The sequence below is a fragment of the Rhamphochromis longiceps genome, linkage group LG3 (assembly GCF_057381845.1).
Source record: "Rhamphochromis longiceps isolate RC_006_pf linkage group LG3, R_longiceps_female_GT1.1, whole genome shotgun sequence".
NCBI lineage: Eukaryota > Metazoa > Chordata > Actinopteri > Cichliformes > Cichlidae > Rhamphochromis > Rhamphochromis longiceps.
Window position 1 is genome coordinate 29,190,520 of NC_140559.1, and position 288,358 is coordinate 29,478,877.

At 41.5% G+C, this 288,358-nt stretch overlaps 16 protein-coding genes, 2 long non-coding RNA genes and 2 other non-coding genes across 29 annotated transcripts in view; 9 read left to right on the forward strand and 11 right to left on the reverse strand.

Moving 5' to 3' along the window:
- Positions 1-7,508: 7,508 nt before the first annotated feature.
- LOC146673873 (tripartite motif-containing protein 16-like) lies at positions 7,509-10,047 on the reverse strand. The gene has a single exon (XM_085402346.1). The coding sequence runs from the start codon at positions 9,978-9,980 to the stop codon at positions 8,319-8,321; it is 1,662 nt and encodes a 553-aa protein (XP_085258472.1). The 5' UTR covers positions 9,981-10,047; the 3' UTR covers positions 7,509-8,318.
- A 24,983-nt stretch (positions 10,048-35,030) lies between these two features.
- LOC146673874 (type II inositol 3,4-bisphosphate 4-phosphatase-like) lies at positions 35,031-68,980 on the reverse strand. Of its 6 annotated transcripts, none has more exons than XM_085392610.1 (26): positions 68,896-68,980; positions 68,243-68,448; positions 67,579-67,637; positions 67,410-67,491; positions 67,124-67,321; positions 66,788-66,835; positions 66,550-66,656; positions 66,221-66,331; positions 61,315-61,394; positions 58,806-58,899; positions 58,491-58,560; positions 58,230-58,377; positions 57,145-57,275; positions 56,945-57,052; positions 54,973-55,081; positions 52,991-53,156; positions 52,713-52,901; positions 52,491-52,629; positions 51,517-51,728; positions 51,275-51,398; positions 49,743-49,869; positions 49,521-49,661; positions 48,764-48,861; positions 48,520-48,617; positions 48,030-48,184; positions 35,031-35,318 (listed from the first exon to the last, which is right to left on the reverse strand). In XM_085392610.1, the coding sequence occupies exons 2-26, from the start codon at positions 68,364-68,366 to the stop codon at positions 35,198-35,200; spliced, it is 3,039 nt and encodes a 1,012-aa protein (XP_085248736.1). In that variant the 5' UTR covers positions 68,367-68,448; positions 68,896-68,980; the 3' UTR covers positions 35,031-35,197. The 6 variants fall into 6 exon arrangements, with proteins under 6 accessions (XP_085248736.1, XP_085248723.1, XP_085248744.1 ...); XM_085392597.1 differs by lacking the exon at positions 35,031-35,318 and adding an exon at positions 45,750-47,757; XM_085392603.1 differs by lacking the exon at positions 35,031-35,318 and adding an exon at positions 45,751-47,757 and having other exon boundaries at positions 52,497-52,629.
- LOC146673875 (tripartite motif-containing protein 16-like) lies at positions 42,306-43,990 on the forward strand. The gene has a single exon (XM_085393185.1). It carries the CDS (start codon positions 42,317-42,319, stop codon positions 43,988-43,990), a length of 1,674 nt encoding a protein of 557 aa, XP_085249311.1. The 5' UTR covers positions 42,306-42,316.
- A 289-nt stretch (positions 68,981-69,269) lies between the features above and the next one.
- On the forward strand, positions 69,270-81,870 carry LOC146673876 (arfaptin-1-like). The gene is made up of 8 exons (XM_085392426.1): positions 69,270-69,466; positions 71,379-71,479; positions 75,167-75,263; positions 76,095-76,207; positions 76,291-76,512; positions 77,483-77,640; positions 77,859-78,033; positions 78,560-81,870. Exons 2-8 carry the CDS (start codon positions 71,408-71,410, stop codon positions 78,713-78,715), a joined length of 993 nt encoding a protein of 330 aa, XP_085248552.1. The 5' UTR covers positions 69,270-69,466; positions 71,379-71,407; the 3' UTR covers positions 78,716-81,870.
- Positions 81,871-85,080: 3,210 nt separating this feature from the next.
- On the forward strand, positions 85,081-117,132 carry LOC146673877 (uncharacterized). The gene is made up of 14 exons (XM_085392544.1): positions 85,081-85,256; positions 97,927-98,393; positions 98,583-98,753; positions 98,880-98,941; positions 103,784-103,886; positions 103,955-104,040; positions 104,827-104,927; positions 106,227-106,297; positions 110,985-111,092; positions 112,126-112,196; positions 112,468-112,585; positions 112,677-112,841; positions 113,337-113,432; positions 113,514-117,132. Exons 2-14 carry the CDS (start codon positions 98,103-98,105, stop codon positions 115,905-115,907), a joined length of 3,837 nt encoding a protein of 1,278 aa, XP_085248670.1. The 5' UTR covers positions 85,081-85,256; positions 97,927-98,102; the 3' UTR covers positions 115,908-117,132.
- LOC146673878 (tripartite motif-containing protein 16-like) lies at positions 108,079-110,370 on the reverse strand. The gene has a single exon (XM_085393565.1). It carries the CDS (start codon positions 110,332-110,334, stop codon positions 108,664-108,666), a length of 1,671 nt encoding a protein of 556 aa, XP_085249691.1. The 5' UTR covers positions 110,335-110,370; the 3' UTR covers positions 108,079-108,663.
- Positions 117,133-119,809: 2,677 nt separating the features above from the next.
- Positions 119,810-119,885, reverse strand: trnak-uuu (transfer RNA lysine (anticodon UUU)). Its single transcript has one exon. It is a non-coding gene; the product is annotated as a tRNA-Lys (tRNA).
- Positions 119,886-121,021: 1,136 nt separating this feature from the next.
- LOC146673880 (tripartite motif-containing protein 16-like) lies at positions 121,022-126,368 on the reverse strand. Its single transcript, XM_085393052.1, has 2 exons — positions 122,104-126,368; positions 121,022-121,155 (listed from the first exon to the last, which is right to left on the reverse strand). Exon 1 carries the CDS (start codon positions 126,130-126,132, stop codon positions 124,456-124,458), a length of 1,677 nt encoding a protein of 558 aa, XP_085249178.1. The 5' UTR covers positions 126,133-126,368; the 3' UTR covers positions 121,022-121,155; positions 122,104-124,455.
- Positions 126,369-132,692: 6,324 nt separating this feature from the next.
- Positions 132,693-147,587, reverse strand: LOC146673881 (NLR family CARD domain-containing protein 3-like). The gene is made up of 11 exons (XM_085392558.1): positions 147,456-147,587; positions 147,275-147,376; positions 147,107-147,148; positions 144,333-144,411; positions 142,316-142,541; positions 140,351-142,154; positions 139,407-139,559; positions 138,083-138,256; positions 137,197-137,370; positions 135,913-135,959; positions 132,693-135,742 (listed from the first exon to the last, which is right to left on the reverse strand). The coding sequence occupies exons 1-11, from the start codon at positions 147,542-147,544 to the stop codon at positions 135,198-135,200; spliced, it is 3,435 nt and encodes a 1,144-aa protein (XP_085248684.1). The 5' UTR covers positions 147,545-147,587; the 3' UTR covers positions 132,693-135,197.
- A 10,191-nt stretch (positions 147,588-157,778) lies between these two features.
- LOC146673882 (tripartite motif-containing protein 16-like) lies at positions 157,779-159,643 on the reverse strand. Its single transcript, XM_085393078.1, has one exon. It carries the CDS (start codon positions 159,468-159,470, stop codon positions 157,794-157,796), a length of 1,677 nt encoding a protein of 558 aa, XP_085249204.1. The 5' UTR covers positions 159,471-159,643; the 3' UTR covers positions 157,779-157,793.
- Positions 159,644-160,539: 896 nt separating this feature from the next.
- On the forward strand, positions 160,540-163,018 carry LOC146673883 (uncharacterized). The gene is made up of 3 exons (XR_014909059.1): positions 160,540-160,632; positions 161,718-161,810; positions 161,949-163,018. It is a non-coding gene; the product is annotated as an uncharacterized LOC146673883 (long non-coding RNA).
- A 4,454-nt stretch (positions 163,019-167,472) lies between these two features.
- Positions 167,473-167,544, reverse strand: trnap-ugg (transfer RNA proline (anticodon UGG)). Its single transcript has one exon. It is a non-coding gene; the product is annotated as a tRNA-Pro (tRNA).
- Positions 167,545-168,791: 1,247 nt separating this feature from the next.
- LOC146673885 (F-box/WD repeat-containing protein 7-like) lies at positions 168,792-217,317 on the forward strand. Of its 2 annotated transcripts, XM_085392799.1 has the most exons (14): positions 168,792-169,030; positions 175,292-175,879; positions 205,260-205,342; positions 206,558-206,693; positions 207,268-207,402; positions 207,500-207,623; positions 209,033-209,160; positions 209,241-209,354; positions 213,968-214,149; positions 214,354-214,579; positions 214,687-214,753; positions 215,173-215,316; positions 216,112-216,261; positions 217,084-217,317. In XM_085392799.1, exons 2-14 carry the CDS (start codon positions 175,340-175,342, stop codon positions 217,215-217,217), a joined length of 2,163 nt encoding a protein of 720 aa, XP_085248925.1. In that variant the 5' UTR covers positions 168,792-169,030; positions 175,292-175,339; the 3' UTR covers positions 217,218-217,317. The 2 variants fall into 2 exon arrangements, with proteins under 2 accessions (XP_085248925.1, XP_085248934.1); XM_085392808.1 differs by lacking the exons at positions 168,792-169,030; positions 175,292-175,879 and adding an exon at positions 200,192-200,489.
- Positions 191,123-192,629, forward strand: LOC146673886 (uncharacterized). The gene is made up of 3 exons (XR_014909062.1): positions 191,123-191,723; positions 191,812-191,845; positions 191,957-192,629. It is a non-coding gene; the product is annotated as an uncharacterized LOC146673886 (long non-coding RNA).
- A 7,784-nt stretch (positions 217,318-225,101) lies between the features above and the next one.
- Positions 225,102-228,103, forward strand: LOC146673887 (tripartite motif-containing protein 16-like). The gene has a single exon (XM_085393015.1). It carries the CDS (start codon positions 225,249-225,251, stop codon positions 226,947-226,949), a length of 1,701 nt encoding a protein of 566 aa, XP_085249141.1. The 5' UTR covers positions 225,102-225,248; the 3' UTR covers positions 226,950-228,103.
- A 17,420-nt stretch (positions 228,104-245,523) lies between these two features.
- LOC146673888 (uncharacterized) lies at positions 245,524-251,695 on the forward strand. The gene is made up of 6 exons (XM_085393622.1): positions 245,524-245,732; positions 245,911-246,136; positions 246,244-246,310; positions 246,718-246,861; positions 247,655-247,804; positions 248,624-251,695. The coding sequence occupies exons 1-6, from the start codon at positions 245,524-245,526 to the stop codon at positions 248,755-248,757; spliced, it is 930 nt and encodes a 309-aa protein (XP_085249748.1). The 3' UTR covers positions 248,758-251,695.
- Positions 251,696-256,844: 5,149 nt separating this feature from the next.
- LOC146673889 (tripartite motif-containing protein 16-like) lies at positions 256,845-259,339 on the forward strand. The gene has a single exon (XM_085392968.1). The coding sequence runs from the start codon at positions 256,875-256,877 to the stop codon at positions 258,546-258,548; it is 1,674 nt and encodes a 557-aa protein (XP_085249094.1). The 5' UTR covers positions 256,845-256,874; the 3' UTR covers positions 258,549-259,339.
- Positions 259,340-270,054: 10,715 nt separating this feature from the next.
- On the reverse strand, positions 270,055-272,036 carry LOC146673890 (tripartite motif-containing protein 16-like). Of its 2 annotated transcripts, XM_085393150.1 has the most exons (2): positions 270,712-272,035; positions 270,056-270,666 (listed from the first exon to the last, which is right to left on the reverse strand). In XM_085393150.1, exons 1-2 carry the CDS (start codon positions 272,018-272,020, stop codon positions 270,347-270,349), a joined length of 1,629 nt encoding a protein of 542 aa, XP_085249276.1. In that variant the 5' UTR covers positions 272,021-272,035; the 3' UTR covers positions 270,056-270,346. The 2 variants fall into 2 exon arrangements, with proteins under 2 accessions (XP_085249269.1, XP_085249276.1); XM_085393143.1 differs by having other exon boundaries at positions 270,055-272,036.
- Positions 272,037-274,879: 2,843 nt separating this feature from the next.
- On the reverse strand, positions 274,880-280,862 carry LOC146673891 (tripartite motif-containing protein 16-like). The gene has a single exon (XM_085393026.1). The coding sequence runs from the start codon at positions 280,596-280,598 to the stop codon at positions 278,907-278,909; it is 1,692 nt and encodes a 563-aa protein (XP_085249152.1). The 5' UTR covers positions 280,599-280,862; the 3' UTR covers positions 274,880-278,906.
- A 7,440-nt stretch (positions 280,863-288,302) lies between these two features.
- The window catches only part of LOC146673892 (tripartite motif-containing protein 16-like), a 1,686-nt gene continuing 1,630 nt past the window's right edge, over positions 288,303-288,358 (reverse strand). For all 3 annotated transcript variants that reach the window (XM_085393271.1, XM_085393262.1, XM_085393252.1), the window contains exon 2: positions 288,303-288,358. This exon is cut by the window's right edge. In XM_085393271.1, the coding sequence (XP_085249397.1) occupies positions 288,303-288,358 (56 nt within the window).

A 288,358-nucleotide genomic window follows, 5' to 3' on the forward strand; every position in this document is an offset into this window, starting at 1 on the left:
CCACATAGATTTACTTATTTTTATCAGGTGCTGAGTAGAGAGAGCCTGAGTGGACGTTGTTACTGGGAGGTGGAGTGGAGCGGAGAAGGAATTTGTGTTGCAGTTTCATACAAGAATATCAGCAGAGATGGGAAATTAAATGAATTCAATGCCAAATCTTGGGCATTACGTTGCTACAAAACCTGTTATAAATTTTTCTACAACAGCTTCCAAACTGTCCTCTCAGGTCCTCGGTCCTCCAGAGCAGGAGTGTACCTGGATCACAGAGCAGGTATTCTGTCTTTCTACAGAGTCTCTGAAACCATGACTCTCCTCCACAGAGTCCAGACCACATTCACTCAGCCGCTCTATGCTGGACTTTTTCTTTTATATCATGGAGTCACTGCAGAGTTCACTACACTAAAATAGACAGAAGTCATGGATGGATGTTAGTTGAAATATATTTTAGATTCCAGTTTCTTTGGTCTCCATCTTTGTTGCTGAGAGCTCATTGTTGTGCCGTTTCTTCTCTTGGCACCCTCCTCTAACCCGCTGCACATTCTTTCCAACCCGATCCCTCTGCCTAACCAATTGGTCCAAGTCCTGTTCACTCCTTCCTTCTCTATTGACGAACTTTCATTTATCATTTATCATGACTTTGGTCTCATGAACAACATTAGCTAATTGTTATTTACTAACTAATCTTATAAAGACTGTTCAGTACAGTGATCTCATAAAAAAAACAAAAACAAATGAACACAAAAACCTTTTTTCTCCTTCATTTCTGTCACACCATGCTGTATGAATCGTTTCTCGCGGTTAGTATCATGGTTGCTAGGCAACCTGAACAGCACGACAAAGGCCAGATGAGACAGACAGACAGGTGACAGTCTCAGGTGTATACACTGCTACAAACAGGAGGATTTAGTGTTTGTGTTATTACGAGTGCTAAACAAGAAGAGTTCCCAGATGGTACAGTGGACACATGTGTGACTCCTGTGATTAAAGCATCTTTCTTTCAGCTTAACGAGTGAACCGTCAGCTCGTTCAAACACACGTTAAAGTCCGTTTGGCTCGACACCACCGAACAGAGGCAGCAATATAACATAGATAACATTAACAGTGCAGTGAATCCTGCTGGTGCCGTGATATTCAGGACTGCAAACCGAGCAGCATCACTGACTTTCAGCTTGTTGTGTTTGTGGATATATGACTGACTTTAATTATCCATAAAATCATCACATTCTCTGCAAGATTAAGGAGAACTATTGAACGGTGTATATTTTTAAAGTAAAGGCTTTAAAACCAAGTTAACGCTGAAAGTACAAACATCACTAATGTCACATAACTTTGTCGACATGTGGCCAACAGTAATGTTTTAATGTTCTTCATTATTCAACATTCTGGGTAAAGCTGTTTGTGCAGGCTTGATAAAGCTCAGCTTCGACTGTGCCACAGCAATTACTTTGGCTGTCTTCATAGAGGGAGCACCAGGTGCCTTTCGAGATGGAGCACCTTGTGAGACAGCATAAAAGACAGCTATTACTGGAAAACAACAGCCTGTGAGAGTTCTCATGCAGTCTATCACATTCCTACTCACACTGAAATGTTTTATGAGCCTCTGGCTTCTCAGTTGTGTGAGTTTTTTGTGATACATCAAACTACTGTGACATAATATTCAGCACTTACTTTTGAAAGTTTACTCTTCAGCAGCCACGCTTCAGCCATCCGCTGTTTTTTTCCGAAAAAAATATCCACACCCACTGCCACGCTATGAATTGTGGCTATATGGGACCACAAAGTCTACACTGGATCCACCCTTCCAATTGGGGAAATGAACTGCACATTTGTCAACCGCATTTGGAGTACACTTCGAATTGGGACACCCTTCGTTGCATCCCTGTGATGTAATCGGTCTCCAAATGCGCACTACGAAGCGTGTGGTCGCTGGATTGGGACACAGCCCTAGTCAGGGGAGGCCGACACACCTGAGCTCCATCAGCTGATCATGTCTCCCGTGATCAGCTGTGCCGGGACCTGAAGTGTTGGGTTTGTGTAGCAGCTGGAAATGTGGAACAGAGTGTTGGTGGCGTTTAAAGCAATAAAACGTGTAGCAACATGCAAGCTGTGTAAGTCCTCATTCGTGTCGCAGTTTCATGAGGATGAACCAATGTGTGGACCTGCTAATTGGGCTGACAGAGTTGGACCAGGTGTGGGCACCAACATAAGTACATTGTCACCAGGTTTAAAAGAACTCTGCACTGTCTTTCTGTCATATTGCCACCATTGACAAAGATTGGTACAGACTTTCCTGACACTGTGTAAAAAACTCAAGCCCATTTGATTGTAGCTGACAAAAGCTGTTGTTTTAGAGCTTTCAGTGGTGCTCATACACTATGTCCAAAAACCAATTCAGCAGTGCTAAAACCCAAGGACTCTTGTTTTGCTTCACGAGCTGCAAAAGTAGGAAAGGTAGCCCTTCATCCCAGTTCCTTTCAGTCTCAAGACAGTATTTTTGCATCATCGCCTTTATAATCTGATGCCATCTTTCTAGTGCTCCTTGTGACTGAGGGTGGTAAGGGCTCAAGAGGATATATAAAATGCCAAATGTTTGTAAAGTCTGCTTAAACAGTTTTGACTGAAAATTGCTGCCTTGGTCAGTTTGAATAACTCTGGGCAGACCAAATGTTGAGAAGAGTCTTAGTACGGCCTTATGGTGGGAGCAGTGATTTTTTGAAGAGGAATGCCTTCAGGAAAACAGGTTGCAGCACACATGATCGTCAAGAGAAACTGATTACCAGCTTTTGTTCTTAGTAGGGAACCCACACAATCCAGCAAGACACGCTCAAAAGGCCCACCAAGTCCTGGGATGGGTTAAGGGTAGGGATGGGTATCGTTTGGGTTTTATCTGATACCGGTGCCAAACCGGTACTTTTGAAACGGTGCCGGTGCTTAAAGAATGGAGAACACCAAATTGGTCCAAAAACCTCTCATGTTCAACTGTTTTTTTGTAAAAAGATAACAATGTTAGCCTTTTCTGCAGCTATGGGGCATATATGGTATCACTCTTGGCTGGAAGCCGGTGCTTAAACAATGGAAAAAACACAAACTTTGTCCAAAAACCTCTCATGTTCAACTGTTTTTTTGTAAAAAGATAACAATGTTAGCCTTTTCTGCAGCTAGAGGGCATATATGATATCACTCTTGGCTGGAAGCACTGCTTAAACAATGGAAAAAACACAAACTTTGTCCAAAAACCTCTCATGTTTAACTGTTTTCCACTTTTTCTTTGGTCATTTTAGCTTTTTTGGCCAGGGTGAAGGGAGTATCTGCCATCAAACAAGAAGACAGCCGCATGTAACTACGACGGTGTTTGCTAGTTCACCTTACATGCATTAATGTAATAACGTGGTTAGCCTACTCAACGTAAATTACACACGGACAACATTAAGCTACTCACGCAGAGAAGAACGGCTGCTGCTGCCATCATCATCCGTCATCATTTCTGCTACACTGGCAGGGCTAGGGGCCAGGACTGTACTCTTCGGGTTTTTGGGGGATGTTGCAAACTCCGGGTCCGATAACAGGCGCCACACCCACAGTAGATGTGCACGGTGTGAGGTCTCGCAGCAAGCTATCAAATACGGCGCATTTCTCGGCTTTAAAAAAACTGCTATGTGTCGCCAGGTGTTTGATCGGATTTGAGGTGTTACCTCCTTTGACAGTATCAGCTTAAAGCACTTGTTGCAGGCTGCTGAGTTTGCATATTTTGCTGTGAAGTACAGCCAGACTTTTGACCGCTTCGCTTTGGGCATTTTTAATCTGTAGCTCTGCTCTAAAAGAACGTACGTATCTGGGCCCGCCTACTATCCTCGGAAATGTAAAATGATTGGCTAGAATCTAAAGTGTATCACAGCTCAGGAAAAAAAAGCACCAAAATAAAGCACCGAAATGTGCGCTGCTTTTCGGTCTGGTTACTACCGTTTATGACAGAACCGGTGCCATCATGGCACCGGATACTGGTACCCATCCCTAGTTAAGGGGAACAGGTTGTACTATCTGATTAGGTTTACCCACAATTTGGCAAACCCTGCTTCTTCTACAGAATCTGGCAACGTCTTTCTTCAGACCTGGAATAAATGCTGAAGAATGCGTTCATAGGTTTTAGTGATTGTTAAATGACCTGACCGTGGCTGTTCATGCGCAAGCTGCAATATGCCATCACGGAATCCCTTAGGAATGACTACTTGATGCACCACCCCCCAATCTTCATCGATCCCCTTCTGCTGTGCAGCAGGTCTTGAGACCCATTTCCTCAGCAGTAACCCATCCTCGAGATAAAACTTGTGTGCCTTTTTATTATTTGTTACCTTGCTTACCCCTTTAAAACATTTAGTGAGTGTCTGATCCTTTTTGCTCATGGAGCACTGATTTGAAAGGGCTGGCAGCTGGCAAACTGCCCTCTGTTAGAACAGGTCCAAGAACAGGCTTACTCGAGTTCACTTCCTCCAGCTTACAAGCTTGCAAAATTCAATCAAAATAGATCAATAAAAGCTTAGCTTGTGTTTTACTTTTACTTTGATAAATGTGGCTAATTCATTATATTTTAACATATGGAGACTCTAAGCATGTACATTTACAGTAACAGAAATAATTATTTGATCTCCTGTTTAATTTGAATGTTTACTCACTTACATAGAAGTAAACAATCTCTATTTTATGCTTTATTATTTTATTATTATGGTCATTTTAATGGGGAAACACATCAACCAAAAAATCCAGAAAAAACATTACATCAAAGTGAGAAAACAATTTGCATGTCACAGAGTGTCAAGAAGTAGAGACTCCTTCTCCCAACTCATGAGGATGAGAAAGGTGGTGGATAGCCCAAAACTAAAGAGCAGGAACTTGTTAATAATGTGTGTTGGACCATAGTCACCTAGTCACTGTAGGTGGTCAAGGTTCCCCTACTCCAGATGGCACACGTACAGACCAACTTATGTTTGCCAGTGACATCTAAATGATTCAGTGAAAGCTTGATGGAAAGTGATGTGGTCAGATGACAGCAAAATCAAGTATAGGGATCTTGCAACATGAAATCTTCAGTGTTCGTGAACTCAGCCAGAACACGGAAGATGAGTGATGGATGAGTCCAAAAACATACCATCAAGCCAACAAAAGATTGGGTAAAGATGAAGCACATTGACATCATGGAGTGGCCCACGCAGTCCCCACACCTCAGTCCTATATGAAAACTGAGGAAGGAGCAAAAGCTCCACCAAGTGGCAGCCAAGGAAACTACAGGATTTAGAAAACTTTTGTAAAGAGGAGTGGGCTAATATCCCTCCTGAGATGTGCACAAATTGGGGGCATAGTGGAAGTGTCAAACATGCAGCCTACTGGCCTTTGGAGAAAAGTGAAGTGATGGCAGCATTATTTCTGAGAAGTAGAAATGTTTGGAAACATTTCTAGATTAAATGTTTGGATCCATGTCAAGGGGCTGTTTGGCTGTATTTGATATTTCATTTTATAATTAATTTTTTGCTCTTCCTGATTTCAGACTTCCCCAAAGGATTTGTACCTTCTCCCAGGATCAGGCTAGGGATATTTTGATTGTTAGGCACTACTATGACTTATAGCCACTATTTCTCTTTCTTTGTTTAATCTTTTCTAGCCATCGTTTTTTTCAAGCAGAGTCATGGTCTAAACACTTTGTTGTCCCAAACACATTTCATTTGCCAAGAAGAGCACTGAAGATTCTCTATAGGCTCTTAGTGTTAGTCTTTTCTTCCCTCTTGTTTCTTTTCTTTTATCTTTGTGGTTATACAAGCAGCAATGACCAGTGTGGAGTGGTAGGCAGTGGATTATTTTTCTAAATATACATAATTGTGGGTTTATTTCTTTAGCCTACTTGCAGTTAAATTGGGTTACATGTGGTTCACAAACTAAAATGAGTTTGACACATCTGCAATAAAACATGCAGTTTATATCACGTGAAACTTTATTTATCATTCTACTCTTTGATATTTTTTGATGAAAGAAAGATTATGGTGCATCCTTAACAGTGTGAAGTCTGTTCATAGGTAAATAGGTGAGACATCTTTGAACAAAGGATTTAGGCGTGGAGTCCAAAACTATATGAACAAACTTAACCACACTTCAGGACAGCTCAGCCACCGCACCCTCTCATTACATTATATTTCTCATCTTACATGGGCACTTTAAATGCAGAAACTATGACCATATGTTTCAGAGGGATTGTGTTTATTATGAAATAAATATCAAAACTTTATCTTTGTCCAAACATTGTTCGGGAAAATTTTAAATATGGGTGCGATTCAGATGGAAAACATGAAAAGCCAGGCTCTACTAAACGTGTTGTCTGATTATGCGAGGTTCAAAATTCCCAAATTTATTGTTCTATAGTTGGTCTACAGAGCTTTATGTTTTCGATTACGGTACATGATATCCCTCACTGGTCATACATGTACTCTTATGGTCTCAAACTATCTCTTCCTGTGTGTTTATACTCAGTAGAAAAACTGAACAGGCAGACTGCAATTGTTAAATACATGATTAGATTTTGATCTGATGTAAGAAAATAATTAAACTAAACTCCAACAGTTTTTGTTTTGAGGATTTTTTTTTTTTAATTATCAGCTGACAACTTCTGTGCTTGCAAAATCACATCAAAATAATTTGTTTGCTACAGCCAAAAAAACCCACTCAGACCAAATGTTATGCACTGGATTAGAAAAACAATGTCAAACTTGATTTTTTAATATGGATTCCAGCGTTGTCTTTACTACATTTGCATTTACATTTACTACATTTCTTAAATCGTCTTGAATATTGCAAACAGGGAAGTGGTATATGCTTTTTTTAAGTCCCTATTAATGGTTGATTTAAACGTTTTAACAAAAATATTGTTAAAAACTATGAAAACAAATGCAAAGGTCTTCAGACACAAACTTTTACAAACTGTGTTCCACACGTGTCCATTGTTGATACACATGAGTTTTTTCTACATTTCATCTCGGGGAACATTAACATCTCAGGGTTGAGATTTTAATGTTTATAATTTGCGAAGACTCTAAATTTTAATTTTTCAGATCAGGCTGTTATAACAATAATCTAAAGTTCAAAGGTTCATAGGTTTACATCTGCTATGGACTACTGTAGTTGTTCACATGGAGCAAAGTGTCCCAAAGTCTCCCAGGAGCAATGACGGAGTTTTTCTTATATATGAATGAAACTATTTTTAGAAAATATGTGGACAGACTGGAGCTCCTGTATTTCTGGTAGATTAGAGAGGACTTAACAGGTATTTTGAAGTAGACACTGAGTTTAACCCTTTTTATACAGCAGAGCACATTTATAAAAGATCAGTCAGCAGATCAGTAGGTGGAAAAATTGCTTTAGGGACCAATTTTGAGTTTAGTGTCATGAACTTGAGCAGGCAGGATTGGACCCAACTGCAGACCCAGGTAGGCAAAAAGTAACTCAAAAAGAGCTTTATTGCTGAACACAAGGAAAACCAACATTAACAAAACTGAGAATGCAAAATATACTACGCCACACGGGAAGCAAAACCAGACACACCAAACATGGAAACACGACAAACAGGAAACAGAGGGACATAACACAGGAGTAGAGGAAAGGCAGACGAGAGAGTACGAGGGAGTGAAAGAGGAGACAAGAGAGACATGACAGACTGGGGAAACATGGATACACATGGCAAGCATTGGAGAACAAAGAATGAAACACGAGGAGGGAAACAAGACACAAGAACTCCATATATATAAATACAGCACAAATAGAGAGACACAGAGGGCAAAGACACAAGCGGGAGTCTAATAATCAAAAGCTAAACAGGGAATAAGAGAAACTCACAATAGAATAACTAAGACTATAAATGAACCTGAATATAAACCATAATACAAAATATTACTAGAATACTCCCTGACAATATTGGAAACAAGAATGATAATGACACACTTAAGCATATATGACAAAAAAAACTGCTTCAGCCCTGATTTAAAACTTCATTTTGTTCAAACGCGAAATCAGTAAAATCCGGAAAATATTTCCAAAACAAACTATACAATGTTACCTTTGCTGAATAAAAATCATGAGCAGTGAGAGCCTCTTTGGCAAAACAAACACAGTAAGTAGCGCCAAATCAAACAAAAACAACAATTAACTAGAAGACAATTAATAAGATCTGAAAGTAGAACTTATAAAGAGTGACTGACAGGTGATCTATGTGAAGATTAAACACCATAACAATGAAACTGGAAACTGAAAGACACATTTAAACTAACTGCATCTTCTATCTTTTACAGTTTAATGAATTCTGCAGTGTCTCCTTCAGAAAATAAAAATCCAGCATAGAGCGGCTGAGTGAATGTGGTCTGGACTCTGTGGAGGAAAGTCATGTTTTTAGAGACGCTGTAGAAAGACAGAATACCTGCTCTGTGATCCAGGTACACTCCTACTCTGGAGGACCGAGGACCTGAGAGGACAGTTTGAACTTTGTTGTGCCAGAATTCATAACCGTTTCTGTTACAGCGCACTGCCCAAGATATATCATTATATCCAAATGTTGTCCTTAATCTGTTAATATCCTTGTATGAGACTGCTATATCAGTTTCACGCCCTCTCCACTCCACCTCCCAGTAACAACGTCCAGTCAGACTCTCTCTACTCAGGACTTGATACCATTCAGTGAATCTGTCTGGATGATCAGAATAAGACTGTTGTTTTTTGATTGCTTTTGCTTTTCTATTCCCTTCAAATAATACCACATTTAAATGTGCTGTGTTTGGATCCAGTGTGAGTTCCCGTGAATATTTTAAGAATCCAGCTCTGGTCTTTGGCTCTGGTTGTGGTGGTGACAGTAAAACATCCACTTCAGTGACTGTCAGTGAGATGTTTGTCCATTTGTCTCTCAGAATGTCCTGTAGTTTATCTCTGGTCACTGACACAGCTGCTGTCACGTCCTCAAAGTAGCTCAGAGGACGAATATTGATGCTGGATGAGTGTGTAGACTCACTGAGTGCTGACAGTGAGGGGTAGTTGTGTAGAAACTGGTTGTGATCCTCTGTGTGTGAGAGCTGCTCCAGCTCGCCGTCTTTCCTCTTCAGCTCAGCGATCTCCTGCTCCAGCTTCTCCTGAAGCTCTTTGACTCGACTCACTTCAGTTTCCTGCTGGGATCTGACCTGCTGCTTCACATCAGAGCTTCTTTTCTGGATGAGACGGATCAGCTCAGTGAACATCTTCTCACTGTCCTCCACTGCTTTATCAGCAGAGCCATTGATGGCCTCCACCTCCTGTTGAAGCAGCTTCACATCTTTCTCTCGCTCCTGGATTCTCTGCTGGATGTTTAGTCGTCTCACCTCGAGCTCCTTCTGCTTCTCAGTCCTTTCTGCTGCAGCTGGGACTGTTTCATGGCCTTTATGTTCATCCATCAAGCAGAGATAACAGATACTCTGCTGATCAGTACGACAGAAAATCTTCATCACCTCATCATGACGAGAGCAGATGTTCTCCTGGAGCTTCTTGGAGGGGGCCACCAGCTTGTGTTTTTCAAAGGCAGGAGACTCCAGATGAAGCTGAATGTGTTTCTCACAGTAGGAGATCAGACACACCAGACAGGACTTGATGGCTTTCAGCTTCCTCCCAGTGCAGACATCACAGGCCACATCTTCAGGTCCAGCATAGCAGTGATCAGCTGGAGCAGCTTGGAGTCCAGTCTTCTTCAGCTGCTCCACTAAAGCTGCTAACATGATGTTTTTCTCCAGGACAGGCCTCGGTGTGAAAGTCTTCCTGCACTGAGGGCAGCTGTGGATTCCCTTCCTGTCCTCTTCATCCCAGAAACTTTTAATACAGTTCCTGCAGTAGCTGTGTCCACAGGCTGTAGTCACCGGATCTTTCAGGAAATCCAAGCAGATGGAACAAGAAATTGTTTCACTCTCCAGCTGAACTCCTTTCTGCGCCATTTCTCCTCTCAGTGTCAGTGACTGTGTGAGTTTCACTTCCTTATAACTGAAACTGATCTGAGCTCTGATCTCAACAACATGTTTCTGCAGTGAACGGAGCCTGTCAGCTCTTACACGTCACCACATGTTGGTTACACCCATCTTCAAAGTGCAGATCTAAAGGGGAGGGAACCAGGAAATACATTTAGTCTGGAGCTGCTGTGGTTTAGGAATAAGAGGGAGGAGTTATCAGCCTTTCACATACAAAGAATGATTGGAAGTGGACCGTGTGTGTTTAACCTGAAAAACAAATGACAGCTCAGTTTGAAGATGGTAAAAATGTTAGAGTTGGTGCCACAGTTACGAAAATGGTCTCCTGTAACATAAAAGACAGTTTGCCCAAATATTTTTGAACATCATTATTATCTTTAATATGCACAAAATGGAAACAAATTTTCTTCCTCCAGCCAACAGAACAAAAACAAGTCTCTAAGCCGTCAGTCTATGATCCTCGATTCTCAGGTAAATTTAAAGTTTAAATTTTTTTGAGAGATGAGTACTGTTTTAGCTCAGACAATATATATATGCAGGCAGATAAAGAGGGCAAAGGTAAAAGGGAGGACAGCTAACTAATCCCAGAAGACAAGAAAAGAACTACATACAAAGCACAGGTAACACAAGACATTCAAAGTAGGACAGGAAATAAGAAAACAGCAACAAATGCTAAGATTAAAACGTGGCATTGAAAGACAAAAATGTAGACTAACACAATGGATTCTTAAAATATTCACATGAAATCATACTGGATCCAAACACAGCACACAGATATCTGTTATTATCTGAGGGGAACAGTTTCCAGTTTCTTTGGTCTCGTGACTGTTGCCGTGAGCTCACTGTTGTGCTGTTTTTTCTCATCTGTGTTGTCTAGTTATTTGATTGACTTTGTCGGGTGGTGCTCCACTCTTGATTTCTTTAGCCATGGAGGCTCAGACTGTACATGATAAATTTTTATTTAGGTTTGTACACATGAAGATTTAAACTTATGTGTGATCAGAATTTTTTTTTTTCTTTTTTTTTTTGCCCTGTCCCATTTGGTTCTTTAGCCGTCAGAATTGTTGTCTGAAGACCAACAAGGATACCCAATGGATTTACTTTGCCAAATGGATCATCGTGGCATTGCCGTATTGGTCCATTTGATCGACCTTTGTTTTTATTATTTATTATATTTTATTTTCAGATGTTACAGACGGGACAGACATGAGTGAGGGATAGGAAAGTGAGAGAGAAAGAGGAAGGAAAAGAAAAACAGAAGGGGAGAGGGACAGTGAGAAAGGGGGAAAAAAATCTCCTGGATCACCTGTTGAGAGAGAAAGAATAGAAAACAAGCAAAAAAAAACAAAGCAACATACTAAACACAACACCATCGCATTAATCTAGCTAAGTGTAAACAGCAGTAAATACTAAAAATTCAATGTTGTTGTGCAGCACGCAGGACCGACAGCGCACAATGTGCTTTGAAGTAGCAGCCAAGAAAGGTGTAATTTAAGTCTACGAGCAGTGAACATCCGTGTGCATACCTGTGTGGATCAGCGCGCTTGTATTCAAATGGTTTCCACATGTAATGGTCTGCAAGAGGATGTAGCGAGCCATAGCCCCGTCCCCCAGGGCATGAAGCAGGCATGGAGGAGATCCAGGCCCCAGACATCCAGAGGCCCCAGAGTGCGAGAGCCCAAGGAGGACTACCGGAGGGGCATCCGTGCCACCCTCATGGGAAGGGCTGAGGATCCCCAGACGAGGCGTCACCCAGTAGCCACCGAGCAGAAGCTAGAGGGGGCTGCACCGGCATGCCCGCCGGCTCTGCTGGCAGCCAGCTGTGCCAGAGTGAACCGAGCTGGAGGCCCAGAGGCCGGAGGCCCGAGGGCCCCCCGCACCCCGGAGGAGGCCTGACCGAGCAACAGGCGCCAGGCCCCACCAGGTAGCCACCGGGAGTGAGCTGGTACATACAGTGGGGCAAAAAAGTATTTAGTCAGCCACCGATTGTGCAAGTTCCCCCACTTAAAATGATGACAGAGGTCAGTAATTTGCACCAGAGGTACACTTCAACTGTGAGAGACAGAATGTGAAAAAAAAATCCATGAATCCACATGGTAGGATTTGTAAAGAATTTATTCGTAAATTAGGGTGGAAAATAAGTATTTGGTCAATAACAAAAATACAACTCAATACTTTGTAACATAACCTTTGTTGGCAATAACAGAGGTCAAACGTTTACTATAGGTCTTTACCAGGTTTGCACACACAGTAGCTGGTATTTTGGCCCATTCCTCCATGCAGATCTTCTCGAGAGCAGTGATGTTTTGGGGCTGTCGCCGAGCAACACGGACTTTCAACTCCCGCCACAGATTTTCTATGGGGTTGAGGTCTGGAGACTGGCTAGGCCACTCCAGGACTTTCAAATGCTTCTTACGGAGCCACCCCTTTGTTGCCCGGGCGGTGTGTTTTGGATCATTGTCATGTTGGAAGACCCAGCCTCGTTTCATCTTCAAAGTTCTCACTGATGGAAGGAGGTTTTGGCTCAAAATCTCACGATACATGGCCCCATTCATTCTGTCCTTAACACGGATCAGTCGTCCTGTCCCCTTGGCAGAAAAACAGCCCCATAGCATGATGTTTCCACCCCCATGCTTCACAGTAGGTATGGTGTTCTTGGGATGCAACTCAGTATTCTTCTTCCTCCAAACACGACGAGTTGAGTTTATACCAAAAGGTTCTACTTTGGTTTCATCTGACCACATGACATTCTCCCAATCCTCTGCTGTATCATCCATGTGCTCTCTGGCAAACTTCAGATGGGCCTGGACATGCACTGGCTTCAGCAGCGGAACACGTCTGGCACTGCGGGATTTGATTCCCTGCCGTTGTAGTGTGTTACTGATGGTGACCTTTGTTACTTTGGTCCCAGCTCTCTGCAGGTCATTCACCAGCCCCCCCGTGTGGTTCTGGGATCTTTGCTCACCGTTCTCATGATCATTTTGACCCCACGGGATGAGATCTTGCGTGGAGCCCCAGATCGAGGGAGATTATCAGTGGTCTTGTATGTCTTCCATTTTCTGATGATTGCTCCCACAGTTGATTTTTTCACACCAAGCTGCTTGCCTATTGTAGATTCACTCTTCCCAGTCTGGTGCAGGTCTACAATACTTTTCCTGGTGTCCTTCGAAAGCTCTTTGGTCTTGGCCATGGCGGAGTTTGGAGTCTGACTGTTTGAGGCTGTGGACAGGTGTCTTTTATACAGATGATGAGTTCAAACAGGTGCCATTCATACAGGTAACGAGTGGGGGACAGAAAAGCTTCTTACAGAAGACGTTACAGGTCTGTGAGAGCCAGAGATTTTCCTTGTTTGAGGTGACCAAATACTTATTTTCCACCCTAATTTACGAATAAATTCTTTACAAATCCTACCATGTGAATTCATGGATTTTTTTTTCACATTCTGTCTCTCACAGTTGAAGTGTACCTCTGGTGCAAATTAATGACCTCTGTCATCATTTTAAGTGGGGGAACTTGCACAATCGGTGGCTGACTAAATACTTTTTTGCCCCACTGTACCTGAGTGCCCAGCCCCGGACACCAAGAACCACCAATGCACCGACCCCTGAGGGCATCAGTCACCGGCAGGGAGTGTGGTGAGGGGAGATAGGCCTTGGAGGGCCTGGGAGTTCCCAGAGAGGTGGAGTCTAAGACCCGACCTGACATATACACACAGACAAACAGGCACACACAGACACAAACATGCGTTCCCACCCTCATGCACACATATACAAACACTCAGCACTCACCCAACGTAAGGATTGACATAAATGGACATGTACACACAATCACACTCCCCAAATATACTCTATACCCTGGGTCCAGGTACCCTCGCCCCCAGAGGGGGAAACAGAACCCAGACCCAAGAGATGCTACCCTTCCCCCCGGGGTGGAGGCAAGCAGACCGCCCCAGCCCCCGCGGCAGCAGGGAGGCCAATCGGACAGCCAACATCTCCCCCCAGCCCCCCCCGCCCCGATGGCTAGCAGAGAACGGGGGTGTGTGAAGACCCCATACCTCCCTCCTCCCGCTCATGTGTAGTGTTGCTGCGTGTTGTTCTAAAGTGCATTTAAAACAAGGGAGAGCATGGTGCTGCTGCCAGAGAGCAGCAGGTGTTAGCACGGCCCCTCCAGAGAACCCTCAATGTCTACATGGATTTAAAATTGAGAGGTGGGCACCAGCGCCAGAGGTAGGTTTGAGTACACAGACCGTCCACTGGACGCCGTTAACGTGCCCACCCTCAAGGCCCTATATATATGTGTGTGTTATGAGAGTGTAAGTAATGTGGATGTCTAAGTTGTGAGATAAAATTGAGGCACAGGTGGCCAGAAGGGGACAGAGGGGGGGGAATGTCTCCCCTGCACCCTCGTGACACACCCGCACCCCAAGGCCCTACCTGTGTGGGTGAGTGTGGTGGAGCGGGAAGAGAGGTAGCCGGGGATGGGGAGGAGAAGGAGGGAGGGGAGGATGCCCCTCCCTAGGGCCAGTTCCCCCGCTGACCCCAGTAGGCACCCCCGTCCTCTGGTACCCACCAAGGCAAGGGAGCAGGGCAGCCCACCCTACCCCACCGCAGAGGAAACTGTACCCACCCCAACATTCAATCGTCTCCCAGACTACACAAGACAACAGACACCCAGGTTAAGTTTATTCTCCACCTCTCCTATGTCTCTCCCCCACCTGCAGAGTGGACTCCTGCAAGGATGGAACAGCCTCCCCGCCAGTTGAAGAGCCCCCCAGTTAGGCCGATGCACAAGAGGCCCCCTGCGCCAGGGCTGAGCCCCCGTGCACCCACCCGCTCACAACCTCGGTGACACACCGACGAGGACCAAAGCCCCCAAGGCCCAGCCAGAGCCCCAACACGGAGGCGAAGCACCCCCGAACCCCAAACCCCCACGCCTGCCCCGGATCCACCCAGGGGCAGCCAGGCCACCAGGCCAGTAACCTACGTCCACCAGTACAGACCATCCTCCAGCCCCGCTGCACGCAGCCACGAGGAGAACAACCTCTAAGAGCGACCAGAGCCACTAACCAGGTTATGAACACAACCCCCGGGTTAAGCCCTCCAGGGGTAACATCTCTAGGGGTCCTCCAGGCGCCCTAAGCCCGTCCCAACTCCATATCAACCACAGTAGCTAAGGCGGGACCAAACCATGACCCCCTACCCCTGCTAGGTGATGGAGCCGATCAAAGGAGCCCAGAGGTGCTGTGGCGGCAGAGGCTATATCGAGACTAATGTGATCCATTAGAAGGTTTCTATATTGGCTAGAATTAAGATTATTTTTATTTTTCCAGGTCATGAGGACCGTTTTCTTGGCGATGCATAGGGCAGTAAAAACCATGTGGACTGTATTAGTTTCTGTAGTGACCTCATCCAGTTTTCCCAACATGCATACTAAAGGGGAGGTTGGAATTTTACATTTTAGACACTTTGATAAATCTTCACATATCTCGCGCCAAAACTTCTGCACTGGTGGACAGAACCAAAGAGTGGTTAGAAGTGGGATGTGGTTTAATTTAGTTAAGTCTGAAAGCTTAGGAGAAACATTAATACCTAAATATTTAATATTTCCGGATTGCAGTGGGGAAGAGGAAGAATTATGGAAGGAGCAGTTAATGGGGAGAACTGTAGATTTTGGCCAGTTAATTGAATAATCTGAAACTCTTGAAAACCAGTTTATTAGAGTAATTGCCTCAGAGAGGTTGGTTTGTGTGTTTTGCAGAAAAAGCAACACATCATCCGCATAGAGACTGATTTTATGTTCTATGTTCTTACATTTTATGCCCTTAATTGTTGTAGCCTGTCTAAATGCTGCTGCTAGAGGTTCGATAAAAATTGCAAAAAGTGAAGGGGAGAGTGGGCATCCCTGTCTGGTGCCCCTCAGGAGACAGAAGCTGGAGGATGTCTGGTCATTTGTTCTGATACGAGCTGTTGGGGAATTGTATAATATTCTTATCCAGTTTATGAAAGAGTTTCCAAAACCAAATTTGTGTAAAGTTGCGAATAAAAATTTCCAGTTAACTCTGTCAAATGCTTTTTCTGCATCTAGAGATAATATTATGGTTTCGATGTTTTTATTGTATGAGTAGTCTATTAAATTAAGTAATCTACGAGTGTTTGTTGAGGAGTGCCGACCTTTTATGAAACCAGTTTGGTCAGGATGAATTAAGAGGGGGGTTATTTTCTCTAATCTCTTTGAGAGAGCTTTGCAGATTATTTTAAGGTCTACATTTAAAAGAGAAATTGGACGATAGCTTGAGGGAAATAAAGGATCTTTGCCTGGTTTTAGCAGGAGACTAATGTTGGCAGAATTCATATTTGGTGGTAGTGTCAAGGCTCTGTGTGCGGGCAGGCAGAGATGAGGATCCAAATGCAGGACTCGGAAAATGGAATGTAACTCAAAAACCTCAGCTTTATTGCTGGCAGGAAAACAAACATGAAGTGAGGACGGAACACTGAGACCAAGAACACACAGGCATAAACTGATGGTACGACGCGACACTGAGCATGGGAAAACACAGGGCTTATATACACAGGGTAGTAACGGGGGAATCGGCAACAGGAGGGAGACACAGCTGGGAGAGATCAGGGCTAACGAGACAGGGGGAACAAAGCTGCACATACTAACATCAGACAGGAACAAGAACCTTCAAAGTAAAACAAGAAACAAAACACACTTTACTAAGACACAGACTAGACAGAGACAGACTTGACACTGACCAAAGGCTACTAAATCATAATCATAATCACAACAGTATCAGATCATAAATCATAATATAGAAAAACACCAAGATAACTGAAACACCAAGTACCAGAGAAACATAAAGGAAAATCCATGATGCAAAAGTACCAAAACATAATGAACTCAAAATACTGGGTCCAACGGACCCAGAACCGTGACAGTACCCCCCTCTAAGGGCTGACTCCCGACAGCCCCAAACAAAAAAAAGGCACAAAGCACCAGGCCAGGGCGGTGCTTTGTGAAACCAGAGCTCACCAAGAGTCTACAAAAAGTCCAGGGGGCCGACCGTGGACACGGCAACGGTGGCGACGTGCGAACAGTTCTGGAGGCCAACCGTGCGGACGGCAACGGCGGCGAGGAAGCAGTTCTGGGGGCCAACCGTGCGGACAGCAACGGCGGCGAGGAAGCAGTTCTGGGGTCCGACCGTGCGGACGGCAACGGCGGCGGGAATGCAAGCCTGGAGGCCGGCCACGCGGAAGGCAGTGGCGGCAACAGAAGTCCGGAGGGCGGCCACGGTGGTGATGATGCCCAACAAGCGGCCTGGCAGATGACCGACAATGTGGAGGTGGTAGGAGGGGACCCGAAGGCTGCGTGGCCCCTGCAGCCCCAGGCGAAGCGGAGGTTGGATCAGATGAGGCAGAGGCTGAAGCCGAAGCTGGGCCAGGCGACGCTGAAGCAAATGCGGAGGCTGAACCAGGTGAGGCTGATGCCGAGGCGGGGCCAAACGAAGCTGGTGATGCGGGAGCTGGACCAGACGAGGATGAGGACGCGGAGGCTGGACCAGACGAGGATGAGGACGCGGAGGCTGGACCAGACGACGCTGAAGCGGATGCGGAGGCTGGACCCGGCGAAGCGAATGAAGCTGAAGCCGGAGCCGGACCAGGCGACGGCGAAGATGAAGCCGGAGCCGGACCAGGCGACGGCGAGGATGCAGCAGAGGCCGGACCAGGCGACGGCGAGGATGCAGCAGAGGCCGGGCCAGGCGACGGCGAGGATGCAGCAGAGGCTCTCTCTTTGAGAGAGCTTTGCAGATTATTTTAAGGTCTACATTTAAAAGAGAAATTGGACGATAGCTTGAGGGAAATAAAGGATCTTTGCCTGGTTTTAGCAGGAGACTAATGTTGGCAGAATTCATATTTGGTGGTAGTGTCAAGGCTCTGTGTGCGGGCAGGCAGAGATGAGGATCCAAATGCAGGACTCGGAAAATGGAATGTAACTCAAAAACCTCAGCTTTATTGCTGGCAGGAAAACAAACATGAAGTGAGGACGGAACACTGAGACCAAGAACAGAGCCCAAACAAAAAACAAGGAGCACCAGAGTCCAAAAAACGCAGGAAAGCATATCAAAAACAAAACGAAACCAGAGCTCACCAAGAGTCTACAAAAAGTCCAGGGGGCCGACCGTGCAATTCAATTCAATTCAATTTTATTTATATAGCGCCAAATCACAACAAAAGTCGCCTCAAGGCGCTTCATAGATACAGAGAAAAACCCAACAATCATATGACCCCCTATGAGCAAGCACTTTGGCGACAGTGGGAAGGAAAAACTCCCTTTTAACAGGAAGAAACCTCCGGCAGAACCAGGCTCAGGGAGGGGCGGGGCCATCTGCTGCGACCGGTTGGGGTGAGAGAAGGAAGACAGGATAAAGACATGCTGTGGAAGAGAGACAGAGGTTAATAACAGATATGATTCAATGCAGAGAGGTCTGTTAATACATAGTGAGTGAGAAAGGTGACTGGAAAGGAAAAACTCAATGCATCATGGGAATCCCCCGGCAGCCTACATCTATTGCAGCATAACTAAGGGAGGATTCAGGGTCACCTGGTCACCTGGTCCAGCCCTAACTATATGCTTTAGCAAAAAGGAAAGTTTTAAGCCTAATCTTAAAAGTAGAGATAGTGTCTGTCTCCCGAATCCAAACTGGAAGCTGGTTCCACAGAAGAGGGGCCTGAAAACTGAAGGCTCTCCCTCCCATTCTACTTTTAAATACTCTAGGAACAACAAGTAGGCCTGCAGAGCGAGAGCGAAGTGCTCTAATAGGGTGATATGGTACTACAAGGTCATTAAGATAAGATGGGGCCTGATTATTTAAGACCTTGTATGTGAGGAGCAGGATTTTGAATTCAATTCTGGATTTAACAGGAAGCCAATGAAGGGAAGCCAAAACAGGAGAAATATGCTCTCTCTTTCTAGTCCCTGTCAGGACTCTTGCTGCAGCATTTTGGATTAGTTGAAGGCTTTTCAGCGAGTTTTTTGGACATCCTGATAATAATGAATTACAGTAGTCCAGCCTGGAAGTAATAAATGCATGAACTAGTTTTTCAGCGTCACTCTGAGACAGGATATTTCTAATTTTAGAGATGTTGCGCAAATGGAAGAAAGCAGTCTTACATATTTGTTTAATATGTGCGTTGAAGGACATGTCCTGGTCAAAAATGACTCCAAGGTTCCTCACCGCGTTACTGGAGGCCAAGGTAATGCCATCCAGAGTAAGAATCTGGTTAGATACCATATTTCTAAGATTTTCAGGGCCGAGTACAATAACCTCAGTTTTATCTGAATTAAGAAGCAGAAAGTTAGCGGCCATCCAGGTCTTTATGTCTTTAAGACATTCCTGCAGTTTAACTAATTGGTGTGTGTCATCTGGCTTCATGGACAGATAGAGCTGGGTGTCATCAGCATAGCAGTGAAAATGTATGCTATGTCTTCTAATGATACTGCCTAAGGGAAGCATGTATAATGTAAACAGAATTGGTCCTAGCACTGAACCCTGTGGAACTCCATAATTAACCTCAGTGTGTGAAGAGGACTCTCCATTTACATGCACAAACTGGAGTCTATTAGATAGATATGATACAAACCACAGCGCAGTACCTGTAATACCTACAGCATGTTCTAATCGCTCTAATAGGATATTATGGTCGACAGTATCGAATGCTGCACTAAGGTCTAGCAGGACAAGCACAGAGATGAGTCCACTGTCAGAGGCCAGAAGAAGATCATTTGTAACCTTCACTAAAGCTGTTTCTGTGCTGTGCTGAGCTCTGAAACCTGACTGAAACTCTTCAAATAAACCATTCCTCTGCAGATGATCTGTTAGCTGTTTGACAACTACTCTTTCAAGGATTTTTGATATGAAAGGAAGGTTGGAGATTGGCCTATAATTAGCTAAGACTGCTGGGTCTAGAGATGGCTTTTTGAGTAAAGGTTTAACTACAGCCAGCTTGAAGGCCTGTGGTACATAGCCGATCATTAGAGATAGGTTGATCATATTTAAGATCGAAGAATTAATTAATGGCAGGACTTCTTTGAGCAGTTTTGTAGGAATGGGGTCTAAAAGACAGGTTGATGGTTTGAAGGTGCACACGGCAACGGTGGCGACGTGCGAACAGTTCTGGAGGCCGACCGTGCGGACGGCAACGGCGGCGAGGAAGCAGTTCTGGGGGCCGACCGTGCGGACAGCAACGGCGGCGAGGAAGCAGTTCTGGGGGCCGACCGTGCAGACGGCAACGGCGGCGGGAATGCAAGCCTGGAGGCCGGCCACGCGGAAGGCAGTGGCGGCAACAGAAGTCCGGAGGGCGGCCACGGTGGTGATGATGCCCAACAAGCGGCCTGGCAGATGACCGACAATGTGGAGGTGGTAGGAGGGGACCCGAAGGCTGCGTGGCCCCTGCAGCCCCAGGCGAAGCGGAGGTTGGATCAGATGAGGCAGAGGCTGAAGCCGAAGCTGGGCCAGGCGACGCTGAAGCAAATGCAGAGGCTGAACCAGGTGAGGCTGATGCCGAGGCGGGGCCAAACGAAGCTGGTGATGCGGGAGCTGGACCAGACGAGGATGAATTCAAATTCAAATTCAAATTTTTATTTGTCACGTACACAGTCATACACAGTACGATATGTAGTGAAATGCTTGGACAACTGCTCGTGACCTAAAGAAAACAAAAAAGGAAAAGGCTATGAATAAGATAGGAAATAAATATGAAAAATTAAAAAGGGTAAATTTAACTAGGAAGGAATAAAATATAAATTAAGGTTAAAAATGAAATAACTGTACAACACAAATTAGAATGAAGGGTAAATTTAACTGGGAAGAATAAGATAAAATATATAAATTAAAGTTGAAAATAAAATAACTGTACAACAAAATACACAATATAGAACTATATAAGAATGTATGAAGAAATCTAAATATAAATAAATATATACACAATAACAGCAGCTGTACAAGTATTAACCGGAAATGAAGAATATAGTGACCAGTGTTGTGCAAAACCAAAGTCCAGAAAGTCCAGTGTGTGTGTAAGAACCATATGTGTGGGTCAGTACTGTGTGGTGGTGTGATTGAGAGACCGTATCGCCTGCGGGAAGAAGCTCCTCCTCAGTCTCTCTGTGTTGGTCTTCAGGGAGCGGAATCGCTTTCCTGACCTCAGCAGAGAGAACAGTCTGTTGTTGGGATGGCTGAGGTCCTTCACGATCTTCCTGGCCTTGGTCCAGCACCGCCTGCTGTAGATTGAGTGCAGGTCAGGGAGCTCGGAGCGGATGGTGCGCTCAGCTGACCGCACAACCCTCTCTAGAGCTCGTCTGTCCTGCATGGTGCTGTTCCCGAACCAGGTTAAGATGTTTCCCGCCAGGATGCTCTCTATGGTGCACGAGTAAAAGTTCCTGAGCACCTTGGAGGGCAGTTGGAAGTCTCTCAAGCGTCTGAGGTGGTAGAGACGCTGTCGGGCCTTTTTCACCACAGTGTTGATGTGACAGGACCATGACAGGTCCTGCGTGATGTGAACTCCGAGGTATTTGAAGCTGTCCACTCTCTCCACTGGGCACTCGTTGATGACGGGGGTCTGGTAGTTCCTCTCCTGCTTAGTGCTGAAGTCCACTATCAGCTCCTTTGTCTTACTGACGTTTAGAAGGAGGTTGTTCCTCTGGCACCAGTTCTCCAGATTCCTAATCTCCTTCAGGTAGGCCGTCTCGTTGTTATCAGAGATCAGGCCCACCACGACGGTGTCGTCAGCAAACTTGATGATGGTGGTGGAGCTGGTAGTGGCCACACAGTCATATGTGTACAAAGAGTACAGCAGGGGGCTCAGAACACACCCCTGGGGGGCTCCAGTGCTGAGAGTGGTGGAGGCTGAGACATGTCCGCCCATCCTTACTGCCTGTGGTCTGCCAGTTAGGAAGTTGGAGATCCACTGACACATAGATGAGCTGAGTCCCAGATGCTCCAGCTTGGTGGTGAGTGTGGAGGGAATTATGGTGTTAAATGCAGAGCTGTAGTCTATGAAGAGCATTTTAACATAATTCCCCCTTCTAGTGTCCAAGTGAGTGAGTGATGTGTGGAGGAGATGAGAGATGGCATCGTCTGTGGAACGATTTGGACGGTAAGCGAACTGTAGTGGGTCCAGTGTGTCTGGTAGTGAAGAAATGATGAAGTCTCTGACCAGGCGTTCAAAGCACTTCATCACTACTGAGGTGAGGGCTACAGGGCGATAGTCATTGAGAGAAGCAGGGTGGGGTTTCTTCGGGACAGGAACAATGATGGACTCTTTGAAGCATGTGGGGATCACCGACTGAGATAAAGAGATGTTGAATATCTCAGTGAACACAGGAGCTAGCTGGTATGCGCAGTCTCTGAGGATACGACCTGGGATGCCGTCTGGTCCTGCTGCTTTCCTGGTGTTCACTCTCTTGAAGGCTCTCCTTACTTCATGCTCGGAGATGACGAGCACGTTTCCGGTGCTGGCAGTATCTTCCTGTCTGCAGCCGTTAGCGCCGCTAACACTAGCATTGTTGGAGACCTTAGCTGCAGCCTCGAAGCGAGCATAGAAAGTGTTCAGCTCGTCTGCCAGAGTCACGGCCGCGTTCGTCATACCGGTTGTTGGTGCTTTATAGTCCGTTATTGTCCTTAGTCCCCGCCACAGGCTCCTAGAGTCACTCTGTTGGAGTTGTGACTCTAGTTTCCTCCCGTAGCGCTGCTTCGCCTCTTTCACCGCCCTCCGCACGTTATATGACGCGGCTTTGTACGGGTCCATGTCCCCCGTCATGAGTCCCGTGTTGTAGGCAGCGGTGCGGGATCTCAGAGCGTCGCGGATGGTTTTATCCACCCACGGCTTCTGGTTGGGAAACGTTGTGATAGTCTTTGTCTCCACGGTATCATCCGCTAGTTTCCCGATGAATCCCACAACCGCTTCCGTAAACACATTGACGTCATCGTCGGAGCTGTTTCTGAACATGCCCCAGTCTGCGTCATCGAGTGCGTCCTGTAACGCGGCCACCGATTGATCCGATTGAGGACGCGGAGGCTGGACCAGACGAGGATGAGGTCGCGGAGGCTGGACCAGACGACGCTGAAGCGGATACGGAGGCTGGACCCGGCGAAGCAAATGAAGCTGAAGCCGGAGCCGGACCAGGCGAAGATTAAGCCGGAGCCGGACCAGGCGACGGCGAGGATGCAGCAGAGGCCGGACCAGGCGACGGCGAGGATGCAGCAGAGGCCGGGCCAGGCGACGGCGAGGATGCAGCAGAGGCCGGGCCAGGCAACGGCGAGGATGCAGCAGAGGCCGGGCCAGGCGACGGCGAGGATGCAGCAGAGGCCGGGCCAGGCGACGGCATGGGTGGAGACACGGAGGCTGCAGCTGACGTAGATGAAGACACGGAGGCTGCAGCTGACGTGGATGAAGACACGGAGGCTGCAGCTGGCGTGGATGAAGACACGGAGGCTGCAGCTGGCGTGGAAGCTGGGGACGGAGGCACTGCAGCAGGCGGCGGCATGGATGAAACTGCTGCTGCAAGCGTGGATGAGGCTGCTGGTGGAGCAGCTGGTGGCTGGACGGGCTCCTCGGGCCCCCCAGCTGACGAGGAAGGAGGCTGGACGGGCTCCTCGGGCCCTCCAGCGAGAACAGTCTCAGGACCAGTGGGCACAGGGGCCCCTGGAACACACAGGACAAAACCAGCAGGTGCGAGGACCTCTGGCAGGAACAGATCAGAACCAGCAGGCCCACGAGCCTCTGGCAGGGACAGAACAGGACCAGCAGGCGCACGAGCCTCTGGCAGGGACAGAACAGGACCAGCAGCCGCATGGGCCTCTGGCAGGGACAGATCAGAACCAGCAGGCGCACGGGCCTCTGGCAGGGACAGATCAGAACCAGCAGGCGCACGGGCCTCTGGCAGGGACAGAACAGGCTTCAGCCGCCCAGAGCATTGACTGTGCTCAGGCAGTGACAGCCGGGTGCAGTCCTCAGCTGGGTTCCTAGCCTCCAGGGGTCCAGAGTAGGCTGAGGGCTGAAACTCAGCCTCTGGGGAGGCCCTGGATCGCGTCACAGTCTCTGAACTGGCCAGCTTTTTAGGAATGATTACATTATCATGAGGTTTGTTGCTCTGCTTAGAACAAACTGATGAAACACAGTTCCTTTTAGATTGATTTGACTGAGCTTGTTGTACCGGGGTAGCAAGTGACACAGGGTGCAGGGCTAGTGGCTGCTGAACAGGAGGCTGAACTGAGGGTGACCGAAACAATGGTTGGGATGACGACGGTGGTGGAATTGGAGACTGAGCTTGAGGCCGGGCGGCTAACTGAGCTTGAGGCCGGGCGGCTAACTGAGCTTGAGGTGAAAGTGGCGGTGGTGGAACTGGTGACTGGGCTACAGGTGGCTGATGAGGAGGAAACACCGGACACTGAGCTACAGGTGGCTGCTGAGCAGGGGACACTGGAGACTGAGCTACAGGTGGCTGCTGAGCAGGGGACACTGGAGACTGAGCTACAGACGGCTGCTGGGCAGGGGACTGAGCTGAAAGCGGACGGGCAGCTGACTGAATAAACATAGCTCCAGAATAAACAGATCCAGACGGAACAGTCTTAACTCCTGGATCTGAAAAAACATCAGGTGCACAGTCTTCTGAACCAATGGGAAAATAGTCATTCTTAAAACGAAAACTTTTATTTTCCCGAACCGGAAAAACACGAGCTGTAGTGTTCATGTAGCTGGCGTTCGCAGCTTTGGGGGAAACAGTCTGTCTATCCCTTGACAATAAAGGCGAATGAAGGGAGACTCTGTCACTCACCCTAGGCGGTTGTTTGAGCTGAATCCCAGGCTCCTGCTGGAGCTGTGAGTGCTGGCTGCGTGTTCGCTGCCTCCCTGTTGAAGAGGGAGTGGCGCTGGCGGAATGTGACGAGGGAGGACTCTGCTGTGGCTGCTCCTGCTGTGATGTGGAAATGCTGGGTGAGTCAGGTGGCACGATAATAATCCCTAACATCTTGTAAAAGGCTTGTGCAGGCGTGAGCTGATTGCTTGCAGGCTCGTAGTAATCCTCCCGGGACCGGCTGGAGCGTTTTTTTTTCGAGACCTGGGCGTCTGCGGGGAGGAAGCAGACGAGTGGGCCGAAGGGTAGGCTGCCAGCGAGGAACGGCAGCACGGAGGCCCTCCAAGCGCTAGCCGGGTCCCGTCAAAACGGGAGCTGCGCTTCCACGGTGAGTCCGCTGGATCCATTACTGGTCGCGTCGTTCTGTCAAGGCTCTGTGTGCGGGCAGGCAGAGATGAGGATCCAAATGCAGGACTCGGAAAATGGAATGTAACTCAAAAAACCTCAGCTTTATTGCTGGCAGGAAAACAAACATGAAGTGAGGACGGAACACTGAGACCAAGAACACACAGGCATAAACTGATGGTACGACGCGACACTGAGCATGGGAAAACACAGGGCTTATATACACAGGGTAGTAACGGGGGAATCGGCAACAGGAGGGAGACACAGCTGGGAGAGATCAGGGCTAACGAGACAGGGGGAACAAAGCTGCACATACTAACATCAGACAGGAACAAGAACCTTCAAAGTAAAACAGGAAACAAAACACACTTTACTAAGACACAGACTAGACAGAGACAGACTTGACACTGACCAAAGGCTACTAAATCATAATCATAATCACAACAGTATCAGATCATAAATCATAATATAGAAAAACACCAAGATAACTGAAACACCAAGTACCAGAGAAACATAAAGGAAAATCCATGATGCAAAAGTACCAAAACATAATGAACTCAAAATACTGGGTCCAACGGACCCAGAACCGTGACAGGTAGTCTGCCATTTTCCTCGATTTCCTGCAACGTTCTGTGGAAAACTGGTGCCAGAATTGTCCAGAATTCTTCGTAGAATTCTGCAGGGAAGCCGTCTGGACCTGGAGCCTTATTATTGGGCATACTTATCAGGGCTTCCTGGAGTTCACTTGGCGTCAGTGGAGAATCCAGTGCCATTGCTTGACTGTCTAGTAATTTTGGAAGAGTTACGTTGTCAAGAAACAAATCAATTTCATTTTTAGATGGGTTTATTTGTGGTGAATATAAAGTTTCATAGAAATCCCTAAAAATGTTGTTTATTCTTCCAGATTTTTTATTTTTTAAACTGAAGCTTCACATAATAAATAAAACTACTGATTGTGTAATTTATGCCTAACTGTGTCAATATTACAGTGCCTTTTATTACTAAAGTAGATGCAGGGTTGTTAACATTGTGGATCTACTCTTAACCAACATCTGCATCAGCATTTTTTTTATTAATTAATTTTAGGTGGTTATTGCAATTTTATAAAATTTGTATGTTATACGGTTTTACAAAATACAAATGACTTTTTTTTTTTAAATTAAATTTGTAGTTACTGTAGAAAACAAAATTGCATAACTTGTGTGACCCACTTTATGGGCTTACACTTTAGGAATCACTGATGTAGAGTTTGAAATTAGATGGTCATGACAGTGAAAATTGCAACTACATGTTTACTTTGTCCTGTGTGGTCACTAGATGGTGATGTTTGATTGTGTTTGTCCATGTAAATGCTGTAATATCACTTCCTGAACTCACTCATCATCATTGTGGATTTAATTCCTTTTGTTATTGAAATATTAAATTTAAAACTTTGTAGTGTTAAAATTTTACCTTATTATTGATTCTTGGTTGAAGGTGTGCTATTATGACCACCCACTGGTTCCAGATAAATGACTCCATCTATTCAGAATTTAGTTATTATGGTTTTTCTCCACTAAATTATTACAAACAATTCAAATATCCATATTACTAATGCTTGTTTATTTTAGTCAACATCATAAACATTAAATTGGCACAGTTTTGCAATTGAAACTAAAATATAGTACTGATAGTCAAGTTTGCTTATATAAAGAAACTGCAGGGCCGTGCAGAGATGCTTAAAGGGGCGGGTACTAAAAGTTAAAAAGGGGCACATTGAACAGCAACCCCCATTCATCAAGAATCTGAGACTGTATATAGATTTTTTTTTGTTATATTGTTACCCTACCAAGACCACCCATTTCTTTTGCCCTCAGTGTGTGAATGTGTGTGTGAATGGGTGAATGACTGAATGTAGTGTAAAGCGCTTTGGGGTCCTTAGGGACTGAGTAAAGCGCTATACAAATGCAGGCCATTTACCATTTACCATAATATTCCAGTTTCAGTTCATTTCCCACAGTTTTTTTAATCTGTTGCTGTATGGTTCCAAGCGCCATCACCAATCTTTGCATTTTATTATTATCTCATAACACTTGTGTAATTAGCTACAATCTCTCCTGTGGACTACATTCTACAGTCTCAGATCAACACAGCCCTGCCCTCCAGCACTATCAGCAGCAGCAGGAGAAGCAGAAACCCCTCAACAGCAACATTGTACCCATCAGGTAAAACACAGACTGTGTTTGGGTTGCATTTTCCCCATCTGTTGACAGTGAAATAGTATGATGTGATTCCATATTAGATTTTTGATGAATGTGTGTTGTTGTTATTCAGCCTGGTTCGATGAGCCCTTTTAACTTTGAGAACCTGCCCCTTCAAACATCTATGCACGGCCCTGGTGTCATTTGTGCAACCCACCTTCTCCCCATCTCTACCTCAACTGAGTTACTCAGACCTCCATCATCAGGACCACCAGGGTCTAGACACTGGAGGTTCATGTCGTAAGTTACCAGTCTCAGTTTATGCTATTTATAAATTGATTCAAAACCACCCATAATTCTGATAGAACAGTGGCAGAATAATGTCCTCCTAAGTGGATATCAGGCTCTTGTAGAGCAAAATTTAGTATCGTGGTCTAGACAACCCAAAATGTGATGTCCACATATGTGGACGCCAGGGGCCCGTTCTTCGTACGTCGCTCACTACATCCAAGATCAAATGACACATCCAAGACCAAATCATCGCGCTAACCGTGAGCTCGCTAATCCGGTTCTCCGAACACACCTGCTGTTGACGATTAGTACAGCTGGATGAAGTAATGTGAGATCACTGGGTGTCGTAAAAGGGGCTACGCATCGATAGTAGAAACATTGATCGGCAACCCTTTGATTGGTCGGCGAAAATGTCGAAGGAGCGCGCTCGGTATTTTTCGGCAGCAGAGCAAGAACTCTTGAGTGAGGGATTTCAGGAGTTTCAGAGTTTAATCAGAACGCAAGGGAACACTGCAAAGGCTGCAAAAGCAAGGAGAGGGCTGGCAGAAAGTTGCTGACAAATTAAACTCGTAAGTAATTTCATACCACACTATATTATCCAATATTATATTACATTATATTATATTATAATATGTTATATTATATCCCCTTTCACATTAGAGCCACAACAGGACCCACTAGAACATGGGAACAAGTAAAAGTGAAATATAAGAATATTCTACAGAATGGTAATACAGTGGGGCAAAAAAGTATTTAGTCAGCCACCGATTGTGCAAGTTCCCCCACTTAAAATGATGACAGAGGTCAGTAATTTGCACCAGAGGTACACTTCAACTGTGAGAGACAGAATGTGAAAAAAAAATCCATGAATCCACGTGGTAGGATTTGTAAAGAATTTATTCGTAAATCAGGGTGAAAAATAAGTATTTGGTCACCTCCAAAAAAGGAAAATCTCTGGCTCTCACAGACCTGTAAAGTCTCCTGTAAGAAGCTTTTCTGTCCCCCACTCGTTACCTGTATGAATGGCACCTGTTTGAACTCATCATCTGTATAAAAGACACCTGTCCACAGCCTCAAACAGTCAGACTCCAAACTCCGCCATGGCCAAGACCAAAGAGCTTTCGAAGGACACCAGGAAAAGTATTGTAGACCTGCACCAGACTGGGAAGAGTGAATCTACAATAGGCAAGCAGCTTGGTGTGAAAAAACCAACTGTGGGAGCAATCATCAGAAAATGGAAGACATACAAGACCACTGAAAATCTCCCTCGATCTGGGGCTCCACGCAAGATCTCATCCTGTGGGGTCAAAATGATCATGAGAACGGTGAGCAAAGATCCCAGAACCACACGGGGGGGCCTGGTGAATGACCTGCAGAGAGCTGGGACCAAAGTAACAAAGGTCACCATCAGTAACACACTACAACGGCAGGGAATCAAATCCCGCAGTGCCAGACGTGTTCCGCTGCTGAAGCCAGTGCATGTCCAGGCCCGTCTGAAGTTTGCCAGAGAGCACATGGATGATACAGCAGAGGATTGGGAGAATGTCATGTGGTCAGATGAAACCAAAGTAGAACTTTTTGGTATAAACTCAACTCGTCGTGTTTGGAGGAAGAAGAATACTGAGTTGCATCCCAAGAACACCATACCTACTGTGAAGCATGGGGGTGGAAACATCATGCTATGGGGCTGTTTTTCTGCCAAGGGGACAGGACGACTGATCCATGTTAAGGACAGAATGAATGGGGCCATGTATCGTGAGATTTTGAGCCAAAACCTCCTTCCATCAGTGAGAACTTTGAAGATGAAACGAGGCTGGGTCTTCCAACATGACAATGATCCAAAACACACCGCCCGGGCAACAAAGGGGTGGCTCCGTAAGAAGCATTTGAAAGTCCTGGAGTGGCCTAGCCAGTCTCCAGACCTCAACCCCATAGAAAATCTGTGGCGGGAGTTGAAAGTCCGTGTTGCTCGGCGACAGCCCCAAAACATCACTGCTCTCGAGAAGATCTGCATGGAGGAATGGGCCAAAATACCAGCTACTGTGTGTGCAAACCTGGTAAAGACCTATAGTAAACGTTTGACCTCTGTTATTGCCAACAAAGGTCATGTTACAAAGTATTGAGTTGTATTTTTGTTATTGACCAAATACTTATTTTCCACCCTGATTTACGAATAAATTCTTTACAAATCCTACCATGTGAATTCGGTGGCTGACTAAATACTTTTTTGCCCCACTGTATTTACCACTTATATTGCTTTTCGTCTCTTGGAAAGAGACCCTGGAATACTCTGTTTGTTTGTTCATAACAGCAACCAAGAAAAGGGCAGAGCAGAAGAAGACAGGTGGTGGTCCTGCACCCCCTCGTCAACAAGTTGGTTAAGTGAATAATACCCTCACGGGAAGATCGATATCTCTCTATGAGCACACTGTCGCGCTGAGCTAAAGGATCCTGTCTATCCCGCAATGTACGCTGGATTCTGAGGACTCTCCTTATCAATCTTGCACCTTCTGCAATGGGTTGCTCGCGTAAACGGACAGGACATGGCTGCGACAGGCTTCCCAAATCCACCTTCGCTTTTATAGCCGTGGTCTGCTCCCGAGCAGGTTTACGCTTACGGCTCTGTTGCTACGACAGCAAGTCCCGGATGAGCTTCGGGGAACGATCCAGGATCACGCGAAATCGTCAACAATCAAATCCAGCTAACTTACTTAGCGAGGTACGAAGAACGGGCCCCTGGGCCCTATTTCAGGAAGCTGGTTTAGAAAACTCAGAGTGAAAAACGATACTCAGGGTTGAGTAACCCCGAACTGTCCAACTCTGAATATTCGGTTTCAGAAAGGCTGATAACAATTAGTTCAGTCAACGTGGAGTTGCTTTAACCCCAAGTTAAGCGCGCGGACGAGGATACATAAAGCCCTGATTAGTGGAGCACAGATTAAGCGAGTCACCATGGAGCCGGAGGGAAAGAAGGCGCGGTCAATGTATTTTACAGCGCTTGAGGCCGAAATTCTGATGGCAGCATATGCCGATAACATGCAAATTTTGCAGAAAAAATGTAACACAGCCTCAGCTGCAAAAGAAAGGGAGCATGCATGGCAAAACATAGCCGACAGAGTCAATGCGTGAGTGTTAATTTAAACATTGATCTAGGGATTTCCACCCATTTAACACATTATTTTATTATATTTTATTTTTTATTTTATACATTTGATTTTGTGATGTGATGTGAGCGCAGGTGCAACCCAACAGGCCCCAAACGTTCCTGGCAGCAAGTAAAAATGAAATATAAAAATATAGTCCAAACAGGTAAGGTGTAATTGTATTATGAGCCATAGTGCTTGGTCTGTTTGTCCGATGTAAATCAATTGCAGTTAGAGGCTACATTAATTTTCTGTCTGTAAGCACTTATTGAAATTATCTGAGCACATTACAAGTACATATTTGCTTACTCTGTATGCTCAAATGTGGCCCGTTATAGCCAACAGAAAAAAAGCGGAGGCCCGAAAAACAGGTGGGGGTCCTCCACCACCACTCACAGAGGCTGAGCAGTTGGCCCTCAGCCAAAACAGTGGGCGCCCTGTGGCTGAAGGCATCTCTGCGGGGACATCCTCTGAGTCAATAACCCCGCAAGACACAAGTGCCTACATAAGGGGTAAATTCAAAATAATACATGATGTGCATACATCCTTTCTTCACAGTCACCTTTGCAGTGCTACTCATTCATTTGATAAACTCTTTACCATAATGGATTATTTTGTAGTGAAGTTATTTTCCTACTGATTTTGCCTTCCCTCAGTCTTGGTTGTCTTTGAGAGCATAATGACAATGAAGTGTAAGGTGCTTGGTATGTTTGTTAATTGCCATTTGGTCCCTTGTAAGTTATAAGTGACCTGTATAAACCTCATATTCTATCAGTTGATGGTGATGGTGTACTGCATCTGGTGCAGCCTCCTGTTGAGCCAGACCAACATGCAGTTGTGAGTAATACTCCACAGATTATATGAGTTTACAGTAGAACAGCAATGTTGTTTATTTCTTTACTACAGGAAAATAATGAAGAAACATTGACAGCTGTTACAGAGGAGGAAGCAACAGAGACACTTTATGAGGTTTACATCTTTTAATACTTTGTGTACAGGAAACACAGGTGACCAATAAAGCCAGTTGAACAAAAAATCTGTTTATTCTTCTTTCAACATGTTGAGGTGATGGGTCAAAAGAAATGATTGTGACATATGGTGTCTCTGACTGCTCTTCCATCTTGTATGTCCGTGGGAGGGTCAGGATGTTCATGGTTTGGATCACTGCTGTTTGGTTCAGAAGGACAGTGTTCTCCTCTAATTGTGGCAATGTTGTGAAGAATCACACATGCCACAATAATGTCACATGCCCTTTCTGGGGTGACCCTGAGTCTTTGCAGGCACTGGAACCGGGCCTTAAGCATTCCGATAGTCATTTCAACTCTGGCTCTTGTCCTGCAATTAGCCAGATTATATCGCTGCTGTGGGCCCGGTTCAGGGTCAGAGTAAGGGGTAAGCAAATAGGGTAAACATGGATACCCCCTATCACCAAGCAAGTAGCCAGTGAACTCTCCTAAGACAGAAGGATACACTTCAGTTCAAATGTCCCTGAAGCAATTGGTCTTTATATATTTTAAAGTATTTTCAACTCACCATGTCCAAATTTTGTGCTCAGTGTACATTCACGGAATATTTGTGAGTCATGGACAGAGCCTGGCCACTTGGCTTCCACATTTGTGATAATGTTGGCAGCATCACATATGATCTTCACAGTGCAGAGAACACAAATTAGCATCCATTACTATAATGAAATAATTTGTTAGTTTGAAATGCTACAGGGAACTATGTACCTGTACATTAATGCTGTGGAAAGACTTCCTGTTCACATAGTCTCCTTCATTTACTGAAGGAGCAATGATTGGAATGTGAGTGCCATCTGTACAGCCAATCACGCCTGGGAACCCTGAAAATAAATGTGCAATTTAAGTAGTAGTTCAAGTATCACCACATCATAAATTAAGTTTTGGTCATCCTGATACCTGCAATTTTGTGGCATCCCTCTTTGATGAATCTTGTGGGTCTATGACCGGGGAACACCACAAACGTGTACAGGAGACGTTTCAGTGCAACTGTAACATTCCTGACTGCCCGACAGACGGTAGCCTTGGAAACGTGCTCAGCTTCACCAATATTATACAGAAAGCTCCCGTTTGCAAAAAACCGAAGTGCAATACAAATAATATGTAATGAACTGAGAGCATGTCCGCGATGTGTCACATGCGTAATATATGGCCTGAGGATGTTATCCAAATAAATTATAGATTGTGCTGAGAAACGGTAACGTTCGCACAGACAATCATCAGGAAATGATAAAATGTCCAAACGCGCTCTGATCACTCTCTCCCGGCGGAGAGCTCTGCGGAGAATTTGGGCTTCACGATCTACTGGCTCTTCAAGGAAGGGACACGCCATGTCTGACACTTCCTACTGTCAGGTTTCCGACAAAGGGGCGGAGACAGTCAGGGTTAGTTGTAGTAAACCTGCTAGGGGGCAGGTTAGCTTCACGGCGTGTGTCGTCATAGTGACTCACTCAGGCTTCAGCTGAACTCGCTTTGTGAAACCGAAAACCCAGAGTTTTCGTTAACTCAGGGTATACTTACTCAGTTTTTCCACTAAACCGGCTTCCTGAAACAGGGCCCTGGTCCTAGGAGGTTAAACAAATGTGGGAAAACAAAAACAGCATGTGTGACTAGGGATGGGTACCGGTATCCGGTGCCATGATGGCATGGTTCTGTCATAAATGGTAGTAACCAGACCGACTAGCTTTATTTTGGTGCTTTTTTTCTTCTTCCCTGAGCTGTGATACACTTTAGATTCTAGCCAATCATTTTACGTTTCCGAGGATAGTAGGCGGGCCCAGGTACATACGTTCTTTTAGAGCAGAGCTACAGATTAAAAATGCCCAAGGCGAAGCGGTCAAAAGTCTGGCTGTACTTCACAGCAAAAGATGCAAACTCAGCAGCCTGCAACAAGTGCTTTAAGGTGATACTGTGACACTGTCAAAGGAGGTAACACCTCAAATCCGATGAAACACCTGGCGACGCATAGCGGTTTTTTTAAAAGCCGAGAAATGCGCCGTATTTGATAGCTGATGGCAGCAGCAGCCGTTCTTCTCTGCGTGAGTAGCTTAATGTTGTTCGTGTGTAATTTACGTTGAGTAGGCTAACCACGTTATTACATTAATGCATGTAAGGTGAACTAGCAAACATCATCATAGCTACATGCGGCTGTTCTCTTGTTTGATGGCAGATGCTCCCTTCACCCTGGCCAAAAAGGCTAAAATGACCAAAGAAAAAGTGGAAAACAGTTAAACATGAGAGGTTTTTGGACAAAGTTTGTGTTTTTTCCTTTGTTTAAGCACTGCTTCCAGCCAAGAGTGATACCATATATGCCCCATAGCTGCAGAAAAGGCTAACATTGTTATCTTTTTGCAAAAAAACAGCTGAACATAAAGAGGTTTTTGGACCAATTTTGTGTTCTCCATTCTTTAAGCACCGGTTTGAGCACCGTGTAAGCACTGGCACCGTTTCAAAAGTACCGGTTTGGCACCGGTATCGGATAAAACCTAAACGATACCCATCCCTAGGTGTGACTTACTTCCCATTTCCAAAATGTTTCACTCCATTTTGTTTACTCGAGAAAAAATGTTTCTTCCTCACAACAAAAGCTCAAAAAAAGCTTAACCAATCCTTAAACAGTCCATGGATGGATTCAACATTATGAAAAGGAATTAACTGCATATTAGCGGAAGTGAAAGCAGTGATTACACAGAAGTCTTTGTGTGCATAGAAATAAAACTACAAAAATATCGGCCCGAGCACGTCTCCATGGCTAAACTTGTATACAACAAACACTCCTGACCTACATGGCCAAATTGGAATTTATAAGATGCATATAATTCAGGGATTTCCTTTAACACCAGTGTTGTATTCTGGTCAATGCAGGAAGAGTTTATGATCAATGATATCAAGTTATTGAAAGCAGGGATGATTTTAGTAATTTTTTCACATTTGATCAGATACTGAACTTTGATACTTATCAATATTTAATGTTTTCAGTTTACAGATTTGTTTCTGGGGTAAATGAAAAAGTGGAGACAATTTAGCAGATTCATGTGTTTTTGGAGTCCCAGACCACAATGACTTGTGCTGCTGCATATATCATTACCCATTTGGTTTAATTTAATATTAGACAGAAATAAGTCGAGTGTTTAAGTGTTTATTGCAGAAAAATGTTGGTCATTCAAATTTCCACACCCACAATCAACATTTTTATGAACACAGAAATAAAAATAACACTGTCATCACATTATAAAACAAATTAATGATAAAAGAAATTATATACACATATGTACACAGATAAACTTTATGCATTCTTATCCATAGCTGCCATCTGGAGGTCTGTAGAGTTTGGGGAAGGTGAGAAGCTGGACGCTGCTGAAGGCAAACTTCCTGCTGCCAATGTTTTTCTCCACGTTCTCCATCCTGCAGCCATCCCTGCATACATACAGAGCAGGGCAGAAAGAGACACAAATACACAAATTAACATTGAGTCATGGACATACAATGGTTTAAGATTAGCATTTTTCATAAATATCTAAAACCAGTGGCAGTTTTGTTTAGCGCTGCTTGTTTAAAAGATCCAAAATCAAGAGGAAAAATAAAATAAAATGTAAATTGCTGAAGGATAGGAAGAATAAATGAAATTAGAAAAGTAAATAATCACTCAACCATGAATACATTTTCAGGAGAGAATAGTTAAGGACACTGGACCACATGAAGAACCACTTCTATTTATGTTTTGTAGGACATACAAGAGATTTAGGAGACTTTCACCACTTTTCTCATCCATCTTGGAGCAACTGTAACCTCATTATTTACTCAGGGATTAGTAAACTATTTTTCATCAACAATTTTATTTCATTTTAAACTTTGATAACAGAACTGAAAAATAAATAATCAAAAACACACACACACACACACACACACACACACACACACACACACACACACACACACACACACACACACACACACACAAAGACAAAGGGAGGTTATCCTATTCTTTCTTTGCACACCAATCCCCACACCACCACTCTCTCATTACTCTGTTCTTCAAGTTACAGAAAGCCAGCTTGTAAAGGGGGACCAAATACAATCAGATTGATGCAATTTATCTAATAAACCATAGGTCACTTTTTCATAAAACACCAACTTAGCCATCGTCATTGGCCACTCTTCATAGGGAGGGGGTCTTCTTTTACCGCCAATGTCTTAGCAGGACCTGTTTGGTCGTAGTAAGAGCAAGAATAATCCATCTTTTTGTATAACTGGAAAAGTCTCCATCAGAAATTTCTGTGGTTATATCAAGTATGGACAGTTTTGGTGAGATACCAAATCTCCTTTTGAAAACACTGAAAATTACCTCCATTATGTTTTCCCACCAATCCCGAAGTGCCGAACAGCTCCATAAGATATGTAAAATCGAAGCGTTTTGACCATCACCTTTCCAACAATCGTCCGTGGGGGCCAAGTTCCATTTATACAGTTGTTGCGGTGTTCGATGCCACCTATTGATTATCTTAAGTTGAATAAATCTACTGCCTGTTTCTTTATACACAGTGTTAACATTATGAATACATGAATCCCATTCAACTGAAGATATGTCCAATGCCATGTCCTGGGCCCAATAGCCCTTAACTTTAAGGAGAGGGTCAGCTGACCGTTCTTGCAATAAATGATAAATTTTAGAAGTGATACCTTTACCCAAGGGTGATCTTGAGAGCAGGACTTCCATAGGGCTGCCCACAGGACAACTCAAAAGGCCACTTTGATAATGAACTATGCATTTGGACATATCTCCAGAATTGATTATGCTGCAACTTGTATAACTCCACAACTTTATCAAAGCTTAAAAAAACATTTGGTCCCCCAGTCAAACAAATCTGATACATAAAGGATGCCTGCCTTACGCCACTGTAACCAGTCAACCGATATCCCTCCAATTAAAATTCTTTTATTCCCCCATAGGGTTGCCGAAGGAGATTTAATAAAGTCCCAGCGACCCGCCCTATGTAATTTACACAACAATGTCTTCGCATTTGCAATTATAGGATGGGTAAGAAATAAGAAATAAATAAATAGAACAGCTTGTAAAATGTACAAGGATAGAATTGTAAGAAGCCAACTTGTGTGAGAGACAATCTAGGGGTACAATCTTACAATGTAGGGGTAGGGGCTGATGGGGAATGGTAATGAACAGAGTTCAGCCTTCTGACAACCTGGTGAATGAAGCTGTTCAACAGTCCAGTGGAGCGAGCCCGAACACTCCTGTACATCCTCTCCGAAGGCTGAAGAGGGAGTGTGAAGGGTGTATACTGATCATGTCTGAGTTAAGAAAAATAAATACATAAAATAATAAAATCGCTTAAAAATAAAATTGTTTAACCCCCCCCCCCCCCCCCCCTAAAGATAAAGATAACATACATTGAGAAAAGAGGAGAAAACAAAATACATTAAAAAAAATTAGAACACCACTGGTTTAAAATACAAAGAAATGTTTTTCAAACTGTTTTAAAGATATCTAATGTTGACGACCTCCTGATGTGAAGAGGCATTTTGTGCCCTAATTCAGAAGCAACCGCTTCTACAAACCCATCTCCTCTTTTAATCTGGATCTTGGGAGACAGCCAGGAGCATTTTCTCAGCAGACCTTAGTGATCTAGTGAGAGTGTGTAAGTACAACAATGAGTGTCCACAGCAAAATTGCTGGAAATACAAATACCATCAGATTTCGATTCACTGCACCCTGCGATACCATCAGCAAAGCATCTGATTGGCAATTCCTTCATTTTTCAGAATGACATTGATCCCAAACACACTACCAGCGCAGTAAAAGCATATCTGGCTCCAACACCATTGTGAAGTTTGCTGACGACACAGTGGTGTTGGGCGCCATCTCCAACAACGATGAGACGGCCTACATGGATGAAGTGAAGAATCTGGCATCGTGGTGCCAGGACAACCACCTCCAGCTGAACGTCGGCATGACCAAGGAGCTGGTGGTGGACTTCAGAAGGGGTCAGCACAGAGACTACAAGCCTATTATCATCAATGGAGCTCCAGTGGAGAGGGTGCAGTCCTTCAAGTATCTTGGTGTCCACATCTTCTCAGACCTGACATGGGCTGCCCACATTCAGGTCCAGACCAAAAAGGCTAGGCAGCGCCTGTATCACCTACGACAACTGAGGAAGTTCAGGGTCTCTCCAAAGATCCTCAGGATTTTCTATACATCCGCTGTGGAGAGCATCCTCACACAGAACATGACATCGTGGTTCTATCCCCAAGCCATCCGTGCCCTAAACACACACACCCACCCCCTCTCACATCATCTATAATTGACTGAGACAGGACTCTGTTCCAGACACTAAACCAAGGAACAATGTACATTTCAAATTCTTTTAATTTTAAATATGTTTATATTGTCTATTCTGTAAAATAGTCAGATGTCTATTCATATTAATGTACAGAATTCACCTGCTTGCTGCTACTACTGCACATTCACCCAATGTGTGTGTGTGTATATATATAATGTTCTTCCTCTACCCCCCCATTTTTGCACATGTCGAGGAGCGTGTCAGGCTACATTTCACTGTGTGTTATACTTGTATAACTATGCATGTGACAAATAAAGAACCTTGAACCTCTGGATAAATTAACACACTTATCACACATGGAACTCAAATCCAATTTGGGATCACCCAGACAGAGAATAGAACAAAAGCAAACATCCAAAGAAGAGCTTTGAATGTCCTTAGTAGCCTGGAGAACTATTCCTGAAGACTTTACAGAAATTACAAGAAAGTTGCCTAAGAGAGCTCAGATTGCACACTTGTATAATGTCACGATCCTGGGTCTTAGGACCCAGTGTTTTGAGTTTTAGTTCATTTTGATGTTTATAGTATGTTTAGCTCATTAGGCCTCCTATGTTGATTTGCTTATTAGTTCCCCCTTGTGTTTCAACCCATGTTAAGTCTCCCCTGCCCTTCATGTCTCTCTGTGCCCCCTCTGTTCTGTTTATGGTGTGTCTTTGCATGTTTGAGTTTCTTGTTTTCTGTCACCCTGCATTGTGCATTATGTTCTCATGGTTGGTCTTTTGTTACTCCCTCTAGTCTAGTCTCTTGTGTTCAAAGCTGAGTATTTCCCTCTGTGTATTTTGGTTCTTAGACCTCTGCCTTATGGTTTGTCTCGGTTTCTTAGTTGCTGTCTCCACTGTGTCTAGTTCGCGTCTCTGTGTGATACTTCCTGTTTTACTTTGAAGGTCCATGCCTCATGTGAGTGTTTCTAGTTTTGCGTCTCTGTCTCGTCCAGTCCTGATTTCTCCCAGCTGTGCCCTCCTTCTGTGTCTCATTCCCTCGTTATCCCTCTGTGTATTTAAGCCCTGTGTTTCTCTTTGTCAGTGTCGTAGTCTCCATCATAGCTGTGTGATTTTTCCCTGTGGCTCCTTGTGCTTTAGTTTTCCCAGTTTAGTTTATTTTGTATTGTTTTTCGTGTCCCACTCCACGCCAGCAATAAAGCTGTGTTTTTTGAGTTTACCTTTTGTCTCTGTGAGTTTGCGTTTGGGTCCTACTTTTGCCTGCACACAGCCGTACTGTGACATATAAACTCTGTTTTCCCCATCTCTACTGTAAATAGCTGCATTTGTTTCCCATTTTCCGTGGTGTTAACAATGGTGCCGAACCCCAGCCTCCATGTTGGACTCCGAGCCTGCACAACCAGTACAGCTGCTCCAGCTGTTAGTCCGAATATTGGTGAATATCGTGGTCATGCACCATGAAGAGGTGGCGGTGTACAAAGTACAGCTGGACAGGCTGCAGAAGCGACAGACCGAGGTGCTGGAAAGGCACTGGCGGTGTTGATGCATTGGGGAGGGCGACGACCCTCAGTCATTTCTGGAAACCTTCCGGGCCACAGCAGAGGCATGCCAGTGGCCTGCCGCGGAATGGACACCGTGGTTGCTGCCAATGCTGTCGGGAGAGGCTCAGACGGCGCCTTTGAGCCTGTCATCTGCTTTACAGGGCAGTTTTGAGTACATCAGCCATGCGGGGCTCGATTACTTGGACCTCTCCCCGGAGGATCACTTCTGGCGCTTCTGGGTTTGTCAGCTGGTGGGGGAGGATCGGTTATTTGTGTGGGCCTATTAGCTCCACGATGCAGGGGCTATATGGCTGCAGCCCGGACCATTGGAGGGGAAGGCATGCATACTGGCAAAGGTGGTCTTGGAGCAGTTTGTGGATGGTCTGCCAGGGAAACAGCGGTCTGATGTCTACCATGCACTGGGGCACCAGTCCAGGCAAAAGATGGCCTTCTGTTCAGCTTGTTTGGAGCCCCTGACACTTTCTAGCATCAAATGGACCAGGTAGGGGGGCACACAGTGCACAGGCTGCCACCTTCCTGGATGATGTTATCATTCACAGTAACACCTGTGTGGAGCATGTGCAGAAGGTGGGCGTGGTTCTGGAGTCTCTGATCAAGGCAGAGCTCACAGCCAACAGTATCTGGGGTACCATACCACTTGGGGGGTGGGCAGGTGCATCCACAGGCAGAGAAGACAGCCGCCATTGCATCTGGCCTGTGCCCCAAGACCAAAAAGGAGGTGAGGAGGTTCCTGGGGCTGGTTGGGTATTGTCGCCGGTTTGTGCCTGGGTTTGCGGACCTGACCAGCCCCTCATCTCACGGGGGCTGGTCAGATCTTGTCTAGTGGACGAAGCGGTGCCAGGTGGTGTCTTGCAGATGGACGCCTCAAACGGAGAGCTAGAGCCAATTTGTCCCAGCAGGTAAGGGGGGTTGACTGCCGTAGGTGCAGCCGGATATGGCCCTGACCTCAGTCTGGCAGTGGGTGTGCGTGATGTAGGGCTGTGAATAAATGACTGAACAGTGACTGAATGCTGTGGGTCCGTGGTGTTCACACCAATCCAAAAAAAAAAAAAAAAGGAAAAAAAATGTATAGTTCAAGAATTTTTCAGTAGTACAGGATATGTGACAGCATGGGATGAGCTGGCCAAACACATGGACTCAGCTGGAATTAACTGAGCTCCAGAGGGGCACTCATTCTCTCATGAATGTTTCCAGAAGCAGTTTGCTTGGCTAAGTGCTCAATTTTAAACGCCTGGAAGTGATTGGAGGTGTCCCAAATTCATTGATTTGGAAGGATAAAAAGAATACTTTTAGCAATACAGAATATCTTATAATAGTCAGGGCTATGAACTGCAATGTGACTGGTTGGCAATCACAAATAGGTCCATAGGAGCAGATCATATGACCAAGCATCAGTCTTTTACAATTTGAAGGAGTGGTAAAACATTCCAGCAAAGTTCAAACTGATGATAATAAAAATGTAAACTCATAAATGCTGCTAAAGTTCAAACTGCACCCTGTTCTGTAGTCTAAATGAAACAACCTGTCTGACAGCTTCTTTCTTATTAAAATATCGAGTGTTGCTGAGAGGAGAAATGGAGCAGAAAGGAGTTCAGCTGGATTCAGCGAAATTCTCTTGTTCCATCTGTTTGGATCTACTGAAGGATCCAGTGACTATTCTGTGGACACAGCTACTGCATGAACTGTATTAAAACACACTTTGATGAACAGGACATGAAGGGAATCCACAGCTGCCCTCAGTGCATGGGGCAATTCACAACGAGGCCTGTACTGGTCAAGAGTACCATGTTAGCAGACTTACTGGAGGAGCTGAAGAAAACTGGACTTTTTTTACAACCTGCAAATGTTGGAAGGTGCCCCAATCATTAATTTTAAATATATCTATAAAGGATGGAGCACCACAGGGCAACTGAACAAAATTTTCTTATCAGATCACATAAATCTGTCTCAGGAACAAGTAAAATGACTAAATCCAGCTATAAAATGTTGAATTAAAATACTAACTTTGATTTCAATAATTTTTTATTTCAAGTAATTTCATGTTGGTTCAAAGACATTTTTGATGCACAGCCCGACAGTCCTCTCTGCATTCTGTGCTGTAGCACCTGGATGCATCATTACTTATACAGGTTAGACACCTGTGAATAAACCTCAAACATTTAAACTTTTCTGTCCTGATGAAGTCAGAAGGTGCCAAAGTCTCCCTGAATATCCTTTAAAGATTCGGGTTTGCCCTTTTGGATATTGACATAGTGAGAGATTTTGATAGGTTTCAGTGACCATGTTTGATCAATTTTTTAAAGTTTTAACTTTGACAAAAACTTCAGGAAGGTCATTCATCTGATTTTTAAATTACCTAAAGCAGACATCTTGATGATCGGTAATGTTTGAAATGAGGTTACTGCCAGGTTTATCCTCTGTCACCACTTGTGATCACATTACTGACTGAACTGCCTCTTCTGTTACTGGAATAGTTCAAAGTCCCTCCCTCTTCTGCGTAAAGGAAGAAAGAGAAAGAGAAAGAGAAACTCACACAGTCACTGACACTGAGAGGAGAAATGGCACAGAAAGGAGTTCAGCTGGACCGAGAAACCTTCTCTTGTTCCATCTGTTTGGATCTACTGAAGGATCCGGTGACTATTCCCTGTGGACACAGCTACTGCAGGAACTGTATTAAAGGTTTCTGGTATGAAGAGGACAGGAAGGGAATCCACAGCTGCCCTCAGTGTAGGAAGATTTTCACACCGAGGCCTGTCCTGGAGAAAAACACCATGTTAGCAGCTTTAGTGGAGCAGCTGAAGAAGACTGGACTCCAAGCTGCTCCAGCTGATCACTGCTATGCTGGACCTGAAGATGTGGCCTGTGATGTCTGCACTGGGAGGAAGCTGAAAGCCATCAAGTCCTGTTTAGTCTGTCTGGCCTCTTACTGTGAGAAACACCTGCAACCTCACTATGATGCAGCTCCATCAAAGAAACACAAACTTGTTGACCCTTACAGAAAGACCCAGGACAACATCTGCTCTCATCATGATGAGGTGATGAAGATTTTCTGTCGTACTGATCAGCAGAATATCTGTTATCTCTGCTTGATGGATGAACATAAAGGCCATGAAACAGTCCCAGCTGCAGCAGAAAGGACTGAGAAGCAGAAGGAGCTCGAGGTGAGACGACTAAACATCCAGCAGAGAATCCAGGAGCGAGAGAAAGATGTGAAGCTGCTTCAACAGGAGGTGGAGGCCATCAATGGCTCTGCTGATAAAGCAGTGGAGGACAGTGAGAAGATGTTCACTGAGCTGATCCGTCTCCTCCAGAAAAGAAGCTCTGATGTGAAGCAGCAGGTCAGATCCCAGCAGGAAACTGAAGTGAGTCGAGTCAAAGAGCTTCAGGAGAAGCTGGAGCAGGAGATCGCTGAGCTGAAGAGGAAAGACGGTGAGCTGGAGCAGCTCTCACACACAGAGGATCACAACCAGTTTCTACACAACTACCCCTCACTGTCAGCACTCAGTGAGTCTACACACTCATCCAGCATCAATATTCGTCCTCTGAGCTACTTTGAGGATGTGACAGCAGCTGTGTCAGAGACCAGAGATAAACTACAGGACATTCTGAGAGAGGAATGGACAAACATCTCACTGACAGTCACTGAAGTGGATGTTTTACTGTCACCAGCAGAGCCAAAGACCAGAGCTGGATTCTTAAAATATTCACGTGAAATCACACTGGATCCAAACACAGCAAATATGCATCTGGTATTATCTGAGGGGAACAGAAAAGCAACAGTAAAAAGACAAAAGCAGTCCTATTCTAATCACCCAGACAGATTCACTTTCTATTATCAGGTAATGAGTAAAGAGAGTTTGACTGGGCGTTGTTACTGGGAGGTGGAGTGGACAGGGAGAGGAGTTTGTGTAGCAGTGGCATACAAGGATATTGGGAGAGCATGGTACTCAGATGAATGTGTTTATGGAGGAAATGACAAATCTTGGGCATTACGTTGTGACACACATAGCTATGGTTTTCACTTCAAGAATCTCTCAACTCCTGTCTCAGGTCCTCGGTCCTTCAGAGTAGGAGTGTACCTGGATCACAGAGCAGGTATTCTGTCTTTCTACAGCGTCTCTGAAACCATGACTCTCCTCCACAGAGTCCAGACCACATTCACTCAGCCGCTCTATGCTGGACTTTGCCTTTTAGACTACAAAGTCACTGCAGATTTTATTAAACTGCAATAAACAAAAGTCATTGAGGGACAATTGGTTAAAATGTGTGATTTAGTTTCCAGTTTCTTCGGTCTCCATTGTTGTTCCTGTGAACTCTGTGTCGTGCTACTTCTCTGCACAGAGATCATCTGTCAGTCACACTTCATGTGCGCTACTTTGATGTCTTATCATGTTTCATTTAGATAATGATTGACTTTGTCTGGATGGCTCTACTTCCGGTGTCTCTAACCATTAAGACTCTCAAAGCTCATGGTGCAGGGCTCTAGACTAACTTTTTGCCATGGGCGTACCAGTACCGGCACAAAAGTTAGGCGCACACAAATTTTATAATAATTTATATAATATAATGTGTTTTTCTGGATACACTGTGCTTTTTCAGCATTCAAAGATTGATGACACCGTGTCAGAGCACAGACTATGAATTTCAGAAGGATCAGGCCTTAACTTAACAGAAAAGTTAGCAATAGTTCTTTTCCTATTACAGCTACATCCACTTCTGTCGTGCCTGGGCTGCTCACTAGGGCTGGGTATCATCACTGATACTGAAACAACGGTAGACTGGTGGGTAATAAGCGAATGAATAATACAGAAAACAGAGATTGGAGACGGGAAACTGTTCTTGAAGTACAGAGAGAGCTAGCTGTGCATGAAGTCTGATTTTTAATAGTCGTGGAAGCAAAACAGCAAATTTCATGACGACATTGATCAATAGTGAAGCGCAGTTTGCTGCTTCTTTTGCTGCTGGCTCGGTGAATTTTGGTTGGAGAGAGACAAAACCTGCAGCTCAGAATCAGCGCAAAAAGACGTAATCACAGCGCGGACCCGACGCATCAGAACCGCTAAGCTCCGACAGCGTGTCCGTCTACGGGCCGTCGGGTGAGAAAGCCGAGAAAGACAAAGTTGATTCTGATGCGTCGGTCCTCTGTGTTTACGTCTTTGTGTGGAATTCGTGTACCTGCTCTCATTTGCTGTTTGGTTGTTGTTGAAATGGTTTTGTGAGCTTTAATCTGAGAATCTGGCGTTTCTGGCAAAACACAGTTATATTTAAAAGTCGATTCAGGATTTAATGAATTGATATCGCTTTATTCAAGCTACTCACCTCCCACTTCCACCTGCACTTTCAACTGGACCACGGCCAATCAGAGAGGTCCCGCCCCTGACTATCTCTGATTGGTTTAGTCCACGATAGGGGCAAAATGTGTGTCTGTTGTTGACCACAGGGAAGGTTGCAGATTTTTTTTATTTTTTTTTTGCCACTTGAACAGTTGGTCGCACAGGTGCAACCAAATATTTTTTTTTAGTCGCACCACTGAAAAATTTGGTCGCATTTACTCTAGAGCCCTGTGGTGAGTTTTTTTCAGCAATACTGAATGAAACCACATACATATGTGAACTTCTCTCTTCTCCAGATGTTTCAGGAATATTTTGGCTAATGTATATTTTTTAAATTCAATTCAATTTATTCATGGACCGTAATAGAAAAACCAGCAGATTCATTAATTCATTGCACAGAATTTGTTCTCATTTTGTAAAACAAACAAAAAAAACATTTAGAATTACATTCACATTTATTTTTAGATTTTGTTGTTCACTGTGATCGTCTCTCGTCATTACTTGATTATTCACAGCTCATATCCTGAGTCATACACACTGATTGTGTGAATGTTGAAGTCTTGAAGTGACTGTTCTGATTTGGTGTTATATAAATAAAAACTGTTTTGACTTTAAACCAAATTGAATGACGTGAATCTAAAAGTTTACTCCATGTAAACATCACATGATGTCAGAGTGAACTATAGGATACAGACGACTTCATGTTAAAGGATGATTCTGCTTTATTTTAGCCTGCTGTATTTCCCATCATGTGTCTGTTGTGATTTAATGAGTCATGAACTTCATCCTCCACCTGTGCTGTGCAGTTACATAAAAACAATGAAAGGCCAAGAAATAATAATCATTTTTAATATGAATCATTTTAATGAATTTATTATGACTGAAAACACACACAAATAAAAGGGTTTAAAATGAGGTGTATGAGCCTAAAATATGGAGATGATATGTGTCAGGCACTTTATTCATTGCATTCTGTGTATTTTTATGCATTCGTTTTTTACTAACACTTACCACCCGCAGGGGGTTTACAGGACTTTTTAAATAGAGTGAGGAGGACCCGCAGGGCATCACAATATTTGATTAGTAAAGACAGACGTATTACAATGTGTTACATTGTTGCACAACAGAAATTTCTATTAAATTATTGTTTTGCAAAATAAGTTCACACATAGATCTTAACTATGATTAGTTGTGCTGAATAAATCTTACTCAAGTATGTATACTAAGGTTTTAGGATCAAAATATAAAGTACTCATTAGATTACAGTAACTGATCTTCAGCAAGTATGATCACCTCTATAAAAGCAGAAGCTTCGGCAGTGTGCTGCTCACGAACATTCATGTTTGTGCTGAATGAAAGCACAATGCCACAATCTTCCCAGCAGTGAATGTTTCAGTAAATTCACAGCAATGTCAGACCATCCAAAAAACAGAGAGCTACATCTCTGACTCTACAGGCCTCAGTTAGCATGTTAAATCTCTGAGTTGCCAAGTGGCAGCCAAGAAACCTGAAGTATTTAGAGCATTTCTGTAAAGAGGAGTACAAACATCTTACTGCTGAACTTGCCAACAAGGGTTTCGCCACCAAGTAGGAAGTCCTGTTTTGCATGTTCTCAAATACTTGTTTCACTCAGTGACATGAAAATTAATTTATAACTTTTATGTTGTGGTTGTTATGCTGCCTCTCTCCATTAAAATTACAGACTGTTCATGTCTTTGCACTTCAGTAAAGTACTAGAGTAAACGTTTGTGCTACAAATTAATTGTATCCTAATCCTCGCTATAAATTGAAGGGTTAAAAAAAAAAGCATTATCAACCTTGTGTCAGTCACAAACTGTGGTCTGGTAATAATAAAGTCAAATTTCAGATTGCAAAGCCATAACAAATAACCGTCTGCTTTTCATTCAAACTTGTTCCTCTGTTGGTCTCTAAACAGAATGAGCAGCATAGCAGAGAAATGATGTGCGACAGGGAAGAAGAGTGGGGTGGACTTTGAGGAGGGGTGCACATTATTGAGTGAACACTTGAGCACCATCTAAAAATTTTACTTTATCAAGATTTGTAACTTTATATTTTATTAAAGTGAATCTAATTTACTCTTTTTTTGTAGACATATGGTTCCTATGACTGTATATATACACATATACAGCTATAAATAAGCAAGAACATTTCCCTAAAAATGTAAATACCCCCCCAAACTCTAAAACACGTCCAGATTTACATTAGAGGATACTTACTGACTGACATATTGTTTTAGTCTTTGGTATCATTCTTGTGAATAAAACTTTCCAACAAATGAAAGAGAAAAATAAAGAAAGCCGCCTCTCGTCTCCTTAAGCTGAATTAAATCTCATGAACACGCTTCGTCTGAACAAACCTGACAGAAAATAGTAAGAGTGATAGTGATGCAGTCCACTTCCCAGTGTTCCCAGTCTGTGCTGCTCTACTGGTATTTTGCCAGCAGTATAACGAGGCTGAGGATGAGCCAAAGAACCAGGAGGTGAGAGGTCACCAGGAGAAAGGCCACTGGGTAAAGGTGCCGTCTGGGGGCTTTGGGGGCCAAACACTGTGGGAGTTCTGAGGGAGTCTCCCCTGGATCTAACCCAGAGACAGGGAACCCTGACTGGGTGTAACAGCCAAGCATCTGCCCCCAGGACAGACGAGATCTGGAGGATGAGCAGGGGTGTTTGTGTGCAAGTGTGAATGAAAGCCAGGGGGGGCAGAGAAGGAAGAGATGTGAAGAGAAAGAGAGGGAATTGATGGCATGAAGTAAAAGAACAAAGAGAGAAAAAGATTAAACTGAAAAAGTTTTGCAACATTTACAATAAGTGGAGAACAAAACGGGGAAACAGGAAAAACAAACGAGGCGAACAAACAGAAATAAAGGAAGGCAAGAGGAAGAGGATTGTTGTGTTTTTCAGGAGAAACAAAAACACACCTTCTCATCCAGTCCAGTGCGATGCTGAAGTGCTGCTGGCTGAGTGTGTGTCGCTCCCGCAGTAAGGCGCACTGCTCCAGCGTCACCGACATCGCAGTGCGGTCCTTCGCACTCTTACAGCTCGTCAGCCGCACACCGTTCACCTTACGACACACCTGCACGTGACAAAAACACTTTGTTCAAAGGCCCAAAGCAGAGAAAACACATTAATATTATGGGAAGTGTTGTAGCAGAGGTCCTAGTGTAAATGCCCCTTGAGTAAGTTCAACATTGACAGTCAGCTGAGCCCTTTCTGTGGGGCTTGGACGTTCTTCGCCTGTACAAGCATATTATTGCTTGTGAGGTTAATTAGTGGTTCTAAACTGGTTACATGGAGTAAAGGAGTCCCCATCGGGAGCACTGGGATATTTCCCGGTGGTTCCCACCAGGTGATCCCCACAGAGTCAGGTCTTAAAAATCTTACATGAGTAAGTGTGTTTCAGGTGCTTACCTTAGCAGCGATCCACAGAACCTCCACGTTCTTCCTCTTCTTGGCCTCAATGCTGCGTTCCAGAGAAGACAACAAGTCTGCCAGCGACTGGATACCAGCTGACAGAAGAAGAAGGAAGTTCAGTTCAGTCATTGTTTCACTGTTAGCGATCAGACAACCCTCTGTGAGCAAGCAATTAGCAAGAGTGGGAAGGAAAGCACCCTTTTAACAGGAAGAAACCGCAGTAGTGATAAAAAAGCCTTACCCATGTCCGGCAGTCTGTCCCTCAGTGTGTTACAATAAGCTTTGAGACGCTCACAGCTCTGCTGGTTTATTCTCTCCTGCAACGAACAGTCACCAAACCTGAAAACAAACATCAGCTTCTGAGTAATTTTACCAAAAATGGAGAGAAATTTCGCAGCTTACAGGAAGCAACCTTCTATTTTTTGTTGTTGTGATATTATAATGTTTAATGTTCATAATAATAGTTGGCTAAAGTTTCAAATAATGAGGGAAATGTCAAAAGCCAGGTATGAACAGTAAATGTTGTTTTCAAAGCCTTTTCTCTACCTAAACCTGATCTCTACTTGCAGATTTTCTCACAAAATTCAACCACTACATCTTGAAACTCCTCTGGGTTCTTATTTGGGCTTTTAATTTGAAGCATTCCAGACGCCGGCCAATCAGAAAAGAGTGGACTTTTAAAAAGGTGTGCCTTAAAAGGGCTGCTTGTTTCAAATGGAGGATGAGCTAAGCGCCTACAGAGAAGGACAAAGTAACTAAAGCTAGTCGAATCCTAAAAGACGAATGTGCAGCTTGAGATGCAGCTTAAAGTCATCTGATTAATAATCTCTAATGAAGATTAAGCTGTCGATGAAGATGTGCACCAACAGCAGACACATTAATATTTTTTTCCTATAAGACCTCTACTTCCAGCAATTTTATTCAGAGGTAGAAAAATATATTGATGTTCACAAGAGTTTGAATTTTGCTCATTAAAGAGTGAAAAGCGGTTTGTTTACCTCTCAGCGTAACTCTGATGCTGGTTGATTCCAATGTTAAACAGAACAGGATCGACTCGAATCAACAGTCCATCTTTCAGTTCCTGTGGAAGTGAGCTGAAGGTCTCCGGGGGCAACGGCACTTCAACAATAAAACTGCCCCTAGTTGGAGATGAACGCACAAAGTGAGGAAGCTGCACACTCACTGCGTGTATAGATGTGTGTGTGTGTGTGTATTCCCACCATGTTCCACTGAGTGTCGGCAGCAGGTCGTCTGGTTGTTCCGTTTTGGCCTCGGTGATGGTGAACGCTACTCCCTTTAGGTCAGCCACGCCCACTTCCATGTCTTCCAGCATCCCAATCTCATCACCTGACACACAAACACACCTTAAATGTGTAAGCACTGCATGTAGAAGAAGTGTACATGAATGGCTCAGTCACACTAAAATAAAGGACAGCAGCTTCCTTGAGAGTGGCTGCCCCGTGATTGCACTAAAACTTTCACTTTCAGTGAAGGCCTGACACACACCTTACTACAATCACTCTCAGACAGAGTGGCGAAGATTTCCAAATCACAGACAGACGGCCAACACACTGCCATCAGTCTCAGTCAGTCTGCACCAATAACTTATTTGCAACACATCTTGCAATAAGAAACTCGAATGAACTGGTTGACAACTCTTTGTTTTTTGGGTACTTTCCCAAATAAATCTGTGGAATTTTCCCAGATTAATCACAGTTAATCACTGTATCATCACAAACAGATTGTACGTACCATATTTTTCAGACTATAAGGCACACTTAAAATCCTTTAATTTTCTCAAAGATCGACAGTGCGCCTTATGTATGAATTTTGGTTGTGCTTACTGAGCTCGAACCGATTTTATGTGGTACGTGGCTTTATCGGAGCATTATGGCTACTATAGTCAGGAGCCTCGCGGAGAAATCTGGGTCCAAAACTCCGTCTTCTTCAGGTCCCAAAGTCAAACGAACACTGCAGCATCACTGAGAGTTAAAAATTATCTAAATTCTTTCATCTTTAATAAAATGATCAGCGTTGCTGCTTTAACAGGTGTAACAATTAAGTTTAACATTCAGAAGACATGAAGACAGAAAACTAAACAGCAGTGAGGTTTGTCGGGTTACTGAAGTTTGGCTAGCTGGAATATAATGATGTGCTACATGATCGCTAGCGACACAGCTATGTTAGCATAACATTAGCACAGTGAAGCTGGAGGATGAACGCCAACTTTTTCCAGTTAGTTAACGTGAGGGTTCCTGATGGTCAGGGACAAATGCAATTGCATGGCAGGATGCTGTAAATGGATCAAACTTCAGTCAGGAGAACAACTGAGATAATCCATCCACAATACCAGGTTAGTCATTAATATACTGCAACAACATGGGAATAGAGCAGCTGTGAGAGTCCCCCGAGAGCAGCAGTGCCCAGCCTTCTACCTTTCTACCTTTAAAACCCGCCTGGTAGGGAAGTGGAGGAAGCAAGAAGAATGAGTTGAGTAAAGTTTGACTTATCTGACTGTTTTGTTTTGCTTAATTCACCTTATGGACCGAAAAATACATTAATTGCAGACTGATAGCTGAATAACTGCCATTTTAACACATCAATCACTCAATCATGAGACCTGGTCCCCGTCTTTAAAGCAACCATGTCAAAGGCAATAAGATCACAGGTTCTTCAAACATGGTAACAACAATTTGGTCTCACCAATGACTGTTTTCCATAGTGTGACTGTGTGTGACTAGTGTGTATTTACCGTGGGTGCTCAACAGGCTTTCAAATTGAGCCAATACTCCTACAGTGTGAAGTTGCCGTAGAAAGTCAGGATCCTCCAGGCCTCTGTAAAGCTTCAGCATGACACCACAAACTACTGCTGAGAGCTGGAAGACAAACACAGTTTCTTTAATACAGAAAACTACAAACTCCCACTAAAATTCCCCCCCCCCCAATAAAAAAAAAAACAGAACATGTTCCCTTTTAAATCTCTGTCATCCTCACCGCCTGGCTGAAGACGGCGTGACGTCTCTGGGCTATGTGTGCAGGGCCCTGAGCGACCGTCACATCCACTGCCTCCTGCAGGACCACAAAGGTCATTGCTACCTGGGCCTTCCCCACTGCCTCACGCACGCAGTCCCTAAGAGTGACCACCAGAGGGAGAAGGTGCTCTTGCCAGGTGCACCCAGAGAAGGAGGAGCAGGAGGAACGAGAGGCTGGAGGGAGAGCGTGAGAAAGTTTGGTGTTTTAATCAGAAATTTACTTTAAGAAAACAAAAAACAGATATCTGAAAATGAGATATCTAAGAAGAAGAAGAACTAGCAAAACTAAGTTAACAGGAAATGCAGCACTGATGAGTGAGATGAAGTGATCTTTCAAACAGAAAGAAAACAGTGAAGCATTAAAAATTGTTATTCAAACGTGCTCTGTGCATGTATTAAACCCTGTTCACTGTCAAAGTCTGATCGGAATTTAAAAACGGAGGTATTCTCCGACTGTCTCAGCACACGGACTGATTTTGATTTAAAGGACTCGAGATGAAATAATCCCGAGGTTAAATTAACCATCACAAGATTCATGCACAGCCAAGATGCACATCGCTGAAAAACTGTATCGAGCTTATTAACGTTATTGCAAGCATAATCTCAGTGAGAACGCTGCCTGCCAGATTATCAGCTAGCATAATCCATGATATTAACACGTGCACAATGTCAGGTAATACTTCAAGACTTCCTCCTCCAGAGTAAATACACGTGGACACACAGCATACTGACAGCCAAGGTAACTATGGACTGAACAGCTGAATCTACTAAAACCTTTTGCAGAATAATCAATTGACAAATTTGTTTTTTTATCGCTAATTTAGTGCTAAATGTAAAAATTTTTCAAATATATTAAAACATATAAAAATGATTTTATACACAAACAGTAGCAGAAACATGCACTTGTCTGAATAAGAACTCTGAGACGTGATTTACCGTCACCTGTGTTCTGAGAGTTTGTGTCCCCTTCCTGCGGCTCTGGTGACATCACTGTCTGCTCCTCTTGCTGCTGCAGTCGGTCGACCATGGCAACAATGCAGTTGATGCTCTTTCCGACATTCACCCACACCCTGTCCTACACAAAAACAAGCACATATAAAAACTGGAATCATACAACGCTGTCGGAAACACGCAGACATCACACACACTCCAACTTGCCCACTCCTCGTCGTCGTACTCCGTGTCGTGTCGGCCACCATCCTGCTCCTGATCGGCGGGACAGTTCTCACACAGCAGCCCGTTGCTGTGCACGTGGCTGCTGTTGGCGTTTGCGATGCACTGGTTATGGATCTCCAGCAGGGCGCATTTTACCAACTCCTCTTTGAGCGCGTGCACAAACTGCTCGGTCTGGTGGACGACAAAGTATGAGGAAACGTCAGATTTCTTGGTGTCCAAACGACTGCCGGTTAGCTGTATTCTTCTTATTCCTTCCTCACCTGTTCCGTCAGGCTGCCCAGGACCTGCCGCAGCCGGGCGGCGTTCAGCTCCTGCGCGACGGAGAGCAGCTCCTCTGCGAGCCCGAAGACCAACGGCTGCAGCTGGGCCATCCTTGTCAGCAGCTCCTTGGCTCTAGAGCTCTCCTCCTGGGAGTAAGAGACACATCTGGAGAGGAAAGAAAGGAGGACGAGGAAAACTTTACCAACAAGCTAAACTGAAACAGACTGAAGAGTCCAACAAGTCCACCTGTGTAGATTACACACTGTTGTATCTGTTATACAACAGATAACAACATGAATTTGTATTGAATCCTTGACTGCAACATTTTGGCTTTTTAAAACCAGATGTGAAGGACATGGGTTACATCCAAGACTACTGCGCGCTCGTAATCTAGCAGCTTTAGCCTGGGCGGTCAATTTAACTCTAGGTGGGGCCATTATTTCCAAACGAAACATGTTGTAATCAGAAAGATGATTGATGCTATAAACTCATCACAGAGTTTACTGGGGTCAAAGTGAGAAGTAGGATTATTTCTGCCTGAAAACGTGCTCAGCCGACGAGCACCGTGATGTCCCCCTACGGTCAGGACATTTCTGTTCTTAAACCTCAAGCTGAGCATTTAGAGTTAAAGTTCACCTTTAAGTATTTATCCTTCATGACAAGCTTGTTGGACACAACAGTGACTGATATTAAACCTCAATGCAGAAAAAACAGCAAATTTGATTTGATTGGTTTGCACAGTCTCCAGTTTTCACATGTGGACACACAAATCTGTTTTTATCTCTGAGATGCCTCTTTATGCAATACAGTGATGCCTCACAGTAACGCGGATCACTTTTCGGTGATTTTTTTTGTGTTTGTGTGCAATTTTGCTTTTTTGGGGGTTTTTTTGTTAGCACATTATGTTCTGCGTCCTGATTGGCTCTAGACCACTGTCAATCAATCTCATGTCGTGTCTCCTGCACAGTACAGAGCGTGAATGTGTTCACTTTGTCAAATTTATTGAAATCTTTGCTCGCTAGCAGTGTGACTCTGAAGTGCTGTACTGTATGTTTGTAAGTTTTCTCCCCAACAAACACAACAATGTCCACAAACCTTTGCAGCGTCAAAGACACCTGCAGGTTCCTTAAGTTCATAATACTGGACGTATTTTTCTACAAAGGTTTGAACTTTGAGGGTGTTTAAACAAGAGAGAAGAGTGTGAAAATGTTCGAGCCTGTCTGAGAAAAGTGTATAACGGGTGTAGTGAGGGGTTTTACAGCCTTAAAACATCTATAATAACTGTAAAAAATAAAGGTGGCTACTGCGCAGACTTCACCTACCGCTGGTTATTTTTGGAACGCAACTCGTGATAAACGAGGGGCCGCTGAATAACACTGACTAACACGTTCTTATATTTGATCTCTCTACAGCAATGGACAAAAGTTTTGTTAGTGGCACAAATTAGGTGTTTGACACACTAAATCACATTAAGATCTGGGGATGAATCCAAAATGTTAATCCGATGATCTCTGTGTCACTTGGTTGGACCTTCTGCCTCGTTACAATCTTACATTGTGCTGGAAAATCGCTCGTAGAAGTTTTTAGTGTCACACAGTGTGATTTACTTAATGCAGGAACGATCGTCACCAATTATTTGCGATAAATTGTCACCAATTTGTGGCAATGAGAAAACTTTTTATTCATGAGTTCATGTTTATAGATATTAACTTGTGTTCAGCTCAATTTAATTTACAGCGAGCGCTTACAATCTCTTTAACTCTAAACGTACATCACTGCCATTCATCCCTCTGCTGTGTGCAGACTGAGATAATTCCATAAAAATTAAAGCATCAGTGCGCCGACTCCACGATGCAGCAACGCTAATCCCGACAGAGTCGAGATTATAGAGATTAACCGACAGCAGCCAACAATATTATGTTTGAGTGTGACGCTGTTGGAGGAAGGAGGAGAAAGAGAAAATAAAGGGTGGAGACGTTACCTTTCCCTGAGGTTTGTATGTTTCCTGAGGAGTTTCTTCAGCCCTCCGTGTTTAAAGGCCTGGTGATGATCGGCCGGAGCACCAAAGGTTATAACGTCATACCAAACACCTGAGGACAGAGATGAGTGAGTGAGAGAGCTTTGTAGCGTCTAAAGCACAGAGAGAGAGAGAAAGGTGAAGATGGGAAACAAAACACTTTATAATAACATCATCAGTGAATCATAATGTGGTGTTTACAGCTGCTACATGATACATGATAATGCCTACAAACTGGTAAACAATTCCAATTAAACCAGTTTAACCAGCCACATAAGGTTAATAGATGATGTTTAGGAATGTTTAAGTAAGCCGGTGGAGTGGCAGTAGTACCAGTCTGTGAACCTTTGTACCCAGTTTCATTTTTACTTTTGCTTTCACCTTTACTTTAGGAAAACCTGTGGTGTGAGTTACTATAAAACAGCCTCGACTGAGCGCTGTCTCGCTGTTCATACCACACATGCACCACAGGCCTGAAGAAGAAGGAAGCCGCAGACTGAGACAACAGCCGCGTTGACATAAAATGTTATTTTCTGCTTTTATTCACACAACCAACATAAAGGGGAATTACACCACTACTAATGATGGCAAACATTTTTTATTATTAACAGTAAAATAACTACTTGATAAAGTTTAAATCACAATTGTTTGCTTACATGTATGTCTGATGGTTATTGTAAAGTGTCGTCAAAAGTCGATAAAAAATACACAACAGAAATAAGAAGCAGTTAAAGAAAGTTCGGTTATGATTTAGAAACACTTAAATAATATTTAAATATTTGAGCATTTTTAATTTATGTCAACATAGCAAATACATCTTTTTATTCTTATTTATCAGCATCGACTGGGATGCAACTAAAACCTGCAGTAATTTACCTGCAAGCTGTTCACAAAACACCACTGAAATTAGAGGGAGACACTTGTAACTGCTGCAAACGGGAGCAGGAAAGCGTGCTGCGCTGTGAGACGCTTCATACCGTGCAAACAGGACACAGCATCAAAGATGGCTACCGCTGTCAGAAAGTCCTGTACGGTACTCTGCAGGGCAAATCTGCTACGTAACGCTAGAATGATACAGTTCTGCCACAGTTAACCACAGTCAGTGTGGAGCGGTTACCACCGAATACTGTTACGACTTGACTCGTAAGCCACAACTACAATTAGAGACTGATGCTACAGCTTTTAAACCAACAACAGTCTTATTGAAACCTCTAGATGTTCAGTTTTACAGGTAACGTGTATAGCTTAAGCTATGATTAGATACATTCATGGGGTGCACTTTGGTCCGAGTCTGTGCAGATGTCCACATGTTTTTGTAACCTGTGACCTCATCTGCAGAGAATTTAAATCACAATCCAAATATGTAGCTCCAACCTTTACACCAGGGGTGTCAAACACGAGGCTCGGGAGCCAGAATAGGCCTTGAAAAGACTTAAAGCTGGCCCACTGGATGACTTTGAAAATAAGCTAGCTTTTTTACTTTTAACTGCATTTTCATTGGTTTTACAGCTTTTTCTATTGATAAGGGACCGCACCCCTGGGGTAGTATGAATTCATACCACACACTACAGCAGAGTAATTAAGTAATCGATAAACAAGGAAATGACAGTAAAGTTCCTGTTTTTTTATTATTTACCACAGAAATGTCTTTTTTTATTCTTAATATTGAGTCAACAGGGGGAAAACAACCTTTTCTGTGAATTAATTTAAATTCTTTAATTAAAGGACAATCTGGATGAGCCGCTATCAGAACATTTTCTGTAACTTTAAATATTTCTCATGTAGTTTCAGCGAGCTGTATGAGCCCATGATTTAAAATGAGTTCGACTTCCCTGCATTAAACAGGCTCTGTGAGGCCAGCGGTGGTTTCAGACACCAAATCACACGTTAGCTTTGAAATGCTCATCTCTAAGAAGCAGGAGGCTCCCGGGTGTACCTGTGCTGTCGGGACTGGTGACCTCCATCCTCTGTGTGTGTAGGTTGGTCGGAACAAACTGAAGGTGTCTGTCTGACTTACTGGTGCTCGACTTAAAACAGGATGAAGCTGCGGATATATCAGGATATATCAGTTCTGTGTACTTCCAGATAGTATCTGTGGAAAAAGCTAAAATCCGCGTGAAGATCACGTGACCTCACCTGAGACTTTTTCGAGCTCAGCGAGCAGTTCCTGATAGCAGCCAGTCACGTGGTTACAGTGGCTGACGACATCATGGCGAAGGCCATCCCAGTGGGGTGAAAGGTCACCGAGTTCCTTCACTTCCTGAATTCTAACAGGAAAAAAAAAACTTCAGGCTGAAAGAAACAAAGTTTTTTCTACTCTTGGATCTTTATGATGTCATAGGCAGGTGATATCCTTGACGATCTCACAGAAGCCCCGCCCAGCTGCTGTTGTCAGGGGCAGCTGAAAACAGTGGTTGTCTAACTTTTGTTGCGTGTAATAACATTACACCCACACGTTTTCCCTGCTTGTTCATCTCGTATGTGCAGTTGCTCTGCGCCCTCTGGATAAAATGAGGGAGGTCCACAGAGGGAGGAGCTAAAACATCTTGTTCCTTACAGAGGATGACCTGGGGTGCTGCACCAACGCCCAGAATAAGATAAACAAGGAAGAGTTTGAACTACTAAAGAATAAACTGCAGTTTCAAGGTGATTTTGATCTGGTACCTGAGTTCAGGTTATTGAGATAATAGATTAGTTCTGAAGGGTCGTTTTCTTACAGACTTTTATTTTTGCATAGGTTGTGTTTTTTTTTTATTTCTATTTACATATATATGTAAACCCAGCCAAAAATAACATCATGAACAACTTCCAGGAAGCACAGTGTGAAAACATGCACGACCACATTATCTCATCTCTGCAGGGATGCACTAATCTAACGTTAGAATCGCATATCCATCCAGTCCTGACTCAACGTGCTGGATCTGTGTCAGCATGCCGACTTATGGACACGTCTGTTTCAGTTCTGTTGTCTTGTGTTTACTTCAGCATGTAGCTAGCAGAGAGCTAACATAGCTTGGAGGAAGTTAACAACATCGTTTAGGTGATCCTGAACTAAAAACTTTTTCAAGTTGTTTAAATGTACATTTTATTTACACAAGTATAGTAAACATGTCTGCTTATGTAATCATCAGAAATGCATATACTGTCAAATAAAACAAGACTCAAATGTTAGTAATCACCCCCTGAAGGCCCAGTCTGAGCAAAGAACAAGCCCTGCATACCTGTTTGTATGTTCCTGTGTGAGCAAGCTCAGCAACTGTTTGGGTAAAGAGAAAGAAAGCGGCGTCTCTGACATCTGTTCCCTGACCAGCAGCCACCTCTGATCTTCTGTCTTAAACCTGTTCACCTTAGAGACCTGAGCACACAGCACTGCACGCGCACACACACACACACACGCACGCACGCACACACACACACACAGGTTAAGGAAGGAAAACTGATATAAAAGCAGAAAACCATATCCTGTAAACTGTGTGCCTCACATGCTCTCATCATTGGACTGTTGTCTTTGTCGTGGACAGAGCCGTGAATACTGTCGCACAGCGTGGAACACTGGGGGCAGGAAAACGGAAAGAGAGAAAGTAGGTCAAACATAATTTGTTATTATTTATCTCTTTTCTTGCACTTTAAAATGAAAGCTAGACTGGACAGTGCTAAAGCAGCTTCACTGTGACTCATCTACCAACCTAGACCTCAAATGTGCCAGAAAGAAAACCACAGAGCCAATTGTCGACTTGAGACGAGTCCACGGTGCATCAAACAAGCACCACTGAAAGAGAAAGACAACTTTGTGCTACCTTGTGTTCAGAAGGAGTTTGACTCTCGCTGTCTCCCTCCATCTGCACGCGGGACACCCGCACCTCCCCCACCTCGTTCACGCCATCCATCGTCCTGATGAAGAAAGAGTGGACACTTCATATTCAAAGAAAAAAATCACAAAAATGTAAAGACTGAGCGGTAAGGGTACCATGAGTAGGGCATTTGATGCTAATTAATTCAACAGAATTCATGAACATATCAGAAATATGGGAAGTACAGCGCTGTGGGAACACAGACTCTGCTCGTATGTGGATTTGCTCACATGGACAGTCACTCCTGAGAGGCCCACTGTGAGCCAAGAAAACCTGATTCACTTTTCAGTTCCTCTTCATAGTTTAAATTCATAATTTGGAACGGACCAGTGAACACAGGGGGACATATTAAAATATTTCAAACCAAGCTTTCTGAGAAACAAGACAGCAGAGCGACTAGTGGGAAAAGTTAGAGAGACTGAATGAAAAGCTAACTAAAAATACAACGACTAGCAAGACAAAGCTTCAATCACCTGCTACCTGATTCACCAACGAAACAAACGGGAAGAAAGAAATAGAAAGTTAGGTATACAAGGCTAACCTGAGCCACAATCAGCTAACGAGAAAGACGAAGCAACTACAGAGAAGACAAAAGTTACTCAAAACAAGATTACTAGACAACTTAAGGTGGTCAGAAACCAGAGAACCAACAATCCAACACTAACCATAAACAAACTAACTAACAAAAAGAAGCTAGTGAAAAAAACAAACATACTAGAAACATAAGAAAAGTTCAGGAGGGAACATGTTTAAGACGATAGTAACAATTAGCTGGAAATGAAAAGTTAGTTAAACAAAATAACTGACTAGATGGTAAAGACAGAAACAATAAATGAAAATACAGATGGAGGTAAAGACTAATTATTAACTAGAGAACTGAAGCTCACTAGAAACAATTACAAGCAATACACGGCTAAACAGAACAACGAGGCAATGCTAAAGAGCAAGAGAACTGGAGTAGAAATAGATGCTGCACACTTTTATGGCCTCCAGGCGTTAATTTTCCTGTTGTTTTTCCCCACTGATGCTTCAGAAAATTCTTATTTAAAGAGTTTTAAACATTGAATCAACCCAGAGACTGACTGGATAACATCTGGCAACAAGCAACATGAGGGGGGAAAATGTGTATTCCCTTACTGGTTGAGGTCATTCACATGACACTTGTCGCAGTAAGGCGCACGGTGCTGCACCAGGATTAGCTTTTTGCAGGGTTGCATCACAGTTTTTCAAGCTGAGTTTTTGAGAGTGTTTGCAAACAAGTTGCCATCTTCAATGCAAACTAGAACAACCAAAGCAACGACAAGTAGGTCATTGCAAGCTCTTTGTGACCAGTTTCAATTAGACAATTTCATGGTACATGTGCAAAGACAATAACGGACTATTCTTTTCTAGATAAGCCGTATTCACCAGCAACCGCTTGCCAATATACATTCTTCCTTAAGCTTCAGCTACACAGGACTACACAGGACTAGGGACCAGTCAGGGACCTCCTGACCCCCTGATAACCCTAAAAATAAAGCTAAATATTAACAACAGAAAGACAAAAAAAAGGTACTAAGAAACAAATCACCATTAAGGTAATCAGGAACCAACATAAATATGAAGTAATGGCTACCAATTACACAATAAGCACCAGGAAAAGTTAACTAAAGACAAAATAGCACCTCTAAATGATAGAAGAACCAACAAACACACGTCTGAAAGACTAGCTAAGAAATTCCATTAAGGTGGTAACAAATATTTCTGGATAAAGATGCCTTGCTTTTGTAAGTTTATTTGAAATGCTTCTTTATGAAGTCACAAAAATTTGCAGTTCTGCCAGCCTGCATGAGGTATGCGTTAGTAGTGAGGCACACCTGGATACAACATGCCAGCACAGACACACCTACTGCACTCCGCCTGCTCATGCCTGGACCGCGCTCTGGATCTATGCCTCTCTCTCCTCGTCTTCATTCTTCCTGTCCTCCTTCGATCTCTCGGAATTTGCTTTTTCATCTAATCTAGTCTTTACGGCTGCGCGTCTGTCTCTCTAAAGATGCTGTGGTGACAAAACAGGAAGGAGCTGCCTTTTTCTACTTTCTACAGAGGTGGAGCCCCACGCTCTCTCCTCACTTCCTCTTGTGGTCTACAGTATCTAAGCAACGGACAATCCTGGAAGCTTTTTATGACGTGCAATTCGTTGACTTCAAAACATTTCTATGATAGGAAATGGGGTAAAGCTGGGAGAGAGCATGCATGGTGAGGAAAAGAGTGTGTGCAGAGCAGGTAAACTTAAAATGAACTTCGGATGCCTGCAGGGTGGTGGGCGGGGAAAGTTGTTGATGAGTTAAACCATGCAGAATAGTGACGAAAGGTTAGTAAAACTGGATAAGGGGGACACAGAGTAATTATAAACTTTATTTTAAGAGAAGATGTGATGAATATGGTTAAAAGGGGAAGATTTAAGTGTGTTTACCTGAGGCTAAGAGAGACGTGAGGCTCCTTGACCCTGAGCACATCTCTGATAGAGAACGAGGTAAAACCCAGGAAGCTCCTCTGAGACAGAAACAGAGCAAGACAGTTGTTTCATCTCACATCAAACTGCTTTTTCATTGTTTAAATTTTCTTTGTGGCTCACATCATAGCCATATAAATATATCCAATTTCCACTGACAACAAGCTCTATGTGAAAACATCAGCTTTAAAGTAGATTATGATGATAAGACGCGTTTCAACTTGTGTTTTTTAGAATCAGGTCAAAAACATCGACTACACAGTTTCACATTTCAAACCATGTATAACATCAACACTTAACCATAACGTGAACTCTAATAGCCTCATCTGACAGTGTGGCTGCAGTCTGAGAGACTCAAGGACAAAACCTTCTTCTTTTAGAGGCCTGATGGTTTTCCTTAATAACAAATAAGAAGCAGCACTACTTGTATATCTCAAGTCACTGGAGATTGAAGCTTATCGTGGCAAACACTGGGTGAGAGCCAGCGTGAACCAGAGTAAAAATACTCACAGTTTGGTTCAAAACTCGACTTTTAGGCACAGTTTTGGTTTGACACGCTGACTCCACAGCTTCCAACAGACCAGCAGGCCTTTACCAGGCATTACAAGCTACAGTAATACCACAAAGAGGACCTTTGTAGTGCGGTCACGATCTCAGTTTCAGAACTCTTACACCCTAGAAAGCTTTCACAGGTCAGTTTGGAATCAGCACGTAACCGTGGGAAGAAGCCAGAGCACACGGGGAATTTCACAAACTGGTTTTGTGAGCAAAATATAGTCACTGACTAAAAGCTTCTTCCAGCTGCCCCGTCTTTCACGAGGGGTCACCTACTGCAGCATGCATCTCCTTGTGTTTGACTGGGCAGATTTTTACACAGAATGGCCCCAAAGGGATCTGGATTGTAAACCACTACACTATGGAGCCAGACACTGACAGAGCCAGAGAGTAGCACCAGTGCTATGGTTTCACTGTGCATTTCTTCTGCACCTAAAAATGAAACAGACCTGTACAGCACCATCATGTTTGGCCTATTTTAGCTCTTGAACTTTCCAAAGTAGGCTACTTATTGAAAGCCTCTCTTTCCTCTGTGACTACATACTCTTACTGCTGGGTGGATTCAAACACCAAAATCAAGATAAACTCTACACTCGATAAAGATGTGAGGTACTCAGTCTTCTCAGCTGAGACTATGTGCGTACAGCATCTTTCCTTTTAATTGAATTCTGTGTTAGGCAGCTTGTGCCCGTCACTACACGAACCACAGCTGCAACTGAACATGCCAAAGTTTATTAAGAACTTAAAGCGATGTTCAGGCCAGATTAAAGCTGTACAACACGTGCCCTACGATGTCAGAGCCAGGCTATAATCAGGCTGATATCATGCAGTCTGAACCCGACGTAACAGCCCTCACAGGGAAGACGTATTCCACTCCAAGGTATGTACAGAGCTGTCACACCAATTAATAAAGGACCAAATACACATCCAAACTCATCATCTCCACAAGGTCACGGCCCTGTTATCAAAAATCCCCACGGCAACGACACTGAAATCATTCGGCTGCCATGACGATAATCGGAAACTCAGAGGATTACCTTGACGAGTGAAAAGCACTCAAATCACCCAAAACACACACAAACACACACCACAGTGAAGACAAAGTGAATGAAGCTGCATTTACTTCAGTTGTCTGATATCTTTTATCACATCAAACATGCATTCATTTCACTGAGTCTGAGACTTTAAGCTGATATTCAACAGAGGCAACCATCAAAAAACTAAAAATACACAAATAAATAAAAACAGCAGATATAAAAAGACACCAACCCACACAGAAAGTAGCTCCCACGTGAGGATTCATTCATCTGAGTGATGTTTGTACAAACATCTAATGAATTTGGATATCTGGCCAAACATTTTGTGACAGGTTTTCATTTCTGTGTGTAATGTAAGGCCGATAGCTTCAGATGCATCTGGTCCACTGCGAGCAGCAGTGCAGGCGTACTGATGCATCAACTTGCATCAATTTTGGCCGCCTAGCCGAGAGACATAGGAGGAGGTTTAACCTTTTCATTTTTTAAACATGCTGATTTGCTTTTTAAGTTTCTTACTCAGTTCTTACCTTCCTTTTATTTGCTGGTTAGTTCTGGATCAAATGAATTCGTCTGTGAGTTTGTGCAGTGAAAACTGGTCGGTCAGAATAAGGCAGTCATTTTTTAAAAGTTCTGAATGTTAATTGTTTAGAAAAAACAACAACACTTATTTGTGTGATTACTATATTTAAATTATCACAATGCAGGACATGTTACAGCAGACACGCTATGACGTGTCCTCATTGCTTCCCAAGAGCAGAGCCAGCCTGCAAACAAACTTTTCCGAAAGCCTTAAAACGTTCTTCATAAGTAGAAATTCATCTTTGTCAGAGACCCTTGTAGGACGCTGAAAAGAGAAAACCACTTGAAGACAGACAGAAGGAAACCGGATATTGATGGGTTAACTTCAGTCATGCAAACAGTTGCCTCATTTCCTCGTTTGCAGCTCAAGGTTAGGGTTACAACACGCAAACATGCAAACACACACCGAGCTAATCTGTCTCACTCAGTTCTTGGGAAAAGCAAGAGGCTTTTAAGATTAAATGCAAATCACCATCAAACCTTGACACACACGACAATAAAACATCTCTATTGTGTTATTTCCACAACAATGACATTGAACTGATGCATCATCTGCACCACCAGCTTATCAGGAAACAGCATCAGGGTTATGCAGCGATCACAAACAGGGCCGAAGCAAAACCCTGTATTGCAGAGTGTGAAAGACGAGGAAGTTAAGGTTCACATATAAACCTGAATAAGCATCAGCTGCGAGACCAAACATGTATCAGTGTTTTATCAAAAAAAGTCCCCTGTCTAAAACCAATTTCCTCTGGAATATCCCTTAAAGTTAAAAAGCCACTCAAGACTGTCAACCTTCCTCTACACATACAGAGCATGTTTCCATTCACTTAGCGTGGCCTTAGTCGCTGTGTAAGAGTGCTGAGGGCTACTTTTGAAAATTTCCGGTCTCTAAACTCAGCTGAAGGCTCGTAGAAGGCTTTGATCTCTGCCTCAAAGACCATCGTCGGAAACCTGCGATAAATTTTTGCTTCTATTTTGTAATCGTCCAGCATTTGATGCCTGGCCGGTCAGGTCTGTGGCTAAAGTAGCTGACTGTAGCTTAGGGATGGACGGCTAGCTATCAAAGCAGACACATCTCTAAACTTAAACCTTAACAAATACCAAAATAAATAAAGTTATATTTAATCCCTTACAGTTGAAACTATCCACAGAGACTGAAGCAGATTTTTGTAGGGCTGTAAGCGGGCTTATTTCTGCTGCTAGTAAGGAGTTTTAAACATGGGAATCTACGGGGTTTGATGCATGTGGACTTTCCCTACCTGTCCAGCAGAGATGCTGTGGCCGTCTCCTGGCGGTCGGAGACAGTCGGTGCATGCCTTCATGGCCCTCTGCATCCTCAGAAAGTTGGTTTTTTAAAAAGTGACTTCCTGTTTCTGCTCTGACTCTCACTATTTCAGTCTATATTTCTTTCTAGGATTTCCTGCTTTCTAACATCAGCTGAAGATTTGATTAACCAGCTGAATCTATACAATGACACACAAAGGAAGTGAGTCACAGGTACACATCCCAATACATTAAGCATGTGAACTTTTAAAACAATCAAACTTTTCTTTATTCTTAATATCAAACTGACTTTTTAAATAAGCTTCTGTCAGCTGCTGCCACCTCACCTGTGTCTGCTCATCAGTCTTTAAGGACATTTATTAATAGTTTAATGTCACTTTTCTAATGTAATGATTCCATATTGCCAGGTGCTCACTCCATGCAGGCAGCTTTTACTGCAGTTTCATGCATTTAGATATACCCAGGTCCTACTGCCAGTACAATGCTGCGATTTGGTTGCAATCTCAAAACTGTACGCTCATTATTAACAAATATATTTGAAATGAATTTGAACCCAAAACAAAAGCAGGTAAAGTTTTACAAATCTAAACTGAAGCTGCTGCACAGACACACTGCTGGACAATCAGAAATACAGCCCAGCTACAGCACCTGCAACACTCATCTGCACCTGAACGCATCCTCGATGTTAAAGACTATTTGATATTTTAACGCTGACTTTGGCAGCAGCTGTACGAGCAGATTTCTCCTGCTCGTGATGCATTTCCAAGCAGGCGTTCAACAAAACTGTGGATAAAACAAGAGAAACGTGAAGCAGAAGGAGAGCAGGTTCATCCATTGGTCCAGGAATTAAGCGTCTCAGAAAACATCGAACACAAAAAATAAACTCAGTGTCGGCTTTGGTTGTCCCTTCTGATCCGTCTCCAGCTGAAAAGACCAACACACACCGGCCGAGTATCCTCCCGCTCCCTCCGCCTCCTATTTCGTCATGGCCGACTGGATTAAAAACACACGCCCCTGAGCATCATGGGAAACAATTGAACTGGCTGGCAGCTTGGAGTTTGGCAAAGAGGACGGAGGGAAAAGAGCTGAAAACGGAAATATTTGCTTTTCTGTAATCTCACTTTCTCTCTCGTGTTACTCTTTCAACCAGCTGTGTGTGTGTGTGTGTGTGTGTGTGTGTGTGTGTGTGTGTGTGTGTGTGTGTGTGTGTGTGTGTGTGTGTGTGTGTGAGTGAGAGAGAGGCAGATTAAGTGACCCAAAAGAGAAAATGAGTGTGCTGAAAAGCTACCACTGCTGGTATCACACATGCACATAACCGCACCACTAATCCTCTTAAACACACAATTTTTCAGACACACAGGAAAAACACACACCTGGAAACACACACTCACATATATACACACACTCACTGTTGTGGAGTCGTCGCCATGGTAAATGGTGACTTTGATCCTGCAGTGTCGGTATAGCGGGAAGTCATCACAAAAGCACACTGATGTCAGAAACACACCATCATCTGATCCCTGAAACACACACACACACACACACACACACACACACACACACACACACACAAAATGCAGTTTGATCAATTCAGAGGAAAATAATAAGCCTAACTTGAGCTTAGCCTTAATATAACGCAGCTCATGTGCCATAAATGGTGTGTGAAAGAGGTTCTCACAAAAATAGCAATAAAAGCGAAGAACAGGACTTGGCAGTCTGTGTGTGTGTCTGCGTGTACCTCTGCTATCTCTGCGCTGCAGTGCTTCCTGACTGTGTGAGTGTGTGTGTCGATGACAGAGATGTGAATCTGGATTTTGTCTCTGATGATATCCAAACCGTGACACTCTGAGAGAAGAAGGGCCGTGGGAAAGACGTCAGGAACAAAAACACACGGTATGACACAGAAAATCAGCAGTGTTATAAATGAAAGCTTTAACGGTGTGTGTGAGTGTGTGTGTGTGTGTGTGTGGACATACCCACTGTCAGGTGCAGCGGAGATACTGTAGCAGCAGTTTCTGCTCCACCTGGTGGCCACAGAACAGCATTACATCAGCTGTGAACTATTCAAACCTGTTAGTTTAACACACATCCATGTGCTATTTTTATAAACCCTGTGGCAGCTGGGATAGGCTCCAGCCCAACCACAACCCTGATAAGGATTAGTGGACGAGAATGGATGGATGGATTTGTCCACTGCTTATTTGGGTTCAGGTCATGTGGGCAGCAATAAATAAAATAAATAAAATAAAAAGTATAACGTCTCTTTGACACTGAATTAAAACAACAAAAACTTCTTTGACCGACATGCTCACCTGCACCTCCATCATTGTCAGGGCTATCCGTGGTGGTTTGTGTGTGTTCCTGCGTGTGTGTGTTAATGAGCGTGCGCAGGTGTGTGATGCGTCTCCTCAGCTCCTCGATGTTGGCGTCTCTCAGGCTGATGAGCCATGACGTGCACTCTGCAGAGCTGCTCGACTGCAGGAACACGGGAGGGTCGCCGCTCTCAAAGCCTGAACACACACACACTAACGCATTTTACTGTGCTCACATAGTATGCGAAAAGGTTCGTTAATGCGTGTTTGTGTGCGTGTTACGTACTGACAGCCAGCAGTCTGCTATTGTGTGGAAGCTTCATGACGTTACATCTCTCCAGCAGCAACACCTCCTCCAGCTCACCAGCCTGTGTTAAAGTTTCACGTTTTCTCTTTAATAAAGAACAAAAAGACACGTTTCCTGGTTTTCTTGGTGTCTCTATGTTGACTCTCACCTGCTTCTTCAGGATGAACAGCAGGTTTCCTCTCAGACGGCAGAACCGCTCTGTGAGACCTGTGAAAGCACAGAACGGCTCACAGATTTCTGAACACTAAGATGGAAAAATCTGTCTAAAGGGAGCTCTGCAGAGCGTGTTAAATAACAGCGTTTTCTTTCATGACCTTTAGATTGTGAGTCAGGAAACTGCTCTGCCGGTGGAGACTCAGAGGTTCCAGGAAGTAAAGTTAGAGTGACTCAGGCAGGAGATGGAAACAGACGAAGATGACTGCAGAGCAGAAGAGAAAAGAGATACAAAACAAAGGAGAAGAAAACGACAGAAACATGAGAGAGCAGGATACAAAAAACAGAACTAAAGATCAAAAAAGAGAACTAGTAAAAAAATAAAGACGATAATTAAAGAGAAAAAATAAGAAAATGAAGATGAGAGGCAAAAGATAAAAGAGAACAAAATAGAACAGAAGATAACAAGAAGCATAAATATTAGGACAAATAAGGGAGAAGAAAATAGCAAAGAAGACAACGACAAAGGAGAGCAAAACACTGCAGTGAAAGTGAAGTTAAATAAATAAAAAAGAGAACAAATGGAAAAAATAAAGATATTTCCATCAGCCTAATAGAGGTTATGATAAAGGAGAATAGAACTGATCAGAATCTCTTACCTGCCTCCTGCCGTCCGACCTGCAGCGTCCCTTCTTTCTGGAAGCTCCCAGATGTTTCTTCTTTGGACAGAGACAGCAGCTGGCTGCGGTTCACTCTCAGCTTCATCCTCCTCATCATCATCATCTGCCTGCTGACCCCGCCATTATGATCTTCTTCTTCATCACTATCCTCAGCATCATCAGGGTTCCGTGAGCGTCACTGCTTTCTAAACAGAAACACACAGAACAAATCAATCAGTCTTTATTTATAAAGCACTTTTCATACAAAAAAATGTAGCACAAAGTGCTTTACATGGTTAAAAGCAGCCCACCCCACCCTCCAGCTCACTCCCCACACTCTCATTAACATGTTTAAAGTTTGCACTACAAAAACAACTGGAATATTCTGAGTACTGTGGCTATATTATTTACGTAGTAATAGTACCGCACACGGTTTACATACTTACATCCTTAAGCTAAGGCTTTGTGAAAACAAATACATGAACATAAAGCGGAACAAGTGCACCTGCACGGTGCCACACCAAGTTAATGCTTGACATTAGTTGTTGACATGACGGGAAAATGTTTATAAAAACAACCGAAAACTCGACTAAATATCCGCACGTGAGATAAAGTGATTCACAAGTGTTTTCCGCTTTTTCCGTGTCTCTTACCGGCACAGAAAGTGGGTTTTGGAGGGGTAATGACCAACTTTACCAGCCGCGGTGTGTTTGGATAGACTTAGCCAACGCCACAGCGAAATAACGTTTGATCGAATCAAGTATCGCGAGAGTTGTCTGTCTTCCCAGATGCGCTACTAACGTGGAACTGAAATATGTCGCGAGAAAAACATCATTAGTCAGTTGAATTATATCCCATCGATTTACTGTTAAAATGTGAAAGCTTGTGCTTCTGAACGTTAGAGCGTTAACACTGGCTGTGCTAATATGGCTGTAGACGATGTGCTCTAGGATGTTGAGGACTATTTAGAAATTCTCTAATACCTCATATTGCTATCACCGCCCCTCCAGGTGAGGACAGGAGGTTAACGCAAGCATCCCCTACAGAAAAACGAAAAAACTTCCGGGTGTGTGTGACTTTTTTTCCTCGTTCTTGATTTTGCTTCACAACTTTTTAATTAGTCCAGTTTTCAGCTTGTAAGGTTTAAATATGCGGAGCTGACGGCAGGGAAAAAAGCAGAAGCCCGGAAGAAGAAAAAGCAGAGTTACTTTCAAAGCTGTGAAGGTAAAAACTGTCTGCAGTGTCTCGAATGGGCGCTGTCTGTTTCTGTTTAACTTATTTGATGACAAGAGGGACTTAAACACTCTTTAATCCGCCTTTAACGCGTATAAACTGATGTAAAAACTGGATTTAGTTACTTTGTCATGTGTGAAAATACTTCAGAAGTTTCTTGCAAAACCTTTAAAAAACTCTACTTGTATGAGGCTTTCAACTTCCAGCTCGATGTAGCAATAAACTGGAAACTGAGTGAATAAGAATACAGCAGGAAACTATTACTACACATACAGGCTATTACTAAGATTAATGTCGTAAAATGATGCAGAAATTCATTCTCTTTTTCTGTTTTTTGTTTGTTTGCTTTTTACCTAATCGTTGTTAGTTTAGGTTTCCTCTCTATTTTTAACCTGCAAACTTTTCACTAATCCAGCTGCAGAAAATCTTTAGAATTAAATAATAAAAATTACGAAGGCATTTGGTGTGTGTGTGTATTTTAATACAGTTTTAATTGATTTCTTTATTTTATTATATTAGTGTCATTGTTATTTTTTTTATTGAAGATTTCATTATTAAAAATGTAAACATTTTTAAATAAAGCATATGATGTTGTGCGGTAAATGGGTAAATCTGACTACATTTTATTCATTCTAATTTTTAATTAACTCTAATTGTTTCATGAATTTCTTTTTCAAGGTTTTGTAAAACTTAAAATGAATTTAAAAATAATGTATATGCGTAACAGTAGTTTAAACAAAAAGGTTTTACATTTCTGGCTTTTATTTGGCTCTACTCTGAGCAACAAAAACGATAATTTTGTGTTCACCGACTTGTTGGTGGAAGTAAAGCATATTTCCCTTTTAATAAGCAGACGTTTAGATTAGCTTAATTTTTCCTGTTGCATTGTTTATTTTTTAAATGCGGCCTTTTATATCACGTTTGCATAATAACTTTGTCTGGATCATTTCTGCCTTGTGATATTACACGTGAGGTCAAAGGTCACCGTTTACCTGCTGATCTGTCTTATCGCACACTTATAATGAGAGGTTTGTACTTTAAGTAAAGTTAAGTAAAGTTTTAGAAGATTTAACTTTATTACTGTGTTACAGTGGCTATTACTTGTCCATGTCATAAGAGTGACTGACTCACAGGCCCCGTAAATGGCAAACACGTCCCAGCTCGTGAGTGATTCATGCAGCTTTTGGATAAAGTTGTTCAGTCAGCATGTGTTTAAACTCCCTCTGTAATGTTGTCAGTCTGTTTTAAGATGGCACGAGGTTTGTTTTGCAGGATGCAGGGTGTGTTTAAAGCATTTGGAAGTCAGATAAGCCTTCATTTGCGGACTTTCATTTTTTTAGAGCTGTGCACTTCTGTGACCAATAGGTGGCGTTAGATTCTAGACTGAAAGAGATGCTGATCCTGTTTGTGCTTTTATTCTACCATGTTTTCCTTTAACTAAAGTAATCTTAGAAGCAAGTCTCACACTGCATGGCATTTATTTTGACCGTTATTTTAAAGCAATATTGAATATATAAGCAATACATACACACATTTTGTTTAAGAGGCCACCCAGGCATAAAAACCAGTCATATTCACACTGGCTTAAACAAAAGGTGTACAGTTGCATCACGTCAGTGTTGTCCTGGTTAAACATCCAAAGATAGTTTGACTTTAAACGAGTTCACTTACTTTTTTTTGTTTATTTTATGGAACACGATGAATAACAGCATTTTTACTGATAATAATAATTAATCAATAATCAAGTAATAGTCAGGTGTAGCTTAGCTTCTATTAAAGAGCTCATTCTAATAAAAACAGCTGGTGAAATGATTGGGTAGAAACACCACTCTGAAAAACTTTTCATAACAATCACGTGAACAAGTTTTTTAACAGCACAGATGATTGTTTTCTGTTTGTCTAGTAAAAGAGGAGCGAGGGAGGAAGAGGAGGATGGCCGTGGTGGAGCAGAGAGGAAGTGTCACCGTGGCGTCCGCTGTCACAGAGGAAGAAATTCCTCCAAAGGTGAGCCTGTTCGATGGCACGAGCAATAAGAGTTTAGTAGGACCTGCTTTTTGTGAAGAAGGGGGGAAATATTGTTGTGCAGATGGTGGTAGGAGGCAGAAACATGGACGTGTATATATACATGCAGATAATGGCACATAATGCTGGATCTGAAAATTTTAGTAGATGCCTTTTAACAGAGGATTTCACTGAATTTAAATATAATTAAAATAGAAAAAAAAGACAAGTTTAGAGACAAAATTGGTTAAGATGATGGAGGACAAACAGTGAGTGTAAAGGCTGTATTGTGAGGTCTTGTTGGGAGAGCGATGGCAATTTGAAGTGGCACTAACATATCACATCACTATCAAAAAAAGTGTTAGGGAGATGGATGTTAACAAGCCTTCTTCAGGTTCCCCCAAAGAGGCATTTTCAGACTGGTACTTGTACTAGCTGGATCTTGTTGACCAATTTGTCCTTTTTGTATTGAGCTGAACTAAACAGCGAGTGAGTCAGGGCTTTTAAAAAGTACAGAAAATACGCTGCTGTTAACAGAAGGTCTGTGCTTGATTTAAAACCCATAACAAACAAGAGCTTTGTGCTGAAAATGAAAGGAAAGAAGTAGAAAATTATAAGTGTTTCATAATCATTGGAAAAAAGTGTTCAGTTTATCAACTCATGTAAGCTGTAGCCATCCTGAATAACTGATTGTACTCGTCTTTAACAGGGCAGGCTGTGGTTTAAAGACCACACCCCAATGCTGCTGGTTTCCAGTAGAGTAAACATCAGCTCATTTGTATAATCCACAAACAGCACTGTGGACGCTTTTCATTGGAACTAAAAATGTCCAGTGTACAAACTAGCACGTTCTACTTTAAAGCCCTCAATTAAAATACTGGAAAATCTTAAACGACCAGTAAAAGTTTCATGTGAAGGACAACAAACGACATGCCGTTGCTCCTGCCGCCGCTCAGCAGCAAAGCATCAGAGCGATGTGTAGATTTAAAACAGACCTGTGGTTAGTGCACTTGTTTTTACATCTAATGCATGTGGCTGTGCAACCTGGCAGGTAAAAACAAAAGCGGGCAGATTCTGTAATCTTATTAGCTGCTGCCATGACAACAAAGGCAAACTGGTGCGATGAACATTCACAGTGAGCAGATGAATCAGTGATTCGAAGACCGTTGTTGTGGTTAATATTAAGTGTGTGACAGCGGGAGGCAGGAGTGGTGCTCCTTGCATCTACATGTAGTTGCTTTTTGTAAACTGAAACGTTTCAGCTGCTGCTCGTGAATATCCAGCAGCTTGTTGTTTTGCTTTTTTGTTTTCACGACCGGTGACTGACTGAAATAAAACAATGGTTCTTTTTTTCATGCTTTCAGTGGTCACATGAGAAGGTTGACGCCACACACGTTACACTTTAATACGAGTAAACTTGTGAAACCTTTTCTTTTCATACTCTTTACATTCCACTAAAAATGAACCTTTGCTAGACAGACCTCAGGGTTTATGCGTGTGTGGAGAAAATGTAGGCTGTAGAGCACAATTAAAAAATACAATTTTGCAAAGCGTCTGAATAAAAGCTTACATTACACATAAGTGTTCAAACATACGGTCTTACATTCTCTCCTGCATACACACAAACACAAGAATAATGGGAGAAAGGTTCATCTATAAAACTCTGTTCTCAGGGGGGCTGATGTGATGTTACCTCATTTGAGATGTTATGAGGGCCAAACACAAACGTTTCTTCTATTGCCACCGCCACAGCTCAATAAATGAAAAGAACACAGAAGTCCCAAAAATGGTGGATCCTCCATTTCACTCAAACCTGGAATACAAACTTGTTGGATGGTCTGTACCATACAACAATCCATGCATCACATAAATCCATTCTCCACAAAAAAACCACCATTAACATGGTCAGGAGGTCCAGTTCAGTGACTAAGAGATGATGGATTACCACAGCTCTGTATCTGGAAACTTGTCGAAGTGACTGCACTCCTAACTTTATGCCTTAGAGGTTTCCAAATGGATGACTTATAAAAACATGAGTCTTTGTGCAGTTATGATGGAGGGAACCATCCATAGAGGCCAAAACAGCTTTTTATTTGCAAACATGTTTATTTTGGATATAAAGTTGGGGAGCACAGGGGAGCCAACCTCAAGTGAACATTTTGTGCTTCAGTCCCAGTGGTTGTTGTGCTGGTTAATCATATTCATTCCACATTAAACTGTCTCTTTAATCTCTCATTTTTCTTTCCATGTATAAATTAGTTCGATTAATTTGATAACAACACTGTAAAATATATTAACTAGATTGATGGTTTGAGTTGTTGTCTAAAAACAACATAGAATCTGGTGGGTCACCAGTCATGGAAACTTTGATGGCTCAAGCCACCTGTGAAACCTCAGATTTGAAAATCTGCTGTTCGATTCAAATGTTATACACATAAATGGAGACCATTGGTAGCACCAGAGTTCTTCAGGAATAAACATTAAACATGGTGAAAAGAATAAATGAAATGCCTCCATCCATCCATCCATCCATCTTCACTTATCCAATTCAGTGTCATGTCATGTGTTAACTTTATTTACCAAACATTGGTAGAAACTACTACAGACTCCATTAGTAAAAGAAGGAAAGTATTTCAGAAAAGGTATGAACCATTGAACCCAGATCTCTTCACAGCTTAAATCACAAAAAATAACAGCATGTCTGGCCTATAGTTAATAGATAGAGAGGATATCTATAGAGGACTGATAAGTGGAGAAACAATTTCTCGATAAACCTCTGTTATTGGACCTTTAATAACTCTCCACAGAAATCCGGACCCTTACAGTCACATATAAGCTCCTCTAACCTTTGGAAAAATCCAAGGTGGGCACTGAGAGGCTTGATTTGCGTCACTGTGTGCCTCGCTGTCACTTCAATGTGGCACGAAACCTTTGAGCTAATTTCCTGCAGCACGGTGAGCCTTCCAGGTGTGTGAGTGTGTGTGTGTGTGTGTGCGTGTGAGTGAGTTTTGGGAAAGTGAGTCATTATTCCATTAGAAAACATATGTAAGATATGCTTACTGGTACAGTAACTTAGAATCTACACCCTGGCACTTTGTCAAAGTTAGGAGACCACACTAAACGACTGCCCCTTGTATGTTAGTCAGTTGCCTCTGTTTTGGCAGATAAGGGTGACCAGTGTGAAATTAGTCAAAAGAAATGCTTTACTTTCCAGGGGTGGCATGTCTGTAGCTCACTGGATAATTATTTAATCGTGCAGTTTATAGCAAACCTACTGAAAAGTTTCAATTAATTGATTTTTGGTAGCTAATTATGAGCCGTGTCATTTCCTTTCGTTGCTGTTGGGTGCTACTGGTTAATGGAGATTGTTAGAAGTGACAACACTGGGCCTTTGGCTTAAGCTAGTCTATGGGGTAAGGTGCATGTTATTCATAGACATGCCAAAACCTTGCATCAAGGAGGTGATCGATTGCTAGCAAAAACAATTGTTTGAAACTGCTTGATTTGCATTAATTTGCGAGTATAACTGAGACCAGTCTAACCCCACAGACCAGTCAAAATTTGAATTTTGAGAAGGTCAAAGAGATCTGCAAGTAACTTTTAGATACAACAAGCTGCTTGGGCACATCATGTCCTCAGTAGACCGTATAATGATAGAAGCCGTTAATTAAACAGTGATGTTTTTTACAGGAAGCAAACGGTAATGGCAGCCACGCCAGCAACGATGTTACTGCCCCCACAGCTGAGACCACTCCAGATGTTCCAGAGGAACAGAAGCAGAGCAAAGGTAAAGAAGTGAAGGACTTACAGCTGAACACCACCCACCTCTAATGCCAGTGGTGTAGGGTATTCCAGTCCATTGGTAGACTATAATTTGGCCCGTTTATTCAAGTACCTTGCATAAAGTTTTAATGTACTTTTATTGTGCTTTGTACTCCATCTCACGTATTTTAAATCTTTAGTTACTCTTATTTAGCGTTTTTTAAATACAACTCTCCCAATAAATTGGGAAGAAATATTATTAGACATAAATGTACCCAGCACAGTACAGGTAATTCACATCCTCTCTAGCTGCAATATTCAAGTGATATACATGTTGCCTAGTCAATAATAATAATCATCCAGTAATGTAATGTATATGATTCCATGTACAGAATATTTTTACTTGAGGTATTTTAAGGATATTTTGATGCTCAGCTTTGTCCACTAGAGGGCGCTCCAGAGTGTGAAAACTGCAGCAAAGTCATTAGACTCCTGTTGCATCCAATCAAATGCACTGTTATTGCTGCTGACACAAGCATCACTATACTGAAGTGTAACTGTACGCACATTTGAAGTGTTTTCATAGAGAAGTGCAATATTATTTATGTGTCTGTCCAACAAGTTAACATTTTAATAACTTTAACAGCTTTTGTAGATCCAGTCTGATCCATACATTTTAATAGTTGAAAGAGATTATTGAAATATTATGATTACTTCTTTTTCTTTGTCATGCGTTGTGTAAATGGTAGGTTCATTAAATATAATTAACATTAAAAACATCAGATGAACTCCATTGTATTTTCATTGCAAGTGAATATGACTTGATGATTATATAAATTTTTGACCCCAACTCCAGGTTTCTCACTCACACCTGAGATACCCCAAGGTGTGGTGATTCAAGGTAACAACAGCAACCCTGCCAGCGAGAAGTTCAGAAGAGTTCGCAACTGGAGCATCACCAAATATAAGGTTGGAGGATTTTGACTAGACTTCCTGTTACTGTACTTTGGTGCCAGATATAATCTTTTACTATCGATCTGGTCTCCCCACAGTATACCAGGCAGGCTCTTTCGGAGAAGCTTGGCCGTGGGTCTCGTACCGTGGATCTGGACCTGGAGCCCCGCCTCGAGCTGCTCAAAGACGACCGACAGCGCTATGAAAATATGACCAGTCTGGCTCAGACGCTTGCCAGTCAGCTCTCTCAGCTCACAGTTACCCAGAAGAACCTCGGGGATGCCTTCACAGAACTCAGCGTCAAAACCCCAACTCTGCACGTAAGTATTGGGGATACAAGCTGCTACTTTAAGTCTACCTGCTAATGCTAACAGGATTACATACAGTAACCTTTGATGTATTTAGAATTACTAGATCCAGCGCTGGTGACATGCTGAACTCTAAGTTTCTTTGTCCAAAGATTATATATAAAAATGCCCAAGTTATGCTGTAAAAACACAATCTCCTGATTGTTTACTGTTTTTGGTCGTCATATTGATTGTGACTTGCTGAAATATTTTCCCGAATGATAGATGTCAACACTCGGGTATAACTTCCACATTAGTGCCAATAAAGGAGTAAAAGTCGAACTCACAAGTAAAGACGTCAGAGTTTACCTGCTAGTGCAGACAGATTGTTTGGTTCCCCACCACAGACAGTATGAAAGACCTCACTAATTAAATAATATTAATGATAATAATAATTAAATAGTGAAATCCTGTGACGCCCAGATCGGAGAGCCTTCGTCATTAAATATCTTGGTATCTTGAAACCAAATGTAATGAGAGAGCTGTGACTTCCAAATATTCACTGGCTACATAACTAGCGTGAGCTAGCGTTATTCACTGTGGGCACTTGGAAGAAGCACAAACGTCACATAAATTAGATTTTCAGAGTCCTTCACAGTGAAATCTCTCAAGCTGTTACAGGGAGAGTCAGACAAGCTTACAGCATTTTAAGAAATTGGTGATAAAAAGGCTTTAATATATGGAAAAAGCTACACAGAGTCCATGTAAACCTTAAGAAATCTTTAAGAAATGTTTTGATATCTTGTCCAGTCATAAACTGGAATCCAGAGGACGATATCGCCATTAAAGATCTCGGGTTCAACTGATTTGCCATTTTTCTGGTTGTAAACTAACCTAACAGATGATTCAGGTTCATTTAACCAGCTATAGTTCCCATTGATGTGGCTTTTATGTCTCTATGCGTCATGCTTACCTTACATTTTCTTTGTAATATAAATACCAGCTGGAGTTTGGCATAAATGCAGACGCTCAGAGGTTTCTCTCCAAGAGCGGCGAAACGCTGACGGAAGCCATCAACGCCTTCACATCTGACATGAACACACTGGTCAACAAAACCATTGAAGACACAATGATCAATGCTAAGCAGTATGAGACTGTCAGGTGGGTTAAAAAGCACACTTCCTTTTTCCCTTTCTCAATAAATTCATGTGCTGTGACAGTGACTCTGCAATCAAACTAACATCCAACCAGAAAGAAGCAGGGAGGTCAATCTCTGCACCCACGCAGCAGGAAATTGAGATCAAATGAGAGATGCCTAACCACTACAATACAACAGGGAGCTTCAGTGCACACATCCGTGTCAATTTCCTGTCTTCCAGGATCGAGTATGATGCGTTCCGAGTCGATCTGGAGGAGCTGAACATGGGCCCCCGTGATGCTGTCACCGTGCCCAAACTGGAGCAGGCCCAGAAAGACTTCCAGACTCAGAGGGAGAAGTACGAGAAGCTCCGAGACGACCTGTCAGTCAAAGTCAAGCTGCTGGAGGGGAACAAGGTGACAAGTATTGGATTGATCTTTACCTTGTGCATCTGAAGTTAGGGAATAAAGATGGAGGTGACGACGTATGACTGAAACCATGTGACAAGTGAAATAGTTTTTAGCATCTTTTAAGGTTTCTCATCGTTTCCATGCATTTTTTCCCCAAATTATTCGACTATAAAATATTCTGTCACATTAAGCCATATTTTGTTGATATGACTACTTTTTATTAGGAGATGACGATAATAATAATGTTTATATAATAAAAACAGTTGATCAGTTTTTCCCCAGTAAAATACTCTTATTTAAATGACAATACGATGCTAAAACAAAGCGATGTGCACCGTTTTTATACCTGGTACAACAAATTCCCAATCCAGTGTCACTGTTATAGTTTAGGGTTTTAGCTAACTTTCTAATCTGCAGTGTTTCTAAGTTGGAATAACAATAACTTAAATAACCACATGTGAATTGAGTAAAATTATTGTAGTGTCATCTAACACAGTTAATAAAAAAGTGTTATTTTTTCTTTCCTATGCAGGTCAAAGTCCTCCGTAATCAGCTGTGGATGTTCCACGGCGCCTTTGCAGCTCACAGCTTGTCCTGTCAGAATTTCCTGGAGAAAAACATCCAAGAGGCCGGAGAACATCTCAACAACGTCAGCACCGATGTCCCCTCCTTCCTGGAAGAAAGTTGACACAGCAAAGCAACAACCAATAGAGCTGTAAGGCAGAATCGGAGGGAGTCAGAGGAACATTTGGCATTCATGGATTCTCTGTGAGAAAAGTTTGGGAGTACTCAGCTAGAAATGTTTAATGTGATTAATTCATTTATACCAGAGTGGAATTTAATTTGTTAGATTTGGGATGAATTTCCAGCCTCACAAAGAGCTCTGGAAACAAAGTTGAGTGTTCGCTACAGAAAATTGGGAGTTAGCAAAAATAATTTATTTGGGATGTAGAAAGGGTTTCATGGGTTCTGGTGTAACTCATGGAGGTCTGGAAAGGCCTTGAAAAGGTCTCAAAATGTGAGTCTGTAATAAGTCTTAAAAATAATTCTGATTTAAGAGAAATATCATCTCATTCATTCAGTAAAATGCATTTATTCATAGACATACAAACATTCGCACTCTCCTGGGTTTCTTACCTCTGTTTCAGTGTGTTGGGGAGTAAATCCATCTAATCCTCCAGGAGTCAGTAAGCCTTTCTTTGAACTTCCAAAATCCTCAACCACTGCAGTCACAAGCTCACAGCTCCCGAAAGTGCCTCAACACCACTGCTGGAAAACAGTTTCATAGTCAAAAAAGGCTGCTACAGTTCTCTTGTCTCTACCAGCAACATTAAGCAAATTAAATCTGAGTGTCAAATATCTGCAGATATCAGCAGAATCTAACTGGTGTGAAAATATCAGCTAATTGTTTTGGGGGTTTTTGTCATTTTCAACTTCTGTTGATGCTGAAAGCTAAACCTAAAACAAGTCAGTAACCTTTGGATTTGATGTGCGTATTTGTATATCGATAAAAACCAAAATGCCAAACTCAAATCCAGCAACTGGTTATGTGTGATTCAGATTTTGTGTTTTATTTATTTTGACTGCTGAAGAATGGCCACCTCCAAATGTAGCTATCACAGTATCACTGTTCTTGGCTGGTTGCCACTTGGTTTACATCACAAGCAACTCTGTCACCTCTAAAGGTCAGTCACAACAAAACAGTGATCGTGATGTCGATAGTGAGCGTTGGTTGTCAGTATGCCAGAGATTTAGGTTTAAACCCCTGGTCTGATTGGCTGTTGGTCATGTTCTTCGCTTGTTCACGGTGCAAAAACATGTTGGTCCAATGGTTTGCTAATAGCCAAAAATGTTGGTGTTTATCTAGTATGTTAGCACTGCTTGTTGTTTAATACCAATCTTTCAGGCTTCACCAGTAAAAAGGTTTTCCTTTTTATTTTGGACGTTCACATTAAGAGTTGCACATTAATAAAAGTTGTAGAGTTTTAAATAAATAACCACACAGGCACTGTTTTTTTTCCAGTAGGATTCATCTTGCTGTGTGTTGGTCATAATACATTGTTTGTTTGTTTTTTAGAGAAAGACAGACTTTTAGGGAACATTTGAGCAAAGTGTTTAATGGGTAAAGCTGTAAGAAAAGTTTTACTATATGTCGACCATGGTGCCTTATAAGTATAGAAATGTTGGCTAAAAACAACTTTCCAGCAATATTTAACCATCAGCCAAATATTAGAGTTGAACTAACACTCCTATTAATGTACAGGTTCCTGCACACTTCTGTTTTATTATTTTCATCTGTAAGCTACACAACCAAATAAAGACTAATGAAACCAGTTAAGTTCCAGTTTTAGGCTGTTTACTTTCTGAGCTCAATAAATTTTTTTTGGTGAGGAAAGGTCAGCTGAAGTTAGCCTTTTCGGGGGCGACTCAGGAGCCAATGCACTACTTTTATATTCGTAGATATGCATTATTTGAGGATGATGAACACATTTGCTACCTTGTTGTTTTTGTATTTTCCCAAATGAAACCAAAAATTTGGGGACTCTTCCATTGATGGACAAAAAAGCAGATGAAATGGTAAAATTGTGTTGAAATAATATTGGGGGCTTTGATTTGCTCGTGCCTGTTCCTGTTATTTTGTCCATCTACCATATTTTCTTGCACACTTTGCACCCTATCCAAACCATAGTCTGCCATATGCATTACTCATAAGATTGTAGTAATCTTCATTGAACGACTCCCTTATGTTATGTTGGCATGTATGAATACTCTTATGTTTGTGTCTGTATACCTCAACAAGACCAAATATGCAATGACTGTAAGATGCAGTGCAATAATGTCCCAACGACCTTCTTGCATGTAAATGTGTAAACTGCCAGTGACTTGAGTTCCCCTTTCCTGATGTATCTGTGACTTTAAAGGGAATTTCCACTGGGTGTAAACTGATACTCCTGTGATGTGTTTGGTGACCAAAATCACTTTTGGGCTCGACATCTTTAAGAAATGGTTTGGTTTGACTTTAGATTGTTAGAGGAAACCGTGCAACATTCTGATTGTTTTAAATTATATTTTGAGCTTGAATCCACACTTTTGATCCAAGCTCATTACTTCTTGTTTGTGTGTGGTGAATATATTGATTGACTGCTAATTTATTTTTCGACAATTAAAAAAAAAAAGAGTAGTTTGAAAAGTAATCTTATCTCAAGGTCCATTTACTAGATTATTTTTCTTGAGCTTTCAGTTGCATTTGGTAGAACACCTGGTAATATTAGCTTAAAGAGAGGTTTCTGGGATTGTGCAGTCATCAGTTGTAGGAAATCTGCAAGACAAAGTTGAAAGCTAAGGAGAAAATCTAATAAGATGACCTTGAATTTGTTTTTGTGGGTTTGTATTTGATGTGTGTATATATATTTTTTTCTTTCATTAAGTCAGATGGTGGTTACACCCAACTTGCCAAATCTAATATGTCTAGAAAAGATAAGCCACAGTCTTTGAATTGACTGAATTGAGTTGACTTTGTCTGCTTGTTTTTTATTGAAGCAGAAAGAGGTTGGGGTTTTCACCAGGCAAATGAAAGTTTGGGGATTTTTCCACCAACACCACCACAGTTTGTTGTCAACTGGCTTTGTTTCAGCAGTTTGATTATCAGTCAGCTTTTTCTCAGGATTTTACCCACAGGGCTAAAGTAAAACTGAAAGTGAAAATATAAATTTTGCTTTTTATTAGACGTGAAGAAAAAGGACCAACATGTATGTAGACACAAGGCAAAATTATTTTACTCTGCATGTGTTAATAAACCTATGAAATAAAATCGATGAGTGTACAAATATGAGAGATTTTGTTCATGAATTTCTGGCTTGATTTTGACAGTTTGACTCTGTAATCATTTCAGATTTTACTCAGATTCATCAAATCTTTTCATTTTAGTTTCACAAATTCCCGGTCAGATTTTGCCAGGTGCTTTGGTTTTTCTTTCCTTTGCCAAAGTCTTTGTTTTTTTTGTTGTTGTTGTTTTTTTTTTATCCTCACAGACTGAAAAGTATTTTCGGTGGCTGGCTATCATCAGGTGAAATCAGTTACAAAGAGTGACTTGATTTCTAGTAAATTTCTGCAGCCAGCTGTAGTTTTATGGAAGATACCAGCTTGACCACTGTACAAACCCTGCCCCTTTACTCTCTGAGCTGTAGTCAAACTTGAAAAAGTGCAACACAATACTGCTACGACTAGCACATATTAAAAGTTTCAAAGTTAACTTTGAAGTAGCACAATTTACATCATGCTCTTCAACATTACTACGCTTTGGCAAGCAGTTTGCAAGTGTTTGTATCTTGTAACTCGAAGTATAATTATGTATGCAAACCTCTTAAAATTGAAAATTGTTATTGAACTTAGGTTTAATATCTGAGAGACTCAATAAAAATATTCAGTTTATTAAATTAACTGAATGATTTTTAGATGCTTTCCAAAATCTGCACCTGTTGTGGAAGCGAGACTAAGCCTGCCTCCTTTGTGGATAGAAAGTCATAAATAAGGTCATGTATTTTTATCTTTATTTATGGTTATGTATTTTTATATTTACTTAAAGTTACCGATTTTTATGCTTCACATAATTATTTGAAGCATAAAAAACAGACATGGATTTTTTCCTAATCTTTGAGTTTAAGAAATGTTTAGCTATACAAACAGCTCATCCTCTGCTACATTTTTAGTCTGTGGCTTTACTTGAGTAGCTTCACATGATTTAGTTTGGCTCTTCATACAACTGCTGTCTGAAACACTCCAATTTAGTTCCCTTTTTTTTAAATCCCTGCACTAAAAGCTCACTTTCATCTCATTGACCAGCATCTGGAAGCTTGCCGAGGGGCAGCATCCAGCACTTGTAAATTGTTAAACTACTTTCTGGATGTGCAGATAAAACATCAGCTATAGACTCAAAAAGACTCACATTTATGCATTTGTATCAAAGTATTTAAAATTTTGACCATTAAAATTTTGACCATCCATCATTTTAATATTTAATATACTGAATTCCAGAAAAAAATGTGTATATTATGCAAGCAAAATATGTCCTTCACTCAGCAGACTCTTTAATGATGACAGATGCTGGCCTAACCTTGACTTTCCTTCAAGCTCAACTTAACACCAGCAACAAGAAACCTTAAAACATCAAATCTACGTGTCCACAGTGTCATTATAATTGTTTTCCAAGAATAAAAGGACTAGACTTGAAGCAGGGTGTATTAGTATGCAGTGTTGTGATTCTTGCTTTAAATGGAGGGGATCAGTGAAGCGATTTTAGAATAAGACCCTGGTCTGTTTGTGGTTCTGTTGCTCTGATTGCTTTAAAGAGAGGCAATTACTCACCTGGCAACACCAGCACACAAAACTGATTCTACTATTTGTCTGAGCGAGTCTGTGAATGTGTGTTCCTGCATCCAGGCTCATTTTCCCAAACATTTCACCAGCGGGATAGAGTTTCTCACAAAGACTCCCACCTCTCTTGTCTCAGCTCCAGTTTTGTTTTTTTGTTTTTTTTTAAAAGAGGTTCGTCCACAAACTCAATGATTAACTTGTCAAGACTGAAGCACGCACTGAGTAGCTTCAGCTTTGCTTTACTCGTATTTGTTTGAAGGTGTGTCTTTCTAACATAGATGTGCGTTTGTATTACTTTAATATTCGTTTAGTGATGAATTTGTCACATTGTTGTAGGGAGGGTGTCCATCTGTAGGTCACTGAAATCTCTTAACAAATCACTGTAAGTGTTTACAGGAGGAGCAGAAGACACAAATGCAGTAAACCCCTAAATCCAAAGCGCTCACAAGGAAACACTTCCTACAAGAGGCTGGCAAAGGGCAAAAATCCAAAAACAGGGAAAGGTCATACATGAGGAAAAAATTAAACAAAAAGAAGAAAGCGTCTGGAAAGTAAGGAGACAATGTACCAAGTGAGAAGTGGAAAGCTAGTAGTGTATGTAGTTGATTGGCTAACTGAACACAGGCGATGCTCTCTGTGGAACCCGAGATAAACTTTTCTCAACAGTAAGGTGAGCGTTTTAAGCGATGGCCAATGACAGTGCAGGATACCACTGATCGAGACCCAATCTGTCATTAAATACATTAGAGCTTTAAAGCTGTATTTTTTCTGCTGACCACTAGGGGCAGTTGCAGAAAGAAGTGATTGTACAGAAGTCTGTGGAGGAGCAGGCCTTCAGCTTCTTTGCTTTGGCGCCTCAGTAAACACTTTCTTAGGGAGTTTACGGTCTCAGTCACTAATTTGTAGTGTTGTTGAATCTAACATGGGGTTTACTTTGGAAATGATGGTCACTATTAGGGTCAAAAGGCACAATAAAGCATAATCATTATAGCTCCTGACTGCTACGAGGAGGTGCAAAAGGGTGGATGCTGTGTTTGCAGTGGCTTGTGGAGGTAGGACCTCATCAGCCCTCACAGAAGTTTATTTCTACACATTTGAAATTAGAAGAAATGTTACTGTCATAACACCTTCTATATAAAAACATGATGAAAATTGTCAGGAAAAAATCCCTTACCCCCAAAACTCCCCCAAAAAAATAGAAATCCAAAGGTTGTAAGAAACTGAGGATTTTTCTCATAATTGTCATGTCCTATTCAATGAGACTTTAATGCAGTGATTTAAACCATAAACTCTTCAAATAAATGACAGTCTGGAGTACTCTAATTTATCCACAGACCTCTGTACACGTTTTGTAACCTAAAGAGTCTCCCCCTGTAAAAGCAGGTAAATTCAGAAAATCCAGTCATATTTTATATATTTATGGCAGAATAAATGAGCCTTAAGTAGCAATGAACTACCAAAGGTAAACTCACTGAAAAAAGCTGTCACCCAGTGTGCTGCTTAACACTGATATGATGTGTTTTTATTTATTTTTCATAAATAAACATAACCATGAGAAGGGAAGCCTGACTGTTTGCCAAGGGAGGGGCTGTTTGAGCTTATCTGAGCTGCACACACGCGCGCACCAGAGACAGCGCTTTTCCTTTCACCTGAGTAAACACGCATGCGCAGCGTTCGGGATCCCTACCTCCTTTTTCCTCTCTCCCTGCTTCTGTCAGTCCAGAACTTGGCTGCAAGCAGCACCCTTCATGTGGATGCGACCGGGATCAGTTGACATCGCTTTGCTGTATATTTGGACATTTTTTAAACGGGACTTTTGTATAGGAGCCGCAGCGCCGCTGAGTACGCGCAGTGGGGTGAGTTATATTAACAGAAAACTAACCGCTGGTTTATAACTAACTAAATTGATTTTAGTTTGCCAGAAATGTAACTTCAGAGCTGAATATAAGTTATCTGACAGACTAACGAGCTGTTTAATAGGGGGGCGCTTTGCGCTAACCAGACTACATGCAAATTTCTGTAAATTCTTGGATCAACACAAACAGCCAGCGGCGTAATATTCCTATAATGATTAATTAAGTGGTGTTCAAACTTGACAGTGTTCCGGCATGGTTCATGTGATACTCACACTGACATTAATGTTTTAATCTGATATATTCACACCTTCACACCAATCATTTGGAGCAGGTGTAAAACTGTGTGAATAGCAGCTTTCCATTAAAATACATGTTACCTCACAGGGAAGTCAAAGTCCTGCACAGTTACGGTGTCCTGTGCCTTCACAGAGACGCCGTAACTGTGCTGCACACACATTGTTCAGTCAGCTGATGAAATGTGGAAAAATGCAGACCTGTTATTGAAACGGAGCTTTCCCCCCTCAGGCTGTTCATCCTGTGTTTTAAATGCAGGGTTCATTAAATGTAATCCTCCCACCTTAGCATTAAACTGGGCTGCTTGTGACCTTAAATTAAAACGACCCCCGGTTTCGAGGTATACCGGTGGCTGGTGAGATTCTTTGGACTGAGCTTTTATTGGGGGTGAGATTTCTGGAATATTCATTATGTTTGTGCTTTTAGTATCCTTGATAAGTTGATAAGTTGGTCTACTGCCTTTGCTGTGGTTTTGGTGCAGTATTTAGAGTGTTTTCTGCAGTGTACTTGTGGTGCTTATGTCCCATAATATTTCTATAATGGTAATTTAGTGACAGTGAGGTTAAAGTGCTGCTGTTTCTTAGGATAAATATGCTCGGATACAAGAATACTTTAGCCCCACTTCAGTACTTCTAGTAGATCCAAAACAGTCATTGTTGCAGTCATAGCTGCTGTGACAGATTGGTGCTTGTTGGTGCTTTTCCATGAGTGCTGTCACACTTTAATACAGTGAAATGCAGTCTGCTGTGGCTCTGGCTGCTTTCATTAATCATTAAACTGTTTTTTGTGTGATTAATTGTCTAGAACATGCCTTCAGATCCTTTTTTGTCCTTCATTCGATGGTTTTCTCTGAGGAAATAGACAAACTCAGCAGCGCATGTTTTAAATATATATCAAAAATGTTCATTTTTATAGCTGCTTCTAAATCATTGCCTATCACATCAATACATCTACCAAGCACTGGTATATAAAGAAAACCTCTTCAATTTATATATTAATACAAAAAATGAAACAGAAAAATCAGTTTTTAAGTCTTTGGTTGATATCTTTATTTTTTTTAAACAACTATGTTACTTTTAGTTTATCCACTTTTTATAAGATTTCAGTAAACCAGACTACATTCAGAAATCTGTGAATTTAATCTTTTGTTATATAACAACTTGTGCCACCTGATTTTTGACCTTGCTTTACACTAAACGGAGTCTTCTAATAATATTCAAAATAGAAGGTTTATTTTTATTTTGTAAGATTGTCTGTTTTTCTTTTGGTATTTATTGTGGTCTGAATTAAATGGTACCACTTCTAATAAACGAGCTTCGTCTTTTTAGGAGATATGTTTCAGTATGCTTCCGTTTAATTTGCTGCTTAGCGGTGCACACAGAATACAGCTTTGATTTATTTTGGATTCAGCACAGTCTCATGGTCAGATCTGCACCCTTGAAACCACCAAGCAGTTTTAAAATGTGTCAGAAAGTTTCTTTGAATTTCTAAGAACCTGTCCAACCTCTGTGTGATTACTGTACACACATCATTAATGTGAAGGTGCAGAGCTGTGAAAAAGGATTTGTTAGCTTCTCATTTCTTGGCTTTTAATATTAAACAAAAATGAGTAGTAAATACAAATGACGATTTCCTTTATTGGGGGAAAAATTATCCAAACCTACCTGATGGTAGGCGATGATCCAAAATATTTAAGTAAAAAAATATGCACAAACATAACAAATCAATAGATTTAATTCACAGCACTGTGCATTACATCCTGTCTTGTCCTTTTATCTGGATAATTTGTGTGCAGCAGACAAACAGCTGGTTCTCTGACCGAGCCTCCCCACAGACTGTGGCCAGGCCTCGTTGCTCTCTCTGCGGGTTATGCGTTCCACCTGACCCCCTGACCTGCCCGGAGCTCCGGTGACGACACCACCGGGTGACATTTAACAAACGGGTTTCTGTTTGTCACCGTATGTCCCCGTCGCCGGGGTAACCCCAGAGACGAGGGATGCTCAGCCAGCTCTTTGCTTTGCTTGACCCTCCCCGACTGTAAAACACAGCGGTAAAGCTCTTCCTCAGATAAAGAAAGCAACCATCAGCCCATCAGCAGAGCCGTGAAAGAGATTCTCTTTTGTTAAAGCGTTTTTTTCTATTGCTTTGTTTTTGTTTTTGGCACAACGGAGCTCAGATTCCTTTCCGAGACTGATCAGTGTGGGGGGTCCTTCTTCACCACCCCTCACAGCCATAAAGACAAACACATGTGTTTACTGTTGTTTCCCGGCTCAATGAGACAGAGGCCTTCTGCTCATCAGCAGGTTTTACTGGGGTTTCCACGGTGACTAAGAGCGAGTCTTTGTGGCAGGTCTGCTGCGCGCTCTGAAATCATTTGTGTCCTGTTTTATAGTAACTCATCACTTCCCCTGTTGTAATGCCATTAGTTTGTTAATTGGATGTTGGACAAGTAAGGGGGATCATTTCTAAAACTGTGTTGGTGGTTTCTGTGTTACATGTACTGGTAATTCTTTTGCAGATTCTTGAATGGTTTACATATTTATGGATGCTTTTTCAGTTAAACTTTTGGTTATTTATTGGATGCTAGCAGCGATGTGTTTGTGATGTTTGAGGACTTTATTTCTAAAGAGAGAGTAGCATTGTGTTTGCAGGGCGACGATGGCGGGAACGCAACATATAAGGAAACCAAGGGAATTTATATTTATAATTTGTTATCATATAAGTGTATATATACATGCATCATTATAGATTTATGGTTAGTGTCCAAGTATTTAAAAGTGGTTTCAGTGAAAAATGATGGCTCATTTTTACGAGTACATTCTTGGACAGTTTGTTCTTCTACTTCTGAAACACTTCCTCAACACTTTTGGACTCGGTGGTTTCAGGAGGGCTTCAAATTCTCTTCTTCCACCCTGAACCTCATATATTTAGTGTGACAGCGCAGTCCGCCGACCTGCTGCTGTAATCCTCAAACTGAGGCGTTAGATCTGTCAGTGCTGGAGAAAGTGTGGGAGCTAATCTGTCAGACTGCTGAGCAACAACCAGCCATCCTGTAAACCTACAGAAATCACAGGAGGGAGGACAAATACGTATGTATTTAAAGCCTGCTGTGACTCACATGTTGCAGTCTGGAGCAGTTTCCCCTCCATTTTCTGTTTAATTTAGCCCTCAGAGCTGTGGCAACAGCTTCACAATGATGCTGTCAGCTTGCTCATCACACTGTACCAACAGCCTGTAATTATCTCAATATGTTTTTCTTTTTTTATCTCTGCGATTATCATTACATCGGCTGTTTCAGTCCACAGGCACGCAGAGCCGAGAGGAATTTGGCTTTCTTTAATAATCAGAAACAACTCTGTGCCTACAAATTAAACCTATTTATATTGCGTTTTTTAGCAAGTGAATTTGTTCAATTTGCACATTAAAGGTGTGTTTAAAAAATAATAATTGCAGAGGCATCAATAAAAGTTTCTCTGAGGAAGAATTTAGTTAATCAGTATAAATCTGAAATGGCGAACAGCAGCTGGAGTACAAAGACAAATAAAGACAGCCTATTATATAGGCTAACTTTTTATAGATGTTATAATTAGAAAGGCTATAATTGTGAAAGCTGCTTTTTAATTATTTGTCAGTAAAATCAGGAGTTTTGTAGGTAAACAAAACTGTAACATTATGCATTTAAATCACCTGAAAATGACACAACAGCAGAGATGATCAAACATCTAGTGATTTAAAAAAAAATGTTAACATCAATTACTAATAAAATAAAGAAATAAACACATACATAAGCTGTCAGTTTGTACACAAATAACAAATAATGCAACAATCTAATTAAAAATATCAATAAAATCAAGTTAAATCAGACGATCTCGCTGGATTCAGAATTAGCACCAAGCAAACGTGGTTAGCATAACATAAACGGGCGGGTGTACAGTAAATTGCATTATTGAACAATTGCACGAATGTGAAAATGTGGGGAAAAGTCATCTGTGATGGTGCTATGATCCACTCTTCGAGCAAAACATGGAGTGAAACCAGAAGAGATGGCCTGTATAAATGCATCACCTGCAGAAACTCAGGCAGACGTGCAGATTTTCATGTGCAGACATTCGGCTTTATTGGAAACTCTCTGAGCTCAGCCTTGGTGTCAAACCACCGGGGGATTAGAGCGCCTTATTTGTCGCGGTTCCTTCAGCAAACCAGCACTTATTTTGTCCATTCTCACAAACACTTCACATTAAGATGTCAGTGAGATATTTTTTTCCACAGAATAGCTGAAAAAACAAAAATCTTTTGCGTTTTGGAACAAAATAACCCTCAACATGACAACGCTGACGGCACTGAGCTGAAAGAAAGTCTCGGCCCTGATATTAAAGTCTCGCCTGCCTTTTTTCTGAGATCTGTGTCAGACTGGAACTACATCCCTGCACATTTACTGGCCTTAAACTCTTATCCAGTTTGACAGAGTTGGAAATGTTCTGTCCTTCATCAGTCGCGCACAATCGCCATGTTTAAGGTTATTAATTTGTTTGTTTGTGTCCATCGATCCAGATCGACTTCCTCCCCCTATAATCACACAGGACACTTAGTTGGTTTGCTTCTCTGCTGTTTATTAGAACAACTAGAGGATGTTTTCACTACTTCACCCTGAAACATAAGGGCCTAGCATGACTGTGTTAAGCTAACAGTGTTACAGCAACAGTGCTAACCACTGTTGCCCAAGCTAGTATGACTGGGACAGCATGGTGGAGCAGTGGTTAGCACTGCTTGCTCTGTGGTCAGCACCCCCCAGAAAGAAGGTCCTGGGCTCTTTCTGTGTGGAGTTTACAGGTTGTCACCGTGTTAGCGTGGGTTCTCTCCAAGTACGCCGGCTTCCTCCCACACTCCAAAGACATGTTGTTAGTCAAGTTAGGTTAATTGGCGATTCTAATTTACCCATAGGTGTGAATGTGAGTGTGAATGGTTGTCTGTCTCTCTGTGTTAGCCCTGCAACAGAATAGCCACCTGTCCAGAGGGTACCCTGCCTCTTGCCCTATGGTAGCTGGGATGGGCTCTAAGGATAAGCGGGTGAATGCATGGATGGAAAACAAAGGAATTTTCTACAAATGCAATTATATGTATCAACACTGAAACATTCATTAAAGTTAGGCTAACCTTAAAAAAGTAAACAATATATCAGTACAACTGTACTTCCAGTTAGTATCTGTGGAAAAGCTAAAATCTAGGATTGGATAAGTGGAAGAGAATGAATGGATGGATTAACATGACTGCTGACTGTATCCAGCGAGCAGTGGTTTTGAGAGCTACCTTTCTAAGAGACACACTTAAGGTGTGGAGCTTGTTTCACATGTTCATAAAGTTTACAGTCGCTGCAGTGAGTTAAACAGCTCAGTGTGCAGCGTGTGGCTGTTATCTGAACGCAGCTGCATGAACCTGACAGACAACAAAGTTTAATTTGATATTTTAATCTAAGGATGTTGGAGACAGTGACGCTCTGGCGTCCATCCTGATGATCTCGGTGTCATCATCTGCTGGTTATTAATATCTTGTTAAATGGCATGAGTCACTGTGAATTAGTCACCACCAGCACTGTGTGTGTGTGTGTGTGTGTGTGTGTGTGTGTGTGTGTGTGTGTGTGTCTGAGCATTTTAGTTCATGTTATTTGTTCAGTTAAATGTTTGCATGCTCTCTTTCTTTTGTTCAGAGGGGGAGGTCAGATGAATTTGTGTAAATATTTGTCACTCCATTATTTTGCAGACAGGTTTGTGGGAACTTTTGTGTGTCTTTGTGTATCCGTGTTTTACCGTAGACTTGCACTGCCGTTTAGGCCTCCCAGCTTGGCTGCATGTCTTTTCCAATGTAAATCAGTGACTCTCATTCAGAAGTCATAGTGGGAACTGTTATGATGAGGAGTTGTTACAGAAGTCATTTAGTGTTTTATTACCTCACTTCAAGTATAAACTGCAGTCTCTTAACATTCTCAAAGACGCCCCATGCGTAGGCACAGCAGCAGGCCAACAGCTGTCAGCAAATCCACTTTCAGATCCCAGACTTTAAAACGAGAAGAACAAGTTGAGGTGCCTTTAATGTCGGCTCCAACACCACTGCACTCAACAAGTGTTTAGTGGTCTAAGTGGATCCTCAAATCCTTAAATGTTCTAAAACCCCCCAAATTATGAATGAGGTCTGGTGTTGTTTAATCAAAGTCTGTTGGATCACAGAAAGGGACAGCAGGGATACCTCAGCATATCATAGAGCATAACAATGAAACTCCCAGCCAATGAAGGAGGCCGGGAGTTTGCTCCCAGAGAGATTTCTGCGTCTCCTTTGTTTGACTGTGACACTGAGCAGCCTTTAAAGTTTCACTGCTCTCATGCAGCTGCCACGCCAGAATTAAACAGCAGCTCTGAGAGTGGAAGAACAAACACAAACTCACGAGCTTAAAGACGTACTACAACATATACAATATACTTGATCTGTAGTTCTTTGTGGATCTTTCACCTCCCCTCTGATGATTTCTTTGACTGGAGTAGGCGGGGCTCCTCAGTCCATTTAGACCAGAAGAAGAAATAATGGATCACATGAAAGGCAGGCCCGTCTTTTGTGAGCACGCTCAGAGCCTGGTGCAGGAAGCCTGGGGTAGCGAGAAGCTCTGTTGTGGTGCTCAGCTGTGCCCGGCCGTGTCGAGCTTCATAGTACACACAAGATTGCAAACACAGTAGTCTATGTTTGCCTCACGGGCACTAACATGACCACACTAGACTCTTTAAATACAGACGCAAGTACTCTTAAATTGTACTTGAATCTAAAATTGTCAAAATTGTGAATAAAGTCTGGTGCAGTTTCATGGACACTCAGAGTTGAGACAAAGTCCAGCTGGAAGACTTGCTGCTTAAATGATGAGTTTAAGTTTCCAGTGTGTGACCAGTGAGGTTAATTGTTACCCACATCCAGACCGCCCCGTTCCACCAGCTCTCTGCTTATTATTCACTCAGACGTCGTCTCTGTACTCTGATGTGACCAAAGCAGCGAGTTACTCGTCGGGAAATCATTAGATGAAGAAAAAAAGGAGGAGGAGAGATTTTTCATGGTGGATCAGAGTCTCTGTCAGTTACTCATTCACACTTTGTCTGAGCCGAGCTCTCTCTCTCTGCTTCGGTATTGAGGTCAAGCCGACTCTACTGGAATCTGGAGCAAATGCTAGAGCTGGATGTATGGAAAGATCATAAGTGGGTCAGCCGAGAAAGGCAAACTAAGAAGGAGCGTGCAGCCACTAGAAGGGTTTTCTGAATGAGTGCGCTTCACTCACGCAGTGGATCTCCCAGCTTTCGATAGCACCTGGGGCCATTGGTGCGGATTTAAAGTAAGGCTTTTTATAGCCATTATTAAATAACCATTACACAGGCTGACTCAGGTTCATGTTCCCCAGAGGATGAGCCCCATACTGACCTTTCTCCAGTGCCACGATGGGGTTCACACTTGTGATTTTTATTCAAATAAATTTGTATATAAAACATTTAGACACTAAATGTAAATCGGGGGATGCTTTCATCACTCAGATCACCTCCTGCACAACTTATTAATCTTCTTGTTTATTTATTTTTTTTGTTCCTGGATTTATTTTTGGCTCGTTTTTTGTGTTCTTTTAAATTTACATTTTTCAGTTTGTTTCACTTTGTGAGTGATTTGTTTCTCTGTTTGTATTTTATATTTATGACTCTTTTATTGTTGTTATTTGATTACTTTGTTGCTGTTTTTGTTTATTTTCAGTTATATTGTCACCTTGTTGCTATTTTTATGTCTCATTTGTTTATTTGTTTTTTAAAATATATCTGTGGATAATTTGTGTCTCTTTGTGGCTGTTTTTCTTTTTTGTTTCTTAGCAGCCTTTTTCCATGTCTTTGTCTCTGTACATTTAGTTTTTCTTTTTGTAGCTGTTTGAGAATTGTTGTTGCTGTTTTTCTGCATGTTTTACTATCACAGTCACCTATTGGTACCTGCCATGGTGACCTATGTTTGTTTATTTGTGACATTTTACTTTTTATGGGTGATTTTGTGTCTCTTTGTGGTTGTTTTGATCAGCTGTATGTCTTTTTTCTTTATGTGCACTTTTTTGTTTTAATTGTTTTCATTTTTTTTAAATCGGCTTGTGGCTGTTTTTTATCCATTTGTCTGAATCTTCTTCTTTTTGTGCATTGCTGTTTTTGTGTCTGTCTTTGAGGTATTATACTATTTGTTGGGCTATGCTAACGCTTTGTGGTCTTTAAGTCACATTGTTTCTGTGATTTTTATTTTTTTGTGAATATTTTCTGCTACCTTTTGGGTAGTTTGTGTTCATTTATTGCTTTTTGTGTCTATTTGTTAATGTTTTCTGTGTCATTGTTAAACATTTTGGGTTTTTTGGTCATTTTGCATCTGTTTGTAGCTTTTTTGTGGACTGTTGTAGTTCTTTGCATGTGGCTATATTTCCTGTTTGTAGTTTCCTGTTCTTGTTACTGTAGTTGGTCTTTATGGCTTTTTAATGCCACGTTAAAGTCATGTTTTTGTTTTGTTGTCATCCATTTACATTTTGCGTTTTTTCCGCGCTTTCTTTATCTCTGGAGCTGTTCTGCTCTTATTTTTGTTGATTTGTGTGAGTGTGGCCATTCTTGTTTGTACTTTTGTGGCTCCTCCTCTACCGCACAACCCCATTGTCCAATTAGAAACCTTCATGAGAACCAGGTCAACAGTTTGGCATTTTTGCATTTTGAGTTATGTGATTGGACCTCATCATCACTCACATTTTAAATCAACTGCCTGAAACTGTTTAAAGAGAGAAAGTTGTCAAAATGTTTTGTTTGTGGTCCTTTGAGGATGAAGAGATGCGAGAGAAAAAAACAGATCTCAGGGTGTTCAGGAGAAAAGGATAATGTATGTGTAGTTTTAACACACGTGCACATCGTGACCTAAATGTGTTCTCTGCCAAGTATACAAACTGTCATTGTTTGTGTTACCATGACAATCAGCAATACTATGACTAGTTGCACAGCCGTGCATGCCGACCCAAACCCTCATGCTTCTGCAACTGAAAAACACTAACGACACCAAATAAGTAAAGCAAAGCCAGCACATCACGTTTTTACTGGAAAGTTTGCTGCTCACAGCAACATTAGTTTCTTAATAATTTTTGTTCATTTGTGGGTTTCATTTATTTGATTTTATTACATTTATAAAATGTTATTAGATTTAATTTATTAAAATTAATAAATATATTTTCATTTGTTACATTTTTAATAAAATAATAATCGAAATATAAATGTTTTTAAAATACAAGATAAGCTCTAGGAAAACAAATAAAACAAACAAACAACTAACTTAATATCCCGAGAGATTAAAGAAAATATTTTTCTCATTTTTGACTAATTGTAAACATTTACACACAATCAACATAAATGAAATTTGGCTGAAAAACAATGTTGTGAGATTAACTTACGTAACACACTCATCTCTAATTCAACAGCAGGAAGTGTGTATCTCTGTCGACATGTATCCAGAACTTCACACTGGGGAATCTTGTATGTATTAAATAATTCATTCGTGGGCTTCCTGCCGGTGCTGTCAAAAACGCCAAAGGAGTTGTTATTAGAAAAACTGCAATTAGCAATGCTCTTCATCATGGTGAGTAAGAGTTACATTAACCATGAAGTTTTCTGCTCAGTCCGGAGAGGAATAAACATCTAAACCAGAATTCACCGTAGTTTATTCAATAACTGTTATTTCACTCAAAACCACAAATGTCAATAAGGATTAAAAAAAAGAAAAAGTGGGCTCGATCCTTAGTGTCTAAATGAATGCTAAACCTAGGCTTTGCATCAATCCTTGTACAGTAATACAACAACAAAGGTCCAGTGCCATGATGATAATCAGGTGAACAAAACGGTTAGTGGGATTCCTGCTTTGGAGAGAGGTCCACTCAGTAATTGTGATATTTTACTCAAAATCAAAAATTTCAATCTTATTTTACTGCTAGGAAAGTTAGACAATCATCTAAACCTTAGGATTCATCCTCCTTAGAGGAACTCGATTTTACAGCAATCAGTTTCCAGTAACATATCCTGAGATACTTTGGTGGTTTTGATTGCAATAAATCCCACGATGATGGTAGACATGTTGAGGACCGAAGTTTAATAGTTAAGCAGCACATGGCAACACTATGGTGGTGCTACAGAAAAACAAAGAGAATTAATAAAATCAGTAGGATTGATATGCTGGAGAATGTGAATGTCTCATCCATATTCAGTGCAATCCATTTAACAGTTGTAGAGAGATTCCACTCAAAACCACAAATGTTAAACCAGGGGGGAGATACTGCTGGAGGAAGGATTCACCCTCTGGGGAACATGAACGTCTAAGCCAGATTGTACAGCAATCAATCTACAGCATTAGCTGAAACAACAATAATCCTGTTCATGGTGGTCCTAGGAATAAAAGGCAGTGGGAGGGGAAAAAAGTCAAGAAGATTCATCCTCTGAGGAGCGTGTATATCTAAAGCGCATTCAATTAAATTTTATTTATATAGCATCAAACCTTACTTATGTCACTCAAACCCCAAAAACCAGCAGGATTCATCCTCTGGGGGACTTCAATGTCTGAACCAGACTCTTCATTTATTAGATAGGTCACAATATATTCAATTTCTAAGCATACCTTTGTACAGCAGATGCTTTGACATCCAGGTGAGGCTGGTGATGTTTGAAGAGAAGGAGGTCGGAGAACTGCTGGAGGTGTTTAATTGTTTGAAAAAACAAACACAACAATTTTCAATAGAGGAAAAAGGCTTAACAAAAACGGTAGAAACACATACACGAATCAAAAGCAAATGTTTAACTTTATAAATGTTTAATTGCTTTTCATGTAATTACACTCACACACCCACAGTATGAATAATACAGATGAATGTCAGCATGAGACCAACATGCTTACGTGCCAAAGTCATTTTTCTCTCTGCAGCAGCTTTTTACATTTTGCATTCCAGTGAACACGATTTCTCCTATTAGTCCTATTAGTCCTATCACAGTGACACTGTTTGTTGATTATTGTCATACCAAATATAAAAAATGCTCTCAGCTTACTTGAGGTTTTCTTTCTTAATTACCCAATACAAAGAAAAAGTAATTTTCTTATAGTCGACATGCGTCCTAAAATTCCAGATATTTCCTTCAACAGTTGGTGGAGAGTTAAAAAACCTTATATTGGACTTGGAGTTGATTGTGTAATGCACGTAATGTGTGTAATGTTTATCTGTGTGTATCTTTTTGCTTAGCTCTTTGGCTATGTAAAGAGAAAGATTATAGAAATTAAAGAGATTATAGAAATTCAGCTACAGGCAGACCTTGCAAATATAAAATAACAGGCATAGCTCTATCACATTGGCACCACGTGGAGGTCAAACACTGGTTTATTTGAAAAGTTATCATGAACAGGAAAGAGAACATCAGCTGAGATTATTGTAAAAAGGAAGAAGTGCAAAAAAATTGTCAAAGATCAAAAAACGGTAGCTTCAGAAACACAGACCCAGAGAACGGCTAGTGTCTCCTTGAATGGTAGCGAGTGGTTGTTAGAGCTTGCTGGTTGTCACTTGTTTCATTCAGTCGTAAAGCACCAAAAACAAACCTGTCATTGCTTTAGTCAAAAGCCAATACAATAACTTGTCTGCAAATGCTTGCCAACCTCTACTTTGAAAACCACTGTTTCTGTTTTATTTATTTTTTTGCTGTTTGGTGAATAGTTGGTGAGTAATTCCAGACAAGTCATCGTCTTCCAGTGCATAAATGCCACTGCAGCAGTCCTCTGAGAGTCGAGTCGAAAGCACCTTTCAGCAACCATTAGCCAAACAGCTGGGGAATACATATTTTTGCAGTGGGTTATTGGCCGGTCTCTTTACTTTGTTCTTTTGCAATAACTTGATTAGTTATTGAAGTTTTTCCCATAGAATAAATATAATCATTTGATATCCACACCTGGCTTTGGACTCTCAATTTTGAAGTCTCACCAGTTGTTAGCACGTCGGCTGCTACCATGAGATTTAGTTGGAGCCAGAAGTGGACATGTCTATTGGTACTGTAAGGTTGAAAATGTAATGTGGGAGTTTGTGTGGCTTGACTCCCTCTTGGAACCAGCCTCAAATGGCCGTTGGTGGATGGGCAATGAACTGCATTTCTCTCACAAACGTGGAACTGCTGCGTCTGTAAAATGTGTTTTCTACTGTAAACTCAAAATTTGTTTCTGGTTCTCCCTATGGGTCACAAAGATTTTGTATATTTAGATTTAATAACAAGCTTAGCTAATTCTCTCACTTAAAGCTAACATTAATTTTCTCCTTTCTTTTGCTTACCAGCATCTTTAGATCTCGTAACCTGACCTTGGTGTCATCCGATGTTTCAAATGCTATGACCCATCTTCATCCTCGTAACTATACCCTTCACAATGGTCAGTTAATCGGCCCACTGATCTTACAGTCTGCCTCCAAACCCACCATCTCCCCTGTCCTCGACTGCCCCATCAGCAGCAGGGATGCATGTGATGGGCAGCGTCTCGCAGGCCACTGGGAGCCAAGATTTCTCTGTCCAACAAGAGGATGTAGCTGTTACCGTGACAATGTCTCTCCCTTCTCCTCCTCGTCCTCCATCGAGGTATGCTGACATAGAAGATAAGCAGATGAAATCACCTGACATTCCTCCACCACCTCCCCCACCTCCTCCTCCCCTACTGCCTCTGCCACCAGAGCTTGGACACCCCGCTGGTGGGCTGAAGAAGAAAAGGAGGGTGAGGAGTTTTTTCTGGAAAACGATTCCAGAGGAGCAGGTAGAGTTCCTGCTTTACATTTGTCTCAGCACATTGTTTTAACATATATATTTTTAATATATATTACATTGTTTTACTTACTGGCAAACGTAAATGATGACTAAGCACCTCTCTGAAAACGCTTGAGTCCAAAGAGAAATCGAGCACTTTCATAAAACGGCTATTACATTACTAAAGTCTGTGTCTCAGGTAAAGGGACGGCTCAACCTATGGACTCAAGGCCAAGTGAAACAGAAATACGAGATTGACGCTCAGACTGTCGAAGAGCTGTTCGGTCAACATGACGGTCAATCAAAAACCCTGGCAACGCCCGCCAGGGGAGGGAAAACCAGCAGCTCATTTAGAGAGACCAAACAGGTGGTGTGTTTTTGATGCAGGGCTGCGTGTGCTGCTGTTTGTTGAAGGCATGGGAGATGGAGTGAAGTGTGTGTGACAGTTTCCACCAGGGCTTTGACCTCAGATTGACCCTCTCTCTCTCACACTCAGGTTTCCATCCTAGATGCTAAGCGAGGGATGAACATTGCAATTTTTCTCAAACAGTTCAAGAGGTAAATAATCTCACTTGATCTTGAGCATGATCACACACACACACACACACACACACACACACACACACACACACACACACACACACACACACACACACACACACACACACACACAGTTTAACCCAACATGAAAACATAGAGACAAAGACAAAATATGTTTTTATGTATTTGGTTGTTCATTGCTGCCTCTGTTTGATTTCCATGATAAGAAGCATCAGAACATCGAACTGATAATTTCTGACTGAAAGTTATGTCAAGTGGATTAAGTTATGATAGGCAAGCTTTCACTTTAAAGGTCACGGATTTGATTCCCAGAGAAAAGAAGAAAAGGAAAGTCATGAACAGGAATGCTAAATGCAGACAGTGTTGTCATGTCGGTGTTTGTTGAGAATAATGTGGGTATGACACAGCATGACTATGACAAAATGACTGTCAGACGGAGATGGGGATTTTATTAGCTGATGGCGTGTCACAAAGCGATGCTGTATTGTAGTGTGTTTCCTCACCATCATCCTGAAGTGTTGAATAAACAAATGTGTTGATGTGGGCAGGTTATACTTGATTGAATACACACTACAGACATGTGACCATATGTCAGATTAGAGGAAAAGACTGACGTATACGGAGATAATACAACAAGGGACGCAAGAGATGAAGCGAGCAAAATGACAACAATCAAATTCAAGTTGACCAAAACAAGAGATGTAAAATAATAACTTAATGGAATGTGAAGGTTCTCAGTCATCTGGGTCATCGTAGTCTAAAGAGCTTAAAAAAGGACTTGAGCTTAGTTGAAGACCTTTTTTTTTTTTTTTTTTTTACCTCTCATCCGAGAAGCTTCTATCATCTGTCCATCTGTATCTAAAGGACAAAGGTCACTCTTTCGAGGATATCAATGTTCACATTTTGGACAGAGAAGACTGTTTGAAAGAGGAGTAAAATAATTCATCTATGTCCACTGTGAGCGACCGTCTTTGAACAGAGGCGGTGGTTTACGACACCAACTGTCTGCCATCTATAATCCAGTTCTGAGATCCCTTCCCAGACGCCTTAACGCCCACTCACATCCTGGGCCATCTGACCTCAGGAAATCACACGATGGGGTGGGGCCAAGTTTCACAATGAGCTCACCTGAAACCCTGGCTGATTGTGACCTACACCAGTTTTCACACCTTGGCTCATGTGATTAGGTAGAGGATCATTAGGGGGTCCATTGTCCCTCTTGGGGGGAAACTCCCATAGGGCTTAAAATCTGGGACCCTCCACCAATCGCTCTTAGAACTGAAGAAGCTTCTCGGATGAGAAGTGAAACGTCTTCAAGGAAACTTAAAGAAGTCCAGACGCTTTTCTTTCCAAGCTCCTTAGAATAACTTAATGGATATAAACTGATCTTAAATTGACAAATGACAAACTGTCTAAACAAAGATTTAAATTCACAACGAAGAGCTACAGAAGTGACAGAAAATAACTACAATGTCATTGATTATTGACTATTATTAACAAAAAGATTTAAAGTGACAACAAAGAGGCTGAGAGATGCAAAATAGCAATAAGAAGAATTAAACCACTTGAGGAGAAAAGAAGAAAAATGAGAATGGTGTAACCTTGTGACAAAGGAGGCCAAATGGCTGAAAGTGAACTTAACTTGCATGAAGAGGTGCAAAGTGGCAATAAAGGGGTGTAAAATGGTTAAAAAGATGCAAAATAGGTGCAAGGAAACTTATGTTAGCCATGAAAAGATACAAAATGAAGACTGAGAAACTAAAATTGATCACAAAGAGAAAAAACAGTGACGAAGGGAAACGAAATGAGAATACGAGGAAATGCGAAATTGTTACAAGCATACATAATTTGATGACAAAAAGATGAAAATCTCTACAAGAGCGATTAAATAGAAATAAAGAGATACAAAATGGTCACGAACAGGCATAAAGTGGCTACAAAGGGACATAAAATGAACAAAAAAAGCGTACAAAATGGGACAAAACAGCAAGAAAGTGATATCCTACATTCAAATCAAAGCACAGCGCTGCTCCAGTGAGACACTAAACAGCTCGGCTACACCGCAGTTGTGGTTCGTGTGTCCTTGAGCTTGATGTCTTAATCCTCTATAGGAGGGTTGGTGGTCTTGTCCCCAGGGGCCTGCTGTCTTGTAACCCATTCATGGTAAGGTCACCGCAATGCTGCTTGACAGAATTACTGCATTTATATTGTTCATAGATACGTATTCATGAAGCTTTAATGTAGTTCAAAGAATGAAAAAACTTGCTTTATCTAAACCTCCCTTCACCCTTTTTACATTTATACCTCACTGAGGATTTTACATCTTCACCACAGCTTAATATAGAGATAGGAAGTCACGTAAAAAGTGTCCACAAGGTGAGTCAGTTGGCTAAGCTTAGAGAATGTATTGAATGAATGTGCTGAATCATTCAGGTCACCATGTTGAGACTTAGTGCTTACCAAACACACTGAGGGACATACAGGCATGTGGGAGACGGAGAGCAGGAATGTACAGCAACTATACCTGAAATCAATTGGAGAAGATTCTGAGTTGTATTGCATCATTTTATGTTCACGATGTACAATATCCACAAAAACTCTGTCATTCAGTTTCAAATTAAGCTGAAGGTTTTGCAGCTGCTTTAACACCGAGCTAAAAGTACCCAAAAGTTAGTTCTGTTCATCCGGACGTAACGTTTCCAGGTGGAGAAAAGTTTCGTCACTCATCAGGATTTCCTTACCTGGATGATTAAGCATGCATCATGACTTTAGTATAAGTACTTTTAACTTTTCCAACAACAAAGTAACAATTTCGAGAAGTGGGAAGTAAAAGACACAGCCATCTGCTCCAGGAAATATACTTTGGGATGACTGTGCAAAATGTTCGAGTTGCCCTGCACTTCTTTATACTTTTCTAAGGAAATGGTTAAAAAACAAACAAAGGTGCAGCGATTTATTAAAACGTGAGAAAACATACATGGAAAACCAGTATATAAGACAAATCAGAGTTTGTACAGTTCAGATGAGCCTGAAAATCTATATTTAGCAGGATCGCCTTTGTTCTTCAGCACAGCCTGAACTTTCTTAAACAGCATGCTTGTACTTTCTTTAAACAGTCTTCAGGAATAGTTCTCCAGGCTTCTTGAAGGACCTTCAAAACTCTTCTTTGGATGTGTTGTTTTGCTTTGTTTGTTCTGTTCTCACACTGCTTCAGTAATGTTGAGATTTGGGCTCAGGGGAGGCCAGTCCATGACTGATACCATTTTATTGTGCAGGTCCAGGTACAGTCAAGGTGTTCTTTTACTGTAATTGTCAATGTGTTTGGGATTATTCTGATGTTGAAAAATGAAGTCTTTACCAATCAAATGCCTTCCAGACTTGTGCAGTGTGTCAAAATCTGACTTTTCTTTGTTCATAGTTCTTCCATTTTTAACAAGATCTCCAACACCATTTACTGAAATGCAGCCTTAAAACATGAAAGACTCCACCAGGTTGTGCAGGCAACTGTAAAGACTCACTGTTAACCACCTGTCTCTATTTCTCACGCTCTCCTTCCATGCTCCGCACATCTCTGATAAATCACTGCCGTAAATTTAAAGCCAACTTTTCTCAGGCAGGTAAGAGAGCAGGGGAGACAATCATTAGCGTCACAGCGGATTCCATTGAACGACCACTTAATGTGTGACAAACAGCTCTCCGACCAACAACCCCCCCCCCCCCCCCCCCACACACACACACACACACACACAGAACGCCAACAACTTCTAAACCCACAAATCCACTCTCAGATATCCTTGGCTGAGATTTAGACAGATGTAAACAGCACTGACAGACAGTATTCAGAAAATACTAATTTTCTTTGTCATAAAATTAAGGAAACAAAATTTCAAATGTGGGATTTTTGCTTTTCTCGTTTTAGGGCTTGTTGCTTAGAAAATCGCATTTTAAAAGTATGTCCAGAGCATGTTACTAAAACTGTTGTTAATACATCTGCAAACTCTGTGACATCATGTTGCATTTATAACAGAGTGTAAAAATATGTACAAGGAAGTTGTACTTGGTGGGATGATCTGACAGAACACGCCTGTCCAGTTTATTCAGCTCACTCAGTCAAGAAACGGTTTTAATGAACTCTGACATCAGAATTTCAGTCTTTTTGTGCTTGGCCTAACTGTGAAAGTGTGCTCTGTACTCATTGAACAAATTGAAGGTTTCAGCGAAAAATACAAAAACTGGATATCAAATAGGAAAATCTCAAGTTTATGGAATTCCTCATGACCTTGAAAGCAGCTTTGCACAATAACTCTGTGCAAGAAAGTTTCTATCTCCTGACAACAGTACAATAAGTTAAATTTTGAGTTTTTGAGTTTCTCTTCATCCACTGTGTAGGTTAAAATAAACTGGACGTGTATCGGCACTGAAGTTAATTAGTTAAAGAAGTTATTTTGTCCATTTTATTTTACTTTAAGTAACAGGGAAGGTGCTTCCAGTCAACAGAAAAATAACTATAAATGTCGTCTCAGGCTAATTCCTGAATGAATATATAACATTGTTTCAATGTTGAAAATGAAATTATCATTTAAAAGCAAAAGGTTGGAGTTCACAAAGTGATAAAACTGTCTTAAATTATTCATTTTCTTGTTTGAATTTTAACCTGACAGAGTGAACTGAGTGTACCTTGTACGTGTGCAGATGGTAATTAAATCTCTGTGGGGGGAAAACCCAGATCAGCTTAGTGTAATGTTATTTTGATGCCATTTTAATTCTTAACTTCAGCACAATGAGTGTTTGTTTTTTATATCGCTGCTCACACTAAATTTAAACATCTTCTTCCTCCAGGTCCAATGAGACTATAGTAGATGAAATCTGCCATGGCAACAGTGAGGCTTTTGGGGTGGAGCGTCTGAGAGAAATGCTGAAACTGCTGCCAGAGTCTGAAGAGGTGAGACACACACACACACACACACTGATGTGTTTTTTTATCTGATCCATCTTTTTGCACTCATGAAGGTGAAGAAACTGAAGGCACACCGCGGCGAAGTCTCTCAGCTCTCATTGGCCGATTCCTTCATGTACCGGCTGATTCAGGTGCCCAGGTGAGCGCTGAACTTTTACTTAGTTATTCAGATTTATGCTGCGTTCAACTTTCACTGCAAGTTTCAGAAATTAGAATTAAACCTTTATGATCTTTTTTTTTAACATTTCCGATATTCATGCAAGATCCATGAAACAGTTTTACACTGAAAATGCTTCCACTGTCTGTACAGTTTCACCGTTGCATTCACTGAAATACTGCACCAAAAAAGTACATTTTTGTAGTACTTGTATACTTACAACATTAAACATAAATACTTTTACTGGCTGTACAGTGGTTACTTTGAATTTTTGAAAACATGATGCACTGGTGTGAAACAGTGTTGGGTAAAAGTGGCCTGTGTACCAGCTCTAGCTCTAAGTGGGGGAAAATGTTTTTGTATCACTAAACAGGACCTTGTGACAGTTAACAGAGCTGACTCACAGTGACTCAGGAATCATAACCGTTAATGCATCAATTTGTGCTCAACAAAACAAACAAATGTTAGTAAGTAGCTGCTGCTGGAGCGCTGGTAATGTGACATCTGCCTTCAGATCATTTCAAAAACATCAAGCTGAATCAATTACATGCCTGCAGCTCCCCCACACACCAATAACAACATCTCCTTAATGAGATGCGCTAAAAATAGTCCCACAGTTCAAACTAATTGCCAGCTGCTGGTATACAGTTACTACGAGAGTATGTAAAGTAGTAGCATTAGCTGTATTTAGTGATGTGTACCAGCTTGGACGCAAAATAAAAATGTATTAATCAATTCATTTTCACCCCTCTCTCTCTCGGTCTGCAGTTACACAGTCCGCATTGAATCCATGCTCTTAAAGGAGGATTTTCCGGCAGCGTGCGAGGCCATGAAACGGGACATTAAGATCCTTCGCGCCGCCATCAAAGGTAACACGCTCGCAGCATCAGCGGCACACGGATGAGCTGCTCTCTGCATGCAGCCGCTGTTGGGAGCTCACACAGGCCACAGCTCTGCTTTCTCTTCTCTTACTTATTGTCTCAGTGTCAACGCAGAGCAGAGAAGGACCAGAACCAACACTGAGTGTGTTACAATGTTTTATTCCTTACCACAAGCAAATGTGCTGCAGGAGGCAGGTAGAGATTGTGTGGCCAGACTGCTTCTATCTGTGTTGTATGAACTGAAATTACTGAGAGAATGGCATGAACACCAACGATGGTGGTGGAGCTGTAAAACTTTTTAGAGCAAACTCATCAACTTTTTAAAATTAATTTTACATTTTTAAAAAAAAGTAACGTTTGACTCCTGACACTGGGATCAGGGCACTGAGGTAAAGTAGGGTTTGGTCAAATATACAATAAATAATAGGTGTTAAAAGTTGCATAGAGCATGTTAATAGTTACTCTGAGATGCAGCTCATTGCTGCTGATGAACCTTATCTCTGTGTCTCGGCAATGAACAAACAACAAAGAAATCACACCGACTCACATCCATCAAAAACATTAAAAACCTCCAGAAAAGTTATTTTTCTTGACTCCAAACATAAGGTTCTGTTTGGGGTCGTCATCAGTGGTGGCATCGATCTCAGAGGATTCATTTAGCTTCAGAATCACCACGCAGAGGTGTAACCAAGAAGCTTCTAGAAACACTTTCACAGATTTAGCAGATCCTGTTACACAGATTGTGTTACAATGTCTCAGAATCAGTACTTTCACCTTTATGTGAAGGAGTGAGCCGTTTGATTCAGAAGTTGTAAAAAAAGAAAGAAAGAAAAGAGATCTGTGTATGAAACTCTGGAATATTTTTTAACAAAAATAAAATAATAATAAAAAAGATGAAAAGAAATAAAACGCAATAAATCTGGACTGAATGTCGTTGGTGCAGAAATACCTGCAGTAAAGCCTTCTCCTCGTTTACACCCTCCACCCAATACAGACTAACACCTTCAGTATTTTTAGCAGTGTGTGTGTGAACTTGATAACTGCCTGAACTGTTAACTAACCTTCCACATGCTAACACTGCATGTGATAAAACAGCAAACCCAGTGGGATTTTAGCATCATAAGCTTATGTTATCTGTATCTTTACTGCACAGGTTTTGTGTTTTTTCTCTCTTTACTCTCTTTTTACACAGTTATTTCCAGCAGGTGATGCTTTTGCATTGGTTTATCCTTTATGTACTGACACAAATGAAGACATCATTTCTTTTACTTTGTCTCCGTCCTCCAGAATTAATGTGTTGCGAGGAGCTCCATGCTGTTCTCCACCTGGTGCTGCAGGCCGGAAACCTCCTTAACGCTGTGAGTAGGAAAAAAAAAACATTGTACAGCATCAATGAATAATTAGATGAGGGAGAAAAAAGTGGATAGATGGTGGAAGAAGAAAAAGAAATACAAGAAGGAAGAAGAGGCAACAAAAGGCTTTTTAGTTTACACCCTTTATTTCCGTGACAGTAAGTTAATATTAGAATTCTGGTTTATTTCCTGTTTCTGTACATAACCTAAAACTTTGCATGGAAACTTTTTATTAGAGTGAGTCAAGATGAAAAGGTGAGCTGCAAATTAAAAAAGAAATGCTAAGACGACACTAAAACAAAGCAGTGTTTTCATAGAACTTCTCTTCCTTATTATAATCAGACGTAATATACTCTTTTTAAAAACACTCACATATATTAATACGAGTGTCAAGTGGTCACTGGAGGCTGGCTCCAAAATTGAGTCAGTCCCAAAAAAACTCATGTTTAAATGTTCAACTTTAGATCAGAATTAAACATGTTTACTGCTACAAATAGATTTAGATTCATATCTACAGTTTTAACCATGAGATTAACTGTAACTTTGGCTACGTTCACACTGCAGGTCTTATTAATGCTCAACTCAGATTTTTTTGATCAAATCTGATTTTTTTGCCTGCTTGTTCACACTGCAGATAAAATCTGACAGCAAACGCGCTCTAGTGTGAACCCTCAAAGTGGCCCGCATGTGCAAAAGAAGACGTCACACACAACGCGCTCTGTTTACACCCAGACTGAACAGTATTGTTTGACTGTTGGCCGTTAATATAAAGACTTGTTTCAGACTTTACGTTTCCCAATTTTGCTTTAAATTCTAAAGTTATTTTGTTATTTACATATGGCCTAATAATTATCCTTATTGCTGTTTTAGGGGAGCGGTGCTTCAAAGGAAAGTTGCAGATTTCTGTCAGAATCTGCAGATTATACAGTACAAATAAAATGTTCACGTTTCTCCAACGTTGTCTTCCCAACAGTTTCTCTGGATGGCCAGGAAGCGTTCGCGATGTCTTCTCCGGCGCTGATAATCGGCGTCTGTCTTGTGTCAGTGACGTAAAAGACTGATTTAATGCGACATGACCGTTCAAACAGCAGTCGCTTTCTAGAACATCAGATATGTATCGGATTCAGTACCACATACGAAAGTGACCCAGATCGGATTTGAAAATATTAGATTTGTGCCGTTCACACTGTCATACCATGATTGGATATGGGTCGCAGAGGGTCAGAAAAGTCGGATTTGATGTGCTTTCGCCTGCAGTGTGAACGTAGCCTTAGACTTCAAGTTATCATCCAAATATAGGCTCTTGTTTTAAAAACTGACATGATGGCGGCCAAAACCATGCGTGACAGCATGGTGGCTAAATCCATCATTTAATTACAGTCAGGGTATCACTGAACAATTTATCACTCACAAATTGATTGGAAATAATATAGTGTCTTCTAAAGGTTTTAAATTTCAAAATGATTTGTTTTTAATTCATAACTGTTGGTTGTCTTATACACAGTGTGGACCAATGACATGCATTCATTGGTGAACAGATGCAGAAATCAGACTCGTGCAAAATGTAACAGTGACTGAAAATGATGAAAGAAAATCAGACAAAAACTATTTATGAATCTGAGTAAAAGTTCAAATTGTGGATCTAAACAAAATTTTATGCATAAAACAGGTTGGTGCACTAAATTAAGCAGCCTCCAAAGAGGATATTTAAATCAAGTTATTAATTTTGAACGACATGGCAATAACGATATGACCAACACAGCTACACATTAATTAATAAAATCAGAGTATGCTGTATGTATATGTAGGTATAATTAAAGGTGAAAGAAAATTAGATCCCAAATAACTGCAAATTCATTAATTAGCATAAAAAGCTGCATTTATCAATGTAAAAAACCCAAAGCAAGCTGTTTCTTGAACTGATTGATTATTTCAACAACAACAAATATATGTAAATGTAATGAAAATTGTCTTTGTTCAAACAAAGTCAGTTATTAATTAGACAATAAATGATAAGATATCAAAATAGTATCTGTAAAGTGTGACTGACAGGAAACTGCACAACGATGAGTGCTCTGCAAAAATGTGGAGACCAAAGAAACTGCAAACTAAAACAGACATTTTAACCAACATTGTTTTGTAAGTAAATCAACATTTCACTGCATAATAATGAGAATATGCCCACATACTATCCACTCTAATAATACTGCCTAAGGGAAGCATGTAAATGTAAATGGACTAGTGTAGAGAGGGATCCCATGTCAGAGGCAACAAACTGGGCATTAGTGACAATGTGGTCTGATTAACAATGATGGAGACCAAAGGAAAGTCAAAACTAAATCACATTTTAATCAACTGTCCCTCAGTGACATTTATTTCAGTTTAATGAATTCTGCAGAGACGCCCTCAAAAGATAAAAGTCCAGCATAGAGCGGCTGAGTGAATGTGGTCTGGACTCTGTGGAGGAGAGTCATGGTTTCAGAGACGCTGTAGAAAGACAGAATACCTGCTCTGTGATCCAGGTACACTCCTACTCTGGAGGACCGAGGACCTAAGAGGACAGTTGGGACTTTGTTGTGCAGAAATATATAACTGTTTGTGTCAAAATCTAATGCCCAAGATTTGTCATTGAATCCAAATCCACATTCATAGCCCCTCCCTGCTCTGCTGATATTCTTGTATGCGACTGCTACACGAACTCCTCCCCCTCTCCACTCCACCTCCCAGTAACAACGTCCAGTCAGACTCTCTCTACTCAGGACCTGACGCCATGCAGTGAATCTGTCTGGATGAACAGAATAAGACTGTTCTTGTTTCATCAATGTTACTTTTCTGTTCCCTTCAGATAATAACAGATATCTGTTTGCTGTGTTTGGATCCAGTGTGATTTCATGTGAACATTTTAAGAATCCAGCTCTGGTCTTTGGCTCTGGTGGTGACAGTAAAACATCCTCTTCAGTGACTGTCAGTGAGATGTTTGTCCATTCCTCTCTCAGAATGTCCTGTAGTTTATCTCTGGTCTCTGACACAGCTGCTGTCACATCCTCAAAGTAGCTCAGAGGACGAATATTGATGCTGGATGAGTGTGTAGACTCACTGAGTGCTGACAGTGAGGGGTAGTTGTGTAGAAACTGGTTGTGATCCTCTGTGTGTGAGAGCTGCTCCAGCTCGCCGTCTTTCCTCTTCAGCTCAGCGATCTCCTGCTCCAGCTTCTCCTGAAGCTCTTTGACTCGACTCACTTCAGTTTCCTGCTGGGATCTGACCTGCTGCTTCACATCAGAGCTTCTTTTCTGGAGGAGACGGATCAGCTCAGTGAACATCTTCTCACTGTCCTCCACTGCTTTATCAGCAGAGCCATTGATGGCCTCCACCTCCTGTTGAAGCAGCTTCACATCTTTCTCTCGCTCCTGGATTCTCTGCTGGATGTTTAGTCGTCTCACCTCGAGCTCCTTCTGCTTCTCAGTCCTTTCTGCTGCAGCTGGGACTGTTTCATGGCCTTTATGTTCATCCATTGTGCAGAGATAACAGATACTCTGCTGATCAGTACGACAGAAAATCTTCATCACCTCATCATGATGAGAGCAGATGTTGTCCTGGAGCTTCTTGGAGGGGGCCACCAGCTTGTGTTTTTCAAAGGCAGGAGACTCCAGATGAAGCTGTATGTGTTTCTCACAGTAGGAGATCAGACACACCAGACAGGACTTGATGGCTTTCAGCTTCCTCCCAGTGCAGACATCACAGGCCACATCTTCAGGTCCAGCATAGCAGTGATCAGCTGGAGCAGCTTGGAGTCCAGTCTTCTTCAGCTGCTCCACTAAAGCTGCAAACATGATGTTTTTCTCCAGGACAGGCCTCGGTGTGAACGTCTTCCTGCACTGAGGGCAGCTGTGGATTCCCTTCCTGTCCTCTTCATCCCAGAAACTTTTAATACAGTTCCTGCAGTAGCTGTGTCCACAGGTTGTAGTCACCGGATCCTTCAGTAGATCCAAACAGATGGAACAAGAGAAGGTTTTTCGGTCCAGCTGAACTCCTTTCTGTGCCATTTCTCCTCTCAGTGTCAGTGACTGTGTGAGTTTCTCTAATACTGATGCAATACAGGAAAAGATTTGGGTGTTTTTCAGAAACAGGAAGTGGGAGTGGTTATGAGGCCTTGACTTATTCCAAGAGGAGAAGTGGTTTCAAGCAGACGGCGTGTGGTCATTTTTCACACAGCAGAGCACATTTAAAAATGTTTGTCTGTGTTAAATTGTTCGGAGGTTGATCTGCAGTTTTAATCACAGCCAGTCACTCTGCTGTTGAAGTACTACTTTTATTTCTGACGGTTTAGTTTGCTAGTTTGAGCAGAAGTTGTATTTTAGTGTTAGCTTATTTACACAATCTTAGTATCTGTCATTTAAAATCTCAGGGTCTGAATGCATGAGCTCATTTGACTGTCATGACACAATGATTGCAGAAAAAGTGTATTTATGTTCATTTAATTGATAAATGTTTAACAGAATGAGCTGATAATTGGGCGATACATGTTAGGTGTACAGTCAAACTGGAGACTTGCTGTCTCTACTCTCTCTTATCAGGTAGACTATGGAGACCAACTGCTTTGTGGGAAATGTAGTTTTATAGCTTCAGATTCTGTTGTTCAAGTGTTTGAATGTTTACCACTATGAGTTTAATTTCTGTGCTATGTGCGTTGCAGGGAGGTTATGCAGGAAACGCAGTAGGCTTCAAGCTGTCGTCCCTCCTGTCTCTGGCTGACACCAAAGCTAACAAACCAGGCATGAACCTGCTGCACTTTGTCGCTCTGGTGAGTAACATCATTGTTCATTTCATTTTTGCACATACGCCAGTGTGGCTGAAGTCACAAAAACAGTTAAAGTGCTCTTTGGTTGTCAGGCACCATTGGTGAATGAGATTCATCTGAATTTGATCAAGGTTCTGGATGTAGTCGGCTGTGCTGGTTGGCACTCATTGGCAGGAGGTCAGGGACACTACTTCTGAATGGGTAGGCTGGAGATGTGGTCCCTCTTTCTTTCTTTTTTTTAGGGAGGAAGACCCTAAAGACCCTATTTTTATGGGGAATCACACCTTTAGAGTTTCCAGGGAAGATCTATGCTATGATGTGGTTGTCATCCTGGTGTTGCTTTGGGTGTTTGCCATTGTTACAGGCTACTTGGTACCTGGACAACTGCAACCAGAGCTTGGTTCACATTACAGTCAATAAGTCATACTTATTCCTGGAGAGTGGTGGACTCCGCCACTGCTGGTTTTGTACAGACTCTTTCAGATCTGGTGGTCTCAGAAACACGTCTCTCCTTTTTGCAGATGATACAATCCTTTTTTTGATTAATCTATTAATGAAATCAGCTCTTGAGACAGTTTGAGAGAGTTTGAAGCTCAGTGTGAAGTGGTTACAATGAAAATTAGCAGATCCACGTCTTAATGGTTTGAGTGGTGAAGAGAGACCTGAAGCTGAAGGGGAAGCTGTTGAGTAACTAGTTGATATAAATTTGAACCCTCAGAATAAAATTGCAGATACAACAGGTGGAAATTAGTTTATTCTGACAAGTTGTTGGTTCAGCTTCAGAGAGTGAGATGCTCAGTAGTTCAGGAGGGGCTCAGAATAGAGCTGCAGGCAAGTCCTACTGGTAGAAGGCCTAAACATGCTGGTGAGATTATGTCTTTAAGGTGATTTCATGCAATGTCTACCAGAAGGGGACCCTGGGACAGAGAGTGGGTCTCTTTATGTGGATTGAGAGCACCTCTGTACCACCAAAATGAGCAAGAGGAGGTAGCTGGAAAGAGGGGGTCTCATGTTTTGTTTTTTTGTTTTTCTATAGGAAGCCCATAAAAAAGATGAGAAGCTCTTGGAGTTTCCTCTCAAGCTGAGTCACATCCAGGCTGCAGCCAGGTCAGACATCACTTCATATTATTCACATATTAAATACTACAGTTGTCCACATACACCACTACATTTCTCCATCAACCTGTTTGGTGGGGATTTATTTATTATACTCCTTCTTTCCATCATTTTATTACATCTCTACAGAATCTGAGTGAACACCGCCCCCTGCTGGTTTCTTTTCAGTCCTTCATTTGATACTTAAATTACACCAGACACAAAATGAATGAAACCAAAGCAGAAATGAGGCTACATGGATTTGTTTTCCTTCCTTTGGTAGGATCTCATTGGAAACATTGGATGCTGAGCTGCATTTGCTGACATCTCGCACACACTCAGTGGAGGAGAGCATCCAGAGAGACACAGAGCTGCTGCAGCAACTGGACAGCTTTCTGCAGGTAACACACATAACAGTATTTTAGTTTTATATAATCTTTAAATAAGTGTGTAGTTTAAAAAATAATTTTGTGCCTATTATGTTTGTCTCAGCATGCCACATCATCTCTCTGCTCACTCCGTGGCAGTCGGCAACAGCTAAAGAGGGAAGGCAGCGAGCTGATCGACTTTTTCTGCGAGGACAGAGACACTTTCAGGCTGGACGACTGTTTCAGCATCTTCCACACCTTCTGCTCCAGGTTCACAAATGCTGTCAAGGTACAACTATGAATGCAAATCCATTACACGAGCTGTACAACAATCCACACAAGATCCAGTAGATGTGGTTAAAACTGTTGGTATACTTCAACTGATACATTAGTCTTCATCCCATATTTCATAACGCTTCTGATTTACAGTGAAACATATTAGTTTCTAAACCTTCCGTTTTATGTGATTGCCAACAATTTCACCATTGTTGGCTTTTTGGCTCAAGTGTGTCTCCATTGCCTCTGAGTAGTTTGAATTCCCAAACCCTTCTCTCACGATGAGCTGTTGACAGAGACACAAATACCAGACCATAAATCAGGCATAAGAGGAGATGTTGTATTTAAGGCCCAAGGGTTCACAGTTTGTTTTATTTTTTTGTTTTGTTTGCTTTGATTTGTCCATCAGGATCTGAATTTTTTTTCAACATGCATAATATCTGTAGGCTATGGAGGACCAGAAGAGTCACGTGCATCAGGAAAATAACTTCTCTTTCTCTTTTTGAAGGAGAACATGGAGAGGGAGGCGAAGGAGGCGGCTCGTCGTCAGCGGATACAAGAGCTGGAGGAGAAGAAGAGGCACTCCTGGGCTGGAGGAGAAAAGGTAGGATGACGTACGCAGACACTGTAAAACAAAGTCAATCAAAGATATCTAACGATGATCCACTCTCTGTTCCCGTTATAGGTGGATGGAGTCTTTGGGCTGCGCTGCCACAGTGAGCTTGACATGTCCACTGCTTTGTCGCGGCATGACGAGGCCGGACTGTTGATGGAGCTCCTGACCCCTAGGTCCCACCCTCGCTCACCAGTGAACAACTCCCACAGTCCTCTGGGACGTGCTGTGAGCTTACGTCGTTCCCGAAAGTCTCCATCCTGCTCACCATCTATTGCTGCTGAGCAGGAACTAAGCACTTTCCTGGAAAAGGCGACTGATCGCAAAAACATTCAGCAAAGAGGCAAAGGGAGCAGTTTTCCATCTCCCTCAAGTCCAGGATTCCCAGTGTCCACCCAGACGGCACCACAAAACTCCTCATCACCTTCCAAAAGGAGTCCAAAAAACAAAAACCATGCAACTGCCACTTACCTCAGCCAAAATGCTACCCAGACGTGTGCAAATGCCACTAATCCTGCAAATGAACTTGCAGTCAAACCTACCTCTGACTCAAACCAGCAATCTGAACACAACAACAAAAGCAGCAGTGATCAACCTGGCATGGGTTTAAGCAGCCATGCAACACTTACAACAAGCAAACCAAAAGATGTTGAACTGGTTTTAACTCAGCAGACTGACTGCACTGATAAGAGCTTTCAGCAGAGCACCACTGCTACAGGAAACATGGTGGTGGTTTTAGACAAATGCACGTTGGTTCCTGAGCTAAAAGTGTTTGGCAGTGGCGACACCCTCACAAGTCATAGCGAAAACAGACATGTCGGTCTTCATCAAGATGATTTGACAATCACAGATTTGGAAGAAGAGAAAGGGGATGAATTGCAAGTTGATAAGGTGCAGAATAATGGCCAACTGATTGTAAATCCAAAACAATCTGATGAGCAAGTCTGTGAGCTCAGCTCTTCTTCAACACCAAGAGAGGGCGATGAGGGGCAAGAGGATAAGGTGGTTGTATGGTGTGTGACGGGTGTGTGCGAGGCTACAAGTGACACACAAAGCACCTATGCAGAAACTGAAAAAGATCAGCATAAGGGTGACAACCAAGGAGGAAACAAACTAACTTCCTCTGCTTTAGCCAATGACATGCCTTCAGAACCTCAACCGGCCAATGAAAAACCAGTGCCTGTACCCATCAGCAGCCAACCAGTGCCTGTCCCCCGCTGTGATGACACATCACTGCTAGTTTCTTCCTCTGTGTGGCGCCCGAAAGAACCTCCAACACCTAATGTAGTGCCTGCTCTCACAGCAGATGCTTCTGAGAAAGATAAAGAACTGGAGGAAGAAGCAGAAGTGTCCACCAACAGGAACAGTGATGGAGTGACCGTCTCAAAACAATCAACAGAAGAGAAAAGCAAAAACAACATGGCATCTAAAGACTCAACCAGTAAAACTGCAAAAGCAGCTTCTTCCACCAAAGTAAAAGCAGAACCAGCAACTCCATCTAAACTACCCAGCAAGAGCCTTCCTACGTCTAAAGTCCAAACTAATGGGAAGAAACCTACCCCAAACACTATCTCTGCATCTGGCAAATCCAAATCTATCCGGACCCTCACAACCTCCGAGAACAAGGACATGAGGAGGGTTGTGCCAATATCCAGGACCAACAGAAGTCCATCCAGAATCAAACATACAGAGAAGAATCGAGGCTCCTCCAGCACCGCAGTGCCCACCAGTCTGACTCCCTCAAAACGAAGCAGTGCTTCCCCTCGACGAGTAGCGAGGCCTGCAAATGCTCCTTCATCCCAACAATCTGGGATCCCCAAGACTTTGGATCCAAAGGACTCAAAGAACCAGAATGTTTCAGGTACTCAGCCATCTGCCCGAGAACAGAACAAGGACTTTCAAGGAAAGATGTCCAGCCAAAAGCCCTTAATGAAACCTAAAGCCCAGCGGGAGGAGAAGATCTGTCGCTCCACACTGCGGGCACTCTCTCAGGGTGGAAGAAGTGGAGCAGGAGGCAGCGTCAGTGCTCCTGCCACTCCTTTGCGCAAAGCCACTAGCTCTTCATCATCTGTGTTTCCGGGTTTTGCACGGAGCACAGCCTCTTCTTCTTTCAGACGTACTCACACCAACCTTGCTGTTCCTGCTGCTTCCCACTCCCCCAACATTGGGTCAGACCCCTCCCCCAAACCTTCTTCCAAGACCTCCTCCCCTGTTACCCCATCCAGCACCTCCTTGCCTATTACGCGATCAAGATCACTAAGAGTCCATGCGTCAGCAAGATCCTCAGATGTCCAAAAACTCTCCCCCTCCTCACAGAGGAAGTCTCAGAGCGTCAAATCATCTCCTCGTGCATCGCGCCACGACTTGCTGGCTCCCCCTAAAGGCCACAGACGGAATGACAGTGACAGTGACAAGTCCGCTCATTCTCAGGACTCGGTCTTGCCCACAAGGCCGCGCTGGAGATAAACTCTTGGTTGTTTTGTTTTGAGGATTTTTTCCTAATCACTCCTCCTTCAGGAAAGTCAGGAGATACACTCCATTATGAAATGTAGATACCTTTTAAAATGTTCAAGTTTAATTTGAGTAACAAAGGAAGATACAATGAGATTGTCTCGTATGGATTTAAATCTTGTTTGTTACCTTGTTTGTTTGTTATTATAAGCGGAGCTGAAAAGTTCACTACGTTTTCTTTGTACTATATTGTCCTTGTAATGTACTTTAAACAACCACAGAGGGGAAAAACAACTTGTTTTCAAGGTATATTTGTATTCTTTCTAAATCTATTAATTGAGAGTACATTCCAAGATTAATGACAATAATGACCTCTCCTCACGACCTCAGGAAAGCCGATGTCTTATCAGAAATCACAGACCTTTTTGTTTTGGTCAGAGTGAAGCTCTGAGATCTCTGGATGAGTCGGGAAATGACTACAGCCTGTGACGTGATTGCTAACAAGCTTTCAGTCAAAACCACACTAACACTAGCAGTTCTGAATAATTTGGTGGCCGTAGCCATGACTTGATCTCTCCTATTAGGCCTACAGACACTTGAGTCAGTCTGTGCGTTAATCCACAGACTAAAGGCTCCTACTATGAGAGTAAGGGGTACGCCGTATTGTATGAAAGAAACTATTACAACCAACATACAAACTGCAAAGTTAAACACTGAATTGAAAGGAGGGGAGCTAAAAAACGGAGTGAATAAAATCTAATTTCATTTTATTTGTACTCCCTTTGATTTATTCCTGTGGTACTTTTTTCCTTTTTGAAAGAGAAATATCTGCAGCTATAAAGATGTACATCTTTGGAGTATCCTGAAAATTCTGCAGTTTTTAAAGGTCATGTGACTGAATGGCTTTTCGATTCACAAGCACCTTTAACTGCACGAACCGTGCAGCAGAATCTCTTTAATCCAGGCTGGACTTATATAGAAATAATAATATTACTACAATACTAATTGTGTTTTTATAAAGCCTGACATAACTAATCTTTGAGAGCGGTGGTGTCTTTTTTAAAAAACACGATCAGTTTAAACAAGGAGATATTTATAACTCTGATTAAAAACAGACACTTTCTGTCTGACTTGGAAAATTCAAGTTGTGTTTTCATATGAGGACATTTTTATGTTTATCTGTCTTTATTTATGTATGTAATGTTTCCCTACTAATTAATAAAGCATTGTTCCTCAGTCACTCTGCGCACTTCATTCAAAGACTGTATTGCACTTTTTCCTGCCAGAAGACAATGTTTTAATTGAAATAGACTGAAATATCTGGCTTCAAGTGGATGAATGTTTGGAAACATTCACTTTAAAACCAAGCACATTTGAAACTATATAAACATTTCCTATTCTTACAGCTGCATTTTGTATCTAATCTTGAGCAGAACCTCTTTGTGTCTGCACCTCTCATTAATTCTGGTCTTGTATCATATTTAAAACAGAGAAACTAAAGCAGTCGAGACCATCATCAATCTCAAAATCATCCATTTTTATAGTTCTTAGAGTCCAAGAAACAAGCACAAATGTGTTTTTGCTTCTAGGTTTTCTGTAGTGATGTAACAACGCTGAAGCTAAAGTAACTGTAGTGATTTGTGTAGAGGAAAACGTCTCTGTGGCAACATCACTGCCAACGTGTTCATCTTGAATGTGTTATTAGAGTTAAAAAAAACCTTTACAAGTATCTTTGATTTCTTTAAACACTGTAATAAGAATTGTGCTTTCAGGCGTTACTGCTGTTCTCTGAATATTTGTCAAGTCTAAAACCTTCTCTGTAACCCCTACAGATGGCTGTGTGTAGAAAATCCCAGTAGTTTCTGAAATACTCAGAGCAGCCTGTGTAATACCAACAACCAAACCTGTTAAACTTCTTTTCCATCTCTACGTCCATAAATGCGTGGAGCTACTGCTATGTGATTGGCTAATTAAATATTTGCATCGGTGAGCAGTTGTACAGGTTTACCTAATATAATCTTTCATTATCTCGTTTACAAACCCATCAATCTACATCATGTGTGTCAAACCCGAGGCCTGCGGGCCACATCTGGCCCAACGTATATTTATATCCGGCCCACGAGATCATTTCTATATAGATTCAGAGTCGACTGCAGAGGTGCCCATTGTGTCCCAGTCAAACAGTGCTCAGCAGTTATTAGGTAAGATGACGTCTTTCTGTAGTTCATTATTCTAACAAGCAAAAAGTATTAAAGTGATGTTTACGTTGTGTATTTCAGACGGTGAGATGCAGAACCTGCAGGCCACAGGAGAAATGTAGTTTTCTGTAGTTGTTCAGTATCTAGAGGATACGTGTCAAACTCGAGGCCCGTGGGCCACATCCAGCCCAGCGTACATTTATATGCCTGCAAGATCCTTTTTATATAGATTCATTCATTCATATTGTTATTCATGGCTCGGCAAAATGAAGCGCTAATGAGACAAAAGCTACAGATTCAATAATTCAGAGTGTCAATCAAGTCCAGTTTCTGTTCTGTGTCAGGGTCTGGGTCTGCGACCCATCTTTTTGATTTCTTTTTATAGTTTTTTCTTCTCTCCCATGATAATGAACATATGTTAAGTTCTGGTGTTGATCATCATTTAGGTTTTAGCGGAGTTTCATCATGGTTTAGATTTTCTTCTATGCCCTTGTCTGTTCTTGTTCACAGCATTATGCGGTCTGTCTTTTACTTTCAGTATGCTTGTGTTTAAGTCTCCCTTGTTGGTTCGTCAAGCTTGCTGTGTGTGTGCGTGTTTTAGTGTCACTTTCCCTGTGGTGTCTGCTGTTTCCTCATGTGTTTCCACTTTCCCTAATCTCCTTTGTGTGTATTTAGTCTGTGTGCCTTCTTTCTTTGTCGGATCGTCTGTGTTACCTCCTTCCATGTAGTCATAGTTCTCATACAGAAAGTAGAAGAGCTAGTGTTAGGGTTAACTGTAACGGTAACCCAGATATTGGCAAATGTGAGCTTGAGTAGAAATACGGTCGGGTTTGTGAGATGACCACTGATTTAAGAACACAGTCGTGTGAAAGAAGCAAATACTTTACATCATACTGTCTTGCTGTGGATAAAAGTACAGACATGATGGACATTACACAGCTGGCCATCTTCATCCGTGAACTGAACTCCAATATGCCCGTTTCAGAGGAAATATTGGACATTAAATCGATGCAACGACAGGAAAAGACATGTTTGAACACTTATGACGGTTATTAGAAGTTATTCTTTATTCTAAGTCTATTTATTCTGAAACAATATTCCTGTCTGTTTTTATTCATATTTATGTTCAAAAAACATTGTTTTAGTGTTTTCAATAAATGCTTACCCTGTTTGGCCCTCAACCTAAAGTGTGCTTTGAGTTTTGGCCCCCTGTACAATTAAGTTTGACACCTCTGATCTAGAGCAGCTGCATCCTTCACAGCCTTTGTGATACGGACTCTCCCTGGTGACCAGAAACGAGAGTCCTTCACCAGTCCTGTAAACCAATTGCAAATAATTTTGGATCCACCTCCACCCGAAAATCAACAACTGCAAATCATAGCATACTGGGGGGCAAGCAAAAAGAAGTCAACTAGTACTGCATTGTCAGTGGCACATATTCAGACTTCAGTGGCAAAAGCACCATTTTCCATTTTAATTCATCAACTAATACAACATGCATGTGTTTAGACAGATTTGAAAGAAACAACAAGGCATGTTTAGTCCAGCGGGAAGCTGAAAGGGCATTACAGTTTTCAAAGACCTGACACGGTGCTTTGACAACTTGGCAATCATGTCAAATATTTGTCACTATAAGAATTTCCCCCCCTACATTACATAAGATAAGATAAAACTTTATTAATCTCTCGGGTGGGTTCCTCTGCGAAATTCTGTAAAGATCGGCCCCCAAACAGGGACTTGAACCCTGGACCCTTAGATTAAAAGTCTGATGCTCTAGCGACTGAGCTATCCAGGCTCAATAATTGCTTATTAATGTAATAGTCTGAGTCTGCAATGTGTAAGCAGCCATAGTCAGCCAAGTCATAATGAAAGCAACAAACAACTCATGTTTTGATGAAACTGCAAACCCTCCTGGTCAATAATCACATAAGCTGTACATGCAGGAAGCAAAGACTGATAAAGGAGCAGGCACAACATTCAGACAAATCCAAGACATAATGAAATGAACCACAATAACTGTGTGTGCATAAATCAGGTGTCAGTGAACACGTAACGATCACAGATCTTTAGAACCACAGCCAGATAACAATTTTTCCCCAAATAAATGTGTAGATTTTAGCTAAATATATATTATAGAATCAACACCATGGGCATTTCAGATGTCACACAGGTGGTTGGTTGTTACACTCTGGAAATGTGAGTGTTATGGATCCTCTGTGTGTGCGTGGGGTTAAAATGATGCCACCTTAAAATGAAACTGAGAATAATTAACACGAAAATGTTGTATCGAAAGGGGAAAAAATGAAACTGAAAAAAAGGTGAATTGAAACCGTAAATGTGCGAATAAATTTATTTTCTATTATTAACTAAGTTTTGAAACCTACATCTTTGTGTTTTTTTTGCTTACATCTTTTTTTTCCAATTTCAGTTTGCTGGCAATGTTGCTGTACGAATGAGTATTACGGCCACATTAGGAGAAACTATTATAGATAACATTGAAAATAAAGTTTCAATTTTGAGATTAAAATCGTAATTCAATTGAGAAAAAAGTCCAGATGTGGAGATTACAGTTGTTTCAAGACAAACTGCAACAGTTGCTGTACCCTCTGAGTTAATGTAATTGTGCTTCCGTTTAGTCTCCATGCAGGAAATGATTTCTCTTTTAGCACACAAACACAGTGTGGTGATCAGCAATAGGTGAAAAGATGGTGTGGAAAGCTGCATCTCATCAAAAAAACACACCAAATGAAATCGAGGGTTACAGCATGAGGAAGGAAGTAATGAAGTACAAATACTTTGTTACTGTAATGATGTCACCATTCACTGAGGACTCACGCGCAGGACTCTTCACTTTGAGGAGAAATAGTTTATTACAGCAGGTATGTGTACAGACAGTGCAGGGAATTGTGCTATATACAAGTGTGACGGGGTCCAGGCTCCAGGAAATCCAAGGTGGGGAGGACAGGGAAAGCTTCTCTTCGCTCACTCACTGCTCGCTATAGCCACTCTCCAATCATTCAAAACTAAGGATCTGCTCCGGGAAAACAGGGCCACGTCCAGGGGAACTAAACACAGAGTGTACACATTAGAATGAAGGCACAGAAATAGCAAGAGTCTAATGCTAAGAGACCTTTAGGAGACCTTCATTACTTTAGGTTTAACACCTTTAAGGGGAGTTATTATTTTGTCACTGCGAGCCTCAAATCAAACTGCTTTGAGATTAAACAGTAACACATGAAATTCATTCCTGTTGGTGTATTAATCACCAGCAATATCACAGAAAAAGAAATAAAAGTGGCAAAACTATGTGTCATAGTCAGGGCTTAAAGTGTTTCCTTTTTCTTGCTTTTGGCCCAACGACTGATTGTAAAGCTCACATGTAAGTCTTCATGTTTTTAAATCAGATATTGGTTCTGTACATGTGACATTATGTTTTTTCATATCCTGAAACGTGCTGCTAAACAAACTGAGGCACTGTGCTATTTAAAGGTTGCAGGTTAGTGCAGGATAAACAGGTTAGTTTGCTGCAGAACAGTGTGTGACTGCTGCACAGTGGCTGTGGTTTCATGCTCAGAGTTTGGTTACATCAAGTGTAGCAGAGATGAATTTGCAGTTAAGATTCACTGAATTTCACCTTCATACCAGCTGAATAGTGTCTAATAAAAAGAGCATAAACAGTTTACTGTCAGTGTAGAGGATGGAAATCAGTTCAACTCATAAAACATCTGCTGACATCTGGTTGAATTCACTTGTGTAAATCCACAAAGAGCAGCAGGTCAGCTGATCACAGCCTGTCCATTCAGAAAATCTACTGGAGCTCTCAGCAGTAATTATACTGAGTCGTGAATGTTTTCCCCACACTGAGCTGTTGCAACTGATTTTAGGGTTCCTCCACCTGCTGAATCCACTTTAACCCCTGACTGCTCATTTTCCTGTTTAGAGACAAAGTCACCTTCTACAATGTAGGCAACAAAAAATAGAGCCTTTTTCGTAGTGTAAGTCCAGAAACTCACCTCAGACATGTTGTTCTTTTCCTCACTCCACCGCAATCCTGGAGAAACGCCCCTCTCTGTAGCTTTGCTTCAGCATTTAATAGTGAGTGAGTCCTGCTCCCATGTCATTCCCTCCATGTCTCGCCTCGACCTTCATGATCCCTGCTATAAATCAAGTTTTCATTCAAATCAAACAAACATGTACTGAGTCAGCTTTTGGCTCCAACCTCTTTACACCGGCTGCTTGGCCTTGACAGCACAAGGTCCTGGACCACGTTTACACGTCTTCATAAGTTAACAGATGTGAAGTATTTTCACATACGGTCCTTAAAGCTTCTGTTAAAACGTTCCACAAAACTTGGTTTAATCAATGTGTGATGTTAAACTGAACCATCAGCTGATGGAAATGTTTATTATTAAACTCCTCGCCTTCATCTATTTGAAGTTTAACAGGTACACATCCTTCACTCAGAACATCCTGAAAAGCAGATGCAACAGATGCTGCTGCCTTGGTTTGAAGACACCTGCATGCATACTTGGAAAATCCATCTGTACATGTCAGTAAGTGTCTCACATTATCATTATCTGCTCAATATTCACCCATATCAGCCAAATCAGCCTCAAACTGTTTGTCAGTTCCACTAATCAAAACTCTGTTTCTGGGGAAAAGTCTACTTGCTGGTTAATAACAAAGAAATAAACTGTTGGTAGATCCACTTTTTACAACGAATCATCCATCAATAAAAATCTAACTCAGTTCCAAAACAACAAATTCAACATTCATATAAAAAAATCCAGCCCAGCAGGGATCAAACAGCTGATCAAACACCAGGGTTGGACACAGACTTTCTAATCTGACATCACAAAGTTATTCTGAAGCTGTAAATCTAATTAAAAACTCCCCAAAACTACTAAGAGAAAACCCTTAAAAGGTTCAATGATAGAAGAAAAATCCTTTACATGTAAAATCAACAGAGGTTCCTGATAAACAGACTAATAAATGAAGAATAAATGAACAGTTTCTGAGCCATGAGTAAAATTTCAGTGAGTATGAATCATCTCCAGGAAGTAAAAAGGGTTGGAGCTCAGCATCAGTCAGAAGAGGAAGATGAGGTGATGAAGAAGAGAGCGTTCAGTGGAAAAAGGCCAGTGAGTTCATGTAAATGCTGCTTCTGCTGTAAGAATCAGACCTAAAAGTGAACAAATGCTTCATGATTCTCATTTCTATCCATCATCTTGAACACTGACTATAAATGTGTTCACGTCATTATTGTGTGATTTGGCTTCTTCACGTGTCTCCTTCAGTGCAAATAAAGGACTGTTAGAGTGTGTGCTGTGTGTTTGTCTGAAGCATGACAATCCTTTCCAACAAGTATTTCCAGCTGTTTGTCTCCACTCTGCACTTTAGTCTTTCTTCCTGTCATGTCTGTGTTTGTCCACCAGGTGTCTCCCTCAGCTCATTTTCTCCAAATCAGAAGCTTCAGATTTGTGGAGACGCTCTGCCTGCCAGACACAGCTCAGGGCAAAGAAACATGTCTATCCTCCACAACATACAGGCCTGTGTTATTTAGTTCAACAGTCCCCAACCTTTTTGTGTGTCACCGACCGGCTATTAAGGTGTTGTTGATAAATACAACAAAATAAAAGCAGTATCGGTACAAAAAATGTTTTCTTCTCTTGCTGCCTGGTCTGTCTGGGGCCCGGGGGTTGGGGAACACTGATTTGGTTTTTTATATTTAAATGTATAAATAAGTGAGTGTGATCAAGCTTTTCATCTCAAAAAGACATTAAATGTCATCACTGTAGATACAATAATAATAATAATAATAATAATAATAATAATAATAATAATAATATAATATCAAAAACCTCAAGGATTAATTTTTTTGTTGCATTTTAAAAGTTCAAAGCTCAAAGACATTAAGTTTACAGTCATATATGATCAAGAAAACCAACAATCTTCACATTTCAGAAACTGGAACCAGCTTTAAATGTGACTAAAATAATGATAAAACAATCAATTCTCTAATCATTGACTAACTGATGAATCACTGCAGCTCCAATATATTGTTGCATTTGACAACCCACTACAGCAACTACAGAATAAAACCACTAACCAGACTGATGACAGATTTCAAACATGCTGAATATGAAGAGTAGTATCATTTAAACTCACATGATTATCAGCCATAAGAACAAATTCAGATTTATATTGATGTAAGGTATATAAATGTAAGTACAGTTTGAATCAGTGCAATATTATTTTCACACATCAATGGACCACTGAACTTCTCAGCTTCTAAAATGTAAAGCCTCATTTAGAAACTACACAAGTACATATAATGGTCAGGGATCAACATGAACCTGTCTTCTCTATTTGACTTTAATCAACTCTGCAGTGCCTCCAGCTGAAAAATAAAGCCAAAGACCAGCATAGAGCGGCTGAGTGAATGTGGTCTGGACTCTGTGGAGGAGAGTCATGGTTTCAGAGACGCTGTAGAAAGACAGAATACCTGCTCTGTGATCCAGGTACACTCCTACTCTGGAGGACAGAGGACCTGAGAGGACAGTTTGGACTTTGTTGTGCCAAAATTGAAAACTGTTTGTGTCACAACGTAATGCCCAAGATTTGCCATTGAATCCAAATCCACATTCATTGAGGCTCCCTGCTCTGCTGATATTCTTGTATGTGACTGCAACACGAACTCCTCCCCCTCTCCACTCCACCTCCCAGTAACAACGTCCAGTCAGACTCTCTCTACTCAGGACCTGATAATAATCAGTGAATCTGTCTGGATGATCAGAATAAGACTGTTGTTGTTTCATTCTTGTTACTTTTCTGTTCCCCTCCGATAATAACAGATGTGTGTATGCTGTGTTTGGATCCAGTGTGATTTCACATGAATATTTTAAGAATCCAGCTCTGGTCTTTGGCTCTGCTGGTGACAGTAAAACATCCTCTTCAGTGACTGTCAGTGAGATGTTTGTCCATTCCTCTCTTAGAATGTCCTGTAGTTTATCTCTGGTCTCTGACACAGCTGCTGTCACATCCTCAAAGTAGCTCAGAGGACGAATATTGATGCTGGATGAGTGTGTAGACTCACTGAGTGCTGACAGTGAGGGGTAGTTGTGTAGAAACTGGTTGTGATCCTCTGTGTGTGAGAGCTGCTCCAGCTCGCCGTCTTTCCTCTTCAGCTCAGCGATCTCCTGCTCCAGCTTCTCCTGAAGCTCTTTGACTCGACTCACTTCAGTTTCCTGCTGGGATCTGACCTGCTGCTTCACATCAGAGCTTCTTTTCTGGAGGAGACGGATCAGCTCAGTGAACATCTTCTCACTGTCCTCCACTGCTTTATCAGCAGAGCCATTGATGGCCTCCACCTCCTGTTGAAGCAGCTTCACATCTTTCTCTCGCTCCTGGATTCTCTGCTGGATGTTTAGTCGTCTCACCTCGAGCTCCTTCTGCTTCTCAGTCCTTTCTGCTGCAGCTGGGACTGTTTCATGGCCTTTATGTTCATCCATCGTGCAGAGATAACAGATATTCTGCTGATCAGTACGACAGAAAATCTTCATCACCTCATCATGACGAGAGCAGATGTTCTCCTGGAGCTTCTTGGAGGGGGCCACCAGCTTGTGTTTTTCAAAGGCAGGAGACTCCAGATGAAGCTGTATGTGTTTCTCACAGTAGGAGATCAGACACACCAGACAGGACTTGATGGCTTTCAGCTTCCTCCCAGTGCAGACATCACAGGCCACATCTTCAGGTCCAGCATAGCAGTGATCAGCTGGAGCAGCTTGGAGTCCACTCTTCTTCAGCTGCTCCACTAAAGCTGCTAACATGGTGTTTTTCTCCAGGACAGGCCTCGGTGTGAAAGTCTTCCTGCACTGAGGGCAGCTGTGGATTCCCTTCCTGTCCTCTTCATCCCAGAAACTTTTAATACAGTTCCTGCAGTAGCTGTGTCCACAGGCTGTAGTCACCGGATCCTTCAGTAGATCCAAACAGATGGAACAAGAGAAGGTTTCTCGGTCCAGCTGAACTCCTTTCTGTGCCATTTCTCCTCTCAGTGTCAGTGACTGTGTGAGTTTCACTTCCTTATAACTGAAACTAGTCTGAGCTCTGATCTCAACAACCTGTATTTCTGCAGTGAATGGAGCCTGTCAGCTCTTACACGTCACCACATGTTGGTTACACCCATCTTCAAAGTGCAGATCTGAGGGGGAGGGAACGAGGAAACACGTGGACAGAGAGGAGGTGCTGTGTTTAAGAGCAGGAAGAAGAGGGAGGTTATCAGGCTGTGCTTCACTCCAGGAAGAGGAGCAGTTAGAGAGTGAAACTGTGTGTTTAACCCTTTTTATTTACTGCTTCTTCTATATAAATAATTTTTAAAAATCCAGCTTTAATGAACACTGGACAGAAATGTCTCAGGTAACAATAACCGTCAGAACAGCAGAGGCTGCTGACCTAATCAAAGCATATGTATAGAGCAGGGTTAGGTTAGCAGACATATGCTGGTTGCTTTTATTTATTTATTTATTGCTTTTATAGGCAGTAATCAATGTTGCTGTAACAGGATGAGAACTAGATAAATGCCACTGCATTGCTTTGAACAGTCAGCAGAGTCTGCACATATAATTACAGATATTCCTGCAAAAAGTTAATTACTCAAAAGAATCTTGCATTTTAGTTTTGCATTTATAACAGCTGCTGCAACAGAAATAACCATGTTCTTTACATTAAAATAGCAACAAACCTTTCTGGAACAACTTTCAAGGTTCATGGCGAAGACAAAGATCTAATGACATGAAGACTCCAGTGAAACTTAAAGTATTAGGAACCAGTTTTAATGCGTGACCAACACATTTCCCCCTGTGGCCTTCACCAGGGTCATTGCAAAATACCCTTGTGATTGTGAAAAGACTACTGGTCAAGTCAAAAAGGAGTGTATGGTAAAATGACCAATGACCATGTGACAAGATCAAGCAAGCATTTTTCTGATGTGTTCACCGCTCAATGGTTTGTTGTCATATTGAACAAAATATTAGGTTCTCTTTGTATATTACACTCAGGCATCAGGAAAGAGTGGTAACTAGTTCATAGTTTTTAGCTAATGACATGTCAATCACAAGACATTGCTCAGAAAACGTGCAGATTCTCAGCTAGATCCACCTTCCACTCTTTACTTACAGTTTCACAACAGCAAACAAACACACAAATAAGTTGAAGTAATTGTTTCCTGTATGACTTCACTGGTCTCGCATCAGTAAGGACTTTTGCTCCTTGTTGCTTGAGTTCATTGAGGTGGTGAGCATACATTTATCCCCAGACATGTCCATGTACACAAACATTAAACAACTTCTTTCTGACTTGTTTCACACTTTTGCACCACTTCAGAGGAATCCCCTTAACCTCAAATCACTGTTTTCTTAAGGTATGACTTACCTTCACAGCTGTGTGGATTACGCATCATGTCACAGAAGGTCCACAAGCATAGATGCACGTGTGTGTTCATGTCTGTAAGCTATTATTGTTTCATCTCACTGAAAGCACAAATGCCATCCTCTCTCTCTCTATTTTTATATGAGGATGGGGTGGACAAAATAACAGGAACACCTCACAACAGTGATGGCGCTGAGTTGCAAAGCTGCCTGAGCTGCATTAGAGACTGCGCTGGTGTTATTCACCTATAACGTGCTACAGTTCGTGCTTCTCTGTGTGTGTCGCTTACAAGAAGGTCAACAAACACACCGCAGTGCTGCAGGCAGAACATACATAATCAATCAGCCCTCAGTGCAAGCTGCAAAAATAAAATATGGGTTACACACACACACACACACACACACACACACACAGTCATGTTTTCATATCCTTCCCTAGATGTTTATCCTAACACTAGCCCAGTGCTTCCCAAAAACGGTGCCGTGGCACACAGGTGTGCCGTAGAAGATTATCTGGTTTCACCTGATTAGTACTCCAAGTGACCGCAGTGAGTAACAGGCAGAACAATTACATTCTCTTCCACTAGAGGGCGGTACAACCACCTGTTCTAATTAAGTTGGTTGTCAAACAGAAGAAGATATTACATAATAGTCATGCTGTCAGAACACAGCACATAATAGCAATAGATAAATATTTGAAGAGAAAAAGCAGTCAGTCTGGGTCCTGGAGAAAATTCCAGCCCACATGAAGGCCGTCATGAGTGATGGTCAGAAGAAAGCAAAAAAGGTATACTGGGGACAAACTGAGCCTATTTTACTAAGATAAATGATCAAAATGCTTTTTGAGACATTTTTGTTTGGTGATGTGCTGTTTGATTTTTCTAATGTGAAATATGTGCCGTGGATCCAAAAGGTTGGGAAACACTGGTCTAACCTATTTTCTGTGCCCATAAGGGCTGTTGGTCCCCACAAGTATGGTAAACTTCCAATTTTTGGTCCCCACACAGGTATGTAAACATGGTACACACACACACACTTTTTCCTAGGGGTACATGTGTGCATTTAGCCGTATTACTATTTTAGTGGGGACGTTTCTATGTTGTCACCCTTTGGGGACAGAAAAACAGGCCCCTGTAATATAAATCATTAAATCATAGGATGGAGTCTGAGTTTAACTCTGTCTTTTAGTAGATCTCCAACTTTAATTTGTCATGTAAATATCACAGAATTCAGTCTTAAGGCGATTAATTAGTTACTTTAATTATCTGGATACAAATTATAGCACTATGTTGGGCTGGTGTTCTGACTCCAGAGTGGATAAGCAGAAGATGGATAGATGACTTCTTCAGTCTCAGCTGAAGCCTCCACAGCTTTTCATTTGCTTTCTTTTATTTACCTTTTCCTTACTTTGCATCCTATTCTGTTTTATAACCTCTTTGTCCTTATTTACTTTATTTTTCTTCTTTCCTCTTTTGTTTCTTTTTATCCTTCACATTAATGTACTTTTGTTTCTTCATCTTATTCCACTTTCCTTTGTCTTCGGTGTTTCCATCATTCCTGCTTCCACCTTCATTTACTTAGCTTGTCTTCATGTGTTTTTCTCTTTGCTTTATTTCCTTCCTCACTTGTCCTTCCCTATATTTCATTTGTTTCTCCTCTTTGAATTGTTTTTCTTTCCTTCATCTTTCTTTTGTATCCTAATCAATGTTTTCCTTCCTTCCTTCCATTTCTGCCTCTTCTGTTTCCTCTTCCCCTCTGCCACTTTCCTCCCTTCGTCTTTTCTTCTTTCCCATCTTTGGTCTTTCTGGTTCATTTTTTTCACTCTTCAGCTGTTTTTGCTCTCTTTGTTTGGGATTTTGCAGTCGTCTGCCTGTTGTTGTGTCGGCTGGCGGTACGTTATCAGGCTACTACAAACACACATCAAACTCTACACACACTTTCACGCTGCACCTTTCATTTCCAGCAGGTTGTAAAAATAGAAAGCCCATAAAATCTGACTCTTTCATGTCGGAGCATTAGGCAGGAAGAAAACCATCCACATGTGCAGAGCACTGATGAGCAGCAGCACGGACCTGCTGCACAGCTTAGATTTAATTCATTATTTTATCAATGAAGCTCAGAGAAAAGGAAAAAAAACACCTACATGCTTCAGTTTTCCTCGTACGGGGTGTTGCAGCCAGTTCTGGTTGCATAATATTATCTGCTCTCCTACAAACTCCCACATACTGAAGCAGAAAGCTCGGTGCGAGGCTCAGACAGGAGATGTGTGGGAAGAGATTCAAAGTCAGAGTTCGTCTCATCCTGGTTGAGAATAAATAAGCTTCCTTTAAACGGATTCTGAGTGTAGTAGAGTCTACTCCAAGACGCTGCTAAAATAAACTCGACTCATTAAAGTCTGGGTTTCCGCTGCTTTAATGAAGCGCAGTTTCTACATTCCTCCACGGAGATCAGATTCAGTCTCGTACCAGTGAAGTTGGTCCAAAAACCCTCAAGCTGACGTTAGAGCTCGCTACATTACCAAGTTCAACGTGGCTTTACGTTCACTTCCATCTGTCAGTCTCTTCTCCTTCCTTTCTCATATTTTTCCTTTTACTCTCTTCTTTCATCTTTTCCTTCCTTTCTTCCTCCTCTCCCATCTTTTCCCTTCCTACCTTCCTCCATCCCTCCTCCCCCATCTTTTCCTTCCTCCTTTCCTTCTCTCCCTCCTCTCCTTGTCCCCCTTCTAGCCAGTTTCTTTTCCTCTTGTTGAATATGAGCGTTTGCAGTAAACAAACATTAAAATGACCAAGGAAGGAAGGAAGAGAACGATGTGTGCTTGTCAGCATTCAGCTCACCTGTAAATTTCAAGTGACGACTTCATTGAGGTCGTATGAGCCATTCTTTTACTTTGGTAAACCAGAGTTTACCTCAAAGCAGCTCTGTGTACACGGCATTTGGCCGTCTTTGTGAGGACATTCATCAACATCAGTGGGTTTCCCCGTGTATTTAGGAAGTACTACTAAGTGCTTAACTAAAACTCTGACCACAGCCTCATTTAAAGTGGTTTTTTATTGTTTGTTTTTTTTTTAATTATTTGGTTTCAGTGGCAGACACCTTCAGCTCACTCCTCATGTTTGGACATTTGGTGCTCTCCTCTTTATGATCAGCTGCAGGTGAAACGTTTAAAACACTCAATTCTCTAATCATTGACTAACTGATGAATCACTGCAGCTCCAATATATTGTTGCATTTGACAACCCACTACAGCAACTACAGAATAAAACCACTAACCAGACTGATGACAGATTTCAAACATGCTGAATATGAAGAGTAGTATCATTTAAACTCACATGATTATCAGCCATAAGAACAAATTCAGATTTATATTAAATGGTAAATTTGTATAGCGCTTTTCTAGTCCATAGGACCCCAAAGCGCTTTACACTACATTCAGTCATTCACCCATTCACCCATTCACACACACACACACACACACACACACACACACACACACACACACACACACACACACACACACACACACAATTTATATACCTTACATATTGATGTAAGGTATATAAATGTAAGTACAGTTTGAATCAGTGCAATATTATTTTCACACATCAATGGACCACTGAACTTCTCAGCTTCTAAAATGTAAAGCCTCATTTAGAAACTACACAAGTACATATAATGGTCAGGGATCAACATGAACCTGTCTTCTCTGTTTGACTTTAATCAACTCTGCAGTGGTTCCATTATACAACCCAAGCCAAAGTCCAGCATAGAGCGGCTGAGTGAATGTGGTCTGGACTCTGTGGAGGAGAGTCATGGTTTCAGCTTCATCTCATTACTAAACCAGTGATCTGTAATGGAAAATTTCCATTTTTCTTGTTTAAGGTGTTAAATACTTATGCAAATGAAACACTGAAACACTGTAATAGACTGTTCAGTGGAAGTTTCTAAAACTAGATGAACTTATTTAAGCCTCAGTAGTTGAAGAAAACAACTCCCTCTGCAGCTGCTGATAACGCCAAAGGCATGAAACAGCATACCCATTGTTCCATTAGGTTTCATAGCGAGCCGCGTGACGTGTGTTATGATCAGTTTATGACTTCCTTCCCTCTTCTTTGGAATGCATAAAGGAGTGGAAGCTCCACTTCTGTTTTAGAGCTCTCCTGATTGTATAACTGTTTGATGTCTGTGTTTGCTCTCCTGCATGCAGTAATTTCAGTAGCTTGGCCACAGCTGATTGTGTTGCAGACTTTATTAACAGAAAATTCCACCACAGATGAAATTTTAGTTAATGCTTCAGAGCAGGGAGCAGAAAAACATCTACTATCACACAACATTGTGTTTAACTTAGACATGAAAACATAACAGTCTTAATCATTTGAATACATTTCACTGAAAGCACAACTTATAAACACTGTTCTCACTGCTGTATTAAAAGATTCTCCTCATCTATAATGATCAGGTTTAATTAAATATGAATTAACGGAGCAAAAAAAATATTAAAACTGTTACAAACTAGTCTGTGTATTCAAAGCAGTGGTAAGAAACCTTAAATCTGTGGTATGCATTTCCCACACTCAGTGAAATGGCAACTCATTTGCTTTTATAATCTTATTATCTTAAAAATGTATTCAGCACTTTATTCTGTACACTTCAAGTATTAATTTGCCTCACATACACCTAACATGCATGTCTTTGGACTGATTAACATGGAAGAAACATCGTAACTCCACACAGAAAGGCCTCAGCCAGGATTTAAATCAGGAACTTTCCCACCACCCTATTACAAATCTCAGGTTTGTGCCAAAAACCATCTCTCAAGGTACGCTCTGGGCTCGGATCCTTATATGCACCATATATGACCCCTCCTTTATTGTTTTACTATTACACTGTTTGCAGAATCCTGGGGCAAATTCCAACAACCAGCAGGTGGCTGTCTCTGAGTAACCTGTGCAAATGTGGTGGGGAAAAAAGACAGTTCCCATGACAATGTCATGGTCACCTCTGAAGTCTGTTACCCCTCTCACTTTAAAAAAAAATCAAAGGCTGGAGCTTCTTTCTAATTGATGTTTTTATTTATATCGTTTTTCTTTCTTTGTCCTTGTCTCTTAAAATCCCTGAATATTTTCTAGAAACAAAAAAAAAGACTAAAATGGCTGAAAGTAGTACAGATGAGTGCCACGTGAGATCTATATCTGCAGGGGGGAAAGGTGTCATCTTTTTTTATATATACAATAAGTTGTCAATCAGCTTTAAAAGCCTCAACTGAAGTATTACATTTATAAAGAAGATGTCACTGCCACCTGCTGGAGAGAAAGATGGTGCATAAATATTTTTAAACAAACAAACAAACAAACAAACAAACAAACATGCCTGCACAAGTCAAGATGAACCCCACAAACTGTATTCTGGTGTGAGCTGCACACCTGTCCCCTGTCTGCACACAGCAGTATTCACTGTGGAAGCCAGTCCACTTTGTAACACTGGGTAGGTCTTTTGAAACATTATCTGAACTAGCTTTCATTTGAGACATTAGAGCTTAAAACCGCATGTTTATATAAACCTATCATGTCTATCGATACACCTGCTTTTCCAGACGAGCCACAATGCCGGCAGATTAACTCGTGTCACAGATTAACTGGTGACGGTCAAACAGATGTGTGGTAGACTTGCCTTTAAACTGACATCATGCAGTTCATCTTCTCATCCGCAGAGGGCCACAAATCACCATCAATGAACAGTTCTAGGAGATTTTAGTGTAGATGCTCCATGACTTAATAAGGCATTCTGTTTTAAGGGGTTAGAGAGAAAATAAAAGAAAAAACCATGCAAATCTGCATTTGCTCTCATTTTAAGAGCTTCTGTCTTTTCCTATTTCAGAACCAATGAGCATACTTGGAGAGGTTGGTAAAAAAAAAAAAAAAATCACAAGAAAGAGAAATCAAACATTTGGATTCTCTACTGGCTCTGCTATGATTTGGCAGTCAGCTAAACTCCTTCCTTACATTAAGACTCTGATGACACAATTCCATCTGTTCACAGGTTTAATGACACAGGGGAAGGTGAAACTGCACCATAGAGTACAAGGCATAATCACTTTTATATATTCACCATGTACAGATAAAACGATGAAAATATATTAACTACTTTTTATTACAAGTCAGCATATCCTCCTAAAATATACCGAGAGTGGCGTGTAACTGAAAATATTGTCAACCCCAAACAACAGACTGAACATTGGTTTCACCCTGGAAACATCCTTTAAATATAAACCCAACAATGTATACAGTGGTCCCTTGCTATAACGTGGTTCAACTTCTGCAGCCTTGCTGTTTTGCGGATTTTTTTGTGTGCAATTTTGAGCCCATTCTCACTCCTGAGGCGTAACATCCTGACGCATGTGTAGATTGACTCCAAACGGTTCTCATATGTCCTCAGTTTCCAATGTCATCATGTAGGAACGTGTTGGGTGCCCGAAAACATAATATGTTGACGATTTGTCACCTAGCGTAAAATGTTTGTTTGTTTTTTACAACGCATTGTGTTCTGTGTCCTGATCAGCTGTAGACCATTGTCAATCTCCTCCTGTCTCTCCTGTACAGTACAGAATCACTACATTGATAGCTTGCAGTGTAAGTCTAAATTTCTACTTTTCTCCCCAACATGTTTTGCACCATCAAAGGCACCTGCGGTAGCACCCAAAAGGCAGAGGAAGATAGCTATCGCACAAAATCTTGAACTTCTGATTCAATGATTTATTAATGATTAATTGATGTTGAATTCTCTCGCAGGTGCTCTATTCCCATGTTCTGGACCAGAAAAGAGGGTTTTATTTTTGGTTTTATTTTATAATACTGGACTTATTTTTCTACAAAGGTTTGAACTTTGAGAGTGTCTAAACAAGAGAGAAAAGTGAAAATGTTCATGCCTGTGTGAGAAAAGTGAATAAAGTGTGTAGTGACGGGTTTTACAGCCTTAAAACATCTATAATAATTGTAAAAAATAAAGTTGGCTACTTTGCAGACTTCAACTATTGCGGATTATTTTTAGAACATAACACCCACAATAAACGAAGGACCACTGTACATTACAATCTGATTTATTAAAAATAAAGTATTCTTAATGTATTTATTATAACTTAAAACCATGAAATTACCTTAAAACTGCATAACCGCTGATGACGGCAGCCACAAAAGGCATAAGATGTAAGTGGATGTTGCTGGATTTAACTAGCTGAGCACAGCCCGTCTCCTCAAATTCACTGGCTAACATCCTGTTTGCTAATGACATCAGTTCCTATCACAGACTATAGTGATTTTAAGGTGGCTCACGTGAGTTACCATTTCATATTTAATATCTAAGAAATATAAAATAACATTCTACCTTAAACTGAATTCATTTTTGATATCACAGCAGATTATTTTTAATGAGTTCATGTTTGTTGAAAATGCAGAGGAGCTGGTTGTGAACTGAGCTTCAGAGAAACACAACATACTGATATTCAGTGTGAAGCTTTGAGTGGAAAAAGAAAAACAACAGAAAAACATGTGGATCCTGGAATAATCAAAGCTTCCATCTTTATCCATGAATCTGAAAACGTGTTTCTGAGTGAAACAGACAGACATGTACAGACTATCTGTTCAACAGTCAAAGTGTTTCTCTAAAGAGGCACGAGTACACTCTTTAGATTATTCTCTGCAAACAAACACTGAGGAACCAGGAAACCACACTCTAAATCCAGGACAAAGAGGTTCTGTGAATGTGGTGTTGAAGGTATGGAGGTGGATCAGGGTGTCTGAGGAGACTCTGTAGAAGGACAGAGTGCCAGCAGGACAGTCCACATACACTGCTACTCTGTTAGAGACTGAGGAGGAGGAGAAGGAGGAGGATGATATGGATGTTTCTCTGTTATTGTGACAGACAGAGTAACCATCATCGGAGCAGCTGAGACTCCAGGATTGATCATTCCACCCAAATGAACAGTTATCACTGCCACTTTTCCTTCGGATTTTTCTATAAGTCACTGATATGTCAACATCTCCTTTCCACTCAACCTCCCAGTAACAGCGGCCAGTCAGGCCATTTCTACACAGCAGCTGAGGATGAACATCAAATCTGTCTGGATGATCAGGATATAAATGAACCTCCTCCACATGTGTCACCTTTCTTTTGTTGTCAGACAGTTTGAGGTTTGTGTGTACTGTGTTTGTATCTATTGTGAGTTGACAGGAATCTGATGGAGAGAACAAACACAATCCAGTTGCAGTTATTGTTATCATCTGTTGATTGATTGACACTATGATGACTTCTGACATCAGAGAGGTGAATGAGTGATGTGACAGTTTGAAGATGGTTGAATGTGTGCTGCTTTGTTTTCATGAATCACATTAAAAATGCACTTACACTTCCTCAGACCTGGTCTCAACCATCGGACACCAGCAGGCTCCACCCTGAAAGGAGGAGGGGGATCAGACCAGCACAGTCTCTTTCAGCATGCACACGAGGACATTACATCATCATACACTGATACTGCTAGACAGTGATAAAGGAACAGTCCAACATTTTCAGAAATATGTGGCTATCTGTGAACCAGTATCTTTCAAATGCCACTCCCCTCCCCCAAACAAAACAAAACAAAACAAAACAAAGAGAGTTGTTGATTCTCACCAAGCAGAAGGTCCATATACACAATCACCAGTGTTTCCAAGTCCCAAGCATAAGTATTAAGAAATTTAAAGAGAGCATACGGGGCATATTTAAAGAGAGCCTCCACCAGTGAGTGAATGAATAGTGGCATTGTAAAGCGCTTTGGGTGCCTTGAAAAGTGCTATATAAATCTAATCCATTATTATTATTATTAGTATTATTATTATTATTATTATTATTATTATATGGAACAAGCCAGGCAGGGGAACAAAGTGAAAAATGTAAAGACTGTGGGAAGACATATAGTTATAGATATGTCCAAAGATCCCAAAACAACTGCAAAGACACTAGTGAATGACTTAACGTAGTCGTGAATTGTACAGGGTGGGCCATTTATATGGATACACCGTATTAACATGGGAATGGTTGGTGATATTAAAGTCCTGTTTGTGGTACATTATTATCTGTGAGGGGGCAAACTTCTCAAGTGGGTGGTGACCATGGTGGCCATTTAGAAGTCGGCCATCTTGGATGCAACTTTTGTTTTTTCAATAGGAAGAGGGTCATGTGACACATCAAACTTATTGGTAATGTAACGTGAGGGTTCACTAGATGGTTTGGAATCTCTCTGAATAATTAGGAACAGCAAGATGGAGACGGATAACTTTTTAGCAGCCACTTTACTCTCAGCACACCGCAACAACAACCCACACTTCCTGTGTGCCGCCCTCATGAATACTTCACTGGCCTCTCAGAAGCCAGGAAATCTTATACTCAGATCAAAACAGGGAAAACAACCAGGTAGATATAACACATACTTATTACTGGTTTGAACATGTATGTCTAAACATTCAAACATGTAAACATGTAAATATCAAAACACGTAACCACCAAATAGCTACATAACTAGCTTTATAACCTTTGTAAACACCTCTTTGTATATCAAATTAGATTTAAATTTACTTCTACACTTTACAGTAATGCCACAAGAAAAACAATGGTTTTAATGTCTTCCTCCAGTACCAGACCTTTTCTCCATACCTGAGAGTTTCCAGTTTCCAGGATGGATTCTTCTGTTCAGGCACCAACAGCTTCATTCCCAAGTCTCCTGGATGATTGTAGCTCAGGTCCAACTTTCTCAAGTGGGAGTGGGAAGAACTCAGGGCAGATTCCAGAGAAGCACATCCGTCCACTGTGATCAAACAGCCTGACAGACTGCAGGTACATACCAAAAAAGAAGTGTTTTATTTTCTTCCCAGAGAAAGTGAGCTCCATCCCCTCAATTTAATTTACCTACATTTATAAAAATGTCTTAACTTTTTATAGCAGAGATAACACTACAATATAAGAGAAAGAACCACAACTCTCAGATGGTCCCCTGTCAGCAGCAATTGGTCACAGGAAGGAGGAAAAACGTTTTACAACTAGGAAGAGACCGCCAACAAAATCTTGCTCAGGGAGGTTTAACCATCTGCTTTAACATGTAGGTGATGTTGGTGCGAGTGAGGACAAACAGCCCATGAGTCCTGTGTCAGATTAGATAAGACTGACTGATAAGGTTCAGTAAATGCTTCAGTAAAAAGATTCAGGTAACTCAGGCGGGAAAAGCAGGGCTCTCCTCACATAGTCCATAACGTATATGGGGCACTACCAATGTCAACCGAGTTGGGCAGTGGAAGGAAATGTGAGCTATATTCACTGAGCACAGGTAAAATAGCATAATAAATTAAACAAACAAAAAAACATTAAATGGAACAAAATGCATCCAGGATCATTTAAGGATTAAATATTGTTTGGGACTGTGTAAATAAAACTAAATTAAAATTTTCACGATTATAAAACTAGGGCAAAAAATCTTGTTATTTTTATTAAGTTATACAAACAAAATGCAAAAGAAAAAAAAGAGCAGAGCACATCTTGATCTGACCTGAGAGTTTCAAGTTTGCAGTATGGACTCTCCAGACCATCAGACAGAAGCTTCAATCCCAAATCCTTCACGTTGTTGTTACTCAGGTCCAGCTCTCTCAAACTAGAGAACCGCATGCTAAGAACTGAGGACAGAGCTTCACAGGCTGTCTCTGCAAGGTTACAGTGACTCAGTCTGCAGATTTATACACAAGAACACAAAGAACACTGATATAAGTCACAGTCACCTCAAGGTGCTTTATGTTGTAAGGTAGACCCTACAATAATACATACAGAGAAAAACCCAACAATCATATGACCCCCCTGAGATAAGAAAGACAAGATAAAAAATTCAGGGTCACCTGATCTAGCCCTAACTATATGATTTAGCAAAAAGGAAAGTTTGAAGCCTAATTTCAAAAGTAGAGATAGTGTCTGTCTCCCAAATCCAAAATAGAAGCTGGTTCCATAGAAGAGGGGATTCAAAACTGAAGGCTCTCCCTCCCATTCTACTTTTGAATACTACAAACCACGGGCAGGAAACATGGCAGGTGCCAGGGCTGTCCCACCAGGAATGATTCTAAGACTAGCATGACCTGGGCACAATGCAAGAAATATGTCTGCAAGGAGCATGCACACACTCTCTTCACATCCTGTGTACAGTAGTGCAGAGAAAAAATTTGGCTGTTGGACAAGAACTGTTCCATGTTCTGACTATGTTCGTATTATTTTCTGTTTTCTGGTTGAATTTCACATGAAATATGTACCACCCCCTCCAAACAAACAGCAAAAACAAACAAAACATAACAAATTAATAAAAAAAAACCTTCAACTCTACCATTGCCAGTCCCAGGCCTGTATAAGAAAAGAGGAAGGGTGATTGAAAGTGATGTCATGGTGCTAGAGCAAAAATTAACAAGATTCATTCTAAAGGGCATGGATGTAAACACCACGAGAAAGAAACAGATCTAGAATTAAACATTTGACCTGATGGTGGTGCTAGAGAAAAGGTCATGTCATCACCAAAGACCAACAGGGTTCATCTACTTGTGGTTATTAATGTTGGCAGTAATTTTGAAAAGTTCTCAATTCAAACTTTTCAAGATACATTTATTCTAAATTAAAAGTTTGACTTCATGGCTTGATGGTGGCACTAGAATTTTATTATCAAGAGAATACTAATGTATTCAATAAATAAACAAAGTGCCTGACGCAAACAATTGGTCAACAATTGTATGTAAACCATTTTGTAGAGGTAAATAACCCCCATGGTAAAACGTGATAGTAATATTTGAGGAGAATAGGAGGGTTAACTGATAAGAAAACAGAATATATATTGATCTGACCGGAGAGTTGTCAGTTTAGAGTATGGAAACTTCACTCTTGAATCCTGCAGGTCGTTGTTACTTAGGTCCAACTCTTTCAGACTAGAGGACTGGGAGTTGAGAATTGAGGAAAGAGCTTCACAGCTTTTCTTTGAGAGGTTACAGCCACTCAGTCTGAAAAATAAAAGATAAACTGAAAACACTGTTGTAGTGCAATGACAGTACACTGAAGTATTATTAGATTTAGCAATTTTTTAAGCAGTCTTGATCAACAATGTCAAAATTATTTTTGTAATTTTTTCTTAATTTCTTTTCTTCTTTGAGGCATCAAACAGTTCAATGCTCCCTGACCGCTAAGGACTCAACAACAATTATCTTATGTCTATGTTCAAAAAGTAAAAATCTCTCTCTCTCTCTTACACACACACAAACACACACAATTTAAACAAACCAACAAAAAAACAAAATAAATCATCCACTTGCATTGTAACTGGCTTCTGTACATTTTGGAAATGTTGTTTATATTTTTAGGTAGGACGGTGGGGCAGAAATTGGATTAATTGTAATTCAGAAAAGGGTCCCATGTTCATCTTTCTTTTGTTTTGTTTTTGGGGGGGGGGGGGGTTTTGGGGGGGGGGGTGCTAAATGTGGGTTGTCGTAAAAATTTGTGCTATCTCAATGTTAAGATATAATCTAACAATACTGTGTCAGAATAAAACGTAATTTTACATTATACATTAACAGAAATGCATACAGTCTTGAAAACTTTGGATTATTACAAAATCACAGAACTACAAAAAAACCTAGGAGTTTCTTTCAATTTTAAAAAAGTAATTTAGAGATATCGGTTGACCTGATCTATGAGGGAAGCAAACAGGAAATCATTTAATATATGACTGTTCTATTTTCAATCATTTGTGAAATCAACCATTTTTAAATATAGTGATGAGTATATATTCACTTACAGAGCTTTGTTGGAAGTTTTGACCACTGGCAGCAGCCTCAGAAAAGCCTCCTCTGAAACAGAGTATTTCTTCAGGTCAAACACATCCAGATCTTTTTCTGATGACAGTAAGATGAAGACCATAGCTGACCACTGAGCAGGAGACAGTTTATCTGTGGAGAGACTTCCTGAACTCAGGAACTGTTGGATCTCCTTCACTAGCGAATAATCGTTCAGTTCATTCAGACAGTGGAACAGATTGATGCTTTTCTCTGCAGACAGATTCTCACTGAGCTTCTTCTTGATGTACTCGACTGTTTCGTGACTGGTCTGTGAGATACTTCCTGTCTGTGTCAGCAGACCTCGTAGGAGAGCCTGATTGGTCTGCAATGAAAGACCCAGAAGGAAACGGAGGAACAAGTCCAGGTGTCCATTTGGGCTCTGTAAGGCCTTGTTCACAGCACTCTGGTGGAGATACTTTATACTACTTTTCTTTTTAAAAAAGAAAGACTTCTGGGAGGTTGGTTGTTGTTTTTCCAGCAGATTGACTCCAGAGTTGATGAAGGTCAGATGGACATGAAGAGCAGCCAGAAACTCCTGAACACTCAGATGGATGAAGCAGAACACCTTGTCCTGGTACAGTCCTCTCTTCTCTTTAAAGATCTGTGTGAACACTCCTGAGTACACTGAGGCTGCTCTGATATCGATGTCACACTCTGTCAGGTCTGATTCATAGAAGATCAGGTTTCCTTTCTGCAGCTGATCAAAAGACAGTTTTCCCAGAGACTTAATCATCTTCCTGCTCTCTGGACTCCAGTGTGGATCTGTCTCAGCTCCTCCATCATACTTGACCTTCGTCACTTTGGCCTGAACCACCAGGAAGTGGATGTACATCTCAGTCAGGGTCTTGGGTAGCTGTCCTCCCTCTCTGGTTTTCAGCACATCCTCCAGAACTGTAGCTGTGATCCAGCAGAAGACTGGGATGTGGCACATGATGTGGAGGCTTCGTGAAGTCTTGATGTGGGAGATGATCCTGCTGGCCTGCTCCTTATCTCTGAATCTCTTCATGAAGTACTCCTCCTTCTGTGGGTCAGTGAACCCTCTGACCTCTGTCACCATGTCAACACAGTCAGGAGGGATCTGACTGGCTGCTGCAGGCCGTGTGGTTATCCAGAGGTGAGCAGAGGGAAGCAGTTTCCCCCTGATGAGGTTGGTCAGTAGCACATCCACTGAGGTGGACTTTCTAGGGTCAGTTAGGATTTCAGTTTTGTGGAAGTCCAGAGGAAGTTGACACTCATCTAGACCATCAAAAATGAACACAACCTGGAAGTCTTCAAAGCTGCAGATTCCTGCTTCTTTGGTTTCAGTAAAGAAGTGATGAACAAGTTCCACCAGGCTGAACTTTTTCTCTTTTAGTATATTCATTTCCCTGAAAGGGAATGGAAATATGAACTGGATGTCCTGGTCGGCTTTGTCTTCAGCCCAGTCGAGGGTGTATTTCTTTGTTAAGACTGTTTTCCCAATGCCAGCCACTCCCTTTGTCAGCACTGTTCTGATTGGTTCATCTCTTCCAGGTTGGGCTTTAAAGATGTCTTCTTGTCTGATTGTTGTTTCTGGTCTATCTGGTTTCCAGGATGCTGTTTCAGTCTTTCTGACCTCATGTTCATCATTGACCTCTGCAGTTCCTCCCTCTGTGATGTAGAGCTCTGTGTAGATCTGATTCAGAAGGGTTGGGTTTCCTTCTTTAGCGATCCCCTCAAACACACACTGGAACTTCTTCTTCAACTTCGTTTTAAGTTTACACTTACAAATTGCTGCAACATGTTCTGAAAACAATAAAAAAAAACCAGAAAACAATGAAATGAAATGCATATGACGATTTGTGCCCCCTAAAATATGCATGTGTAATGTTTTTGTTAACATTAATGAGACATTACTAAATGTTCCATTCATCCAGCAGCTTAAATATCTAGAGAAATTGTCTTACTGCTCTGCAGACGGTCAGCCAGCTCCTCCTGCTTCAGTTTCCTTAGGAAGTGCAATGTGATCTTCACAAATGCTTCTCTGCTGCTCTGCTGCTCATCATCCTCACCCTTCAAAACCTCCTCATTCACAATCTTATTCTCTACGCATTCTGGGTAATCTGGACTCAGAACCTTCTGGATCTTCTTCAGCTCATTCTTTACAAAAAGGATGATATTGTCCTCCAGCAGCTGGAACAGAATACTTTATGAATGACCCAGTCAGACTGAAATCATGCAGCCAAACATCAGATCCATGTTGGACAATCCACTGGTCGAACAAAGAGCAGCATGGAGATGACTGTGAACAGATGACTGGACTTTCTCATTGGTAACTTTATACATTTGTGTCACGTCTTAATTGACTGTTCAGCTGTTCTCAGTAGGATGATGCACCTCTTTTTTTTTGCTGCTAAATATGATACCATCACTCTCAACTTCCATCTACCTAACACCCACTCACTTAAGAGCAAGGGACATATCTTCTATGATCTCTTTACCAACTGTAAGCTAGACTTTCTCTGGTCAACTGAGACTTAGCAATGCCCAATGACTTGCCTCAGTTGAATTAATCCACTCCTCCTGGGTTTGTTAACATCTTTCAATCCTGTAGTACTGGCCGGGGACTAGTACTGGCTCATCTATCATGAGAGGTGAAAAGTCATACTAGTCTCTGCTCCTGTGTCAGTTCTTTTGAATCTACTGTGTGTTAAATGTCTGTTCCTACTCCTAGCATTATTTCAACTGTCTACCATTTCCCTAAACTCAACAATCAGTTCCCAAATGATTTTGCTGCCTGCCTCACATCTATCACAGTATTAATAACTCTCTCATCAGAGATTTTGTATCTTACCTTGAGAGTTTGGATTTCAGCAGCATATTGGTGTTGCTACTCAGTCTAAAGGAAACATTTGAAACCTGATTTGCTGCTCTGGTGTAACCCCGCTTACCTATGAAACTCTCTTTATTAACAATTCTCTATTAATAATTCTCTCTCCAGTAGCATTGACTCTTTCATAGACATTCAGAGTTTATTCACCATTGAAGAACTGATTTCACTCTACAACACTGAACTCCATGAAAAAAGAAAAGATCTGTTTTCTCCTCTTTCTCTACCCCCTGAGTTTACACCTGAACTTTGACTATTACTGTCACAAACTTTAGAGGCTCTACAAAAGAACTGGACTTGTATAAAAATCATAAACGACATTATAAGGACAGCATCGCTCAAACTTGCCCAGTTACTATTGTCATATTATCTCTTCTAATGAAGGTAACACCAGGTCACTCTTTTCATTGCTTAACAACATCATCCAGTCTCCAAAAGTTGATTCTGTTCATCTGGACGTAGCGTTTTGTGGGAGAAACATTTCGTCACTCATCCAAGTGACTTCTTCAGTCTCAGCTGACTGCAGGTTTCCCCAATCTTATAAATAGTACATTTGCATAATGACAATCTGCATGTCTTTGGACGGTGGGAGGAAGCTGGAGTACTGGAGGTATTTTATCATTCATTTCTTCTCCATGTACTATCTTTCATAAATACAACAACAATTTCCACTGACACACAAATGACATCCGGCTTAACAACAAATCTACCTTGCCTCCCTCCTCACTCACTGACTATATATCGAAAACAAAATCCTGGTTGTCTTCAGATTTATTCAAAATAAATAGCGACAAAACTAAGGTTCTCCTCATTAGTATAAAATCAACACGATCCAAAACAATTTTTCCTTAGTCAGTGACTGTTCCTCTGTCTCCCCCTCCTCACGTTTTAAGAGTCTGGGTGTCATTCTCGACAATACATTATACTTTCATTCATTGTATTTGCATCAATAATAATAATAATAATAATAATAATAATAATAATAATAATAATAATAACAACAACAACAATAATAATAATAATAATAAGTATTATTATTATTATTATGTAGATGTTTTGTTTAGTAGTAAAGTAGTTGTTGAACATGTGCAGACCATAAATATGGAGTCCAGTTGTGTTTCATGCTGCTGGGCAGACTGACCACAGGGAAACTCTGAGCTGTTCTGGCCCACTCTGTGGAAAAATCATGAAGAATTAGTCCAAGTACAGGATGCCGATCCACCACATCTTTGATTGCACCATTAATGCTAAATACGGGTTTATGAGCAGCATGCTCTCACAATCAGATTAGTTCGTTTTTCTCCTTTTCAGAGAAAACCTTTCATACATTCTTAAACCTGTTAGAAGACATACAGCATGAGTATTTTGAACTAAATGCAAGCGATGGAGTGTTGAATACCTAAACAGAGAGAATTGCAGCAGTCCAGTCTAGAGGTGATGAAGGCATGAATAATTTTCTTTTAGATTTTTAGGAGGAAGATAAGGCTTCGCTTTGGCAATTTCATGTAACTGACAAAAAAAACTGTTTTTCACAACTGTGGACGCTTGCTTCTCTAATTTAAAAGAGCTATCTAAAAACACTCAGAGATTTCTTACAGTGTGGGAGTGATAACAAGCAAGAGGCCCAAGAGTATCCATTAACTTATCCAAAGGGGCATGACTTCATAAAACAATAACTTCGGTCTTATTTTCGTTTAGGGTGAGAAAATTCAGTCTTTAACATCATGTAGACAGTTAAGGAAAGGTGGCAGTGGGACAGAGACATCCAGTATCAAGGGGAAGTAAATTTGGATGTCATCAATATAACAGTGAAAGGCAATGTTGTATTTCTTGAAAATAGATCCCAAAGGCAGGATGTATAAGGAGAAGGGAGTTGGGCCCAAAACAGACCCATGTGGCACACCGCAACAAATAGGGGCGGAGGAAGAGGAGTATTCTTCAGTAGCAACAGAAAAGGACCTCTCTGATAGTTATAATTTAAACCCTGTTTAATACGGCTCCTTTAAGACCAACTGTTGTGATATTTTGATACCATGGTAGCATTTACAGGATATTGTTTTATTGTGATATTATACAGGAAAAACTGTTACTCAATAAGGCCCATTTACTAGTTGTTTTTCTCTTTCTCTCTGACCCATGTATTGATGTGTAAGACTCACAGGCTGGTACCCCAAGGTCGAAAATACCACAGAGACGAGACCACTTCCTTACTCCCATCCTCCCTTCCTTATGATTTAGAAAAGAGCTTGTTAAAGGCCAGGTGGTTCGTTTCAGAATTCACTAATGAAAGAACTCTGTATTCTATGTCTAGGAGTGTATTTTGCTGGGATGATCATAAATTGTAGCTGAACTGATAAACTACACAAAGGATACTTCTTTGCTCACAAGGAAGGAAGACGTTTCCTTATTTGGTCTGTACCGGTTTGAACTGAGAACCTGCTGACACACGAACCTTTTTTTCCTCTATATAAGCTGTTATGTACTAAATAAACCTTTGAGTCGATTTGGGAAGGCAACCTGAAGCAGTCTGTGTTTCCTTGTTCTCCCAAGCTGCTCCCGACGTCGTAACTAACCCAGCTGAGCGGCATACCTGAGTGTTACTTTGAATAATTAGGAATCTTATAAGGAAAGGACAAAACTCTGCTTATCGGTGCTCACGCCTTGGAGGGAAACCGGGACGGAGATTTTCTCTTCACCAACAATGTGTTGAAGTCTCGATAAAAGAATGTTATGTTCAGCTGGACTAGAACAACAGAAAATCAAACATGCCAGAACATGTTGAATAAAAAAAGTTAGCTAGCTCTTCAACCACTAGTTCCAAACTAAAGTTGTGTTGGGATTAAATAATTTGCAGTGCCTCAAAAATACTATGCTTTTTATTAATAATAAGTGTTATAAAGTTATAAAGTACAGTATTAAGTGGACACAGCCCTGAAAAATAAAGGCATGAAACCATGTGTGCTGCAAGAGTAGAAAGCTGCAGACTCTTGCTCACACTTGCGTGGGAAAATGTAGATAAGAGGGGACCATCTCTAGTGGAAGGTTACTGAGACACTGTTGTTTAGACTAGAATGAGAGAGCGTCTGGAATAAAACTGTTAGGGGCACAGCACCATTTTGAGATCCGTGGCAACGTGTCATGCAGGACGCATCTCCATTCTAGAAGTAATGTGAAAGAGAAATAAAGGGTTAAATGGTCTACTGAGCAGTGTTTTGTCTTCCATCGGATGCCTCTGAGGAACCAAAAGAACTCAGCGAAGTGTTGATATTTACAGTTGGCATCATACATCATACAGTTAGTAAAAGCAGAGAATAGTGAGCAGCGGTCAATGACTTTATCATGCATAACTGACGCACAGGTCCCTCACTGTTCAACTCCACATTACACACTGCGATATTAAACATCACTGGGAAATGATCTGATATCCCACAGTCCTTGATTTCTGTAATACAAACATCCAGGCTGTTTGACAGCACCTGAACAAGTGTGTGGCATTTCGTGAGTTGGATCACACCCACTGAGTAAGATTAAAGTGTCCATAAGGGGAAGGAAGCCCTTTACTAGTGGTCTAGTCTCACAGCGTACATGGATGTTAAACTCAACAACAATTAAAACACGGTCATATCCTAGCATAAGATTCCCTAGTAAGTCTGCAACATCAAGATTAAAATCCTTAATGCATTTTGGTGGACGATACACCACAGCTCAGAGGACTGAGGGAGTGGAGTTCAGTTCCAAAAACTGCACCTCAAAGCTGGGGTAGAAAAAAGGTGGCAGTTGCCGACAGCGAAATTTGTTTTTAAACACCAAAGCTAGCCCTCCATCTCTACCAGTGATCCGGGAAGTTCCGAGAAGGAAGAAAACTCACTGGGTCGAAGCCAAGTTTCCGTCAGGAATATAAAATCCAGTCCTGATGAGATTAAAAAAGAAAAAAAAAAGTCATTTCAGATAAAAGTCTTGTTTGCCAACAACATATATCCAACAACATCAAGCAGTTAAATCATCTCTCAAAGACTTCATGTTACTAACAGCTCACCTCTCTGCAGCAGATGCCTGCTGGACTTTAAAATTAATGAAACGTTCATTAGAGTCGTCAGTCTTTAAGGACACACAGCTGGGTGGAGGTTCAGGCTGGTTCCTGTGAATAATGATGAAGCAGTGAGTGCTGAGCTGTGACATGGAGAAGAGTCATGGACAGTTAGAGATGGTCATCTCACCTCTGAGCTTTGGTCTGGCTGTCATGTTCCCCACACAGAGTGGTTTTAGAGGGAGGGACTCCCTCCTCTCTGTCCTCACACTGATCCATGCTGCCGAATTCACATCAGCTCACACACACTTTCTACCTTCACCTGCAGAGGAAACACCAATCATTCATGTGCACATCAACTGAAATACTATTAATGCTATTGTATAAGTTTAGCGTGACTTGTTTTTTCTTGTCTTTTCTCATTTTCACAAAACACAAGAGATGTAACATTTCTTTTAGTTGCTGATGTTCCTGATGTTGGTCTTGCCGTGCCTTGGTCCTCTAAACTACTGAAGTGATGCACTGTACAGTGGTAAGTAACATAAATATAAATGTAACATAAAAAGTTACAAATATTTTACTAAATGTTGTAAAAAATGACTCGAAAAAACATGTTTTTGTAAGGTTTTGAGCTAAATGTGGAAAGATGTTGATGTTAATTTCAGCACGTTTCCCTTTACAAACGGCGCCCCATAGTGTAGCCTTAATGTGGTCAGACTTTTTAATTGGTTGCTCCTAAATACACTTTTATTGTAGCTCTGTTTTACTTGCAAATGTGTGTGAAATGCTCACGTTTACATCATTTAACACATGGGCACACAGTAATCAAATTACTCAATGATTCGGTCCAGCACTATAATAGATATAGAATGACTGAAAACAGAAAGGAAGCTGTTTATCAAGAACCCAAAAACACAAGAACAGCTTTAACAGATGAGTCAGCTATCTGGGCTACGATGATGTTAAATCATTTTTTATTGCACAGAAGATTAGAGATGATCTGCCAACACAGTCTCATTCCTAACTCATCAGAGAACCTCTGTGATCACATTTTGGACACATCTGGAACCGACAGCAAACAAATTCTTTACAATTTGTTTTACATTGCTCGCATTTATCACTGTGATCACAAACTACAAAAGGTAACTGTTGAGGAAATTTTAAATAAACTGCAAACACCCGGTAAGCGTCTTTTTGAAGCAGAGTTTATTATACACACTGCATGTGGAGAGAGGGCTCTGGTCACAAACCAGAATGGTCTCTAAAGATGGGCGCTGCCTTACATATGACCCGGCCAAACTCATGGACAAAGGAAACTCCTCAGCACATCACGTAGCTCTATACCTCCCAGTTCAGCTCATCCTCGAACCCTTCCCCCCAAAGGAGAATTACGACCAACCGGCACCTCCCTTATGCGGTGCCTATATGCCTGTAACCCACATACAATGACCCCACTGTGAAGGTGTGATAAACATAAGGCCCACTTGAGATAACATCCTACATGCATATAACTATGTGACAAAGTGATACTATTATTACCAATGTAAAATACATATTACTACATAGAATAAAGAAATCTTCCATCACAAAACTATTTCCACATCAGCTACACCAACAGAGAGCTGACAGACAGATAGTCCAGGAGGATTTAATGATACCATCAAAATTATTAGTTTAGCCTTTAGTTATAGAACATAATTCACATGCAGACATCACAATTATAGAATTTAATAAATCCAGAGCTACAAACGTAGAGAAATGTTTTTTTTAAAAACCTTAAAGTTATGAAATATTACAGTGATCTATAAATACAGTCAGGTCAGTTCAGCTCCATTAGTTTCTGTGACGCCAAAATTATCAGCTGTTAGCAGAGGAATGTTTTTAACTGTACACTTCCTCATGCCTGAGTGTGTCACGCTACATGTGGGTCTGAGTGTGAACATTAACTTGGTTATTACAACTTTATTCTTCTCTGTTCTTTCTGTTTTTAAATACGTGCTTCTGTTTTTCATCAACAAATAGGAGTCCTTGTTAAAGTGGTTCAGATCTTCACACCTGAACATTTCGCTGAGTTTTTTATACATACACCGGATCCCAAATTATTATACAAATTGTGTTTATTTAAGTTTCATAAAGATTAAATAAGTTGTTTTTCAATTAAACTCAAGGATGGAATTGTGGTGTTAGAAACAGTTGGAAGTCACGCACACAAAGAGACACACATTCTCACACACTCACTCAAACAAACACACACACACACACACATTCTCACATGCATACACACTGTGGTGGTGGTGGTGATCTTTGGATCACTGAAATCAAATCACAATGATGAAGGTTTCTGCCGGGCAAATACATCAGATTAAGAGAGCAGCTGCTAAAAGGCCATTAAAAAGCAGCAAACACATATTTTAAGTTGCAGGTGCCTCTGCAGCCCCGCAAACGTCAAGCTGTAGGATCCTCCAGAGACTTGCAGTTGTGCATAAACCTTCTATTCGGCCACCCCTAACCAATGCTCACAAGCAGAAATGGTTGCAGTGGGCCCAGAACTACATGAAGACTAATTTTCAAACAGTCCTCTTCACTGATGAGTGCCGTGCAACCCTGGATGGTCCAGATGGATGCAGTGGTGGATGCAGTGGTGGATGGTTGGTGGACGGCCATGATGTCCCAACAAGGCTGCGTCGTCAGCAGGGAGATGGTGGAGTCATGCTTTGGGCCGGAATCACGGGAAAAGTGCTGATCGGCCCCTTTAGGGTCCCTGAAAGTGTGAAAATGACCTCTGCAAAGTATGACTGACCACTTTCTTCAATGGTACAAAAAGAAAAACAGTGCTGTCCGCAACAAAATCATCTTCATGCAAAACGATGCACCATCTCAAGCTGCAAGGAATACCTCTGCATCATTGGCTGCTATCGGCACAAAAGGAGAGAAACTCATGGTGTGGCCCCCATTCTCCCCTAACCTCAATCCTATTGAGAACCTTTGGAGCATTCAAGCAAGCAAAACAGGTGGGAGGCAGTTCACATCCAAACAGCAGCTCTGGGAGGCTATTCTATTCGAAAATTATGTTGACTGTCATTTGAATCACTATTTAGGAAAATCAGAGAAAAATACCATTTGCATAATAATTCTGAATGCAGTGTAAAGACTAATAATCAGTACTGATTAGTTTTTATTTTTTGTTTATTTGTGCTTCTGATTGCATTTCCTATTGTGATTGAATGCAACATAGATCTTAACCTTTACATAAAGGACTCAACTGACTCAAATAACATCAAGTGAGCCTTTGAAAACTGTTCAAAAGGAAGAAATGTAAAAGCATTTTACAAAAAATCTGAAGACGTGGGACGTCAAAATGGAGAGAAAGGCAAGAGACCACACCTTGTCCAACTATCATTGATTAAAAGCTTAAAATGCTAAACAAGAAAACTCAGACTCAAATCCACTGATTCATCCAAAAAGAGAAAGTACAAAGTGAACTCGACAGCGACACAAAGACATGGAAAAGTTGCCAAATACTTTTCTGCACATCATGCATGATGTAAGTCACATCCCTCTTGAATTTTCTTCTGTTGTTCATGTTTTTACTGAAACATTCTGCTTCTTTATTTCATCTTGTTTCAACAATAAAACCAGTACAAATTCAGTAAAACCTGAACGTCCACTTCTCAGCAACAAACTAATTTGTCTAATGGATGTGAAGTTTCATACAGATCCATTTAAACTGTTGTTCACAGTAACAAATGTTTCAGTGTAGTTACTGATAACCAGTGTCTTAAAAAAAGAGTGATCAAAGTTTGTCCTGAAGTAAGAGCTGAACATCTGGTTCAAACATCACAGAGCAGAAACAAACAGTCAAACTGTTAAAGGAGGAGACAAAAAAAACTTACAGTTTCTTCACACAGAGACACGAACAACAAGCTCCACACCTGGACATTAAACAGGGACACACAGGTGAGCTGCTTACAGGAAGGAGGTGGGACTCCACCTGAAGCAGGACAGGTGGGAGGGGCTAAGCTCTGTGTGTGTTGATGCTGTAACATTTAAAAATATGTTGTCTGACTGCTCAGACTAAATCTAGTCAGAGTAAAGTTCGCATGCTGACGTGTGAGTACACGAAACCTTGTTGAAGCTGCAGGTGTGAACACACTAATCACAGATCGTCTCTAAAACACTGTTTACTTTGCTTGGAATATAAAAGCTTCAAATGTTCAGCATGTTTCTCTGGATTACTTAATATATTATCATGCTTTTTACAACTACACGAATGTACTATTGCTGTGTGATTTATTACTGTTACTGAAGGTCCCGTATAGTAAAGGGACCTCTGACTAATACGGCGGGGTCCCTGTCAGCTCGTAGCCAAAAAATAGCTTTACTTTGTTGTGTGGGTCAACTTTGCTTGCGAGAGACAGAGAGAGGCGTTGAAAGGCTGCTCCAACGGAACTTATTGTTTCGGAGGAAAACACGAACACGGTGTACAGTCGAGTCTTAATAGCTTACTTACAACTGGGCTCGTCAGGCACTCTTCTTGGCTGCAGTGGTTATTATTATATTTACATGCTTCCAGCTCTTATTTTTGCTCGATGACAACTCGTACTTTTCCACCGTCCTTTTTCTCCCTCCTCTTGCTCACAGACACATAACGGGTATGGCAGTCCATTCTCAATGCAGCACAGACTACACTGTCCATGATGCTACATTCTTTAGAGCTATACCTGTAGCATTCTGCCTATTCGGTCTTTAAGTGATGACGTTTCAAATTCTGCTTCTGGGCCCAAAGTAGTCTGCATTGCAAATGCAAAGACATTTTTTAAAACGTATGTCAAAGTGTAACCGACATGAAACTCCCCTGGGACAACAGATGGAGCGCTGGTGTTGTGCAGGATGTAGGATCTAGTAAAGATGCAGGAGGAGAACTGTACCGGTGAGTTAACAGCATATTACTGCGTCACACACCAAGAGACGCTGTGTGGTAAAGTCCTAAAAATGGAGCATGTAATGATCACCGTGACGCAGGCTGTACATTTTATCTGAGCTAAAAGTTTAAATCACTGTCAATTTCAGTCTTTTATGTGGGAAATAGATTCAGAGTTTGCCGACATTCCTTATCATACAGACGTCCGCTGGCTGAGTTGGGGAAAAGTTCTCAACAGAGGTTTTGAGCTCAGCAAGGAAATCTGTCTGTTCATGGACATGGCATGTATGATGCGGCGAAGGCATTTCAAGTGAAGCTGTCACAAATGCACCAGTGCAACTTGCCTCACGTTCCCTGTTGCCAAGTAATGTTGAACAAAGTCGGCGCACTTTGCTCCGCTAACATCACTGTTTTATCCCTTGTTCTTCCTGTTTTGAAAAACCGTCTTTCTCACTGAACTGCTCACTAAACTAGAATTGTATTTGCTGGAAAGTGACAGAAATATAATCTCATAATAATTATTACAAGAGCAGGTTGGGATGCATAATTGATAACAGGAAAATACACTGCTCGGTTACGTCAAATCATCATCAATGAATGTGGTAAAACAGCATCTACAGCTTTATCATTTGAGATGAATTTTTCCACACGTCCACTCTTACCTGTTTCTCTTGGCTCTCTTCCTCTTTGTCCTCCTCTCTCAATCCTTGTTAAATCTTACAGTGAATAAAAGACATGAACTGATCCACATCTGTTTATAACAATATTCAAACCCAGTCTGCAGCTGGACACTCACAGGTAACATCATTTTGACTTGCTGTCACCTTGATCTGCAGCTATACCGGAAAAAAACACTGAAGCCCAATTCCATCAGAATAGGAAGAGAAATCTTTAACAAACTAAAATAATAAATTGCATCATCTCCTCAGCTGGCGACTCGCAATATACCAGCAGACTAGTGGATCAATAGGTTCAAGTTAGCTATTCATTTCTAGTGGTTTTAAAATACACCATCTACTAGTTTTATACATGATTTAGAGAACAAATACAAATAAGCAGACACTTTATAAGTCACAGCAACGTCCCCGCACTATCAGAACAGTTTGAACTTTTGCTAAATTTCAGTTAAAGTGTGTTTTAAATTGGTGTCACTAATCTTCTTTCTGCCGTAACAACTAAAGTCTTATTAGTCAATCAATGACTGAATGATTGTTTTTGACTACATCTTTTCTATTAAAAATAATGTTTGAGTTGTACAAGTTATTCTACAAATATTTAACTTAAATATAATATCTATGTTAAAGGATTCCTAGATCACCATATGACATGTAACGTTTACCTACAGTTGAAGTAGGTAAACGTTCCATGTTAAATTTAAATCAGGTATTTTTATCTCATAACAATGAGATATGGTGTAAGCTGTTGCTAACATATCAAAATGTCGTGTCGGAAACACTCTGGACTCGTCCGGGATTTGAACCCGGGCCCGCTTACACCCAAAGAGCTCGCAGATGTTTGGTTACTTTGTCACTATGCTGACTAACTGTCTTTGATTTGTTGGAAACGGTGATATTTAGCACAAAATCCAACAGGCTTTATATCAGAAAGCTAATCTTTCACATACACCGTAATAATGAAATCACCGTCCTCCACTGCTTTATGTTGGCAGGTTCTAAGTAGAGAGAGTCTGACTAGACGTTGTTACTGGGAAGTGGAGTCGAGAGGGAGAGGGGTTAAAGTTGCAGTCACATACGAGAATGAAGAACATCAGTGTAGATTTGAAATGAATGCTAGAGGTGAAACACACCGTGGTGTAATAATCATTTATTACACACGGGCAATTCAGGATGTAATATAGATTCTAACTTGAAAGTTCCTCTTCGTAAGGTTAAGATTAGTGGTATAGGTTGTATCACAGAGTCTCCCGGCCTCCCCTTCCTACCTTGTACTCATACATGAGTAGTAATATGTATGTGCTTTTATCACCCCCCCGCCACCACCACCCACCAGCTCTTTTGCACTATTGTATTGTAGAGATGCTATATGCTCCTCAGCCCCCGAGCTTTACAGGGTTTAGGCTGATCGTTTATTTTTCTCAGTGTATGTAATGACAGGGAAAGTCTTATAGCTACCAGAGGGGTTGAAAACAGGAGGTTAAATCCTTACCCTCCAAAACTTCGAAGAGCGCACGACATGGTTTAAAGACTCCCCTTTTTATACAGGGGAGCAACTGGAGTGGTTTGCACTGTCTGTTTAGCCAGGTTGATGACGCCATCAAGAGGGACAGACACAACACTGCATACGAGGGTATTAGAAAACGCCTTGTTTTTGACAATTTAGTGTCAAAAACAAGGTGTTTTCTAATATTCCTATAGAGGATGCAGCGCAACTGTGGGACCTCGCAGAGGGTCTGCTAATCCAGACCCTGCCGACTCCTTCCCCCACTCCACAAGGCTGCACTGCAGACCCAACTGGATCAGACCTGTCAGAGGAAACAGTAATCAACATTAAACTCGCAACCCTCCACCTGCTGGAGATTGTGCTGAATGAGTATCAACAAGAGATAACGGGGATGTCCAAAACCATGGGCTGCATCTTCCTGAAGATGCATTTGTAGGCCGATTACATCACAGCCAGGTGACGAAGGCTGTCCAAAACTGTAGACTCCTCCAAATGCAGCTGACAAATGTGTCCTTTATTCAAATGCATCTGAGAACAGGTGAGTCTTCAACCTGGATTTAAATAAACTGAGTGTTTTAGCTGATCTGAGGATTTCTGGGAGTTTGTTCCAGATATATGGAGCATAAAAGCTGAATGCAGCTTCTCCATGTCTGGTTTTGACTCTGGGAACTGATTAAAAAACCGGATCCAGATGACCTGAGGGATCTGGAAGGTTCATACTGGGTCAGGAGGTCACTGATGTATTTTGATCCTAAACCATTCAGAGCTTTATAAGATAAGATACCTTTATTAGTCCCACAAGGGGAAATTTCAGAACTTTAAAGTCTATCCTCTGACGAACAGGCAGCCAGTGTAAAGACCTCAGAGCTGGACTGATGTGGTCCACTTTTTTGGACTCGAGCAGCAGAGTTCTGAATGAATATTGGGTGTGGGGGGAGATTACCATTTTATGACTAAGGATGTTGTTAGAAACAGTTGGAAGTCACGCACACAAAGAGACACACACACACACACACACACACACACACACACACACACACACACACACACACACACACACACACACACACACATTCTCACATGCATACACACTCACACACACACATTCTCACATGCATACACATGTTTACACATACACACTCATAGTGCCTTGTCTTAGAACCATTTGGGTGGGAGGTGCTTTTGCTGTGATGTGTATTGTGTGAACTGTTTTGGGAGATTTGAGATCGGCCTGTAGTTGTTCATTTGTGTCATGTCAAGATTGTCCTTTTTCAGTATAGGTTTAATTACAGTTTTTAGTTGTTCTAAAAACACACCTGACATTAAAGAAATGTTGAAGATCTGTAACAGGTCTGATTCCAAAGTCTTTGAGACCTTTTTGGAAAAAACTTGTTGGCAGGACATTTAAACAGCAAGAGGAGGAGTTCAGTTGACCAAAGATCTCCTCCAGGTCTTTGCTGTTAATAGGTTGAAACTGTTTCATGGTGTTTAAACAGTTTTTTGGTGGACACAGTACATATCCTGGATCTGCTGTTGATGTACCAATTGCTTGTCTAATTTTTTGGATTTTTTCAGTGAAGAATTTGGCAAAGTCATTGCAGGCCATGGTCGAATGAAGTTCAGCTGCCACTGACACAGGAGGGTTTGTTAGCCTGTCAACTGTAGAAAATAAGACCCGAGCATTATGGCTGTTTTTAGTGATGATGTCAGAGAAGTAGGACCTCCTTGCACTCCTCAGTTGTAAATTATAATTGTGAAGTTTCTCTTTATAAATGTCATAATGAACCTGGAGGTTTGTTTTTCTCCATCTGCGCTCAGCTTTCCTACACTCTCTTTTTTCATTTTTCACCAGTGTGGAGTTTCTCCATGGAGACTTTTTCCTTCCAGAGATAACCTTCACCTTAATGGGAGCAATAGTGTCCATTACATTTAACATGTTAGCATTGAAGCTATTGACGAGCTCATTGACTGACCCTCTGGACAGGTCAGAGGTTAATGGGAAGACCTGGTTAAAAATCTCACTACCGTTTTCAGTTATACACCGTTTTGTGATCACTGCTGTTGATATATTTGTGTGGGCTGAAATTTTACTTTCAAAGAAAACACAGTACTGATCAGACACGCCCACATCAGACACAGTAACCTTTCAAATGCTCAGGCCCTTGGAGATCAGTAGGTCAAGAGTACGGATGGGTACCGGTATCCGGTGCCATGATGGCACCGGTTCTGACATAAACGGTAGTAACCAGACCGAAAAGCAGCGCACATTTCAGTGCTTTATTTCGGTGCTTTTTTTCCCTGAGATGTCATACACTTTGGATTCTAGCCAATCAGTTTACCTTTGCAAGCGTAGTAAGCAGGCCCAGGTACGTAAGTTCTTTTAGAGCAGAGCTACAGATTAAAAATGCCCAAGGCAAAGCGGTCAAGAGTCTGGCTGTACTTCACAGTAAAAGATGTAAACATATCAGATTGTAGCGGGAAAATGATTCTGTGAACCTTTCTGCAGATCTTTAGGAGTGCTCATCATTACATTGCATACTTCTCATTGCTCCTGTTCACTGTATTATTCCATTCTGTTCTATTCTGGTACATTGTATTAATGCATTACAGCACATACTGTTCAATTAGCAGCACTTCAGTTTTAAAATTAATAGCATAGAGTATGCAACATCATGTCAACTACATCATTAACAGATAATATTTTAAATTCTCAGTATCTCTCTTACACATGCAAACTCACACACACAAAAGCTATGTCCCAATTCATAGGCCGCACATTTTGGAAGACCCGGCCTTCGTGGTCTGCGTGGGCCGGCTCCTTCGAAGACCGAGAAGGCCTTCTGGTTGCATACTCTATGCTGATGCAAGCTCAGCAGCCTGTAACAAGTGCTTTAAGGTGATACTTAATACTCTGCCCCATTCATGAGAATATCATCAGGTAAACCAGAGACAGGCTCTAATGTTTTATTCTCCATAGCAATAATACTGACAATTAATTCGCGACTGTTACTCTTGAACATTGGTGAAAGCAAGAATGTCTGCCAAACTTATGCTAACGATTAAAACCACCTAAAGCTGCAAATAACACAGTAATATCAGCACTAAAGAAAAAGTCTAATCAATCATCAAAGAAACCAAAAAAGTGGCAGCAGTGTTTTTACATTACTTACCATTTGCAGTGGAAGAATACACTGACGGAATAAAACATGGGAGCCTTGTTTTCCTTACATGGCTAAACAAACACAAGATGAAGTCCCACCCAAATAAAGTCAGTCATTAACTAGACAACAAAAGTTTAACTAACAGGTGATGGTATGGTATGCAAAGAAGAAAAGCGCAACTGCAAGATCAGTAACAATGATTACAGAGAAAAAAAACTGTAGACTAAAACACACATTTATCCAGTTTTCTGTCAATGACTTCTGTCTATTTAAGTTTAATGAACTCGGCAGAGACGCCATCAGATTCACAAAGCCAAAGTCCAGCATAGAGCGGCTGAGTGAATGTGGTCTGGACTCTGTGGAGGAGAGTCATGGTTTCAGAGACGCTGTAGAAAGACAGAATACCTGCTCTGTGATCCAGGTACACTCCTACTCTGGAGGACCGAGGACCTGAGAGGACAGTTTGGATTTTGTTGTACCAAAATTCATATTTGTTGATATAACACTTCAGTGACCACGATTTTTGATTGAATCCAAAAAAACACAAGTCTGATTTTCCTACTCTTCGGATATTCTTGTATGTGACTGCTACTTCAACTCCTTTTCCTCTCCACTCCACCTCCCAGTAATAACGTCCAGTCAGACTCTCTTTACTCAGGATCTGAAGCCATCCAGTAAATCTGTCTGGATGATCAGAATAGGATTGTTCTTCTTTGGTATACATAGCTTTTCTGTTCCCCTCAGATAATAACAGATGTGTGTTTGCTGTGTTTGGATCCAGTGTGATTTCTTGTGAATATTTTAAGAATCCAGCTCTGGTCTTTGGCTCTGCTGGTGACAGTAAAACATCCACTTCAGTGACTGTCAGTGAGATGTTTGTCCATTCCTCTCTCAGAATGTCCTGTAGTTTATCTCTGGTCTCTGACACAGCTGCTGTCACATCCTCAAAGTAGCTCAGAGGACGAATATTGATGCTGGATGAGTGTGTAGACTCACTGAGTGCTGACAGTGAGGGGTAGTTGTGTAGAAACTGGTTGTGATCCTCTGTGTGTGAGAGCTGCTCCAGCTCGCCGTCTTTCCTCTTCAGCTCAGCGATCTCCTGCTCCAGCTTCTCCTGAAGCTCTTTGACTCGACTCACTTCAGTTTCCTGCTGGGATCTGACCTGCTGCTTCACATCAGAGCTTCTTTTCTGGAGGAGACGGATCAGCTCAGTGAACATCTTCTCACTGTCCTCCACTGCTTTATCAGCAGAGCCATTGATGGCCTCCACCTCCTGTTGAAGCAGCTTCACATCTTTCTCTCGCTCCTGGATTCTCTGCTGGATGTTTAGTCGTCTCACCTCGAGCTCCTTCTGCTTCTCAGTCCTTTCTGCTGCAGCTGGGACTGTTTCATGGCCTTTATGTTCATCCATTGTGCAGAGATAACAGATACTCTGCTGATCAGTACGACAGAAAATCTTCATCACCTCATCATGACGAGAGCAGATGTTGTCCTGGAGCTTCTTGGAGGGGGCCACCAGCTTGTGTTTCTTTAACGGAGCTGCATCATAGTGAGGTTGGAGGTGTTTCTCACAGTAAGAGGCTGGACAAGATAAACAGGACTTGATGGCTTTCAGCTTCCTCCCAGTGCAGACATCACAGGCCACATCTTCAGGTCCAGCATAGCAGAGATCAGCTGGAGCAGCTTGGAGTCCAGTCTTCTTCAGCTGCTCCACTAAAGCTGCTAACATGGTGCTTTTTTCTAGGACAGGCCTCGGTGTGAAAGTCTTCCTGCACTGAGGGCAGCTGTGGATTCCCTTCCTGTCCTCTTCATCAAAGTGAGATTTAATACAGTTCCTGCAGTAGCTGTGTCCACAGGTTGTAGTCACCGGATCCTTCAGTAGATCCAAACAGATCGAACAACAAAAGGTTTCTCGATCCAGCTGAACTCCTTTTTCTGCCATTTCTCTGTGCCAGTAACAGTGACGGTTTCAGTTTCTGTTTTGTAGAAATGAAACTAGCCTGAGGTCTGAACTTAATGTGTGTCTGCAGTGAATGGAGCCTGTCAGCCCTTAGATATATATCTATATACGTAAGAGGAGAGAATGAGGAAATGCATGCACAAAGAGTAGTTTCTATGTTTAGAAGAGGAAGGAGTGGTCAGGTTGTGAGTGATTCCAGGAATAGGAGCCCTTTAAAGTAGACACTGTGTTTTATACCCTTTTCTGTACAGAGCATAATTAACAGAGTTTTTGTGTGTGTGTGTGTGTGTGTGTGGGGGGGGGGGGGGGGGTCAATTTTTCTTGGAGTCTCTCTTTTGAAACAACTCCTTTTTCATTTTTACATTTTTTTTGTTTTGTTTTGTAATCAGCTGTGTTTCAAATGATTTTTGGACATTTTTCTTCTGAAATTTTTTTTTCAAAGTCAAAAAATGGAGTTAACAGTCTATCAAATGATCAAAGGATTCAAACATCAATAAACATATAAGTAAGACATAAAAATCAATACAGAGATTTGCTTTATGAAAAAAGCAATGAAAATAAATTTTTTATTATATTACTGATAATGAGTGAGGCAGTGAAACAGAGAAACAAAAACATCACCTTATTGGACACTTTGTCATGATCCCTGGTTTTAAACTGAGTTGCTGAATTTCAGTTTCTTTTGTCACAGTGTTTTTAGTTTCTGATTAATGTTCAGATAGATTTCTGATTCCTGTTTTGATTGTGTTGTCATTCCAGTCTTGAATTTAAATCCTTGTTGTGTTTGACTTGTACACTCTAAGAAATGATACACTGATGTTGCTAGCATTATGTAAACGTTTTATGTTAAAATTAATGTCACCAATTGATTTTTAACTCTAAACACAAGGATATTGTTTTGATTTTAATTAATAACACAATATTTCAATACAACAAAATGCAGTACATTAAATCCAATGTAAAAAGTTCATTTAAAATGAACAGCACTTTAATTTGAAGAGGATTGTCCTAACAGGCTCTCCGTACTTCTCAGTTTGCACATGTGCAGTGTGGAAGTTTGAACAACCGCCATTTTCAACCGAAACTTGCATCATGTTGATGCAATCAGCATGGATAAAATCCATTGGCATTTGAGGATTATTTGGTAAGTACAACCATTTAAGGATGACAAATTTGGTTAATGTGTACTAAATGATAAACATCCGACATTTTCGGGAGTACTTCTGTATGTTTTATTTTAAAACAAATGATGTCTGGTAATTTTTTTTTTTAGCATTCTAGCTTGTATGCCTCTCACAGGTGTTAGTAGTCAGGCATTTAACAAATATTATTGGGCCCACTTCGGTGTAATTTCCCAAAATTTTTTACGATTCATGTTAAGCTGCAACTTGCCTACTAAGAACTGCAGCTTTAAAATTACTCCCAACATCTACCGCGCATGCTCCCTGGTGTCAGTAATGACCACCAGGAGCGCCAGCGATCCTATCCGTTTGAAGAATGAAATATATGTATAGTGTATTTTAGAAACATGCATCAAATAAGTTGCTACATTGTTTGAAGGAATTCTACCCCGTGTTGATATCTGGTTTAGTGTTAATATCAGTGATTAAAGTGTAAGACATGCATTTATCTTGTGTCATTAAAATGCAGCATTATGTGTAATACAGCTATATGTAATGCATTTAACTCCTTGTATCAGTTCCATTGATTATCAAAGTGACAATTTGTGTGTTCCCCCTTCATTTTATGTTGGTCAGCTAGTTCTGTCTGTCAGTAGATGCAACAAAAGTGGCTCAGATGTGATTGTGGTTACTGTTATCTTTAATTGTAACTCTTGTTATCGTAATAACTACCAGAAAATATTGTGATAGGATTTTGAATCCATATTGCCGAGTTCTAATCTTCTATTTCATTTTAACATTTTTAGGGGTACAATTAATAATTATATTGTTGAACAGTCTAGAATTGATTAAAGCAAAAGTGAAAGCTTTCATGTATTGTCAAAAATGAAAAGCTTCTAGTTTTGTGTTCATATATTTGTTGATCTGACTCAGAAGAGTCAGTGCCTAACCAATCATTAACCTCACTGAATGTCACTAATGTGAGTTGTCAAACATTGTTTAATTACTCATCGCTAATCAGTCATCTGTTAATATTTTTGACTTTGGTTTGGGAAGAGGTGGAAAAGAACCAAAATCTTGTCTCACATTGAGTTCTTATCCCCACCAGAATATCAGCATTGATGTTCGACGGGAATGCGTTCTAAAAACTATCTGTGTCTACTTAAATAAAAAGCCAGATGACCTGTTCAAGGAATTCTTGGTAAGTTAGAAAAGGGGAAAGATCAGTTTGTTTGTTTGTTTGTTTTTTAATTTGGGATAGTAAATTGAAGGTGGGCTCATTTGTTCATATGTATCTATATGCAATTAGCTTTTCCCCCCACCTTGTTTTCATTTTAAGGATATGGATCTTAGTGCAAGAAGAGAAACGGAGCAGCTGACTTTAGGAGTCTGTGTTGTCAGACATGAAGGAGCAGACTCTGCAGATACACCTGAGGACATTGGTGTCATCATAGAAGGATACACTGTGCTGAAAGCTCTTAGTGATGTGGCAAAGGGGTGTGCCCTCCTGCTTGGACTAATCTACAGTCTAAATCTGAGGTACCCAAAGCACCTGAAATACATATTTGAATTTCTTCAGAAGGTGCTGATGGAGTTGGATGGGAACAACCTATCCATGAAGGTGCAAGTTCTGAAAAACAAACTGCTTGAGTGAAGCCGCCTGCACTGAACTATAGAGGACACTGAACTGGTTACAAGATTCTCAAACCCATCTCCTTGCACTTTATAAACGGTTCAGTTTGAATTCCGCAAGAACTTCTGCAAGGCCTCTTACCTTTTGGCATGCTTTGTTCATGTTGAACTTTTACCACCATCCAGCTACATTGAACAAGACTGCTCCTAAGTTTGGACTTCATTTTAAGTTTTGAAAAACTGAAAGTTTTTTTAAATATGGACAAAAATGCCACTAAAAATCATTTCTACTTGTTGTTTATAGGACTGAATTGTGAGTTTTCCATTGTACCCAAAGCAAGTTTAAATTAAGTCATGTTAAAAATGTTGGAATCACAACACTTTCCAGTTTTAATAACTTGATTTTTACATTCTGTATTATGTCTTCCTGAACTTAATATGCACTTGCATATATGTGAAGATATTTTTGTTTAGGAAAAAGGCATTGATCTAGAATTTTGAACAGCTCAAAGTTTGCTTCAGCACATTTTACACCAAGTGTTATTAAAGTTGGGTTAACTGAATAAAATTGTGTTTGATTTATTCAATTTACTTTAAATAGAGTAAGTAATTTAATCCTATAGTTTCATTAGAGCTCGTTTAGGGTTAGTCAATTTATCAGATGTACTTAAAATTTGTTGTTCAAATTAAATGCGTCATACATTTTAGATTTCACTAACCCAGTTGTGTGGAACCGGTTGACATAACTGGGTGGAGTAAATGCAACATCTTATTTTATAGAGTAGGTAGGGCTTGTTTTGGTTGAGTAGATTTTATTTAGTGTTGTCAATTTAAGTCAACATGTTAGTTAGATCAACATTATGATATTTAGTTAATACAACACCATTCTTGTGATTTTCATTTAATTAGCCAAAACTTGACAGATGTACTTAAAATTTGTTGTTCAAATTAAGTGTATCATACATTTTATATTTCACTAACCCAGTTATGTGGAACCGGTTGACATAACTGGGTGGAGTAAATGCAACATTTTATTTCTTGAGTTCTTGCAGTAGCTGTGTCCACAGGCTGTAGTCACCGGATCCTTCAGTAGATCCAAACAGATGGAACAAGAGAAGGTTTCTTGGTCCAGCTGAACTGTTTTATGTGCCATTTTTCCTGTCAGTGTCAGTGACTGTGTGAGTTTCTTTTGTTTTGGTGAAACTAGTTTGATCTCTGGTCTAAACATGCATTTCTGTAGTGAATGATGCCCATCAGCTCAGAAACATGACCACATGTTGGTTTCACACATCTTTAACCTGTATATCCAAACAAGGGAGCACAAACAACAGTAGGTCAACATCAAGTTTTTATTGAACATTATGAATGAGCAAGGTACCACAACGCTACATTGCAAACTAAGCTAGACATGCAAATGACAATGATTAGAACTTCTGGACCCTAAGACCTGTTTGTTTATGCAAAAAAAAAGTGTTTAACAAGAATTTTGTAGCTCTGAAAACGCCACGTCCAGATGAACAGAATCAACTTTTTGCGATTTACTTACCTGGATTGAGCATGCATCAAGATAAGAATCATATTGGTTGGAAACATGGAACTTATTTATTTTATTCTAGTTAATTTTATATTATTATTATAATTAGTAGTAGTAGTAGTAGAGTAATATTTAATGTCAATTTAAACTAAACTAACACTTAAAATATATTTTTAAATTTATCTTGTGACTTCTTGTAGATCCCATCTGCAGTACATTCAAGGTCCACCAGATGGCTCTAGGTCACACTTTTAAAATCACAGCGTTTCTTATAAATTCACTCAGCATTAAGGAAATAAAATCTGATGCAGCATCAGGGTGATATAAAATTCAATATACAAGTACTATGTTGTGTATGATTTTTCTTCAGTGCTTTCAATTTTAGTACTTTGGTCCTAAAATGTTTGGACAATGTCAGTTTTTAAGGATTTGCTCACTTTTTTCACCACTTTGACAAAACAATCATTAAATTATTCTTTTAAAAATAATACTACTACATGAGAGCACAGGGTTGCACGTCACCCTGAAAACCATTCCCAACACCTTTTTCCTTCTTTATTTATTTCTGATCAAATGTTATGATTTCCCAAGGAGATTTCCTAATAACGGTGACAGTTCATATGTACCTTACATACATGTTAGGTACATATGAACTGTCACCATGTCTGTCCTTACTTGTCGTCCCCTGTACGCTAGAAGTGCTGAAGTCTCTGAAGAGCTGCACTGGTTACTTTCGCAACGATTTGTTTGAACAGATTAAACTTACACGTCAGTAAAAAAACAAACAAAATACAATGTGAACATGCACAACAATCTCTTTAGCACACGCCAAGGAACACATCACAAACAGGTCAGTTATTTTTTAAAAAATGCTTTTATAATTTTATAGGTTCAAAAGAAAAAGAAGAGCGAGGACTTCTCCTCCACAACTTACCAACAGGCTGCACGAATCATGAACGAATCGTTCAATACTCCAGAATCACTTTACTGACTCATGAATCATGATTCACAAGCCCCACTGACTCACTGACTCATCCCTGTTGCTATTAGCAGCAATGTATCTAGCTTATAATTAAAATTGTGGAGAAAAACACAACATCCAGTATCGTAACAAAAAATTTCTGCTCTGAACTGGAAGAAAAAAACCCTGAGTAGAAGCTCACATCAAGACAATAGCTCCTCGGTTCACAGTAGCATCGCTCTGCTAACATGCTAACAACACATTTAAGCTACTCACCCCCTTCCTTCCTGTGCTGAATCATGTGAACGAATCACTCACTCACCCCCTCCCTCCTGGCTCACAGCTTCTTCTTCTGCTTGGTTGGCCACCAATGTTAAGGCGCATTACCGCCCCCTGGCTCACAGCTCAGTGGACATTTAGTTGAGAAAATATATATTTAACACATTTAAGGAAAATACTAATAAAATAAAAATAAACAAAATAAATGTTTATTAAGCAGTTTTGATAGGAAATTGCTTAATTTTAGAAATTTTTTAGCTCTTTTTTGCTCTATAAAATAGTTGTTTTTTTTAATCATTCATCTTAGCAGTAGGATATACATGAAAAGAGAAACAAGTTAAGTTTCAGTGAAAATGTAAATTTTTTGCACTCTCTGGTCAACTGACTCAGTGAATCAAATGACTCAAAATATCCGATTCACTTTGGTGAGTGACTCATTAAAACCCGATTCAGTAAAAAGAATCAAATTTACCATCACTACTCGAAACGGAGCAAACTAACGGAAGCTGATCAGCTTCCGGGGGGCAGGGGGCGTAGTTAATATGGAATATACTTGTAGCGAACCACCGAATGAAGGATGACACTTTACTCATTAGGTTTTGAAGACTTAATGGCAGTAAACCATTAACCTCACCATAGGAGCTGGGGATTTATACACAGAAACAGCGTGTAAGTTAAAAATCTACACTCTTAACAATCATAAACCTTACATCATAAAATAGGATTCAACATAAAATTTAACAAATGTAGCCTCTGTCACACAAAACATATAAACATGTCCTTATCTACGTCATGAAACTACCATGTGCCTCTATCAAGGGGGCTGCTAATGACAAAAGAAATCTCCAAGGGACTGATGCTAAAACTACGCCGACAGTGTTTCACGGGAAATCGTCCCTGCAAAATAAAAGCTTCTAAACTCAAACACAAAGCTGGTGATAGGAAACAGCGATAAGTGCCAAAATGAAGTGCAAGGAACTAAATAAAAGTATTTAGGGTTATTTACAATACTGTTTGCAAATGTAGTCAACCCTTCTCACGTTGTGTCAAAAAGGATAAGATGACAGAGGCGGGCAGTGTCACGGTCCTGGGTCGGTGACCCAGTGTTTTGAGTTCCTTGTGTCTCTGAGTTTTTGTATTACGATCTTAGTTCTCTTTGTTGCCCCAGTAGTCTAGTGTCTTAGTTCGGCTTTCTTGTATTCTCTTCAGTATTTTTTAGTAGCCGCCCTCTGTGTCTCCTTGTTATTGTTCTGTGTTTCTTAGTTGCTCTGTCTCCCCTTGTCAAGTCTGCATCTATGTTACATTTCCTGTTTTACTTTGAAGGCCTGTGTCCTACGTGAATGTATTGAGTTTCGCTTCCCTTGGGTCTCGTTATATCCGTCAAATCGTCAAACACTTAAAGTAGCATCACCCTGCCACTCCACCAACCTGTACAAGAGGCCAACATGAAAAATTACTTTGTGAATAATAATTGTAGTTTTCCAGCTAACTTCACTATCTTCTCCTCGTTCTTCCTGTTCTTGTACAACCTCTCTCTCTTCATCCTCCTCACTAAACTAGAATTGTATTTGCTGGTAAATGACAAAAATATAATCTCATAATAATTATTACAAGAGCAGTTTGGGATTTGTGATTGTTAACAGGACAACACACGGCTTAGTTATGTCAAATCATCATCACTGAATGTGGGTTAACAGAATCTACAGCTTTATCATTTGAGGTGAATTTGACCACATGTCCACTCTTACCTGTTTCTCTTTGCTCTCTCCCTCTCTGTCCTCCTCTCTCAGTCCTTGTTAAATGTTACAGTGGGGGAAAAAAACAACATGAACTGATCCATATCGGTGTATAACAATAGCTGGACACTCACAGGTGACATCATTTTGATTTGCTGTCACCTGGATCTGCAGCTGTACCGAAACACTGAAGCCCAATTAGATCAGAATAGGAACAAAAATCGTTAAAAAAATAAAATAAAAATAATAAAGTTCATCAGCTTCTCAGCTGGCGACTCGCGATATACCAGCAGACTAGTGGATCAGAAGGTTAAAGTTAGCTAATAATTTCAAGGGGTTTAAGCTAATATTATTGATGCTTTTTAGAGAAGAGATAAAAATAAGCAGACACTGTATAAGTCACAGCAACGTCCTCGCATTATCAGAACAGTTTGAACTTTTGTTGTATAGTTAAAGTGTGTTTTAAAATGGCATCACTTATTTGTATCATGACCTCTTTATCTTCTTTCTGACACACCAATGAATGTCTTATTAGTCAATTAATGACTGAATGAGTTTTTTTGAGTACATCATTTATGTTAATTAATTAATGTTTGAGTTATACAAGTTAACTTTGCAAAAGCTTAACTTAAATATGATATAAATGTTAAAGGATTCCTCAGTTGAAATTAGACATTTTCATCCATAACTATGACATAAATAAAGCATCCGAAAGCAATTCGGGCTCGTCCGGGATTTGAACCCGGGACCTCTCGCACCCAAAGCGAGAATCATACCCCTAGACCAACGAGCCACACGTGGTCATCCGTAGAGCTCACAGATGTTCGGTGATTTTGTCACTATGCTGACTAGCTTTCATTTGTTGTAAGTTGTTCTGTTTGGCAGCTAATCTTTCACATACACAGTAATAATGAAATCACCGTCCTCCGCTGCTTTATGTTGGCAGGTTCTGTGTGGAGAGATTCTGACTGGACGTTGTTACTGGGAGGTGGAGTGGAGAGAGAGGGGAGATGCAGTCACATACAAGAATGAAGAACATCAGTGTAGATTTAGATTTGCAGGCTGTAATATAGAATATTCTTAAATATGCTAACTTGAAAGGTCCTCTTTGTAAATCAGGTTAAGATTAGTGGTACAAGTTGTATCACAGAGTCTCCCAGCCTTCGCTTCCTACCATATACATGTTACAATTTGCTATGGGGGTGCTAGCTGTATTACACAAGGTCCTTACCCTTCATCTTTGGATATATGTATATAATAGGTAAATCTCAAATCAACCAATTATGGTGGGCCAATCTGAAGGAAACTTTACATGAACATTGTCAGACGTGGAGCAAATATTTAAATCTGTATGTTAAAAAACTAAACAAAAAAATGTGTTATCCCAATTCTCACTTGAGACATGCAAAACAAATTTGCAGTGAGTGTACTTTGCATGTACAGTTATTACAGGTTCATGTTGTGGTTTCAGACAGGTTCTTTATGCTTGAATTTGTTGTGCAGGCTGTAAAGGTGGAAGCATTAATCTTCCTCTCTGTTTTTCTTCATTTTTTGTAATGAAATAAAGTGAGCTCAGTCTAATTTCACCCCATCAAAGTTGCTTGGCGTCTAGTCCATCTGCTCTGGTCCTGATATCAGTCTCATATATATTATAAAATCAGGACATTTGTGTTTGGTCATTTATTTTTTGTAACAGTGCTTCTTGGCAATGAACCTCACACCATTGTGTACAGCTCTGTGAAACCTTAAATGGAGCCACATCTGTGAGGAAAATGCATTTGTGGGTTGAAATAAACAGGCTTTGGTATAAGAGTATTTAGTATTAGTGTATTATTAGATAACTAAATGTAATTTTTAAAAAGTTATGCCACCATTATTATAATGGTTGAGAGCTGCAGGTTTGCAGATATTTAGTTTTTCCACAGTAAACTGAACAACAGATTTTCACAACCCGACGTCAGCACACAGAGGAAGCTGTGAGGCGTTTGATTGGACAATGGCGGAGCGTTATGTAATTCAGGCGCCTGACGTCATCAAACCGCGCCAAACAAAGCTTCATGCGTAAAAGGGAGACAGGAGAACGGGATAAAGTTTAGTTTTTCTGAGGTTTGAGGTTTTGTAGAAGCGGAAAGTGTGTAATTTCAACGCTCTGGAGACATCTTCAGAGCCGAGGTGTTTGTTTGGAGCGGAAACGCTGAAGCTGCTGTGAAGAATAAACAAAGAAGAAAATGCCGGTTTTTAAATTTTAAAGTCCGAAGAGCGAGAGGAAAGCTCAAAACGTAAGTCCGTCTCGGTTTAAAGCTTTTAACATAGTCGTATTGATTTTTTTAGTGGCTAAACAGGGTGGTTGTAAAAGTGACGGAGATATCGATGTTAACTATAGAGATACCCGATATTTTTTAGCTGCGGGCAGTTTGAAGTACGACATCATATGGGTAGTTATCAAAACACACACTTGTTGCAGGCAGGATTTGAGTCTCATTATACAAGTATGAACGGTAATGTTCGGGTTTTCTTGTAGGCTCTGGGATTGGTTGGGTTATTTAGGCTAGGTGTTTACATCTGTCTGCGTGGACGGCTTGTGTCAAATACATGGCCAGGAAAAGTGATTACGTGTGTGTGTGTGTGTGTGTGTGTGTGTGTGTGTGTGTGTGTGTGTGTGTGTGTTGTTGTTGTTGTTGTTTTAACAACAGAGAAATGTTGTGTTATATTTGTTGCGATTTCTGCTGCACTCTTGGCCAGATCTTTCTTGAAAAATAGATTAAAAAATTTTTTTGAGTAAAGCTTACTTTTACCTTTTTACCTGGATAAATGAAGGATGTATAAAAGTCAGTGAGCCAAAAACTAATTGAAGTGTTCTGTCTGCCTCTAAATGACTGATGTTTGACAGATCACAGGTCAATTAGTCATTGCATGAAGGGAAATTATCCTGAAATAAGGAGGAGGAGGTTTTATTTACTCAAACGCTAGTCAAATTCTCAGCAATAACAGAGAAAAGAGAAAAGCCTGTATTTATGTTGAATCAGTTAAAATGGGCACTTGGTGTACACAGACACATCTGACATGTTTTCGGGGAAGGTCTTGCTTTTTTCACTATGAAAATGCAATTCATCATAGCAAAAGACTGCTGGTGTGAAAACTGACACTTGATGGTGATGTACTGAGCTGTTTGGAGTCCTGTGTGAGAGTCTTTCGATAGTCCTTGACAAAACAATCTCCAGACTAATCCAGCAGATCTTGAGAAAATCATAGTCCCTTGATAGATTTACACTGTGCTACAATAATGAACTGTACACTGCAGTTGGTCAAAACTCTCATGATCAAATTCAGTCCAGCATCAACTTTATTTTGTTTTTTTAATTTGCCTGGAATGTGGCAGCTTATGAGCTCGGGAGGACAGTCTGCTATTATCATTGTATGCCAGTAGTGAGAATATGTGTAGAAGGAATCTGAGAACTGCTCTGTTTGATCAGGATCAAAGGTGATGACAGTTTGCATGTTAAATACATCGCAGCACATTGTTCGTTCAGTGGTGCTAGCTTCAGTTATTGTGCAGATGTACTGTTTATGTTTCCAGGGGAAACCTGGAGTCAGCAGAGACTGAAGAAGTCACTTGGATGAGTGATGAAATGCTACGTCCAGATGGACAGCTGGACGATTGAGCGTGCATCACAACACTCTATCTTTGACTTTATTTGGGATTAAATGCTTTAAATCTTAAATTATATTTACTTATAGATGTTCGAATAAGTGTTTGTGCAACATGGAAAGAAATTTGTTTCTGGTGTTTAGCAGAAAAGGTCTTGAATAATTCTGGGATTTTGTTGTAGGATCTGAATTTGATTGCTGGTGTTGGTGAAATTACACAAATAGATTGCAGAGTGCCATGTGCTTTGTAATTGGTGCTGTAGGTTCACTAATTGGCTCAGAAGTTGTGAGGTTAAAGATTTGCTTTGCTTAATTGTTTTGATGTTCTTCTTAGTTGCAGATGGTTGCCATGTTTTGGATGCTGTTGTAAGTTGTAGTGGTCATTTTAGTTGCAGAAGCCAGATTGACTTGATGCTTGATGTTGGTTTGTCTGATCGCTGGAGCTGCTGTTGTTTGTAGGAGGTGCTTCATGTAAGACATTCTTTTGTCACAAGTGTTGGTGTAGTTTTAGTGGTTGGATTCGTTGCAGAAGTTGTTTAAAAGTTTTAAATATCTTCTTTAGCTACAGTAATCAGTGTATTTTGGCTTTGGGTGTTGTTGTGGGGGCGATTGTTGTGATTGGTGCCATTAAATGTCAGTTGTTACAAGCACATGTGACTGATTTCACTCATATTTCATTAGAATTTTCATACTGTACATAATGTGCTGACCAGCATTTTAAAGGTGCTCTCTTGTATAACAAGGGTTAAATATGCAGTGTATGCTTCAAACCACTCCTTTAACAAAACTCCCACTTTTACTTGAAACATAGCAGCTCCAGTCTGTACAACTATTACAAATATTTTCCATTGGATCCCAGAGAAACTCACACAGTCACTGACACTGAGAGGAGAAATGGCACAGAAAGTTCAGCTCGACCGAGAAACCTTCTCTTGTTCCATCTGTTTGGATCTACTGAAGGATCCGGTGACTACAGCCTGTGGACACAGCTACTGCAGGAACTGTATTAAAAGTTTCTGGGATGAAGAGGACAGGAAGGGAATCCACAGCTGCCCTCAGTGCAGGAAGATATGGCATAGCATACAGCTAGGGCTGGATTGTGTAACCCTGAATCCTCCCTTAGTTGTGAAGGCCTGAAGCTGGGGCTTCTATGATGCACTGTTTCTTTTTCAATCACCTGTTTTAACACGTCTTTTACACCTCTCTGCATTTAATCATTAGTTATTAATCTCTGGCTCTCTTCCACTGCGTGTCTTTGCCCTGTCTTCCTCCCCTCACCCCAACCAGTTGCTACAGATGTCCGCCCCTCCCTGAGCCTGCTGCTGCTGGAGGTTTCTTCCTGGTAAAAGGGATTTTTTTTTCCATCCCACTGCTGTCAAAGTGCTTGCTCATAGGAGGTCATCTAATTGTTGAGGATTTCTATTTTCTCTGTATTATTGTACGATCTTTACCTTACACCATACTACACTATAGAGTTTAACTGAATCTTTATTTACTGTGTTGATTTATTTAACCTGTCTTTTGCATAATGACCTTTTAATATTGTAAGTATAGTGATTTAACTTCTATTTTGTTCATTACTTTGAAATTAACATTTACAGCCTAAGAATTGTGTTCACTGGTGTTTTAAATGCACTCTTCTATATTAAAAGATGGCTCAAAATTGAAACCCTGATAACTCCTCCCTCTTTTACCTGAAACTCTGTAGTTCCACTCTGTCCGCATATTTTCTAAAAATAGTTACTATATACAGCTGGTAGAATAAGTATTAAACATGTCACCAATTTTTCTAATTAAATTTATTTCTAAAGGTGCTACTGACATGAAATCTCATCAAATGTCTGTAACGACCCATCTAATCCAAACATGCAAGGAAATCAAACCATGGATCTCCATAAATTTTATGTAATGACGAACAATCACACAGGGAAAACGTATTGAACACACCTACTGAAATGTATTTAATACTTGGTAGAAAAGCCTTTGCCTCATCTCAGCTCAGGTGTGATTTTGGCCCTTCCACACAGACTTCAAAGGTTCTGTGGGCCCCTTCTGTGAACTCTGACCTTTAGTTCTCTCCATAGGTTTTCAGGTGATTTCTGTAGCTCTGCACATGTGCTAATTGGCTCTTACACAACTCTTCTTGTACAGAATGCTGTTATTCAGTTCAGTGCTGGATTTTGCTACAATAGTTATCCTCAGTCAGAAGGAGAGGCTGAAATCCAGGAGTAAATTGTAAGAGTGGAGTTTATTTACATTTAGATGGATGGTACATAGAGTTATGGCATAGTGTAGGAGAATGTGGTACGGTGATTTGGTGTGGCTTATGCAATCAAGAACAGGAGATATATTAGAAGATAAATAAAGATTAAAGGGTAAAATAGCTGGCTGCAAATTCCTCTAAAACAAATCTGCTAAGGAGGTGCATCAATCTAATACCACTCCTTAAGAGCGTTCACATGTAGTAAAGCACTACCCAAATGGGCCACAAGGGATAAAATGTTTATGCCTTAAAAGGGGAAAAGTGCAGAAAACAGCATCTCTAACAAGTAGAAAGCGATCTCATGGTAATTTTACTAAAGCGAAACACTGAAACTGAAAATTTATCACACAAAAACTGAATTCAACATTTATAAATCTGCTCTGATTGTATAGAAAAGAATTAAACTGTTCCATCTGTTTGGATCTACTGAAGGATCCGGTGACTATTCCCTGTGGACACAGCTACTGCAGGAACTGTATTAAAACCCACTTTGATGAAGAGGACAGGAAGGGAATCCACAGCTGCCCTCAGTGCAGGAAGACTTTCACACCGAGGCCTGTCCTGGAGAAAAACATCATGTTAGCAGCTTTAGTGACTCTCCTCCACAGAGTCCAGACCACATTCACTCAGCCGCTCCATGCTGGACTTTGTGTCGGAGCCACTGCAGAGTTTGTCAAATTGAAATAAAAAGAAGTCATCAAGTTGGGGACAGGTTAAAGTGTTCATTTTAGTTTTTAGTTTCTTTGGTCTCTATTCCTGCTGAGAGCTCACTTTTGTGGTGTTTCTTCTCTGCATAGATCACCCGTCATACTTTAGAGGCACTGATTAGAGAAAAACAAGATCTCATGTTAGTGGCGGGCTTTCAACAAAGAAGGGTTTATAACATTTCGAGGTGAGGATGGCAGAGGAAAACTCTTTCACTGTTTAATAGAAAGATTCTTATAGTGAGCTTTTAATTTGTCAAAAAAGTGTTTGTTTGGTTTTTTTGTTCCGTTTGAAGAAAAAAAACATTTTAAAACCAAATGTTATATAAGGGGCATGATTTAAGTTTGTTTGGTGGAAAAATTAAATGAGTGTTTCCTTCGAGTGTTCATGAAGCAAAGAGAAGGTCTGGAGGAATTTCTCTTTCTTTGAGGATCTAAAGAGAGGAGATGAACTTTGGTGCTTCCATGGACTTTTCTGTATTTAGGAATGGATGTTCATACGTTTTTAATGATTGATTACTCGTGTGTTTTATTTTCATTTGTGTTTTTGGCCATGGATGTACGTAAGAGGATTGGGTCACTGGGGCTCAATCACAAAAACATCTGTCATGAGAGTTTTAAAATAAACTGCAAACACCTGCTTAGCAGCTTTTAGACGTGGGTTCAATTACATATTGCAATATGGTGAAATCTCTAGTCAAACGCCAAAGTGGTCTCTAAAGATGGGCCGCCGCTCTGACCTCTTTTATCCACATACACAGACAAAAACACAACACATCATGTGAGCCTGAACCTTCAGTTCAGCTCATCCTTAAAACCTTCCCTTCCGAGAGAATTACAACTATGTTTTTCACTTAGCCGTTGCCTCCCTTCTTTCCAAGATGATGATGATGGTGAAAATAATAATAATTCCTGACATGCAGCGCTTGGATGTCTCTGACCTCCATACAATGGTCCCTTTGGGAAAGTGTATGTGTGATAGAGCATAATTTGTGATGCTATTCTGCACTCATATAACTAAGTTACAAAGTGATATTACTATTATTAAAGTGATCAATACATAAGGCATGGACAAATGTTCTGAATTCTGAAGGAAAGGAAACCAAAACTGAAGTGTTGTTTAAACATGTGACCATGAGCTAATTTCAATATGAAACCACTGAAAAAAAAATTGTTTTTTTTATGCTTTTGTGTTTTGAAGATAAATAAACCTGCTGTTTGTCATTCATTAAAATGCTTTCTGTCTTTAGCTTATGAGACACAATAATTGGCATAGGTTGATGAAATAAAAACCTCCTGCTTTATTTTTTCCCATTGGGCACACACTGAATCCCATTTGTTCTCAGATATTTATACTTTGGCAGCATAAAAATACTGCAAAAGCAGAACTATAATCCAATTTTTACACACATTCCAGTTTTTTATGTTCTAAGAAGATATTTAAAAGAACCAAATACGTTCCCACTCTGTCTGTGTGACCTTACATTAATGTTTTATTCATGGAAAAATGGACAGAATAAGCTTACAACTTAAAAACTAATATTCTTATGTAGTCTGGTATGTATGGTCAATGTATAGCAAGTGCGATATAAAGACATAAAGTATTGTTACATTTGACCTCTGATCTTTCCTTTAAGGTCAATAGATTGAAAGTCAATGCGATAAGAATGCCATAAACAGCTAAAAGTGCATTAAAATGGGTTTAAACAGGCTAGATTTTAAAAGCCTGCACTTTGTGGGGCAGTAAGAACAAGTGCAAACTTCTTATAGTTTAAAAAGGAAAAAAACTTAAATGAATAAATAGATAATGACAATATTCCCTTCAAAGTAAATCCTGCCCAGACAATGAGCTGCCTCAGTGGAGGTTTGTGCTGCGGTTTTTGTTGATGATGATGTTGATGTTTTGATCCCTGTTATCTTTTCAGGATGCTTCTACATTCCTGTGCTGGTTAAGAAGAAAGAGTAGACGATCGATGGAGGGACGACATCGAGAAAGGAGAGAGGAGGGAGAGGAGGAGACGATACATGAGCAGGCGAGAGAAAGAGGGGAACAGAGGGATGGTTCTCTTAAACCTAAATCGGGGATAAAGATGGAGGAGGAAGATGAGGGAAAGGAAACAGAATTGATGAAGGCTTCTCCCAGAGATGAAGCTCAAAGTCAGCTGATTAATGGACACACCCCAATCTCTGCCTCTTCCTCTTTCACCTCTTTTCCCTTCATCTCCTCCCCTCATCAAGGAAGGGGGGGCGAGGATGAAGAGGAGGTCAGAGTCGCCATCCTAACTGTTGAGGATGAGTCCTGTCCTTCAGAGCCCTTTGGCACCACCCAGTTTGAACCAACCAATGAGGATAATGGACAGGCAGAGAGTGGAGGGGAGGGGAAGGAGGATGGAGAGATGGAAGGAGAGGAGGAGGCGGCAGAAGAAGAAAATGAGGAGGAGGAGGCGGCAAATGCTGAGGAGAGAGAGGAGGAAGGGGAGCTGGCGTCACCTGAGGCTCATCTGCAACTTAAGGTAGGACCCACAGTATTTTTTTTTATCTTAGTAAACTTGATCATTTTCAGGCTTCTGTTTGATTAAGCACTTGTGTGTCATGCGCGCTAGAAAGGTGATGTGCGGGATTTATTTTGACACACCTGCCCTACTGTTAGCAAGAGGACCCAAACACTCAGATTCCCTCTTTGACAGGCTTGTCCAAAGTCCAGCTGGGTGGCCAATCATCACTCTAGGTCAGATTTTATATGACCTGTCGTTCCTAATTCAAAATATATTGTGTATTGCTCGCCACCATAAATATAATTAGCCATCCATCTATCGATCGATCAGCTTCTGCTTCTCCTTCGCGGGGGACGCTGGAGCCAATCCCAGCTGTCATAGGGCGAGCGGCGAGGTACACCCTGGACAGGCTGCAAGTCGGTCGCAGGGCAACCATTCGCACTTACATTCACACCTATGGGCAATTTAGATTAATCAGTTAACTATCCCCACTAACTGCATGTGTTTGGACTGTGGGAGGAAGCCGGCGAATCCAGGGAGAACCCACACCAACTCCACACAGAAAAGGGGCTGATGGTGGAATTGAACTCAGGACCTTCTTGCTGTGCGGCAACAGTGCTAACCACTGTGCCACCGTGCTTAATAAAGTGTAATTCACCCTATTGTGTGTAATTTCTGTTTTTATCTCATGGTGGCAGCATAGTAGTATAATTCTTATGCTTAAAAAAGGACCCCTGAGTGATTTTCCAGTGGTGCTCTTAGTATAATGTTTGGTCACCCCTGCCCAATGAGAAGCACGTGGTGAGAGTGGGAAGGAAGAACTGCCTTTTAACAGGAAGAAACCTCCAACAGAACCAGGATCAGGGAGAGGCAGTGAATGGTTAGGAGTCAGGGGTAAGGGAATACAAAGAAGAACTTAATCATGTATATTTTCAGTATTTGGATTAAAGGATCATTCTCATTATTTGAGACTGGAGGTTTGCCCATAAAGTGGCTCCTCTGTGGGTCAGTCTAATACTCACCACCTCAGTTTTAGATCTTCGGGGAAACAAAGAGCTGGAGAATTTAGAAACTCTGACAAATGATTGAAAAGCCTGACACATTTGTAAAAAGAGACAACACTTTAAGGATTATTCATGAACACGTTGGGATAAAGAACGACATTTTAAAAATTTCAACTATTTTAACAGTCGTCCAGTATAAAACCTCATTCAGATATTTAAAGTGTTTTTGAAGATGCCTTGATGCCCCATCATATTCTGCTGCTGTAATTGGCTAAAGGTCAGTGTTCATACAGTTTGCATATATGGATAAATATCCCAATTTGCTTACGATTTCTACCTTGCAGCTTTTGTATAATCCAATATGGTGAAATATCCTAAAATGTGAGAGGCGCTTTAATGAGCTCTGTCTGTTCTGTTACATCATGTGTAATTACACTGTGTTCACAGTAGGTCCACAGCAGTGGAGGATAGTCTCATTCAAACAGAATAAATCAGTAGGATCTTTATTTTCTCTTGAAGTCCATTTACTGATTGGTATATTTATACTTTTAAACTATAAAAGTGTTTCTTCTACTGCTGCCAATATATTTTTATACTTATGAGTTCCTGCTTCTTCTGCAATTATCCAGCAGGTGGCGCCAGTGCACACTTTATCTCCTCAGTGTGAATGAAATACACCTGATAGAGATGTGTAGTGAGTGAAACACCGATGCAGAGGTGTGTGTGTGTGTGTGTGTATACACAAAGGGTTTGAAATGCCCTTTGTGTGTGTAAGTTTACACATATACACATTTTATTTACACTATGTAAATGAGAAGTAGAAAAACAGTTTCTGAAACTTTTCAGAGCGGTGTGAAGGTGGAGCTTTCGACTTACGGGGATTGTTTGCACATACTAGATTAAGTACATACTAAATCAAATCTCAGCATGATGCCATAATGATCTGTGAGCAGCATTATGGCATCATGCTGATATATGAGAATGTCAGAAGGAGTTTCTGTGTCTTTGTGGAGTCAGAGAGAGCAGATGAACTGTAGTGCTGCATGAAGAACAGGCAGAGAAAGTGTGGTGCCAGGGGCTGGGGTGAGGTGTGCGGCAGGAGTGACAGATGAGATCAGACAGGAGTCTTCGTGGACTATGATGTTGGCAGATGACATTTCGAATTGAGCCTAGAGGTCGAGGTAAACTCTGGAGTGAAGGGTAAGGAGAGTGAGTAGAAGCAAGACAGAATACATGTGGGAACAACAGGGAAATAGCTGATGTCAACGATCCAATAGCATTTGGTGCAAAAGAGAGGTGAAGAGGAGAGTGCAGGCATGATGGAGACAGGTTTCAGGGTGATTTGTGAGAGAAAGATCGCAGCGAGAGCGAAAGGGAAGGCTTACACGATGGTAGCGAGACTAGCTATGGTCTATGATTTGGATACACAACAAAAACGCGATGGAACTTCCAAGTGTAAGACCAGAGAGAAGATGGATGCATGCAGTGAATTATGACACGCAGAGGGTTGGTGTGACAGAGGAGGATGCTGGGATAGGGTGAGGTGGGTTGCTTTGGCGACCCCTAAAGATAATGGTTGAAAGAAGCTTTGGATGCACAACCTTGGTGATGTTTTCCTGATGAGTTTCGGCTCCAAGTCAAGAGTCTGAGTCGGAGTTGTAAATTATGATCATGTTTGTAATAGTGACGATACTGCAGATGGTAAAGCATCTCAGTCTGTGGCTTATATTTGTGATTTATAAAGTAGTAGAATATGAGTTTATTTTTAAAAATTGATCTCGATTGCCAAAATGTTCAAATCAAGAGTCCACAAACCCGCCTGTGACCTCACAGTAGCTTCAAGCACCTTTTATATGCCATCAGCCAAAAGCTTCAGGCTGATCAAGTCAACCTGTCCTGAGTCACATGTTTTAATCTCACATGTCATGAATTAGTTTCGAATACAAAAATGAAAAAACGTGCTGTCTAGCAGCAGTGAGAACATCAGATATCCCATCATGCTCGTAGCTGATAATGATGTCCTCAATCCCAAGGACTCAAACTAAATTAGTCATCACAAAGATAGGCACGCAGCACGCACACACCGAGAGGGAGGTGTGGGTGGGAATGTGCAGCAGTCAACATTCCTCAGATTCTTCTCACAACTGCGGGATCATGGGATATGAAGTCTGGTCCCATGGGAACTGATGGCTTAACGCACACACACACATGCACTGTCATACTGGTGCAGAACCAGTACAGTGTATAGTTGTTAGTGTGATGATGGGACACCCGAAGATCAACTGATGGTTTGGTTCTGCATTTCTCTCTGTGGCCTCTAGGGGGCACATTTAGGTTTTTATTCGGTTCAAAACACGTGAAAGCAGTTCTTTTTTTTTTTTTTTTTTTTTTTTTTTTCTCTCCTTTTAAGTCAAGTTTGCTGATGGGCGATGCATGACTGTCTTTGTAAGGGCCTATTTGACTTCTTAAAAGATGCTGTGGGTTTGGTTGAATTTAAAATTGAGTCGAGGCTTTTAGGCGTGATGGTTAGTGGCCATATCAGCGAGGGTCCCCACAATGTACAAATGTTTGTGTTTGCAAGGGAGCAGACAGAAAAACTAGGGCACTGATCTGTAATCTAAGAGCATTTTTTTTTCTAGACTACTACACGTATACAGGATTACACACACACACACACACACACACACACACACACACACACACACACACACACACACTTGTACTGGAATTATATTAATACACTTTAATGCTCAGTGAAGAGGTTTTATCTTAGTTTTTAAACCGATTTAGTGTGACCTTGTTGACACACACTCGGTCTGTTTCTTATTCACTCAAAATGTCTGTGAAAGACACATGACAGACACACTGACCTCACTAGGGTCAGATGACTGGCATGAGTGGAGGCACATTAGATCTGCAACGGCATGTCTGGTATGCGAACACACACTTTTCCTTTCCTTTGCTCGTACAGGGTCTGAAACGTGGTGTCTCTTGTGTGAGTTTCAGGAGGGATGAACCAAATCGTATTACTGTTAGAGGAGGCCGCGTTTTAATGTCTGGGCCAAAATGTAGGAAATTTCCATTTTTCTGTCATGATGTAGACGTCACAAAGTGAGAAAGGAAGCCACTTCAAAGCACAGAACTGGCAGAGAGTCAGCTTTCTTCTGTCTATAAATGATGGATGGGTGCTTCTTTTATACAATGCAGCTTATTGGTTTCAGACTAAAACTAAATAAATGAATAAATTTGGTTGTCAAAACGTTGCTGTAGGGAGTTTTTAGCCAGAAATTAACACATATGGTCAAGAGGGTTAAATAGCACTTTATCCACCAATAGGTTAGTTAGACAGCTGCTAATCAGTGTAGACTAAAAAACATATGTATTGTAAAAAAAAAAAAAAATTATTATTTTATTTTTTATTTTTAGATCATTTCACTCCAGCAGGCACCAACATCACAAACGTGTCCAGTTCAGGCACTTGAAAGCAGGGGAAGCCTCGCTGACAGCTAGGAGCAGTGCTGGGACAGCTGCCAATCAAAGACGCCATGCCCATTATGTTAAGCTGGTAACTTTTTAGCATGATGGCTAAAGTCCATTTTTACTAGACTGTGGACATTTTTAACACAGGACTCTATTAGAGTTGGCTTACTTTTGGAGTGGGCCTCAAGTGGACATTAGAGGTACTGCACTTTTTTGTATCTCCAGGTTTCATTTTTCAGACCTGGAGGATGCTACTCGTGCCTTCCTAAGAAATGCACTCGGTATATTTTAATTTCACCAATATCAATGACATCATCTGGTCTAGTTCGTTCAATACGGTGCATTTCTACCACAGGTACACAAACCTACAAAACGGAACATCTAACATATAATTTGTTAGTTGGTCTTTCTGTTTGCCTTCCAAGTCTTTCTTCCTTTTGCTTATACACACCATAACACACCCTCATACCCACGCTCTGTGTGTGTGTGTGTGTGTGTGTGTGTGTGTGTGTGTGTGTGTGTGTGTGTGTTTGTGTGCGCATGCGGTCACATTCCAGCCAGTCAGGTCCGGCCACGCCGAGTCGGCGCGTCATACACACACATTCCTCGAGCTGCAGCATTCCTGGACTCTTCTGCTCATCAGCAGGACGGAGGCTTGAATCTGTGACCTTCCGGTTACAGTAAAGTCTCCCTGCGGCACGTTGACACAACTACTGAAAAATGTAGTTCAGTTCTTTCATATCCGGTGTCTTGGAAGAGGAAAAAAAAAAAGATTCAGTTTGTTTCTTTCTCAGTTTTTGCTCAGCCTAACTTTTAATATAGAGCTGGTATCTTCTTTATTGAAACTCTGATGTCATGATGGTTTTTGTTTCTTGTAGCTTTTTCTTTACTGTAGTACGTAGTAGGGCTGGGCCATATCACACCATTCATGGTAATACAGGTATAATGTTGGGCAACAATAAGAAAATGAAATATCGCGATAGAATACGGGTAAAACACGCATGTGCAGTGCCTTTGTTTACATACGCACATGGTGGAAAAAGTGTGGCAGTGATGGAGAATAAGAAGCGCGAAAGCGGATCGTTGAATGAAACAGATGAACCAAAATTGGTTTGTAAAAATGCTGCAACTTCAGTGGTGTGGAACTGGTTTGGCTTTCGTCCATCAGATACATAACAAAGCACTATTTTTGGTAGCACATGCTAGCGGGCCGTCGTTATTACCGTGTTTTTCAGAAAATATGGCACACTTAACCCTGGAGAACCCATGGGGTCAAATTTGACCCCATGGTTTCCCTAGAAAACCAATGGGGTCGGCTCTGACCCCATTGGTTCTCCAGGGTTAAAATCAATCCTTTGATTTTTCTGAAAGTCGACAGTGCCCCTTATAATCTGGTGCTCCTTATGTATGAATTCTGGTTGTGTTTACTGACCTCGAAACGATTTCATGTGGTACATGGTGCTCGAAAATCTGTCAAATGTTTCAGTACGACTTTGCTAAGCTACGAACCCGCACCGCTTGATGGATTGTCGGAGCATTACAGCTATCGTAGGCAGGAGTCTCGCGGAGTGATATGTACTGTGCTTCAACATAATATCACCGTATTGTGTGTGTGTATAACCTCTTTGTGGATATTATACATGGTTATGCTGAGGAAATGTCAGCCAATTCCACTGGAAATACCTTTTGGTTAAACTGTCAGCAAGGAATTTGCATTTGCACTGTTAAATTTTTATATAACTTTAATGCACTTAAAAAAACAGCTGCTTGTTTAAGTGAAAATACACTGATGTTTTGGTTCTTTTGGGGGGTTTGTTTGGGTTTTTTTGCACTAATAAAGTTGTGGAGTTGTATTCTGTAAGTATTTTGTCTCGTGTCAATTATATCGTCAATTATATCGTCAGTTATATCGTTATCACACATTTTCAAATGTATATCGTGATAAATATTTTTGGCCATATCGCCTTGCTCTAGTACGTAGTGACAGAAATCATTATCAGAGAGAGAAAGAAAGTTCATCCAAAGTGCTAGGTTTGAAGCCAGACCTTGTATTGGCTATAAGTGTTTTTAAACCCCCTGATTTTTCAAGTTCTCTTGTGTAAACGAGGAGCAAACGTTCTTGTCAGTCAGTCAGACTGACACTTTCTCCTGTGAGCCTGTCAAAGCTGTCAGATGTGGGAATTTAGCAAGGATTTATGCAAATATGTTTGTACACCAGGGCCATTTTCTGCCAGTAGTTTCAATGCAGGAGCTGATTGTTTTGATGTAATCTTCATTTTTAATTTTGCATACAGAGAAAATAAAAAACAAAATGTAATTCCTTTCTGTGTGGTTATGGCTTACCACCACAATTTAGAGCTGATATGGAGTCATAACAGGGTAAGAATTCACCAGTGGGTTTTTTACGGAGATTAAACAATGGATCTAATTCGAATGAACATTAACTCTACCTTTTTCCAGTGACTGTATATAAAAGATGGACATAGTGTGGTGCTGATCAAACTGTCAACTGGAGGGATGCTGCCCCCACCGGCCCTGAACAGGGGCTATTACAAGGCCATTCAGGGTATTCATTGGCTAATTTTCCAGACCAGGAAGCCACACCTATATTGTATGTAAGATATGTTTTTATGTGACTTTATGGACACCTAACTCAAGAGTTGGCGTCAACGTTGGACATGATTACTAGGGACTGTTTGGCAGTGGCTGTTGGAGGTTTCTGGCTGTGGCTGGATGAAATCGCTTGCAAAGAAGATGTTGCACCAAAAACTAAAAAAAAATGACTGGTTGTCTGTAGTTTTTCACATTTGTCTGCAAGCACATGCCAACATTTAGCCAAGCAGTAGTGTAAAAAAAAAAAAGTCCACCCCCACCTCCCACCCCACAGTGACAGATGGTTCCCATAAGTCAGAGGTGACTGACACATTTGTAGACCTGTGTGATTTGGCCTTTAGCAACTGCCATCAACCCTCCGCAATGCTCCCAACTAGATGCGGAATACTTATTTTTCCCACACAACCAGTTTTTGCCCAAAGGTTGCAGACTAGTCTCCAGGCCTTGTGTCTTAGCCTATATTCACGTGATCTTACGTAGTCACTACGATTGACTGAAGCCATGTGGTTTAGATGAAAACTGTCTTCAAAACCTTTTATAACAAGTGGTTGTACCCACACAGGAATAAACCTTCTAGTAAATCATGAGCAAATAAAACTTAAATAGTGATGGTAATGTTTTTTTTTTGTTTGTTTGTTTTTTTAAGTCATTTAAGTGGATAAAAGGTGCCAATCTGTAATAACATAGCTGTAACCCGTTTGCCTAAATATAAAATGTGCAGTAAAAACTGTGAGGTATTCAAACGTGGTAGCTGAAGTATAAATCGACCTTCTCCTTTTTTCCTCTTTTTTTTTATTTTTTTAAACCACTCATGTCTTTCTCTAACTGCACCATTACCATGGCAACCCCACAGAACTGTATTCTTATTGGTGGGCCGGTGTTCCGTTGACCCTCATTCATGTGTGTGTGAGCGAGGGAGCACAGCGAGGAACAGGTGCTCTGCTGTCCTGTCTCCTCTCTCTCCCGTTCCCTGTGTTTTACAGTGTGTAAGGTGACACCTGAAGAATGCCACTAAAACCTCGAAGCTTGTGTCGTTCTCGCGCCCCCACCCCAGTCTGTTTTTCTTTCTGAGTGCCTGTCTTCACCCACACATCTAGTATTTCTTCTTATTCTTAGACACACCTACATGATGTTTCTGACTGATGTCATTGAGCTGCAGGCTTCAATCAGATGACTAAAAGAAGAGGGATTCTGTTTGACAGTCCTTCACTGAAGTCTGTGGGAGAGCTCTGCAGCGGTGAAGGTGGTGCTAGAGCAACAACCTGCAGTGGGTGGGGAAAAATGCTTTGAGGCAAAGACTGCAAAGTTTCAAGCCTCTTTAAAAAAAAAATATGACCATTAACCATACAGTGTTAACTCATCCACCATTTTTGATGTGCGACAGTCGTGGTCAAGTGAATAAGGGCGCAGTCACACAGACCTGCAGACTGGTACCCCACCATACAGAAAAAGTAAAAGCTGTACCTTTTGAAACATTTTTGCTGTTTTGCCAAGTCCCTAATTTTAGGTTTGAGACAAATAGACAATGGTTTTTAAATACTGCTTTCCCATCGGTTGTTGCTTAACTTCCTGTAATGGTTAGCACCTGGCCATTTCGTGTTCCTAACCGTTATTACCCCTGTCATCACTACTAGTCACTGAATTTGATTGACAGGGGTTCTTCCTGTGCACACTCCCCTGTATAGTTGCACCCAGAGTAAACTCAATGCTCCTTCATGTTCAAAAGTTTCCAGCTCAGGTTCGTCTCCTCTGAGGTTCTCTTGGGTCGCCCAACTGGAAGTAGACACTGGTTTAGGAGCACCAGAATCCAGTACCTGCCAGTGGACTTGCTCTTTATCAAACTTTAACATAGTTTTTATTTTAATTTTTGTATTGCTGTGATAGTTGCCACATACCAAACAGGTAGAATTAATCATTGTATTAAAGAAATATTGCAACTCTGCATATTCCTTAGATTTTAGGATTACCCTCTTTACATGCTAATGCTTGATCACACACAAGGCCAGCATATTAACAGGGCTTTTTATTCTTCCTCTGAGTGTGTATCTTAATTCTTTCTTTCCTTTGTGCCTTTTTTCCTTCCATCCTCCTATCCTGATTGCTAGTGCTGGTGAATCTCTATTTCTCCCCTGGGAACGATTGCAGCTTAGAGAGAGAGACACACACACACACACACACACACACACACACACACACACACACACACACACACACACACACACACACACACACAGAGGTACTCATTAAAATATACATGAGCACTAACTCCCTTACATTCCTCCAACACTGTCGGCATTCATTATAGATGAACACACACATGCGCGCGCACACACTCTCTGCACGGTGCAGTGGCATTGTTTACTTCCATTATAAACCACTTGTTGTTTGCTGCATTGCACCTCTGTAATGTGTCCCACTGGAAATGACTTCTGTCTTCAGACCTGGCAGCTTGTTAGCTCGCTAAGCTCAATTTCTCCTCACGGTAGATGTTCCTAGTAATTGACTATTTTTACAGTACCATTTTATTGTTGAAGTAATTTTTAATTGAGGGCTGACGAATCTGTAATAACTTACTCAACCATTATGTTCAGTGGCTGCACAAGCTTGTTTTTGACTCTTAAAATATCTCTGCAAATTGAAAGAAAACAACAGTTGCTAATGGCTTATGGTGAAGAACACGGGAGCGCTATTAAATTTAAGCTAGTAAATGTTTATTTGATAGCATAAGAAATATCTTTGTCTATTAAAATTGCTACAGTTCATTTAAATTGGTTTGTTTCCTTGGTATGGATCTGTCTTTTAAGCATAGTCTATAAATTCTGAGGAGTTTCAGATGCTTAGTGTTAGCCTGCTTTATCCATTCTAAAACCAGTTCTGATGTAAATGCACTGGTCCTTTATATAGCGCTGTTCTACTCTACTGGAGCACCCCGAAGCACTTCATACAACTCACCTCCTTCACCCACTCACACCCATTCATACATTTTTTTTCTATGCCTAAGTGCTTTCTATCTAATACTGACACACATTCTTACTTTAATGAACCTTTCATTTCTTCCCCAAAGATACTTTTGGCATGCAGACTGGAGCAGCCAGGGATCAAACAACCAACTTTCCAAATAATGGATGACTTGTTGTACCTCTTGAGATAGAGCCACCCCAGATGTGTGTATTGGGATCATTGCTGCGTTGGGACAAAGATCTGTGTTTAAGTTTGAATCTAAATTGATTTCATGTGAGGAGTTTGAAGGTAGTTCTCTCTCATATTTCCATCCACATTGTGCAATATGCATTGCACTACCACCACCATGCTTGACAGTTGGTACACGGTCCTCCAAATATACCTATTGTCACTGTGGCCAAACAACTAAATCTTTGTCTCATCTCAGCTGGTTGTTCCTGAACATGAACGTGACAGTTTGGACATATATGTTTCTTCAAGACCTTTGGAAAGTGGTGACACATCCGAATAACTTATGTGCAATTGTTTGAACTGATGATCTTGGAATGAGCAGTTCTTAAGAAATGGCTCCATGACAGCTTCCTAGCTTGTTTAAGTCTACAATTCTCCTTCTTAGATCTTCCTTCAAGTTTCCCATTTTTCAGAATATTGCAGTCAATGCAGTGCTGTCAAATTTAATTTTATGCTAGCAAAGAGAAACTACCAGTTGTAGTCATTCATGATCACTGTTGAGAAGTAAACAGGCCTTGGTGTAGTCAAGTTAAAACACTGGATAACGTTCAGCAGCATTTATTAAAACTGTGAATGTATGTTTATATTTGATCCTGTAGGTATACTTTTGGCGCTGTGTGGATTAGATCAAACCTGAAATACTTTTAAAAGTCATTAAAGATTTAATCCTTCCACCCTGGAAACATCACAGTTGAACAAAGCTGACTGATACTGGCAATATTAAGGTTTTTGATTATATTAATTTCCAGTTGTAATTAATTTCATTTACACTGTGCTGGTTCACAACAGCACTCGTCTTATTGCAAGGTGCTTTTTAATTGTAAAGGAAAGACTGCAATAGTAGAGAGAGGAACCCAACAGTCAGACAATCTCAGTGTAAGCAGGACTTGTTGATGGGTGAGAGGAGGAGCTTCGTTTTCACAGGAAGAAACCTCCAGCAGCTCAGGGATTGGCTGCAATCTGCTGCATGTGTTTGCAATGGAAACTGAATCATTTCTGGAAGATGCTCTGCATCATGCTGGAAACCAGCCTCTCTGGTGTTAGGTGTTAAAATACATTTAATCTCTCTGCAGCCTGGAGGGGTGAATGATTTATGATATTTTTGCACATGCTTTATGGCCGGTGACCTCCTGACCTTTGAAGCGCTCACTGTTGGTTGTTTGAGCTGCATTATTGATGCTAAAATGAACTCTGAGCGTGAGGGTCTTCTTCTACTCTAACACGCAGCTATCTACGGAGAGAAAGAGATGAAACATCATCTGCTGAAAATCAATCTTTCACACATTCCTCTGATCCTCTCTCCTCCCCCCCTCCCCCCCTCTCTCCTTATTGATTCCTCACACACTCGTAGGGTAATCCTGCTAACAGACATGTGCGTGCACGCGCACACACACACGTACGTCCACATCTGCCTTTGCCTTTTTGAAGTGTGACTGTGTGTTTGTTTGAAGTGGTTTTCTCTGTGTTTCTCACTGTCTGACAATCGTTAGCTCTGAGGATCGCAAACATACAAAAAACGTATTTGGTTTGACGATTTTTCTTTAGAAATAGAAGAAGTGTAAAAAAAGTAAAAAAGAACAAGACAAATTATTTTGCTTTATAAACTTTTTACCTTCATTTCAGCTGATATTTGTGCATTCAGTTCATTAAATATGGATAGCGGAGTCTCTGGAGAGTTGCCCTGCATTACTTTATATTCATGCTGGAAAAGAGAAATAAAATCCTGTTCCTCACATCACCAACACTGTCTCAACAAGATTAGGTACCAACTCTCTCTTTGTGCCTCACAGTATATGTTCCTACTGCTTTTAATGGAAGTACCTGACACTCATCCCTCCCTCTTACCCAATTTAGGGTTACAGAGACTGGAGTGTGTAACTCTGCCATCACAGAGCAAAACATGGCCCGAGGACCAGAACCAGTCCTGGGCCACAACATCCTAAAGCAACCTCTGGGGGGGGGGTTTCCTTTGGGTGAGGTTCGACCGATTAATAACAGTCGAACCTCACTGGTGTGAGTGACTCAGACTGACTTGGTGAGCTTAACCCTGTGAGGTCACTGCTGATGACCCCAGCTATAGCTCCAAACCCTAGCTGCTTGGAGACCAGTGAAAATAATTTTTTGGAGTGTGTGTAAATAGTTTCTGTGGATTCTGACCTAGTTGGGTTAAGATCAGAAATTGTCACAGCAGATAAAATCAAAATCAACCTTGCACAAAAAATAAATGTATTTTGATTTGTATTGCCTGTTAGAGAGAGCTAACAGAAGAGAACGCAAAGAGCTCTAAATCGAAGCCTAACTATAATAAAATATTTCCTGTATCTAAACTTAAGGTAACAGAGTTAAAACAGATGTTGGACAAAGCGCTGGGGGAAAAAGTTGGTAATCTGGGCTTACAGGCCTCGTGGGCAGTAGGACTATCAGAGAGATGAGCTGGTGCATAAAACACAATGAGAAATGAAAATCTGCTTTATTAGATTGCAAAGTCATTGAGCCAAAGGAAATAAACAGGCGCTTTTGTAAAAGATAGGAACTAATAGTGGGAAGTGAGGTTCCCCTAGTGTGTGTGAGAAGAGTGCTTTCTATCTACTGTTACGGATTCAAATACTGGGGATGGATACAAGAGGAAAAACCACAATAACAACACTGGTCCGGCCAGGTTGAGTCAAACGATGATTTTAATGATCACACGCGTGGGAGATGGACACCGTACGCAGACAGCATCAGATCTCAAAATGGTGGAGCATTGATCAAACTCTTATAGCCTCTAGTGGCCCCCACCTAATCATAAAAGCCTAAACATTGACATTCTTTCTCTCACACAGCGCCTAAGCTACGACCTTGGCTCCATGTTTATCTGCTCCTGCTGAGATGGGGCAGAAAACTCCAGCATGTTCTGTTCTCTTCTAATCAGACAAATAAGGCGATGACTTTCTGCAAACAGTATTTCTTATAACTCAGCAGTATAATGCATCATAAAACAATATCATTCAGTCACAATAAATCAGCAGTCTAATGTAATGCAAATCAGTTTAACAAATGCAATAGTTATCACCTTCTTCTAATTCAGGAGAATAATGCAAACTAAAACTACATAATAATTCACAATCTTTAATTAGGGGTCTAACATGGCATAAAATAATATTATAATCCCTCACTAGACTGCCCATTGAAGTTGACCGTTTACTTTTCCAGTGTGCAGAGATGGTGAAGTAACTACAGAGTGACTCTGTAATTCTGACTGCTGGATTTGGAGTCTTTCTAATATTACAATGCATGCATTTTTAAGAGAATACATCGTTTTCTTTTTAAAAATCAATCACTGTCAGCAGCAGTATGTTATGAAAACCTTGGCTGTAGCTTAGGTGGCAGAGCTGGGGCCCGTTCTTCGTACGTCGCTTACTACATCCAAGATCAAATGACACATCCAAGATCAAATCATCGCGCTAACCGTGAGCTCGCTAATCCGGTTCCCCGAACACACCTGCTGTTGACGATTAGTACAGCTGGACGCAGTAATGTGACATCACTGGGTGTCGTAAAAGGGGCCACGCATCGATAGTAGAAACATTGATCGGCAACCCTCTGATTGGTCGGCGAAAATGTCGACGGAGCGCGCTCGGCTCGGTATTTTTCGGCAGCAGAGCAAGAACTCTTGAGTGAGGGATTTCAGGAGTTTCAGAGTTTAATCAGAACGCAAGGGAACACTGCAAAGGCTGCAAAAGCAAGGAGCGAGGGCTGGCAGGAAGTTGCTGACAAATTAAACTCGTAAGTAATTTAATAATAACAATAATAATGGAGTGGATTGATATAGCGCTTTTCAAGGCACCCAAAGTGCTTTACAATGCCACTATTCAGTCACTCTCACATTCACACACTGGTGGAGGCAGCTACAGTTGTAGCCACAGCTGCCCTGGGGCAGACTGACAGAAGCGAGGCTGCCATATCGCGCCATCGGCCCCTCTGGCCAACACCAGTAGTCGGTAGGGTAGATTTATTATATTACACTATATTATCCAATATTATATTACATTATATTATAATATGTTATATTTTATCCTCTTTCACATTAGAGCCACGACAGGACCCACTAGAACATGGGAACAGGTAAAAGTGAAATATAAGAATATCCTACAGAATGGTAATATTTATCACTTATATTGCTTTTAGTCTCTTGGAAAGAGACCCTGGAATAATCTGTTTGTTTATAACAGCAACCAAGAAAAGGGCAGAGGAAAAAAAGACAGGTGGTGGTCCTGCACCCCCTCGTCAACAAGTTGGTTAAGTGAATAATACCCTCACGGGAAAATCGATATCTCTCTATGAGCACACTGTCGCGCTGAGCTAAAGGATCCTGTCTATCCCGCAATATACGCTGAATTCTGAGGACTCTCCTTATCAATCTTGCACCTTCCGCAATGGGTGGCTCGCGTATACGGACAGGACATGGCTGCGACAGGCTTCCCAAATCCACCTTCGCTTTTATAGCCGTGGTCTCTCATCTTGATTACACGAAGTAATTTACAATTGCTACTCTGAAATATGAATTAAATCTGTAATAATCACATACATGTAATAGAATGTTAATAGTACATTTCCCTTTTTTAGGAAATGACCTGTGTGAAATCAATAAATGGATCAGGTGCTGCATTGTCTTTAGTTACATTGATGTTATTTATTTATGGTGAAACAGTGGTGGAATATCGCTGTTGCTTTCGTATGATGACGCGGACATACCTGCGTGGCCGCGATCTAATCCTGTTTACATAAAGTAAACCTGCTCCCGAGCAGGTTTACGCTTACGGCTCTGTTGCTATGACAGCAAGTCCCGGATGAGCTTCGGGGAACCGACTGATCCAGGATCACGCGAAATCGTCAACAATCTAATCCGGCTAACCTACTTAGCGAGGTACGAAGAACGGGCCCCAGGTCAGCCACTAATCAGAAGGTCGGTGGTTCGATCCCAGGGGCCCGTTCTTCGTACGTCGCTTACTACATCCAAGATCAAATGACACATCCAAGATCAAATCATCGCGCTAACCGTGAGCTCGCTAATCCGGTTCCCCGAACACACCTGCTGTTGACGATTAGTACAGCTGGACGCAGTAATGTGACATCACTGGGTGTCATAAAAGGGGCTACGCATCGATAGTAGAAACATTGATCGGCAACCCTCTGATTGGTCGGCGAAAATGTCGAAGGAGCGCGCTCGGCTCGGTATTTTTCGGCAGCAGAGCAAGAACTCCTGAGTGAGGGATTTCAGGAGTTTCAGAGTTTAATCAGAACGCAAGGGAACACTGCAAAGGCTGCAAAAGCAAGGAGCGAGGGCTGGCAGGAAGTTGCTGACAAATTAAACTCGTAAGTAATTTAATAATAATAATAATAATATATTGGATTTATATAGCGCTTTTCAAGGCACCCAAAGCGCTTTACAATGCCACTATTCATTCACTCTCACATTCACACACTGGTGGAGGCAGCTACGGTTGTAGCCACAGCTGCCCTGGGGCAGACTGACAGAAGCGAGGCTGCCATATTGCGCCATCGGCCCCTCTGGCCAACACCAGTAGGCGGTAGGGTAGATTTATTATATTACACTATATTATCCAATATTATATTACATTATATTATATTGTTATATTATATCCTCTTTCACATTAGAGCCACAACAGGACCCACTAGAACATGGGAACAAGTAAAAGTGAAATATAAGAATATTCTACAGAATGGTAATATTTATCACTTATATTGCTTTTAGTCTCTTGAAAAGAGACCCTGAAATAATCTGTTTGTTTGTTTATAACAGCAACCAAGAAAAGGGCAGAGCAAAAAAAGACAGGTGGTGGTCCTGCACCCCCTCGTCAACAAGTTGGTTAAGTAAATAATATCCTCACGGGAAAATCGATATCTCTCTATGAGCACACTGTCGCGCTGAGCTAAAGGATCCTGTCTGTCCCGCAATATACGCTGAATTCTGAGGACTCTCCTTATCAATCTTGCACCTTCCGCAATGGGTTGCTCGCGTAAACGGACAGGACATGGCTGCGACAGGCTTCCCAAATCCACCTTGGCTTTTATAGCCGTGGTCTCTCATCTTGATTACACGAAGTAATTTACAATTACTACTCTGAAATATGAATTACATCTGTAATAATCACATACATGTAATAGAATGTTAATAGTACATTTCCCTTTTTTAGGAAATGACCTGTATGTATCTGTGTGAAATCAATAAAAGGATCAAGTGCTGCATTATCTTCAGTTACATTGATGTTATTTATTTATCGCTGTTGCTTTCGTATAAATGAAGCGGACATACCTGCGTGGCCGCGATCTAATCCTGTTTACATAAAGTAAACCTGCTCCCGAGCAGGTTTACGCTTACGGCTCTGTTGCTATGACAGCAAGTCCCGGATGAGCTTCGGGGAACCGACTGATCCAGGATCACGCGAAATCGTCAACAATCTAATCCGGCTAACCTACTTAGCGAGGTACGAAGAACGGGCCCCTGGCTGCCTCCTGGCTGCATGCCAAATATCCTTGGGCAAGATACTAACCCCGTGTTTGCCTACTGGTGGTGGTCAGAGGGCCCGGTGGCGCCAGTGTCCGGCAGCCTCGCCTCTGTCAGTGCGCCCCAGGGCAGCTGTGGCTACAATGTAGCTTGCCATCGCCAGTGTGTGAATGTTTGTGTGAATGGGTGAATGATTGAATGTAGTGTGAAGCGCTTTGGGGTCCTTAGGGACTAGAAAAGCGCTATACAAATGCAGGCCATTTACCATTTACCATTAACATCTCTACATGAAGTTTCTTCATTTTGCAACTTATTCATCACTACAGCTGGAGGACAAATGCTTATTATAAGGAAGATTTGTGAGGTTCAAATTCTGGAACTCCTGTAAAACTTAAGCCATACAGAATTTGAACTTTGGCTGAGTTCCCCTTTGAGCTTTAAGCATTGCTGCAGTAAAGACCACTTCTAACCGTCTTCATGTCCACATCTATTTTACCACAGAGCAAATATCAACGTATGTCCCAAACCAACCTGAAGAATGGCTTTATACTTTTAAATACACTGCATTGTCAAAAAATAATGGGCGACACCTCTGAATCTTTGTATTCAGGTGTTTTCACTCCCATTCACACAGGTGTGCCTGCCTTTACAAGCATGTATGAAAGGATAAGTTCCTGTAAAGAGCTTTGTCTTCAACACTACACATTCTCCAACTATTTGTACCCACCACATTAGTCACTTTGCACGGAAACCTGCCACCATAACTCTGTACCATTAATACCAGTGTGGCGTGGGTGTACACTAAAATATTCTCCTGAACAACGCACATCAGCTATGGTGTGGAAGGCTCATATGGTTGTCTTTTACCAGGAGGCTTCAGTGGCAGCACAACTGTCTGACATGACACCAAAGTGCGGCTTGCACCAACATATGATGTCACTTTTGCTGTATCGTGCCCTTTGCAGATGCAAAAGGCAAACATAATTAAACTCTAGGTGGTGTTATTGCCTAGCCTAAATGTGCCACATAAGGTCAGAAATGTGACTCCTTCACAGTGGTGGGCATCAACAATTCGTCCCTCAGTCAGGGCAAGATGTCAGTTTAAACTTCTGTAACGTCTCAAAGCACCTGATGGAAAACATTCAGCAGAAACAACCTGAGGTTGTAGCTCGCCAACGAGACAACCTTGACCATAAAATTGGCCAAATTTAAGCCCTAGAACAAAGATTATCTCGTATACCACGATATACTCCAGTCCCCACAGAGCAGCGCGGTTATCATGCACTCTCCCTGCAACAAGGACTGCTGCCACCTCTGTGAACACATGCCATCCATTGTTTTATCAGCTGAGCGTCATATCAGCCTTAACAGGGTCTCCCAAGCTCTGCTGCTACATAACGAGCGGCACGACCGAGTGGAGAGTAGCTTCTGGAAATTTACATGCACTCAAAGTCCTTGAGTGTGGGAAAGGGTGTGCTTTAATGCAGAACACACTTACACACTCACACAAGCTTCAGGTTTTACAAGGTCATAAGAGCGAGAGACTCTGTGGGTCTGCATACCAGAGAGGGAGGGAGGCTGAGCTTTGAAGGATGAACAGGGTGGAGGGAAAAATACACGAAGAAGAGATGTAAGCTGGTGATCTTTTTCCTGTATAGAGACACTCTGTGTTTTTGGACATTGATCAGTACTATCCGAAAGAGTTTTGTTTGTCTGAGTTGAAGTAATCACAGACCGACTCCATGATGATAAGATCTGGGCTCTGTGTGGGGGTCAGACCATCTGTTGCAGGACTTGTCTTCCTCTCGTCACTTATGATGGTCCTTTCAGATGTTTAAAGATTTACAGCTTGGGATCTGAATGCTGTAGATGCAGGGTTTCTCACACAAAGGACTTCAGACCACCCAAGTATAGTTGGCTTCATACGTCCATTTTTTTGTGTGTGTTTTGTTTTGTTTGAAACTGCTTGTTGGAGTAAACAGACCAGCATGACTTTGCAGACCATCTACATGCTGTAGAATTACAACTAGCAATGTGAACTACTCCAGTTGGCCTTAGTCAGTGCATTTTGGAGGACTACAGCAAACTGGAAACTTTGATGTTCGTACCCAAAATCTTTCTCTCAGAGTAGCCAAAAACTATTGCAGACTGGCACAAACATGATACCATCATCCCCACTTAAAGCCTTGTTTATGATCACAATGCCAGTGTTGTGTTTGATAACTATTTTTTCCACTGCTTGAAGCATGCTGGACTTGCTTCAGTCTTCTCCAGAAAGGTGTCGCCAATCAGAAAAGTGTCTGACACTTTCAAGCCCTCTGTAATCTGAGCTCCAGGCTACGAAAACCTACTCTTATTTTGAAAATTCAGTAGCTGCTAAAAATCCAGCACACACATGGGCAAATGGGAACGAGACCACAGACCACCCTCCATCTAGTCACTAACATCCTAAAACTTAAACTAAACAAACTCTCAAAAATGAATGAAAGCTGCATGAAATTTAAATGTGTTACAAAAAAAGTCTTGTATTGAAAATGCCTAAACTACTGGCTGTTCACTTATTCACACGATGTCACCACAGTGGGTAGCTCGTGTTTGGTGTGGCAGAATTTTTCCTGATGAAACCCCCAGAGGGATTTGTGTCTCCTCCTCGGACCAAACCAGTGATCTTTTGCTTAGAGCCTCTAAATAATACCGTACATACTGTTTCAGGTTTTGGAGATTCGCTGCAGTCTCGTCTGTTGTAAAGTTATCGATTCGTTGCAAAGTTGCTGGAAAATAAAACGATTGTCAGCTCTCTCTGAGATCAGGTTTGTGTTGTTGGTTTGCTTTCAGAGATTTGTATCGAGCAGGAGAGCATCTAATATTCTCAGTCGTCACTGATCTAAAAGTGGCTTCTTTTGTAAATTCTCAGCAGAGAGCAAATTTTAGTTTCTGTAGTTTTTTTATTTGAGATGGGGAAACTTTCTATTCATTACAAAGGATCTGCAGAATAAACATGTGCACAGGAGAAACTTGAAAAACAATAAGACTTAAATCTAGATGATGGAGTTATTTTGAATTATAGGTGATACAAAAAAAATGCAAATCAGCTGATGCACGGTTCAGAAAATACTTTTAAAACCCTACCACTGACATGGGGATGCTTCTAAAACACCCAAACATTGTATTTTCCACCTATGTCTTCATGCACTCCTTCTGTTTTGCTTTTGACTTCCAGGATTAATTTGTGACACATGTCGAGCATGTTTCTGTGGAGAAAACAGAGCAGTGGAGGGATGAAAAAGACGTAAATTAGAAGCAGACAGCGGGAGATGCTGAATTCAAATTTATGACAAAATGGAAACTACGAGGAGGAGGAGAAAGAGAAGAATTAGTCCCAGATATAATGGAAGGAAAAGGTGGGAGGAAGGAAGTGCTGCGACACAAAGGAAATAAAGTGAGAGGCTTCAAAGCAGCAAGAAGAGATGAAGGGAGGAGGATTGACCAATAAGTGATGTGATGACAGAGAGAAAGAGAGGTTTATAGATTAGCAGGTCCAGAGGTTAAAGATCATCCGGGGTCCTGATGATTAAGGTGATCAGGATGGCTGTAGCCAGGAGGCGGGGTCAGAGCAGGTCAGGTAAATGACAGCTGCTGTGGGAGAAGCGTGTGAAGAGTCTGTTTGGGGATAAAATATTAAAGTGTGTATAAAATCAGTCCAATCCTTCACAGTATTCAACACTAACTTCAGTGTTTGTGTTGATGTCACGCAACATCTCAGCTGTTCTTTTAAAATGTTTTAGTAGTGCTTCAAAATTTTGCCATAATTGAAAGTCATGCTCAAAGTTGGCCATGCAACAATAATGAGATTTCAGAGTCATATTGTAGCACAGCGAGTTGGTTTGTTTGGAGTTTTAAGAGGTTAAATGTGTGTGTGTGGGGGGGTGGGGGGGGGGGGGGGGGGGGGTTAGGGTTGGGGGGGGGGGGGGGGGGGTCTGAAAACGGACTTTCAAGTTTCAATGTCCTGTATTTAAGAAGTTATAAGTGCTCAAAAAAAGCTGGGAAAAAATGAAGCGGCCGCCTCATGTACTTCTAAGGTGCTGTAACTTGTAAAGTTTTTATAGTCTCAGGGTGGCGCTGTTCCATGGCTGGATATGACATACTGCAAATGTAGTGTGGGAAAAATGAGTGGTTTCTCGTGGGGTGAGTTAGGAGATGACATTTAGCCCTCGTTCACGTGCAGAGATGGTCCATAATTACTCGCTTGGTGAACACCTCCATCCTCTGCGTCTGCATCGGTGTGAGTCGGAAACACTGGGCACTCAGACTGCTGAGCTGACTAAACCTGGCAGGTTATCGCTTCCTGTTTGACAAAGGTCACGACCTCTGGTTGGCTTTCGGAGCAGAGAGTTCACGGACCAGCAGAAGGATGTCTTGTATCGCTCGTTTTTCATGTTACTCAAAGCAATTTTCACTCACTATCCGGGAGCTTTCAGAGTCATTATTGGACAAAATTGCCGGCACAGCATTTGGTTTCAGTCGTCGCTTATAAGCAGCAGCATCAGTTACTAAATGCAGTACATGCTCTGAGAGAGAAGTTCTGAGAACTCAGCCGGTTTCCCATTAAGTCCTCCTGTTTTTAGTCCAAAAATCACAAGTAAAAACAGCTCAGTGCCTCTTTTTTTAAAATAAACTGTACTTTTAGAAGAAATGGTCTCTCTGGACGCAATCAGGAATGCAGTGGCAACCTTTGTAGATTAAAGTAGCAGGAGACGGGCCACAAGCTGGAATACTGAGCATGCACTGATGATCTGTTTAGCATTGTTTGGAAAGTTTGTCTTTGATTAAGCTCAGAGCAAACTAACAGGCGCCAACATTATATCTGGATCCGGTCTGTAAATGCAATTAAAAAAGACCGAGCGTATCCCGCCTCACGTGTTAATCAGGCTCGTATGGGTTATACATTCAGGTGTTTTTAATATACAGCTTTTCCTCTCTCTGTCTGTGATACAGCCAAGACAACAGCATCACAAACTCCTCTGAGACTGAACAGAGTGTACGTAACCACCTCAGCACTGATGCAGTTTGACCGGCTGCAGGGCTGCTTTGTTGGATTTACAGGTGTTTCCATTTTTCTGGATGCCAAGTTTATACAGCAACTTCCTCCGTGCGCTCGCATGTAATCGAGATAAGACGAGAAGGGAAAAAACAGAGCGTCTCAGGCCAGCAGGGTAACAAAGGAAGAGAGATCCAGAAAGGGGAAGATAAGGCAAGAAAAAAAAACTCTACAGGTAAGTGAGGGGGAAGGTGTTGGATGTTTTGTCTCTGCAGGCAGTGAGTGAAAGGCTTGACCTCCCAAATTAACCTCCACCAACTCCCAGAGCTGCCTAATGTGTGTTTGTGTGCGCTTGCGTGTGTGTGCGCGCCTGTGGGAGTGTCACTCGACCTTCAGGTCAATCAGCTGTGAGAAAGCTGCAACCTCCAACAACCCCCTGCTGTGCCCATATGTGGGTGTGTGTGTTTGTTTATGTGAAAGCATGTCACATTTATTCCTGTTGCCTGTGTGGCCGTTCTTTCACAGTAACGTCACAATGTTTACAGTGGTCGGCTTTCAGCTTTGGTCCAGACACAGTTCTCTTTTGTGCTTTGCTGTTACAGTGATGGGTGACAGGGATCCGTGTGAGCCGAAAGCTCACGCTTCACACTTTGGATCCATATGATGTCTTATGACACGTTCCTGAATAAGTTGTAGCCAGAATTTCAAAGTTCCCAGTCAGAATTTGAGTCTTGAACCCCATCTCAAGTCAGATTTCCAACTCACAAAGACAGCGACAGTAGTTTATTTCATGAGGGGATTGGGACAAGGCAGCAGAGAGGGGATGTCCCTAATATGGGCGCCTCAGAAGCCCCACCCACCTACTGTTTAAACCCTCTGTTTACCACAAACAGGTAGTTGGTCCAAAAAAGTCAAAATGGCAGCAGCCAAAAACACCAACGCTGAAGCTTGAAAGTGTTCTGTGAAGTAATGAAAAACTTTTTAAATTGTGAGAAAAAGTCTGGGTATTTGTTTTTTAGTGCTACTTCCTGTAAGCGTGTAGATATATATTTTTAGACTGGTTTACTTCAGCTGCTTTGCTTTGAGACGTGGAAACAAACCGATTCATGGTTTTGTCGAGGTGTCAGTTTTATGAACGGACGGCTCAAAAAACAGTTTCACAAGATACTTTTTTTGACACTTGACGAAAGGGAAACAATTTCAAGTGTTATTTTAAATGAGCCAATAATTTTACTGGCCTGACCTATTAAACATCTAATTTGCTAATATGCTTATGCCACTTCATTAGGTACACGTTGCTAGTATAGCATTCCTGGATTTTTTTTTTTGTTTTTTGTTTTGGACAAAAAACTCAGTCAAAAAAACGGTCATGTAGCCTTAACCACTGAGGAAATGGCCAATCAGCAGCCCACAAACAATAACACGGTGCACTGTTGAAGAAGGCGATAAAGGTTCACATATTTGATGCTGTGAGACAAAATCACCATTGTCCTTCTTTTCGAAATATAGAAATGGAAACTATGTTTTGTGTGGACGTAGCCTGTCCCAGCAGCAAACAGGCCAGGCAACATTTTTTCCTTCATTCTTTTTATTTTCCATTGTGTTGATCCTTTGTGAATTGTAGCCTTGGCTTTGTGTGCTTAGGTGACAGGAGTGGTGCGTGTTGTGCTCTTCTGCTGCTTTAAGGCCTATTGTGTTGTGCATTCAGAGATGCTTTTCTGCATACCTTGGTGGTGAGCGGTTATTTGAGTTACTGCTGCCTTCCTGCCAGCGTGAAGCACTCTGGCCATTCCCCTCTGACCTCTGACATCATTGAAACCGTAGAGATGGTCGTGCGGGAAAATCCCAGCAGATCTGCAGCTTCTGAAATACACCCGTCTCGCTCAGTCTAATCCTACGTTTGAACAGGTCATCTCAACCGCATGCCTCAATGCACTGAGTGCTGCTATGTGATTGACAGGTTAGATATGTGCATTAACGAGCAGGTTAACAGGTGTATGACAATCAAACTAGTTTATTAATCCCAGAGGAAATGTGGTCAATTGCTCCAATTAAATACTATGATATAAATCAAATTCACAACACAGCTCGAATTATAAATATCCCAGTATATTACACTATTACACTAAATTACATGTGTGTGTTTGACACTGAGGTGTCTCTGCAGAGGACGTGATATTAATGGTGTGTAACTGTTGCAGTGTGTACCTAACGAAGTGGCCGGTGAGATATTTTTAACCATTTGATTCTGTCTTTCCTCCTGTTCGGAACCTTTGATGTGTGTCTGCGCTCATTAAAAACAGCTGCTTGTTTTCCTCTAAACGCTTTGGACTCAAACTCGAGTGTTTTCGTGGTAATTAGGCTACAACGACGATAATTACCGTGCATTGGACACGCACACTCTCTCACACACACACGGACACGCACAGAGGCTCCACCCTCCCTCTCACGAGGCACGGAGAGGCATGTCCCTGCGTGTTCCCGTGGAGGTCGAGCCGCATAGAGCCGGAGCGCAGAGAGGGAGTCAGTCAGTGAGTGGATCCTGAAGCAGCAGCAGCAGCTCGGCGGCTCCTCTCAAACTCATCGATTAGCGCCCCATGGATGTGTGACGTCACGCCCATTCTCGGATATCCCTCTTTATTTTTATTTTCCCAAATTTTATTTCCGGATTCATTCATTTGAACTTTGTAATATATATTTTTTCCACCCCTCGGGGCTCCGGGAGGCTCGTACCTACCGGAGGGGGCAGCCATGGGTTTCTACGGCACCTTGAAGCTCATCTTCTACAAAGTGAGTATCGATTAGAGACGAGCGGCGGATCGATAAGGGCGGTTGTGGTGCAGATGTTGAAGGTTGTCAGGCTCGTGCGCCGGCATGACAAGGCGTTTCTCTCACTGACAGCGAAATGCTTCGGCGGCGCGTGCGAGTGCGCGTGCGAGCGTGGACCACTGCGGAACCAGAGAGGGGGGGCATCCGTGTCCTCCTTCTCCTCCCCGTGTCACCCTCTCTGTGATTGATTATTGGTGATAGATTTTACTGCTCAGCCGCGGGTGTAACCTGTAAACGGTGACATAAAATCTAAAAATCTTATTTAAATTCTTTAGATTCTAAACTTCAGTGTCTAATATTTATTTCATGATTTATAGCTACAAACCTCAATAATAATTAACATTTTCCCTCCCTGCCCTGTGAAAATGCAGGTGGAGGAGGTGCGCTCCACGGTAAACTCCTCAGTGTTGGTCCCATATGGTTTATTAAACCTTCACAAAGTGACTTGTGCTCCTTGAAATGAGTGATGTTTTGCAGTACAGCTGCTGTGATCTGTGTTGTTTGGCTTAGATTTTTCTGCCTAAACCCACAAAAGTCATATTGTTCATATTTAACATAAATACAGGAGTGCATTTCACTGTACTGTCATGTAAATAGACCCCTTTTTGGCAGGTGAGACTTGAGTTACATTTTTTTAGTCGGCCCTAACGTCAATATCTATGTTTGTTCCTCTTTCAGGCACAAAACCTTATGAAGGTGACATTTTTCCTCCCTACACTGTGAAAATGCAGACAAAAGGTGGTTTAGTCCACTGTGCAAGTGCTCAGTTCTGCCTTAATGTTGTCAAACGCCACCATTTTGGGCCAGTAGGGTTTAATAAAGGTTGGAAAAAGTACTTTAAATCAAATTAACCTCAAACTGCAAGATGAAAACGTAAAAACCTGACACCTCCTGCCCTTTGTAAATCTGGGATGTTTTACAGTACAGCTGTGATAATCTCTAGCAGCTGTGCTATTTGGCTCATAAATGCTGGGTAAGCCCTGAAAAGTGACATTTCTTCCTCCCTGTACTCTGAGGCACAATTAAATTCAGGGCACTTTACTCTGCACGTGGTAAAAGTGCAATTTTACAGGTCAAATGTGATTTCTTAAAGGTGAAACGCATACGATTGCAGAGAGAACTTCATAGAATGACACCTTGCAAACTTTCTTTCCCCCCGAAAAATAAGGAAGGCTGACAGTAGCTGATATAATTTGCTTTGTTTGGCTTAAATTTCTCAAAATTGGCTCTTTCTTTCTTCCACGAACCTTCAAATACCGTCACACTCAGCTTTGTTTGCCTCATATACGCTGGTTAAACGAGGGGAAAAAAAAGTCTGTACTCGTTGTTGGTGCTGCGAGCCACAGGAATGAAACCTTGACAGTAACTTTTCTTTCTCCCGACACTGTGAAAACAAACAAAGGTGGAGCCTTTCACTGCACAGGCATGTCAGTGTCAGTATTCTGCCATATCTGTGGTCAGATACGAGAGAAAAACACATGAAATCAACTCCAGTCGGGATCAAGGTGAGGATCCAAATGACAATAAAATCACGTCAATATTAAAATTTAAAAGAAACTGTATCACTAAACCTCCTCAAAAGACAGATAATGTAAAGCACAGCTGCTGTGAGACACATTGTTAGGTTCAGTCTGTATAAAACACCAGAATTCACATTGAAATCAAGCTAACGCTGAGTGTGTTATGGTCAGTCACATCTTCTGTTACTGACCACAGGAATGAAGCCTTAGAAACTGACACTGCTTCTTCTCTGAAAACACAAATGAATGAAGTCTTTCTACTGAGCAGCCGGGTCAGCATGTGGGGTTTAATACAGGTCAAAATTCATTTCAGTCAAGCTTCACTTTAGTGCTTAGTAGCTAAGTGCTTGGTTAAGACTACAAGATTAAAACCTTGAAAGTGTTTGACAAAACATTGGACATGAGCTAAAATGCTAACTCAAACTAATCTGTAGTGTTTACCTGTTTATCCTTTAATCTGCAAACAGCAACAGTTAGAAACTGTTTATATTTTATGTAAATATTTATATTGGTCCCAACGCTACCATGTAAACTTTGTGTTCCAGACCGATGAAGCTTTTTATGAACAGATATTATCTATTAACGTGAATTAAGAGGATACAAGGCTTTCATGTCTAATGCTAATTTGTCTTGTTGGCTTCAAACCACAGCAGCAGAAAGTTAAAAACGGCTATTTGCCTCCATCCAGGAGTGGAAAACAAAAGTAATTGATTAAACGGATACGTGACTTCTACATCAAATGCTCATTTATCGTCACAGCTTCAAACTGAAGGATTGAAAGCTTAGAAATCCATTTTTTCACAGTTCACGTTTAAAATGGTGTTTAAAACGATCAGTATCCATGGCGATCAATTAAACACAGAATTGTTTTTTGTCTCCTTAATGGCCGTGTGATTATTTTTAAGTTAAAAAGATGTTTCAAAGAAGAAAATCTAAAACTAAAAATAATTGTAAAATACAATGCTCTTTTAAATTGACAGTTTTATCTGTAACACGGCTGCATAAATAGGACTGAGCTAGAAAAAGCTGCAGGAAACCTGGAAAATCTAATACAAACGAATTCAACTCTATTTAAATTGAATCCTTCACCTCGCTGCACTTTGAAAATATGAATAAAAGATGCACCTTAGAGACAGCAGCTGCTGTAAAACTGCAATTTGTGGAGGCAGAAATCTACTTAAAGTCAGATAAAACTTTAATAACTAGTGTTTGTTTGCGTTTGGAGCTTCAAATGGACGTTAGCTCCTTCACTATGTTGTAAAAACACAGATTATGGAGGGAGACTTCACATTAAATCCCGGCAAAATTGCACCTAGGTCGATGTAAGGCCACGGCGTATCCTCTTCTCATTATTATAAACTTGATTTAAGGTGAAGCTGCAGAGATACTAACCCTCCAAAAAGTCCCAGTTTAGCTTGATTGGGACATTTTTGCTGCTGAAGCACAGATGTGTCTCTGCCACCCACCCAAAAGCCAAAGTCGTCTGGTTCTAACTGTAAACACATTCTTCAGTTTTCCAGCCCCCCAAGGTCAAGTTTTTTCCTTTTTATTTTATTTATTTATTTTTTCCGGCTTAATCAAATCCACACAGACGCGGCATCTGTTATTAAAATCCAGCGACACGGAGTCTGAAAATGGAAAGCAGATTATAAGTTTATGTTAGGGAGTGAAGAACGCCCTCTGATAATCTACAATCTGAAATATTTACAGGTGCTTCTTGCCCATGTTTAATTTTGAACACACACAGATGCTATCCTCTGCATGTGTGTGTGTTGGGAGCTATTTTAGAGCGGCGCTGCACCGCCGACATTCCTCTGATTTTCTGCATTCCTGCGTTCATTCACAGCGAGAGACGCTCAGAGAAGAGCGAGCGAGAGATGGAGAGGGCTGATTCAGACCTCGCTTTGTCTAAGTTGGCGGCGTAGGTGTTTCCAGCATCTCTGCGGTTCAAAAGACGGCCTCGGGTTTATCTGCAGCTCTTTGATGATGTGGACTCGGCTCCAGCCGTTTGGTCGTCTTTCTGACCGCAGGGTCGACCCAGAAACCCACAAACATCCGTGGGAACTCCTCTAGCTCTTACTGCGCTGGCATCATGAGTGCAGACACTGGTTGCAGGCTAATATGAATTCGGCTGGCTCACATTAATACTGTGGAGATGATTGTGAAGATAATTGGGGCATTGCGAATGATTAGACCACGTAGACCGAGGAAGGCCAACGTTTTCCCCCACATGCCAAACTAAGTTAGATACAGTAAGTGAACGGTCACACACTGAAGAGCTAAATTAAAAAACAAACAAAACATGACACATTTGCTGAAATATGCCATGACCATGCTGGGCAGCGTAGTGTTGCAGTGGTTAACACTGGAACCTCACAGTCCCTGTGTTAGCTTTGTGATAGACAGTAAATAATGGGCTTTACGTCATATATAAAACTGTAAATATGTCTTGTCTATATTTGTTTTAGTATAAGACCAGCTGTTAGTTTGGTATTTGTTGTGTTACCCATCTCTAGAGCTCCAGTTTGTTGTCTGGCTTATTTAGTCTTGAGTCTTACTTTTTACTGTGGAAGTCGTATCCATCAGCCTCTTTAATCAAGTAGAAATAAAATCCATAGCCGGCCGCAGTAGTCCTCAGTGTGTCCTGATCTTTTCCAGTTGTTGGAAATGGTCTTTGTGTGGTTTGTTTTGTCTGTGCAGATTTGAAGTCATTAGCTTTGTTCTCGTCCCATGCTTTAGGGACATATACAATATAAATGTCTTCTGCTTTTGTTTTTCTGTGCTGATGCTGAACTTCTAGCTGCGCGTGTTTATTTTAGCTGATTTCCGCTGAGGAAGGATACGGTCAGATTAACCAGTTTTTTTTGGCCCTTGGGTAAAAACTGCTATTGCAGCCAGAGCTCCTGTGGCGTTTGAAGCGGTTTGTGGAGAAGTTAAAGCTTTTTAAAAAGGTTTTTCACATGGAGAGTCTTTATTCTTTATGACGCGCAACCTCACCATTACCTGATCAGACGGATCAGGTAATGATCTGACAGACTTATTTTATGGTATTTGCAAATAATCAAATCACCAGCGTGCAGCAAAGTGGGGCTTTGGGAGCTTGGTTGGTAAATCCAATTAGTTTGGCCTACAAAGCTCCATTTGGCTCTGTTGTTGTTCCAAAACGGGAGGGTTACAGTCTGTGATGGTTTCTCTTTTTATCTTTCATCAGATGAAGAGGAAGTTGGACCATGGTCCAGACGGCCGGCCGTTCCCTTCGGGGAAGAAGCACTGCAAAGGCAACGGATACCTCAGGTACCACATTTGATTTCTTAACGTCAGAACGAATCTTTTCACAAAACTGTTGAACTAAACTAGGAATACTTGGAACAACATGCTAATGTGCTCTAATAACATGAAGTGAACAAAGATCCTGTCACCGATTTACCTGCTTTGCACCAAAATGGCGCCCAGGCTGGAGCTAGTTTCACATGCAAACAAACACCACGTTTAAAACTGGTCGTCGATGTAACTGAACCTCCATAAATGTTAATCATCCGTCTGGTTTACACCCAGGACCCGTCGCTTCAGTTGCTCCTTCAAGGTTTTAATGAGTTGGACCCGTAACACGCCCATCTTACATTATTACTATTATTATTTGCCTGCTGCTGCACATTGCCCAATATAGTTGTTTTCGTTGCCAAATCACTGATAGCGTGTGATGCTGTGTGCATGACCCTTAAAACAGCACCCCACAGCAACACAAAATTCAAAGAGTTTTTTTCTTCTCTTTATTTATTTTTTTGTGCATTCTTTTTTGCTACAAAGCTGATTTTGTGCATTTTTTGCCCCTTCCCAAAAGCCCACACCCACTTGGTTTTTAGCTCAGCTCTAGCAAACATGACGAAAAGACGAAGTCTACCTGAAGCAAACCAAACTCACAAGGTTTGTGTAGGTGAACCTGGGGAATGATTATTGGTTGCCTTGGGCTTCCTGTATCACACTGATAGCTCGGCGTCTCCTATCCATTCTGCTTTTGGCAGCGTGCAACAGTTGGCTGCTAACTCAGTTCTCCATTGCTCCCCCGGGCTTCTAGTTGCTCTCATCTGCACCTGCAGACATCCTGCAGCAGAGACGAACCAGCAAGACAGGGTTTACATTCAGAAACACCCCGTCGACTAGACCCGACACTCTGACTGGCGTCTATCTTCCCTGTGTTGGTTTTGATTGGTGATTCTGTCCATGCAGATTTTGTGACACAGTGTCCAGAGTAGTTAGTCATCGCTCTCCTAACATTTATGAATATAGCAGCCACAGTGGATTTGATCCAGGAATCCTTTGTATCGAATTTTAATAGCGAATTAGTGATTTAATTCGAATGTTAAATGGTTAAATTAGATCAGCTTTACCAGTTCAGAGCATAAACCAAAAGGATAAAAGAAAGGTGTAACATGCATGGATGGATGTTTTATGGGTTTACGATGGTAAACAGTCACATTTCTGCTGTACTGCTCCTGCATCTCTCTGCAGTCCATCCAGTCTGGTTCAGGCCACGCCCACCACATTCGGTGACCTACGACTGGCTAACGGACATTCAGCTCAGCGACGACGCGTCACCTCTGGTCCGCCACCCTCCGGCCTGCAGGACTGGCTCCACACCTTCCAGGTCAGCACACGTACAATCATGTTCTCTCAGATAATCCAGAGACTATATTTACACAAAATCCAACAAAGAACTTTTAATTAGCAAAATTTCAGTGCACAGATTATATGCACGTCCGAGCAGAGAGACACTGGTCCTGGTTCTTCAAGGACAGCAGCTAAACTGCAGCTTTTCTTGATTTTTGGTAAAGTGTGGTGTATCTTCCGCTCGCTACACAAACACAGTGGCAGAGTGCTGCTGCCTCCAAGCTGTTCTTATGTAACTAAAAAAACATACAAGTACAGACACACAAAGAGATGGGAGACATTTAAATGGAGGGAATAAAAACATGATCTCTTTGGAGAGACAGTTCAAACCAGTTTAGAGATAAGGGAATAAAAACAAAAAGTAAAAGATGACACACCCTGAAATGCACACAGAAGAGGAGAAATATAACAATTACAGTAAATACACAGGAAAACAAAGCGGTACAAAAATGTTAACACTTTATATGGAGGCACTTTAGTGGCAACAGTAAATGTAAATCTTTGTCTCTTCATCCTGTGCTAATGTTTCCCCTCGCTGCCTTTTCACACAGATGTGGAGCGGCCCTGAGCGGCTGCTGGCTCTGGACGAGCTGATCAACAGGTGTGAGACCAGCCAGGTGAAGCACATGATGCAGGTCATTGAGCCTCAGTTCCAGAGAGACTTTATATCACTTCTGCCCAAAGAGGTACAGCACAAAAGCAGTCCGCTCTGCTGTCTGAGAGATGTGGCCCCGTTGATGAGCAGTGCGCTTCAAATATTGTGTTTTATCACCGTGTTTGCAGCTAGCCCTGTACGTGCTCACCTTCCTGGCTCCCAGAGACCTGCTGCAGGCCGCTCAGACCTGCAGGAACTGGAGGACCCTGGCTGAAGACAACCTGCTGTGGAGGGAGAAATGCCGTGAGGAAGGTAATGACGATCGTCACGTTTTATTCAGTAAGACTTAACTTACGATTGAGCTCTTAAGAGACTAAGAGAAACCTTTTGCGTGGTCTGTGATCCAGAGATATTCACTTCACTGTGGTTGATTTAAAAAATGAACAAACTCCAAATTAAGAGCCTTGCATTAGATAAATGTGTATTGTCTGCTTGGTTAACGAAGCAGTTAATGTTCCTTGGAGAGATGATCATCTCAGCTATAATTAAATCATAAAAAAATGACTGGAAGTTTGACCATGAGAGGACCTCAGCAGCTTTAGCAAATCAAATTAAAAAAAAATGCAGAAAAGGCACCTCAATATTTAAATGATTCAACCAAAGACAAAACGAAGTAGATGGCAGTTTATTTCGAGGTTGAGGGTGGTAATTACATTTAAAAGCCCAGGACAGCAGCACATTGTTATATTAATTTCCTTCTGTTTTCTGTTGCGAGTGTGAGTTTTATCAGGTAGCACCTGAAGGCTGCAGGTGTTTTTCCACTGTTTTCAAAGGGGAATATGGAAACCAGAATACAAATAGAGAGACGGGAACTTGCTGGATGTATGGTGCTTTCTAACCTGAGTGAAACATGCAAATACAGCCACACACAGTCACTGCACCTTCATTCAGCGCAATGCAGTGTGTGTGCGTGTGCGTGCGTGTGTGTGTGTGTGTGTGCGCCTGCCTGGGAATTCTGCCAGTCAGCCGAGATTCACTGCCTGCGCTCAGCAGCCATACTAATGAGGCTACCTAACGTTAGCACCACACCGCAGCCATACTAATGAAGCCGATGCTGACTGCAGCTCACCAGCTTCACAAATAAGGCTAATTAGCAACTCCCCTGCCATACTGCCGGGATCGGTGTCGACGTTAGCAAGAACTCAGCAAGAATATAAATGCAGCTAACCTTCATTAACCACACTCATCTTACATACTAATGAATGTTGGCTTAAAGTTGGTCTACTTTAGTAAAGTCACAGTAGATGCTATTCCACTACACTACGGTGAACTTCAGGTATGGTGATGAAACGTAATCTCGCAGTAAAAACATTCCTGGATAGAAAAAAACACAATGAAGCATCATCGGTCATGGACTGGCCTCCCAAATATTGACTCTGAAGTTCATTAGAAATCTGTTTTTGTCTTATGATCTTTATTTAAATCTGCTCATCAGATTTGCTATTTTCCTCCCAAAAGGTGTGGCAACAACAAAAAAACAGGTTGATGGAGTGTTTTCATCACTGCGCCATGCAGGTGGGCAACATGGACACCTGAGTTAGTGAATGTGATAACTTAACCTAGGATTTTTTAATTAATATGCGCATCTGCGAGGAGACGGGAGAGACTGAGCGCCCCATTTTTGAAATGTATCCTCTTCTTTTACCCCCTCCCCTCTGCAGGTATATCAGAGTGCACGTCGTCTCGTCACAGGCGATCAAGTGCTGCAGTCAGTGAGTGGAAATCGACCTACATTAGACAGCATCGCATAGAGACCAACTGGAGGAAGGGGGACACACGGGAACCCATGGTAACGCACACACCGCCTCGGTTCAACAGCATCGGTCTGAGATGTAAATGTGAACTGATTGTCTTTAAATGTCTTTGCAGGTGTTAAAAGGCCACGATGATCATGTGATCACGTGCCTGCAGTTCAGCGGCGACCTGATTGTCAGCGGCTCAGACGACAACACGCTCAAAGTGTGGTCCGCCATCACCGGCAAGGTAGGACGCAACAGCAGAGACGGACGTATCGATTATGGGAACGATTGTTTTCTTTTGCTTCGACCACACGATCACATGCGTGTGTGTGTGATTGTTTGTGTCGCCTAGCAAACAAAGTGTGCGCTTTTATTTTGGAACACTGTGAAATTTCTAGAAGCGATGCTTTTATTATGAAATTCACACATTAAAGTACATACAGTGTGAATATTTCTGCAGCTCCTTTTACTCTGCAGGGCTGCAGGAGCTGTTTCACTAAAAAAAGTGAGGCTTTTATTTTTGCAAGTCAAATTCGGTACAAATATGACTTTTATTTTGTAGTACTTCACAATAAAGCCTATCAGATAAATGATTTAGCACCAACCTAAAAATAAACAAACCATATAGACTTTGACAAAATTAAGATTAAGAAACTGCCATGAAATCTTCTGTAAAGATGATCTAAATATTGCATAATCCATGAGCCCAAGTTCATCGAGCAAGAACAAGGATTTATATCTTCATACCCTGAAACACGTCTGCTAGAAGTAACCTGTGAAGCTCTTGTCTGACCTGAAACTGTTTCAATCCCCCTTAAACAACAAAATGACTGGATGTGCATCAGTGAGGGTGGTGTCTGCCCATCATTATGGGCAGCATTATTATTGAGATCTGATAATGCTGTTGCACACCATTATCAGATCTCAATGTTTCCTTCTTTGGAAACCGATAATTGAACTGGGATGAGAAATGAAGGGTTTTGCTTCAGGAGCCAACGTGGTGTCTGCACCTCCATCAGGGGAATACAGGAAGGCGATGTTTATCTTTAATCTGTTAAAAACTAACAGAAACACTATAATGTGACATCCCTGCTCTACAGGATGTGAGGAGAGTGATGTGGAGTGCTTTTGTGTCTGACATAAACATGTGAAACCAGTTCAGACTAAAGAGTGAAACGCTCCTACGAACGCCTTCAGACTGGTGAGCAAAGCACATGGAAGAGCTGCAGGTAGATGCAGGTGTGGCTGGTTGAGCGAAAGATGAATGAGTGAATCTTTTGTCCTGGGCAGGTACTTGTGTAGGAGGCTGTCATCAGGAGGAAGTGAGTTACCTGTAGATCAAGTTAGCAACCGGGCGCTCATTCACATGTTTTCATACAGAGGAATGAGTAACTCCCTGGATTTGATCCAGAATGGCTGATGAGTTGCTAGACTTGCTTCTAGAAGGACTTTCGAGTCCACAACAGGTGCTCGAGTTCATGGACAAATTTCACTTCAGCCTGGAAATGTGAACATCGGGGTGCGACGAGAGGAAACTGTCAGTCTGTGGGCTTAATCGTCTGGAAGTCAAACATATGTTTACCACATTTCAAGCTCCGATTTCAAAGAATCAGAGCTCAAATATGTTTGGGTTTAAATTTGAAGCTATCGAGTGTTTAATCAAGGTGACCTTGAGAATCGTCAGTAAAAGACATTATCATGAAATAATGGGACTCCTGCGTGCGAGCTGCACTCAGCTTCAGATTTGACCTGAATAAGATTTTAATATGTAGGCCAGCGTGACCTAATAGGACAGTGAGAAGCTCAGAGTGGCTAAACGGACTAAACACAGGCGGAGCAGTCGTGTCAGTCGGGGTGTGTCGCTGGGAAGCTATTTGTGTACACACACACAGACACAGACATACACCACCCGAGGCATCTCTGTTTGAATACTCACATTTGTGTTAAAGGTGTAGAGAAAGTGTCTGTTTCTGTTGGCGTGTTTTTGTAAACCTTCCTGTTTAACACCCGCAGACTGTTAAACACACAATATGCAATCAGAGTGGATTCAGAAAGGTGACAGGCTCTCGTTTACCTTATTTCAGACCATGAAAAGCTCCTTAAATAAACAGGGAACATTGCTGGAATATAAATCCCTCCTTTGTCCTCAGAGAAAAGATGCCCGGACTCATCTTAAGCCAGCTAAGCTTTCGCCATTGTTGCAGATTCTCGGTCTACCCGCTACACCAAGACGAGGATAATGTAACGTTGACATAAAGTGCAGCCCTCTCTGCAGAAGCCAAGAAGCTGTCTGATTGCAAGTGCACGTCCGTGCTGCAACTGATCATCTTAATTTAACTCTGCAAAATGTTCTGCAAGAGGAGGTTGTTTTACACCAAATAACAGTTTTATGGGTCCCTGCAGGTCCTTCTAAAATAGTTTAAAACCCTCCAAAAGTAGCCATGAGCAGGATGCCAAAGACATCTTAGATTGTGCTGAAGAGATTTCAGCTGAAGTTAAGCTAAGGCCGGGCTCATGTAATACCAATTTGCTTCAATCTTGTGCTCTTGATTTCCTGGTTTCAGTGTTTTTACTGTTTGCTCATCTTGTTTTATAAGGAAAGTCCACTTTAAGAAAAGGAGAGTAATACCAGAAGAACAATCCTGAACATGCTTCGGGCTTAAAACACCAGCAGACTGTTGTGATTCCTTCACCTCCTCCGTCCTCTTTGCTCTGGTGACGCTGTGTTCCCAAGCCAGCTGAGAGCTTGTGTCCTCCTAACGAGGTGCCCAGGAGGCATCCACACCCCATCCTGAACCACCTCAGGGTTCCTGTCGGTGTGGAGGACGCCCCTGAGTAACCGAGCTCCTCAACTCTTTTCCCCTTAAGATGGTATTAGACCAACTCCCTTGTACGCTTAATGATGAGTTCTGTCACCTGTACATGAATTTGAAAAACTTCCAGAAGTCCTGTCGTCTTCTTTTTAAGCTCGTTAGACTACTGTGACCTTATGACCAAGAATCTACAAGGACGAACAGGTTCTGTTTTTTTTTCCGAGGACAGCTGTGTAGGCAGCGACCACGCTCACCTGTTGTTATGAAGTATGACAGAAACTACTCAGTTCAGAAAATAGAAACAAAGCTAAATCCTTGTAAGCATCAAAGGTGGAAAGAGTTAAGCCTCGGTAAACCCGCTGCGTGGGACACTGCATGGCACGGTGACGTCACACAGTCACATCCATTTATCACTGCTGTTAGCCGCAGCAGCATTCTGCAGACCGACGGGCGTCGCCACTCAGACAAACCTCCACATCATGAGAATTTGAGCATTTTCCACAAAGTTTCATCTTTTTCACACTGTTGCCGCATGTCCGTCTGTGTAATGTGTGAGCTGCTGGTGCATTGTTAAGACTGCAGTTAAACCCACACGATGGTGCACTCACGTCTCTAACCGAGCTGCAGCATCAAAACACACAAAGTTGTAAAATGTGAGACACGCAGGACTGCGGCGGCTCACGACAGCACATGTGACGTCATTTTGGAAAATGATAAATGGTCTGGTTCTTATGCAGCGCTCAAAGCTCTCCATGCAACAGGCGTTTTTCTCTACGCCAGAGTGCTTTGTGTCTGACATTCACACATGAGCTGCTCTACATGTGGCTCAGGCGGTAGAGCCACAGTTTGACATTAACTCTGTCGTGAGGTGCCGTTTACCATGGCTCGTTTCACGAGTCTCTACCCCGCCTCTAAGGGAGAGACCGGTCACCCTTCAGAGGAAGCTCATCTCTGCTGACCCGTGTCATAACAGGAACACAATCACACTCTGTGATGAAGCTCCAGTGTGTGTTTGCGTTCAGGGTTTGAAGAATTCCTGTCATTCATGAAATTCTGTCCTGTAAACCAACCGGCGCCTCTTACTCCAGCAACAATGCATGATGGGATACAATGCTTGGATAGTGACCCTTGGTTGTACATTACTCACAGTGAGGCATTGTGGGATACTTTGAGTGTACTATATAAACCACAGTAACCCTCGCAGGACTCAGTATGTGGTGAGAGATCGCAGACTCAGGTCGTTCATCTGGTTTCGGTTAAACATTCTTTAATCCGCCACACCTGCTCGCTCATCCGCCTAGACCTGTGTGTGTGTGTGTGTGTGTGTGTGTGTGTGTGTGTGTGTGTGTGTGTGTGTGAAGTCATTTTGTTCCCTGCAGAAAGAAAAACACACACACCCTCACGATGTTTTAGTTTGCGGGGGTGATGAGGCGTGTGCGCCGCCGCGTACGAGCCGCTGACAGTCGTGTAGTAACAGCGAGCGCTCGTGTCGACGCCCGCAGTGTCTTCCTCCGTGTCCGCAACAGTTGCCAAGGCAAAGTTTTGCCACTGTTACCATGGCAACTATCGCTACAACACCCTCAAGGTGAAACTGCGTTTGTCTCTCAAGGCTGTCCATGAAAGTGGAATAAACATTGACTCACACGCGTTCGCAAACAATGAGAGAGACGTTTAATGTTCGCTGTGTTTGTGCAAACTGCAGGCTTTGATTGCGTTTAATTAATTTGATCCAAGCAGGAAAAACCCAGAATAACAGCTTTCATTGGCCCAGATAAGAGCAGCAGATTATTTCTTTATTCCTTTATCTTAAGTGAATGAGGAAGAACGTGTTGGCTTTTCTTCGACCTCGACTGTTCCAAATGCAAACTCTAATATTTGATCTTAAAGTGCAGTAAAAATGCAACTTTATCTGTAATCACTGGTCTTCATGTCGCATTCATGTCTGAATGTTTTCATGCGTTTTATCATTTAAATTAAAAGCAAAGTTTAAATTCAATCATAACACTGTTTAATCATCATGTATCCCTCTTTTGTTCTCCCTCAGTGTCTGCGGACATTGACGGGTCACACCGGTGGGGTGTGGTGCAGTCAGATGGCGGCTACCACGGTGATCAGCGGCTCCACAGACCGGACGCTGCGCGTGTGGGACGCTGAAAGCGGCGAGTGCGTGCACACGCTTTACGGACACACGTCCACCGTGCGCTGCATGCATCTCAACGGCAACCGGTAACACACACACACACACACACACACACACACACACACACACACACACACACACACACACACAAATTAATGTTACACATGAACTCATAGAACTGCGTCAGCGCAGCTTTAACAGAGACACAAACACACACCTCTGGTTCACCTTGACCTGATTGGCTGTCACTGCAGCGATGTAATGCCTCTCTCTCTCTCTCTTTTTCTCAGGGTGGTGTCGGGCTCTCGGGACACCACGCTGCGCGTGTGGGACGTGTCGACTGGCCGCTGTGAGCACGTCCTGACTGGCCACTTGGCGGCGGTGCGCTGCGTTCAGTACGACGGGCGCCGCGTGGTGTCGGGCGGCTACGACTACATGGTGAAGGTGTGGGACCCCGAGACAGAGGTGTGCCTGCACACGCTGCAGGGACACACCAACAGAGTGTACTCGCTGCAGGTAAACACAGAGCAGGAGTCTTTAAACTGAGCTCTACATGAGGCGGTTTAGCATCTTTGAGCTCCTTGTTTTGGTTTTGACTCCACCTCTCCCACCCCTCTCTGCAGTTTGACGGCGTGTTCGTGGTGAGCGGCTCGTTGGACACTTCAATCAAAGTGTGGGACCCAGAGACAGGTAGACCTCACCGACTCTGTTTTCTCACTGTGAACCTGGAGTTATTTAATGAGTTTATTTCTGTATTGAGACACTAGGGGGCAGTAACTCTGGATGACAGGCTGAGTTTATCATTATTACTATAGATTTATTTTGCTTTACATAACGCATAGGAACATAACTGAAACACGACCGCCTCTTTCTCTGTGATAAATGAAGAAAAAAAACAAATATGGTTGATTTTTAATGGTTTGTGGCAAATAATGCAGAAAGCTGCTGCAATCACCTCTTTTCACTTTTATCTAACTTAAACAGAATAAATACAGTGATGCTCAGAGCGCCCCCTGTTGGTGGTAACCTGCTGTAATCATATAAAAATTTGCAAATAAAAATGAAACGCATGGGTGTCAGTCTAAGCTAAACGAGTGTCTCTTGTTCAGGTGGGTGTGTCCACACGCTGACGGGCCACCAATCGCTGACCAGCGGCATGGAGCTTCGAGACAACATCCTGGTTTCCGGGAATGCCGACTCCACGGTGCGAGTGTGGGACATCCGGACAGGACAGTGTCTCCACACGCTGCAAGGTGAGAAGCTGGTAACGTCCCTTAGAGGGAATCTGTCCGATTAAACAATGAGAGCAGCTTGAAGGTGAGGGTCGCCGTGGAACTTCTGCGCCAGATCGCTGACTCGGCAATAAAACAGGCTGACTCAAAAGTCCGCAACCCGCTGGGAGGAAGTGAGGAAACAGGGGGCATTGTAAAGGCTCTGAGATGAAGTGAATAATCATGTTAAGGTCTGAGGCAGAAAGTGAACCTGAGCTGTGGTCAGACTCGTGAGAAATAAAACAAACCACAGGGTGTTTGTTGCTACGAGTTCTGAGGATACTTTCATGCAAAGTCTGTGACGGCCTGTTTAGTCTTTTATGGTTGTGGATTTCACAGCGTTTGCTTTTCATCTGTTAAGCTCACATGTGCGGGCAATTCGAGCCACATGGATTTAGCCAGAAAGTACAGCTAAAGGGAATGTGAGTGGTTTCAAGGGTTTTTGGTGACTGGATGAAAAATTGGACTCGCTGCCAGTGGTATTGAACTTTATTTTCTGGGACTGTAAATGTCCATGTAATTTCTCTCTTTTTTTTCTTTTTGGAAATCTGTCCAGCAGGAAATATTTTAAGCAGCAAATATTTTAGAGCCAAAGAAGGAGGAAATGATTCAATATGAGAATTTACAACTCAGTGAAATCAGGTTATATGAAGATGCACATGCTGACGCTCATATAAGAAAGGATGCATAAAGTGATACCGCTGAGAAGAAAGGCTGCTCATGTAAAGACAACTGGTTGAGGTCAAGGGTCACGGTGTAATGATGCGTACTTTTCAGGTCCCAACAAGCACCAGTCGGCGGTGACGTGCCTGCAGTTCTGTCGTGGCTTGGTCCTGTCCAGCTCTGACGATGGGACGGTCAAACTGTGGGACCTGCGGACCGGAGCTTGGCTGCGGGACGTGGTGGCGCTGCAGAGCCGAGGATCAGGTGAGTTCGCGCCACCTTAGGTCGCTAGGGAAAAATGTATTTTTCTGGCTGTTACTGAGTCAATTCATTTGCAAAGAGGTATGTGGTGCTTGCTTTTCTGTTTGTTTGTTTTTTGCTAGAAGGCTGCTGTGATTGCCATTCACTGAATTGTAGTGAAAGTTTGAAAATGCACAAAGTGGAAACACAGGGGTTTCTTTCACTTTGAAGGCAGTCAGTCACTTTTTCCATCCTGCACAGCTGGAAACGTGCATGACAGCACAACGTTTAATTTGTAAGCAAGCAGCCTGTATCCCATTCGCACTGCACTTTTCACAATTTCACTCGTGATTGGTGAGTGGTTTGCCTTCCATGCAGATTACAGGTTACCGTGGCGGTCTGCTAGCAACTAAATCAGTCACAGTGTGGTGTTCGGTGTAGCTCATATACCTCTTTGGAACCAGTTTCACCCAATCTTGTCAGAAAGTACACGTTTCTATAGCAACCGGTGTTTCCCAGTCCAAAAAATATACAAATTAAAAATGAATAAATTCTCAACTTCATCATCATATAAAATGATACAAAGAAGATATTTTTAGTAACTGACTTAATTATATATTATGTGGGTTTTTTTAATGTCAACATTTTAATGTGGAACTAACAAACAGATTAAATACATTCACATTTCAGTAGAAAAGACACTAAATGAACTGTAATGGTGCAGGTAGATGCAGTATTCACTCTGTTATTAAATATTAAGAATAAATATATAAGTACCTGAACTTTATTTATGTCCTCACCTGTTATCACATGTCTGTGGCTAAACCAATCACGTCTTTGATCCAGGTGGAGTCGTGTGGCGAATCAGAGCGTCCGACACTCGCCTGGTGTGCGCCGCCGGCAGCAGAAACGGCACTGAGGAGACCAAACTTCTCGTGCTGGACTTTGACCTGGACGAAAAGAAGAAAGAGACGGACTGAGGAGGAAGTGACATCATCAAACGCGGTTAAAGCCCAGATTTTTTTTTTTTTTTAAAGGATTTGGGGGTCGGCTATTTTATTTCATTTTTTTTAAAGAAAAGTAACAGAAACTCATCACACTTTGACTTTTTTGACCAAAGTCCTGACTGGATCCGACTCTTCTCGTCAGTCAAACTGATAGATGTGAATGTTACAGCTCGTCTCTGATTGGCTGGCAGAGGCGGGTGGATGAACCCAGTGTGGATAATTCAAACAGTGTGACGGATAAATCCACAAGGACAAAAAACATGGATGTAAATGGACAAACAAGTGCATTTATTTCAATCAAAATGGCCCAGAGAGGACGGCTTGTAAGAGAAGTGTTGGATTTCTTGAATGTATCCAATGAGAGGAAGAACGAGGGCAAACAATTTGTTTTTGTTTGTTTGTTTGTTTGTTTGTTTTGCTGCTGAACCAACAAGGAGGTCAAAGATGCTGTTTAACCAATGCAAATGTACCAAATCTTGGCAGCTGGAGAGACACGGGCAACTTTTAGAGGCAACAGCGATGAGCGATGTCACAGCATATAAACCAAACCTCACATTTAGTCAGTATTTTTTTTAAACCATCACATTGTTTCACATTTATTCTCAGCAGCTGAGCCAAATTCTTCATCTCTGTTGCCTCTAAACAGCGTGTTTTGATCCTGCGGCAGAGTTACATGCTTGGTGCTTGGGATTCGTTGGAAACGGTGAAATTCGGGAATTAAAGCTTCTTTTCCCATCATTAAAAAGAGGGAAGACTAAACCCTCGAAACATGTTGGCCACAGGCAGAGCCTCACATCTGCAATGGTTGTAACACTGGAAACTTTGTCAAGCTTTACAGAAACATTATTTTTAAAGAGAGAAAGGCGATTACTCTGGTTTACTGCACGCTAAATCACTCGCAGACGCACATGTCCAAATGATTTATGCCGCAGTTTTACTTGTAGTGCAACAACTTTCTGCCAAAAGCCTAAACATTTTCAAAGGGGTGGCACCGGCTGCTGCTCAGCTCTGGCATTAGCCTGTTTCTGTTGAGACACTGAAGTATTAAAGTGGGGAAAGCACAGGAGTTAACAGTTCAAAAGGTGGCTGACTTCCATTTAGCGCCTTCAGTTTCAGGGTTGTGGTTATTTACTCGCTGTCAGGGCTGGAGGGGGTGGGGGCTGCACACACGAGCTTTTGTAAGTACGGAGTTATTGTTGCTGTTAAACTCATTCTGTGTGTGAGAGAGGCCTTTTTTCTGCTCAGTATTAATGAGAGAGTCTTGAATGTTTTAAAAGCTTAGGCTTCGGTCACGCAGGCTTAGAGAGCAGTTGTTGATACTATGGAAACCTCTGGTTGCTAGGGGAAATTGCATATTCCCCTGACTGGTTGCTAAGTGATTGCTGACTGCTGCTAGGTACTATTTTATTATATGTATCATTTTTCTTCCTTCTGCACACCTGTCATTCATTCAGCTGTGCAGAGGTTATGAACCACTTACCTGTTGTGAAATTGATCACGAAGGCTGAGCTGCACCACCTTGTGACTGTATTGCTAGCAAATTGTTGTGGTCACCCGTAGTTCGCTTGGAAGTTGCCAACTTGTCTGCAAACACTAGCCAACTGCTCCCCAACACAAAACAGAAAATTTGCTTCTTACTACGTACATTTCAAAAGGTTCAACTTTTATTTCGAAGGTGAACTATCTCTGTTTTCAGTTTGTGTTGTGCTTCTCAGTTTAACAGCTGCATAGTTGGTGATGTTTGCAGACAAGGCGACGCCTTCCTTGCAAACTACAGGCAGTTGCTAGAAACTACTCTCCAACGAGTCTGGGAATACACATTTTTCCATAGCGACCAGTAGTTGCCACGGAATCGCACACCACTCTCTAAGACCTGAATGACTGGGGCCTCTCCTGCCTTTACACATAGCTGCTAACATTAGCATTAACACAGTTTTTAAAATAAAGAAGAGAAAAGTGAAAACGACCCTTGAACACTTCACATGACCTCGGTGAACATTTTCTGCCTCCATGGATAAAATATTTTTATACCTAAGTAATTATGTGCTTTTACTTTAAGTCATATTACAGACATAAAATAAAACCTGTTTTGTTTCTCATTAGAGAACAAAGCAGGTTTTAAAGAGCCACATTTATGCTCTGAGTCTGCTCTCCACATTATGTTTTCCAGCCACCTTTTGATGTCTTTCTATGATTTATCAGATAATCAGCATTAAGTCTGATCAGTGGTTTGTGTATATTTTTCAGGACATTTTTCCACCCTGTATTTTGTATCATTTTTCCCTCTCACCTTCTTGTGCAGGACTAAGCTGATTGATGAGGAGATGTTTAGCAGCCTAGTGTTAGCTACAGTTTTTGTTGTTAAACTTTCCTCAGACTGTGTGTTTATGTAAAGTGCACAAAAACTCTTTGACGTGCATCGACTTTATTGTTATTAGTTTGTACTTTCGTCACGACTTCACATTAGAAACTTGCATTGCACTACATTATATGTTCCATTACTTTTTTAATTTGTGTTTTTCCCAACCCCCTGCCGCAGCACATGGGGTCACTCCGCATGTTTTTCTAAGCTTGTGAAATATTTAGAAAAATAAGATAAATAATTAAAAACAATTCCTCTTTACCGATATTAATCCGATAAGCTGCTGTTGCCAGGCAACAACCCACGAGCAAGTTGCTCTATTGTTCATTTCCCCTGACAACAGGTGATACGTTTCAGGCAGGAGAGTTGACCTTTTTGCAGGTGTGAGGCTCTCTGATGATGTAATCATGTAAAATAATGTAAATACAAGAGGATGTACATATTCAGCTTTTTATAAGAGCACAGCAGAGAAAATATTGTCGTGGATGGAGGGATGACTCTGAATCAATAAAGATGAGTTTTATAAAGTGCTGACTGCTTGTCTTTTGTGTTTTAAACATTGCTTTTGAAATGTGATGGGAGTTTTCTGCTGCTTTTCTTACAGCTCCTTTGACTTTTATTATGAAAAACTCAAACCAAAGTGACCCAGAAGAATTTGTAACTCAGTTTTATGGTAGTTGGATTTCACTCTTGATGCACACCTGTGTTGTATTAACACTGCAGGTTATGTGTCTGCAATTTACAGATGTCCTCTAAACGTTTCACCTGCAGCTGATCATAAAGAGGAGAGCACCAAATGTCCAAACATGAGTGAGCTGAAGGTGTCTGCCACTGAAACCAAATAATTTAAAAAACAAAAAACAAAAACAAAAACCACTTTAAATGAGGCTGTGGTCAGAGTTTTAGTTAAGCACTTAGTAGTACTTCCTAAATACACGGGGAAACCCACTGATGTTGATGAATGTCCTCACAAAGACGGCCAAATGCCGTGTACACAGAGCTGCTTTGAGGTAAACTCTGGTTTACCAAAGTAAAAGAATGGCTCATACGACCTCAATGAAGTCGTCACTTGAAATTTACAGGTGAGCTGAATGCTGACAAGCACACATCGTTCTCTTCCTTCCTTCCTTGGTCATTTTAATGTTTGTTTACTGCAAACGCTCATATTCAACAAGAGGAAAAGAAACTGGCTAGAAGGGGGACAAGGAGAGGAGGGAGAGAAGGAAAGGAGGAAGGAAAAGATGGGGGAGGAGGGATGGAGGAAGGTAGGAAGGGAAAAAATGGGAGAGGGAAAAGGAAGGAAAAATGGAAGAGGAGGGAAAAAGGAGGAAGGAAAAGATGAAAGAAGAGAGTAAAAGGAAAAATATGAGAAAGGAAGGAGAAGAGACTGACAGATGGAAGTGAACGTAAAGCCACGTTGAACTTGGTAATGTAGCGAGCTCTAACGTCAGCTTGAGGTTTTTCGGACCAACTTCACTGGTACGAGACTGAATCTGATCTCCGTGGAGGAATGTAGAAACTGCGCTTCATTAAAGCAGCGGAAACCCAGACTTTAATGAGTCGAGTTTATTTTAGCAGCGTCTTGGAGTAGACTCTACTACACTCAGAATCCGTTTAAAGGAAGCTTATTTATTCTCAACCAGGATGAGACGAACTCTGACTTTGAATCTCTGTCTTCCCACACATCTCCTGTCTGAGCCTCGCACCGAGCTTTCTGCTTCAGTATGTGGGAGTTTGTAGGAGAGCAGATAATATTATGCAACCAGAACTGGCTGCAACACCCCGTACGAGGAAAACTGAAGCATGTAGGTGTTTTTTTTCCTTTTCTCTGAGCTTCATTGATAAAACTAATGAATTAAATCTAAGCTGTGCAGCAGGTCCGTGCTGCTGCTCATCAGTGCTCTGCACATGTGGATGGTTTTCTTCCTGCCTAATGCTCCGACATGAAAGAGTCAGATTTTATGGGCTTTCTATTTTTACAACCTGCTGGAAATGAAAGGTGCAGCGTGAAAGTGTGTGTAGAGTTTGATGTGTGTTTGTAGTAGCCTGATAACGTACCGCCAGCCGACACAACAACAGGCAGACGACTGCAAAATCCCAAGCAAAGAGAGCAAAAACAGCTGAAGAGTGAAAAAAATGAACCAGAAAGACCAAAGATGGGAAAGAAGAAAAGATGAAGGGAGGAAAGTGGCAGAGGGGAAGAGGAAACAGAAGAGGCAGAAATGGAAGGAAGGAATGAAAACATTGATTAGGATACAAAAGAAAGATGAAGGAAAGAAAAACAATTCAAAGAGGAGAAACAAATGAAATATAGGGAAGGACAAGTGAGGAAGGAAATAAAGCAAAGAGAAAAACACATGAAGACAAGCTAAGTAAATGAAGGTGGAAGCAGGAATGATGGAAACACCGAAGACAAAGGAAAGTGGAATAAGATGAAGAAACAAAAGTACATTAATGTGAAGGATAAAAAGAAACAAAAGAAGAAAAATAAAGTAAATAAGGACAAAGAGGTTATAAAACAGAATAGGATGCAAAGTAAGGAAAAGGTAAATAAAAGAAAGCAAATGAAAAGCCGTGGAGGCTTCAGCTGAGACTGAAGAAGTCATCTATCCATCTTCTGCTTATCCACTCTGGAGTCAGAACACCAGCCCAACATAGTGCTATAATTTGTATCCAGATAATTAAAGTAACTAATTAATCTCCTTAAGACTGAATTCTGTGATATTTACATGACAAATTAAAGTTGGAGATCTACTAAAAGACAGAGTTAAACTCAGACTCCATCCTATGATTTAATGATTTATATTACAGGGGCCTGTTTTTCTGTCCCCAAAGGGTGACAACATAGAAACGTCCCCACTAAAATAGTAATACGGCTAAATGCACACACATGTACCCCTAGGAAAAAGTGTGTGTGTGTGTACCATGTTTACATACCTGTGTGGGGACCAAGAATTGGAAGTTTACCATACTTGTGGGGACCAACAGCCCTTATGGGCACAGAAAATAGGTTAGACCAGTGTTTCCCAACCTTTTGGAGCCACGGCACATATTTCACATTAGAAAAATCAAACAGCGAACCACCAAACAAAAATGTCTCAAAAAGCATTTTGATCATTTATCTTAGCAAAATAGGCTCAGTTTGTCCCCAGTATACCTTTTTGCTTTCTTCTGACCATCACTCATGACGGCCCTCATGTGGGCTGGAATTTTCTCCAGGACCCAGACTGACTGCTTTTTCTCTTCAAATATTTATCTATTGCTATTATGTGCTGTGTTCTGACAGCATGACTATTATGTAATATCTTCTTCTGTTTGACAACCAACTTAATTAGAACAGGTGGTTGTACCGCCCTCTAGTGGAAGAGAATGTAATTGTTCTGCCTGTTACTCACTGCGGTCACTTGGAGTACTAATCAGGTGAAACCAGATAATCTTCTACGGCACACCTGTGTGCCACGGCACCGTTTTTGGGAAGCACTGGGTTAGTGTTAGGATAAGCATCTAGGGAAGGATATGAAAACATGACTCTCTCTCTCTCTCTCTCTCTCTCTGTGTGTGTGTGTGTGTGTGTGTGTGTGTGTGTGTGTGTGTGTGTGTGTGTGTGTGTGTGTGTGTGCGCGCTGCATCTCCTACAAACCCTCACAGTTTAATGAGTCCCAGCCGGATGTTTTGATGTTGAGTTTTACTGTCTGCGAGTCTGAGAGCTTTTCCCTGACTTTATTAGGTGTTTTAATCCCTCACACACACACACACACACACACACACACACACACACACACACACACACACACACACACACACACACACACACACACACATTCTCTTTTAATAGGAAGCTATAGATATCAGAGCAGGCTGCTGTGTGTGTGTGTGTGTGTCCCATATTTTATGTTTGTAGCTTGCACTGAGGGCTGATTGATTATGTATGCTCTTCCTGCAGCACTGCGGTGTGTTTGTTGACCTTCTTGTAAGCGACACACACAGGGAAGCACGAACTGTAGCACGTTATAGGTGAATAACACCAGCGCAGTCTCTAATGCAGCTCAGGCAGCTTTGCAACTCAGCGCCATCACTGTTGTGAGGTGTTCCTGTTATCTTGTCCACCCCATCCTCATATAAAAATAGAGAGAGAGAGGATGGCATTTGTGCTTTCAGTGAGATGAAACAATAATAGCTTACAGACATGAACACACACGTGCATCTATGCTTGTGGACCTTCTGTGACATGATGCGTAATCCACACAGCTGTGAAGGTAAGTCATACCTTAAGAAAACAGTGATTTGAGGTTAAGGGGATTCCTCTGAAGTGGTGCAAAAGTGTGAAAAAGGTCAGAAAGAAGTTGTTTAATGTTTGTGTACATGGACATGTCTGGGGATAAATGTATGCTCACCACCTCAATGAACTCAAGCAACAAGGAGCAAAAGTCCTTACTGATGCGAGACCAGTGAAGTCATACAGGAAACAATTACTTCAACTTATTTGTGTGTTTGTTTGCTGTTGTGAAACTGTAAGTAAAGAGTGGAAGGTGGATCTAGCTGAGAATCTGCACGTTTTCTGAGCAATGTCTTGTGATTGACATGTCATTAGCTAAAAACTATAAACTAGTTACCACTCTTTCCTGATGCCTGAGTGTAATATACAAAGAGAACCTAATATTTTGTTCAATATGACAACAAACCATTGAGCGGTGAACACATCAGAAAAATGCTTGCTTGATCTTGTCACATGGTCATTGGTCATTTTACCATACACTCCTTTTTGACTTGACCAGTAGTCTTTTCACAATCACAAGGGTATTTTGCAATGACCCTGGTGAAGGCCACAGGGGGAAATGTGTTGGTCACGCATTAAAACTGGTTCCTAATACTTTAAGTTTCACTGGAGTCTTCATGTCATTAGATCTTTGTCTTCGCCATGAACCTTGAAAGTTGTTCCAGAAAGGTTTGTTGCTATTTTAATGTAAAGAACATGGTTATTTCTGTTGCAGCAGCTGTTATAAATGCAAAACTAAAATGCAAGATTCTTTTGACTAATTAACTTTTTGCAGGAATATCTGTAATTATATGTGCAGACTCTGCTGACTGTTCAAAGCAATGCAGTGGCATTTATCTAGTTCTCATCCTGTTACAGCAACATCGATTACTGCCTATAAAAGCAATAAATAAATAAATAAAAGCAACCAGCATATGTCTGCTAACCTAACCCTGCTCTCTACATATGCTTTGATTAGGTCAGCAGCCTCTGCTGTTCTGACGGTTATTGTTACCTGAGACGTTTCTGTCCAGTGTTCATTAAAGCTGGATTTTTAAAAATTATTTATATAGAAGAAGCAGTAAATAAAAATGGTTAAACACACAGTTTCACTCTCAAACTGCTCCTCTTCCTGGAGTGAAGCACAGCCTGATAACCCTCCCTCTTCTTCCTGCTCTTAAACACAGCACCTCCTCTCTGTCCACGTGTTTCCTCGTTCCCTCCCCCTCAGATCTGCACTTTGAAGATGGGTGTAACCAACATGTGGTGACGTGTAAGAGCTGACAGGCTCCATTCACTGCAGAAACATGTTGTTGAGATCAGAGCTCAGACTAGTTTCAGTTATAAGGAAGTGAAACTCACACAGTCACTGACACTGAGAGGAGAAATGGCGCAGAAAGGAGTTCAGCTGGACCGAGAAACCTTCTCTTGTTCCATCTGTTTGGATCTACTGAAGGATCCGGTGACTACAGCCTGTGGACACAGCTACTGCAGGAACTGTATTAAAAGTTTCTGGGATGAAGAGGACAGGAAGGGAATCCACAGCTGCCCTCAGTGCAGGAAGACTTTCACACTGAGGCCTGTCCTGGAGAAAAACATCGTGTTAGCAGCTTTAGTGGAGCAGCTGAAGAAGACTGGACTCCAAGCTGCTCCAGCTGATCACTGCTATGCTGGACCTGAAGATGTGGCCTGTGATGTCTGCACTGGGAGGAAGCTGAAAGCCATCAAGTCCTGTTTAGTCTGTCTGACCTCTTACTGTGAGAAACACCTCCAACCTCACTATGATGCAGCTCCATTAAAGAAACACAAGCTGGTGGCCCCCTCCAAGAAGCTCCAGGAGAACATCTGCTCTCGTCATGATGAGGTGATGAAGATTTTCTGTCGTACTGATCAGCAGAGTATCTGTTATCTCTGCACAATGGATGAACATAAAGGCCATGAAACAGTCCCAGCTGCAGCAGAAAGGACTGAGAAGCAGAAGGAGCTCGAGGTGAGACGACTAAACATCCAGCAGAGAATCCAGGAGCGAGAGAAAGATGTGAAGCTGCTTCAACAGGAGGTGGAGGCCATCAATGGCTCTGCTGATAAAGCAGTGGAGGACAGTGAGAAGATGTTCACTGAGCTGATCCGTCTCCTCCAGAAAAGAAGCTCTGATGTGAAGCAGCAGGTCAGATCCCAGCAGGAAACTGAAGTGAGTCGAGTCAAAGAGCTTCAGGAGAAGCTGGAGCAGGAGATCGCTGAGCTGAAGAGGAAAGATGCTGAGCTGAAGCAGCTCTCACACACAGAGGATCACAACCAGTTTCTACACAACTACCCCTCACTGTCAGCACTCAGTGAGTCTACACACTCATCCAGCATCAATATTCGTCCTCTGAGCTACTTTGAGGATGTGACAGCAGCTGTGTCAGAGACCAGAGATAAACTACAGGACATTCTGAGAGAGGAATGGACAAACATCTCACTGACAGTCACTGAAGAGGATGTTTTACTGTCACCAGCAGAGCCAAAGACCAGAGCTGGATTCTTAAAATATTCACGTGAAATCACACTGGATCCAAACACAGCAAACACACGTCTGTTATTATCTGAGGGGAACAGAAAAGTAACATTTATGGAACAACAACAGTCTTATTCTGATCATCCAGACAGATTCACTCAAAATAATCAGGTCCTGAGTAGAGAGAGTCTGACTGGACGTTGTTACTGGGAGGTGAAGTGGAGAGGGGGAGCAGTTGGTGTAGCAGTCGCATACAAGAATATCAGCAGAGCAGGGACGGGCGATGAATGTGGATTTGGATACAATGACAAATCTTGGGCATTATATTGTTACACAAACAGTTATAAATTTATTCACAACAAAGTCCACACTGACCTCTCAGGTCCTCGGTCCTCCAGAGTAGGAGTGTACCTGGATCACAGAGCAGGTATTCTGTCTTTCTACAGCGTCTCTGAAACCATGACTCTCCTCCACAGAGTCCAGACCACATTCACTCAGCCGCTCTATGCTGGACTTTGTCTTTGGAAAAATGGAGCCACTGCAGAGTTGATTAAAGTCAAACAGAGAAGACAGGTTCATGTTGATCCCTGACCATTATATGTACTTGTGTAGTTTCTAAATGAGGCTTTACATTTTAGAAGCTGAGAAGTTCAGTGGTCCATTGATGTGTGAAAATAATGTAACGTGAGGGTTCACTAGATGGTTGGGAATCTCTCTGAATAATTAGGTACAGCAAGACGGAGACGGATAACTTTTTAGCAGCCTCTTTACTTTTTAGCACACTGCAACAACAACCCACACTTCCTGTGTGCCGCCCTCATGAATACTTCACTGGCCTCTCAGAAGCCAGGAAATCTTATACTCAGATCAAAACAGGGAAAACAACCAGGTAGATATAACACATACTTATTACTGGTTTGAACATGCATGTCTAAACATTCAAACATGTAAACATGTAAATATCAAAACACGTAACCACCAAATACATAACTAGTTTTATAACCTTTGTAAACACCTCTTTGTATATCAAAGTAGATTTAAATTTACTTCTACACTTTACAATAATATTGCACTGATTCAAACTGTACTTACATTTATATACCTTACATCAATATAAATCTGAATTTGTTCTTATGGCTGATAATCATGTGAGTTTAAATGATACTACTCTTCATATTCAGCATGTTTGAAATCTGTCATCAGTCTGTATGACTGAATCACAGGGGTTAGAAGTTTGTAGGTCACGATGCAGGGTCTCACACTATACGGCCCGATGCTCTGATGCGACCTGAGTGCTCACACTGTGCGTCCATAACATGAAGCCTATAACACAAAATCTGTCTCAGCACAGTGCAGTCCATCACCAGTGTTCGGTCCTCCAGCACCAGCTGGACTGGTTAAAACAGCAGAACACAGGATCCATCAGACAAGCGACTCAGAATGAGTTGGACAATGCTGCGGTCGAGGTACTGCAACTACATGACTTGGATGTGTGTGAAAAAGTACTCTGGAAACCTTCAGAGATACCTGACTCTTGAACGATGGGGGATTATGAAAAGATTGTAGTGACTTAAATGTGCCTGATGGAGTTAGTAAGGGTGCAGCTGTGCCTCGAGCTGATGACAGCACCATAGAAACGGATGTGTTAGTGGAGGAGGTTTGGACACACGTCTGCTTTAATGTGTTTTGCTATTAAAAGATGACAGAATGTTTTATTCATACTAATAGTTGTTAATAAATAGGATTTGCTGAATCAAATTATGTTCTGATATTGTTTTTGTATCATCGTTACATAACATCAATTTCCACATTGTACACATGCAGTTATAGTGATGACAGACACATTAGTAATGATGATGTGAGACACTTACTGACATGTACAGATGGATTTTCTAAGTATGCATGCAGGTGTCTTCAAACCAAGGCAGGAACATCTGTTGCATCTGCTTTTGAGGACGAGTGAGGGACGTGTACCTGTTAATACGTACGGCTCTGATGTCACTAACATCTCCTTGAACTCTAAATCAGTGTTTCCAACCACTGTGCCGCAGCACATACAGGGAGTGCAGATTTATTAGGCAAGTTGTAACAAAATAAAAAGGAGAAAAGAAAAGCCTTGTTAAGCCATGACATATGCTCTTCGTCCCAGGAGGGTAAATCATACCAAACCTAATTGGCAGGTTCAAATTTGTAACAAAAGACAAATCATCGGCCAGATTAATCTCAAGCATTCATCCATCAGCCACACACCTTGCGACACACAACATACAACATAACCCTGATGTCTTTTCACATAATAAGTTTCTTCTCATGTAATCAGATGTGTGCCATGTTAAAACTTCTTCACACACCTCAGAAACTCAACAACCTATTAGCTCGCCCAGCTCACTCTTTCAAGACCCCTCATCAGCATTCTGTTTTCCCCCAGCTTTGATGCAATCATCTGTCCTCCCATAATATTAGTCCACTAGTCTATGTATCACTTCTCATCTAAGTGACTTGGATAAGATGACAAACAGAATCACATGCTTAAGATGCTGTCTGGTCTTCATGAGTTTCATTGTATGTGTATGTAGGGTTAGTAGGATTAATACATTTTCCGTTTGTGTTTTTTTTGTGTACCTTTTTCATTTTGTAGTGCTTCAGACTCCTCAAATGTTCCCACTTAAAGCAGTTATTTTCCTTTTTCACAGGTTTGCTAACCCAAATTTTGATTTCCCACACTAAACAACAGCATTCCTCTGTACACTCACCTACTTCTTCCACTCTGTTCTCCTCTCCCACTCTGCAGTCCAATGGCAGTCAGTTCTCTTCAGCTTTGGCCTGTGTTTTCCACTGTCTCATCTTGGCATTTCACTCCAAAAGTGGCAAATGTCACACAGTGAAGTTGTAGCTTGCTGGAAACACATGTCCATCCAGTCAGGTGATGGGTTTTCTTTCTCTCTGATGCCGTTTGCCCAAAGCGCTGCTGGACCTCTCTGCTCAGGATACTGCTGTCTCTTGACCTGCTGTGAGCTCTTGATATCCATCTCATTGTTCTAGAACTGCACTCCTTGTCTTCAGGCAGAGGTTAGCTTCCGTGGAGCTTGCTTTCTCGGGGTGAGAAACACATAGGAGTTAACCTGTAAACACAATTCAGCCAAGACTCGGCCTGGGTGTTTCTAATGATGTTAACCTATAATTGTCGTCCAACTGCTGCATGTGGAAATTTGATCCTGGTCTGCTTTTCACCTGCAAGTCACACCCTCTGCTAGGCCGGGTTAGCCTCGCAGAGGCAGTGGCGAGGCTAACCCGGCACCCTCGCCTCTGCTAACCCTGTTTTCACAATAGAGAGACGCCTAAAACAACACACATCTCTCTCTCTGGTTTTTGAACTCTCCTTTCTTTAAAACAGAAAGTGAGATTGAAGTTGCCTTAGGCTGAGCTCTTCATTTATCAATTCCTTTTTTTTCATCAACAGCACAACTATTTTCTTTCTTTTCTGTCCACTGGGGTAGAAGCTGACCTGCAGAATCACCTCTTCCCCCGTTGGAGACTATTCTCACCCACACACTTTCACACCTCTCTGTGGTTCACACACACAGTGACTTCAGACACATTACACTGCTTTGCGCACAATTTCACTTCTTTTCTTCCTTCAATGATCTACATATTACGTGCTGCCTGGTGAATACTTTGCAATGTTTTCCATCCCCTTTCAAGGCATACTTACTACTTACTCAGTTTATTCCCCATCGTGGCTCAAGAGTTGGGCGTTCGTCTTGTAATCGGAAGGTTGCCGGTTCGAGCCCCAGCTCGGACAGTCTCGGTTGTTGAGTCCTTGGACACTTCACCCGTTGCCTACTGGTGGTGGTCAGAGGGCCCGGGGGCGCCAGTGTCCAGCAGCCTCGCCTCTGTCAGTGCGCCCCAGCCATCACCAGTGTGTGAATGGGTGGATGACTAAATGTGTAAAGCGCTTTGGGGTCCTTAGCGTCCTTAGGGACTAGTAATGCATTTACACTTAACAAGACAACTTTCAGCCGCACACAGACCACGTCTGGCCCACACTTGTTCACACACAAAATAGGCCTATGATCTCCCTTAAAGCAGAGTCACCAGTGAGAGCTCTATCCTCCTTACATACAAAACCAAACACTTTACGTCCTCAGTGGCGGAGAAAAAAACCTCCTTTCGGTGGTGAAACCATCCTTAAACCTTCTTGAAAACTGGCGGACAAACCAGACCTCCTTAAAAAAATTAAAAACTGGTGGGGAAATCAGGTAGCTTATCCACCTTAAAATAAAATAAATAAACAGCCTTTATTGCAGCCTTTTATTCTCATGGTCACAGAAGGTTACAACACTGCATGTGTGTGTGTGTGTGTGTGTGTGTGTGTGTGTGTGTGTGTGTGTGTGTGTAATAATAATAATCACAGGGAAAGAAACACACACAACTAATAGGTACTATCTAACACCAGTGCAGAAGATGCAAATTCATAGAAAATATCAATATGACTCATGTAATGTTCAGTAGAAAACCAGCGTGTCTCATGGAGTAGCCCAGAGAAAACATTAGTGAATGTTGTATATCAGTCAAACAGGAGATCTTCTGTCACCATCAGATGACACAGTTATTAAACAGTTAATTAAACGTCATCAAAGTTGTTACTTTATCATTTCTATTAGTGTTCCCTTACCAATGTCTTTTTTTTTTCTGTGTATTCTACTATGTCTACTTCTAGTTGTTATATGGCTGTCTATGATGGTACTGCATACTGTTTTTGGTGCACATATCTGTGTTTCTCAGGTCTGTTCCCTGGATTTTCACCTGGCTTTTATCCTGTATGTTTCAGTTGTTTGTATTAAATTACAGTAGTTTTCTTTTTCCTCTTTAATAAACATGTGGAACTATTTTTTTTTAATAAGATAGCGCTGGAGTTTTCTTCCTTTTTGAATTTTTCAATGCATTTTTGTCATGTTACAATGGCGTTGATTTGTGTTATTGTCCGACGAAGATCACGAGTGCTGGAAACATTTGCAAAACAACTGGTAAAGTTGGAAACTTGCAGTGTGCGAGCTGTTGATTTTTTTTTCATGGACATTGTTAACTATGTTTCAGATCAGTAACTGGCTCATTTGTTTGTTTTGCATAGATGTGCATGTATTTATTTTATTGTTGCTCTGTTTTGACGTTGCTAGTTTGAGATACTGTCATCTCTGAGACGACCATTTCTGTACCTGAACCCTGGGCAGAAACAATAAACTTGACTAAACTGATATTAAAAACACTGGTTTGTTCTAATCCAGATGTAGTAGCTTTATGATGGTTTCTGCAGGTTGAAGAACAGCTGGAATCATCATCTGAACATTTAACTCCTGTAAGAGCAGCACAAAGATGCAGAAACAGGCTCTCTCTCAGTGTCGTTTTACAAATGTTACAGCTGCAGTAAAAACAAGATGAAAATAATCAGGGTGAATTTAATTGTTACTGAAACAACATGTAAGGTCTTCACTAAATACCTCACCATCTACAATCCCTCTCTAATCAGTCGTGTTGATAGGCTGTAAAGCTGTAAAACCATAAAAGTCCACAAAAACACCACTGCAAGCATCACAGGGAAACATTAGTGCAGGCACACAGTGACTGTTTCGCTTTCAGCTTCTGCAGCCAAGCAGAAAATATGCAAATGAGGAACAAAATCGAAGAGATTTAACAGAAGTAATGACCTTTTTTTTCTGTCCTGCTAAAACACATCACTAATAGCAGAAACATTAGACGTGCTTGTTTAACTAAAGGAGAATCGCAGAAAGAATCAGGACACCAGCACTTAAGCAGCTAACACATAATAAAGGGAGCTGCAAAGGAAAAACAGGGAGAATAAAAACACCATAAACAACATCCTGACTCATCTGCATGAATCACAGCAGGTTCATCTGGAGTGTGTTTGTTTTAATTGTTGCTCTGAGTTCACACTTGAGCGCCTGTGCACACAGAAGCATCTCTGTTGTTTTGTACCTCTGGTCACATTAAGATGGGCAGCGAGAGACTTTGGAGTCTCCCGCTGCCCATCTTAATGACATAATCTTCCAACAGCAGAATCTTTTTTTCTGGATAAATCAAAATCAGAGACTTGAACACCTACACAGCATCTGAACATGTGCATACTGTCCTCACTACAGTACCAAAGCTCATCATCTTGATATGACTTATGGTTCCATAACAGGGTGTCAGTTCTGGAGTTTCCCCAAAATTACTGTTAACAGTACATATTCAGTCATAACCACACAGGCACTGCCTCTAAATAAAACTCAGTATCTGTAAAAACACCCCATGATGTGAAGATGAGAGTAATGAGTTACACAGACCATCAGAGGGGGCAAAAGTACAGACGTTCTTTACTTAAGTAGAAGTACAGATACCCGTGTTTTTTAAAAAAAATATTCTCCAGTAAAAGCACTGAAACAACTTCTTTGAGTAAAAGTGAAAAGGTACAGTTTGCAGGTTACAAGGTAACTAAAGCTTGTGCTATATTAATATAAGAATATAATCAGAAAATATTATTAGTGCACAAGAATACAAATATTATTCTAATCTAAATTCTAATTCTAATGAATGTGCTTATTTTGATTTGAAAGATTTCAAAACAATAACTGTTTCCTGTTGCCTACTTTGTAGAGGGTGACTTTGCCTCTAAACAGGAAAATGAGCAGTCAGGGGTTAAAGTGGTGGAGGAACTCTAAAATTAGTAATGGCGCTCAGTGTGGGGAAAAAATGATGGCCCACAATAATTTCTGATGTAAGCTTCATAAAGTTTTCTTAGTGTAAAGGCTGCAATCAGCTGACCTGCTGCTCTTTGTGGATTTACACAACTGAACTTAACAACATGTACACAGTTTCACCAGCTATCATATCTGATGTCCATCCCCTACACTCACACTATGGTAAATGGTAAATGGACTGGTTCTTATATAGCGCTTTTCTACTCTTCTGAGCACTCAAAGCGCTTTACACAACTTGTGCATTCACCCATTCACACCAGCACATTTTTTCTAGGTGCTTTCTAACTGACATTCACACACATTCATACTCCGATGGATGCATCGGAGAGCAATTTCGGGTTAGTATCTTGCCCAAGGATATTTGGCCTGCAGACTAGGGGAAGCCAGGAATCGAACCACCAACCTTCCGATCAGTAGATGACCTGCTCTACCACCTGAGCTTCAGCCACTATGCGGCTTCACACTAGACAGTATACAGCTCATACAAAGTTTCAATTCAGTTAAGTAATCTAAGCATCATTATCTTAAATGCACATTCATTTCTGCCACACTTGATGTAACCATAAGCTGTCCAACAGTGTTTTATAGTGAAGTCACCACATGAATGCAAACTAACCTGTTTTCCCCGGACACAACAACACACTAGCTACTCTGAAGTACCACAACCATAACTCCAGCCCACTTTAATCCCTGAGTATAAACACTAGATGAACTTAAAGGAACAAGTCTGCTTTGGAAATGTAAGGAGGAACTATCCATCCATCCATTCGCTTCCGCTTATCCTTTTCAGGGTCGCGGGAGCCTATCCCATCTGTCATAGGGCAAGAGGCAGGGTACACCCTGGAGAGGTCCCCAGTCTGTCGCAGGGCCAACACACAGGGACAGACAACCATTCACACTCACATTCATTCGCACATTCACACGTAGTGACAATTTGGATTATCCAATTAACCTATCCCCACAAGCTGCATGTCTTTGGACGGTGGGAGGAAGCCGGAGTACCCGGAGGGAACCCACGCAAACACGGGGAGAACATGCAAACTCCACACAGAAAGACCCCGGCCTGATGGTGGAATTGAACTCAGGACCTTCTTGCTGTGCAGCAACAGTGCTAACCACCGTGCCACCATGCTGACCGCATAATAATTGTTTATTTAATAATCATTAATCAATTTAATTCAATTTTTTAATAAGCAAATGAACACAACAACAGTTGCGTCATGGTGCTTTATGCAGGCCTGGGGATCTGAAGACCATTTAAAGGTTCCTGGATGAACACTTCTTGTTTCTTAGAAATTTAACTGAATTTTTAGGATTTTACTGTACTAATAAATTATGTTCGTGTGTTTTTGTAGATTTTTATTATTTTTATTAAAAAACTTGTGGTGAAAGCACCATGAGACTCATCGGTAGCAGAGTGTGAAATGCTTCCTGTTTCCCAGTTATTGATTGTAAATCTCTAAAATGGTCAGTAAATACAATCAGATGACACTGTGTTTAAAGAAGAGATTTAAGAAAGTTCAACAAATCAACCAAGTGAAAAATTCCACTTTAATTACCACAAGTCAAAGTGGACACAATTCTATCCCCAGAGACGAAACCAAGTGTTATACCAGGCAGTAAACATGTTTATTTAACCTTCAGACCGTATTATCATCAAACATTATATAGTGTTATTTACAGCGATTCTTTTCCATGTACATTATTTTCCAGTCCCCTTCAGCCTCACCACTGTTGTTATGGAGGAGCAGTGGTGATGAGCTACTGGGTCTGCTGAGCTCTAAAACTAAAACTGGTACTCGGAACCTGAAGTTTGAACAGTGGGGCAGCCACACAGCTTGTTATGTCCAGGCTAACAGTCCTCACAGCTGCAGAAAAAACAGCGAACATGTTCCCCTTGTGTGAATCTGTTGGACTGTTTCTTGTAAGTGAATTCAGTGCCTGAAGATGAACACTAACAGCTAAGTGTGATTTAATTAAGACGAACACTTACTGACTTTTGTAGATTCAGTTACTACGGCAACAGTCCCTCCTCCTCCCCCTCTGCCTGTTAGTGTTGAATTCAAAACAGCTTATCTGGCTCCCTCTGCTGGTTAAACTGTTGAACTACCACATTAACTTGTTACCAAAAAGTTGATTCTGTGACCTGTGAGGTCAGTTCCTTCATCATTAATATGCAATAATACTAATAATACCAATAATAACAACTTTTTCTAATGATTTTTCTTATCTCTATATTTAAAATATAGATATAATATGTATAATACAATATATATTACAAGTGAATAAAATAAATAAAATAAAATCATTTAAAGTAATTAAATATTTAGAATAATGATCATCTGAACCTTTGCATTAAGAAGTAAGAAGTCTTTTCATTTTTGTTGAATACCCCCGATTTAAAGCAACACTTACTGTTGGCTTTATCAGAAATTCCAGAGCATTCCTAATATTTTGGCCAGTCTATCACCATACATGAAGGGGAAATCATGTTAGTAACTCATTTCAACAAGAACCGGGCGCAGGGGCATGTTTATCACCTCTTTCTTTAACAGTTGCTGTAGTTTTGAAAGCATGATTGGAGTGCTCCATATCATTTATTTCATTTAAGGTACGAGTTTCTGTTGGCCAGCAAGGTGTTGGTGGAAACTGTGCTACTGTAGGCCAAAGATGAAGCGAGATGAGAGGGGGAAGGTTTGTTAGGAGGCAGAGAGAGGTGTTAAGGGAGCCTCCAGGCAGGCGGAAAGGAAGATGAGTCAATCAACATGCTTAAGTTATCAGTTTTAAAACAACAATCAGTGATTGTTCTTTTTAAAAGCATTTGACAATAATTAAATGCTACACTTTAAAAATTAGCAGTGGCTCATGGTGAAAGCAGCCAATCATTTGACCTTAATCCTTGATTTGCTGTGTGACTGTAAGGTCTGGCCAGTGGCGTGCACAGACATTTTGGGGGGCAAGTGCTCCAGGGGGAAAAAAGGGCACTTTTTGCATATGTGGAAAACCTTTTCTTTGTATAATAAAAAAATCGCACAGGTTAAATGCAATTTGACTTTTATTTTCTCCTTTCTCAGCCTCTCTTTCCTAGGCATTATGCTTGCTGAAATTAGTAAATAAATAGACCAAAATGTATGAGAACGAATAAGACTGACTGTGGTCATTACAAGAACAGGGCAGAATGGTCGTTTTCACAGGCAATTGGGAACTGCCTATTTTTCCTTTAGCAAATTAATGTGTTAATGTTGCCAATATGTTACACCAAAAAAAATTAACATGTCTAACCAGTGCTTCTCAAAACTTTTAACATGCACCACCCCCAACACCGTACCCTTCAAACTACCAATAACAACGTCACTGTTCTGTCACAATCAGGTCACAACACAGTGCGTAAATGTCTGCGAGCATCGCTGAGTCAGTAACAACCAGTTAGGCTAAAGACTGCATCTTTAGACAGTTGGACGGTGTTCTAACTTTCTCACAGGAGACACCTACTAAAGACAGTCAAAGACATTAATTTCAATCTTACCAAAGTAGGACAGTAGTTGACGTTAGTTATGGAAAGGCTAATCCACAAAAACGGAGAAACGTCCATAATTCTATTATTCATAATCATGTCAAGGTTTTAGGTTTTTCTGCAGTTCCATCTCTAAAAAGTGTGATGTCTTCCCGTCACTGACTTCAGTTTGAAAACTTTGTATTTATTCACAGATTTCCGTGAGATCATCCTAAAATTTGTAACGAAAAATGGGCTCAAAAGAGCCCTCTGCCTAACGGCATGTAGCCTTAGCCTATAGCATAACGTGATATTTTCAATAGTGTATGCAAAAAGGTCGGAATTGATGGAGAGTGGGGTTGCCTAAATGGTTTAGGTTACATTTTAAATGTGTCGTTTTTTTGTTTATCCATATGGATGGATGGAGGGGTAAGCTGGCAAAGTTTGTCATGTGCAGTTTCTGACAGGCTACTTCACAACAAAACAATTGCAGGTTGGTCTTAGAGGGCAAACAGAATAATTTCACTCGATTCATGGGTTACCTGACTGGTTGGGAAGGGAAAGAGCTGCCGTGTTGTCCGCCGTGGCTCCCACTCGCTATAGTCAGCCTACTATGCCTACTCCAAGTAGTCCTGTGTCATGCCGCTGCTACACGCCTCACAACAAATGAACTGCAAGCGTGTTCACGTGACACGGTGACAGTGAAAAAGCGACAGGGTTCGGGTGTCTTTGAAGAAGGGGCACAAATCAAGCCATTATTTTCACACCTTTTTAAATCGCGCAGCTTTAAAAAAAAAAAAATCACGTCTTTCAAAAGGGCACTTTTTTGGACTGAGGGCAAAAGGGCAAGTGCTTCAGCACCACCTCGTCTCTATCTGTGCACGCCAGTGGGTCTGGCTAATAGTTGTAGTTTCTGTTTATTGTTTTCGCTCAGCTTTTCAGCTCAATCTTTTCACCACTTCTTCCACACTGAACTTTTCCTACAAGCTGGGGATGGGCTGGTCAAGTTAAGAGATTTGATTGGGCAATCCAGTGTCATGGTATCCAGTAATGAAAATGAATGAATGGGCTGCTGTGAGTGGTTGTACAGCTAGTGTGAGCCTTTCAGGCCTCCTCTGATAATTTCAATGACAGATGACGAATTAAATGAGACATCAAACATCAATGTCCTTTAATAATTACCACTGTGATCCAACTTTCCTGTCACTGGTTTAAAGGATTTCTCAAACCAGTTAATGAAGGTTTATATACACAACAGGTTACAATTGCACAAGTGCTGCTGATTGGCTGAGGAAGAATAAAGTAGTCATGGTAAACTACTGACCAAGTTACTGTAAGATGACATAGCAACAAGATGCTACCCAAGACAACCCTGAGTGTCCAGACGATCTGATATCCTTGTGTTGGTGTTGTTCCCTCGTCATCATAAATAATGTTGTTCCAGGTTCAACATTGCAAGTGAACAATCACCTTCTCCTGACATCATCCGCGACCTCGAAAAAAGCAAACGCCTTCAAAAAATCTACTTCACTTGCGAGAAGAGAAACCACCTCTGTAAGGACAATATGTATAATGCTTACCGTTTATTAAGAAAAAGTATCCTGAAATTCAAAGAATTCAAGTTCCTGGATCGGCGGACAGAAGAGGTTTCTCCATTTCTGTGTTAAAAGTGTGGACATCAAACTACCAGTTTTTAAATTGTGTTGATAGGCCACATAAAACCAGAGTTATGATTAAAAATATGCGCAATGTTTTTTTTCCTGAATACTAACGTTGTGTTTACAGCGGGAAGGGAAGCACTTGAAAGTATTCTCTGTTTGTGACAAAAAAAAAAACCAGAAAGAAAAAACCTTGGCTTTCTATTAGTGGAAAAAAATTCTACTTTTTTATACTCGAGTTTTATGTTTTTTGTCTGATTTGAGATCAATTGTTTTAATATAGTATTTCAAAATGAAAAAATAGCTGCAAATTTTGACATGTTAAGGTGTGCTGAAAAGAATGATACCAAACAAGACAAGATAAACGGTTTTTAAAGGTGAAATGTAGAAGTAAAATCCAAAGCAGACAAAATACCTATTATACCTAGCATTTAGTCACTTTTATAAAGGTTTTATGAACCCATAAATTGAGGGAAAAAATACTGGGCCAAGAATGGACCCCTGAGTCATTCCACATAAGAGCAGGGTTTTTATGAGGAAATTTGTACCCCAGCCTAACTGTAAAGTTAACTACTGTGCCATTTCAGTTCTGTGCTGTGCTTTATAACTTTAAATAATTTGTAATATTTTTTCTAATACAAGTTTCAACAGGACTTAAGTAAAAGGGAGTTTAGAAATCTGTCTACAGTTGGATAAAACTTTAGGAACAATATTTATGGTTAGCAGGAACAGTGTGAAGCCTTCTATAAATAACAGTGCGTGAAATATCTTTCAATTTTCGAGAAGGAACAATGTCCTGGATTGATTGTGCATCGATCCATTGGTAATTCCTCAGGGCTCCACTAGGGGGATTCGCGCCTCTTGTCCTTCACTCTGTACAGACGAGTGAAAGCCAGCGCTTTGTGTCAGTATCATCATTCATCTCTCCTCGTTTCCCCTGTTTAAGGTAACTGCACGCACAGAACTCTGTGTATTACAGTTGACTATTAGCCCACCATCATTGTTTATTGTAAGGAAAGAGGTGAATTGTGGACAGTTTTTGCTGAGAAGTTTCAGCTGAACTCCGTTGCTGTTTAAGCTAGCTTTCACTGGTGTCCCGCCTTATTGAATGACAGTTTTTCTGCCACTATCTGTATTTAAGTTAACTACTGAAAGACATATACAGCGCATAAAGTATTATTTCATTACTGTTGAAAGTCAGCGAATGTGTCAGCTAACATATGTGAGTTAAAAAGATGTATTTACCTTATGTTACAGTTCAAGTTGTGCAGCGTCTAAATACTCTCATAAGTTAAAACAGGGCAACTTAGTTTGGAAACTGTGGTCCTGAGACTGAGTGTATCCATGCAGAGAGAATATGGTTTGGGTTGTGTTGTTTTTGTAACACTCAATACAGACGAGTGAAAACGAGATCTGCGTGTCACTATCATTCATTCAGCTCTCATCATTATTTCCACTTTTTAAGGGCACAAAAATACCAGCAATCTTTACATAATGTTTTGTAAATTCGCACAAATGGGAATAATGGCGATAAATGTTTTTCAGTAACTAGTAATCTAACTAATTAGTATTTCTGTTGTTACAATGGTGTTGCTATTACTAACAAGAAAATGCAGTGCGGTCAACACACAGAGGGTTGAAGCTGTCTTTAGTTCACAAATATTTAAGAGAAACCGGCCAAATTATAAGCCTGAAGACAAGACGTTAATGAAGAACACAGATGTAAGAGCGGTCAGACTCAGGACAGATAACTGGCAAACTTTTATTATAACTCTGTATCTTGGAAGGACTGAAATAATGTTTCAGTATCTAACATTTGATCTGTGAGTTTATTCTCCCAAAACAATACTTTTATTGTTTTGACATTTACAAACTGAGGTTATTTTGTATTATGAATATGACCTTCTGAATTTACTGAACCTTCCTGCCTTCTTGGGGCCATTTGTTGCCACTTACATGTGTTAAATGGCTGCCATTTCCACTGTGTTCAGTGGAATATAACCAAACTTGTTAAAGGATAGTTTTTTTTCTGTCCGATTTAATATTTCAGTGTTAATTTCTTAAATCAGCCTAAAATGGCTGAGCAGCAAAAATCCCCACACCCATACCCCTAGTGGTCATTTTGTGCCCGTTGACTTCCATTATAAACGCTATTTTTCACGGCTAAAAAATTACGGTCAAAGGGATCGTCATGAATCCAGCTTAGGTTTCGTTTTGTACTAGAGGCCTTAGAGTTGTAATTTTTTTATTTGTCCACCAGGTGGCGCCCTTGTTTCACATTTGACGCCTGCTCGGAAATACCCCTTTCCAGCGGCCTGCTCGAGACACACTCGCGGGAAAAGGCACACTCATTCCCCGCATGCAGCTGCAGCTTGGCCCGCTGACCGGGCTGGACCATTTCCTTCCCTTAGGATCGTTTGATGGCGCTTTTTTTTTTTAAATCAACAGGAAATGACGTATTTGTTTTCACGTGGTAGCGGAAGTGTGTGCTGCAGACACGGAAACCGAACCATATGCCCCGGCGCTGCGCGAGACACACCCGCGGCAGAGGCACTCCTCCCCGGGGAGCTGGAGCAGCAGCGCCGCCTGGAGACCATTTTTGGCTTCTGCAAAAAAAATTAAAAATGGATCGAAATGAATGTTGGTGTCAATCTTTTGTCCATCTAAAGGCCTAATTATAATAACAATAAAATTTTACTTCAAATGTTTGTTTTTTTTAAATATTTAGTTTTTCTGTTTTTTGGGGCTGAAAAACAGGGCGCTCATGTAATACAACTGGGATTTAAAGGGTTAAAACAACGAAAATATAATTAAAACTTTATATGAATATTTCAGGGAGAAGTAGTTTTAAAAGACTGACCAATTTAAAGTGAAAAAAAATTTATATTTAATATTTTTATTGCACTTTTTGGGGAATTGTCCTTAGGCATGCATTTTTTAATGTGCTCCTGCAAAAAAAAATAATGGCAGGTCAAAATGAATGTTGGTGCCAATCTTTGGTCCATCTGAAGGCCTAATTATAATAACAATCAAATATTACTTCAAATGGTTTTTTTTGAAAATATTTAGTTTTTTTGTTTTTTGGGGCTAAAAAAACAGGGCGCTCATGTAATTAAACTACGATTAAAAATAAATAAATAATTAAAATATATTTAAAACTTTATATAAATATTTCAGGGAGAAGTAGTTTTAAAAGATTGGCTAATTTAAAGTGGAAAAAAATATGAATATATAATGTTTTTATAGCAGTTTTTGGGGCGTGGCACAAAATGGTCATTAGGGATAAGGGTGTGCGCTTTATTAAAAGAAAACAGGAAATAACTTTTTGGTGCCACTTTGACTTCTTTCTGATATATTTAACATTTAATTAGTACAAGAACAACATTTAAATGGCATATAAACGTAATGTTAGGAAAATATAGAAAACGGATAACAAAAGGTCAAAGGAACATCTATTCAGTGTGACTGACAGGTGATCTCCGTGCAAAGTAAAAACAGCACAACTGTGAGCTCTCAGCAACTCCCATCTCAACAATGATGTAGACAAAAAAAAGTGGAAAATAAAACACACATTTTAACCAATTGTCCATCAGTGGCTTCTGTCTATTTCAGTGTAATGAACTCTGCAGTATCTTCATGATCCAAAAAATCAAGTCCAGCATAGAGCGGCTGAGTGAATGTGGTCTGGACTCTGTGGAGGAGAGTCATGGTTTCAGAGACGCTGTAGAAAGACAGAATACCTGCTCTGTGATCCAGGTACACTCCTACTCTGGAGGACCGAGGACCTGAGAGGAGAGTTTGGATTTTGTTGTGCCAAAATTCATATTTGTTGATATAACACTTCAGTGACCACGATTTTTGATTGAATCCAAAAAAACACGTCTGATTTTCCTACTCTTCGGATATTCTTGTATGTGACTGCTACTTCAACTCCTTTTCCTCTCCACTCCACCTCCCAGTAATAACGTCTAGTCAGACTCTCTTTACTCAGGATCTGAAGCCATCCAGTAAATCTGTCTGGATGATCAGAATAGGATTGTTCTTCTTTGGTATACATAGCTTTTCTGTTCCCCTCAGATAATAACAGATGTGTGTTTGCTGTGTTTGGATCCAGTGTGATTTCACTTGAATATTTTAAGAATCCAGCTCTGGTCTTTGGCTCTGGTGGTGACAGTAAAACATCCTCTTCAGTGACTTTTATTTTTGCAAGTCAAATTCGGTACAAATATGACTTTTATTTTGTAGTACTTCACAATAAAGCCTATCAGATAAATGATTTAGCACCAACCTAAAAATAAACAAACCATATAGACTTTAACAAAATTAAGATTAAGAAACTGCCATGAAATCTTCTGTAAAGATGATCTAAATATTGCATAATCCATGAGCCCAAGTTCATCGAGCAAGAACAAGGATTTATATCTTCATACCCTGAAACACGTCTGCTAGAAGTAACCTGTGAAGCTCTTGTCTGACCTGAAACTGTTTCAATCCCCCTTAAACAACAAAATGACTGGATGTGCATCAGTGAGGGTGGTGTCTGCCCATCATTATGGGCAGCATTATTATTGAGATCTGATAATGCTGTTGCACACCATTATCAGATCTCAATGTTTCCTTCTTTGGAGTCAGAGTGGTATGATTTGGACCGATAATTGAACTGGGACGAGAAATGAAGGGTTTTGCTTCAGGAGCCAACGTGGTGTCTGCACCTCCATCAGGGGAATACAGGAAGGCGATGTTTATCTTTAATCTGTTAAAAACTAACAGAAACACTATAATGTGACATCCCTGCTCTACAGGATGTGAGGAGAGTGATGTGGAGTGCTTTTGTGTCTGACATAAACATGTGAAACCAGTTCAGACTAAAGAGTGAAACGCTCCTACGAACGCCTTCAGACTGGTGAGCAAAGCACATGGAAGAGCTGCAGGTAGATGCAGGTGTGGCTGGTTGAGCGAAAGATGAATGAGTGAATCTTTTGTCCTGGGCAGGTACTTGTGTAGGAGGCTGTCATCAGGAGGAAGTGAGTTACCTGTAGATCAAGTTAGCAACCGGGCGCTCATTCACATGTTTTCATACAGAGGAATGAGTAACTCCCTGGATTTGATCCAGAATGGCTGTTGAGTTGCTAGACTTGCTTCTAGAAGGACTTTCGAGTCCACAGCAGGTGCTCGAGTTCATGGACAAATTTCACTTCAGCCTGGAAATGTGAACATCGGGGTGCGACGAGAGGAAACCGTCAGTCTGTGGGCTTAATCGTCTGGAAGTCAAACATATGTTTACCACATTTCAAGCTCCGATTTCAAAGAATCAGAGCTCAAATATGTTTGGGTTTAAATTTGAAGCTATCGAGTGTTTAATCAAGGTGACCTTGAGAATCGTCAGTAAAAGACATTATCATGAAATAATGGGACTCCTGCGTGCGAGCTGCACTCAGCTTCAGATTTGACCTGAATAAGATTTTAATATGTAGGCCAGCGTGACCTAATAGGACAGTGAGAAGCTCAGAGTGGCTAAACGGACTAAACACAGGCGGAGCAGTCGTGTCAGTTGGGGTGTGTCGCTGGGAAGCTATTTGTGTACACACACACAGACACAGACATACACCACCCGAGGCATCTCTGTTTGAATACTCACTTTTGTGTTAAAGGTGTAGAGAAAGTGTCTGTTTCTGTTGGCGTGTTTTTGTAAACCTTCCTGTTTAACACCTGCAGACTGTTAAACACACAATATGCAATCAGAGTGGATTCAGAAAGGTGACAGGCTCTCGTTTACCTTATTTCAGACCATGAAAAGCTCCTTAAATAAACAGGGAACATTGCTGGAATATAAATCCCTCCTTTGTCCTCAGAGAAAAGATGCCCGGACTCATCTTAAGCCAGCTAAGCTTTCGCCATTGTTGCAGATTCTCGGTCTACCCGCTGCACCAAGACGAGGATAATGTAATGTTGACATAAAGCGCAGCCCTCTCTGCAGAAGCCAAGAAGCTGTCTGATTGCAAGTGCACGTCCGTGCTGCAACTGATCATCTTAATTTAACTCTGCAAAATGTTCTGCAAGAGGACGTTGTTTTACACCAAATAACAGTTTTATGGGTCCCTGCAGGTCCTTTTAAAATAGTTTAAAACCCTCCAAAAGTAGCCATGAGCAGGATGCCAAAGACATCTTTGATTGTGCTGAAGAGATTTCAGCTGAAGTTAAACTAAGGCCGGGCTCATGTAATGAGAACAACAACAGACTGTTGTGATTCCTTCACCTTCACCTCCTCCGTCCTCTTTGCTCTGGTGACGCTGTGTTCCCAAGCCAGCTGAGAGCTTGTGTCCTCCTAAAAAAGGTCCCAAGAAGGCAGGAAGGTTAAGTGGGGGAACTTGCACAAACTTGCACAATCGGTGGCTGACTAAATACTTTTTTGCCGCACTGTAAACCACAGTAACACTCGCAGACTCAGGTCGTTCATCTGGTTTCGGTTAAACATTCTTTAATCCGCCACACCTGCTCGCTCATCCGCCTAGACCTGCCTGTGTGTGTGTGTGTGTGTGTGTGTGTGTGTGTGTGTGTGTGTGTGTGTGTGTGTGTGTGTGTGTGTGTGTGTGTGTGAAGTCATTTTGTTCCCTGCAGAAAGAAAAACACACACACCCTCACGATGTTTTAGTTTGCGGGGGTGATGTGGCGTGTGCGCCGCCGCGTACGAGCCGCTGACAGTCGTGTAGTAACAGCGAGCGCTCGTGTCGACGCCCGCAGTGTCTTCCTCCGTGTCCGCAACAGTTGCCAAGGCAAAGTTTTGCCACTGTTACCATGGCAACTATCGCTACAACACCCTCAAGGTGAAACTGCGTTTGTCTCTCAAGGCTGTCCATGAAAGTGGAATAAATATTGACTCACACGCGTTCGCAAACAATGAGAGAGACGTTTAATGTTCGCTGTGTTTGTGCAAACTGCAGGCTTTGATTGCGTTTAATTAATTTGATCCAAGCAGGAAAAACCCAGAATAACAGCTTTCATTGGCCCAGATAAGAGCAGCAGATTATTTCTTTATTCCTTTATCTTTAGTGAATGAGGAAGAACGTGTTGGCTTTTCTTCATCCTCGACTGTTCCAAATGCAAACTCTAATATTTGATCTTAAAGTGCAGTAAAAATGCAACTTTATCTGTAATCACTGGTCTTCATGTCGCATTCATGTCTGAATGTTTTCATGCGTTTTATCATTTAAATTAAAAGCAAAGTTTAAATTCAATCATAACACTGTTTGATCATCATGTATCCTTCTTTTGTTCTCCCTCAGTGTCTGCGGACGTTGACGGGTCACACCGGTGGGGTGTGGTGCAGTCAGATGGCGGCTACCACGGTGATCAGCGGCTCCACAGACCGGACGCTGCGCGTGTGGGACGCTGAAAGCGGCGAGTGCGTGCACACGCTTTACGGACACACGTCCACCGTGCACTGCATGCATCTCAACGGCAACCGGTAACAGACACACACACACACACACACACACACACACAAATTAATGTTACACATGAACTCATAGAACTGGGTCAGCGCAGCTTTAACAGAGACACAAACACACACCTCTGGTTCACCTTGACCTGATTGGCTGTCACTGCAGCGATGTAATGCCTCTCTCTCTCTCTCTTTTTCTCAGGGTGGTGTCGGGCTCTCGGGACACCACGCTGCGCGTGTGGGACGTGTCGACTGGCCGCTGTGAGCACGTCCTGACTGGCCACTTGGCGGCGGTGCGCTGCGTTCAGTACGACGGGCGCCGCGTGGTGTCGGGCGGCTACGACTACATGGTGAAGGTGTGGGACCCCGAGACAGAGGTGTGCCTGCACACGCTGCAGGGACACACCAACAGAGTGTACTCGCTGCAGGTAAACACAGAGCAGGAGTCTTTAAACTGAGCTCTACATGAGGCGGTTTAGCATCTTTGAGCTCCTTGTTTTGGTTTTGACTCCACCTCTCCCACCCCTCTCTGCAGTTTGACGGCGTGTTCGTGGTGAGCGGCTCGTTGGACACTTCAATCAAAGTGTGGGACCCAGAGACAGGTAGACCTCACGGACTCTGTTTTCTCACTGTGAACCTGGAGTTATTTAATGAGTTTATTTCTGTATTCAGACACTAGGGGGCAGTAACTCTGGATGACAGGCTGTGTTTATCATTATTACTATAGATTTATTTTGCTTTACATATAACGCACAGGAACATAACTGAAACACGGCCGCCTCTTTCTCTGTGATAAATGAAGAAAAAAAACAAATATGGTTGATTTTTAATGGTTTGTGGCAAATAATGCAGAAAGCTGCTGCAATCACCTCTTTTCACTTTTATCTAACTTAAACAGAATAAATACAGTGATGCTCAGAGCGCCCCCTGTTGGTGGTAACCTGCTGTAATCATATAAAAATGAAACGCATGGGTGTCAGTCTAAGCTAAACGAGTGTCTCTTGTTCAGGTGGGTGTGTCCACACGCTGACGGGCCACCAATCGCTGACCAGCGGCATGGAGCTTCGAGACAACATCCTGGTTTCCGGGAATGCCGACTCCACGGTGCGAGTGTGGGACATCCGGACAGGACAGTGTCTCCATACGCTGCAAGGTGAGAAGCTGGTAACGTCCCTTAGAGGGAATCTGTCCGATTAAACAATGAGAGCAGCTTGAAGGTGAGGGTCGCCGTGGAACTTCTGCGCCAGATCGCTGACTCGGCAATAAAACAGGCTGACTCAAAAGTCCGCAACCCGCTGGGAGGAAGTGAGGAAACAGGGGGCATTGTAAAGGCTCTGAGATGACGTGAATAATCATGTTAAGGTCTGAGGCAGAAAGTGAACCTGAGCTGTGGTCAGACTCGTGAGAAATAAAACAAACCACAGGGTGTTTGTTGGTGTTCTGAGGATACTTTCATGCAAAGTCTGTGACGGCCTGTTTAGTCTTTTATGGTTGTGGATTTCACAGCGTTTGCTTTTCATCTGTTCAGCTCACATGTGCGGGCAATTCGAGCCACATGGATTTAGCCAGAAAGTACAGCTAAAGGGAATGTGAGTGGTTTCAAGGGTTTTTGGTGACTGGATGAAAAATTGGACTCGCTGCCAGTGGTATTGAACTTTATTTTCTGGGACTGTAAATGTCCATGTAATTTCTCTCTTTTTTTTCTTTTTGGAAATCTGTCCAGCAGTGAATATTTTAAGGAGCAAATATTTTAGAGCCAAAGAAGGAGGAAATGATTCAATATGAGAATTTACAACTCAGTGAAATCAGGTGTTATATGAAGATGCACATGCTGACGCTCATATAAGAAAGGATGCATAAAGTGATACCGCTGAGAAGAAAGGCTGCTCATGTAAAGACAACTCGTTGAGGTCAAGGGTCACGGTGTAATGATGCGTACTTTTCAGGTCCCAACAAGCACCAGTCGGCGGTGACGTGCCTGCAGTTCTGTCGTGGCTTGGTCCTGTCCAGCTCTGACGATGGGACGGTCAAACTGTGGGACCTGCGGACCGGAGCTTGGCTGCGGGACGTGGTGGCGCTGCAGAGCCGAGGATCAGGTGAGGAGTTCGCGCCACCTTAGGTCGCTAGGGAAAAATGTATTTTTCTGGCTGTTACTGAGTCAATTCATTTGCAAAGAGGTATGTGGTGCTTGCTTTTCTGTTTTTTTTGCTAGAAGGCTGCTGTGATTGCCATTCACTGAATTGTAGTGAAAGTTTGAAAATGCACAAAGTGGAAACACAGGGGTTTCTTTCACTTTGAAGGCAGTCAGTCACTTTTTCCATCCTGCACAGCTGGAAACGTGCATGACAGCACAACGTTTAATTTGTAAGCAAGCAGCCTGTATCCCATTCGCACTGCACTTTTCACAATTTCACTCGTGATTGGTGAGTGGTTTGCCTTCCATGCAGATTACAGGTTACCGTGGCGGTCTGCTAGCAACTAAATCAGTCACAGTGTGGTGTTCGGTGTAGCTCATATACCTCTTTGGAACCAGTTTCACCCAATCTTGTCAGAAAGTACACGTTTCTATAGCAACCGGTGTTTCCCAGTCCAAAAAATATACAAATTAAAAATGAATAAATTCTCAACTTCATCATCATATAAAATGATACAAAGAAGATATTTTTAGTAACTGACTCAATTATATATTATGTGGTTTTTTGTAGTGTCAACATTTTAATGTGGAACTAACAAACAGATTAAATACATTCACATTTCAGTAGAAAAGACACTAAATGAACTGTAATGGTGCAGGTAGATGCAGTATTCACTCTGTTATTAAATATTAAGAATAAATATATAAGTACCTGAACTTTATTTATGTCCTCACCTGTTATCACATGTCTGTGGCTAAACCAATCACGTCTTTGATCCAGGTGGAGTCGTGTGGCGAATCAGAGCGTCCGACACTCGCCTGGTGTGCGCCGCCGGCAGCAGAAACGGCACTGAGGAGACCAAACTTCTCGTGCTGGACTTTGACCTGGACGAAAAGAAGAAAGAGACGGACTGAGGAGGAAGTGACATCATCAAACGCGGTTAAAGCCCAGATTTTTTTTTTTTTTTAAAGGATTTGGGGGTCGGCTATTTTATTTCTTTTTTTTTTTAATGAAAAGTAACAGAAACTCATCACACTTTGACTTTTTTGACCAAAGTCCTGACTGGATCCGACTCTTCTCGTCAGTCAAACTGATAGATGTGAATGTTACAGCTCGTCTCTGATTGGCTGGCAGAGGCGGGTGGATGAACCCAGTGTGGATAATTCAAACAGTGTGACTGATAAATCCACAAGGACAAAAAACATGGATGTAAATGGACAAACAAGTGCATTTATTTCAATCAAAATGGCCCAGAGAGGACGGCTTGTAAGAGAAGTGTTGGATTTCTTGAATGTATCCAATGAGAGGAAGAACGAGGGCAAACAATTTGTTTTTGTTTGTTTGTTTGTTTGTTTGTTTGTTTGTTTGTTTGTTTGTTTTGCTGCTGAACCAACAAGGAGGTCAAAGATGCTGTTTAACCAATGCAAATGTACCAAATCTTGGCAGCTGGAGAGACACGGGCAACTTTTAGAGGCAACAGCGATGAGCGATGTCACAGCATATAAACCAAACCTCACATTTAGTCAGTATTTTTTTTAAACCATCACATTGTTTCACATTTATTCTCAGCAGCTGAGCCAAATTCTTCATCTCTGTTGCCTCTAAACAGCGTGTTTTGATCCTGCGGCAGAGTTACATGCTTGGTGCTTGGGATTCGTTGGAAACGGTGAAATTCGGGAATTAAAGCTTCTTTTCCCATCATTAAAAAGAGGGAAGACTAAACCCTCGAAACATGTTGGCCACAGGCAGAGCCTCACATCTGCAATGGTTGTAACACTGGAAACTTTGTCAAGCTTTACAGAAACATTATTTTTAAAGAGAGAAAGGCGATTACTCTGGTTTACTGCACGCTAAATCACTCGCAGACGCACATGTCCAAATGATTTATGCCGCAGTTTTACTTGTAGTGCAACAACTTTCTGCCAAAAACCTAAACATTTTCAAAGGGGTGGCACCGGCTGCTGCTCAGCTCTGGCATTAGCCTGTTTCTGTTGAGACACTGAAGTATTAAAGTGGGGAAAGCACAGGAGTTAACAGTTCAAAAGGTGGCTGACTTCCATTTAGCGCCTTCAGTTTCAGGGTTGTGGTTATTTACTCGCCGTCAGGGCTGGAGGGGGTGGGGGCTGCACACACGAGCTTTTGTAAGTACGGAGTTATTGTTGCTGTTAAACTCATTCTGTGTGTGAGAGAGGCCTTTTTTCTGCTCAGTATTAATGAGAGAGTCTTGAATGTTTTAAAAGCTTAGGCTTCGGTCACGCAGGCTTAGAGAGCAGTTGTTGATACTATGGAAACCTCTGGTTGCTAGGGGAAATTGCATATTCCCCTGACTGGTTGCTAAGTGATTGCTGACTGCTGCTAGGTACTATTTTATTATATGTATCATTTTTCTTCCTTCTGCACACCTGTCATTCATTCAGCTGTGCAGAGGTTATGAACCACTTACCTGTTGTGAAATTGATCACGAAGGCTGAGCTGCACCACCTTGTGACTGTGTTGCTAGCAAATTGTTGTGGTCACCCGTAGTTCGCTTGGAAGTTGCCAACTTGTCTGCAAACACTAGCCAACTGCTCCCCAACACAAAACAGAAAATTTGCTTCTTACTACGTACATTTCAAAAGGTTCAACTTTTATTTCGAAGGTGAACTATCTCTGTTTTCAGTTTGTGTTGTGCTTCTCAGTTTAACAGCTGCATCGTTGGTGATGTTTGCAGACAAGGCGACGCCTTCCTTGCAAACTACAGGCAGTTGCTAGAAACTACTCTCCAATGAGTCTGGGAATACACATTTTTCCATAGCGACCAGTAGTTGCCACGGAATCGCACACCACTCTCTAAGACCTGAATGACTGGGGCCTCTCCTGCCTTTACACATAGCTGCTAACATTAGCATTAACACAGTTTTTAAAATAAAGAAGAGAAAAGTGAAAACGACCCTTGAACACTTCACATGACCTCGGTGAACATTTTCTGCCTCCATGGATAAAATATTTTTATACCTAAGTAATTATGTGCTTTTACTTTAAGTCATATTACAGACATAAAATAAAACCTGTTTTGTTTCTCATTAGAGAACAAAGCAGGTTTTAAAGAGCCACATTTATGCTCTGAGTCTGCTCTCCACATTATGTTTTCCAGCCACCTTTTGATGTCTTTCTATGATTTATCAGATAATCAGCATTAAGTCTGATCAGTGGTTTGTGTATATTTTTCAGGACATTTTTCCACCCTGTATTTTGTATCATTTTTCCCTCTCACCTTCTTGTGCAGGACTAAGCTGATTGATGAGGAGATGTTTAGCAGCCTAGTGTTAGCTACAGTTTTTGTTGTTAAACTTTCCTCAGACTGTGTGTTTATGTAAAGTGCACAAAAACTCTTTGACGTGCATCGACTTTATTGTTATTAGTTTGTACTTTCGTCACGACTTCACATTAGAAACTTGCATTGCACTACATTATATGTTCCATTACTTTTTTAATTTGTGTTTTTCCCAACCCCCTGCCGCAGCACATGGGGTCACTCCGCATGTTTTTCTAAGCTTGTGAAATATTTAGAAAAATAAGATAAATAATTAAAAACAATTCCTCTTTACCGATATTAATCCGATAAGCTGCTGTTGCCAGGCAACAACCCACGAGCAAGTTGCTCTATTGTTCATTTCCCCTGACAACAGGTGATACGTTTCAGGCAGGAGAGTTGACCTTTTTGCAGGTGTGAGGCTCTCTGATGATGTAATCATGTAAAATAATGTAAATACAAGAGGATGTACATATTCAGCTTTTTATAAGAACACAGCAGAGAAAATATTGTCGTGGATGGAGGGATGACTCTGAATCAATAAAGATGAGTTTTATAAAGTGCTGACTGCTTGTCTTTTGTGTTTTAAACATTGCTTTTGAAATGTGATGGGAGTTTTCTGCTGCTTTTCTTACAGCTCCTCTGACTTTTATTATGAAAAACTCAAACCAAAGTGACCCAGAAGAATTTGTAACTCAGTTTTATGGTAGTTGGATTTCACTCTTGATGCACACCTGTGTTGTATTAACACTGCAGGTTATGTGTCTGCAATTTACAGATGTCCTCTAAACGTTTCACCTGCAGCTGATCATAAAGAGGAGAGCACCAAATGTCCAAACATGAGTGAGCTGAAGGTGTCTGCCACTGAAACCAAATAATTTAAAAAACAAAAAACAAAAACAAAAACCACTTTAAATGAGGCTGTGGTCAGAGTTTTAGTTAAGCACTTAGTAGTACTTCCTAAATACACGGGGAAACCCACTGATGTTGATGAATGTCCTCACAAAGACGGCCAAATGCCGTGTACACAGAGCTGCTTTGAGGTAAACTCTGGTTTACCAAAGTAAAAGAATGGCTCATACGACCTCAATGAAGTCATCACTTGAAATTTACAGGTGAGCTGAATGCTGACAAGCACACATCGTTCTCTTCCTTCCTTCCTTGGTCATTTTAATGTTTGTTTACTGCAAACGCTCATATTCAACAAGAGGAAAAGAAACTGGCTAGAAGGGGGACAAGGAGAGGAGGGAGAGAAGGAAAGGAGGAAGGAAAAGATGGGGGAGGAGGGATGGAGGAAGGTAGGAAGGGAAAAGATGGGAGAGGGAAAAGGAAGGAAAAATGGAAGAGGAGGGAAAAAGGAGGAAGGAAAAGATGAAAGAAGAGAGTAAAAAGAAAAATATGAGAAAGGAAGGAGAAGAGACTGACAGATGGAAGTGAACGTAAAGCCACGTTGAACTTGGAAATGTAGCGAGCTCTAACGTCAGCTTGAGGTTTTTCGGACCAACTTCACTGGTACGAGACTGAATCTGATCTCCGTGGAGGAATGTAGAAACTGCGCTTCATTAAAGCAGCGGAAACCCAGACTTTAATGAGTCGAGTTTATTTTAGCAGCGTCTTGGAGTAGACTCTACTACACTCAGAATCCGTTTAAAGGAAGCTTATTTATTCTCAACCAGGATGAGACGAACTCTGACTTTGAATCTCTGTCTTCCCACACATCTCCTGTCTGAGCCTCGCACCGAGCTTTCTGCTTCAGTATGTGGGAGTTTGTAGGAGAGCAGATAATATTATGCAACCAGAACTGGCTGCAACACCCCGTACGAGGAAAACTGAAGCATGTAGGTGTTTTTTTTCCTTTTCTCTGAGCTTCATTGATAAAACTAATGAATTAAATCTAAGCTGTGCAGCAGGTCCGTGCTGCTGCTCATCAGTGCTCTGCACATGTGGATGGTTTTCTTCCTGCCTAATGCTCCGACATGAAAGAGTCAGATTTTATGGGCTTTCTATTTTTACAACCTGCTGGAAATGAAAGGTGCAGCGTGAAAGTGTGTGTAGAGTTTGATGTGTGTTTGTAGTAGCCTGATAACGTACCGCCAGCTGACACAACAACAGGCAGACGACTGCAAAATCCCAAACAAAGAGAGCAAAAACAGCTGAAGAGTGAAAAAAATGAACCAGAAAGACCAAAGATGGGAAAGAAGAAAAGATGAAGGGAGGAAAGTGGCAGAGGGGAAGAGGAAACAGAAGAGGCAGAAATGGAAGGAAGGAAGGAAAACATTGATTAGGATACAAAAGAAAGATGAAGGAAAGAAAAACAATTCAAAGAGGAGAAACAAATGAAATATAGGGAAGGACAAGTGAGGAAGGAAATAAAGCAAAGAGAAAAACACATGAAGACAAGCTAAGTAAATGAAGGTGGAAGCAGGAATGATGGAAACACCGAAGACAAAGGAAAGTGGAATAAGATGAAGAAACAAAAGTACATTAATGTGAAGGATAAAAAGAAACAAAAGAGGAAAGAAGAAAAATAAAGTAAATAAGGACAAAGAGGTTATAAAACAGAATAGGATGCAAAGTAAGGAAAAGGTAAATAAAAGAAAGCAAATGAAAAGCCGTGGAGGCTTCAGCTGAGACTGAAGAAGTCATCTATCCATCTTCTGCTTATCCACTCTGGAGTCAGAACACCAGCCCAACATAGTGCTATAATTTGTATCCAGATAATTAAAGTAACTAATTAATCGCCTTAAGACTGAATTCTGTGATATTTACATGACAAATTAAAGTTGGAGATCTACTAAAAGACAGAGTTAAACTCAGACTCCATCCTATGATTTAATGATTTATATTACAGGGGCCTGTTTTTCTGTCCCCAAAGGGTGACAACATAGAAACGTCCCCACTAAAATAGTAATACGGCTAAATGCACACACATGTACCCCTAGGAAAAAGTGTGTGTGTGTGTACCATGTTTACATACCTGTGTGGGGACCAAGAATTGGAAGTTTACCATACTTGTGGGGACCAACAGCCCTTATGGGCACAGAAAATAGGTTAGACCAGTGTTTCCCAACCTTTTGGAGCCACGGCACATATTTCACATTAGAAAAATCAAACAGCGAACCACCAAACAAAAATGTCTCAAAAAGCATTTTGATCATTTATCTTAGTAAAATAGGCTCAGTTTGTCCCCAGTACACCTTTTTGCTTTCTTCTGACCATCACTCATGACGGCCTTCATGTGGGCTGGAATTTTCTCCAGGACCCAGACTGACTGCTTTTTCTCTTCAAATATTTATCTATTGCTATTATGTGCTGTGTTCTGACAGCATGACTATTATGTAATATCTTCTTCTGTTTGACAACCAACTTAATTAGAACAGGTGGTTGTACCGCCCTCTAGTGGAAGAGAATGTAATTGTTCTGCCTGTTACTCACTGCGGTCACTTGGAGTACTAATCAGGTGGAACCAGATAATCTTCTACGGCACACCTGTGTGCCACGGCACCGTTTTTGGGAAGCACTGGGCTAGTGTTAGGATAAGCATCTAGGGAAGGATATGAAAACATGACTGTGTGTGTGTGTGTGTGTGTGTGTGTGTGTGTGTGTGTGTGTGTGTGTGTGTGTGTGTGTGTGTGTGTGTGTGTGTGCGCGCTGCATCTCCTACAAACCCTCACAGTTTAATGAGTCCCAGCCGGATGTTTTGATGTTGAGTTTTACTGTCTGCGAGTCTGAGAGCTTTTCCCTGACTTTATTAGGTGTTTTAATCCCTCATACACACACACACACACACACACACACACACACACACACACACACACACACACACACACACACACACACACACACACACACACACACAGCAGCCTGCTCTGATATCTATAGCTTCCTATTAAAAGAGAATGTGTGTGTGTGTGTGTGTGTGTGTGTGTGTGTGTGTGTGTGTGTGTGTGTGTGTGTGTGTGTGTGTGTGTGTGTGTAACCCATATTTTATTTTTGTAGCTTGCACTGAGGGCTGATTGATTATGTATGTTCTGCCTGCAGCACTGCGGTGTGTTTGTTGACCTTCTTGTAAGCGACACACACAGGGAAGCACGAACTGTAGCACGTTATAGGTGAATAACACCAGCGCAGTCTCTAATGCAGCTCAGGCAGCTTTGCAACTCAGCGCCATCACTGTTGTGAGGTGTTCCTGTTATTTTGTCCACCCCATCCTCATATAAAAATAGAGAGAGAGAGGATGGCATTTGTGCTTTCAGTGAGATGAAACAATAATAGCTTACAGACATGAACACACACGTGCATCTATGCTTGTGGACCTTCTGTGACATGATGCGTAATCCACACAGCTGTGAAGGTAAGTCATACCTTAAGAAAACAGTGATTTGAGGTTAAGGGGATTCCTCTGAAGTGGTGCAAAAGTGTGAAACAAGTCAGAAAGAAGTTGTTTAATGTTTGTGTACATGGACATGTCTGGGGATAAATGTATGCTCACCACCTCAATGAACTCAAGCAACAAGGAGCAAAAGTCCTTACTGATGCGAGACCAGTGAAGTCATACAGGAAACAATTACTTCAACTTATTTGTGTGTTTGTTTGCTGTTGTGAAACTGTAAGTAAAGAGTGGAAGGTGGATCTAGCTGAGAATCTGCACGTTTTCTGAGCAATGTCTTGTGATTGACATGTCATTAGCTAAAAACTATGAACTAGTTACCACTCTTTCCTGATGCCTGAGTGTAATATACAAAGAGAACCTAATATTTTGTTCAATATGACAACAAACCATTGAGCGGTGAACACATCAGAAAAATGCTTGCTTGATCTTGTCACATGGTCATTGGTCATTTTACCATACACTCCTTTTTGACTTGACCAGTAGTCTTTTCACAATCACAAGGGTATTTTGCAATGACCCTGGTGAAGGCCACAGGGGGAAATGTGTTGGTCACGCATTAAAACTGGTTCCTAATACTTTAAGTTTCACTGGAGTCTTCATGTCATTAGATCTTTGTCTTCGCCATGAACCTTGAAAGTTGTTCCAGAAAGGTTTGTTGCTATTTTAATGTAAAGAACATGGTTATTTCTGTTGCAGCAGCTGTTATAAATGCAAAACTAAAATGCAAGATTCTTTTGACTAATTAACTTTTTGCAGGAATATCTGTAATTATATGTGCAGACTCTGCTGACTGTTCAAAGCAATGCAGTGGCATTTATCTAGTTCTCATCCTGTTACAGCAACATCGATTACTGCCTATAAAAGCAATAAATAAATAAATAAAAGCAACCAGCATATGTCTGCTAACCTAACCCTGCTCTATACATATGCTTTGATTAGGTCAGCAGCCTCTGCTGTTCTGACGGTTATTGTTACCTGAGACATTTCTGTCCAGTGTTCATTAAAGCTGGATTTTTAAAAATTATTTATATAGAAGAAGCAGTAAATAAAAAGGGTTAAACACACAGTTTCACTCTCTAACTGCTCCTCTTCCTGGAGTGAAGCACAGCCTGATAACCTCCCTCTTCTTCCTGCTCTTAAACACAGCACCTCCTCTCTGTCCACGTGTTTCCTCGTTCCCTCCCCTTCAGATCTGCACTTTGAAGATGGGTGTAACCAACATGTGGTGACGTGTAAGAGCTGACAGGCTCCATTCACTGCAGAAACATGTTGTTGAGATCAGAGCTCAGACTAGTTTCAGTTATAAGGAAGTGAAACTCACACAGTCACTGACACTGAGAGGAGAAATGGCGCAGAAAGGAGTTCAGCTGGACCGAGAAACCTTCTCTTGTTCCATCTGTTTGGATCTACTGAAGGATCCGGTGACTACAGCCTGTGGACACAGCTACTGCAGGAACTGTATTAAAAGTTTCTGGGATGAAGAGGACAGGAAGGGAATCCACAGCTGCCCTCAGTGCAGGAAGACTTTCACACCGAGGCCTGTCCTGGAGAAAAACGTCATGTTTGCAGCTTTAGTGGAGCAGCTGAAGAAGACTGGACTCCAAGCTGCTCCAGCTGATCACTGCTATGCTGGACCTGAAGATGTGGCCTGTGATGTCTGCACTGGGAGGAAGCTGAAAGCCATCAAGTCCTGTTTAGTCTGTCTGGCCTCTTACTGTGAGAAACACCTCCAACCTCACTATGATGCAGCTCCATTAAAGAAACACAAGCTGGTGGCCTCCTCCAAGAAGCTCCAGGACAACATCTGCTCTCGTCATGATGAGGTGATGAAGATTTTCTGTCGTACTGATCAGCAGAGTATCTGTTATCTCTGCACAATGGATGAACATAAAGGCCATGAAACAGTCCCAGCTGCAGCAGAAAGGACTGAGAAGCAGAAGGAGCTCGAGGTGAGACGACTAAACATCCAGCAGAGAATCCAGGAGCGAGAGAAAGATGTGAAGCTGCTTCAACAGGAGGTGGAGGCCATCAATGGCTCTGCTGATAAAGCAGTGGAGGACAGTGAGAAGATGTTCACTGAGCTGATCCGTCTCCTCCAGAAAAGAAGCTCTGATGTGAAGCAGCAGGTCAGATCCCAGCAGGAAACTGAAGTGAGTCGAGTCAAAGAGCTTCAGGAGAAGCTGGAGCAGGAGATCGCTGAGCTGAAGAGGAAAGACGGCGAGCTGGAGCAGCTCTCACACACAGAGGATCACAACCAGTTTCTACACAACTACCCCTCACTGTCAGCACTCAGTGAGTCTACACACTCATCCAGCATCAATATTCGTCCTCTGAGCTACTTTGAGGATGTGACAGCAGCTGTGTCAGAGACCAGAGATAAACTACAGGACATTCTGAGAGAGGAATGGACAAACATCTCACTGACAGTCACTGAAGAGGATGTTTTACTGTCACCACCAGAGCCAAAGACCAGAGCTGGATTCTTAAAATATTCACATGAAATCACACTGGATCCAAACACAGCAAACAGACATCTGTTATTATCTGAGGGGAACAGAAAAGTAACATTTATGAACCAACAACAATTTTATTTTGATCATCCAGACAGATTCACTGGATGGTTTCAGGTCCTGAGTAGAGAGAGTCTGACTGGACGTTGTTACTGGGAGGTGGAGTGGAGAGGGGGAGGAGTTCGTGTAGCAGTCGCATACAAGAATATCAGCAGAGCAGGGAGGGGCAATGAATGTGGATTTGGAAACAATAACAGATCTTGGGCATTACATTGTTACACAGACAGTTATAAATTTCTGCACAACAAAGTCCGAACTGTCCTCTCAGGTCCTCGGCCCTCCAGAGTAGGAGTGTACCTGGATCACAGAGCAGGTATTCTGTCTTTCTACAGCGTCTCTGAAACCATGACTCTCCTCCACAGAGTCCAGACCACATTCACTCAGCCGCTCTATGCTGGACTTTTTCTTTATGGACTTGGAGCCACTGCAGAGTTGATTAAAGTCAAATAGAGAAGACAGGTTCATGTTGATCCCTGACCATTATATGTACTTGTGTAGTTTCTAAATGAGGCTTTACATTTTAGAAGCTGAGAAGTTCAGTGGTCCATTGATGTGTGAAAATAATATTGCACTGATTCAAACTGTACTTACATTTATATACCTTACATCAATATAAATCTGAATTTGTTCTTATGGCTGATAATCATGTGAGTTTAAATGATACTACTCTTCATATTCAGCATGTTTGAAATCTGTCATCAGTCTGTATGACTGAATCACAGGGGTTAGAAGTTTGTAGGTCACGATGCAGGGTCTCACACTATACGGCCCGATGCTCTGATGCGACCTGAGTGCTCACACTGTGCGTCCATAACATGAAGCCTATAACACAAAATCTGTCTCAGCACAGTGCAGTCCATCACCAGTGTTCGGTCCTCCAGCACCAGCTGGACTGGTTAAAACAGCAGAACACAGGATCCATCAGACAAGCGACTCAGAATGAGTTGGACAATGCTGCGGTCGAGGTACTGCAACTACATGACTTGGATGTGTGTGAAAAAGTACTCTGGAAATCTTCAGAGATACCTGACTCTTGAACGATGGGGGATTATGAAAAGATTGTAGTGACTTAAATGTGCCTGATGGAGTTAGTAAGGGTGCAGCTGTGCCTCGAGCTGATGACAGCACCATAGAAACGGATGTGTTAGTGGAGGAGGTTTGGACACACGTCTGCTTTAATGTGTTTTGCTATTAAAAGATGACAGAATGTTTTATTTACACTAATAGTTGTTAATAAATAGGATTTGCTGAATCAAATTATGTTCTGATATTGTTTTTGTATCATCGTTACATAACATCAATTTCCACATTGTACACATGCAGTTATAGTGATGACAGACACATTAGTAATGATGATGTGAGACACTTACTGACATGTACAGATGGATTTTCTAAGTATGCATGCAGGTGTCTTCAAACCAAGGCAGGAACATCTGTTCCATCTTCTTTTGAGGATGAGTGAGGGACGTGTACCTGTTAATACGTACGGCTCTGATGTCACTAACATCTCCTTGAACTCTAAATCAGTGTTTCCAACCACTGTGCCGCAGCACATACAGGGAGTGCAGATTTATTAGGCAAGTTGTAACAAAATAAACAGGAAAAAAGAAAAGCCTTGTTAAGCCATGACATATGCTCTTCGTCCCAGGAGGGTAAATCATACCAAACCTAATTGGCAGGTTCAAATTTGTAACAAAAGACAAATCATCGGCCAGATTAATCTCAAGCATTCATCCATCAGCCACACACCTTGCGACACACAACATACAACATAACCCTGATGTCTTTTCACATAATAAGTTTCTTCTCATGTAATCAGATGTGTGCCATGTTAAAACTTCTTCACACACCTCAGAAACTCAACAACCTATTAGCTCGCCCAGCTCACTCTTTCAAGACCCCTCATCAGCATTCTGTTTTCCCCCAGCTTTGATGCAATCATCTGTCCTCCCATAATATTAGTCCACTAGTCTATGTATCACTTCTCATCTAAGTGACTTGGATAAGATGACAAACAGAATCACATGCTTAAGATGCTGTCTGGTCTTCATGAGTTTCATTGTATGTGTATGTAGGGTTAGTAGGATTAATACATTTTCCGTTTGTGTTTTTTTTGTGTACCTTTTTCATTTTGTAGTGCTTCAGACTCCTCAAATGTTCCCACTTAAAGCAGTTATTTTCCTTTTTCACAGGTTTGCTAACCCAAATTTTGATTTCCCACACTAAACAACAGCATTCCTCTGTACACTCACCTACTTCTTCCACTCTGTTCTCCTCTCCCACTCTGCAGTCCAATGGCAGTCAGTTCTCTTCAGCTTTGGCCTGTGTTTTCCACTGTCTCATCTTGGCATTTCACTCCAAAAGTGGCAAATGTCACACAGTGAAGTTGTAGCTTGCTGGAAACACATGTCCATCCAGTCAGGTGATGGGTTTTCTTTCTCTCTGATGCCGTTTGCCCAAAGCGCTGCTGGACCTCTCTGCTCAGGATACTGCTGTCTCTTGACCTGCTGTGAGCTCTTGATATCCATCTCATTGTTCTAGAACTGCACTCCTTGTCTTCAGGCAGAGGTTAGCTTCCGTGGAGCTTGCTTTCTCGGGGTGAGAAACACATAGGAGTTAACCTGTAAACACAATTCAGCCAAGACTCAGCCTGGGTGTTTCTAATGATGTTAACCTATAATTGTCGTCCAACTGCTGCATGTGGAAATTTGATCCTGGTCTGCTTTTCACCTGCAAGTCACACCCTCTGCTAGGCCGGGTTAGCCTCGCAGAGGCAGTGGCGAGGCTAACCCGGCACCCTCGCCTCTGCTAACCCTGTTTTCACAATAGAGAGACGCCTAAAACAACACACATCTCTCTCTCTGGTTTTTGAACTCTCCTTTCTTTAAAACAGAAAGTGAGATTGAAGTTGCCTTAGGCTGAGCTCTTCATTTATCAATTCCTTTTTTTTCATCAACAGCACAACTATTTTCTTTCTTTTCTGTCCACTGGGGTAGAAGCTGACCTGCAGAATCACCTCTTCCCCCGTTGGAGACTATTCTCACCCACACACTTTCACACCTCTCTGTGGTTCACACACACAGTGACTTCAGACACATTACACTGCTTTGCGCACAATTTCACTTCTTTTCTTCCTTCAATGATCTACATATTACGTGCTGCCTGGTGAATACTTTGCAATGTTTTCCATCCCCTTTCAAGGCATACTTACTACTTACTCAGTTTATTCCCCATCGTGGCTCAAGAGTTGGGAGTTCGTCTTGTAATCGGAAGGTTGCCGGTTCGAGCCCCGGCTTGGACAGTCTCGGTTGTTGAGTCCTTGGACACTTCACCCGTTGCCTACTGGTGGTGGTCAGAGGGCCCGGTGGCGCCAGTGTCCAGCAGCCTCGCCTCTGTCAGTGCGCCCCAGCCATCACCAGTGTGTGAATGGGTGGATGACTAAATGTGTAAAGCGCTTTGGGGTCCTTAGCGTCCTTAGGGACTAGTAATGCATTTACACTTAACAAGACAACTTTCAGCCGCACACAGACCACGTCTGGCCCACACTTGTTCACACACAAAATAGGCCTATGATCTCCCTTAAAGCAGAGTCACCAGTGAGAGCTCTATCCTCCTTACATACAAAACCAAACACTTTACGTCCTCAGTGGCGGAGAAAAAAACCTCCTTTCGGTGGTGAAACCATCCTTAAACCTTCTTGAAAACTGGCGGACAAACCAGACCTCCTTAAAAAAATTAAAAACTGGTGGGGAAATCAGGTAGCTTATCCACCTTAAAATAAAATAAATAAACAGCCTTTATTGCAGCCTTTTATTCTCATGGTCACAGAAGGTTACAACACTGCATGTGTGTGTGTGTGTGTGTGTGTGTGTGTGTGTGTAATAATAATAATCACAGGGAGAGAAACACACAACTAATAGGTACTATCTAACACCAGTGCAGAAGATGCAAATTCATAGAAAATATCAATATGACTCATGTAATGTTCAGTAGAAAACCAGCGTGTCTCATGGAGTAGCCCAGAGAAAACATTAGTGAATGTTGTATATCAGTCAAACAGGAGATCTTCTGTCACCATCAGGTGACACAGTTATTAAACAGTTAATTAAACGTCATCAGAGTTGTTACTTTATCATTTCTATTAGTGTTCCCTTACCAATGTCTTTTTTTTTTCTGTGTATTCTACTATGTCTACTTCTAGTTGTTATATGGCTGTCTATGATGGTACTGCATACTGTTTTTGGTGCATATATCTGTGTTTCTCAGGTCTGTTCCCTGGATTTTCACCTGGCTTTTATCCTGTATGTTTCAGTTGTTTGTATTAAATTACAGTAGTTTTCTTTTCCCTCTTTAATAAACATGTGGAACTAATTTTTTTAATAAGATAGCGCTGGAGTTTTCTTCCTTTTTGAATTTTTCAATGCATTTTTGTCATGTTACAATGGCGTTGATTTGTGTTATTGTCCGACGAAGATCACGAGTGCTGGAAACATTTGCAAAACAACTGGTAAAGTTGGAAACTTGCAGTGTGCGAGCTGTTGATTTTTTTTTCATGGACATTGTTAACTATGTTTCAGATCAGTAACTGGCTCATTTGTTTGTTTTGCATAGATGTGCATGTATTTATTTTATTGTTGCTCTGTTTTGACGTTGCTAGTTTGAGATACTGTCATCTCTGAGACGACCATTTCTGTACCTGAACCCTGGGCAGAAACAATAAACTTGACTAAACTGATATTAAAAACACTGGTTTGTTCTAATCCAGATGTAGTAGCTTTATGATGGTTTCTGCAGGTTGAAGAACAGCTGGAATCATCATCTGAACATTTAACTCCTGTAAGAGCAGCACAAAGATGCAGAAACAGGCTCTCTCTCAGTGTCGTTTTACAAATGTTACAGCTGCAGTAAAAACAAGATGAAAATAATCAGGGTGAATTTAATTGTTACTGAAACAACATGTAAGGTCTTCACTAAATACCTCACCATCTACAATCCCTCTCTAATCAGTCGTGTTGATAGGCTGTAAAGCTGTAAAACCATAAAAGTCCACAAAAACACCACTGCAAGCATCACAGGGAAACATTAGTGCAGGCACACAGTGACTGTTTCGCTTTCAGCTTCTGCAGCCAAGCAGAAAATATGCAAATGAGGAACAAAATCGAAGAGATTTAACAGAAGTAATGACCTTTTTTTTCTGTCCTGCTAAAACACATCACCAATAGCAGAAACATTAGACGTGCTTGTTTAACTAAAGGAGAATCGCAGAAAGAATCTGGACACCAGCACTTAAGCAGCTAACACATAATAAAGGGAGCTGTAACGGAAAAACAGGGAGAATAAAAACACCATAAACAACATCCTGACTCATCTGCATGAATCACAGCAGGTTCATCTGGAGTGTGTTTGTTTTAATTGTTGCTCTGAGTTCACACTTGAGCACCTGTGCACACAGAAGCATCTCTGTTGTTTTGTACCTCTGGTCACATTAAGATGGGCAGCGAGAGACTTTGGAGTCTCCCGCTGCCCATCTTAATGACATAATCTTCCAACAGCAGAATCTTTTTTTCTGGATAAATCAAAATCAGAGACTTGAACACCTACACAGCATCTGAACATGTGCATACTGTCCTCACTACAGTACCAAAGCTCATCATCTTGATATGACTTATGGTTCCATAACAGGGTGTCAGTTCTGGAGTTTCCCCAAAATTACTGTTAACAGTACATATTCAGTCATAACCACACAGGCACTGCCTCTAAATAAAACTCAGTATCTGTAAAAACACCCCATGATGTGAAGATGAGAGTAATGAGTTACACAGACCATCAGAGGGGGCAAAAGTACAGACGTTCTTTACTTAAGTAGAAGTACAGATACCCGTGTTTTTAAAAAAAATATTCTCCAGTAAAAGCACTGAAACAACTTCTTTGAGTAAAAGTGAAAAGGTACAGTTTGCAGGTTACAAGGTAACTAAAGCTTGTGCTATATTAATATAAGAATATAATCAGAAAATATTATTAGTGCACAGGAATACAAATATTATTCTAATCTAAATTCTAATTCTAATGAATGTGCTTATTTTGATTTGAAAGATTTCAAAACAATAACTGTTTCCTGTTGCCTACTTTGTAGAGGGTGACTTTGCCTCTAAACAGGAAAATGAGCAGTCAGGGGTTAAAGTGGTGGAGGAACTCTAAAATTAGTAATGGTGCTCAGTGTGGGGAAAAAATGATGGCCCACAATAATTTCTGATGTAAGCTTCATAAAGTTTTCTTAGTGTAAAGGCTGCAATCAGCTGACCTGCTGCTCTTTGTGGATTTACACAACTGAACTTAACAACATGTACGCAGTTTCACCAGCTATCATATCTGATGTCCATCCCCTACACTCACACTATGGTAAATGGTAAATGGACTGGTTCTTATATAGCGCTTTTCTACTCTTCTGAGCACTCAAAGCGCTTTACACAACTTGTGCATTCACCCATTCACACCAGCACATTTTTTCTAGGTGCTTTCTAACTGACATTCACACACATTCATACTCCGATGGATGCATCGGAGAGCAATTTCAGGTTAGTATCTTGCCCAAGGATATTTGGCATGCAGACTAGGGGAAGCCAGGAATCGAACCACCAACCTTCCGATCAGTAGATGACCTGCTCTACCACCTGAGCTACAGCCACTATGCAGCTTCACACTAGACAGTATACAGCTCATACAAAGTTTCAATTCAGTTAAGTAAGTACCACAACCATAACTCCAGCCCACTTTAATCCCTGAGTATAAACACTAGATGAACTTAAAGGAACAAGTCTGCTTTGGAAATGTAAGGAGGAACTATCCATCCATCCATTCGCTTCCGCTTATCCTTTTCAGGGTCGCGGGAGCCTATCCCAGCTGTCATAGGGCAAGAGGCAGGGTACACCCTGGAGAGGTCCCCAGTCTGTCGCAGGGCCAACACACAGGGACAGACAACCATTCACACTCACATTCATTCGCACATTCACACGTAGTGACAATTTGGATTATCCAATTAACCTATCCCCACAAGCTGCATGTCTTTGGACGGTGGGAGGAAGCCGGAGTACCCGGAGGGAACCCACGCAAACACGGGGAGAACATGCAAACTCCACACAGAAAGACCCCGGCCTGATGGTGGAATTGAACTCAGGACCTTCTTGCTGTGCAGCAACAGTGCTAACCACCGTGCCACCATGCTGACCGCATAATAATTGTTTATTTAATAATCATTAATCAATTTAATTCAATTTTTTAATAAGCAAATGAACACAACAACAGTTGCGTCATGGTGCTTTATGCAGGCCTGGGGATCTGAAGACCATTTAAAGGTTCCTGGATGAACACTTCTTGTTTTTTAGAAATTTAACTGAATTTTTAGGATTTTACTGTACTAATAAATTATGTTCGTGTTTTTGTAGATTTTTATTATTTTTATTAAAAAACTTGTGGTGAAAGCACCATGAAGACTCATCGGTAGCAGAGTGTGAAATGCTTCCCGTTTCCCAGTTATTGATTGTAAATCTCTAAAATGGTCAGTAAATACAATCAGATGACACTGTGTTTAAAGAAGAGATTTAAGAAAGTTCAACAAATCAACCAAGTGAAAAATTCCACTTTAATTACCACAAGTCAAAGTGGACACAATTCTATCCCCAGAGACGAAACCAAGTGTTATACCAGGCAGTAAACATGTTTATTTAACCTTCAGACCGTATTATCATCAAACATTATATAGTGTTATTTACAGCGATTCTTTTCCATGTACATTATTTTCCAGTCCCCTTCAGCCTCACCACTGTTGTTATGGAGGAGCAGTGGTGATGAGCTACTGGGTCTGCTGAGCTCTAAAACTAAAACTGGTACTCGGAACCTGAAGTTTGAACAGTGGGGCAGCCACACAGCTTGTTATGTCCAGGTTAACAGTCCTCACAGCTGCAGAAAAAACAGCGAACATGTTCCCCTTGTGTGAATCTGTTGGACTGTTTCTTGTAAGTGAATTCAGTGCCTGAAGATGAACACTAACAGCTAAGTGTGATTTAATTAAGACGAACACTTACTGACTTTTGTAGATTCAGTTACTACGGCAACAGTCCCTCCTCCTCCCCCTCTGCCTGTTAGTGTTGAATTCAAAACAGCTTATCTGGCTCCCTCTGCTGGTTAAACTGTTGAACTACCACATTAACTTGTTACCAAAAAGTTGATTCTGTGACCTGTGAGGTCAGTTCCTTCATCATTAATATGCAATAATACTAATAATACCAATAATAACAACTTTTTCTAATGATTTTTCTTATCTCTATATTTAAAATATAATATGCATAATACAATATATATTACAAGTAAATAAAATAAATAAAATAAAATCATTTAAAGTAATTAAATATTTAGAATAATGATCATCTGAACCTTTGCATTAAGAAGTAAGAAGTCTTTTCATTTTTGTTGAATACCCCCGATTTAAAGCAACACTTACTGTTGGCTTCATCAGAAATTCCAGAGCATTCCTAATATTTTGGCCAGTCTATCACCATACATGAAGGGGAAATCATGTTAGTAACTCATTTCAACAAGAACCAGGCGCAGGGGCATGTTTATCACCTCTTTCTTTAACAGTTGCTGTAGTTTTGAAAGCATGATTGGAGTGCTCCATATCATTTATTTCATTTAAGGTACGAGTTTCTGTTGGCCAGCAAGGTGTTGGTGGAAACTGTGCTACTGTAGGCCAAAGATGAAGCGAGATGAGAGGGGGAAGGTTTGTTAGGAGGCAGAGAGAGGTGTTAAGGGAGCCTCCAGGCAGGCGGAAAGGAAGATGAGTCAATCAACATGCTTAAGTTATCAGTTTTAAAACAACAAGCAGTGATTGTTCTTTTTAAAAGCATTTGACAATAATTAAATGCTACACTTTAAAAATTAGCAGTGGCTCATGGTGAAAGCAGCCAATCATTTGACCTTAATCCTTGATTTGCTGTGTGACTGTAAGGTCTGGCTAATAGTTGTAGTTTCTGTTTATTGTTTTCGCTCAGCTTTTCAGCTCAATCTTTTCACCACTTCTTCCACACTGAACTTTTCCTACAAGCTGGGGATGGGCTGGTCAAGTTAAGAGATTTGATTGGGCAATCCAGTGTCATGGTATCCAGTAATGAAAATGAATGAATGGGCTGCTGTGAGTGGTTGTACAGCTAGTGTGAGCCTTTCAGGCCTCCTCTGATAATTTCAATGACAGATGACGAATGAAATGAGACATCAAACATCAATGTCCTTTAATAATTACCACTGTGATCCAACTTTCCTGTCACTGGTTTAAAGGATTTCTCAAACCAGTTAATGAAGGTTTATATACACAACAGGTTACAATTGCACAAGTGCTGCTGATTGGCTGAGGAAGAATAAAGTAGTCATGGTAAATGGCCTGTATTTATATAGCGCTTTACTAGTCCCTAGGGACCCCAAAGCGCTTTACATATCCAGTCATCCACCCATTCACACACTGGTGATGGCAAGCTACATTGTAGCCACAGCCACCCTGGGGCGCACTGACAGAGGCGAGGCTGCCGGACACTGGCGCCACCGGGCCCTCTGACCACCACCAGTAGGCAACGGGTGAAGTGTCTTGCCCAAGGACACAACGACCGAGACTGTCCAAGCCGGGGCTCGAACCCCGGTAAACTAATCACATGGCCAAGTTACTGTAAGATGACATAGCATCAAGATGCTACCCAAGACAACCCTGAGTGTCCAGGCGATCTGATATCCTTGTGTTGGTGTTGTTCCCTCGTCATCATAAATAATGTTGTTCCAGGTTCAACATTGCAAGTGACCAATCACCTTCTCCTGACGTCATCCGCGACCTCAAAAAAAAACAAACTCCTTCAAAAAATCTACTTCACTTGCGAGAAGAGAAACCACCTCTGTAAGGACAATATGTATAATGCTTACCGTTTATTAAGAAAAAGTATCCTGAAATTCAAAGAATTCAAGTTCCTGGATCGGCGGACAGAAGAGGTTTCTCCATTTCTGTGTTAAAAGTGTGGACTTCAAACTACCAGTTTTTAAATTGTGTTGATAGGTAACATAAAACCAGAGTTATGATTAAAAAATATGCGCAATGTTTTTTTTCCTGAATACTAACGTTGTGTTTACAGCGGGAAGGGAAGCACTTGAAAGTATTCTCTGTTTGTGACAAAAAAAAACCCAGAAAGAAAAAACCTTGGTTTTCTATTAGTGGAAAAAAAAATTCTACTTTTTTATACTCGAGTTTTATGTTTTTTGTCTGATTTGAGATCAATTGTTTTAATATAGTATTTCAAAATGAAAAAATAGCTGTAAATTTTGACATGTTAAGGTGTGCTGAAAAGAATGATACCAAACAAGACAAGATAAACGGTTTTTAAAGGTGAAATGTAGAAGTAAAATCCAAAGCAGACAAAATACCTATTATACCTAGCATTTAGTCACTTTTATAAAGGTTTTATGAACCCATAAATTGAGGGAAAAAATACTGGGCCAAGAATGGACCCCTGAGTCATTCCACATAAGAGCAGGGTTTTTATGAGGAAATTTGTACCCCAGCCTAACTGTAAAGTTAACTACTGTGCCATTTCAGTTCTGTGCTGTGCTTTATAACTTTAAATAATTTGTAATATTTTTTCTAATACAAGTTTCAACAGGACTTAAGTAAAAGGGAGTTTAGAAATCTGTCTACAGTTGGATAAAACTTTAGGAACAATATTTATGGTTAGCAGGAACAGTGTGAAGCCTTCTATAAATAACAGTGCGTGAAATATCTTTCAATTTTCGAGAAGGAACAATGTCCTGGATTGATTGTGCATCGATCCATTGGTAATTCCTCAGGGCTCCACTAGGGGGATTCGCGCCTCTTGTCCTTCACTCTGTACAGACGAGTGAAAGCCAGCGCTTTGTGTCAGTATCATCATTCATCTCTCCTCGTTTCCCCTGTTTAAGGTAACTGCACGCACAGAACTCTGTGTATTACAGTTGACTATTAGCCCACCATCATTGTTTATTGTAAGGAAAGAGGTGAATTGTGGACAGTTTTTGCTGAGAAGTTTCAGCTGAACTCCGTTGCTGTTTAAGCTAGCTTTCACTGGTGTCCCGCCTTATTGAATGACAGTTTTTCTGCCACTATCTGTATTTAAGTTAACTACTGAAAGACATATACAGCGCATAAAGTATTATTTCATTACTGTTGAAAGTCAGCGAATGTGTCAGCTAACATATGTGAGTTAAAAAGATGTATTTACCTTATGTTACAGTTCAAGTTGTGCAGCGTCTAAATACTCTCATAAGTTAAAACAGGGCAACTTAGTTTGGAAACTGTGGTCCTGAGACTGAGTGTATCCATGCAGAGAGAATATGGTTTGGGTTGTGTTGTTTTTGTAACACTCAATACAGACGAGTGAAAACGAGATCTGCGTGTCACTATCATTCATTCAGCTCTCATCATTATTTCCACTTTTTAAGGGCACAAAAATACCAGCAATCTTTACATAATGTTTTGTAAATTCGCACAAATGGGAATAATGGCGATAAATGTTTTTCAGTAACTAGTAATCTAACTAATTAGTATTTCTGTTGTTACAATGGTGTTGCTATTACTAACAAGAAAATGCAGTGCGGTCAACACACAGAGGGTTGAAGCTGTCTTTAGTTCACAAATATTTAAGAGAAACCGGCCAAATTATAAGCCTGAAGACAAGACGTTAATGAAGAACACAGATGTAAGAGCGGTCAGACTCAGGACAGATAACTGGCAAACTTTTATTATAACTCTGTATCTTGGAAGGACTGAAATAATGTTTCAGTATCTAACATTTGATCTGTGAGTTTATTCTCTCAAAACAATACTTTTATTGTTTTGACATTTACAAACTGAGGTTATTTTGTATTATGAATATGACCTTCTGAATTTACTGTTAAATAACTTTTTGGTGCCACTTTGACTTCTTTCTGATATATTTAACATTTAATTAGTACAAGAACAACATTTAAATGGCATATAAACGTAATGTTAGGAAAATATAGAAAACGGATAACAAAAGGTCAAAGGAACATCTATTCAGTGTGACTGACAGGTGATCTCCGTGCAAAGTAAAAACAGCACAACTGTGAGCTCTCAGCAACTCCCATCTCAACAATGATGTAGACAAAAAACAAGTGGAAAATAAAACACACATTTTAACCAATTGTCCATCAGTGGCTTCTGTCTATTTCAGTGTAATGAACTCTGCAGTATCTTCATGATCCAAAAAATCAAGTCCAGCATAGAGCGGCTGAGTGAATGTGGTCTGGACTCTGTGGAGGAGAGTCATGGTTTCAGAGACGCTGTAGAAAGACAGAATACCTGCTCTGTGATCCAGGTACACTCCTACTCTGGAGGACCGAGGACGTGAGAGGGGAGTTTTCACATTGTTGTGCCAAAATATGTGACTGTTTGTGTCACAACAAAATGATGAAGATTTATCATTTAATCCAAATATACATTCACTGAGGCCGCCATCTCTGCTGATATTCTTGTATGCAACTGCTACACCAACTCCTTCCCCTCTCCACTCCACCTCCCAGTAACAACGTCCAGTCAGGTTCTCTCTACTCAGGACTTGACAGTAATAAGTGAATCTGTCTGGATGACGAGAATAAGACAGTGGATAACTCATAAATTTTGCTTTTCTGTTCCCCTCAGATAATAACAGACGTGTGTTTGCTGTCTTTGGATCCAGTGTGATTTCACGTGAATATTTTAAGAATCCAGCTCTGGTCTTTGGCTCTGCTGGTGACAGTAAAACATCCTCTTCAGTGACTGTCAGTGAGATGTTTGTCCATTCCTCTCTCAGAATGTCCTGTAGTTTATCTCTGGTCTCTGACACAGCTGCTGTCACATCCTCAAAGTAGCTCAGAGGACGAATATTGATGCTGGATGAGTGTGTAGACTCACTGAGTGCTGACAGTGAGGGGTAGTTGTGTAGAAACTGGTTGTGATCCTCTGTGTGTGAGAGCTGCTCCAGCTCGCCGTCTTTCCTCTTCAGCTCAGCGATCTCCTGCTCCAGCTTCTCCTGAAGCTCTTTGACTCGACTCACTTCAGTTTCCTGCTGGGATCTGACCTGCTGCTTCACATCAGAGCTTCTTTTCTGGAGGAGACGGATCAGCTCAGTGAACATCTTCTCACTGTCCTCCACTGCTTTATCAGCAGAGCCATTGATGGCCTCCACCTCCTGTTGAAGCAGCTTCACATCTTTCTCTCGCTCCTGGATTCTCTGCTGGATGTTTAGTCGTCTCACCTCGAGCTCCTTCTGCTTCTCAGTCCTTTCTGCTGCAGCTGGGACTGTTTCATGGCCTTTATGTTCATCAATTGTGCAGAGATAACAGATACTCTGCTGATCAGTACGACAGAAAATCTTCATCACCTCATCATGACGAGAGCAGATGTTGTCCTGGAGCTTCTTGGAGGGGGCCACCAGCTTGTGTTTCTTTAATGGAGCTGCATCATAGTGAAGTTGGAGGTGTTTCTCACAGTAAGAGGCCGGACAAGATAAACAGGACTTGATGGCTTTCAGCTTCCTCCCAGTGCAGACATCACAGGCCACATCTTCAGGTCCAGCATAGCAGTGATCAGCTGGAGCAGCTTGGAGTCCAGTCTTCTTCAGCTGCTCCACTAAAGCTGCTAACATGACATTTTTCTCCAGGACAGGCCTCGGTATGAAAGTCTTCCTGCACTGAGGGCAGCTGTGGACTCCTTTACTGTCCTCTTTATTAAAGTGGCCTTCAATACAGTTCCTGCAGTAGCTGTGTCCACAGGTTGTAGTCACTGGATCCTTCAGTAGATCCAAACAGATTGAACAAAAGAATGTCTCTAAATTCAGCTGAACTTCTTTCTGCTCCATTTTTCCTCTTAGCACCTTTGAGTGTCTCAAACAAAGAATTGCTGTCAGACTCTGTTTAATATAGACTGCAGATAAAAAGGTGCAGTTTGGACTTTGGCAGCAATTATAACATTTAATTTATCAGGTTACTATCAGTTTAAACTTCGTTGTGTCCTCTGTTGTAGTTTCTGTAAAAGTCGGCACTGTCTGCAATTAAGATAACAACTGAATCTAATGGCAGCTCAAATTACAGCAACATCCACAAATAGACTTTCATCTTAATTACAGACTCCAGATACAGCAACATATTTCCTCAAAGTAAAACCGATGAAACTTTAGCAATACCTGTGATGAAGCGTGAAAACTTCTGACCTAACACCTGGTATCAACACCAACCAACTCCAACTAAAGTATTCAGTAAAAGTTCAGCAATACCAAGGTCGGTGGTCTGCGTTATGACGGAGGTTCAGCACAGCCATGCTTTCTTTGAGTTAGCTGGCTTAACAAAACCAAAAGCATCAGTCTGACCCCAGACGGCGGTTAGCAACTTTCTTTTCTAACTCAGGCTTGTTATGTTTGCAACACACTCAGGGAAGTAAACTTGAAATGGCAGCTTTATTTGATGAAAAAAAAAAACTCCTCAATAAAAACTTAAACAGAAACAAGCAACTAGAAACAAAAACTAGGGAACTAAACTTGGACAGAGAACTACAAAAATACTCGGAGTATGGAGGAAACACACAGCATTGAGAGGATACGATGCGACAACAGCCAGGTGAAGACTGAGGACTATAATACACAGGCAGGATAACGAGAGGATGGGGAACAGGAGGAAACACAGCTGGGACTAATCAGACATAATGAGACGAGGGGAAGCAAAACTAGAGCAATAATCAAGGAACATAATTATAATAACTGAAACACCAATACCAACCCAACCCGGGCTGGTGGTGGGGAGTCCAGGAAGAAGGGCTCGAACAAAAACAGTCCAAAACAGAAGAGCTCAGGGGGACGACTCAGAGGTTGACGACACAGGAGTGCAAAACAAAGCAAATCAGGAGGCCAACCTGAAGGCTGACGGCACAATAGTCCATAAAAGGGCAGTTCACGGGGCCAACCCAGAGGTCAACAGCACATAAGTCCAGGCAAGAGCAGGTCCGGATAGGGATGGGTATCGAAAACCGGTTCTTGTTGAGAACCGGTTCCCACTGTTTCAATTCCTTGGAATTGTTTGCCATTTTTGCAAACGATTCCCTTATCGATTCCAGTCGCCCCGAATGACATCACCACTGTCACGGCGGGGTGCGCCGATGTGAATGGAAACAGGACCCAAAAGCAGATGCTGAAAGGCGGAGTTGCTGGCTGAACAGAAGACGATCCTTTATTTGGATGTTGGCACACGAAAAAGCATGAAGCTATGAAAACTAAGAAAACTGTGAACACTCAGAAAACTAAAGGACTAAGAAACTCAGTGAAAATGCGATGACAAACTATGAACACTGAGTAAACTATGACGAAACACTATGGGGATGCAAACAGACGACCCGACAATGACATGCAGAAAACAGAAGGCTAAAATACACACATGAGGTGATCAGGGGAAGTGGAGACACATGAGGAAACAGCTGACTAACATGAACCTAATGACAGGAGCAGTGAAGCTAAATACAAAGAACCAAGAACACACGACTCCTTCCAAAATAAAACAGGAAGCATAATGAAACGCAGACATGACAACCAGAACTTGACAACGTAAGACACAGACATGAAACACATGAAGAGCAGGGGAGACTTAACATGGGTTGGAAACGTGAGGGGGAATTAATAAGAACTAAAATCACCTAGACATGGTAACAAATGAACTTAGAAAACCTGAAGGGCTTAACATAAACTATAAACATCAAAATGAACTCAAACTCAAAACACTGGGTCATAAGACCCAGGACCGTGACAACCACGTTGCGGAGCGTCATTTACCTGGCAGGAAACATGGCGGCTCAAACACTCAAAAGTTTGGTCATACTTTACGAGAACGGATGACTGACAACAGGGCAACTTGCAATACTTGCAATGTAGATATTTCATTTAGGGGAGGAAACACTACGAATATGCAAAAGCATTTGCTCACAAAACACGCGATGACCTTAAATGAATGTCGTGTTTTTAATTCCGCTCCGGACTCGTGAATCTCAACCCAGCAGCAGCGGTAACGTTTGCACGTCCTCTCCCGTTAATGCAGCAGGTAAATAATCAACTAACAGTGCATATTATGTTAGCGCGATCTGCCTTATTACAAAACCTGCCATTACTGTGCATTTAGGTGACCATGATGAGAGAGACAGAGTCTGGCTCAGATGCTGGCAGTTCTCGCTGCAGTCTACCGGTAGCGTCTCCTTTCAGGCCAGGATAGACGAATGTCACCGAGCAGTGACTAAGTTTGTGGTAAAAGGCTTGCACCCATTTGCCACAGCAGATGCCCTCAAATTTTCGGTAAGTGAATGTGTTTAATTGTAGGCAGGGACATTACTGGATATTCTTGTGTAATTGCTACAGAATAATTTATGTTATACTTTGTTATTGCTACTGAAGAATATTTATTTTATTATTTTACATTTACAATTTTTTTCCCCAGGGACCCTGTGACACCCCATTGAAGAGCCATAGGCTGGATCTCTTAAGATCTCACTGTTGGGTTTGTAAGGCCATGTTACTAAATTTCTATCTTGTTCAAAGAGAAGATATAAAACAAAGTTCTAAGCTAATCGACCTTAGTGTTCTCCTTTTTTAAAAAGAATCGATAAAGAATCGAATCGTTAAACAGAATTGAAAATGGAATTGGAATTGTGAAAATCTTATCAATACCCATCCCTAGGTCCGGAGGCTGACCACGTGGAAAGCAGCGGCAGTGAGGAAACAGGTCTGGAGGCCAACCACGCGGGAAACAGTGGTGGCACCACAGTTCAGGTGGCTGCCCATGGCGGTGCAGATGCCAACCGATGGTCGTGGTGGTGGTGGTGGACGTGGACAAGCAGGCCGTGCTGGATGTGGACCTAGATGAACAGGCCATGCTGGACACGGACCAGACAGCGCAGGACCAGACAGCGACACAGCAGCCCCTCAGGACTGAACAGCATGTGCTCTGCTCAGGCAGCAACAGCAAAATGAAGTCCACAGCTGGCTGAATAAGCTCGCAAAAGCTTTTAGCAGAAGATGGAGTTCGCTGGGTTGATTTGCCTGAGCTCTCAGGGGAGATGGGAAGCTGAGACGGCCAGGCTGAGCTCCCAGGCTAACAGGCCATTTCAGCCTCTGGGGAAGCTGTGGGGACTGTCAAGGTAACTTTCTTGACCTCACCGATCCTTTAATATCACAGCTGGAGAAGAAGAGTCAGATGAGGCTGTAGTATCCTTTTATCAAAGTTTTATTACCAGTGCGCATTGGGAGATCCTGCTACATGCAGCCACGGCAAGCACTAAGTGGATCTGAGGAGTACTTTCTCAGTTTGTTCATTATAAAGACGTTCCCTTAAGGGGACTGCCCCTACAGGGAGTGCAGAATTATTAGGCAAGTTGTATTTTTGAGGAATAATTTTATTATTGAACAACAACCATGTTCTCAATGAACCCAAAAAACTCATTAATATCAAAGCTGAATGTTTTTGGAAGTAGTTTTTAGTTTGTAGTTTTAGCTATTTTAGGGGGATATCTATGTGTGCAGGTGACTATTACTGTGCACAATTATTAGGCAACGTAACAAAAAACAAATATATACCCATTTCAATTATTTATTTTTACCAGTGAAACCAATATAACATCTCCACATTCACAAATATACATTTCTGACATTCAAAAACAAAACAAAAACACATCAGCGACCAATATAGCCACCTTTCTTTGCAAGGACACTCAAAAGCCTGCCATCCATGGATTCTGTCAGTGTTTTGATCTGTTCACCATCAACATTGCGTGCAGCAGCAACCACAGCCTCCCAGACACTGTTCAGAGAGGTGTACTGCGCACTCAAAAACGGATCCCAACAAATTAAAGTATGTTTGCTGATAGTAACACCATGTGATTCAGCTAATAACACAGGGATTTCATCATTTGTGAAGCCAGGATGAAAACACTCAGCAATCTGTGCATTCATGACTGGATGTAATACCGGTAGCTTAGCTCTAGCATTTGTAGCTGAGGGCTTCAGCTTCCGGGTAACATGGAAATAACGTCATTCACGTAGATTACTGATTGGCAGCGCTAACTCGAAATTTCGAGTTGCTTTTCTCAAAATTTTGAGTTAATATGTCGAAATTTCGAGATAATAACTCGAAATTTCGAGAAAATAACTTGAAATTTCAAGAAAATAACTCGAAATTTTAAGTTATGGATCCTTTTTTTTTTTTTTTAGTGGCGGAAACGGGCTTCCATACTTTTCTACTTGTTCCTGTCAGAGAAAATTTAGAGGAATGGGTGATAGAGATCTACAAATATAAAGCAAAAACAAAATCTTTTTGCTTTCAATAATATAAGAGAATAATGCTGCAGAGGTTTGTTTATTTAATCATCACAGTGCATAAAATGGTAGAATAAGCCTAAACATATGAATGTATCTACAGGGTGGGCCATTTATATGGATACACCGTAATAACATGGGAATGGTTGGTGATATTAAAGTCCTGTTTGTGGCACATTAGTATATGTGAGGGGGCAAACTCCTCAAGATGGGTGGTGACCATGGTGGCCATTTAGAAGTCGGCCATCTTGGATACAACTTTTGTTTTTTCAATAGGAAGAGGGCCATGTGACACATCAAACTTATTGGTAACGTCACAAGAAAAACAACGGTGTGCTTGGTTTCAACGTAACTTTATTCTTTCGTGAGTTATTTACAAATTTCTCTTGGTTCACAGCCATTGACATGTCGAAGAGGTTAACACGTGAGGAGCGGATCGAAATTGTGTTGATATCTGGTGAATGCAGTAACCGGGTCGTTGCAGCAGATTTCAATGCAAGACACCATATGAGACCACCCAATCTCCCATGCTCCAACTGCTTGCCAAGTTTCGTGAAACTGGTTCAGTGTTGGATTTGCCAAAATGCGGACGCAAGAAAACTGTCACTAATGAAGAAACATCAGTGGCTGTCCTAGCTTCATTCAGCAAGAGCCCACAGCGTAGCACTCGCCGCATGTCACTGGAGAGTGGCATTAGTCGAACATCCCTTCGGCGGATATTAGCTACTCACAAATGGCACCCTTACAAACTCCAGCTACTGCAGCATCTCAACGAGGACGACCCAGATCAGCGCACAGAATTTGCAGAATGGACAAAACAAAAATTGGAACAGGACCCTCAGTTCACGCAGAAGATCTTTTTTTTTCATTGATGAGGCAAACTTTTATGTGAGTGGTGAAGTTAACAAACAAAACCACCGCTATTGGTCTGACACTAACCCACATTGGATGGATCCTTCCAAGACTGTTGGACCAACAAAAGTGATGGTTTGGTGTGGTATATGGGGTACAACGATAGTGGGTCCATTCTTCATCAATAGAAACCCCAAGGCCACTGGATATTTGAAATTGCTACATGATGATGTGTTTCCCTCTTTATGCACTGAAGCTGGCACGTTCCCTGAGTTTTTCCAGCAAGATGGTGCACCACCACATTATGGGTGCCGGGTCCGAGCATTCCTAGATGAACAGTTTCCTGGAAAGTGGATTGTTCGTCGTGGGCCAGTTGAATGGCCCCCAAGGTCTCCCGATCTGACCCCCTTAGACTTTTATCTTTGGGGTCATCTGAAAGCAATTGTTTATGGTGTGAAGATACGAGATGTGCAGCATCTGAAATTATGGATACTGGATGCCTGTGCAGGCATTTCTCCTGCGGTGTTGCTATCAGTGTGTGAAGAGTGGGAGAAGAGGGTTGCATTGACAATCCAACACAATGGGCAGCGCATTGAACACATTTTATAAGTGGTCAGAATCTTGTAAATAACTCATGAAAGCTGATACACATGATATAATGACAGGATGGAGGAAGTAAAACTAGATACAATGAACTAGGAACAAAAGTTTCTTTCAAAATAAAACAGGAAACATGGAGACACAAAGACAACAGAAGCTTGACAGACCTAAATTACAAACAAAAGGTGCCAAATAACCCAAAACCTCTGGTTTAGAGACCCAGTGACACATGCTGGGGTCAACTGGAATAAAGCCAAAGCAATTACCTCTGATCATGGAAAGCATTGGCTGTTCGATGCACCGCAGAGATTACGAGGAACTAAGTGCTAAGTTATCAAAACACCGTTGTTTTTCTTGAACTAAATCAGTTTTCAATTAAAAAGCTTTTCTTGTTATTTTACCTAACAAATGCATATGATTTATCTTTAAACTGTCTCTTCACCATGACCTCTAAGTCACATAAATGAGGCTTCCATGTTTAGATGACAGCAAATACCTGGTTCATATCAACTCGCATCTGTCTCATTTCATTTTCCTATTAATCATAGGAATGAAAATGTACTCAAATCAATCCTCTCAAAGGAAATAAAACAAGAAGAATCAAACGTAAAATTATTTTATTTACATATTCCTCATAGTAAACAACTTTGACACAGTCAGAACATTGATTGAATTTTCTTTCTTTAAAACAGAGAAAAACAGTTCCTTTAATTTGAACAAAATTTCAGATAAATGTAAATATAATTTAGATATTTCTCGGTTAAAATCAATTAATTTATTAACTAGACAACAAACAATATGATGTCAATGTAGCACCCACAAAGTGTGACTGGCAAGTGACGTCTGTGCAGAGAAGAAACAGAACAACAATGAGCTATGAGAAACAATGTTGGAGAACAAAGAAACTGAAAAGTAATCCAAACCAACTGTTCTTAAGAATTTTTTTTGTCTATTTCCGTTTTGTGAACTCTGCGGTGTCTCCACCAGAGTACAATATAATACTGTGAAAAAACCAAAGTCCAGCATAGAGCGGCTGAGTGAATGTGGTCTGGACTCTGTGGAGGAAAGTCATGGTTTCAGAGACGCTGTAGAAAGACAGAATACCTGCTCTGTGATCCAGGTACACTCCTACTCTGGAGGACCAAGGACCTGAGAGGACAGTTTGGACATTGTTGTGCCAAAATATGTAACTGTTTTTCTCACAACGTAATGACCAAGACTTGTCATTTCCACCAAGTGCACATTCATTTGACCTCCCTACTCCGCTGATATTTTTGTATGTGACTGCTACTTCAACTCCTCTCCCTCTCCACTCCACCTCCCAATAACAACGTCCAGTCAGACTCTCTCTACTCAGGACCTGACACATTACAGTGAATCTGTCTGGGTGATCAGAATAAGACTGTTGTTTTTTCATTAAAGTTGCTTTTCTGTTTCCCTCAGATAATAACAGATGTGTGTTTGCTGTCTTTGGATCCAGTGTGATTTCACATGAATATTTTAAGAATCCAGCTCTGGTCTTTGGCTCTGGTGGTGACAGTAAAACATCCACTTCAGTGACTGTCAGTGAGATGTTTGTCCATTCCTCTCTCAGAATGTCCTGTAGTTTATCTCTGGTCTCTGACACAGCTGCTGTCACATCCTCAAAGTAGCTCAGAGGACGAATACTGATGCTGGATGAGTGTGTAGACTCACTGAGTGCTGACAGTGAGGGGTAGTTGTGTAGAAACTGGGTGTGATCCTCTGTGTGTGAGAGCTGCTCCAGCTCGCCGTCTTTCCTCTTCAGCTCAGCGATCTCCTGCTCCAGCTTCTCCTGAAGCTCTTTGACTCGACTCACTTCAGTTTCCTGCTGGGATCTGACCTGCTGCTTCACATCAGAGCTTCTTTTCTGGAGGAGACGGATCAGCTCAGTGAACATCTTCTCACTGTCCTCCACTGCTTTATCAGCAGAGCCATTGATGGCCTCCACCTCCTGTTGAAGCAGCTTCACATCTTTCTCTCGCTCCTGGATTCTCTGCTGGATGTTTAGTCGTCTCACCTCGAGCTCCTTCTGCTTCTCAGTCCTTTCTGCTGCAGCTGGGACTGTTTCATGGCCTTTATGTTCATCCATTGTGCAGAGATAACAGATACTCTGCTGATCAGTACGACAGAAAATCTTCATCACCTCATCATGACGAGAGCAGATGTTCTCCTGGAGCTTCTTGGAGGGGGCCACCAGCTTGTGTTTTTCAAAGGCAGGAGACTCCAGATGAAGCTGTATGTGTTTCTCACAGTAGGAGATCAGACACACCAGACAGGACTTGATGGCTTTCAGCTTCCTCCCAGTGCAGACATCACAGGCCACATCTTCAGGTCCAGCATAGCAGTGATCAGCTGGAGCAGCTTGGAGTCCACTCTTCTTCAGCTGCTCCACTAAAGCTGCTAACATGGTGTTTTTCTCCAGGACAGGCCTCGGTATGAAAGTCTTCCTGCACTGAGGGCAGCTGTGGATTCCCTTCCTGTCCTCTTCATCAAAGTGGGTTTTAATACAGTTCATACAGTAGCTATGTCCACAGGTTGTAGTCACCGGATCCTTCAGTAAATCCAAACAGATTGAACAAGAGAAGGTTTCTCGGTCCAGCTGAACTCCTTTCTGTGCCATTTCTCCTCTCAGTGTCAGTGACTGTGTGAATTTCAGTTCCTTACAACTGAAACCAGTCTGACCTCTGATTTCTGAATGGAGCCTCTCAGCTCTTACACGTCACCACATGTTGGTTACACCCATCTTTAAACTGCAGATCTGAAGGTAAGGGAACGAGGAAACGTGTGAACAGAGAGGAGGTGCTGTGTTTCCAGTGGTGCCTTATCCTTTACGGCACCATTAAGTTACCTTTCAAAGGCTTCAGCAAATCTGGAGAGGAGAGTGGTGCAAGTTAAATAAGAGGAGTGAATGGAGGAGATAATGTTAAAGAATATATATACACATTAACATAACAGAGAGACATATCTCTAACAACTTGAATCAACATGTGAGTGTTTATTTCCTTTGAGAGCACCACAGATAACAAACAAAAAAACAGACACTCTGTAAGCCATCAGAACAAGAGCTGCTCAGTTTTTTAGTGTATATAGAAGTGTTTTTATAAATACTGCTGCAATTAATTAATACTGCCAGAATTGCAGTCAAAGCAAGATGAAAACAATCAGGGTTAGGGCTGTGTGATATGACCAAACTCTCATATCCCGATATAAGACATCTATCATCCCGATAACAATATAAATCATAAAAATTTAACATTTTCTGTAAATTCTGTGAATCTCGGGCAGCTCGACCTGCATTAAGTGTTTCCAGCTGGGCGTCATGTACCTGGAGTCGAGTGTTTTAACCGATGCATGAAACTATACATTTTTAGACATAAGTTGTAACGGCCTCAGTTTTCTTTGTGAGTAATTATTACACAGTGTGCTGCGGGGAAAAGCCTGTTCTAATGTTTGAGTTTAAGGTTTATCTTTTAGCACCCAACAGCTCTTTTTTTGCTTCTTATCCGTCAATACTCTGCACACTCTTTCACGTGGTTCAGTTTATTTTGAAAAGTCTCAACAGGATCTTGAGCTTTATTGTGAAAGGTTTATGTGGAAAACAAACAAGCGGACACACGATGGTTTTACCGTCACGATAACGACAACGCATAAAAACAGGCACTTGTCCGTCTGTAGTGTGGTTATATAAAATATAAGAGAAAGAGAGAACTTTAAGAAATTAATATAGCCACTACAGTGACCATCAAAACGATGAAAAAATATTGCTGTAAACAGTTTATTTTGCGACAATAGCGTAAAAGGAAACGATACATTTTTATATCGTCATCCGATATATATCGTTATATCGAACAGCCCTAATCAGGGTGAAGTTAATTTTCACTGAAACCGTCATGGTCTGTGTGAGTGGCTGGAAATTTCTACTAAGTTCCTGAACTTCTCTGGTATCTGCCAGTGGGCAGGGCTGTCACACCCTCTTCTCTTAAGGGCTCTAGAGTGCGATCAAATTTTTCAATGGTGCGACTAAAAAAAATCCTAGGTGGCATCGGTGCGACCAACTTTTCAATAAAATAAAATAAAATTCTCCGCAACTCTGAAAGTCTCCATGTAGTCAACAACTGACACACATTATGCCTATATTATGGTCTAAACCAATCAGAGATAGCTAGGGGCGGGCCCTCTCTGATTGGTCGTGTTCCAGATATTCCTGTAGTTCTATGCATGTATATGTTTGAAAGTGTAGGCAGATAGAGGGAGGTGAGTAGCTTGAATAAAGCGATATCTTTTAAATATAACTGTATTTTCCCAGAAATGCCAGAATCTCAGGTTAAAGCTCACAAAACTATTTCAACAACAACCAAATGTATCCAGATAGAGCAGGTAAACCGATTCCACACAAAGACAAACACAGAGCACAGACCCGACACATCAGAATCAGCTTTCTCAACCGACAGCACATACACGGACACGCCGTCAGGGCTGAAAGCCGACAGCTCACTGATTGTGATGCTTTGGCGGGTCCGGGCTTTGTGTTTAGGTCTTTTTTGTGCTAGATTCTGAGCAGCAGGTTTTGTCCCTCTCCATCCAAAATTCACTGAACCAGCAGCAAAAGAAGATCCAAACTATGATTCACATTTGATAAATGTCGTCATTAATTCCCTCTGACTTTTGCTGCTTTGCGTCCAACACAATAAAATCACACTTCATGCACAGCTCTCTCTCTCTCTCTCTCTCTCTCTCTCTCTCTGTACTTCAAGAACAGTTTCCCATCTCAAATCTCTGTTTTCTGCAATATTAATTTGCTAATTACCCACCAGTCTACCGTTGTTTACAGCGCTGTCGGCTGCTGTCTTTTTTTTTTTTTAACTTAAATGACCTCGGGCAAGAAAGCCTAATTTCTGCTGTTCAATAATGAAGAAATTGAAACTTTTTAAAATTATGCAAAATTGCAGAATATTTTTAAGGTTATCTGCTATAAAAAGCCAGGCCAGGAAAATCTCCTTCATGTTTTTCTGTGTTTTATTCTCAGTTACTTTGACACAAAGGCATCTGCTGTGATGCTCACACCTCTGATAAAGTCTCATAGTAAGTCTCAGTACTGATAAATCATCAGACTTATAATATTTCTGACTGTCTGAGGCAAAATTGAATCGAATCAAATTGGGACCTTGTGAATCAGAATCGAATGGATTATAGAAATCAGTGATGATACCCAGCCCTAGTGAGAAGCCAAGGCCCGACAGAAGTGGATGTAGCTGTGGGTAATAAGAAAAGATAAAAAGAACTATTGATAACTTTTTTGTCAAGTTAAGGCCTGATCCATCTGAAATTCATAGCCAGCTCTGACACGGAGCCATCAGTCTCTGAACGCTGAAAAAACACAGTGTATCCAGAAAACACATTATATGCTGCGATAAATGCACTGCCCAAGTGTCCCCTCTCCCCACTGCCTTTCAGCGGCATGCAGCAGCAACCAGGTCGTCAGAGGAGGCCGAGATGATGATTAAGTTTAACATTTTCTACAATATTGCCAAAGAGTGCCAAAGCACTTTAAGCACAAGCAGTTTTTCAGTAACTTATCTTTCTTGTAGAAATATGCTCCAAATAAAGAACTTTGTGTTGACAAGATTGTTAGTTAATCATTTACAAATCAATATTGTCTGTATGGACAGCAATTTTCCCCCCAGAAAAGTGCACATATAAAACTGCGGTTTTAAGCGATGTGGTTGAAAAATTTGGGTGTGCGGCGCACCAGTGCAACCGTGGCAAAAAGTTAGTCTACGGCCCTGCACCTGGAGCTGATTGAGGCAATTAGGCTGGGAGATTTAAGCTCCACACTGACATCCCTTCTCTGCCAGGTATGGACTACTATATGTTGGTAACCAGGTCTTATGGGTCATGTTTCTTACCTTAGGTGCTTTACCTTGCTGTTTTGTGCTTCAGTTGCTCCCTGACGCACCACGGTTCTGAACAATGAATCCTTTTGGATTTTGGATTTACCTCTCTGTTTTATGGGATTCACTCCTTGCCTCACCTGCCGGCCCTCCTGCTGTCCCTCGGCCTCGGAACCAAAGGAACTCAGGTCAGCCAAATCCACATCGTCAAAGTCACCCGCACCTAAGCAGCCTCTCCTTCATTTAATCCATTTCCCTCCATTAAATGTGACCTTATGTACCAGTCCCACTCCAGTAATCTTCTCAGTCCTGCCTCTTTGTTTTGCCTCAGCCACGTTGCCACGCCACATTTACCAAGCCACTGTGTTGTTTTTCATTGCTGATCAATAAAACGCTGTTAGGACTTTCCCTCAGCCTCTGATCTTGGTTTTCTGTGCATAGGTTCAGTTTCAGTTACCAGCCTTCGGCCACCTGTGACAGAAACAAGACATCATGTAAAGTAGATGAAAATTTTATGTATTCAGCGCCATCAAAGGGAAAAGTTGATGCATGCACACACAGTGACAGCTTCTCTCTCATAGAGAAATCATGCAAATAACATTAAAGCTCGAATGAATTTAAGAAAATGACCAACATTTTAAATTACTTTCTTTTCCTTTACATTTACAGGAATCAATGTCTTAGGTTAAAGTCACCTGTACCCAACTGAGCCTGTCAAACTCGACAGATGAAAGCAGGTTGGAGAACTCGTGTAGGAGATCAGTCGAGGATTCAGGAGGCTGGTAGATATTGACACACCAACCTGGATTTTCACAAATGTAATTTTAGACAATAATAAGTCAAACTGGCTGTAATACAGTTTAAATTACATTTGAAAACAACTGCTATTCCCCCACCACAGCCCGAGGACCTCTGGGCATTCAAGAATTTATAATCAGCAGCCCTATGGTTTCAGCTAAGTCACCGTAACACAGAAGATTTCTATCCATCCATTCGCTTCCGCTTATCCTTTTCAGGGTCGCGGGGGGCGCTGGAGCCTATCCCAGCTGTCATAGGGCGAAAGGCGGGGTACACCCTGGACAGGTCGCCAGTCTGTCGCAGGGCCAACACACAGGGACAGACAACCATTCACACTCACATTCACTCGCACATTTACACCTAGTGACAATTTGGATTAATCAATTAACCTATCCCCACAAGCTGCATGTCTTTGGACGGTGGGAGGAAGCCGGAGTACCCGGAGAGAACCCACGCAAACACGGGGAGAACATGCAAACTCCACACAGAAAGACCCCGGCCTGATGGTGGAATTGAACTCAGGACCTTCTTGTTGTGCGGCAACAGTGCTAACCACTGTGGAAAACTGTTGTATCAGGAGAATAAGTGATTTGGAACTAGGCATAGCACGACTGTGACAGTGGTCATACATGTCAGTAGGTGAAAGGCTGTTTGATAATAATGGTAGGAAAACAGCTAGACCTGTACTGGAGAGACAATAGGTGGGAATTTCAACATGTCACACTGTGGTAGTCTCACCTGAATCAGTAAAATCATTAGTAAACGTTTAGTAAGAGTTTATTTAAAAAGGAGCTTCAGAAGAGTTTAATTACTATGTTAGTGTAGGCAGCTAGAAATAATAAATGGGCAGCTAATGGGAACACAGGAGGTAGGAGCAGCTGACTAGTTGCTGATTTGAGTCCCTCAGGTTGAGGAACTTAGTGTTCACCCTCTATAATCCCTGTATACCTTATTTCCATCTTGTTAGGCTGCTCATTTAAAACAGTAGAAAAGTCCACAAAAACGCTGTGAATAACAGCTCAACACCATAACGCACGCACAATGGAAAAGTTAATAAAGGCACCCAGTGACGGGTTCTGTATCAACATCCTGCAACCGAACAGACAATATGCAAATCAGGGGAAATCTTCAACTGAAATAACGAAATTAAAACACATCGATAATGATTGACACATAAAAATGATTCTTTAACCAAAGCAGAGAGAGAAACAGAGAATCGGCAATCTAAAAAGCCAGAAGCAGCAACGACAAATGAACAGCAATATGAAAGAAACCACAATCAGTATACTGAGTCATCAGCACGAGTCAGAACAGGTTTGTGCGTGTGTGTATGTATGTGTGTGTGTGTGTGTGTGTGTTTGTGTGGGTGTGTTTCTCTGAGTTTATAGTTGAACATACACACAGCAGACTTCAGAGACAGGCACTAAGCTGATGACTCGGTTAGATGTTAGAAAATGTACTTGTGTTTTCTGAGCTGAATTTTCATCCACTGGCTGAAAAAAAGAAATTATTATTTTTCTGCACTTTTGATTAGATTGTAAAGATTATGAGAAGTAGCTTAGCAACAGGTTTTTGTGACTGAAAGTCATGTGTACCAGACACAATCTTCCACAAACAAATCTTTATTTCAGCATAAATCAAAAGAAAATCAAGAGGACTTTTTTAATACAAGTCTCATATCACATTAAAGTTGTTCCATAACACACTGTCCAGGTCTGTAATTTCCCCCAAATTACCGTAAAGCGTACATATTCCTGGTACTCATTCACAGCCACACCTGACTTAATTAAATCCTTATAAATGATGATTAATAGACACTTTAGAAAAACATCTGTTATACCACATATGATATAAAAATACAAGAGTAATGAGTTAGATAACCACACCAACATCGATAAAATACACAAAAATCCCCAAAATTAAAAAAAATCCCCAAAAACATTTTCTCAAAGAAAGTCAGCATGCATCCGTTCAGAATATGTAACAAACTCCACAAAGCAGGATTTACATTTAATAACTCTTCAGACTGACTCTCTATAAAATCCTTTACAAAGAAACAACAAACACTGAAATTTTTTCCATCACTATACGTGTAACTCTGTGTGAAATCATTTGTCTTACTCAGTGTGTAACATGATCTGAGCTTCATGTGTTATAGTTTTCACAAAACAATGTTTAAAAAAAAACAACAACAAAAAGCCCCCAAAGGCCAAGGTTCATTTAATAACATTATGATCTTCTGCAGAGTACAAATACTCTTTGGTTTGGCAGAATTTACTTTCTGGTGTCACTTTGACGTCATTCTACAATGTCTTACAATTTCATTTAGTACAATAAGAAATTTTTTTAAAGAATGTGATTGTAATTATAGATTTATGTGATCAAGCGCAACAACAAAAAATGAGCTATGAAACACAGCAAGTGCAGTGTGACTGACAGGTGATCTGCAGAGAGGAAACAACAATGAGCTCTCAGTGACAATAGCTGTGTCCCAATTCAGGGTCTGCACGCTTGAAGTACGCATTTTAAGTGTGATTACGTCACCGCCACGCGACGACGGCTGTCCCAATTCGAAGTGTACTTCAAATGCATACTCCAAATGCGCCGTCGGTTTCCCCAAATATCAAGCGTGGTCCGGTGCACGCTTCGTGGTCCCATATATCCCACAATCCATAGCGCGGTGGTGGGTGTGGATAATTTTGCCGCAAAATACGGCAGAAGGGAGCGGCCGAAGAGTGAACTGTCAAAAGTAATTACTGAATATGACGTCACTTATTTATGTGCGAATGTTTAATAACGAAAAACATTAAAACATTACTGTTGGCCACATGTCGGCAAAGTTATGTGACGTTAGTGATGTTTGTACTTTCAGCTTCAGCTTGGTTTTAAAGCCTCTACATATATACACACATATATATATATTACATCATAATAATCTGACAATACTATAATATTGGCCATATTATATTTACATTACCACAGTGAGATGATTTTAGTCTCATGAACAACATTAACTAATTGCTATTTACTAACTAATCTTGCAATGACTGCTCAGCACAGAAATGAAGCCCAACAATCATGTTCTACAGTCCCGTGGTCTCAGCCTCAGATACTCAACTAATCAAAGTGATGTCATGACAAAAATGAATGACCAGCAAAACATTTTTCTCCTTCATTTATGTCACACAATGCTATATGTAACGTTTCTCGCGGTTAGTATCATGGTTGCTAGGCAACCTGAACAACGCGACGACCGTCCAATTTCACAGGCCTCTCACTTCCGCACTTCTCATACTTATAGTACGCACCGTACGTAGTACGTGTAGTGCGCGTACTTCAAGCGTGCAGACCCTGAATTGGGACACAGCCAATGAGTGGTACCGTGCACCTCGCTTCTACTGGAGCTAAAATCTGTGGACACTGTTGATATTGTTAAAAAGAAACTTAAAAATTGCCTGTGCTGGTTTGGTTTTATATAGTTTCATCTGTTTGTGCTATTTTAATTTGGTCTATACCTATTTCTGTATTGTAAAGCACTTTGTGAATTTTGTTCTTCACATGAGATAAATAAATCTTACCAAGTAACTGGAAAGTCAGACACATATTTTAACGAATTGTCCAATACTGACTTCTGACTATTTCACTTTAATGAACGCTGCAGTGTCTCCGTGATCTAAAAGCCGAACTCCAG

What these genes read in the sequence shown, in the direction of transcription:
- LOC146673873 (XM_085402346.1), bottom strand. Translation starts at nt 9,980, where the DNA reads ATGGCGCAGAAAGGAGTTCAGCTGGAGAGTGAAACAATTTCTTGTTCC.
- LOC146673875 (XM_085393185.1), top strand. Translation starts at nt 42,317, where the DNA reads ATGGCACAGAAAGGAGTTCAGCTGGACCGAGAAACCTTCTCTTGTTCC.
- LOC146673874 (XM_085392597.1), bottom strand. Translation starts at nt 68,366, where the DNA reads ATGATGATGATGAGGAGGATGAAGCTGAGAGTGAACCGCAGCCAGCTG. An exon ending in GGTCGGACGGCAGGAGGCAG is followed by an intron (nt 67,638 to 68,242) that starts GTAAGAGATTCT and finishes GTGCTTTCACAG; the next exon opens with GTCTCACAGAGCGGTTCTGC. An exon ending in TCCGCTGCACCTGACAGTGG is followed by an intron (nt 66,657 to 66,787) that starts GTATGTCCACAC and finishes TTCTTCTCTCAG; the next exon opens with AGTGTCACGGTTTGGATATC.
- LOC146673876 (XM_085392426.1), top strand. Translation starts at nt 71,408, where the DNA reads ATGGCCGTGGTGGAGCAGAGAGGAAGTGTCACCGTGGCGTCCGCTGTC. An exon ending in GGAACAGAAGCAGAGCAAAG is followed by an intron (nt 75,264 to 76,094) that starts GTAAAGAAGTGA and finishes CCCCAACTCCAG; the next exon opens with GTTTCTCACTCACACCTGAG. An exon ending in AGCTGCTGGAGGGGAACAAG is followed by an intron (nt 78,034 to 78,559) that starts GTGACAAGTATT and finishes TTTCCTATGCAG; the next exon opens with GTCAAAGTCCTCCGTAATCA.
- LOC146673877 (XM_085392544.1), top strand. Translation starts at nt 98,103, where the DNA reads ATGCATGTGATGGGCAGCGTCTCGCAGGCCACTGGGAGCCAAGATTTC. An exon ending in AAACGATTCCAGAGGAGCAG is followed by an intron (nt 98,394 to 98,582) that starts GTAGAGTTCCTG and finishes TCTGTGTCTCAG; the next exon opens with GTAAAGGGACGGCTCAACCT. An exon ending in AACTGGACAGCTTTCTGCAG is followed by an intron (nt 112,586 to 112,676) that starts GTAACACACATA and finishes TGTTTGTCTCAG; the next exon opens with CATGCCACATCATCTCTCTG.
- LOC146673878 (XM_085393565.1), bottom strand. Translation starts at nt 110,334, where the DNA reads ATGGCACAGAAAGGAGTTCAGCTGGACCGAAAAACCTTCTCTTGTTCC.
- LOC146673880 (XM_085393052.1), bottom strand. Translation starts at nt 126,132, where the DNA reads ATGGCACAGAAAGGAGTTCAGCTGGACCGAGAAACCTTCTCTTGTTCC.
- LOC146673881 (XM_085392558.1), bottom strand. Translation starts at nt 147,544, where the DNA reads ATGGATCAGTGTGAGGACAGAGAGGAGGGAGTCCCTCCCTCTAAAACC. An exon ending in TGCAAACTTGAAACTCTCAG is followed by an intron (nt 137,371 to 138,082) that starts GTCAGATCAAGA and finishes ATGTACCTGCAG; the next exon opens with TCTGTCAGGCTGTTTGATCA. An exon ending in GAGACCAGGTCTGAGGAAGT is followed by an intron (nt 135,743 to 135,912) that starts GTAAGTGCATTT and finishes TCTCTCCATCAG; the next exon opens with ATTCCTGTCAACTCACAATA.
- LOC146673882 (XM_085393078.1), bottom strand. Translation starts at nt 159,470, where the DNA reads ATGGCAGAAAAAGGAGTTCAGCTGGATCGAGAAACCTTTTGTTGTTCG.
- LOC146673885 (XM_085392799.1), top strand. Translation starts at nt 175,340, where the DNA reads ATGGAGGGACGACATCGAGAAAGGAGAGAGGAGGGAGAGGAGGAGACG. An exon ending in ATGCATCTCAACGGCAACCG is followed by an intron (nt 214,150 to 214,353) that starts GTAACACACACA and finishes TCTTTTTCTCAG; the next exon opens with GGTGGTGTCGGGCTCTCGGG. An exon ending in GTGTCTCCACACGCTGCAAG is followed by an intron (nt 215,317 to 216,111) that starts GTGAGAAGCTGG and finishes CGTACTTTTCAG; the next exon opens with GTCCCAACAAGCACCAGTCG.
- LOC146673887 (XM_085393015.1), top strand. Translation starts at nt 225,249, where the DNA reads ATGGCGCAGAAAGGAGTTCAGCTGGACCGAGAAACCTTCTCTTGTTCC.
- LOC146673888 (XM_085393622.1), top strand. Translation starts at nt 245,524, where the DNA reads ATGTATCCTTCTTTTGTTCTCCCTCAGTGTCTGCGGACGTTGACGGGT. An exon ending in ATGCATCTCAACGGCAACCG is followed by an intron (nt 245,733 to 245,910) that starts GTAACAGACACA and finishes TCTTTTTCTCAG; the next exon opens with GGTGGTGTCGGGCTCTCGGG. An exon ending in GTGTCTCCATACGCTGCAAG is followed by an intron (nt 246,862 to 247,654) that starts GTGAGAAGCTGG and finishes CGTACTTTTCAG; the next exon opens with GTCCCAACAAGCACCAGTCG.
- LOC146673889 (XM_085392968.1), top strand. Translation starts at nt 256,875, where the DNA reads ATGGCGCAGAAAGGAGTTCAGCTGGACCGAGAAACCTTCTCTTGTTCC.
- LOC146673890 (XM_085393143.1), bottom strand. Translation starts at nt 272,020, where the DNA reads ATGGAGCAGAAAGAAGTTCAGCTGAATTTAGAGACATTCTTTTGTTCA.
- LOC146673891 (XM_085393026.1), bottom strand. Translation starts at nt 280,598, where the DNA reads ATGGCACAGAAAGGAGTTCAGCTGGACCGAGAAACCTTCTCTTGTTCA.